The sequence below is a fragment of the Mustela nivalis genome (assembly GCF_964662115.1).
Source record: "Mustela nivalis genome assembly, contig: HAP1_SCAFFOLD_504, whole genome shotgun sequence".
Classification (NCBI taxonomy): Eukaryota; Metazoa; Chordata; class Mammalia; order Carnivora; family Mustelidae; genus Mustela; species Mustela nivalis.
Genome location: NW_028136152.1, coordinates 137,401 through 425,758, shown reverse-complemented (window position 1 = coordinate 425,758; position 288,358 = coordinate 137,401). Strand labels below are relative to the sequence as shown.

Here is a 288,358-nt window from a genome sequence, read left to right as displayed (position 1 = left end):
AAATCCAAAAAAACAATAAAACTTCTACGTATCCACCAAACGGCATCAGAAGTAGAACATTAAAGACACAATGAAAGTGCTCTGGGATCTTTGCTGCCCCCTTTCTCCCCCCACAGCCATAAACTCTCTCCTGAACTTGGTATTCACAGTTTCTCTGCTTTTACTGTACATGTAGGTGCTCATAAAAATATACTGAATTGTTTTCCATAGTTCTGAATTTTATTAACTAGTATTATGTATGTGTCCTTTTGCAATTAGCTTATTTATTATCTTGCAGCCAGCTTTTTGGCTTTTTTACTCAATGCTCTAATTTCTGAGATTTATCCAAGCTGATGCATAGAGTTCTAGTTCATTACTTTTCACGGCCGTGTGGTACCTTCCCTTTAAGAATATACTGGAATTGGTCCCTCTGTTCTCTCACTTGTTGGGCATTTGGATTCTTTCTGGCGTTCTGCCATTAAAAGGTACTGCAGTACACATTCTTCTACTTTTACATACCTTTGCCTCTTTTACTGAATTTTTAATGAGTGAACTCTCCGGATCACACCAGATATTCTTTTCATCTGTATATATCTGTGGCGATACTGGACGGTTTTATTAATTCATTCATTTCTTTCAGAGCACCTGTGCTCTAGACCAAATGTGTCCCTCCAGAACTCATACATTAAAACCTCACCCCCAAGGTGATAGTAGGAGGAGGTGAGGCCTTTGTAAGGTGAATAGGTTACCTGGGTGGAAGTCCTATGAATAGGATCCTTGCCCTTACAAATGAGACCTGAAGAGAAATCCCTCAGCCCCGTCCATCCTAAGAGGACACAGAAAGAAAATGGCTGTCTGCAAACCAGGAGGTGCGCTCTCACCAGACACCGAATCCATTGGCACCTTGGTCTTGCACTTCCCGGCCCCCTATACTGTGGGAAATAAATTTCTGTTGCTTATAGGCCACCCAGTCTTCAGTGTTTTTGTTACAGAAGCCCAAGCAGACTAACACAGCCTACTGTGTGCAGAGCACTGTGTTCAGTGAGTGCCAGGGACAGAGGAATGGTTGAAAGACACAGCCCTTGGACTCTGGGATTCTGCATGGCAGACCAGCCCCCATCAGAAGAGTGGGGCTGGGGCGGGGGAGGGGGGACATGGCGGAAATCATAGGAGGATTCTGAACGGAGGGGCTGGGGAGCAGAGAGAGATTCCTGGCAGACTCCTTTGGCTCAGGTCATGAGCCGAGACTCCCCACACCAAGCCCCAGTGTTGGGCTTCCGGCTTCTCAGGGAGCCTGCTTCTCCCTCTCACTCTGATGCTCCCCCTGCTTGTGTTCTCTCTGTGTCAAATAAAAAAAATAAACGACATCCTAAAAAAGAAAAAGAAAACTACCATCAAAGGGGAGTTAGTTACCACCCAACACAGCTCACTCACTACTCTAACACTCTTTCCATTTATACCAGCTACTCAGGAAATTACAGCAAATACTATTTTAGGACGCTGTGGTTCAAAGACAGGGATGTACTGGTTAGTGACTTGTTCTATGAACGTAGCTTGGAGGTGTTACATCATTTTACTCACAGAAGCTCTCTTACATCATTGTTTTGGTCTTTATAATTGATTTCAAAGATGGCTTTGTTTCTTCACTCTCCTCCATGAGTCCTGCAGCAGACTTGGGCCAAGAAACAGTAAGATTCTGTGCTGAAGTAGCAAGAGCAGAGAGAGGAAGAGGCTCAGAAACCTGATACCCAAAAGAGGGCCAGGCCAAGGACCCGCTCAGAGAAGGACCTTAGCAAAAATTAGTTTGTCCAATGTCTCATTCTGCCCGAACTGACTGTGTGGTTTAGACAAAAATCCTAAAACTTTACTCCTTACTTTTTTTTTTTTTTTTAAGATTTTATGTATTTATTTCAGGACACCTATGTGTCTCAGTTGGTTAAGCCACTGCCTTCGGCTCAGGTCATGATCCCAAGGTCCTGGGATCGAGTCCCGCATCGGGCTCCTTGCTCGGCAGGGAGCCTGCTTCTCTCTCTGCCTCTGCCTGCTTGTGTGCTCTCCCTCTCTCTCTGACAAATAAATAAAATCTTTAAAAAAATTTATTTATTTGACAGACAGATCACAAGAAGGCAGAGAGGCAGGCAGAGAGAGGGGGAAGCAGGCTCCCTGGCCAGCAGTGAGCCCAATCCCAGGACCTTGAGATCATGACCTGAGCTGAAGGCAGAGGCTTAACCCACTGAGCCACCCAGGAGCCCCTACTCCTTACTCTCTATAGCGAATCTCAATCTCTTGGTTTCAGAGACCAGCAAGGGGGTTACACAGTGTTTGGATGGTGCCCTGGCAACCCCAAGAATTAGGCAAGGGAAGAAAAAGCAGAATCAGCCCCCTCCCTCCACATGGTGGATATTATATGGGGGGAAACAATCCTGTCTCCAGAGCCCGCAGTTTCCACGGCTACAGAATGTCACGATGCTCTGTTGTACTGCTTGTATGGTGATGCCTGTGATGACTCTAAGATCACAGCTGTGTATTTATACATGGTTCTACCCTCAAGGTGTTTTCCAATCCATAATTTTCCCAACAACCCTAGGAAGTAGGCAGGGAAAACATTATTCGTCCTTTTGTGGCTGATGAAAATGGGGAGTGACCAATCCAGGACACTTGCCTAACATTTGAACTTCACCTGCTTGAGTCCCAGCCTGGGGCTTTTTCCATTTCTCCATGAGCCCAGTGCCTATGCCTGAGGGGGCGCTGGGGATTGGCGTTGGCTGCTGGAGATTAATAGCTCTGTTCTCAGATCCCCAGCACCTTGCAGGGGGCTCCATAGCCAGGTGTCAGTCCCTAGATCACTCAGATCACTCCCAGGAGGAGGTTTGTCCCCCAGACAGAGCAAGAGGGTTCTGAGCTGGGGAGGGACAAGGAGGACATGGGAAAGGTACCAAGTCTGCCATTTGGAATTGTGCTGGTGATTGGGCCGCAGGGGCCAGAAAAGCTGGGATCTAACCCAACCTCTACTGTGAGCTTACTATGTACCCTCTGACAGAGGATTTCATCTCTCTGGGCCTCAGTTTCCCCATCTCTCAATGGACTAAGTCCTAATACCGATCACCTGAAGTTGTTGTTAGGAATTAATGGGAATTGTGCCTGCACTTTGCAAGGACTCAACAGTTGTTGACAATCAGTATTAGTGTTATTCAGATCACTTCTCCTCGCTAATGAAAAGCAATAGCTGCTATGAGTTGAGTATTTACTGGTCTTCGTCTTGTGTAAGCCTCACGACTCCAGAGGGTTGGTGTTCTTTCTGCCCCATGTTATAGATGTGAAACAGACTCAGAGAGGTGACAGCTGCTTGAGACAGAGCACAGATTTGAACCCAGATTGCTTGCACCTTTAAGCCGTAGCACTGCCTCGGTCCTCCTGGGGACTTCACTCTGGGAATGCTTTGTTCCTGATGGGGTTGGGCAGCCTGGAAGGTGTGTGTGACATCTGTAGTCTCTGTACTCCAGGCAAAGGAATGATTTGGTCTTCTAAAAGACACAGGAACAGTGGGAGAAGGGAAAGCATCAGAGCAGGGTTTGTCCAATGGTAACTGGGTGAAATGCACAAATCCCCAACCTGGTAAGGTTTCTATTGGACTAGTGGTAGGGTCACTGTCATCTGGGTTTGTTGAAGCTGGGGGTACCTGGGGGGTCCAGCCTCAGCAAGGGGTTCATGAATTGCATCTGCCAGACCCTTCCTATCTCCTGATACGGAATGGTGTGCTTGGGATTATTCGCCTTATGCGAACTGCCTTTACATGTGGGTATAGAAAAAAGAGTGGGGGAACTACATCAAGATCTTCATTATTACCTCTGGGTGGTAGGAATAGGGTTGATTTGCTTTCCTTCCTATATTTTAGTATTTTCTGAAATACCTACATTAGACCAGAATTAATTTTATAATTGGAAATACAACATGTTCTAATTAAAGAAATGCAGATGCAAATTCTGGTTGCTAGCCTCAACAAAGGTTGGCCCACATTAGAGCTTCTCCTTCAATCCCCAGCTTAACAGTACTGGTTTGGGAGTCAGAAGGTCCTTGGGTCCAGCTCCATTCCTCTGTAAGCATGCTAACTTGGGTGAACTTAACATCCTGGGGCGCCAAATCTCTCACCTGCGAAGGGGAGTTGAAACAAGTTGCCTCGGGAGGCCTGGGTGGCTCAGCGGGTTAATCCTCTGGCTTCCGCTCAGGTCATGATCTCCTGGGATCGAGCCCCACATCGGGCTCTCTGCATAGCGGGGAGTCTGCTCCCCCGCCCTGCCTGCCTCTCTGCCTACTTGTGATCTCTCTCTCTGTTACATGAAGAAATAAAAAATCTTTAAAAAAAAAAATAGAAAGAAAGAAAGAAAGAAAAGAAACAAGTTGCCTCTTAGGGTTGTTTCCATAACTTAATGAGGTGATGTGTTTGGAACTACCCTGGCCAGGTGCCTGGCATTTAGGAGACTGGCTCCATGGTGGTTCTCTTGAGAGCAGCTCCCTTTCCAGAGATTTGCAGGAGGTCCTTTGAAGGTGAGCCACATCGATCATCCCCCACTTTACAGATGAGGCTACTACAAGAGGTTCAGAGGGGGTGCTGAGACCCAAGGTCACACAGTGCAGAGGGAATCTTCTGCAACAGGCTCAGAGAGGGTAAATGACTAGCCCAGGGTCACACAGCTTAAACCTATTTCCAGTTAAAAAGAACAAAGTAAACACCAGCAAACCAAACCGCCCTTTTCAGGGTGTTTACTCTGCAAGGTAACCTGCTAACCCAGCACAGCAGCAGCAGCAGCAGCAGCAGCAGCAGCAGCAGCAGAAGCAGCCAATCCTCTGCCATTTATCGAGCACTTCCTTAATGCCCGCCACATGGCACTTCGCATCACTAATCTGCTCCGTTAATTCTCTACCCGACTCCCCAGAGCCGGGCCGCGAGCCCATTTTAGAGACAAGCAAAGCGAGGCCGGGAGGCCTGCCTGGGGCTGAGTTGCCTGGCTCCGCGGACGGCTGCGGGAGGGCCAGGTGGCACGTAAGGAGTTAAGCGGGGGCAGCGCTCGCCCGGTTGAGGCGTGCTGCTGGCGGCGGCGGCAGCGCGGGGAGCTCGGGCCTGAGACAGGAAGTCCGGGCAGCGAGCGAGGCAGCGCGCGAGGCGGCGAGCGCGAGGCACAGCGGCCGGAGCCCGGCGCCCGGCGCCCAGCTGCCGCCCGCGCCCGCCGTGCCCCGGCCTCGCCATCCCCCGACCCGGTGGCCGCGCGCGCTCGGGACCTCGTCCCGGCGCAGGGCACTCGCAGTGCCGCCCGCCCGGGCGCCAGGCTCGCGGGAACCGGGCTTCCACTTCGCGCCGCCGTCCGCCTCCCCGGCTCGCCGGCTGGCGTCGCCACCGCCTCCTAGTCCTCGGCCGCCGCTGTCGCCGCTGCTGCAATCCAGGACGCACACTCTTGCACTTTCCCGTTGGCCACGCGCTCGGTGGCCCCCTGCGCCAGCCCCGAAGAGCAGCCCCCCACCCCCGCCCCGGACCCGGCGCTGAGCAGGCTTGGTGGCGAGAAAGGCGATCCCGAGTCGGCTTTGCTGGATGCCACTGCAGCGGCTGGCAGCGGGGAAGGCGCCCACGGAGCGGGCGAGCCAAGCGGGACGCGCGAGTCGCCGAGGGAGACCCTGGCGCCTGCTGGGCTCTGCTGGCAGAGTTTGCAAGTGGCCGAGACCCCCTCAGGTAAGGGTCGAGGCGGCAGGGCCAGGTAGAAGGGCTCCGGAGGGGGAGCGGGGCGGCCGAGCTGCCGCCAAAGGATTCCTGCCCCCAATCGGGGCTTCCAGGTCCAGCCGCTTCCCCGCAGGCTGGGGGCTCAGCGCCCAGAGCCCGGCGAGGAAGGAACCCGGAGTGGTGACAGCCCAGCACCCGGGTAAATGACAAACTTTCTCTCCTCTGGCAGAGGGTGGGACTTTCAGGCTCATCCATGCGTCCTTCCTGCAGGCAATCCAGCTGGGTCCCCAAAGGCAGGCACTCCAGGCTTCTCAGGCTGAGCTGAGCCAGGAGGGGTGGGGGTGGAGGTGTTTGGAGGCAGTGGGCCCCTTTAATTGAATTGATGAATTTCCCCATATTAGGCCTGTTCACAGTTCAGGGGAGAAGGAGCCGGTCCTAGTTTCAAGTTGGCTTCAGGAGGTGCTTATCGCGAATATATATATTGAACATATATTGGAATATATAATTTTGGACAGAAATGAAAATAGACATTGCCGTATTTTCTCCCCTAGGGGAACCTAGTGTGTCAAGGGTGTAGTGCAGGATATCACAGGGAGGAGTACAGTTTTCACAACGAAGGACAAAAGGCAGCTAGCTTGGTAGACTAACCAAAAATAGAAATCAAGGGATAAAACTAAACTATAAAACATTTGTATAACTCCGAATGACAAGTTGGGAGAGAGAAAATTTTCAATGATGAAAATATATTTGGAGGAAGAGGGAACTATCTGGTTAGCAGCAAACAGCAGTCCGGAGATCTGTAAGAACATATCACAACAGCAGCCACACAAAATATTTCCAATCCTGTTTCCGTCCTTGAGAGTTGTACCTGTCTCAATGACTCACTCAGCCCAAAGAGGGACCTTTGGACAGCACAGCAGAGGTGTCTCTCTCGTCGCCATGGTGATGGTGTCATCATAGACCTTTCAGAGTCACTCGAGCTGCACAGTGGCCAACTCCTTCTGTCCAGACAGGTGCCTAGTCACAGACAAGGGTGGCACATGAGAGGAAAGACTTCCTTTCCAAAGTTGAACTCTTGTCTCACACATTATCCCTCTGTTTTTGAAAGGAAATGACATGAGGGGAGGTGACCTGCCCCCCCCCCATAGAGTCACTGGCCCAACTTTAGGGTGAAGAGGGGAAAAGAAACACATATTGAGAATAAATAGAGGTCCCATTCTTGACTGAAAACACCATCCCTATCCATTTTTACCGTCCTGAGTCATCAGACATTTCTAGAACAAAGTTGAACATGGGTCCCAGATGAAATCAAAAGCAGTGTTAACACCAATTCCATTTTCCAAAGTCATATTTCTCTAAGCACATACTAATCAAATTAGTCATTCTCTCACCATCTATGTATTTGATCTGCTTTTTCTCTGTGTGTAGCTAAGGCTAGGTACTTCGTTATCTCTCAACCTTTGTGAATTCACGGACCAATTTCTCGGTCACTGTGTGTGGGAAAAACAGGCTCTTCGTGAGTAATTATGAGAAACGAATCACTGTTTTTTTAACACAACATTTCTGTATGAGTGGACCAGTGGAGGGAAATACATAAAATCGATACTTATCTAAATGAAGTATTTTAAATACTCCCCAAAAGGTAGGGTTCAGTGTGTGTTCTGGCACATAGATGGATACTACATGATTTTGTTCTGTTCATGAAAAGGATCAAAAAAAGACTGTGGACCCTGAGAATCAACAATACAACATTGTAACCAAAAGGATAGCATAAGCGGACAAAAAGGAATGGTCTGGTTCCACCAAGGAGGCCAAAAAAAAAGGGGGACCCAAGAAGAAGGCCCAGGTGCCAGGCTGGAAAGCTGTGGTTTTGAAGCAACGGCAGCTCAGACGGGGTCTTGGCGGGACCTCTGTTATGACCTGTCCTGTAAAGGAAGGCCAAGCAAATGACAACAGGCAAAGAATATCAGAGCTAGCGAGAGCAAGGGAGTCAAGCCACCATTATGTGCATTTGGCAGAGACTCCACATCAAGCAGAAGAGTGAGAACTCATGCTAGTGGGGAAAAGGGAAGGCCTCAGCTATGCCCGATGGGAGCCTATTGGCCCAGAGAGCCTCAGTGAGCTGTCTAGAAGTGAGGCATCCTATGTGCCTGTTCGGGGTCCCAACTTGATGTTTTCTGGTCCGTCAGACCTAGGTGGGGAGTGGGGACAAGAGTTAGGGAAGCTCTCAGATAGAACTACGGCCATTAGGGCCTATTGTTCTGTGGGATCTGGTGCAGATTCCTGGCCTTTTGCTAGATACAGCAGCCAACCTCCTTCCAAGTCTGACATACATAGTAAGCCTGCTTGCTCGGCTGACAACAAGGATTGGGTCCTGGATTGGTTGTGGTCAGAAACCCATCTTCATGTTCGGTCTGCCTATGGCCCATTTGTGCACTCGCTTTTTCATGCAGACTGGGGACCAGAAACCAGGAAAATGCTGAGGAATTTGCTGAGCAGGGCTGAGGACAGAGACTATAGATTTGAAGATCTGAGAAGAGCAAGTGCCTGCATAAGCCCAGGTCCTACAGGATGAGAATCAAAAAAAGCAGGAAAGAGGAAAGTAGCCGAAGCTACCAAAAGGAGGTTATCAGTAAGAGAGAGGAGGGCTGCCTGGTTTCTTCAGCTGGTGAAGTGTGTGAGTCCTGAGGCCATGGTCTCAGGGTCGTGGAGTCGAGTCCCCTGTCAGGCTCTGCACTCAGTGGGTAATCTGCCTGGGATTCTCTCTCTCTCTCTCTCCTTTTGCCCCTCACCCCCTCCCATGATCTCACTCCGTCTCAAAAGAAAATAATTCATTACCTAAAGAAACTAAAAAGAAAGAAATGAAAGAGTATAACGGAATGAAAGAGGAAATGATGGCACACGGATTATTGATCTATTGTTCTGAATCTTCTAAGTCTGCGAAATAGTCTTCTCTGGGCAGAGTGATGGTAACAGACATGGCCATGCCTTGCGAAGGGAAAGGGGACAGTCAGGCTGAGGTGAGGACTCAGGCCACTTCTCCCAGGATCATGTCCCTGACCCAAATACTCAATTTCTGTCCTCAGCTCTGCAGTCCCCCCATCTCATCAGCCCCAGAACCATGATCCACTGATATGAAGTCCTCCAGGGTCTCTGGGCCCTTTCTGGTCCTTACATTTCAGAACTGGCACCTGCAACCAAAGCCTGTCATCCCATTCTTTCAAGAGGCATCCAAGGTGCTGCCCATGACTTTCTGTTCCCATGATTTCCTGCCTTTCTTGGCTCCCTCCTGCTATGCTCCCTCATCCTTCCCCGAATCATGAATTTCTTCTTTCCCTTCTCCTCTCACCTCCGACAACCTGATTGCTCTGTGAAATGGCAACAGTGGAGCAATGATGATGGGTTTACTGCCATCCTCCCTAGTCCTACCTCAGTTGACCCATGAGTCAAACCAGCTAGCATGGAGGTGATTTTCATGGGCCTGGCTTGTGCTGAGCATGAGTGTGACAGGCAACTGGGCAATAAAGGTACTGCCCTATGCCTGGGCTGATCATAGACACTGGAATCATACTTGAGTGTTACTAGAGCCCACAAGTGTCCTAGCCCAGAGAAGAGGTGAATGTGACAGGAGAGGGAAAATGACATCCAAATTCCCCTAGGCTGTCAGTGTGGAGACAGGGTTCCACAGCGAGCACAGCTATATAAACCCCAGCACTTGCCAGCAATCATGCCAAGCACCCAAGCCCTGGAAAGACTGGGGGAGGCCCCAAGCGGGTTGAGGGAAGGTCCAAGGGTGGTCTGGGACCATGATGTGGGGAGCAGGTCCATTACCGTGTGGCTGGAGCAGTGGGATCAGACAGGAGCAGAGACAATGGTCCCACTTCTAGAGCCCCTGTCCTGGGCCGGGTCGTCCAGGAAACAGCTCAGTGGGAACCTCGAGCACCAGGGTGTACGACCAGCTCAGCAGTCTTCACACAGGTCTGAAATTCCAACGAGCCTAGGAGGGTCTCCAAAGGCTCTTATGTTTGGCAGTGAGGAATGCAGCCTCACTGCACTTTTGGAGAGAATCATAAATATCAAATAAGAAAAGAGGATTACAAACAGAGCACCTTCAAAGCCCAGACGCAGACTACTTCTATTTCAAAAGAAGGGATTTGGGGTAAATTGGAAGGGGAGGTGAATCATGAGAGAGTATGGACTCTGAAAAACAATCAGAGGGGTTTGAAATGGCAGGGGGGTGGGAGGTTGGGGCAACAGGTGGTTGGTATTATACAGGGCACAGATTGCATGGAGCACTGGGTGTGGTGAAAAAATAATGAATACTGTTTTTCTGAAAATAAATAAATTTAAAAAAAAACCTACCATTACAGGAAAAGAATAAAACAGAGACTGAATCTGGATGGCTCAGTCATTTCAATGTCTGCATTCAGCTGGGTTTCTGATCCTTGGGATCAGGCCTGCATTAGGTTCCTGGCTCAGCCTGGAGTCACCATCTCCCTCTCCCATGGCCCCTCCCCGCCAATCCTTCACTCTCTCTAAAAAATAAAATCTCTCCATGGCTGAAAAACAGAAAGAAATCCTCTAATACATATACTTCATCTTTTTGATTTCCTACCTCCCACTCTCGATCTACAAAGTAGCTGCTGTAATCTGCCTGTTCCCAGGAACCCTCTCCCCTTGGTTCCTACCTGAGTGTACTTCCCTACCTGGAGGGTCTTCTTCCTCTGAGCTGACTTCTACTATCATCTCCAGGCTCCATTCTATAGAGACACAAGCATGAGCAGCGGGTTGTTAGAGAGAGGGGTTCCCTTGCGCCTGAGGCTCCAGTGGAGGCCAGGCTGGCTCGCCTGGCAACACCTACTCTTCCACCAGGTCCTCAGACCTGCCCTGGGCTCCCTGAGTCAGAGCCCTTCAACAAGACCTTGAGCACAGCTGCTAACGCTCAGCAAAAGGAACGATGCCACTTCACATGGCACTTCCCTGTCTCCATGGGATCAAGATAGCTCTCACCCGTGCACGGATCAACCTGTGTTCCCAACTTGGTGGAAACAGTGTGGGTTAGATGGGGTCTGTGAGCAGCCCCTCTGCCAAGCTCAGAACAGGTGCCCAGGGGAGCTGTCTGTGAAAATGAAAATGTTCTGTGTTGTAAACATGCATTACGGGGCACCTGTAATTTAGCTGATGTGATGAAAATGGGACTGTTTAGCTTTGTTTCCTTGAATTAACTCACACATGAGCAGACATGTCTCGCTAGGGGCAGGGACAGTTCACAGTCCCCAGGAGCCCATCTTTCTCTTCCTGGTCCATACAAGAGCCTCGGCAGGCACTTAGCATTTTGTGGGGCCACAGAGGCCCAGACAAGGTGAAGAGGGACGTTTCTGCCCCTGAAGTAGACCCTAATCCAGGCTGTATCAAGAGAGGCTGCTGAGAGCAAACCATCTGGGTGAGAAGGAATGAGAGAGATGCAATTGGTGCCCTTGCAGTGGCTACCAGGTGCAGGTCTCCTGTCCCCCTGAGTAGAAGGACACAGAGTTTGGGTGTGCGAACTCTCAGATCATTTCAGAGAAACCATCAAACTGATGTCCTCTGGGCCATAAAAGGGAGGAGCAAGAAGCACCCCAATCATGGGATCAGCTCCCATGACTTTGCTAAGTTCACCATGCCTGGAGTCTGTGCCCCTCTCACCTCATGAACACCTAGAATGTTCTACAGCTGCCATAGCCACATGGTGTGAGATCTCTTCAGCATAAATATGTCTGCAGGCCAGATAACCCTTGGCCAACTGCGTGTAGACAAGGACTGGTTACCAAGTGACTTCCAGAAGCAGGTGAAAAGTAAAAACTCGCCCCTCCTAGCCCTGGGTGGTTCAGGCTGGGAGCCTCCGTGTGTCTGGCCTGGTCCTGTTCCATCCACACTGATGTGTCTCGGGTAGGGGAACAGAAGACCTGACGGCATTCTCTGACTCTCCCTAATTTCCATGATGGAAAGAGCCTGGTTTGTCGCACAGGTGGCCGGAGAAGAGGATGGAACGAGAAGCAAGCCCCTTCCCTGGGGATTTAGGAAGACGTCCATGCAGTGCTCACACCAGCCGTGACAGTGTGACCTGCCTCGTCCCTGTGCAGGAAGAGCCCGAATGGCGTCCTCAGCATGGGCCAGGCTGGGCCCAGGCTTCACCTGATTCACCTATCCTTGCAATCTTGGCATGCACTCCCTCTCTCACATGGCCTGGCTGTCCTTTGAGCTGTCCCTCTGCCTGCCCCCCCCATCCCCTCTACATCTTCCCTCTGAAGATCTAGTCCAAGCCCCTGGATCATGCCCTCACCCGTCAAAGCAGAAGGATCTGATGGAGTCAGGACTCCTTAGAGCCTAGCTGCTGCTCTCACTTCTGTATTGGGTTGTGCCCAGCAGGCATTCCCTTCAACACTATCGTGAGACTATGGTCTAGAGACAAAGGTTTCTAGAACCTACAGGCTCCCACTTCTCAGATTCCCTTCAGAACAGGGTGTGGCAACCATCTGCCCTTGGGACCACCTGCCTCAGCTCTCCCCCTACGAGGAAGAGGATTCTTTCTCAGGCTCCTTTCATCAAAAAGTTGTGGGAACAGAGGAGGGGTCGTAGATGAAATATCCCTTTAATCTGAAGAGTCTGATGGAACATGGCCTCTGGGATTGGGTTTGGTGAGAGCCCCGTTCAGGGAAGATCAAGAACAAGGCAAATAGCTATTACTAATGCCACTCAGTGTAGAAATGTAGGGTCTTTCCCTAGAAATTGAGATGGGAAAAATATCATGAGATCTGAGGTTGAAGGGCCTCATCTCGGTGCTAGGCTCCCCAAACACAGGCACTACATCCTCGCTGTCATTCAGCACCCTCTCCAGCCTCCCTTTTCCCTGACACCAACTGAATATGCTGTGGCTCCTTTTCTTTAGTCATGATCGCTCCCGCTGTCTGCTCAGAGGTGAGACCCATCATGAACTGAAGTCATTCCTGACAGACTCAAGGGAATTCTGATAATGTTATTATCCTCTCAGGACCCTGGGAACACTTTCCTCCATGGTGTTGGGATTTTGTCAGATGAAACCAGATGTATTTGGCATACGATAGACTGCACACATTTTTAAGTCATACAATGCCGTAAGTTCTGACACACAACACACCCATGAGGCAAGGGGCGGGATTTTCTTTGTCTTTTCCTAAATGATAAGTTCACACCAGCAACTGTGCTATTTAGGGAGACATAAATCCTGGTTACACACACACACACACACACACACAAAACCACATGCCCATTCAGAATCACACCTCATTATTTCACACTGAGACACAGCCCACCTCCACATACACAAAATCACTACCTGAATTACAAAGACATGACCATGGGTATGCACATAGAAAACCCATTGTTTCACCACACCTCTGATCCCCATTCCAGTGGGAACCCAGGATCTGATGGTGCCCCTGACTACAGACAGCAAGAGACTGATTCCAGAATACACACCTCTTTGGCTCAGTCTGCGCGGCACCTGCAGGTATAGAAAAGAGAGCACCATGAGGCTCAGGTCATGTTGTATACTGTCTGACTTCATGATCTTTAGTTCTCTCAGTGATATCAGGAAATCAGAGGGAACCCAGTGTTTGGCCCCCACGGAAAGCAAACAGGACACTTGAAGGAAATTGTTTGTCCTAGGGGATGTGTGTGCCCAGTTCACTCAGGATGGTGCCTACCAATTCTTCATCCAAGCAAGGGAAACTGTTGCTGAGGGAATGAATGCCACCACCACAATTCTTTTTTTTTTTTTTTTTTAAGTATCATTCGTGAAGTTCAACCAACCTTTATTTGTCTATACATATTAGGAACATACTTAGTGTTTAGCAAATGCGTTTGTTCACAGAACCCCAAATCATTTTAACTAATGTAATATTAAAGCTCGAAAAGTCTAGTGTAGACTAATGTGGGTCTAAAATGAAAGCATGATCTACTAACTATAGAAAGTTCTTTTCAGCAAGGACATTTGGGATCCCTGCTTTATGTATCCTGTATAGGTACCTCATAAAAGTTGACCAAATTTAAAAGCTAAATAAGAAATTACTTTCTTTAGCTTTAAGAAAGTGAGGGCACCTGGGTGGCTCAGTGGTTAAGCCACTGCCTTCGGCTCAGGTCATGATCTCAGGGTCCTGGGATCGAGTCCCCCATCGGGCTCTCTGCTCAGCAGGGAGCCTGCTTCTGCCTCTCTCTCTCTCTGCCTGCCTCTCTGCCTACTTGTGATTTCTCTCTGTCAAATAAATAAATAAAATCTTAAAAAAAAAGAAAGTGAGGTTATACTATAATATTTCTATAATTTGGAACAAATAGTATCAATACCTTTTCTAAATAATGATAATGTTACACCATTTTTCTTTCTTTTATCTTTTGTACACCAGCGCAATTCTAACCAGGTTTGCTGTTGCCATTGGTGAATGTCCTCTCGAATCAGATGATGGTTGGCAAGAGAAAACCACTCAGCACTCTCCCCAAAAGGGAAATTATACATATGTCTTCTCAAATGTGTGTGTATGTGTAATTACACATTTATGCAATTACACATGCACACACATTCAGACACATATACATTTGAAAAATCACTTTATTTCCATATACAAGCAATTTATAGTAGGAAAATGAATTTTTTATTATTATGTTCAATTCATCAACATATATTATCTGATTTTCACCTGAATTTGCTGAAAGAAACCAAGAAAACAATGCTTGTTCCTTGGGTAAAGACAGGCATGCTCACCTTGGCAATATGCTGGTGTTTCTGCACTTCAATGTTCTGGCGAGGCCACGCCCAGACCAAGCGGATGTCCACATCTAGACGGACATCAAGAATGTACCTGTCAGCACATTGGTGGTGCTGCTCAAGTATAATTCGGGGAGGGGCACCCGGAGGGCTCAATCCTTTCAGCATCAGCCTTTTGCTCATCTGAATTATGATCTTAGGGTTGTGAGATCTAGTCCCACATGGGGGCCACCCTGCTCAGCGAGGGTCGTCTTCTCTCTCTCCTTCCGCTGCTCCCACTTGACTGTGGGCTCTCTCTCTCTCTCTCTCTGTCTCTCAGATAAATAAAATCTTAAAAGAAAAATGAATAGCTCGGAGAGTATTGCTTGATATGAATGTGGGTTAGATCATGTGGGGTCATGTGGTTGGCTGGCAGGCGCTGAACTGCCCCTTTGGGGTCTCCCACGGCTAGAACGTGTGCCCTAGATGAGGTTTATTCTTTTCTCTGAGAATGTTGACTTTGGCCAGTGGCAGTGGTGGTAGAATCTATCTCCTGCAGAAATATACACGCTCTCTCTTGCTCTATTCATCTCTCCCTCTCTGTCTTTCTGTCTGTATCTTTCCGCCTCTGTCTCTCCATGTTTCCCACAAAAAATCACCCACTCACAATCACACTACATAGAGCCACAAAAGACACCTCAACCAAAAACCTCATGCACACAAACTCACAGCACACACACTGAACCCACTGGCTTCCTAGTCTTGCAGACAAAAGAGCATACTTTGTCACCTGGGAAATATGCCTGTCCCCAAACCACCAAGAGTCCTACCAAGAACCCCCAATCAGGGAGGCTCTCCAGACTGAAGATTGCAAGGGGGCCCCACCTGCCTTACCAGCTAGAGTTTTTCCCCAGGAAGAGACTGAGTCCAGAATACGTACCGCCTCCCTCTGTTGATGTTTCCTGAGGCTGCAGGCACAGAAAAGAGGACACCATGAGTCTCTGGCCGTGCTGTATACTTGTCTGCCTGTACTGATCTTTAGTTCTCTGAATGACTTTAGGAAACCAGATGGAACACAGTGATTGAATCCAAGGCCCCAAGAGTGGGACCTGGATGCCTGTATGAAGTTATTTTTCCTGGGAGATGTGTCTACCCAGTCCACTCAGGATGGCAACTACAAAATTCTTCATCCAAGCAAGAGAAACTCTTGTGGATGGAAAGGATCATACCACAGCAATTCTAACAAGATTTGCTGTTGCCAGTGGTAAATAACCTCTTGAATCAGACGATGGTGGGCAGGAAACAACCACTCAGGACTCTCCGCAAAAGGGAAATTATACATATGTCCTCTCAAATGTGTATGTGTGTGTATACACACGTATGTGTATATATATGGATATATATACTTATATAAACACACATATATTTATATGTATGTATATATATATAAGCATATACATATATATATACACGTTTATACATATATATGTATATAAAATTATATATACACATACATACACACACACATACAGTTTGAAATTCACTTTAGGGGTGCCTGTGTGGCTCAGTGGGTTAAAGCCTCTGCCTTGGCTCTGGACATGATTACAGGGTCCTGGGATTGAGCCCAGCATTGGGCTCTATGCTCAGCGGGGAGCCTGCTTCCACCTCTCCCTCTGCCTGCCTCTCTGCCTACTGTGATCTCTGTCTGTCAAATAAAGTTATAAAATCTTTAAAAAACCATTTTACTTCCATGTACAAAAAATTTACATTAGGAAAATGAATTTTTTTATTATGTCCAATTCACCAACATATAGTGTATAATTTGATTGTCATCTGAATTTGATGAAAGAAACCAAGAAAGCAATGCTTGCTCCTTGGGGAAAAAGAGAGGCAACCTCACCTTGGCAACACTCTGGTCCTCTTCTTCTTTGGGCTTATGGCAAAGCGTCTCACAGACTGAGATTTTCTCAGACACATCTGGAAGGACATCAAGAATGTACCCATCAGCACATTGGTGGTGCTGTTCAAGATTAATTCGAGGAGGGGCGCCTGGAAACTCAGTTCTTTCAGCACTGGTCTTCCCGTCAAGTCATGCTCTCAGGATGCTATGATCCAGTCCCATGTGGGGGGCCCCTCCTCAGGGAGGACCTGCTCTTTCTCTCTCCCTCTGCCCTTCCCACCTGACTGTGCTTTCTCTCTCTCTCTCTCACTCTCTCTCTCTGAGAAATAAAATCTTAAAAAAATGAATAGCTCGGAGAGTATTGCTTGATATGAATGTGGGTTAGATCATGTGGGGTCATGTGGTTGGCTGGCAGGGGCTGAACTGCCCCTTTGGGGTCTCCCACGGCTAGAACGTGTGCCCTAGATGAGGTTTATTCTTTTCTCTGAGAATGTTGACTTTGGCCAGTGGCAGTGGTGGTAGAATCTATCTCCTGCAGAAATATACACGCTCTCTCTTGCTCTATTCATCTCTCCCTCTCTGTCTTTCTGTCTGTATCTTTCCGCCTCTGTCTCTCCATGTTTCCCACAAAAAATCACCCACTCACAATCACACTACATAGAGCCACAAAAGACACCTCAACCAAAAACCTCATGCACACAAACTCACAGCACACACACAGAACCCACTGGCTTCCTAGTCTTGCAGACAAAAGAGCATACTTTGTCACCTGGGAAATATGCCTGTCCCCAAACCACCAAGAGTCCTACCAAGAACCCCCAATCAGGGAGGCTCTCCAGACTGAAGATTGCAAGGGGGCCCCACCTGCCTTACCAGCTAGAGTTTTTCCCCAGGAAGAGACTGAGTCCAGAATACGTACCGCCTCCCTCTGTTGATGTTTCCTGAGGCTGCAGGCACAGAAAAGAGGACACCATGAGTCTCTGGCCGTGCTGTATACTTGTCTGCCTGTACTGATCTTTAGTTCTCTGAATGACTTTAGGAAACCAGATGGAACACAGTGATTGAATCCAAGGCCCCAAGAGTGGGACCTGGATGCCTGTATGAAGTTATTTTTCCTGGGAGATGTGTCTACCCAGTCCACTCAGGATGGCAACTACAAAATTCTTCATCCAAGCAAGAGAAACTCTTGTGGATGGAAAGGATCATACCACAGCAATTCTAACAAGATTTGCTGTTGCCAGTGGTAAATAACCTCTTGAATCAGACGATGGTGGGCAGGAAACAACCACTCAGGACTCTCCGCAAAAGGGAAATTATACATATGTCCTCTCAAATGTGTATGTGTGTGTATACACACGTATGTGTATATATATGGATATGTATACTTATATAAACACACATATATTTATATGTATGTATATATATATAAGCATATACATATATATATACACGTTTATACATATATATGTATATAAAATTATATATACACATACATACACACACACATACAGTTTGAAATTCACTTTAGGGGTGCCTGTGTGGCTCAGTGGGTTAAAGCCTCTGCCTTGGCTCTGGACATGATTACAGAGTCCTGGGATTGAGCCCAGCATCGGGCTCTATGCTCAGCGGGGAGCTTGCTTCCACCTCTCCCTCTGCCTGCCTCTCTGCCTACTGTGATCACTGTCTGTCAAATAAAGTTATAAAATCTTTAAAAAACCATTTTACTTCCATGTACAAAAAATTTACATTAGGAAAATGAATTTTTTTATTATGTCCAATTCACCAACATATAGTGTATAATTTGATTGTCATCTGAATTTGATGAAAGAAACCAAGAAAGCAATGCTTGCTCCTTGGGGAAAAAGAGAGGCAACCTCACCTTGGCAACACTCTGGTCCTCTTCTTCTTTGGGCTTATGGCAAAGCGTCTCACAGACTGAGATTTTCTCAGACACATCTGGAAGGACATCAAGAATGTACCCATCAGCACATTGGTGGTGCTGTTCAAGATTAATTCGAGGAGGGGCGCCTGGAAACTCAGTCCTTTCAGCACTGGTCTTCCCGTCAAGTCATGCTCTCAGGATGCTATGATCCAGTCCCACGTGGGGGGCCCCTCCTCAGGGAGGACCTGCTCTTTCTCTCTCCCTCTGCCCTTCCCACCTGACTGTGCTTTCTCTCTCTCTCTCACTCTCTCTCTCTCTGAGAAATAAAATCTTAAAAAAATGAATAGCTCGGAGAGTATTGCTTGATATGAATGTGGGTTAGATATGTAAGGTCATTGCTTTTCTATCAATCTCTATCAGTAGATTTCTTTGCCTGCCATTGTGTGTAAGGCTGGATAATCAATGGGTATATATTGAAATATATCTTGTTTCTATTTTCACCAGTCTATACCTCTGGGGTGGGCAAATGCTGAGTGAAGGCATGCTGCTGGTATTTCTCTATACCTATAATTTAGGCAGATTAATTAAATTAGCCAGATGTCATCAAAGACGTAATGTAAAAGAAAATGTGTGTTTTAGTACAAAAGCTTGTATCTAGACACGTTCTTCTCAGCTGTTTTGGAAAACTAGTTCTATGAATAAAAACAGCATGTGCCCAGATGTATTGAAGTCAAGACTCGGGCCACGAGAAGGGAGTTTGAAGGTACATGAAGACAAAAAGAGACACTTCCATGGAGATCACCTCTTCTTCCTAAGGACAAGAGAGAGCCTGAAGACACTGAAAAATCAACACGCTCTTCTGGGATCCATAGGAAAACAGAGGACACAGGGAAACCATGGCCCTCAGGAGACAAAAAAGGGAAAACAGGGGATCGAGCTTTCCTGGAGCAGACACTCTCTCGCAGAACACACCATTTTCTCAACCTCCCATGGAACATTCAGCAGGAGACCACATTCTCAGCCGGAAAACACATCCCAACACAATCAAAGAGTAGACTCAATACAACAGCCGCTCTCAGACCTCTATGAAATTCAACTAGAGATCAACAACAGGAAGAAATCTTGGGAGAATCCCCAAGGAGCTGTGATTTAAAAATACACTTCTGAATAACCCAGTGGTCAATGAAGAAATTTCAAGAGAACCTTTAAAATATTTTTCACCAAATGAGATGCAAATGTACCTTGACCAACATTTATGGAAAGGCAGGGCTTGGGGGAACTGATAGGACTGAAAGTCGTGTGTCAGAAAATCAGAGAGATGTAACATGCCTAGGCTTGCTTAGAAAACAAGGCAAGAGTGTAGTATCATAGAAAGCGAGCAAGAGAAAAAAATAATATTATTGCAGATACCATTGAAATGGAACATGGGAAATACTCAGACCTAATCCATTAAACTAAGACACAAGCTCATTCCTTGTAAATATCAGTGAAATGGATAAAGCTGTAGCCTGATGAAAAATGAAAGAATAAGAGAGGACGTACATTAACATGGGACACAAGAGTCATCGTCACTACAGATCGTATGGAGGTTGAAAGGATTCAAAAGTAATATTGGGTATTTACTCCCAAAGATAGAGATGTAGGGAAAAGAAGGGCCATCTGTACCCCGACGTTCATAGCAGCAATGGCCACAGTTGCTCAACTGTGGAAATAGCCAAGACGTTCTTCAACAGACGAATGGATAAAGGAGATATGGTTCATATATACAATGGAATATTATGCCTCCATCAGAAAAGATGAATACCCAACTTTTGTATCCACATGGACAGGACTGGAGCAGATTTTGCTGAGAGAAACAAGTCAAGCCGAGATGAACCATGAGAGACTATGGTCTCTGAAAAGCAATCTGAGGGTTTTGGAGGGGCTGTGTTGGGAGGCAGGGTGAGCCTGGTAGTAGGTATTATGAAAGGCACGTATTTCATGGAGCACTTGTGTGGTGCATAAACAATGAATTCTGGAACAGTTAAAAGAAATTTAAATAAATAAATAAAAATTGTTTTAAATAGGATGAATACCCAACTTTTGTATCAACATGGACAGGACTGGAGGAGATTATGCTGAGAGAAATAAGTCAAGCAGTGTGAATTATCGTATGGTTTCCCTTACTTGTGGAGCATAAGGAATAACTTGGAGGACATTAGGAAAAGGAAAGGAAAAGTGAATTGGGGAAAATCAGAGGGGTAGATGAACCATGAGACACTGTGGACTCTGAGATACAAACAGGGTTTTAGAAGTGAGGGGGATGGGTGAGCCTGGTGGTGGGTATTAAAGAGGGCAGTATTGCCTGGACCACTGGGTATGGTGCATAAACAATGAACACTTGGAACACTGAAAAAAAAAATCAAATCAAATTTTAAAAAGTAAAGTAATACATGGAAAAATCCTAGGATGGCTTAAGCAAAAAGGCCAATTCCTTCCAAAACAGAAACTCTCAAGACCCACGCAAAGGAAATAGATTGTCTGAATTGGCATATATCAAAGACAGTGAATCCACAGTTCATACGTTTCCCAGAAAGGAGGTGCCGGCCCCAGGTGGCTGGACTGGTGAATTCTATCAAATCTAACAAAGCATAAGAGCCTTGCTGTGTCTAATCCAGCCATCACACTCTTAGGTATTTATCTAGTTGAGCTGAAAAATTATGTTCCTATGAAAACCGGCCCAGGAGTGCTTCTATCAGCTTTCTTTAGGAACACCACAACTCGAGGCAACTAAGTTGTCCTTCACAGGGTGAATGGGTAAACAACCAACAATATCCCCATACAATGAAATAGGATTCTGTAAAAAACAGAGCTGAACTTCAGGGCATGTAGTCGGCTCTCTCAGTTAAACACCCAACACTTGATTTTGGCTCAGGTCAGAATCTCGGGGTCAGGAATTTCAACCCCGTGTCAGGTAAGCTCCATGCTGAGGAGGAGCCTGCTGAAGTTTCTCTCTCCTTCTTCCTCCTCCTCTCCCCCACACTTTCCCTCTTTCTCTAACTAAAATAATAAAAGAAAAGAAAAATAATTCAGGTGTCAAGTCACAGAAAGATATCAATGAATGGTAACTGTATAGATAGAGGAGAAAGCTGTCAGTGTGGAAAAGCAACATGGCTTACAGTTCCAACTCTATCATATTCTGGAAAAAGGAAATCTAGAGCGATGACAAACCATCAGCGGTTGCTCTGATTCCTAGAGAAAGTGCAAAGGTATTACTAGGTGAAACACAGGATTTTTATGGCAGTGAACCTACCCTATAAATGGTGGATACAGGACTTTGCCCATTTGTCAAAACCCATACTACTGCTCAACACAGAGCAGGCCTTAATAGCAATGGTGGAATTCAGTGAATAATATCTCTAGGCTGGTTTGTTATTTGTGACGAATGTTCCACAATGATGAAGGTTTTGATACTTGTGGAAAAGGTGCACTATGGGATAAGGGGGATAAGGGAACTTTTTTTGATTATCTCTTCACTTGTTAGGATACTCTAAACCTACTCTAAGTATTAAGGTCTATTGATTAAAAATTAAGAAGAGATCTCTTTGGCTAGTGTTTAACAACACACTCATGTCCAAATGTTAGCTTCACTATACCTACCATTTAACGTTACCAAACTCGAGGTGCAAATGCAGCTTTATTCTTGTGGTTATAAACTCATGAGTGACCAGCTGAAATTCAATGTTCACAAAAATAATATGGCTTGGTATCTTTGTCTGAAGTATGGGACACTCACAGGCTAGTATAATGATACAGCTTCTTTTTTTCTTTTCTTTCTTTCTTTTTTTTTTTTTTTTTTCTAGCAACAAAGAGAGAGTGTGAGCAGGGGAAGGGCATGGGAATTGGAGAGAGAAGCTTAAACAGCTCCATACCCACCATGGAGCCACACATGGGGCCGAGCTCCGGTCCCTGGCATCATAACCTGAGCCAAAATCAAGATTTGGACATCACATAGGTGCTCCTACAGTAATTATTCTTGAATCCGATTCATGAATAAATTCCCATGGTACCTTCATGGGATCCATCAGTGGGTTGTATTTTTATATGATGTTTCCATCTTCGGGCCCATAGCTGGGTGAATTTCTCACCTGCAAAGGAAGGAAATGTCAACATTTGTGACAACCTGGATGGCCCTGGAGGACATCATCTTAAGTGAAATAAGCCAGACCCAGTGAGACAAATATGGCATCATGTCACTTATATGGGGCACCTCCAATAGTCCAATACGTAGAAGCAGAGAATAGAATAGGGGCTTGGAGGAGCAGCAAATAAGGGGATATTGATGATAGAACAAAGTTTCAAAGGTACAGAAGAAATGAGTCTGGAAATGGACCTTGCAACATGGGGCCTGGGATTAAGAACCCTGTATTCCAGGCTTGAAAATCAGTAAAATGTTGGAATGTAGGTTAAGTGTAGCTTAAGTGTCCTTTACTACCACAGGAAAAGATGGGGGAAAGCTCTAGCAGACACTGTATGAGACTATAGAGAAAGACAGAAGGACACTGTCATTGAGAGTGAGGGATTGGTGACTTGCCAAGAGTGACTATACTGAGGAGTGGGAAATCTGGGACAGGAATGGAGTCGAATCCTTGGGGAGAGAGATCCCTCAATACTTGAGATCTGCCCAGGGCACCTGAGATCATGCCCTGCAGTCCTGAACCAGGGCTTCCTCAGTTTAGTCCCATTCTCAAATCCTCCTGCCCCAAGTGGGAGTGTGGGAGACACTTGATGCCCTGGAGGAGGTGCCTGAGCCAACAGAACAGTCCAAATCCTAACTCAGCCCCCCACCACTGAGTTTCAATCCCCAACCTGGAACACAATGCAGATGGCCCCGTGAGAAACCCCTCTGAAGAGCCAGTGGAATCCAAGGGCCATCCACCCACAGCATTCATACTCTTAGCTCTCTCATGTGGAGCCTTCCCTGGGACCAGTGGACCACCCTCAGGGACCAGTGGTCTGCTGGGATCCCAAGCTCATGCAGAAGCCAGGACATTCCAAACCAACTGTCCCATGATGGCTCTACTAAGAATCTGCTTCCCTTCTAAGGACTCAGCATCCCTGAGCCATTCCTGCCAGTTAACTGGTAAAATGGCAACCTGGCTTAGTGCTTTGGTGGTTGAAAAAATCAAGACAGGGACCTTCAGTGTCTCCTTGGTTATTGATTTGAGTAAGTCTCCAAACAGCCTGGACGAAGGGCTGGCTGGCACAGAGTGAACAGGGGCTGCACAGGCTCTCAGTGGGCACCTTCCCTGTTCCTTCCTCCCTCCCCCAGGCCCAGTCTCTATAGACTCCTCATTCTTCTCTACACCCTGAAGTGGCAGGGGACCATGTCCCACCTCCTTTCAGGGGAACCCTCTGGGGCACCTGTGTGGCTCAGTGGGTTAAGTGTCTCACGTCGGGTCATGTCGTGATCTTGGAGTCCAGGGATCGAGCCCATCCCCTGCTTCTGCACTCAGCTTGGTGCCTACTTGTCCCTCTTCTCCTCCCCACTTTCCTCATAACCAATGACCGTTCTCTCTCTCTCCCCCTCAAATAAAATCTTCTTTCAAAAACCGGGAATATACAAAGGACCCATAGGGAGGGACCCTTCTAAACCCGAGCCCCGCGAAGCTCCCCCTCTCATGACACTCCATGAGGATCACCCAGACCTGTTTGCATTTATCTCTCCTCTGCTCTATACTCGTTGGAGCCTGAGAATCAGTGACCTTTCATTGAGACTAGATTCAAATCTAGGCATGACATTCTGTTGCTTGGTTAGGAAGCAACCAAATTGCTTGGTCCTTGGTGAGGAATCTCATCAGTTGTTGACAATATGTAAATAATGAAGTCCTATCATTGAAAACCAAGCACCCTCTTAGTTCTATGTTGATTTCCTTCTGGTCTTGCTGTGTGATGCCAGGTGTATGTATTCATTGAGCATGGACTCTCTCCATGCTTGCACTTACTAGCCAACAATGGGAGAGCTCTTTAAGAAGGCAAGGTCCCCACTGGAGCATGGACACTCCCTGACCCTGAGGGATAAGCCTGTCAAAACAGAGACGATGGACACCAGGCTGTTACGAGCATTTGAGTTCTTATTGGTCAGTGTCCCTAAAGTGTGTAATTCACGGCATTCAAGCATGTTTTTAGGGCTTATGGGGGAGAATGTTATCCAATATGCTACACTAGGTCCCCAATTCTTCTTTCTTTTTTTTAGTAGGCTCCACACCCAACATGGAGACTGAACTCATGACCCTGAGATCAAGAGTCAAATGCTCCCCTGACTGAGTCAGCCAGGAACCACCCTTTATGATCCCTATTCTTATTCTATTTGTAACATGCCCTGAAAAGGGACCATGCCATGACACTGACCACTCTCTATCTCAGCTCTACAAGGCAATCGCAATGAGGGCAGTGGAGAGAAGGCTAATCATGAACCGGTTCTCTGAGTCCATTTTATTGTCCCAGGAGTGTCCCTGGGCTCACAGGATTTCTGCATTACTAGGTCTTACTCATACTGAAAATGCCATCAAATACGATGAAAGGGTCTCCTCAGTTCTGACTGGACTGAGGTGTAGCCCAGCAATGAAACAGAGTTTGACTGGGTTGTCCTAAAGTGTGCCTCCAAACCCTCAATATCTTTGAACTAACCAGGCTTTCTATGTCCCTTTCCTAGTAAGGACTATGGCAAGGTCTGTACTTGTGGGGCTCAGGAGCTTCTGTGGCCTATGTGACCCCCGAGATGACCTCATAATGCTAAACAGCACTTGGGATTTCCCTTGGCTCAGGTAATTCCTGACGTACACACTGTGACTACAGCTCTATGCACAGACACTAATGAATCCATGTCTGAGTAGTCAGTGCAGTTCAGTTCAGTAGTTAGAGCATGAACCCTGGGACCATAGGCCTAGGTTCACCTCCTGGCTCCTTTACATAGGAGACCATGAACCTGGTCACATTCATCCCTATGCCTACGTTCCTCCACCTGGGAAATACGGAGAGTAAACAAAACATCCAATATGTGTGTGATGAGCATTACTGAATTAATGCATGTCACATGGTCTGGGAGGCTCATTGGAGGGTATGGATCTTGTCTGAGATCTCACAATTTCACAACTTCCAGAGCTGGGTCACATCTGGGCATTTGAGTTCCCAGACCATTGCTTTGTGGCACAGCTGCTTTGCCTAAATACAAGTGTTTGACCCTAACACAATTTCGTTTGGATGGATCAGAGGTATCAAGAAGTCAATAAGGAAAAAACAACCAATTGCTGATTCCCTGAATACACTCTCTGGGACCCTTGGTCAGAAATAGTCATGATTATTCTCTAGATTGTTCCAGTTGCCTGACTCATGGTCAGCAGGCCAAATGAGAGGAATCCCAGGGTAAAGGATGGCAGGGTCACTATTGCAAAGTCTAGTGTTTTAAAGCATGTGAAACAATGCCACCTTGCATTATGTATTCCTCACACAAACATAAGTGCCTCCAAACAACATATGAGTTCCTGAGGCCATTGTCACAGAAGAAAACCATAGCTTAGCTGTTGGAAAGAGATCTGGAGGAAAGGTCAAGAGAACTAACAAACACATCCCATCAAAACCACTCTAATGAAGACTCTTTCTGCTTTCGAGCTACCATCCTATGGGCAAGTGTACATGTTTATCCACTTACACGTAAAGTTTGTCTCTACTCATGGTCTCCACCTCCCATCGTTCTTTGTGCATTCCTAACAATCTATGTGCTTGGGTATCAATCACTCATTAACACAATTCATTAACTAATTAGCCATCTTTCACCATATGTTGAAAGACTGGCTATTCATTGTGTAACTGAGGACAAAATGTCCTTATAGTTTCACTATACTTACTTCTGGGGAACTGAAAAGGATGGGGGATAGCATATGACCTAGACAGCATATCACCTAGAAAAAGTAATTTTGGATAACAGCCAAAAGGAGAAAGGGAAACATCTGCTTGGGGGTCATAAGTGAAATGTAGACTCTTCTCTTCTTTGGATCTCTTTGGGGCGCCTGTTTCTAGGAACAAACCAACATGTCCCCCAAATCCTGAAATACCCATTTTGGGATAAACGGTACAGGAAGACATTGTAAAACATGGATAAAACAATCATAAATATCCTCCATATCGACCTTTCCGGGTTCACTCTCACTTTCAGAAAGGAGGAATGGGAATGTATAATTTTGGACGTTAAAAAGGCGTAAATTAAAATAGATGTTGCCATGTTTTCTCCCCTAGGGAAACCTAGTTTGTCAAGGGTGAGGTGCAGGATATCAAAGGAAGGAGTACATTTTTCAAAATGGAGGACAAAAGTCAAGGCAGCTAGCTTGGTAGAATAACCAAAAATATAAATCAAGGGATAAAACTAAACTATAAAACATTTGTATAACTCTGAATGACAAGTTGGAGAGAGAAAATTTTCAAAGATGAGAGAATAGTTGGAGGAAGAGTGAACTATCTGATTAGCAGCAAACAGCAGTCAGGAGATCTGTAAGAACATACCACAACAGCAGCCACACAATCCAATCTTGTTCCCCATATAGAGAGCTCTAGGTGTCTCAATGACTCACTCAGCTCAAAGAGGGGCCGTTGGAAAGGACAGCAGAGGTGTATTTCTCGTCGCCATGGTGATGGTGTCATCATAGACCTTTCAGAGTCATCGCAGCTGCACAGCGGCCAACTCCTGCTGTCCAGACAGGTGGCTCTTCACAGACAAGGGTCTCACGTGAGAGGAAACACTTCCTTTCCAAAGTTGAAGTCTGGTCTCACACATTATCCCTCTGTTTTTGAAAAGAAATGACATGAGGGGAGGTGGCCTGCCCCCCAAATAGAGTCACTAGCCCATCTTTAGGGTGAAGAGAGGAAAAGAAACACATATTGAGAATAGATAGAGGTCCCATTCTTTTTTTAAAATGTTTTTTAAATTTATTTTTTATTTATTTTCAGCATAACAGTATTCATTGTTTTTGCACCACACCCAGTGCTCCATGCAACCCTTGCCCTCTCTAATACCCGCCACCTGGTACCCCGACCTCCCACCCAGGCCCATTCAAAACCGTCGGATTGTTTTTCAGAGTCCATAGTCTCTCATGGTTCACCTCCCCTTCCAATTTCCCCCAACTCCCTTCTCCTCTCCATCTCCCCATGTCCTCCATGCTATTTTTTTTGCTCCACAAATAAGTGAAACCATATGATAATTGACTCTCTCTGCTTGACTTATTTCACTCAGCATAATCTCTTCCAGTCCCGCCCATGTTGCTACAAAAGTTGGGTATTCATCCTTTCTGATGGAGGCATAATACTCCATAGTGTATATGGATCACATCTTTCTTATCCATTTGTCCTTTGAAGGGCATCTTGGTTCTTTCCACGGTTTGGCAACTGTGGCCATTGCTGCTATAAACATTGGGGTACAGATGGCCCTTCTTTTCACGACATCTATATCTTTGGGGTAAATACCCAGTAGTGCAATGGCAGGGTCATAGCAAAGCTCTATTTTTAATTTCTTGAGGAATCTCCACACTGTTCTCCAAAGAGGCTGCACCAACTTGCATTCCCACCAACAGTGGAAGAGGGTTCCCCTTTCTCCACTTCCTCTCCAACACTTGTTTTCTGTCTTGCTAATTTTGGCCATTCTAACTGGTTGAATACTGTTATGCTGAAAATTAATTAAAAAATTAAAAAAAAAACAAAGAAGATGTGGTCCATATATAAAATCAGAAACAGTGAAAACCCACCATTTGCACTGACATGGATGGAACTGGAGGGGAATATGTTAAGGAAAGAAGAGTCAAGCAGAGAAAGACAATTATCATATGGTTACACTCATCTGTGGAACATAAGCAATAGCATGAAGTGCCATAGGGGAAGGGAGGGAAATCTGAAAGGGGAGATGAAAGGGAGATGAACCATGAGACACTATGGACCCCAAGAACCAACCTGAGGGTTTCAGAGGGGAGAAGTGTAGGGGGAAGGGGTAACAGGGTGATGGGTATTGAGGAGGGCATATGCTGAGATTGGGTGTTATATATATATAAAGAATAGATCATTGAGCACTACATCAAAAACTAATAATGTACTCCTATACAGTGGCTAAATGAATATAATAAAAAAATTAAAAAAAAAATCTGGGGCACCTGGGTATTTCAGTGGGTTAAGCCTCTGCCCTTGGCCTGGATCATAATCAGGGTCCTGGAATCGAGCCCCACGTTGGTCTCTCTGCTTGGTGGGGAATCTTATTCCCCTCCTCTCTCTCTCTGCCTGCCTCTCTCCCTACTTGTGAGCTCTGTGTGTGTGTGTGTGTGTGTGTGTGTGTCAAATAAATAAATAAAATCTTTAAAAAAAAAATCTATCCAGGTTTCCATCCAGGGGCTCGTAGTATGGCTCCGGGGGTCATGATGGGCAGCAAATGGTACATGTATCAGCACATGAAAAAGGATTAACGTAAAATATTTGTTGCCAAGTTATGATCACATCCCTTAAATATATCCCCAATTACCAATTTTGTGAAATAGATCGGTGTATATCTTGATCTTATTTAATTGACCACAAATGTCCCCTATTAATTGGACACCTTTCCTGAGTTAACTGTAACATTAAGACAACACATGTCCTTTGAAATCAGGTATAAGTTGATAATAGACTCAACATTCTCCCCACGCCCAACAAGGAAATTGTGGATGTCATCTATAACGCACATTGTTTCATTTTCTTTTGAAGAAAGAAAGGAAGCAAGGTTTCTATCTCAAAGACAGGCTTGCTGCCCTTGGTGGTAGATGGGACCACTTTCTCCCTTGTGTCTCCAAGAAGGTTCTCCAAAAGGCCTTTGGACGGAGCTAGGGCACAGAGAAGCTGTCAGGACATTGGAAGTGCTGCTCACTTATTACTCAGGGAGATTTGCTTGGTGTGGACATGGGGCAGGAATGTATGCATATCGTTGGTTAACCAGCAAGGACTGAGCAGCTGCTGGAGCATCTTCCTCAGTGGTTGAAGGCAGGCGAAGAGAAGGAGCAGGAAGGAAATGAGAAATAGAGGCTTTGTCTTTCTAGCTAAGGGGAACTTAATCCATGTGAAATGGTCTATCTAAAAAAGGCAAACATTAAAATGTATGTTGTTTCAATGATGGAGTCCCATGATTCCTACCCATTTTAAAGCACAGCAAAATTACACTTATTCAAATGTTATAAGACCTTTTCAGCCTCCATGCTTTTTATACACAGCTACTGTATTCATCACTAGTCTATTGGATTTTTAACTTTTTTACTGTGATGAAGAATATATAACATTCATCCTTTTAATCATTTGTCTGTATACAATTCAGTGGTTTTAATTATCTTTACACATGTATATTCATCACTACTATCTATACCCAAAACTCTCTCATCCTATCCAACATAACCTCCATACCCAGGAAGAGATAACTCCATCTTCCCCACTGCTTCTGGCTCTTAATAACCTCTGTCTTTATGAGTTTGCCTATTCTAAAGACATTATATTAGTGGAATCATACAATATTGGTATTTCTGTGCTAGATTGATCTCATAGAGGATAATATTTCTTCAAGGTCCATACATGTTGGGCATATTTCAAATTCTTTTTTATAGGTGAATAGTACTTTATTGTGTGTATATAACACATTGTGATTGATCCATTCATCATTTGAGGGACTTGAGGGTTGATTCCACTTTTTGACTAATGTGAATAGTGCTGCCAGGAGCACTGATGTATGGATTTCTGTAGAATCCTGGCATGGAACCTCTTCGACCTCAGCCGCAGCAACATCTTCCTAGGAACAAGGCCAAAGGCAAGGGAAGCAAGGGCAAAAATGAACTATTGGGATTTCCTCAAGATCAAAAGCTTTTGCACAGCAAAGGAAACAGTTAACAAAATCAAAAGACAACTGACAGAATGGGAGAAGATATTTGCAAACGACCTATCAGATAAAGGACTAGTGTCCAGAATCTATAAAGAACTTAGCAAACTCAACACCCAAAGAACAAATAATCCAATCAAGAAATGGGCAGAGGACATGAACAGACATTTCTGCAAAGAACACATCCAGATGGCCAACAGACACATGAAGAAGTGCTCCATATCACTCGGCATCAGGGAAATACAAATCAAAACCACAATGAGATATCACCTCACCCCAGTCAGAATGGTTAAAATCAACAAGTCAGGAAATGACAGATGCTGGCGAGGATGCGTAGAAAGGGGAACCCTCCTACACTGTTGGTGGGAATGCAAGCTGGTGAAGCCATTCTGGAAAACAGCATGGAGGTTCCTCAAAATGTTGAAAATAGAACTGCCCTATGACCCAGCAATTGCACTATTGGGTATTTACCCTAAAGATAAAAACGTAGTGATCCAAAGGGGCACGTGCACCCGAAGGTTTATAGCAGCAATATCCACAATAGCCAAACTATGGAAAGAACCTAGATGTCCATCAACAGATGAATGGATCAAGAAGATGTGGTATATATACACAATGGAATACTATACAGCCATCAAAAGAAATGAAATCTTGCCATTTGCGACAACATGGATAGAACTAGAGCGTATCATGCTTAGTGAAATAAGTCAAGCAGAGAAAGACAACTATCATATGATCTCCCTGATATGAGGAACTGGTGATGCAACATGGGGGCTTAAGTGGGTAGGAGAAGAATCAATGAAACAAGATGGGATTGGGAGGGAGATAAACCAAAAGCGACTCTTAATCTTGCAAAACAAACTGAGGGTTGCTGGTAGGAGGGAGAAGGGGGTGGGATTATGGACATTGGGGAGGGTATGTGCTTTGGTGAGTGCTGTGAAGAGTGTAAACCTGGTGATTCACAGACCTGTACCCCTGGGGATAAAAATATATGTTTATAAAAAATAAAAAAAATTAAAAAAAAAGAAACACGCCAGTGAAAATTCACAAAAATTTTAATGTTTCAATGTTCTATAAGTAGCAAAAATTTGGAAGAAGGTAGAGTCATGATAGATTTTTGACCAATCATTTGGTAAACTTCTATTGAATTAGACTGATGTCTGTGTTACATGGTATCTGTGACAATAAATTGTATCACCAGCCATCATTTGTCACCAGTTATGTTCTCACTGATTTCACAAACCTAGTAGGAAACCTAGTAGGAAAAGTACGTCAGATATAGCCAAATATTTAACTCAACTCTTTTTTATATTGGTTTTGTTTTTCTGTCTGTAATAAATCTATCAAAGTAAAAAAAAAAAAAAAAAAAAAAAAAGAATCCTGGCATGGTGATGATACACAACACTATACATTTGTCACAACCCCCAGAATGTCAAAGCACAAAGAGTGAATTTTAATGTAAACCGTGGACTTCTAGTTAATAGAAGTGTATTGATATTGTTTTGCAAATTATAACAAATGGACCACATTCATGTAAGATGTCCTTAATGGATGAATCAGGGGGCATGGGTTATGGGAGCTTTCTATATTATCTGTTCAACTCTTACATTCATCTAAACCTCCTGTTATAAATAATACCTATTAATTTTTTAAAATCTGAAAACACTTTTTCAGTCAAAGATCTGTTTCAGCCAATGTTCAAAAATCAGCTAAAAGTCTATATGTTAACTAAAGATGTTGTTTACTGTTAAAAGGAAACCCATTCTTGAGTTTGAAAAGTACCTGTATTCTAGAGCTACAGCAATACTGAATGGCTTGCTCATTTATCTTTGCATACACAAGAGAAGAATGTGGCTTAACATTTTTATGGTTTTCTCTTAAAGATAGGCCAGGGAATAAAATAGAATCATTATTCTTGAATGAACCTAATGAGTCCATTTCCACAGTACCTTCAAGTGGGTCATCTATAGGGTGCCCTCTGTTGTGTGGCCAGAGGTAGAGTTTCCTGAATCACTGCTTAGGACCAGTTGATATTCTTCACCTTATGTGAACATTTCTTCTTAATCCTTGAAGCAAGATCCCAGGAAATGCATCACAATAGAGAGAACTGTGGACAACTTGCTGGCAGAAGAACACAGGGAAATGGGTGATCATCTATTCCTAATTCAATCCTTTCATCCCATTATCCACCTGCTGCCCGCTCAGTAGAGCCTCCTGAATCCAAGTAGGACTTCTGGAGTTCTTGTGGTTGGCTATACGCTTAGAACACCCTATAGACAGATCCTGTGATCAAATACTTTTATTTCACTAAGGCATTAGAGAAATGCAGCAAAGGGCACTATCCATGACTGATGGCCTGGGTTCAAACTCCATTTAGAAGTCACAAGTGCCTGAGAAAGTGACAAAAACACTCTGTGTAATTCCCTGTTCTGAGATGTTCAAATGTGAATATGGCCTACTTTTTTACTATTATGTTAAGAGCCTAAACATAATTAAATACAAGAAAGCCTTATTACAAAAAAAAAAAAAAAAAAAAACAAAAACAAACAAACAGATGACTGGTGTTTCCTAATTGCCCTAAGTGTTCAATCCCTGAGTGACTGCAAGAAGGAAATAGACACTTGGTAGTGGTTGAATCCAGAGAGCGGATTTGGATGGCTCCACAGCAGGGAGGAAGGAAGCTCCCTCTTAGCTTTTACATGGGAATGATGTTTCACAGCTCGTGGACAATACAATACATGTGACCATCTCCTGTAATTCCCAGGTGGGCCCTAGTGAGGTGGGTGAGGGCAGGGCAGAGGCTGTAAGCCTTATTCTTATTTTTTTTTTATAAACATATATTTTTATCCCCAGGGGTACAGGTCTGTTAATCACCTGGTTTTCACACTTCACAGCACTCACCATAGCACATACCCTCCCCAATGTCCATAACCCCACCCCCCTTCTCACAACCCCCCTCCTCCCAGCAATCCTCAGTTTGTTTTGTGAGATTAAGAGTCACTTATGGTTTGTCTCCCTCCCAATCTCATCTTGTTTCATTTATTCTACAGTGGGAGGCCCTGAAATTCACAGAGATGAACTGACATGCCAGGAGTTACCATACAGATGAGGATGGGGTCCAGGACAGGAATAGAGTTGTTTCCCTGGGGAGAGAGATCCCTGAACACCCAAGACCTGCCCAGGGCACCAGAGATCATGCCCTGTCGCCCAGAACCAAGTCTCTTTCTTGGACGCTCCTGCTGGAGGAGGTGCCTGAGCCAACAGAAAAGACCAGATGCTAATTCAGCCTCCCACCTCTAGGTGTTAATCCATAACCCAAAACACAAGGCAGTTAACCCCAAGGGAAACCCCCTGGAGTGCCGGTGGAAGACCCACTGTGGCCATCCTCCCCCAGCATGCACATCACCAGCTGTGTCACGTGGAGCTGGAGCCTTCCCAGGGACCAGTTGGCTATGCTTAGTGACCAGTGAGTGGTCTGCTCAACTGCTAACTGACTCAGAATACGGAATATTCCAAACCAACTGTCACAGGATGCCTCTGCAGGATGCCAGATGGCCTCTGTAGGATGCCGGAGCAGTTACTGTGAATAAACTGTGAAAGTGGCCATCTGCATTGGTGCTTTGGTGGCTTAATAAATTAAACCTGTGACCTTCAGTGTCTCATAGGTTGATCTGAGAAAGTGTGCAAATAACCTGGACTATGGCCTCAGAGTGAACAGGGGGTCTGAACACTGGCTTGAGTGGGCAACTTCCCTACTCCTTCCTTCCAAAGAGTCTCCCCAGATCCAGGTTCTACAGACTTTTCTCCCTTACTAGTTCCTATAGGGGCAGGGGACAATGTCCTGTCTCCTCTTAGAGGGCCCCCTTTATACCCAGAACCTGCAGACCCCCTCCCCAGGACACAAACCAAGGATCACAAACCAGACATATTTTCCTATTTTCTCTTTCACTCAGGAAAACTCTATGCTCATCAGCTCCAAACTTTCTGACCTAGCATGGCCCCACTTCAAATCTAAAATTTTGCCCACACCATGCCCCAGACATCCAGAATATTACTCAGCAATTCCACACAGTTGTCTCATGCCTCAGTCTTCATATTTCCAAAGCTGAAGACAAAGACAAAAGAACCTCTAGAACCAGACCCCTGCTGGAGCAATCTCGAGAGTGGAAATTGATGGGCAAATTGTGCATGTCCAGAGTCACCCAAAACAGGAAAATAGCAGTGTGGGGGAGTACATGGGCCAGAACCTGACTTTACAGGATTTCCTTCTAGCAGGGTGGGCCTAGTACACCTGACTCAGTCCAGCTCCCTGCCTGGACCATTCAGGGTTTCTTGACACTATTCAGTAGTGATGTGCATAAAAACGAAGACCAACCGTATGATAACAAGTAAAGGGGATTTATTCAGAACTTGCTAGAGCAAGGGAGTCAGCCACTATCACTGCATTTGGGCAGAGATTCAAAAGCAGGAGAAGAGTGCAGAAACATTGTAGAGCCAGAAGGAAAGTCTTCAGGGATGCCTGATTAAAGCCTCTTGGCATAAGGAAGCTGAAGTCAGGAATCTAGCAGCAGGACATCCCATGTCTTTGTCAGGGCTATTGTATATGCTGGGCCTCAGGTGCAAAAATGGAGAAAAACCAGGCTCAGTCTGTTACAAATCATGTGCTGGTCCTTCGGGGCCAATTGCTACAGAGGTTATTTGTTAGCTTTCTGGACTGGATGCCCCAGATAGTGGTCTGATGTCTTAAAAGATGAAAACTGTAGATAATGGGTTGGTTTCCTGGGCTACACATGTCAGGCCACAGTCCTATTTTTATATATATTCAGGGCACTTTCTTTGGGGTCTTCCATGTGTCTATCCCCCATTTTGGTCCTTATCTCACTTAGGAGAGGTTGGCCTATTCAGACAAGACCAGAGATCCCACACTACACTGCTGAACATGGTCTAGTCATCTTTATGGGCAACTGTATTGGAAGGTCTTCTTGACCATGCATGTGATGAGAGAACATCTGTATAGATGCTTGTAAGACTAACACTGGCTAGAACACAATGGACCAGCACGATGACCACTATGAAGACAAACAAAACAAAGAATATGTTGATAGTCTGTATAAGGTGCTTCCAAACCAGGAAGCCCTATTGCCCAACCCAGGCCAAGAGAACAAATCCCATAAGGCATGAAGATCAACCTTAATGCCAAACAGCTTCTTCTTTAAGACATTTGAGAACCTGTTTTACCTGCCCTCCTTTATGGGGTCAAGCACAAAAGGTGTAAACACTAACACAGATGCCACCACATCCTGCCAACAAGAAATCTATGGCAATGGGACAACTGTCAAATGCCACCAATATGCTGAGACTGATCCATATTCCATCTCGGACAAAAATTGTATTATCAGTAAATTTTGCCAAAAGTAGAGATAGGTTTCTTTCTTTTTTTTTTTTTTTAAGAGATCACAGGTAGACAGAGAGGCAGGCAGAGAGAGAGAGAGGAAAGCAGGCATTATGCTGAGCAGAGAGCCCGATGTGGGATCAATCCCAGGACCCTGGGATCATGACCTGAGCTGAAGGCAGAGGCTTTAACCCACTGAGCCACCCAGGCACCCTAGAGATAAGTTTTTTTTTTTTTTTTAAACATAATGTGTTTTTCTTTCTTTTTTTTTTTTTAAGATTTTTATTTATTTATTCGACAGAGAGAGAGATCACAAGTAGGCAGAGAGGCAGGCAGAGAGAGAGGAAGGAAAGCAGGCTCCCTGCTGAGCAGAGAGCCCGACGCAGGACTCCATATCAGGACCCTGATTTCATGACCTGAGCCGAAGGCAGCGGCTTAACCCACTGAGCCACCCAGGCGCCCCCTGGAGATAGGTTTCTTATAGGCTTTCTTATTTTTGCAGTTTTCACCAAAGGGAACATTGCTCTAGTTTGGGGCATGAATAGTAATTCCCCCAAATTGTGTGCCTGAGTAACCAAACATGGCCTCCTTTTGGAGCTCACCCAGGAGTTGGAAATTCTGGTATTGGTGATTCCTTTCATTTGATGAAATCTGAATTGCCCAGAGGGATTTCCCATGGGGACCAGAGCTGGATGGCGCATCCCACAGTCAGAAACACAGAAGAGGTATAGAGTATGTTCTGACTTTAAAAGGATAATAATTAGTATAATGATTATAATAAGACAAAAGGAGTAAAGGGGTCATTCTGGGTGAATGGCAGCAAGGGATTTAAGTAAAATGAGAAGAATAATTTTAACTAAGCAGATACAAAATGAAAAAAGAAGGAAGGGGCACCTGGGTGGCTCAGTGGGTTAAAGCCTCTGCCTTCAGCTCAGGTCATGGTCTCGGTGTCCTGGGATCGAGCCCTGCGTCGGGCTCTCCGCTCAGCAGGGAGACTGCTTCCTCCCTCTCTCTCTCTGCCTGCCTCTCTGCCTACTTGTGATCTCTCTCTGTCAAATAAATAAATAAAATCTTAAAAAAAAGAAAATTAAAAAAGAATGAAATGGATGACTTGACCCAATATCTTGTGTGTTACATGCCTGCTTCTCAAATGAACGATTTGGCTCAAATCAGGTTGTGCAGAGTTGGTCTTAAAGACCCAAGTCATCATTGGTGAAGTTGTGGGGAATAATAATTGAGATTGTGATGAAAGTACACATGAGAAGCAGATCTTTTTTTTTTTTTTTAGGGAGAACAAAGAGTTTAGGTTTAGAGGATTCCCAAAGAAGTGGTGATGGTTGGTTGAAATAGAACATTTGTATATCTCATACCTTGAGCCCCCATAATGGCAGTTGGCCACCTCTGAACACAGGTCCATTAATATGGACTCTCTAGCCAGTGGAAAACCAGAGAGAGTACTCCCAGGACCCAACATTGACATAGTGGGAGAACTTTAGCTGGTTTCATAGAGGATCTTCATCTCAGTTCATCCCGGTGGATGACAGTCTGCTGAGATCATTAGACTCCTTGTCTGTGAGGCTGGCTCAGACAAGATTCACAAGAGCCTATGCATGGTTCTATGCTCAGATTCTTCTTCTTATAACTCACAACAGTTTTACACAGCACAACACAACATTGTAACCAAAAGGACAGCCTAAGGGGACAAAAAGGAATGGTATGAATCCACCAAGGAGGCAAACAAATGGGTCCCCAAAACAAGCCCCAGGTGCCAGCCTGAGTATCAACAGCCTAGGAACTCACTGCAAGAGAGCAAATTTCAGATTCAGTGCTCACTCATAGGCTTTCTTATTTTTGCAGTTTTCACCAAAGGGAACATTGTTCTAGTTTGGGGCATGAATAGTAATTCCCCCAAATTGTGTGCCTGAGTAACCAAACATGGCCTCCTTTTGGAGCTCACCCAGGAGTTGGAAATTCTGGTATTGGTGATTCCTTTCATTTGATGAAATCTGAATTGCCCAGAGGGATTTCCCATGGGGTCCAGAGCTACATGGCACATCCCACAGTCAGAAACACAGAAGAGGTGTTGAGAAGCTGCATGCAGCAAGGCCAAGGGGCCTGGTGGGCACCACACAGGCTTGAAAGCTGTGGTTTTGAAGCAACAGGCAGCTAGACAGGGTCTAGGCAGGAACTCTGGGATGACCTGCCCAGTAAAGAAAGGTCAATCAAATGACAACAGGAAAAGAACACCCAGAGCTTGCTAGAGCAAGGCAGTCGAGCCACCATTATGTGCACTTGGCAGAGACTCAACATCAAGCAGAAGAGTGAGAACTCATGCTAGTGGGAAAAAGGGAAGGCTTCAGCTATGCCCTGATGGGAGGTTATTGGCACAAAGAGGGTCTAGTGAGGTGGCTGGAAGGGAGGCATCCTCTGTGGTTGTTAGAGGTGCATACTTGGTTGTTTTATGGTCAATTGGTTCTTTGTGGGGAGTGGGGACAAGAGTTAGGGAAGCTCTCAGATAGAATTATGGCCATTTGAGGCCCACTGTTGAGAAGGACCTGGTGCAGAACCCTGGCCATTTGCTATGTACAGCAGCTAATCTCCTTCCAAGTCTGACATACATAGTAAGCCTGCTTTCTCTGCTGACACCAAGGATTGGGTCCTGGATTGGTTGTGGACAGAAACCTATTTTCATGTACGGTCTGCCTACGGCCCATTTGTGTGCTCGCTTTTTCATGCAGACTGGGAACCAGAAACCAGGAACATGCTGAGGAAGTTGTTGAGCAGGGCTGAAGAGAGAGACCATAAATTTGAAGATTTAAGAACATCAAGTTCCTGGATGAGCCCAGGTCCTGCAGGATGAGAATCATAAAAAGCACGAAAATAGAAAGTAAGCAAAGTTACAAAAAGTAGCTTATCAATAAGAGAGAGGAAGGGTGCCTGGTTTCTTCAGTTGATTAAGTGTCTGAATCCAGGTTTTAGCTTAGGCAATCGTCTCAGGGTCCTGGGGTTGAGTCCCCTGTCAGGATCTGCACTCAGCACGCTGTCTGCTTTGGATTCTCTCTCCCTCTTCTGCCCACCCTCCAACTCATGTGATCTCACTCTCTCTCAAAATAAAATAATTCATTAACAAAAGAAAATAAAAAGAAAGAAAAGAAAGAGTAAAAAGGAATGAGAGACGAAATAATGGCACACGGATTGAGGATCTAGTGTTCTGGGTCTTCCCAGTCTGCAAAATAGGCTTCTCTGTGCAGAGCAATGGTAACAGACATGGCCTTCCTTTGGGAAGGGAAAGGGGAGAAAGAGGACTCAGGCCACTGCTCCTAGGATCATGTCCCTGACCTCAGAACTCAATTTCTATCCTCAGCGCTACAGTCCCCCCACCTCACCAGCTCCAGAACCATGATCCCTTTAACCCACTGATAACGAAGGTGTCCAGGGTCTCTGGGCCTCTTCCAGCTCTTACATTTCATAACAGGGACCTGCAACCAATGCCTGTCATCCCATTCTTTCAAGAGGCAGCCAAGGTGTTGCCCATGACTTTCTGTCCCCATGATTTCATGCCTTCCTCTGCTCCCTCCTGCTATGCTCCCTCATCCTTCCCCGAATCATGAATTTCTTCTTTCCCTTCTCCTCTCACCTCCAACAACCTGATTGTTCTGTGAAATGGCAACAGTGGTGCAATGATGATGGGTTTACTGCCATCCTCCCTAGTCCCTCAGTTGACCCGTGAGCCAAACCAGCCAGCATGGAGATGGTTTCCATGGGCCTGGGTTGTGCTAGGCATGAGTGTGACAGGAAACTGAGCAATAAAGGTACTACCCTATGCCTGGGCTGATCATAGACACCGGAATCATACTTGAGTGTTACTACAGCCATTAAGTGTCCTAGCCTAGAGTGCCAGGGTGTGCGACCAGCTCAGCAGCCTTCACATAAGCCTCTGGAATTCCAACCAGTCTACGACTATATCCAAAGGCTCTCCTGTTTTGCATTGAGGAATGCAACCTCACAGCTCCTTAGGAAAGAGAATCTTAAATATAAAATAAGAAAAGAGGATTACAAACAGAGCACCTTCAAGGCCCAGAGGCAGACTACTTCTTACTATTATTTCAAAAGAACCTACCATTACAGGAAAGGAACAAAACAGAGACTGAATCTGGGTAGCTCAGTCATTTCAATGTCTGCATTCTGCTGGGTTTCTGATCCCTGGGAGCAGGCCTGCATTAGGTTCCTGGCTCAGCCTGGAGTCGCCATCTCCCTCTCCCATGGCCCCTCCCCGCCAATCCTTCACTCTCTCTAAAAAAATAAAATCTCTCCATGGCTGAAAAACAGAAAGAAATCCTCTAATACATATACTTCATCTTTTTGATTTCCTACCTCCCACTCTTGGTCTACAAAGTAGCTGCTGGAACCTGCCTATTCCCAGGAACCCTCTCCCCTTAGTTCCTACCTGAGTGTAGTTCCCTACCTGGAGAGTCTTCCTCCTCTGAGCTGACTTCTAATATCATCTCCAGGCTCCATTCTATAGAGACACAAGCATGAGCAGCAGGTTGTTAGAGAGAGGGGCTCCCTTGCACCTACTGCTCCAGCAGAGGTCAGGCTGGCTCACCTGCCATCACCTGTTCTTCCTCCTAGATCCTCAGACCTGCCCTGGGCTCCCTGGAGTCAGAGCCCTTCAACAGACCTTGAGCACATCTGCTAACCCTCAGGGAGAGGAAGGATGCCCCTTCACATGGCACTTCCCTGTCTCCATGGGATTATAATAGCTCTCACCCGTGCACGGATCAACCTGTGATCCCAACTGTAGTGGAAACAGTCTGGGTTAGATGGGGTCCATGAGCAGCCCCTCTGCCAGACTCAGAACAGGTGCCCAGGGGAGCTGTCTGTGAGGATGAAAATGTTCTGTGTTGTAAACATGCATTATGGGGCACCTGTAATTTAGCTGATGTGATGAAGGATGGGACTGTTTAGCTTTGTTTCCTGGAATTAACTCACACGTGAGCAGACATGTCTTGCTAGGGGCAGGGACACTTCACTGTCCTCAGGAGCCCATCCTTCTCTTCCTGGTCCATACTAGAGCCTGGGCACGCAGTTAGCATAATGTGGGTGGACATAGACCACGACAAGCTGAAGAGGGAAATTTCTGCCCCTGAACTAGACCTTAATCCAGACTTTATCAAGAGAGGCTGCTCAGAGCTAACCATTTGGGGGAGAAGGAATGAGAGAGATGCTGCTCGTGTCCTTGCAGTGGCTACCAGGTGCAGGGCTCCTGTCCCCATGAGTGGAAGGACACAGAGTTTGGGTGTGTGAACTCTCAGATCATTTTAGAGAAACCATCAAACTGATGTCTTCTGGGCCATAAAAGGGAGGAGCAAGAAGCACCCCAACCGTGGGATCAGCTCCCATGACTTTGCTAAGTTCATCATGCCTGGAGTCTGTGCCCCTCTCACCTCATGTGCACCTAGAATGTTCTACAGCTGCCATAGCCACATGGTATGAGATCTCTTCAGCATAAATATGTCTGCAGGCCAGATAACCCTTGGCCAACTGCGTGTAGACAAGGACTGGTTGTCAAGTGACTTCCAGAAGCAGGTGAAAAGTAAAAACTCGCCCCTCCTAGCCCTGGGTGGTTCAAGCTGTGAGCCTCCGTGTGTCTGGCCTGGTCCTGGTTTCATCCCCACTGATGTGTCTAGGGTGGGGGAACAGGAGACCTGACTGCATTCTCTGGATCTCCCTAATTTCCATGATGGAAAGAGCCTGGTTTGTTGCACAGGTGGCCGGAGAAGAGGATGGAACGAGAAGCAAGCCCCTTCCCTGGGGATTTAGGAAGACGTCCATACAGTGCTCACACCAGCCGTGACAGTGTGACCTGCCTCATCCCTGCTCAGGAGGAGCCCGAGTGGCATCCTCAGGGTGGGCAAGGCTGGGCCCAGGCAGTGATCCTGTACTGATTCACCTATCCTTGCAATCTTGGCATGCCCTCCCTCTCTCACATGGCCTGGCTGTCCTTTGTGCTGTCCGTCTGCCCCTCCCCCCACCATCCCCTCTACCTCCTCCCTCTAAAGTTCTAGTCCAAGCCCCTGGATCATGCCCTCACCCTTCAATGCAGAAGGATCTGATGGAGCTAGGACTCCTTAGAGCCTAACTGCTGCTCTCACTTCTCTATTGGGTTGCATCCAGCAGGCATTCTCTTTCACACTACCAATTGACCATGATCTAGAGACAAAGGATTTCTAGAACCTGCAGGCTCCCACTTCTCAGATTCCCTTCAGAACAGGGTGTGGTAACCATCTGCCCTTGGGACCACCTGACCCAGCTCTCCCACTAAGAGGAAGAATATTCTTTCTCAGGCTCCTTTCATCAGAAAGGTGTGGGAACAGAGGAGGGGCAGAAGCAAAGAATCCATGGGGAGAAAAATCCCTTTACCTTAAAGTATGTGAGAGAGCAAGGACCCTGGGATCACTGTAGTCTCATGACTGGCAAGCACCCCACAGTAGGAGGATCAGGAACAAGTTGTAAAAGTATTTTTGATACGAAACTCCGTGTAGAAATGTGTGGGTCTTCTGCAATTGCATTACTGGGTATTTACCATAAAGATACAGATGTAGTGAAAAGAAGGGCCATCTGTGCCCCAATGTTTATAGCAGCAATGGCCACGGTCGCCAAACTGTGGAAAGAACCAAGATGCCCCTCAACAGATGAATGGATAGGAAGATGTGGTCCATATACACTATGGAGTATTATGCCTCCATCAGAAAGGATGAATACCAAACTTTTGTAGCAACATGGACAGGACTGGAAGAAATTATGCTGAGTAAAATAAGTCAAGCAGAGAAAGTCAGTTATCATATGGTTTCACTTATTTGTGGAGCATAAGAAGTAACATGGAGGACATGGGGAGATGGAGAGGAGAAGGGAGTTGAGGAAAATTGAAAGGGGAGGTGAACCATAGAGACTATGGACTCTGAAAAACAATCTGAATGTTTGGAAGGGGCGGGGGGTGGGAGGTTGGGGGAACCAGGTGGTGGGTATTGGAGAGGGCACGGATTGGGTGTGGAGCAAAAACAATGAATATTGTTACGCTGAAAATAAATAAAAAATTTTACAAAAAAATGTAGGGTCTTCCCCTAGAAATGGAGAGGTGGGAAATGGTGCATGAGATTTTGGGTTAAAGAGCCTCATCTCAGTGCCAGGCTCCCCAAACACAGGCACTAGGACCCCGCTGTCATTCAGCACCCCCTCCAGCCTCCCTTTTCTCTGAGGCCAACTGAACACCACAGGAGTCCTTCTCTTTAGTCATGATCGATCCCACTGTCTGCTCAGAGGTGAGACCCATCATTAACTGAAGTCATTCCTGACAGACTCAGGGGAATTCTGAAAATGCTTTTTCCTCTCAGGACCCTGGGAACATTTTTCTGTGTGGTAATAGGATTTTTCAGACGAAACCAGGTCTATTTGGTATATGATAGACTACACACATATTTAAGTCATACAATGCCGTAAGTTCTGACATACATATGCACCCATTAGGCCAGGGGACAGGATTTGCTTTTTCTTTTCCTAAATGGCAATGTTCACACCAACAACTGTGCTATTTAGGGAGACATAATTTCTTGAAAATATACACACACAGAGAGACACACAAAACCACATGCCCACTCACAATCACACCTCGTCAGTTCACACAGAGACACACTCCACCTCCATACACACAAACTCACTACGTGAATGCTACACAGCCGCAAAGACATGACCATGGTTCTCCATGTGGAAAACCCATTGTTTCAACACACCTCTGATCCCCATTCGATTGGGAACCCAGGATCTGATGGTGCCCCTGACTAAAGATAACAAGAGATGTATTCCAGAATACATACCTGTTTTGCTCAATCTGGGTGGCACCTGCAGGTACAGAAAAGAGGGCACAATGAGCCTCGGGTCATGTTGTATACTGTCTGTCTGCTAATCTTTAGTTATGTCAGTGAAAATAGGAAACCAGAGGGAACCCAGTGCTTGGCTCCCATGGTAAGCAAACAGGATGCCTATAGGAAGTTGTTTTTCCTGGGGGATGTGTCTGCCCAGTCCACCCAGGTGACTATAAAATTCTTCATTCAAGCAGGAGAAACTGTTGCTGAGGGAAAGGATCCTATCACAGCGATTATAACCAGGTTTGGTGTTGCCAATAGTAAATGTCCTCTCAAATCAGATGATGGTTGGCAAGAGACAACCACTCAGCACACTCCCCAAAAGAGAAATTATATATGTGTCCTCTCAAATGTGTGTGTATGTGTATGTGTGTATGTATATATGTGTGTATATACACATACACACAAACACTCATACAGTTTAAACATTTTATTTCCATATACAAGCCATTTATTTATTTAGCCGATGTTTTATTATTTTCAATTTACCAACATATAGTATGTTATATGCTTTTCAACTGAATTTGATTAAAGAAACCGAGAAAGCAATACTTGTTCCTTGGGCAAGGACAGGCAAGCTCACCTTGGCAACACATTGGTCGTCTTTGTCTTTGATATTCTGACGAAACCTTGCCCAGATCGAGCTTTTTTTGGGGATGTCTAGAAGGACATCAAGAACATACTTGTCAGTACATTGGTGGTGCTGCTCAAGAATAATTCGGGGAGGGGCACCTGGAGGGCTCAGTCCTTTCAGCATCGGCCTTCCACTCAGGTCATGATCTCAGGGTCCTGAAATTGAGTCACACGTGGGGCCTCCGTGCTCAGCGAGAGTCTGTTTTTCTCTCACCCTCTGCCCCTCCCAACTGACTGTGTTCTCTCTTTCTCTCTCTCTCAGGTTAATAAAATCCTTTAAAAAAAAGAATGAATAGCTTGGAGAGGATTGCTTGATATAAATGGTGTTAGATCATTGGGGTCATTTGGTTGGCTGGCAGGGGCTGAAATGAACCTGTGGGGCCTCCCACGGTCATAGGGCTAGAACGTGTGCCGTGATGAGGTTTTTTTCTTTTCTCTGAGAAGGTTGACATTGGCCAGTGGCAGTGGGATTGATCTGCAGAAATATACACTGTCTCTCCTGCTCTTTCACTCTCTCCCTCTTCCTCTCTGTCTCTGTCTCTGTGACTGTATCTGTCTTTATCTCTTCCTGTCTCCCACACAAAAGCACCCACTCACAATCACACTACATAGAGCCACAAAAGACACCCTAACCCCAAGTCTCATGCACACAAACTCCTATCACACACACGGAATACATTGGCTTCCTAGTCTTGCAGACACAAGAGCGTACTTTGTCACCTGGGAAATATGCCTGTCTTGCAAACCTCCAATAGTCCTACCAGGAACCCCCAACTGGTGAGGCTCTCCAGACTGAAGATTCCAAGGGGGCCCCACCTGCATTACCAGCTAGAAGTTTTTCCCAGGAAGAGACTGATTCCAGATAACATGCCACTTTCCCTTTGCTCCCGACATTTCTGGGGGTTGCAGGTATAAATAAGAGGACACCATGGGGCTCAGGTCATGCTGTACACTTGTCTGTCTGCACTGATCTTTAGTTCTCTGGATGACTTTAGGAAACCATATGGAACACAGTGGTTGAGCCCAAGACCCCAAGTACATGACCTGGATGCCTGTAGGAAGTTGTTTTTCCTGGGGGATGTGTCTGCCCCATTCACTCAGGATGGCAACTACAAAATTCTTCATCCAAACAGGAGAAACTGTTGCTGAGGGAAAGGATCCTACCACAGCATTTCTAACCAGGTTTGGTGTTACCAATAGTAAATGTCCTCTCTCATCAGCTAGCGGTTCAAAAGAGGGCACCACTCAGCACTCTCTACAATAGGGAAATCATAGGAGATATATATATATCTCAACTGAAATGTACATTGTCCCATTGTCATCTGTATTTGATTGGAAAGAAAACAAGAAAGCAACATTTGTTCCTCGGACAAAGAACATCAAGCTCACTGTCACAATGGATAGATCTTTGGTAATGATGTTATCACCCAGAGCTGTTCCTAGGAAGTCCTCTGAGAGATCTAGGACACAGAGTACCCATCAGCATGTTGGTGGTATTGCTCAAGAGTAACCCGGGGCGTGTTAGTTGATATGGACGTGAGCCTAGAGTGTATGGTGCCAGTTGGGTACCAAGCATGGACTGAAATGCCAATGTTGGGCCACCCACAGCAGTAAGTTTTAAAGTGTGCCATGTGATAATATTTTTTTAGAAGGTTGATATCATGTGGTTTCTGTCTGACAGTATCTCCTGGAGAAACACATTTAACTCTCTATCATCTCTCTCTGTGTGTCTTTATTACTTCTCTCTGTCTCTGTCTCTGTCTCTGAAGGAGGGTACATGACGGAACACACGAATCACTCAATTCTACCTCTGAAACCAATACTACAGTATCTGTTACCTAATCTGAATTTAAACTTTTAAAACAAGCATGCAGGTGGCTCTTGGTGAGCCACCCTTCTTCATGGAAGGAAATGCAAGGCAGAAGAGTAGAAAAGAAGGGAGAAACAGAGTCTTGGCTTTGCCATTGAAGACAAAGTTACACCTGAAGCTAAGGGGACATTGTATGTCAACTTGGCCTCCATTAAAAAACAATAAAGGAAAATAAAGAAACCCTAAAGAGAGAAGAATGTCCAAAAAATTCAAAACATGAAATTAATACAAGTAACCATCATTAATCTCATGGTATCTTTCCATCCAGTCTGTGTCTCATCTCTGTATTCACTGAGTTGGGTGGCTCTCCGAGTGAGCAGTAGTCATTCACTCATGGGATGATTCTTTACAATGGGAGGCCTGGGTTCCTTCCAATGTTCTCTATCTAACCCAACTCTGTATGAGAGTTGCAAGAAAGAAAAAGAGTGGAGCCTAGGTTCATAGCCAAAGGTGACTTTGAGTTCTTGTTTGTGCTTGTTGCTTGCTGTGTACCTTCCAGTATCTGAGGCTTTCTGGGGCTCAGCAGTCAATGAGTACTAACTTTCTCCCCATTTCTGTTTGGGACTGGCTGCTGAGAGGTGACCCAACACTGAGATCGACTTACCAGGTTTCTCAATGTTATGCCTCCCAATCTCAAAATCTGTGAGATGGCCAGACAGTTTAGACCTTTTCTGTGCTTGTCACACTAATGGCTATGCCGACATTGGTCCTCCATGGGACCACTGAGGTCACCTTATGAGGATAGACAGTGTTTGGGATTTCTGTAGACTCAAGCAGTTCAGAAATCTATACAGACCTTGGAAAGACCTTCCATTGTTTCTACTGAACCCATGGCTCAGAGCTACCCTTGTCAGTGTGGTAAGTGCAATTCTGTATCTCAGAGGATCAGCATAGGGGTTTACATTTTGGCATTTACACTTAAGAGCTTGTGTGCCTGGGCATATTCATCTCTGTGCCTCAGTTTCTCCATCTGAAGAGTGCCATTAGCAAGGAAACCACTAAATTGGTGGTGAGGGTTGAATGGTTCATATAAGTAAAGCATGCCGTGTAAATGATCAGAAAGGTTACTTAGAGGTGAGATGCCTTGTCTGAGATCCTATAACTTCACAAAACTCAGAGCTACATTCAAACCCTGGCATCCAAACTCCCAGGGCAGTGCTTTTTCCATGACTTACAGCTGCTCTGTCTAAACATGACCACTTTATCTTAAACCGACCCGGTGTTGAAGGAGTCAGACAAAGGTCTCAGAAATCTTTTGGTTGAGTATACTGCCTGAGTATACACCAAGTGGGTATTTCCCAAAATAATGTGCATCATGCTTCCAGAATGTGTTAGTTGCCTGACCCAACAGCTATCTGGTAAAACACAATGAACACCAGTTTTCTAGGGAGAGAGGATTGCCTACATAACATATGGGTGTTCCAAAATGTGTGAAACGAATCATCTCGTGTGATTTGTTCCTTCTCAAGTAGGCATGTCAAACTAAGACCTGTTTCCAAGTCATGCAAATGATGTTAACCTCACCTTTGAAAAGAGCTCTAGGTCTTTCACGGGACCAGATTTGCGCATTACATCAAAACAACATCCATAGAAACTTGTTCTTTTTTAAAGCTGGTGCTCTATATGCAAAAGTATGCAATGATCTATATACATAATTTTTTTATTTCTCTTTTCATCTCAAAAATTTACCTTTCATTTTTTTGTTATGGTATCAACTCCCTATGGACTTGCTTTTTGATCCATCTCTGTCAATGGATTTCTTTGTCTATCATTGTGTGTGAAAGGCTGGATACTCAATGGGTATATATCTATTTTTTTTCTCTTTTCACCAGTCTACACCTCTGGGGTGGGCAACAGGTTGAGAGAAAGCATGTTGCTGATATTTTTGTACACTTATAATTTGGGATAACGATGAAAAGATGTAAAGGAAATGTGTTTTAGTACAGAAGCTTACATCTAGACACATTCTTCTTAGCTGTTTTGGAAAACTAGTTCTATGAATGAAAGCACCATGTGCCCACATATATTTAACTCAAGACACATGCCAGGAGAAGGGAGATTGAAGGCACATGAAAGCAAAAGGAGAGGCTTCCATGTGCAAAAAGCATGGAAATCAGCTCTTCTTCCCAAGGACAAAAGAAAGGCTGAAGACACTGAAAAATCAACCACTCCTCTGGGATCCATAGGAGAGGGGAAGACACAGGGCAAACCATGGCTCTCAGGAGACAGAAAAGGGAACACAGGGAATAAAGCTTTCCTGGAGCACAGGAGCAGAGACTTTAGTAGAACACACCATATTCTCAAGCTCACATGGAACATTCAGCAAAAGAGACCACATTCTGGGCTGTGAAACACACCCCAACACATTTAAAAGAGCAGAAGCCATACAATAGTTGCTCTCAGACCTCTATGAAATTAAACTAGAGAGCAACAATAGGAGGAAATCTTGGAGAATCCCTAAAGAGCTGGAGATTTAAAAATATATTTCTCAATAACACAATGGTCAAAGAAATTGTTTCAAGGGAAACGTTAAAATATTTTGAGCTAAATGAGATGTAACTATATCTTGACAAACATTTATGAAGAGGTAGGGCTTGGGAGAATTGATAGTACTGAAAGATGTGTGTTGGAAAATCAGAAAGACATAAAGTGACTAGGCTTCCTTCTTAGAAAACAAGGCAAGAGAATAGTGTCATATAAAACAAGCAAGAGAAAAAAATAATATTATTGCAGATACCAATGAAATGGAACACGGGAAATTCTCAGACCAAATCCACAAAATCAAGACATAAGCTCGTTTCTTGTAAATATCAGTGAAAAGGATGAACTCTAGCCTGGAGAAAAATGAAAGAAAAAGAGAAAATGTACATTATTATCGGACACAAGAGGATCACTACAGAGCCTATGGAGGTTGAAAGAATTCAAAAGTAATACTTGGTATTTACCCCCAAAGATATAGATGTAGGGAAAAGAAGGGCCATATGAACCCCAACATTCATAGCAGCAATGGCCACAGTTGCCCCACTATGGAAATAGCCAAGACGTTCTTCAACAGACGAATGGATAAAGAAGATATGATCCATATATACAATGGAATATTATGCCTCCATCAGAAAGGATGAATACCCATCTTTTGTATCAACATGGACAGGACTGGAGGAGATTATGCTGAATGATATAAGTCAGAGAGAGTCAATTTTCATACCAGGGAGACGGGAGTGATTGGCTGGTTTTCTCTGAGGGTGCACTGAGCATGGGGCCCTGATCTCTTGGCTCTTCCGGACCAGAGATTGAGAGGCCACCATTTTCACTCTCATCCTCCAAAGCTCTATGGAAAGTACTCAGGGAACAAAACTCCCGAGAACAAACCCGAGTAGATTACTTGGTCCACCCCCAAGCAAGGTTGGTGCAATTCTACCTCAGACAAAGACAACTGAGAATCATTGCAACAGGCCCTTCCCACAGATCAGCAAGAACACCACCGAAGACCAAGCTCACTGATTAAGGAGAACAGTTGAACTCCAGAGCTAGGGGAAAGGAATGCATAGAATTCATGACTTTTCCCCCATGATCCTTTAGTCTTGCAAAGTTAAATTAATTATTTTTTAATTTTCTTTTTTTCTTACTCTATTTTTTAACTTTTGTTCTTTCCTCTTTTAGTGTTTTTTTAACTAGTTTATCTTCACAATAGATTTCTTTTAAAAAAATCTTTTTACACCTTCATTGTTAGAGTCATATTTTATCCCTTCATTGTATTTAACCTAATTTCTTGTATACATATAGGTTTTTTTTTCTAAAAAAATTTTGTTATACAATTTCTTCAAGTTGATTAAAATATACCCAAATCTAGCACATGGCTTTGTCCTGGTTGCCAGCCAGAACGCGTTCCCTCCTCTTTCTTTTTTTTTTTTTTATTTTCCTATTTCCAACCAACTTATCAATTCCTTTTTAAGAATTTCTTTAAAATTTTCATCATTACACTCATATTCCATCCTTTCATCATGTTTAACCTTATTTTTGTATATATATATATAAGTTTTTCTTTCTTTATAATTTTGGGAGGTAGTTTCTCCTAAGAGACAAAATACACCCAAAATCAAATGGGTGGCTCTGTTCTATTCACTAGCCAAATGTGTGTGTGTGTGTGTGTGTGTGTGTGTGTGTGGGTGGGTGGGTGTTATACTGGTGGCTGGGGACCTAATCAATATGGACATTGGCAATTGTCAGAACTAGAGTTCAGAATGATGGTTCTCAAGGTGTTAACTGGGCTCAAAAAAGGCATGGAAGATATTAGAGAAATAAATATATTAGACTAAAATATAAGAAAATATAAGAAATATATATATAAAATATAAGAAAATCTTGTGATTTAAAGGGCACTTTAAATCTAAAGAGCCTGATTGGAGCACCATTCTTCTTCTTCTTTTTTTTTTTTTAAGATTTTCTTTAGAAAGAGAGGATGCGCATGTGTGAGTGAGGGGAGGAGCAGAGGGAGAAGGAGAGAGAGAATCTCCAGCAGACTTGACACTGAGCATGAGACCCACATGGGACTCGATCTTCTGACTCTGAGATCACGGCCTGAGCCGAAATCAAGAGTCTTGTGCCTCACCAACCCAGCCATCCAGGAGCCCTTTGAGCACCATTCTCACAAGGGATATTACTTCCTGAAAAGAGATTCCATACCAGTTGCTCTTTAAAGAAGGAAGAAAGATGGGACGCCTGGGTGGATCAGTTGGTTAATTGCCCAGCTCTTGTTTTCAGCTTAGGTCATGATCTCATGGGTCATAGGACAGAACCCCTGGGCAGTGCACACTCTCAGCAGAGAGTCTCCTGGAAGATTCTCTTCCTCTGTGATTCTGAAAGCATGTGCACGCCAGATTTTTTTTTTTTTTTTAGATTTTTTTTTAATCTCAAAAAAAAAAAAAAGTAAAGAATGAAGAAAGATCAAAAAGATGCAAAAACAGGAGCTGTTGTGAAATCACCTTGTCAGATCATGTACAATAAGACACCCTCTTCTCGCTCTATGCCACCATTCTGATCAAACAAATCTCAGCTTTTCTCTACATGGCTTCTTTTGATCTCTATATTCACAAAGAAGGCACTTGATGGCTTAGTCCTGGCTGGATCCTTGTGATGGGTTTCTCCTTTGGGTAATGTGCTCACCATGTCTGTACATCTATGGTCATCTGTCCCATCTGTGTGTGCCAAGCACTTCTCTGTCTTCCCCACTAGCTGCAGCAGTCTTTCTAAAAACAACTTTGTTCTGACTGCTATCCTGCTTAGTGTCATTGGATAGGAAAATAGCACCCCTATTCCTATACTCTTTTCCCCTTTCCCCCAAAGCCCACGTGGCCAAGGGCCCTATTCTTGGCCTCCACTCAGGCCTGCTGTGGACCTCAACTCAGAGCAGAATGAGTACAATGACCAGCTATGTCTTCCTGTTTCAAATGACTGTCATTCAGTGCCTACAAAAGAGATTCTTTCTCTGGGAACTAGACCAAAGGGTTAATTGAGAAATGAAAAATGATTAAAGGAATCCTAACAATAAAGTGTATACAGTTCGAATATACAATATCCTACTTAAGTATACACTTAACTTTCCATACAAACACTGTAGACGTTGTATGATGTGGGTCTCGGATGATCTCTCTCTTGCTGAAACAGTCCATTAAGTGCAGCAAAGGAAACTGGGCCTCTGAGCGTTAGCTAGACTTTCCTCTGTGTTCATGACTCTGCCCACCTGGTTCCGTCTCCCTGCTGATAAGCACGTGCCTTGGGCCTGCATACCAGCCCTGGGGATGCCTTGTCTCTCACATTGTGATTCCTCAGTACTCAGATGTGAACTACAACCCCTTCATCAACCATTCATGTACTTTTTAGCTACCTAAGACTCTACACGCGATTAAGCAGCCCCTGAAAATCTCACCCTTAACTGCATTTGTTCCCACCAAATGAGTCTCCGCAAAATGTTCGCTGGAGCCGTGTGTTACGCACGAGTAGATTCTCTGCTTTCAGGCTGGACTCTGTTTTACAATTCCACGGTCCTGACACTTTTGGATGGGGGTAAAGGAGGTCAAATGGGTGAAGGGGGTCAAAAGGTACAAATTTCCAGTTATAAGATAAATAAGTCCTAGGGATGTCATGGGTAGTACCATGCGTGTAGCTAACAATACTATATTGTATGTTTGAAAGTTGCTAAGAAAGTACATCTTAAAAGTTTTCATCACAAGTTGAAAAAAAAATTGTAGCTTTGTGTAGTGATAGATGTTATCTAAAAGTCTTGTGGTGATCATTTTGCAATATCACCCTATATCAAATTATTATTTTGTTCATCTGAAACAAATATGATGTTTTTTAAAAAGCTAATACAATGTTATTTGTCAATTAGATCTCAATTTAAAAAATTAATTTTTAAAGGAGAGAGAGAGAATGGCTTTGTAAGAACCAATGATGATAATGTACATGCTCCTGAGAACCAATAAAAATATTTTAAGGGTAACATATACTTATTGTAAAAAAGTGAATAAAAATGCACTCAATCCTAAAACAAAACAAAAAAACCAAAAGCAAAATAAAAACAAAAGCAAACAAAACCAGAAACAGAACAAAACAAAAAAAACCAACAAACCCAATCCCCCCAAACTTCTTGATCCTAATATTCTGAGATCCACTATCAGAAATAGTCCCTGGGCCTGGCAACCTGAGACTTTGCCACTGAATCATTTCCCACCCAGGCTTTTCAGGCCTCCGTGGAAATCAGTTCGCTGCGGGATCCCGGAAATCTGCTGCTGGGCGCACGCTGAGATTTGTCTGTGCGGGAGCGCGCTTGGCTCCCCGGCTCCTGGAACCGTGGGTACCACGGACATCGTTTCATCTTCTCTTCTCTCTTTTTAATTTCCCAAAGCATAGTGAATCCTTCAAAGACAGTAAGAAACAAAACGTGAATAACTAAATGTTTGTATGTTCTAAACCGCATGTAACCAAAACGAAAAACACCAGAGCAGGAACCTTTTAGACGCCACCTAACACACTCCTTCTGTGTCCTTTATTCAGTTAAACCGCGTCTCCAAAAAGAATGCCAAACACATGCCTGTTTGACAGTTTGAGTGCTATCATTTTTTTAAAAGATTTTATTTATTTATTTGACAGACAAAGATCACAAGTAGGCAGAGAGGCAAGCGGAGAGAGAGAGAGAGAGAGAGGAAAGCAGGCTCCCCGCGGAGCAGAGAGCCTGATTCGGGGCTTGATCCCAGGACCCTGAGATCATGACCTTAGAGGAAGGCAGAGGCCTTAACCCACTGAGCCACCCAGGTGCCTCTGAGTGCTATCATTTTAATGCAAAATATCATAGCTTTTATTTTTTTAACTGAATGATCATCAGTTAAATTCTTAACTGACTTCATATTCTACCATCAAGTATTTTTTCAAAGGCAAATACATGTATGATAATGAGAAAGCGTACCTTGAAAATAAGGTTGGGTTTTGTTTTGTTTTTTTCGTTTACAGGAAAATGCTCAGAAACATTGCTATGCCCCTGCCAGAAAGACATTGTAGCAGGATGAAAGTCTCCATGTTAGGAATCTGTTTTAGGCCAGATCTTTAAAAATCAGAGCCTAAGGCAAAGCTCTTGTGCCAATGTTCTATTCGTGAGTGCGATCTCAGGGCAACAAGAATGCAAGGAAGGAAGGACTGACTGCGAGTACAAAGTGGTATACAGCCGGATCAGCTGGAGCCTCTCAAAAAAGCCTAGTTGCTCACTCTGTTGCATAGGACACAGACAAGATGTTGTTTGAAGTCTCTGTGTCCATCGGGGATAAGAAAGGCAAACATCTGGGCGCCTGTGCGGCTTCAGTTGGTTAAGCGTCTGCCTTCAGTTCAGGTTGTGATCCCGGGGTCCTGGGATTGAGTCCTGTGTTGGGCTCCCTGTTCCATGGGGAGCCTGATTCTCCCTGTGCCTCTGCCTCCCTCTCTCTTTCTTTCTCATGAAGAAATAAATAATATCTTGAAAGAAAGAAAGAAGAAAGGAAGGAAGGAAGGAAAGAAAGAAAGAGAGAAAGAAAAAAAGAAAGAAAGAAAGAAAGGCAAACATTTTATGGGTCGGCTTTTCCTGAACTCTAGATTGCTCCCATGTGGTCTTATTTCCTTGCAGTTCCAAGTTGTGGGGCTTATCCCCTCCAGCAGCTGCTGGAGACCAGCTCTGCCTTGGGTCCAGGCGAGATCCACGTGCTGGAGCTGTGGTGGCTCCCACAATGGCAGGTACAGTAGGGACCATGCTTCTACCTGGCCATGGTGTCCCAGGAGCGCCTGGAAGGATCACTGGCATCAGAGACAATGACGGGGCAATGACGGGGCCGCCCCAGCGCTGCAGGACTGTGGGAACACTATGAGCTCCTGTGGGAGCCAAGCAAGCCTCCCAGTGGAGGCCTAGGATCCAGCAGATCAGGGCAGGGGTATAAACATGGTCTGACACAGGAGCTGAGGAGGAAATGGGTAATACTGAGCCCTGGCTTTTGGCTCTGTGACTTCAAACAGGTCAGGTGACCTCTTGCCCTGGTCACTGCATTTGTGAATCCTCCAAAGGGGAGGAATAACCTTAAGACTGTCTCTGTGTGAAGAAACAGGGTTGGTAGATCTCAGACCCCAAGACACATAATAAGCTTATCTCCTTTAGCACTACAAGGATCTGCAGTACGCCAGTCTAACATCCTCATTGCCCACATGAGAAACAGTAACAGAGGAAGGTTTAGGTCTTTTAGTTCTATCTCATAATATGTACAGTTGGCAGAGAGCTTTCACACATACTATCTCATGGGACACTTTGCACAGCCCTAGAGGTGCATACATCAGCTAGCCCTGCCTCCCACAGTACTAGAGATGCAGTCTTTGCATTTCCACTCGAAAGCTAATGATCTTTCTATTACACTATAAGTCCCACTTTTCATGTATCTGCTTTGCGCTCAAGAAGGCATGCCTTTCTAAGGCATTCTCATCAGCCCGTACTTTGTTGTCTAAGAAGCCCAGTGATTTTCTTTCCATTAATGCTCTCAGTACTCAGTAGATGACACATCCTATAAGTATTTTGGATGACACTACTTTAAGTATTTTGGACAATGGGCTTGATTTATGTTCTCTGGCAGGGGTTGGGGCAGGGGGGAGGGGGCTGGCCCAGGTGGTGGTAATTCCGCAGGCCAGATTGCGACAGAAGGATTACCTGTAATTATTGGCACAAGTTACAACGTGTTGATAATGACGGTCCCAAGCAGGATGCCAAGAATCAGAGTTAGAGAATCATACTTGGAGATCAAATGTGCCATCAGGTCTATCAGGGTCAGAGATAGAATTCAATGGCCAAGGGATCATGAAAGAAGAGCCCAGGGAATAAAGGATTGAAACAAGGGAGGGAGGGAAATCTGGGTACCAAGATGGGATGATGATGGGTTTTTGAGCCTTTTGAGGCTGAGTTGAGCCTTTAGTGAGCCAGCCATGGAACAAAAATAGTGTGTTTTCTGCTGCTTGGTGAAAAATTCCAAATTTGATAATTATTTGCGAAGGGGTTACTTTGGCTACAGAATTAAAGGCTCAGCTCTTAAAGCTTGTGTTTCATAAGGAAATAAAAAATGCGTACACTGTACATTAATGAATCACAAGATGGTATAAGTTAAGTATAACATGAGTAGTATAAACAACATATTCTAATTATTCACAGTGATAAGAGATCTGAACTTTGAATTCGAAACCCTAGGTTTTCGAAGGGAAGAGCATCACATTTTGCGAAGATTTTTCTGGAGACAGCATACGTAACAGATCAAGATAAAGTGACTGAGACAGAGAAATCCCTTAGAAGATTATGGTACTAGTCCATATATGGTAACAGAAGGGTTTAGTAATATAAGTCATAGCAATAGAAATATTTTGGATAGACCCATTTAAGGTTGTCCCTCAGATTTTTTCTTTAAATAATAATATCAAAGATAAAATACATTTGTTTCATTAAGTTCACACCCCACTGAATATTCTTTAAGCCATCTCTCTTTATATACTGGTCGAGCTTTGCACAGAGGGTCTGGAAATTGGAAGGTAAGGTGCTACATAAGAGGAAACAATTATAGGAGGAGATAGTACGGTAAAATATTGGTGCCTGCATGAGTGTTGGAACTGGACACATCTGAGTTCAAACTTGTTCACCAGTGTATAATCTCGGGCAAGTTACTGAAAATATCTCTAAACCTCTGTTTCCTCATCTATAATATGAAAATAACCTTTCCCTAGTGGTATTTAGGAAGGATTTAAATGCAACCACATAGTAGCTATCTCTAGACAGCCAGCACTACAGAAATATAGCCTATTGTTACCATGAGACCATTTAAAAGAAAGTGTTATTTTCTATGATAATGATACCCCTGGAAGGTCATCTGGAAGGTTACTGCATGTACAGACCTCTTTGGACGTCCACAGAGCATGGTGGTGCTCTGGTCCTTATGCACGGTTGACGCTGTCCTCAAAACAAATCTTGCATCCATCTATTTCATGTTGTGAACATTAGGTTTTTTAAAATCTTTTTAAAAAGATTTTACTCATTTATTTGACAGAGAGAGAGATCACAAGTAGGCAGAGAGACAGGCAGAAAGAGAGAGAAGCAGGCTCCCCGCTGAGCAGAGAGCCCGATGCAGGACTCGATCTCAGAATCCTGAGATCATGACCTGAGCCAAAAGCAGAGGCTTTAACCCACTGAGCCACCCAGGTGCCCCACGAATATTAGTTTTAAATTATAGTAAGTTTCTCATTTTTATACTTGAGGTTAAGACTTGTTAACTTAATTTAACATACATAGATATGCAAAGCAAACATTTAAATCCACAAATCCACATTATACTTCTTAGGACAAAGCTCTAACATTTAAAAAAGACATAGTTTTGGATTACCAGGCACAAAAGTGTAGGCTTATATTTTAGTATCTTATTTTTTATTTTTGCATTAAATGTCTTTCTTTTTAAACTTCAGTATCTTATGGAAGCAATGTCTTCTCCATGTGTCTGTGTGAATGTGTGTCATACATAGTTTTGGCGATTAGTTCTGAGACACGTCTGAAAATAATTGGGCCGCAGAGTACGTGAAAGAGGATTACTTATTTCTCTTCTGGTTTCATGTGACTAAACCCAATCAAGAAAATTGCATCCATCCTGAAAACACTTTGATGCAGAATTTTGGCTTTGATGGAGGAGGGGGACACATTAAAGTCAAGAGAGACAGGGGCTTGGGAACAGAGTCTTTAAGAACTGTTGGGTGTTCTGGTCTGTGACCCACGATGACTGAGTATGATAGGTAGATAACAGAGTTCAGTGGTCCCATTTGGTGTTCCTTTATTAGGAAATGTTTATTCATTTTTCCTCTTCATTTCTAGTCCCCTAATCTGGCTTTAAATACCAGTGCCTGTATCCCCACAAAGACAAAAACTCTCAGATTAATATCAATCGGAGACTACTGAACTATTTAGTTTTATAAGGCAGTTTTAGAATCCATCCATAAAACAAAGAAAGAATTACCTGCAGGAACCTACAACTTCTTAAATGTCAAAATCTCCTCCTGGATAAAAAGAAGGAGGAAAAACTCCAACACAGAAAAAACATTTGGACCAACGAACCACCACCTCCTATAATTTCATGGTAGTGATCAGCATAAGTGCTACCTGTCACAGGTGTCATGTGATATAAAATAACTATCATTTATTTTGGCAACTTCACTGCTAATATTCCAGGGAGTGGTTTGTCATCTGCGTTCCAATGGGAATAAGATAAAAAACATCAGTTTGAAGTTAGTGAAAATAAAATTACAATTTTTTTTCAGAAATAAAGAAATCAATAAATTGAACTAAGTCAAGGAAAACTTCAAATAGGATGGCTAACATGTTGGTTTCTAGCACATGTCAAGCCTGTACATTTATTTCAGATCCATTGGCTCAAGTCTGTGGGGACAGGACAAAGAAGACAAGAACAACAACAAAAGGAACTCCCTGCAAAGGCCTGGCTTATTCAAGAGCTCTGTGAACACTGAGGATGAAATTTAATGGTCTGTGACTCCTCTAAGCACAGACCACCTAGTTAGCATCGTTGAATGCCTTTGATTAGCTTGGCCAGGAGAAGTAACCTACTGAACCCTGAGTAGATGTGGCAGACAGAAATCTAAACATCACTGAAAGCAGCGAAGTCATAGGCATTAACCTTCCACAAATATTTATTGAATATCTGGCAGCCTAGGGGCTCTCATTCCAGGAGGCTCTGACAAACTAAAGGAGGGAGCAAGAGAGACACGCATGTGACCAACCGCAATTTATTTTCACAAGCAGTGTACTGAAGAACAAAGAACTAGGAGAACACTTCAAAAGACGGCAATCTCTTCTGACAGGGGAGTTGGAGTCGTCTGGAGGAACTCACAGAGGTGGTGATGTTCCAGGAAGACCCTAGAAAGTAAAGAAACCCACCCAGCACAGTCAGGTGGGAGGGACATTTTATGTGGGAATGGGAAGGGCATGGACAGAATGGGGCAGCAAATGGCATGTGGCACCAGAGGGGACGGAACATGAGGGGTGGTGAGAAGGGAGGGGAGTAAAAAGTGACATTGCAAACCTGTTCTGAAGGAGCCCGAATGCCATGCCAAAAAATTTGGGCATTATTCTGGAACTATCATGAAATCATTGGATCATTCATTCAAACAATATTTTAGAGGACCTACCATGTGTTAAATAGCGGTTTTCCTCCCATCAGAAAGTATAGCATTCCAGTGGTATCCAGATAGCATCAAGTATGGAAGCAACTGCCACTTGCTTTTTTTTTTTTTTTTAATTTTATTTATTTATTTGATGCGAGGCTTGATCCCAGGGTCCTGAGATCATGACCTGAGCCAAAGGCAGACTCTTAACCAACTGAGCCACCCAGGCACCCCATAAATGCCACATTCTAAAAGTGAAAATCCTCTACGGATTTTTTTTCATTAGCAGAAGCAGGTATTAACGTAGGCGTCTTGTAAAAACAAAATGGTGTAAGGCAGCTTTCAGATAGCAGGGAAATCTGTACTATGTTAGCTTCTGAAGAGTAAAAGAAAGAGAAAGGACAGATTTTTCTCGAGGGGTGCATAACCTAACAGGGAGAAAGGCAGGCAAACAATCCCTACACAGCAAGTTAAATGCTAAGACAGTCGTGGAAATACCGGGGACTCCGGGAGACAAGACCAAGTCGGGAAAACGCAAGGGAATCCTGACAAGGGCTTCCCTACGTAGACCGTTTCTCTGCGAGTGCCCAGAACTATTGTGTTATGGACACACAGACTCGCTGACTCTTGCAACAACCACCCAAGGTAGGGGCTCCTGTATTATTAATCCCATCTATGGAGGCTGAACCCGGAACAGTGTGAGTTGCCAGGCCCTAGGGTTGGTAGGCAGCAGAGGTAGGCTTAGAAGCTGACAGTCTGGCATAAGTTTGTATGTTTAACAACTTCGCTGTTTCATCTCTGAAGGGAAAACTTCACTTGATCAGAGGCTTCCTAGGGTGAGAAAGCAGAGACCTCTGAGTTGAGGTGGTTGGAGGAGCAAGAATTCTGAGGGCCCAGGCTGAAGCCGCACAGGGCCTGGGGGAGGACAGTGAGTGCAGCTCAGCCTCTGGGGCCAGGACACGGTGGAAGGGGTGAGGGGTGGAGGGTGGGGAAGTGCCAGAGTGGCCCCTGAGATTTGGCACCAGGCCAGAGCTAGACTCTAGGCTCTAAGCAGCATCTGTCAACACGGTCAAACTCTAAGAGCATTTTTGGGACAATCATTTTCTAACTTGATATTTATTTATATGTTTTCAAAGTCCTAATTGTTCTCTTTCTCATACCATGCCAACCCAGAGCCTATCTGTACCTTCCATGTTGGAAGAGGGCATCGGCGATGTTGTCTGTGACCTGCGCCCACCCAGGGGGCAGAAGCTCTCCAGCCTCACCCGCCTGACCTCAGCAGCTCTGCGGCATGTGGCTCTTTCCACCTCAGCCACTCCCTGCAAAACTCCCGCAGCCACTCTGCCTGAAGGCCATTTGGCCTCTAAGCTTTCTCCCAAGGCCTGAGGCTCACTGGGTCTGAGGTACAGCCTAGCAGTGTGTGTTGGAGGAACCCAGAGGCAGATAGGGTAGGTGCATAACCACCCCACCTCAGGCCCTTCAGGTAGGGGAAATTCTGATGTGTTTTCTACATGCTCCTGGGGACCTGACAGGGTTGAGTCCCCCATGCCTCTCTGTCATGACATGAGCCCATTGTTCATTGGTTCTTCTCCCTCTGACCTATTCTCCAGCTCCCTCAATCCTCTCTGCTGGGACCACCTCCAGGTAAACTTAACCTGCACCAAATCCTCATTTCAGGCTCTGCTTTCAGGAGACCCAGACTAAGACGATTTCTTTAAATCCTGTTGCGTTTCCTCCTTTCAGCTTTTTCATCATGACCGGCTCCACGGGTGTTCAGGCTGCCACAGTAGCCAATAAGGGGGGGTGGGTCTAAGGTGTTAGTGACCTAAAAGAAAATGACATCCACCCCTTTTAGACAGAGGAAGAAAAAACTGTCGGTGGTTTTTAAGGATTTGTGTGGAGAATCGTTTCCATAATTTTCTGCCCGGACCCTTGATATTCCTATTCCTAAAATAAAGGAAAGGAAATGGAAAATACTACTCCATTTGTCATAATCTGAGGAGTTTGTAGCTACCGCACAAATCCCACCCTGTCCTGACCTCTGGGTGAGCTGCTGTGACTACCCAGAGCAAGGGGTTCCACCAGATTTGAGGATCTGAAGATTTGGCAAATATCTTTACTTTTACCTTTCCCCCATTAAATTGTAGGTTTTCCTTCCTTCCTTCCCTTGCTTCTTCCCTCTTTCCTTCCTTCCTTCCATTTCTTCTTTCTTTCTCTCCCTTTCCCTCTTTTTCCCTTTTCCCCTTCTTTCCTTTCCTTGCACTTTAAATCCCAACCTAGGCCCCTCTAAACCCCAATATTCTTAATATTGTGAGAGTGTGTGTGTGTGTGTGTGTGTGTGTGTGTACAAGGCAGTTGGTGGGGAGTCTGAGAGCCAGGGAAGGCAAGCCTGCTCTTTGGTCCTCACTTCCTGATTGATTATAAATTCAGGATGAAAGGAGGATCAGAGAAGATGACCTCGATGAATTCTTATGGAATCCTATGACTGGAACACCATCTCAACAGTGAAGTAAAGTAATAATGAGGGAACACTAACATCTCAAAGAACAAAACTAAATTGTCATCTGCTGAACATAAAAGAGGCTTGGAAGCAGTAGCCAGGAATTAACAGAGCCTTCCAAAAAACAGGTTGAAGGTTTAAAAAGGGAGTACCCCAAAACGTGGTAGAATCCTGAGATGGCTCTAACCATTTCTGTTAGGACCTAGCCCACAGCCTGTTCAGAAAGAGTCTTGCTCCTAAGCGGCCCTCAGCTCATTCCTGCTGATGTGCTAAGTGATGCTAGCAGGGAGAGTTAACTTAATGAGGAACTTTTAAACATCAAAAAACCTTGAAGATCAGAAGAAACAAGGAGCTAATGGAGTGAATCCAGGCATGGTGACAGGCATGGGACAGATAACTTGAGAGAGAGGAGTTTTCATAGCATCATTAAGTCTACATCATGGAGAGGGCCCCTAATCTGGCTCCTTGTAATACCAGCCCCCCACAACCACTGTCAATTTTCTGCTTGATGAGGTGGAGCATGAGAAAGCAAATTATTTAATTGGCCAACACCTGCACTTACCCACAAAAACCTCAAGAACTTCATGGAAAGACAAGCATATTTCAATAAGACACGGTGAAGCTTGAAAATAAAAGCAAGTCTGCTATTTTCCTATATTGAAGGTGAGTTCACATCAGAAGCTCCTTCCTGGGGATGGGATGGCTGAAGACAATCCATATTCCTGGGTCAGGGGTGAGGGGTATAATGATTTATCCTGAGACCCAAAGCACTAAAGGTTTCCTTTGGACAAGGATGCTGTGGCAACGCGTATCAGGGCCTTAAAAAAATAATAAAACTTCACTTACAAATAAAGGAGAAATACAGTGATGTTAAGGTACTTGCTTCAGAACAATAAAATTAAAACATTCAATCTGATGGACTTAAGAGGAACATAGAAGAGCCTTCCATCCTTGTTCTTGTTTTGTTGGTCCAGGTATGATAGATTACTGGGTAGAAATATACTGAAAAGCCTCTTCCTTCTTATTTTTTTTCCATATTGGAGGAAGGGAAAAAAAAGTCACATAAGGAAATTTGGTTTCAAACATTCACAGGAATAAGTATCAGTTGGTTTGTGGTGAATAACAAGCAATCCCAGAAATTAGTGGCTTCAACCATCCACCACTTATGCAGCCTTATGATTCTGCAGGTCAGTGGTTTGAGCTCATCTAGGGGGCTCTTCTGGTCTTGACTGGGCTCACTTGTGTGTCTGTGGTCAGCTGGGAGATAGGTAGATTTTAGGGTTACCAGCTGGGCTGACAGAGGCAAGAGCAGGATAGTCTGAGCATACACACAAGGAGGGGTGAAGAACTCTGCCCTTTCCCACACTCGAACCCAGCCACTATGCTATGTCTGTATAAGACACAAAAATCCCGAAGGTGAAAAAGAAGACATTGGCATTATGGCTACTTCATGACCGCCATTCTCCTGGAAGAGAATCAGTTCTAAAAAAGCCTGTTTGTGTTTCCTTTCTCCAGCCTGACATTGCCTTAGTATGTAATATTATGAAAAATGACACCTAATAAGCATAGGATATTATATAAAATAATACTTCTAACGTGTTTTTGTCTTCTTCCTATGACTCTACCAATATCTTTCCAGTCACCTTCACCTTGAGTCACAGCTGGACCATCACTGGAGACAAAAGGATCACAATGAGAGAGCAACATGTCTAATATCCTGCTAGTGATGGAGTTATTCACTCAACACTCAGAAAATATAAACAATTTCCCCAAAGTCAGTTAGAGATGAGAATAGTACTGGAACTCCAATTTCCTTTCCGTTTTTTCCTCCCTTTCTCTTTCTTCCCTCCTTTCTTTCTATTATTTATTTATTTTTTTGGAACTCCAATTTCTTGATTGTTTTTTTGATACTCTATTTCCACCCCACCCCCCATACTGTGATCTTTACACCTGATTGCCTGGATGGATTTTGCCAATAAGTCTGATGAATCGGTTGGTTTTCAGATGGCCAGAGTGTTCATGAACAGTGTACTATCTGAAAAAGAGTGCTCTGCTAGAATAAGCAAGATGAGCCCGCAAATCAGGACCTCCCTACTGTGCTCCAGGAGCCTCTTGCTGCTGGCTGTCTTCGGGGACTCCTGCTGGCGTTCGTCCCCCCGCCCCCCTTCCTGGTGGCTGTACTTCTTGAGGAGGTTTAGGGGCAATGTCGCTGGCAGAAGAGTCCATGCCTTGAACTCTGTTGTTAGTGGCCCTAAAGATTAGTTTGGGTTGAAGAAAAAAAGAAAACCCCCAATAACAGTTCTATAAGCATCGTTCTCTCCTAAAACTCTTCTCACGTCACGGAAGTTGAGTTCGCTGAATGGGACCAGAAAGGCAGCTCCGCAAATTCCTTACAGACCCCGGTTGCTTCTTTCTGCTTCTCTCTTCATCTTTAGGTTATCACTTCTGCCCTCAAGGGCGTTACAAGGCTGCTGAAGCTTCAGCCATCACATCTGCCATCCAAGTAGTGAGAAGGCAGATGGAGGAAGGAGGAATATACTTCCTAGTATAGCTTCCTCTAAGCACCCTTCTTGGATGTCCCATCCAACATTTCATCTTACTCCTTCAGGGCTTGTTACAACACTACACTTTGCTATAAAGAATCTGGGAAATATAGTCTCATTTGGACACATCCCTAGCCTGAATAAAAGCAGGCTTGTCTTACAAAGAAGATGAGATTGACATTGGGTAGGGGCCTGTCAGTCTCCCACACTTGCTCACCAAAGATAGCCAGACTCTGGTGAAATAAAATGTTGTTTCTCCTCCAAACAGTATTTCCCTCCTTGTGATTAGGGAAGGCCCTTGCACTTGTAGTAGGCAGTCAGAAATTCTATCTGGTGACAGGGCCAAAATTTCTAACAAAAGATGGCAACAGGGCTTCTCTAGAGTTCTGTGTATTTAAGAGGGTCTTTTTTTTTTTTTTTGAACTAAAATACATGTGAGCTCATGAGATTTCCTCCCCATGAATTTTCCTTAACTTTCAACATTTAAAAGTAAATTTTGGTAAAAATGAAATGAGAATAATGTTATTAAAGCAATGCAAAATTCTAATGTAGTCATCAGAAGATGCAAACTAAAACAGAAAAATTAACAATAGTAAGTATTAATAAAGATTGTTTATTCATAGTTGCTCCAGGAAGCAACTGGAACTCATGTGTTGCTAATGGCAATGTGAGGAGGCACATTGGCGATTTCATGAAATTGGCGATTTTAAAAAAATTGGTGACTTTTAATCATGAATCCCTGGCAATCTACTCCTTCACATCCAACCCAAAGAACTGAAAACATATATTAGCACAAAGGTTTGAACTCTAGTGTTCACAGCAACATTATTCACAATAGCCCTAAGCTGGAAACAACCCAAATGTCTGTGAAGAGATCAGTAGATAAATAAATTATAGTATATTCCTGCCACAGAACACTACTCAGCACTAGGAGTGGATGACCTGCTAAAATAAACAACAACATTAGTGAGCCTCCAAATTTTAAAAATACATGAAGCAAAAGAAGCCGGACACAAAACGAGTACATACCATGTTATTGTGTTTCTCAGATATTCTGGAAAAGGCAAAATTATAGGGAGAGAAAACAGATCAGTTATTACTATGGGCCAGGGCTTGAAGAGATTTACGACAAAGGGGAACACTGTTCTACACCTTAATGGTGTTGGTGATTACACGGATGAATGACTTGCCAAAAGCAGGTGAAGTGAGTGCATTTATTGTATGTAGATCATGTCTCCATAAAATTGATTTTTTAAAAGATTTTATTGATTTATTTGGGGGAGACAGAGAGAGAGCATAAGCAGGGGGGAGGGGCAGAAGGAGAGGAAGATGCAGCCTCCCCGCTGAGCAGGGAGCCTGATGTGGGGCTCGATCCCAGGACCCTGGGGTCATGACCTGCACCAAAGGCACACACATATAGACTGAGTGTGCCACTGACTGACTGAGCCACATAGACACCCCAGTGAAACTGAGGTTTTAAATGACATGAGGATATCCCAAGAGGTCATTACCCATTTACCTCCAGGGAGCTTTATGTGAGGAAGTCCTTCTGTGTCCGCCCTTGGGATCACCCTCGCCCTATCAGCTCTGGGGTCTCAGATTGCTGAGGACAAGGGGAACTTCGTCTTCTGCAGGAGCTAGAAGCAGTGCAGGTAACAACTGAATTCCGTATGTATTTGAGAGTGGTTAATAGGACAGAAAAATCCTTTGGCTGAATAAATGGGAAATTAACCAGTGTCTGTCTGAGAATGAATTTCAGTAGGTGCTATCCAAAGTGCTATGTTACAATTATAGATGCTTTAAGTATCTAGTGAGACTTATTAAGAGCAAGACTGTAAAACACTGGGCATAGAAGTGGCTACCTGAAGCAAGGTAGATAAACAGGCTCAAGTCTGTCTCCAGGAAGGCTCCCCAGACTTCACGGGACCCGCCTCACATAGCCTCCTCACTCCTAGATCCTATGTACTGTGTCCAAATGGGGGTAGTACCAGCTTCCAGAAAAATGTCTGGAGAAATTAGCTGTTTGCTTTAAACCACTCCAACTGTCTTTGCATATACACTTAGGAGATAAGTAAAATCCGTATTACTCCTGGAATGCAGGCAAGCTTGTGGTATAAGTTAAAAGCAATTACTATGATAACATGGATGCGGGAATGGAAATTATCTTAACAAATGTGTGGTTTTGATTAATTATATCAGCATTTCTGTAGGCCCCACAAGATCCCACACGCTTGGGAAAGGCTGCATATTCTGATGCCCTCTTGGAGATCCACAAAGAATAGTTGCTCATTAAAAGGATTTAAAAGCCCTGTGTTTTAGAACTCTAAGACAGGATTTCCCAAACTTACATGACCAGACCCCCTCTCCCCCTTTTCTTCCTTACCTTTTGTTTCCCATGTAAGACGTTTTAAATTCCACGGCCCCTGCCTCAGGAATTGCTGCATAAAATGACAAGTTGATTCAGCTGCTACAAAAGCACTCCTCAAAGGTCACTGGTGTATTGGTGTCACCTGTATGTAACGATGACATTCAGAGAGCTTTTATGCACACGTTTTGTCTTCAATAATTTTATATCTGTGAGAGTGAGATAGGAATGTATATCCAGATTTTTAAAGATTTCAGTTTCTACACTTAGGGTTAATTTTAACTTCCGCATTAACTTCCAAGTTATATTAATAATTTTTCCACTTACAGATGCAAAATTTGGTACCCAAATGGTCATGCAGAAAAGCAGTCCACTGCTGGCAAAATAAACTACTCTGGGTACAGTCAGCCACCTGGCGCTGACTAGATGCCTTCCACTAACGGTTGCTTACAAGTGGGGGCCAGAACTACTTTACTATGTTCCTTCATTTGTGGAGAAAACGTTAGGCATAATTTTAAGAGCAAAAATAGGAATATTAGAAGAACATCTGAACTCTCTCAAAAAATTACTATCCTAGAATAATTTCTCAATGACTATATAGTTTGATTTAACCTGTCTCTAAGGTTTTCAAAGTGCTATGATATGCATGGGTTTTGCTCATTCCATAATTTTGGTTTCCTTTACCAGAAAAATCAACTTTTATTTACCTGAGAGGGTTAGATATTTTATCTTTGTCAAAAGACCTGTGTGTAATTTCATGATTTCTTTTTATGCATGTTTCTTGAATTTGAAGATCAGTTCCCGACCATCATCAGTGGACTCCTGCCCATGGCTTTGGAAAATACAAGTACATCGTGTCAATAGAGTGAGTATGCTGTGATTCCCCTGAATATGTCTATTTCCTAGAAGCTCCAGTTCTAATGAACTTCTTAGTACATTTTTTTCTTGGTTAGATCTAGATACATCCATATTACATAACCTAAAATAAAAATGCTTCAAATATGCTTTTCAGAGTGACAGACAATTAAATGTGTTCCCTGGTGGGCCTCAGAGCTCCCAGCCTTCCTGGAATGGAGCAGGTATGTCCTTGTATTTGATAGTTTATTGACTAGTGATAAGAAACATTAATATTGAAAAATTTGACCATGTGATTAGTACCAGGTAGTATCACAGACTACAGACCACTCTAGTCAAGACAGTCAATGTAATGATAAAAGGGTGAAAAGACACAGCTTGGAAGCCCTTAGTATTCCAGGTTTCATTAGCTTGATACTAAGGACCACTACCCTTTGTGTGTAGAAATAAAATTGCACGTGTTTCATGCATGTGAATATGGAGAGGAATTTACTTCCACTTTGCATAAAGAGGCATTAGATATAAAAGTAATATTAAAAATTATAGACATTTCTTCCTAGTCACATAAGATAGCTAGGAAGACCTTATCATTTTGAATGCTACTGTAAGATCATGGAAGGAGGGGAGGGAGGTAGGAAAGAAGGCGTTGGCCATTTGGATTTCATGATAGTTATAATTAAGGGTTTTCCAGGGGACTCATTAATTTTAAAAATGCTTACAACATTACCCCTGCTGAAATTTGTTTATAATAACTCGATTACTACTCTATGGTTACATTGGTTTTTAAAATGATATGAGATAGGCTTTAGAGCAGGGCTCTGTTGTTGGTTCTAGCTACTACTCAGTAGAATGACCCAGGAGACTTTGAGAGAACACAGAGGCCTAGATCCTTCTCTAGAATAACTAAACCCTAACTTCAGAGGTAGGCCTGGGACTGTGTGTTTTCTAAAGATTCCCTCAGGAGATTTTGTGCCCAGAAGCATGGATTCCAATCCTCACTGTTGAAGAATTATTCCATATAGTCTCATGAATACTAAATGAAATGTTTTTATCTATCTGAGATTCTTTTCACTAGAATAAACTAATACACGTTTTAAAAATAAATGATGTGTTCAGGTAGATGATCGGGGGGAGTCCTCAAATACCCTGGTAATTACCTTCATCAGTTTGCACTAGATTCTACACAATTCACAAAAATAACTGAAATGCACATCTAAATCTATGTAAATTATATAGCCTTATAATTAGCACCTTGAGGTTTTTTGGTGAATTTCTTCCAAGCTGCAGTTAGGAAGCTCTAAATTCTGAAATTGGCTGCAGAAGGAGGATGCTTTCCAATTAGGGTATTTTCTCTTAACTAAGTAATTAAAGTAGCTCAGTTGATTTTAACAGCCTTCAGGTAAGAACAGACAAAAATGGTAATATATGTCCTCATTAGAGAATAATATGCTCATGCAGGAAAAAAATTCACAAAGATGGAAGAACGAAGTGGAAATTATTCCTTAGGTATGATAGCTCTTTAGCAGAATTTTGTACTATACCATTACTTAAATCTAAGAAGAGATTTCAGCATCTCCATATATTTGATAGTAATCCAGAATAGTTCATTCTAATTCAGAGTGTACCATCTCATTTAGGTCTGTACGGATTTAAAAAAAAAAAAGTATTGGAAAACAAATGCATTCTTTAAAATATATTCTTTTTTGTGCTAAATAAATAACTATCCAAAAGTATTTGTAGATTAAGTTCACTTAACTTTGTACTTCAATCACTTAAAAGACTACAGAGTTATTCTAAATACTGTTTATCAAGCTTGAGACTTTTCTCCAGGTTCTGTCTTCCTTTTTGGATCATATTTTCCCGCACTGCTTTGGAAGACTGTAAAACCTCAGATAACCAACAGCAGGCGTAAATATTTTGGAATGTTATTTTTAGACTGAAAAATAATTTTAGCCCCCAAACTCTTGATATGAAAAGTCTCCTTTAACTTGCCAGTTTCATTTCTAGTATGATTTATTCATTCAAAATGTTCTATAAAGGATTGTGGGTTAATTAAATAGATCATCTGGTAGAAATCCCAGCATTCAGAGGACATAGTTAATCCAAACTTCAAAGAATATCAAACTAAGATAAATACAAGAAAACAAAAATAAATGAACACAAAATGAATCCATATTTTCCTCCTGTAAACTAGTCATGGTTCTCTTCAAATGCCACTTAGAACAAAAATATAAGACAAAAGCAGAAAATACCCCCAAGTAGTTAAAATTTAAAGGTTTGGTGGTGTTTAGATGATGCTGGTGTGGCAGAGACTAGAAACACATTGTCTCAAGACAGAAAGACAGATAGATGTTGCTGTTTGGGTTTTTTTGTTTGTTTGTTTGTTTGTTTGTTTGTTTTTTGGATGTTCTTCATCCTGAAAGCTCAGGAAAGGAAACAAAGAATACTTGTGAAGGGAAACAGATTCTACCCAACAACATTATTGAAATCCTATTCAACAACTTTTATTACCTGAAGATCTCCTTGAGTAAAGAGTCAAATGGACAGATTGGAGAATTTAGAATAAAATGATCAGATCTGAGAATTATATGGAGAGGCTTCTCATTAAAGATGGCAGACAGAACACTTATATCTATGTCTCTGCCTACCCAAGGTCTCTATGAAATTACTTAAAACACATTTTTAAAACTGTACAACATACAGGTACCTGAGTGGCTCAGTCAGTGAAGCATCTGTCTTCTGCTTGGGTCATGATCCTGGGGTCCTGGGATTGACCCCTGCGTGGGGCTCCCTGCTCAGTGGGAAGTTTGCTTCCCCTTCTCCCTCTCCCTCTGCTCCATCACCCGCTCGTGCTCTCTCTCTCAAATAAATAAATAAAATGTTAAAAAAAAATTGTGTAACCATAAGTGTACTATCAGGGGCCCAGAGTTGGCTTAATAAGCAGAATAGAACCTTAGAAATTGTCTCAGAGAAGTTCCGATCTGGAGGATATTAGGGTTGAGAAGAGGTTATTTGCTTATTTATTCAATCACTAATTTGACAAATAGGTATCAGTGCCTACCCTATGCCAGGCAATATTCTAGATGCTGAGGATTAGCCAACCCCACCAGGGACAAAAACCCCTGCCCTCTTAGAACTTACACAGGCCACATAGGAAATCAATCAATCAATCAATAGATAACATATGTCATATGGAAATGAAATAATATGGAGAAAAAGAAAGCAGAGGATAGAGTAAGGGAGTAAGCAATAGGGCTGGGGTCTTAAATGGAAGTTGTCCTTGCCCATTTGGGCTGTGCCATAGCCAAACGACACAGATTCAGTGACTCATGGACAACAAATACTTGTGCCTCATAGTTCTGGAGGTTGAGAAGTCCAAGATCAGGTGTGAGGGTTTTAGGTGTTAGGTGAGATGTGTTTCCTGGTTCAGGTGGCTGTCTTCTTTCTAAGCGCACAGGGTGAAAGTGGGAAGGAGTGCTCCAGAGCCTCTTTAATAAGCATACTAATGCCATTCATGAGGGCACCATCTTATGATCTAACCACCTCCCAAAGTGTCCTCTCGTGAAACCACCACATAGGGATTCACCCATATGAATTGGGGGGAGTGGTGCATATACACACATAGCAGGGGACTCAGAAAGACCTCCCTGAGATCTGAATGAATTGAGGAAGCAAGTCACACAGATATCTGCAGGAAGCATGTGCTGAGCAGAGGGAAGAGCAGGGACCATTGCCCTGGGGAGACAGTGTAGTGGGGATTGAGTGAAGAGGGATGACACACAGGGGGTGCCTGGGTGGCTAAATGGGTTAAAGCCTCTGCCTTTGGCTCAGGTCATGGTCTCAGGGTCCTGGGATCAAGCCCCGCATCGGGCTCTCTGCTCAGCGGGGAGCCTGCTTCCTCCTCTCTCTTTGCCTGTCTCTCTGCCTACTTGTGATCTCTGTCAAATAAATTAATAAAATCTTTAAAAAAAAAAAAAAGAGGGATGACACACAGAGGAAGTGACAAAGAAGTAGTAGATCAGACGAGACTTTGTGGACCATGGTGAAGACTGAACTGTATTCTGAATGAGATGAAAAGCCATGAGAGTATTCTGAGCGGAGAAATGAAATGATGTGATAACATTAAAAAGAAATCACTCTGGCTCCAGTATGGAGGAACAGACTGGAAGGGCAACAGGAAGGGCAAGGGATGCAAGTTAGGAGGTTATTTTACAGCCCAGTTGAGGCACGATTGTGGCTGAGATCTGTATATTGAAGTGAATGAGAAGTAATTGGATTCTGAATAGAAGACATCTGAATAAAGTGAACTTGAAAATAAAAACAATACGATTGCTTAAAACACATCCGTACATACACAGATTGGTAGATGATGTGCTGAAGTTAAAAATTGGACAGCTGGGTGGCTCTGTCATTTGGGAGTCTGCCTTTGCCTCAGGGAATGATCCCAGGGACGTGGGATCAAGTCCCACCTCAAGCTCCCTGCTCAGTGGGAAGACTGCTTCTCCCTCTGCCTGCTGCTTCCCCTGCTTGTTCTCTCTCACTCTCTCTCTCTGACTAGTAAAGAAATTGAATTTTTAAAAAATTGGACAAAACTTGGAGAGTAAATTATTAATCTGGAAGGCAACATGAAGGAAATATAATATTGACCAGAAAACAAAGAGATTAAAAATTAAAGTCAAAAGCCATGAAAGGCAGTGAAGGAAATCCAAAATATAGCCAAGATTTCCAATTAGGAAAAACAGAAAAACAGAGGAGGAGAGGAAATAAAGAAATACAGAAAGAAAATTCTGGAAATTTAAAAACAAAACAAGGAGACTCTTCAGACTGGAATCACCACAGACCAAGCAAGGCTGGTGAGAACAAGTAAAAGCCTCATAGTCAGAGATCTCTAGAAAGAATGGCACATCTCTAAAAAGGAAAGCGAACAGACTTAACATCAATCCTCTAATTAGAAACACTGTATGTTAGACACAAGTGAAACAATTCATTCAAAGTTCCGAGGAAAAAAAAGTATTTTGGTCCTGGAATTCTTCACTCAACCAAAACAACAATCAAATGTGAAGACAAAGCAAAATATGTTCAGACATGAATCTTACCATTTGTGTAACTTCCATGGCAAGAAAATTGCAAAGTGACTTGTCAAGAACAGGCAGAAGTCTGGGATTTCACTCTGCTTACAAGCTGGTTTTCCAGTTTTGTAGCTGCTGACAGAAAAGTGACTTTGTTACTCATGGTACACTAGGCCCTACTAGGCATCTGCCCCCCAGTCCTATGGGGCTGATGCAGGGCAGCCCAGGTGGGTGCAGTGCATGACAATGGTTTTGCCTCAAGGTGACCCTGACCTTAGGAAATCTCTGGTCGTCCAAGGGGCTGTAAGTAAAACTGACCAACTCTCCCTTAGAGGAACACATCATCATCATCATCATTATCCTTGTCAGGAAACAAATCCGCCCTCTATCCCAGAGGAAGACACTAAACTTGCCATACAAATGGCCTTGAAAAGATTGTGTTGGAAAGGCTGTCACAATCCATATAAGAAATGTCATGGAGTTGTCCCCCAACATTATTCCAGCAAGACAGAGGGAAAAAATCACAGGAAAAAAATATCCTTATGCAAAAATTTTTACATCTGACTATGACCGGGGAAATAGATAATGCTCGAAAGAAATTCACATATAGGGCGCCTGGGTGGCTCAGTGGGTTAAGCCGCTGCCTTTGGCTCAGGTCATGATCTCGGGGTCCTGGGATCGAGTCCCGCATCGGGCTCTCTGCTCAGCAGGGAGCCTGCTTCCCCATCTCTCTCTCTCTCTGGCTGCCTCTCTGTCTGCTTGTGATTTCTCTCTGTCAAATTAATAAAATCTTTAAAAAAAAAAGAAAAGAAATTCACATATAATTACAATGAGGTGCTTGGAAAAGTCTCCTTTGACCCACAGAGTTTTAAGTGGCACAACATTACATTTCCATTTCATTCTATGTGGTTTGTGGATAGAACCACATTCCAGTTCTACAGTGAGTAAAGTTTACATAACTTTTTAATATGATTAAATAATACTTCACTGTGGTTTATTTATTTATTTACTTTTTAGATTCAACCCTCAGACAACTTGTGGGAAATCTAATTCTAATTACAAATGAAATCTTAATATTTAAAAATATCTTAAGCTGGCACAGCCCAGACAGGACAAAATAAGAAAGACCAAACTTAACTTCCCTCCATGACTAACTAAGAAACTGCACAAAGTATGTGGAACAACTGTTTTCAGGGGTTGGACAACAGCCAGCTCCGGACTATGATCCCTGAGAGTAGACAAACAAAGTAAGCTCTACGTTGGTCCTGTTTCTGCCTGGAAGCACTTTCCCAAACACAGGTGTAAGGAGAGGAACTCCAGACAGGGCCAGTGTCCCACTGAGAGGACAAGATGGAAATCAGAGTTCGAAAAGCCTGGAGCAGCTGGAGATTGAAGGCTTGAACCCCCAGAAACCAGACTCCTTCCATCTTACAACACTGCCATTTTCAACACAAAACCTCAGTGACCCACACATGAGTCATTCCTTTGAAGGATGACAAGGTTCAGAATCCCCACCAGTGCCCCCTGCACTCTGAGAAAACATTATTGGTTTTAATGACTGTTTAAGCAATAAACTCTCATGTTGTAAGCCAATGAAATATTTAGATTGTATATCACAGCAACTAGTGTTACTTACCCTGACGAATAACACATGATGTTTTTCAACTTCAGCATGGCAAAAGAATTTCATAAAGCAGAGATAAAAATGGCAAAAGTAGGAGAATATATTTGCAATATGAATTGCAAAGTAAATGCTGAAAAATCAGTAAGAGAAAGACTAACAGGTCAATAGAAAAATGGGTAGAAGTTATAAACAGAGTTTTCATGAAAAAAATGCAAATGGTATTTAAACACATCAAAAAATTCTCAAACTTGCTCATCATAAGGGAGATGCAAATTAAAATTAAAATTATACAGTGGTTTATATTTTTTAAGGCAGTAAAGTTCATTTAAAAAAGCAAATGTTTTAAAAAGACTTTAATATATTTAAACCAAACCTCAAAAATAACAAATAAAAATGTCCTTATAAAAATGCATATAATATCCCAATATAAATTATTAACAGATAAAATTAATAAGTATTATTCAAAAAATAATAAAAAACAAAAGTGTTATTCAGAAAAAAAAATCTAGACAACACATTAAAATCAAAAGCATGTAATTAATCCCCCCAAAATTTAAATCCAGGGGCGCCTGGGTGGCTCAGTGGGTTAAAGCCTTTGCCTTCAGCTTAGGTCATGATCCCAGAGTCTTGGAATCGAGCCCCGCATCAGGCTCTCTGCTTGGCAGGGAGCCTGCTTCCTCCTCTCTCTCTGCCTGCTTCTCTGCCTACTTGTGATCTCTGTCTGTCAAGTAAATAAATAAAATCTTAAGATAAAAAAGTTTAAATCCAATGATGTTATTGAATCTTTTGAAGTCTGATCTTAACAAATAAAATGAATCATGTCACCATTGTTGCGTTGTGAGTGGATTACTGAGCAAGTATTTTCAGCGGCTGAAAAATCCCTTGCTGACTTTGTTTCAGTCACAGGAATGGTGAGCAGACAGTACTCCAAACATCTTCTAGAGCTCCATCATCTTCAAACAATTCTTTTTTAACTAAGAGAAGTTTTCAACATTTTTTCCTTTTTTTTTAAAATAGCGGAACTGCAGTATTTTTATCAATCACAAACCATAGTTCATCTCTAATTCACCTTTAGCTTAATTTAATCAAATATAGAATTTCCCTACCAACAAATTTGACAACCTAGAAGAAATGAATAAATTCCTAGAAACATAACCCAGCAATGTTAAATCATGAAAAAACAGAAAATTCGAATAAACAGATTACTCATAAGGAGGTTGCATTAGTTATCAAAAAACCCAACAAATGAAAGTTTAGGACCAGATCACCACACTGAATTCCTATCAAACATTCAAAGAGGAATTAATGCCAATTCTTCTTAAACTCTTCCAAAAAGTAGAAAAAGAGGGAATGCTTCTAATCTCATTTTATGAGGCTAGCATTACCCTGTTACCAAAATAAGACAAGGATGTCACAAGAAAAGAAAAATACAGGCCAATGGTCCTAAAGAACATGGATGCAAAAATCCTCAAAAAAATATTAGCAAGTTGAATTCAACAATACATTAAAAGGATCATACGTCACAATCAAGTGGGATTGATTCCAGGGGTGCAAGGATGGTTCAACATCTGTAAACCAATCAGTATAATATAGTACAGTAACAAAATGAAGGATAAAAATCACAAGGTCATCTCAATAAAGCCGCAAAAAAGCATTTGACAAAATTCAACATCCATTCTTGATAAAAACGCTCAACAAAGTGGGTATAAAGGGAATGTGCCTCAGCATAATAAAAGCCATATATGACAAACCCACAGCTAATAGCATACTCAATGGTGAAAGGTTGACTGCTTTTTCCTCTAAGAGTAGGAACAAGATAAGGAATTCTACTGTTGCCACTTTTACTCACCGTAATATTAGAAGTCCTGGCCAGAGCAATGAGGCAAGGAAAAGAAACAGAAGTCATCCAAAGTGGAAATGAAGAAGTAAAACTGTCACTATTTGCAGATGATGTGATATAATAGTTGCAATACCCTAACAGCACCACCAAAAAGCTATTAAAATTACTAAACGAGTTCAGTGAAATTATAGGATATGAAATCAGTATACAAAAATCAGTTTTTTCTAAACACTAACAAATTATCAAAAGGAGAAATTAATAAAGCAATTACATTTACAATTGCATCCAAAAAACATAAAAAATACCTAGGAATGGGGACGCCTGGGTGACTCAGTTGGTTAGGCCACTGACTTCAGCTCAGGTCATGATCCCAGGGTCCTGGGATCAAGTTCCATATCGAGGTCCTTGCTCGGCAGGGAGCCTGCTTCTCTCTCTGCCTCTGCCTGCTTGTGCACTCTCTCTCTCTGACAAATAAATAAACAAATAAAATCTTTTTTTTTTTTAAAGATTTTATTTACTTATTTGACAGAGAGAAATCACAAGTACACTGAGAGGCAGGCAGAGAGAGAGAGAAGGAAGCAGGCTCCCTGCTGAGCAGAGAGCCCGATGCGGGACTGGATCCCAGGACCCTGAGATCATGACCTCAGCTGAAGGCAGCGGCTTAACCCACTGAGCCACCCAAGCACCCCAACAAATAAAATCTTAAAAAAAAAACCAAAAAGCCACCTAGGAATGAATTTAACCAAGGACATGAAAGGCCTGTATGCTGAAAACTATAAGACATTAATAAAAGAAACTGAAGAAGAATTAATACTGTTAAAATGTCCATACTAAATAACCAATCTATAGATTCAATGTAATCCCTATGAAAATTCCAGTTGCACTTTTCAAAAAATAGAATAAACAGTCCTAAAACTTGTTTGAAACCACACAAGCCCCTCAGATCCTGGGGGCTTTCAAGCGTCCTGATTTCACACTATATAACAAAGCCATAGTAATCAAACTAGTATGGTACCAACCGTACAACAGACACACAGATGAGTGGAACAGAACAGAGAGTCCAGAAACAAATCCATGCATATACGGTCAATTAATTTACAACAAAGCAGGCAAAATATACAATGGAAAAAGGACAATCTCTTCAACAAGTGGTACTGGGAAAACCTGACAGCCAATGCAGAAGATTGAAACTGGGCCATTATCTTCAACCATACACAAAAGTTAACCCAAAACTCATTAAAGACTTGAACATAAGACCTGAAAACCATAAAAATCCTAGAAGAAAACATGGATGGTGAGCTCCTTGACATAGGTCTTTGTGACGATTTTTTGAATATGACACCAAAAGCCAAAGCAACAAAAGCAAATATAAACAAATGGAACTACATCAAAGTAAAAAACTTCTGCATAGCAAAGAAAACTGTCAATAAAATGAAATGCAACCTACTGACTGGGAGAAAATACTTGCAAAGCATGTATCTGATAAGGGGTTAATATCCAAAATATGCACATACAACTCAACACCACAAAAAGCCCTTTATGCCTGTGATAGAAGGTTTGCCACACCACAATGCTAGACTCAGTGGGATTCATGCAGAATCCCTCCTATCTGTACTTGCAGACCACACACCCTTTTGAAAAATGAAGTCCTTGGGGGCGCCTGGGTGGCTTAGTCAGTTAAGCATCTGACTTCAGCTCAGTCCTGATCTCAGGGTCCTGGGTCGAGCCCTGCATCAGGCTCCCGGCTCAGCAGGGAATCTGCTTCTCCTTCTTCCTTGGCCTGTCTCCCCCACTTGTCCTCTCGCTCTCTCTCTCTCTGAAACAAATAAATAAAATCTTTAAAAAACAAGCAAACAAATAAATAAATAAAAATGAAGTCATCAATTTTTATCTTAAAATGTAAATTTTAAATTTAAATTCTAAATTCAGGTCTATTTACAAAAAATAATGATATCCCCACATCAGCCCTCTCCCCCTCCCCCCGCCCCACCAATACCATATTTTACTACTGAAAAAGGACAATGTGTCAGAAACCAGGATTACAAAACACTGGCCTTCTAACCTTTTCTCAGGTTCAGAATGTGTAAATCAGCAGTAAGGATAACTCATGGTCTTTGTGGGACAATCACAGAGATGATGACAATAAAATGTCTGGGACGTAGAAGGCAGTCAAAAGTTTTCCTAACTTTTTGACGAAGCTGAAGGCATGTGTATGGGGAAAATCGTGGAGGTTATAGAGAACAGAGTTGGGATTTTGGTCACAGGGCATGAACATTGGGATCAACATTGTTCTAGGGGCTGCTGGAAAGGATATTCCTGTCACAGTGTCAGCTCTATTATGAGTATTTCTTCAGCCATAAGCACTATCAAAACTGCCCAGTAACAGAGAAAGTGGAAGCAGTTTAAGTAGGCATTTGGTGGCACTAACGAGGAAAGGAGTCAAATTTTCATCATAGTTTCATGTAATCAGAGCGATTTTTGGCTACAGGGGTCATCCTGGCAAAGTAATATTAATAATAACAGTCGCCAAGTCTTTTTTTTTTTCTTTCCCTCCAGAGCAAAGATTAGTAGGGTAAATCTAGTGAAGGATTTTGAGAAAAACTGATATGTGAGCACTGTTCTTAGTATCATATTCATCAGGAGTTATTTGCAAAAGATTAAAGACAACTTACTGCCCAGCTCATAGTGGGCTCCAGGACAAATTTTTCGAGCGTTTTATTGAAAAGCACAACAATGCAGCAAATTCAATTTGACCTTAAGACCAAAGAAATAGTTCGAAAAATTGGCTTACTTGAATTACCATAGTTAAAAGCTCACTCTCACGCTGAGACCCCCTTGGATCCCCATTTTACATTCCACCACAGGTTAGATAAATAGCACTTCCCGGGGCTCGCCACAGTCCCCCCACGACATGCTGGCTAGGACAGAACAGCCAAAGCCAGAGGAATGACAACAAGCACTTTTTGTATTCTTCCCCACGCGGCGGGGGTGGACCATTGCTGTCAAAGTCAGAGCTCACTACTAATTAAATATATATAAAGGATTGTTTTAAAGAAAACATGTTCTTTATTTGCAGGCACTGAAATGATAAAACCAGGGCACCCTAAATGAGAAAATGAGAAAACCAGAGGATGCAGCCTAGAACCTCCCAAAGGACCCACACCATCATGGCAATTTGATAATGTTCAAGCTGTTGAACTGTGGCAGGTGAAATTCAGGATAGATGCGTGAAAAAGTCCTAGTCACAGAGCAGCTCTAACGAGATTTCAAATGACTAACCCTGCCACCTTTCCATCTCTTCTTGGCCAGCTACGTTCATGGTAACTAAGCCACTGGAAGCACCTGATGTCCATGTCTGTCTTGCATGGCTCCTGGTAGCTGGAAGCTTCTGGAATGGATATGGGCAGGTCAACTGGGATATCTGCCAATACTGTATCTCTTGTTACTAGATTCTCAACCCTCTAATCAGTGAGCCAGGGCAGTCAATCCTAGGGCAGCATGCTTCTAAATTCTCACGTCAACAGTTCACTTACCCAAATCCTCCATTAGGAGGTCTACAGAAATTGGAGGGATTCAAAGCTGGTATATTCCTGGAGAAATGAGTACTTGAATGGTTTTGGCAAGAAGGGGAATCTGTAAATGTGTGCAGTCTCAGGGCACAGTCATAATCAGTTGACTTTTTATCTTTTCAAATACAAAATTATGATACTGAATTTGCTTTACACTGAATGCATTTTTTCCTTTTTTTTACATTGGATACAAATTCGATGTTATAATTTTATATTATTTTCATATAAATTTCAGAAAATGTAGCTCAAGAAATTTTCTTGATGTGCGACAGATTGTTGAAGACAGGGAATGCTGTTACTTCTTAATTTTCTGTGTTTACTACTGTCTTTACAATTTTTAGTGAAGATAGTGATAATTTTACATTGGTGCCAAAAACAGCTTTTTGAAAATGAGAAACATTGATGTAGTCCATATCCTCATTTTTCTGGTGCCTCCCAGGTCCCAGCTCTGACCTGGGAATCAAACTGGAGTCCGAGCCCTATGATGATGGCGCCAAGTTCACAGAGGTGTTTGAACTTGGTGATTGAGGAGCATTTGTGAGGATGCCCCGAGTGGGGCCTGGAGTCTGTCAGCATTTGGAGGTGAGCTGGGATTAAAACCCACACCTAAACAGAAGCCGGGGAAATGACCTTGGTGTTTGCCATCCCTGAAACATTAACTAGAAACCGTCTTTTGACTAAAATCTTAAATTCTTGTGTTTTATTGCCCTTGACTTTTTATACACAGAGAAAGTGTTCAGTTATTTACAGTTTCTTGTTACTTAGACTCTGGATAATTAAGGTTTTATATATCTGTCTGGAAAGGCAGACATGAGGTTCACTGCTACATGCTGTTTGATTTGATAGCTATGTGTTAAGGAACATCAAAAGCGAGTTTGGGGAGCGTGCTACAGACTAGCTGGGTGTTGTGGTCAGACCAAGCTCTTCCCAGCTCTTCCTTCGGGTGTGGTCGTTTCAAGCAGAGCTCCGAAAATCACTGGAATTTGGAGACTCCTCAAATTAAAGTAATAGGCATGTTTGGATTCAAGTTCAAACTGAAGAGAGAGATTTGCCTGAGAAAATTTAATCCCCTAGCATAGCTATAATTCTGCTATTTGGCGGTTTTTGTTTTTTTGTTGTTTTTTGTTTTTTTCCAAGTTAATAAGGAATAGATGAGCATTTGGGCTCCAATCAAATAAAAAAGATTTTTAGGACGTCTTTTTTTTTTTTTTTTAAGATTTTATCCACTTATTTGACAGAGAACTCAAGTAGGCAGAGAGACAGGCAGAGAGAGGGGGGAAGCAGGGTCCCCACTGAGCAGAGAGCCCGACAGGGTTTGATCCCAGGACCCCAGGATCATGACCTGAGCCCAAGGCAGAGGCTTTAACCCACTGAGCCACACAGATGCCCCTCAAATAAAAAAGATTTTAAGAACAAAACTGTATTAATATCCTAAAAACTCTCCATGAGCTTTACCAGAACCCTACAGTTGAAGTTCTCTTTCTGTTATTAACTTCTATTGTTAGGTTTACAGTTTTATTCGGGAGACCTGCTCTGGCCAAAACCTGACAAACAGGTTCCCATTCTGTGTAAACGAAACACCTGAAGGGGAACCCGCCAGCCCAGATTCTGTACACATTTTGCAGTTTCTCCCTTTCTATCTGGGACTACTGGGATGTTCTGTATGTGTAAATAGGCAGGCAGACACATAACAGGGAGGGTTCAACCTCCCACCCCCATCCAGAGAAACTGGGATGAAAATCATTTTGTAAACCAGAGAGGCAGGAATTTAGGCGAATGTGCCTCGCAGAGCCCTCCCACTGATTTAGACAGTGGTACCTACCGTCTCTTGCAAGTGAAACATCTTCTATGCTCTAGTTCAGGATTTTGGCAGACGAGGATTTTTGCTATCATTACAGCACTCGGTAGAGCTAATGATGGGTTCTCTGTAATAGCAAGCCCTCCCACGAGCCCTTTGATTAGAATTCACAAGACTTTTGCTTTAAAATAATTTCTGATCAAATTCTTTTTCTTTGTTTTTCTTTGCTAGCTTCCTCCCACTTTGCTGGGCTGAAAAGGAATGAGTTTGAATGAGTTTAAATGGCTTATTAGTCTTATTTCAGCCTCTGCCCCATCGATGCAAACTGGCCTTCCTCGGCCTTTTCCTTCTTTCTAATTTTTCTTAAGAAAAATGGAGCACCTTGTGCCAAGAAAAATATTTTCTCCACCAAGCATCTTCCAAGGAACTGAGTTTTTACTCCAAGTTTCAAAGTTATACTTCAAAATCTCAAGAAGCCTCCACACTTTATCTCAACCTTACATTTGGAAACCCTAGTAACTTTATCTTTGCCTGAGCAGCAGTTTCCAAATGTCAAGTACAGTTTATTCCAATTTAAGTGAAGGATTTTGAGTTAAAACTTTTTCTTTTTTCAAATCCTTGTATCTTTTGGCCAGAACTATAGCTCTCTCTTGAATGATTCTTAGATCATTCCTGCCTGCTTATCATGGAATTATTAACACCGAAGAACTCACCCTACCTCCACCTTCCCCAGCTTTTAAATTTGTCAGGGTGAAAATATCACAATCTCTAGGAGCCTACTTTCTTGTAAACATTTGCTACTGGTGTGTTTACCACATGAGGATCAAATATGACTATTGCCAACAGAAAACTTCCCAACCTTGGAAAGGTTTGCAAATCCCGCTGCAGTTAAAAAAAAAAGAAAAAAACAAAACCCTCCACAACAGGAGGCTAAACTCATGGATTCTTCTAGAAGGGCATAGCCTTCTCTACCTCCAACTCCTTTTCTGTGTTTGGCTCATCATGGCATGAACTCCCCACAGAGAAGAGGCAGATTAAGGAGGGAAAGTGGAAAAACAAAAGGAAAGGTTTGGAGGCCAAGTGGGCAAGCATCCAAGGAATGAGATAACTACTGGAAAAAGGCAGAGCTCCTTCCGAATTAATCATCCCTTGTCCTCATTTCTATATTGCTCATTCTCTGTTTTGAGCCCAGAGGAGGTTAAAATAGAGAGATGAAATGAAATACCTCCATAAGCAAACCTGTGCTGATGATATTTTGTGGTGCTTACTCGAGGAACATGGGCTCTGCTCCCTCCTTTGGCTGTCACTGTCGCACAGCAGGAATGCCACAGGATGTGCACCTTTACGCTGATGTCACTGATGGTGCAGTAGCCAAAGGATGTCCCTTTAAGTTGACCTCTGTTAAAGTAAATATGTGCATTTCAATGGGTTGCTAGATAGCAGCAGGACAGACTTCTCTGATGGTTGACCTTCTTAGGGCCAAGTTCGATGCCTATTGGCCTGGTTTGGCTTCTTGTAGGCAGTGCTCCTCAAATTTAATTACCTCTAAGATGTGAAACAATCTGCAGGATAAATGCCATCAGGTTTCCTCAAAAATGCAGGAGATTAGAGATTAAAGCACTGTAACTCATAACTTACAGTGTTTTCATAATAAAAAATATGGTGGTTGTATTTCAGGTGGGATGTAGAATTCTTACTTTATATAACAGAACATCAGGCTACCAAGACTTTAATAATTAGGGGCCTTGAATGTTTAGGGGGCAACCTCAGAAACATTGACTCTCTTCTGTTTATAGGTGGCTTCAGTAACAATATTTCAGAGATACTGACTGAAGGCAGCATTGCTAAATGAACATGCCAAGTTATACTTATCCATTACTGGGCTGCAGGTTAAATAGCTTTTTTTTTTTTTTAGATTTTTATTTATTTATTTGACAGACAGAGATCACAAGTAGAGAGGCAGAGAGGCAGGCAGAGAAAGAGGAGGAAGCAGGCCCTCTGCTGAGCAGAGAGCCCAATGGGGGGGCGATCCCAAGACCCTGAGATCATGACCTGAGCCGAAGGAAGAGGCTTAACCCACTGAGCCACCCAGGTGCCCCTAAATAGACTTTTTTAAGAAAAAGTCGGTTGTAATGGCAAAAAGCAGATAATTCTTAGTGAGGATTCAAACTCCCTTGACTTAAAGAAAAAAAGGCAAGAAAGGAATTCCTAATTAAATTCCTAATTAAATAGTAGTCAGTAATTAACTAACATATAATTAAAAAGTCAAGGGCAGGTCCAGTTTCAGGTATGCTTGGATCCAGAGCATCAACCAATACCCAGTGACATCCTTTGCTCTCTCCTTTACTTGGCTTTGCTGTCTTGTGTGTTAATTTCACTCTCAGGAAGACATTCCTCTTGGTGGCCCCTGGCAGCTAGGGGCTTGATTTTTATCCTTACAGCAAGGAATTTCTGTTCTCAGCCAACCCACAAAAGAATCCCTGGACCCATTCTGTGCCCAGTGGCATAGACTGAGCTGTTTGACCATGAAGGGATCATACGCCTGTCTTTAGAAAGAACAGAGGGACGAGGTGTATGCAAACCACAATAGACTGGAATGTGAGAACGTATAAGGGAGGTTATGAGGGGTTCAGAAGAAAGTGGAAATTGTAAATCCCCCTGGAAATCCACCAAGATTATTTTTCAAAAGCACGTTTCTCCCAAGATCTGAGTACCTCGCATGTGCTTAAGGTAATTCCTCTGCTCAATGGGGCTGGGTTTATTGGAGAGTAAAAGTAACATTAATCTACCACCTCCTATTTCGGTCTTCACGACAATGTTTGGTAGATATTATTAGACCCCATTGACAGATGAAGAAGCTGAGACACGGCAGATAGGAGATGGTGAGTACAAAATCACGACCACAATCACAACCCTACCACTGCCACTTACCAGTCTGGGTGGGGAGACCACCAGCAGTTTGGGAGGACATTATAGACAACCAGGGGGGAAGGAAGGAAGAGGACAGAAGGGGTCCGAGGTACTTCGTGGTCAGAGTGGGGCTGCCAGCCATCGTGTCCTGGGGACACATTTCCTCTCTTGCTCCAAACCAGTCAGTTCATGGGTCAGTAATCAATGTGTCCAAAAATGCAAACAGGCTTTGAAGACTCCAGTGGCGGTTAATCATTTCTATATTAGGGTGGATTACGTGAATCAGATGTTTTTCTCCTGACACCTGGATTAAAAATGGATTCGAAGCTGAAAATCATTCAGGTGTGAGGGGGTAGCATGGCTCTCCCTGGAGAAGGGCTGGTCTGGGAAAAGAACGTTCTGTGGGACCCAAGATACCATAAGGGCTCTGAGACCACAGTCGAGAGTAAAGGCAGGTGGAAATCATCTCAGAAAGGGAGACAAACAGATCCCGATGACGAACTTCAGGTATTTTCGTATTTTGAGCACATGAATGGAGGGGTTTGGATATTTTGTGATATCCGTATGCTGAAATTCTTCCTTTCTGTTCTTTGTTTACAAACCTAAAAACCTGAGAGACAAGGCTTTGTTCCTAGAAAATCAGGGCTAAGTAATTTAGCCAGGCCTTAACTACCATTTAGAGCATAATGCATGGGAATTGTGCTGATGTCTTGAATGCAATCTCTTCATTCTGTGCCTCTTTCTGGTTTCCTTAACTCTCCCCATTTTTCAGGAAGTAGCACCCGTTCCAGAATAACCAGTCTGAAGTTGGCGAGCACCAGCTGTAATGGAAGGTAACCTTCCAGGTGAGAAGGCAGGTTCGGGGGGAACGGAAGGCAGCAAGCGCCCTTCCCACTGGCTTCCAGGTGACCTTGCAGTGTCTATTATCTCTTAGAGTCCATACTGGTCCGGTAAGTTCCTTCCTAGCCACCTACTCTACTAAAATCACTAACTTCCAAGTGGGCAAATTCAATCCGAAACGTCCACAAAAAGGTCGTTATAGCAGCTAATTTTCATTGGGCGCTGAGCATGCCAACACTTCTTCCATGTGCTCGTGATCTCTAGGATTGGGTCACACAGACAGCCCAGGAGGCTGGGACAGGAGTGCCAGCTGGAGGGGCTGCTTGTGTCTAAAGAGGCCAGTAAGTGAGTGGGAGCCACTGAGAACTCGCCCTGTGTGCAAGGGGAGAAGCGCTGTTGGAAGAGGAGACCTTCGGGGGTAATTTTTATGTGAGAGAAAGTATGTACCCCATGAGTCCCAACAGCCATTCCAAGGAAATGAATCTGTTTTCTCTTTATGGTTTCTGGTGGTCTCGGCTCTATTTTTATTACATTATTTTACTTAAGTGGATGTGTTAAAACATTTCATAGTACTTGTCTAAGTGCACAATTGTGAATGGTTTACTGCATTCTTTTGTGGTCTCAGGACCACAGTTTCTTTTCTCTTTGTGGAACATGCTGCTGAAATTAAATGTCAGTTGAAAATATGACCCAATTTACCAAGATGGATACTCAATTTCTTCAGAAAGTTCCTTTGTGTAAAGCAAGAGACGACTGGGTTTTCCTCTCCGCCCCCCAATCTCCTACCCCAGGCAGTGGGCGTCAACTCCTGCTGCTCTAAGGAGGAGAGATGGTGGAGGCTCTGTGCCCAGGCAGCCTTGGAACTCTGTTAGTGGCATGACTGGAAAGTCACTGGGATTTAAGGGCACCTGGTGGGCCACATTCCTCCCCTACTGATACCAATTCATTCTTTGACACTTGAATCCATCCTCTTGAAAAGGAAAGGAAAAAAAATAGTGAAATATGTATACTTGGGGTGTATGTGGATTTTGGGGTCATCAGCCAAACCTGGTGAGGGTTTCAGATCTGTTGCTTTGTAGTAGAGACATGGGGCAGGTTGCGTAGACTCTGTGGGCCTCACAGGAGGAAAATAAAGACCCGGGTTTTGACAGGATCCAGTGCTGGCTCGTGCTAGGTTCTGGGTAAGTGATTGTGTCCTTCTAGAGAATATATCAGGCTCACTTTCTTCTGTCATTGGAGAATAGCATAATGCATGGAAGTGGAGGAAAATGGAAAATGGAGGGAAAGAGGTGGGTGGGAAGGAAGAGCTGCTAAAAAACTGGCTTAATGGTGAAAAAGGGATTCAAAAAAGGGGTGCCTGGGGGTCGAGTGTCAGTCTCTTGATATAGGCTCAGGTCATGATCTCAGGGTCATGGCATCAAGCCCTGCATCAGGCTCTGCACTCAGCCTGGAGTCTGCTTAAGATTCCCTCTCCCTCTCCCTCTGCCCCTCCCACTTGTGCTCTCTTTCTCTCTGAAATAAATAAATAAATAAATGAACATATATGTGTGTGTGTGTGTGTGTATATACACACACACACACACACACACATAAAAATATATACATATTAAAAAATATACATATATATACATATATATGTATTTTTTTTAAGAGGGGGATTCAGAAAAAATTGAGGAAGCAGATTTGTCAGGGGGCAAACCCAGAGCTGAAACTTCCACAGAAAGGTGATAACAGTAGCCGAGGTTCATGCACCGCTGACCAGACCAACATATCCTAGAGTAGATATTGTTCTTATCGCCCCAGCTGGACAGATGGGGATCCTGAGGTCTAACACGTTGAATTGGCATGCTTCAAATCAGCCCCCTGCTAAGGGGTGAAGCGGTGAATTAGAATCAGACATTCAGAAGTCAGAGTTCTTGTGAAATTCGCATGCTGGGCAATGACGGGCGGCCATGAATTGCCTTACTTTCCTCTGCTGTGCCCACAATGGCAGATAGATTATTTTTGCACATTTCCATGAGGTCCATGAGCTGACCTGTTGGTGTCAGGGAAGGAGGGAAGAAAGGGAAAGGGAGGAAGGAGGGGAGGAAAGAAGAGGGATAAGGCAAGAACTCCAGAAGTAAGAGCCTGCAGAGGTTCTGGCACCTGCTGGGGCCCCTGGCGTCTGACTCACTCTGCATCTCTCCCGTGCCTTCGCTGCTGGTTGGCCGCTGTTTCTCCAGAGCTGGGAGATGTCATAATGTGATTGATGCACCCAATAGTAAAAATAACCAGTTATTTTGATGTCGGGTGCGTCATCCCTAAAAATAACCGGGTGTCTTGGAACCGAAGGCGCCACGGGGAATGTTGGGTTGCTTCAGGCACATGCACATCAACACACACACACACACACACACACACTCCCATCAACACACAAGACACATGCACCCGAGAGTCACTTTAAACGGGATGGGAGAGCACAGCGACTTTAATCAAGGGGCAGAAGTCTTTTCCTCCTCTATCATCCTCACTGTGAGCTGGGGACAGTGACGTTTTCCTAGGGGGCTCTTGTCAGAGGCAGCTGGATGGGGACAGAATGAGGCAGCCTACCCTGGGTATCAGAGAACACCGCCGGCGAACAGCTGTCCCCAGGCTGTGGCAAAGCACCCATTTCCAGCTCTACCTACCTCCCTGGACTTCATTTGCCACAAGAGCATCCCTTATTCTAAGCTGGCGTCATGCTTCCTTGCTTTAGCAGAGAAATGCCCCCCAGACATGTCATCCTGACTTGCGCTGCAAAGGGACACCGACTCATCATTCTTCGGTGGCTGGAAACCCGTCCCTTGCTGTTGAAAGTGCTTGAGAGACTGGGACTGCTTGCTTCTCTCCTGTTCACTCCAGGGGCTACGGGCACAGGGTTTTAAGACCTCTGGGCTTTTAAGAAAATAGATGAGGCCCAATTGGTACAGGATGTCATCCCTCCAGCAACACCGACGCCCTTGCCTCCTGGCGACACCACCTTTTCACACAGACATCCATGCGCCAAGTGGAACGGACTGGAGTAACCAGGAAGGTGTGAAAAATTGTGGATTTCCAGGACATGGAGACTCTCCAAGCATGATCCAGAATCTTCCCAGATGCCCCCTGTCACCTGGAGAAAAACACCAGCCTCCACAATGCCGGCTGGAGAACACAAATTTAAGATGAATGGAAATCGGGGTCAGAAGACCACGTTCAAATCAAAGTTCTGTCTCTGGCTAGGTAGGTCTTTGTGAGCAAAGGATTGTGTGAGCCTCAGTTTTCTCATCTGTAAATTGGGGCGAATGGTATCTACCCAGTATGGTGATGAGTGACCACTCAATCTCATAATGCAAGGAAATGACTCAGCACCACATATTAAGGACTGAGATGTCATCGTCTTCATTTCTGATGAGATGTGTAAGGGATAGAAGCTGTCGGCAAATTTCTAGACCTGTGTTGCCTTCCTGAGAGGGAAGCTGTTTACCCAAAAGAACACGCTGCTTTGGGCAAAGAGAGCACCCTTCAGAGTCCAACAGACCTGGGTTCGGATCCCAGCCCTACCGCTCACCAGGCTTGTGCCCCTAACTCCAAGCCTCGGTTTCTTCCCTTGTAAAATGGGGCCTGACCCCCTGAAGTCACCCTGACCTCTTCCACAGATCTCCAATCCAAGCCACTTGCCAATACAGCCGATGGCATTCAGGGCTCACAGACCCACTGCTCAGCCTCCAAAGTGCCCGGAATTCCCCCGCATAGGAAGGTCAGCCTACGGTCACTTTATTGACCACTCTCGCTCACTGGACAAGCATTTGCTAAGTGCATTCTGTGTGTCAAGTTCGGAACCAGAGTCTGGGAACACAACAGAGAGCTGGGAACCAAGATGGCCCCAGGGGTGCCTGGGTGGCTCAGTCAGTTAAGCATCTGCCTTCAGTTCAGATCATGATCCTGGAGTCCTGGGATCAAGTCCCACATCGGGCTCCCTGCTCAGCCAGAAGCCTGCTTCTCCCTCTCCCTCTGTCCCTCCCCTACTCATGCTCACTCTCTCTCTAATAAATAAATAAAATCTTAAAAAAAAAAAAAAGAACCAAGCAGCCCGGGCTCTCACAGGAAAAACTACAAGAGTGACAGAAATCATCACACAAAGACTGATTTGTGGTTCCTCAAAAAGTGAAACACAGAACTGCCACGTAACGTAGTAATGTCACCACTAGGTATGAACAGCAAAACTTGAAAGCAAATGTTCACAGTAACACATTCCCATTCGCCAAAGGACGGAACTACCCAAAGGTCCGTCGGTGGACGAATGGATCCACGAGATGTGGTCCAGCCGCGCAACGGAAAAGGATTCAGCCGTAAAAAGGGATGAAACATTGCCCCACCACAACATGGTCGGAGCCTGAAACATGCTAAGCAAAAGAAGCCACACACAAAAGGAAAATGTTGTACAATCCCACGACGTGAAATGTCCAGAAGGGGCAGATCTACAGAGACAGAAGGAGGACTGGTAGCTGCCCAGAGGCCAGGGATGAGGAAATGAGGAATGGCTGCTTAATGGGTGTGGGCTTTTATTTGGGGTGATAAGAATATTCTGGAACTAGATAGAGGTAAAGCGGCACGATATTGCGAGTGTCCTAAATACTCCTGAATCGTTCACTTTAAACGGTTAATTTTATGTTCTGTGAATTCCACCCCAGCCACGATTCACGAAAAGCCTGAACTATGTATAATGGAGAAAGTGCTTCGGAAGCACAAGGTGCGGTGGGCAGCGTGAGGCAGGATGCTGTTGCTCCTGGCGGCTTTCTTCCCAGGAGCCAGAAAGTGGACCCAAGTTTCCTTCCATGGATGACGGGTTGAATAACACGCAGTGTCCAGGCAGTGCACCCTGACCCAGCCCTAAGAAAGAACAAAGCACTAACCAGGCCTCCACACGGAGGAACCTGGAAAACATACGGTAAGCGTCATAAGACAGTCACCAAAAAGGCAGATGAATTAGCCAGAATAGACAAATGCATCGACACAGAAAGCAGAATAGCTTAGCCAGTGGTTGGGAGAGAGAGAATGGGAAGTTATTGCCTCATGGGTACAGGGTGTCTATTTGGGGTGAAAATAAAGTTTTGGGAAAAACAAGGGGGATGGGTGCACACACCGGGAATGTCACGCTGTACACTTGAAATGTAGCTGAGATGGCCATTTGACATAATGCGCATTTTGCCACAATAAACACAAATTGAAAAAAAAATCAGAGGTGATGAGCCCGTCGTTGGCCTCATTTGTCCTAAAAGCAAAATTCAGAGGGTTGGTTGGTGTCAGGAGTCAAGCAGATCAGTGTTTACTGCTCGACAAAGCCCACCTCCATGCTGTGTGACCTTGGACAAAGCACTTGATGTCTCTGAGCCTGTTTTCTAACCTATAATAGCACCTGGGGCTGAGGGTGGTTTTCGACATGGATACAAGCCATGATGCCTGGCTCTTGGCGGAGTAAGTAGTGATGATTTTTAAGAGCCTGGGGAGCCTCGAAGAGGCACCAAACTTCTCCACCTCCCACAGCTGGCTCCACCTGGAGACGTAGGAGAAGTATCCGGAGGCCATCTTCCACGAGCGGGTACACAAGGGCACCGCCCCTCAGGCATCGCATGCCCCCAGGCCCCACCTGTGACTACACAGCTCAGGGGGCTGACAGATCACCTCAGACAGAGGCAGGAATACCGACGGAAACGGAAGGTCCAGGGGCCTGCTGGGCCCCACGCCAGAGGGTCACAGGAACTAGGAACCAAGATGGCTGCTCTAGTGTTGTTACGGGGCCCTCCCCTGTGCCGGCCCTGGGGGGACAGGGAGCTGTGAGTGTGAGTTCCTGTCGGTCTCCTCACCTGCTCTTCCGGATTCCCCAAGCATAATCCCGCCAAGAGTCACAGAGGCCTGGGGGTGTGTCCCCTGCTGAGCTGGGGAGGCCGAGCCCCATTGGCCACTCATGGGAGAAAAGCAGATCCAACCGGGTACAGAAGAGATAAGGAGAGCCCAGGGGGAGTCCGGGGAGCAGGAGGTGCCTCTAGCTGAGAAAAGGCCACCAGGCACCTGTGTGGGGCTCCTGAGGGGCCCTGGGGCGGGAGAATTGTACCCGATCTGAGTTTCCCGCATGGAAACTGCCCCGGAGGAAAGGGTAACAGAAGGTAATAGAAGGGGTGTCAGACACGCTTGCAGAAGGGGTGATGAGCAGACCCGCTTGCCAGCCAGGTCACCTCGGGCGGGTACACTGACGCTGGAGCAAATCAGGACAACTCCGGGGCTCAAGACGGCGCACATTCATTACCTTTTCCAGCTTCCGGAGGACCCTGCCCTCCCTGGCTCACCACCCACCCCCTGCCCTTTCTTTACTTTCTAAACCAATGGCATCCCCCTTGCAATCCTGCTCCTTGACCCTGTCCCTCCTGTCTTCCACTCCCTCTCACAGGGACCCTTGGGATGACACGGGGCCCTCCAGATGACCCAGGATAATCTCTCCATCCCAAGATCCTGAACTGAATCCCACCCACAAGGGCCTTTTGCCCTGTAAGTTACCAGAGCTGCAGGTTCCGGGGATTAGGAGGATGTGGACATCCCTGGGGGCCATTATCCTGCTCCCACAACAAGCACCTTCTCCGCACCGAGACTCTGTTTTCTCACCTGTCAAATGGGGATGAGAATCGTAATAGTAATAAGAGCACCGGTGTCCCGGGATTGTGTGAGGACCCCAGCGGGAACAGGACGATCTCTGAGAACGGCCGCTCTAACAGCAGGTGGGGTGTCGGCTGGTACCCCTCCGTCCCTTCTCGCCCCTCCCTCTTTCCCAGAAAACCCCAGGAGGCCCGCTGCATTTCTGAGTTCAGGTCTGAGGCTCAGGAGGGAGTAACTGGACTCCCAGCCCCAGCGCTGACAAGAGGGTATCATTCTTCATATAAAAGTGAAAAATGGATCTTCACACCCCCCGATCTGGGAGCAAATGGGATTTTCTAGGCAGGCATCCTGACAGCGTCTCAGAGCCATTTGACTGATAATTGCATTGTGAAGCCAGAATTGATAAATTGCCCATGCATTGTCATTACTGGATGTTTACCTGATCTAGCTGATGAATATTAATTCACCAAAAAAAAAATATTTCCATCCCCGAAGCAGTTCCAGGCAAAATGATGCCTTTCTCTGCACCCCTCCCCACTCCCACCAGCAACTGCGGAAACAATGTACGGAGTTAAGTAATAACAAGCCCTTGTCAGGGTGATTTATTGGGTATGAAAACAGGGAGGGAAGGACTCGAGCTTCCCCTTCGTTAAGCAACACCTGGGGGAAGGAACAAGGCGTCCTTCCCCAGAGCTGGGAGCGTACGTCAGTGGAGAGGTAGCGTCTGCTGGCCGGGCTGGGGAGAGAGTGTGGACAACAGAGATCATCCTCCTGCTGCCAGGGTTTCTGAAAGAGGTGCCTGAGGCCTCCTGTGGACCTGCCCCACGCTGGGGAGCTCATATGTAAGCATTTGCTATGATGCAATCCGTCGGGACACACCATTAATCCCCACAGCAAGGCTATGAGACGGCGGGGGTGGGCAGGGCATCCCTGTCCCCATTTTACAGATGAACACACTGAGGCGCACAAAGGACAAAGTCTCACTGCTCGGAAGTGGCAGAGCCTTATCGGGAACCTAGGTTTGACTCCCCCGGACGGTGCTCTTTCCACTACACTAGCGATTGGCAAACTGCAGCCTGAGGCCAGCCGTTGTTGTAGATCTGATGATTCTAGGACATCGTCAGCTTCGTTCCTTTATGTATTGATTATGGCTGATTTCATCCTTCCACGCGGCAGAGAGGAGAAGCCGTGACAGAGACCATATAGCCTTGAAAACCTAAAATGTTTCCCATCTGGTCCTTTAAGGAAAACTCTGCGGAACCCGGCACGCGGACAGTCCATCTGTAGACCCTACAACCGCGTGCTCAGTAAATGGTGGCCGAAGTCATCGTTACCATCATCGTCAGCCCTGTCGTCATGATGCTGCTCCTGTCATTGCTGCCTCCCCGAGACAGAGCTTTCCCACCAGCCCATCAAGGAACCAGCCCTCAGAGAACAAGCGCTGTGTTTCCTGCAGTCAATCAGAAGGGCCTTCAACATAGTTAGCAATATTTTTAAGTCTTTCACTGTTTCTGGGTTCTTCCCGGGAACTCAGATCACAGCTGTGTCCTTCAACAGACGCTTCCAAAAATGTTAAGTTGCTCTCCTTCTCGTCACGGACCAAGGCCAGGGAGGTCCAAGGGCACATAGTTGGAAAAGGTGAAAGCTCTTTAGTAGGACCGGTGGGAATGGTCAAGGTGGATCTTCAGACACCCGGCTCTGCTGGCCTCGGCCAACCTAGCATCCTCCGAAGCTGGGAATGAACCCCTGAACTCTACATTGGGGATCAATCATCTCAGTTAGCCAAAAACTAGAGGTTGGGGGACTGGGGATGAGGGGGGGTTGATCTCTAGAGACTCGTGACTCTCTACTCCAAAACCAGGAAAATCCCAGGCAAACCCAGATGAGCTGGTTGACCTCACCCCGAGACATCTGAAGGTCACCGCATCAGAACCAGGTGGGAAGCCCCAGTGAAGCCAATCACAGGGCTCTGAATTTAGGGGACCTACTTGTTGAATCTTAACCCACTTAACCCACATGTGCCTTTGTGTGGGGATTAGCCAGGCTGTGCTCAGTGTGAACTCTGAATAAAAGAGGGTCATCTAGGAACCATCTTGGGGGAAGGCGTGCAGGGCTGACCCTCCCCAGTCACTCCTCTGGGGGCAGAGAAGGGTAGAGGTTGAAAGTGCAGACTCCCAGCCCCGCCACTGGCTAGTTGTACAAGTGTGGGCAAGTTACTCCTGCCTCTGAGCCTCAGTGTTCTCATCTGTGAAATGGGGACAATTGAAATACTCATTTCATAGAACTGGTGTCAGGATGAAATGAGTTTGAATGACCCGAGAGCATACAAGAGAGCTTCACACTCGATGACTGCCTTGTGCTAATTGGGCTTAAAAGATATCTCTGCACCCGAATTGTAACTGTGTTGATTTCTTTGCATTTCAGACCCTGGTGAAGCGTGATCCTGGGGCCCACAGCAGCAGGCATTGCTTAGGAGCTGGTAACACGTACAGATTCACATACCCCATCCTGAACCTGCTGAACGTGACCATTCCCTGTACAGGACGCTCGTGCACATTCAAACATGAGGAGCACTGTTTTTAAACATCTGGCATTTCCTGACAGTTGAACTCCGGAGGGACACGGGTATAAAGAAAGAACACAGGATGAGAGGGTGGGATTCAGGAGACGCTTGTTCCAGCCCCAGTTTTGCTGCTTACCTGACACATTTTCTAGTCCCTGCTTCCTGCTGCCCAGACTCCACCAAAGACCAGTTACATCGGCTCTGGGGCTGGAGCAGCTCAGGCAGCCAGAGTTTTAAAGTCTCCCCAGGTCATTATAATTTTAGCCTGGGGTGAGATGCCCCACTCTAGTCCAGACCGGATCCCCAAATACCTGTCGGGTTCCATGTCCCACCCTCTACATGGAAGCAGTCAGACAAAGAACTTTTTTTTTTTAATTGAGGTGAAATTCACATAACATAAAATTGACCGTTTTCATGGATACACGTCGGTGGTATTACATTCACAATACTGCACAACACTCTCTCCAGGTCCAAAACATTTCCATCACGCCAATAGCATCATACCCAACAGCAGGAGGCATCATACCCAACAGCAGGAGGCATCATACCCAACAGCAGCCCCTCCCCAGCCCTGCTTCCCCAGCCCCTGGCAACCACTGATCTGCTTTCCACCTCTGTGGGTGCCTCTCTTCTGGACTTTCCCCAGAAATGGGATCATACACGGTGTGGTCTTTTGTGACCGGCTTTGTTCACCCAGCTAAGGTTTCTGAGGCTCCTCCACACTGTATAGCCGGTGTCAGCAACTCACTCCTTCCAAATCATATTCCTGCTCTAGTGTTCCATGAATCGAAACTCAGATTAATCCCTCTGGAGGCTTAAAGACACCAGCCGGGTCCCAAGAGCAGACTGTCCCCCACCCATGCCTGTCACCCACCTCCCTACCCCCCGCACACCCTCCTCCCTGTCAGGATCCATTACGGGGGCGGGGGGTGGGGGGGTGCGGGTCACATGAACCTGTTCTGCTCAAGCCCCGCTCAGACTCAGCCAGAGCAACAGTGACACTTCCTTTCCATGGTGGGGAACGCACGGTGCCACAGGGAGGCTCCAAGGCCCTGATGAAAACTGACAGCGGATCATTCTCACATGCTGGCTCCAGGAACCAAGTGAGGAGAAAATGAAGCAGATGTTTCCTGGGTCTCTTGGGAAGCTCATGGCTGCCCTGTATTTTAGAAACCCTCCTCCCAACTCCACCCAACCACCAGCATGTCCCTTGACCACCTGAAAAACCACAGAGGGAGGGCCTGAGTGGGACGTAGAAGAAGCAAGAGAGATGGGGAGAGAAGATGCGTAATGAAACCACTGTCACTGGAGAACATTCCCCAAACTGGACTCCACCAGATCATACTGCTCCACAGTGCATCAGCAGGTGCTATGGGGAAGACAGATCTGACGTGCTCATAAGTTTCGATATCCTATATCAGCTCCCCACTTTGAAGAGATTCTCCAAGCAACTTTTCAAATTAAAGGCTCTGACAAGTCCTGCAAGAAAGAAAACTATACTCAATCTACTTAATGCATCTGATCAAGGGAATCTTTCTCATCAATAAAAGCATGTTAGGAGTCCCTGCACATGTGAATTCTTTGTTTAACAAATGCCAGGCGATATGCGAGAGACTAAGGATGTGTTGATGGAAAAGATGGTTACAATCCTATACCAAAGAGCTTCCATTCTGGAAGCAGAGACAGATAAGGAAATAAATAAAACAGAATAACAACATCTGAAATCCACTCTTTGGTACCTGCCTCGAAGATCTCTTTATTCAAACTATCCTCGCCCCCTCCAATCAGCGGTGATGGCTCCCTCTTTTAGCGCCTACAACATTTACAGTAGGCACCATTTGGGAGGTAATTAATTGTGCTCTGCCTGCAACGGCACCCAGATAATTATGCTGAGATTTCATAATCTCTTGGGTTGTTAACGTTCCCTGCTTTATGTCTTGTTTTCTCTGCCACGTTGTAAACTCTTTTAGGAAGGTAAAGAGTAAAGAGTCTCTGTTTTCTCCCTCCCAACTCCCCTTGTGTGCAGCCCGAAGAAGGTGTTCTGGAAGCCTCTCTGCGAGAACTACAATGAATCTATCTTACACAGACGGCCCTCTTCTCGGGCTCCCCCAGACCTATCAATGCAGAACACAGAGGTGGCCCAGCCATCTTGCTTTACCAAGCCTTCCAGATGGTTTTAAGGTGGGCGCACCCCAGTCTGGAAAAACCACTAGCTTACGGTCTCCACCCCTGCCTCTGAGAGCCCAGGATTAAATCCCAGATCAAACCTTCATTCGCTGTGTGACCATGGGCAAGTAATACAACCTCTCTAGACCTCAGTTTACCTCACCTCTGAAATGCGGATCCAAACAGTACCGACATCAGAGACTCGGTGCGAGGAACTGGTGAGCCTTTCATTGAAAGAGGCTTAGCCCAGGGCTGGGCACACAGCTGAGGTCTGATCCCTGCTACCTCTCACTGGTCAGGATTATTAAGAAAACAGAGCAAGTCTCTCATTGCATCTCGAGCTGAGGCCCCTGCCCATCTCCCCTCTTCTTTATCCCCTCACCCCATTCCAGGGAAGAACTCGTTGGGCTTTCAACACACTAGCTCATCCCCACCCTGACTGGCCGAACACAGAAAAGCTCCTCTCTTTCCTCCGGGACCCACATTACACACCATTTCCCAGCCTCCTTTGCAGCTAGCACTCCGGCCAACAGAACAAAGACAGAAGTGAGGCCCGGTCCCCCAGAATTGCCAGTGCAACCCTCCACTCCCGCCCCACCCTCCGGGTGCCGGTATCCAGGGCAGCCTACGTGTCCAGGAGTCCTCCTGGACTCCTGGCTCTGAAGGAGCCTGGAACTGAGCACCTGCCCCGCCTCCAAGCACAAGCATCCATTTCAGCTTTAAATGACTTAGAAATAAACCCTGGCTCTATTCAGCTGCTGAGACTTTGAGGCTAACCTTCGACAACAGCCACCAGTGCCTTAACTAATACATCACCTTAGGGGTTTAGGCTTGTTCCCACTTTCTGGAAGTTTCTTCCAGGATTTTGTAGATGTTGCGTGTCTGGCTTCTTGTTACTAGTCCTACCTCTGACCAGGGTTTCCTGGCAGCACTGTTGACATTTTGGGCTGGGTAATTCTTGGAAGGGTGTGGGGGGGTGTGTCTTCTGCACTGCAGGACATCTGCTGACCCACTGGATATAGCAGATATCCAGCCCCAGCTGTGACAACCAAAAATGCATCCAGGGGCTGCCAAGCATCCGATGGGGAGCCCCCAGCTGAGGCCCAGCTGCCTTCTCAGAAAGCTCTTCCCTGACCACCCCCCTGAAAATTACCCCCTCACCTCGCTCACACCCCTCCACCCCCTCACCCGGCTTGCCGCCTGTCGTTCATAAAATGTGCCATGCGCTGGAATTAGCTACTCATTTGTTTGTGGACTCCCTGCCCGGCCCCAACATTAGTCCCACCTGAGCCCGGCCCAGCCCGTCCTGTTCCGTACTTCATCCCTCATGCTCCCCAGCATTCAGCACCCAGCACCCAGCACCAAGCACCCAGCACCCAGCATCCGGTAGGGACTCAGTAAATATTTGCCAAAGGGATGACAGGTGAATGGGATGCCGGGATGGCCAATGGACCAGGATGGGAAAGTTGGGACTCGGGAAAACACCTGTGATGTGACCCCTATTAACTCCGAGATTCAACAAAGCACAAGGTGATCTGATAGAAGCAGCGGGAAGACAGAATAAACATCGTTTTTTGGGTCATGGGGCGTTTGTGAGGTTCGGTCCCTGCAGCCCTGTAAACAGGAGCTGGAAGGAAGAGGCGTCCAGAGTGACCCTCAGCTGAGGCCACTGCCCCTCAGGGACTGACCACCAGGTCAGTCAACAGTCAACCAGGTCAGTCAAACCAGGTCTGTCAGCCAACAGACCCACCTGGTCTTCTGCCTCCCTGCCATGGCTTGAATGACAAAGAACCCACTTCATTCCTGAGCTGGGCCTCCATGAATCCAGACTCTGCAGTACCTCAGTCTAACACCAATGTAATAGAGAATGAATGAATTCTGGGCATGTTATCTGACTGGAAACTCAGCCATCACATCTCCCTCCCCTTAACGTCCCCATCAAACATGCAGAGTGAAGGAAGGACAGCACCGCACTGCAGGGAGCTATAAACCGCGCCTAACCGCCCCAGACCTTCAGCTCGTCTCCGTTTTTTTGTTTTGTTTGTGGGGAATTAGTTTTGGTTGCTTTTAGCAAAGAGAAAACAGGAGGGGGAAAAAAAAAAAAGTAAAGTTAATGAGCTTATAAGAAGAAAGCTAAAAATAAATGAATCAATGAGAATAATGTTGTGAAACAAAATAAAATGCAATCAAAATTAAAATGGGCTAGGATGTTTTTTTAAAGAGTGTCAAACTCGGCAGATTGATGAGTCTTGATTGAATCCACCAAAGAAGGGATTTTTTTTTTTCTCCTGCTCTCCAGCCCATGCTGGGTCTCAGCCCTAACCCTCTTGGTCACAGGTACTCTAGAAGTCCCTCACATAGAGGGCCGGCCTGGTGAATAGAAAGCTCTTCCCGGGGCGCCTGGGTGGCTCAGTGGGTTAAGCCTCTGGCTTCAGCTCAGGTCGTAATTTCAGGGTCCTGGGATCGAGCCCCACATCAGGCTTTCTGCTCAGCAGGGAGCCTGCTTCCCCCCATTCTCTGCCTGCCTCTCTGCCTGCTTGTGATCTCTCTCTGTCAAATAAATTAATAAATTCTTTAAAAAAACAAAAAAGAAAGAAAATTCTTCCTTTCATGAAGCCCAACTCCAGGTGAGGTCCTCTGCTCCTGCTGTGTCCTCTACACTCACAGCACGGCCCCCCTGCCCCATGACCGCCCTTCTCCTATGTGACAATGAGGTGTTGACCATGTCTCTACCCACTTCTGCTCCAGAGTAAGTATCTTTAGTGCCTTCAGCTCTTCTGTGAGGGAAATACTTGGAGCAAGGTGTAACTTTAACGAGGTGCTTCTCAAACCCTAGCCCCCAGATCAGCAGCATCAGCATCATCTGGGAGCTTGTCAAAAATGCAAAATCCCAGACCCTGCCCCAGACCTTCTTATGGAGTCGGGAATTCTGAGGATGAAATGGGGGCTATTTGTGTTTCTTATAGGCTCTCCTGGGGAATCTGAAGCGTGCTCAAGTTTGAAAGCCACTGCTTTACACGAAGACGGTTTGTAGCAAATTACTTTAACCGCTCTCTGCCTCAGTTTCCCCTCTGTTAAATGGGGGGTCTGAGAAGTATCCCCATCACAGCGTCGTTGGGAGAAAGCAGTGAGATAGGGTCTGTGACGGAGTTAACTTGGTGCCTGGTGCCTGGGAAGGAGGTCTGTAAAGGGAGGGCCTGTTTGCTAAGGGGTTTGGTAGCTACAGAGAGGGCAGGTCCTAATTTGGTGGAGGTCTTCCCAGGTTTTCCTGCTCAGAAAAGGAGATGCTTTGGAGATTCTGCAGGAGCTCAGAGGATCTTCTGGGCAGCGCCCCAAGGTTCTCAGCCCCACCTGGAGCTCGGGAAAGGACTTGGTTATCCTTGTCTCCCTCTTCAGCTAAGGAAGCCAAGAGAAAGTCCCTGCAGGGGGACCCAGACCACTGAGCCTGGGTCCCGGGAGCAGGCAGAATTCTGTCTGGAAGGTTAAATTTCCAAGTGTGAGGGGTTTCTTGTTCATTTTCATCAACCACCTACCTGTGAGAGCTCTAGGGGTTCCTTGTCCAATAAGGAAAACACCAGCCACACACAGCCGGCCACAGGACACTTGAAAGATGGGTAGTTGGACTAAGATGGGCTATAAGCAGAAATACACACCATGTGGCAAAGGCTTAGCATAAAATAAAAAAAGAAAAAAATGTCTCAATAATTTTTTTATCTTGATGACATATTGCAATAATTATACTTTGCATGTACTGGGTTAAATGAAACACATCAACGTCACCTCTCTCAAAATTCGAATGTATTGGGGTGCCTGGGTGGCTCAGTGGGTTAAACCTCTGCCTTCAGCTCAGGTCATGATCTCAGAGTCCTGGGATCGAGCCCCACATCAGGCTCTCTGCTCAGCAGGGAGCCTGCTTCCCCCTCCCTCTCTCTCTGCCTCTTTGCCTACTTGTGATCTCTTCAAATAAATAAATAAAATCTTAAAAAAAAAAAAAGAAGAAGAAGCCACAGAGCTGGCCAACAAGTACAGAGAAGGATGTTCAACATCCCTCATTGTGTGGGAAATGCAAATCAAAACTACAATAAGATATCAGCTCACAGCTGTTAGAATGGATATTACAAAAAAAGAAAAAAAAAAAAGGTGAGCGATAGCAAATACTGAGCAGGATGTGGAGGAAAGGGACCCTCGTGCATGACTGGTGGGAATGGAAATTGGTGCAGCCACTGTGGAAAACAGCAAGGAAGTCCCTCAAATAATTAAAAATAGAATTACCCTAGGAGCCAGGCTTCCTTTATCCAAAGGAGAAGAAACGACTAATTCAAAGAGATACGTGCACCCCTGTGTCCACTCGAGCATTATTCACAACAGCCCAGTTAACCTAAGTGTTCATCAATTAATGGGTAAAGAAAATGTGGTAGGTAGATAGAGAGAAGAAATATTATTCGGCCACAAAAAAGAAGGAAATTCTGTCACTTGCCACCACAAGGATGAACCTTGAGGGCATTATGCTGAGTGAAAGAAGGCCCACGGGGAAAGACAAAAGCCACGTATCATGTGACCTCACTGTGGAGGGAATCCAGACACAGCGGACTTAGGAAGAGGGAGTGGAACGGTGGTGGCCAGGGGCTCAGGGGGTGGGGGCAATGCAGAGAGGTTGGTCAAGGATGCGAACTTCTAGGTACAAGTGACTAAGTTTTTAGATACCTAACGGACAGCGTGGTGACTATAGCTAACAAGCCGTATCATATTATTGACGGTTGTTATGAGAGGGGAGCTGTGATGCTGTCACCACAGCAACAGGATGACGAGTGGTGACTAAGTGAGGTGAGGGAGGCACTAACTACCCTTACTGTGGTCGGCATCTCCCAACACATCTGCAAATTAAATCATCACATCACACACCTTAAACTTTCATGGGGTTACAGGCCAATGTATAGGTCAACAGAGCTGGGAAAAAAAAAAGTTACCTGTTTCTTTTTCCTTTTGGTGTGCCGTGAGGAAGGGCACCCAGCCATGTGGCAAAGGCCACGTGTGGAAATTCCACAGAGGACCCAGCTGAGCTTTTAGTCCACCTGCAGACATGTGAGTGGGGTGTCAGCTCTGAGATGTTTCCAGCCCCAGACTCCATGGAGCAGAGACCAGTCAACCACACCTGTACCCTGTCCCGGTTCCTGACCCTCAAAATCCACCGCACAGTACAACAGTTTCACACCAAGTTCAGAATAATCTGTTACAGAACAGGAACAGTAACATGGGGCAGGCGTCTGAGAACTGGTTTTGTCTTTTCTTAATCATCATGGTAACCTGCGCTCTGAACCATTACACAAGGCAGCACAAAGAAGCCTCTGGATAAACAAAAGGGATACTACTGCCCTCATCCGATGGGCCACAGGGGAGAACGTCCTTTGGCCAAAGGTTCACCCCAGTTCAATTCCTACGTGTGCCAATTTTGATAAGCCGTGGCAGAAATTTCAGAGTCTTTCCATGGAAGTTTCTTTTCCTGTGGAAAAGAAAGTTTGCTGACAAAGAAAAATCCCTTAAGACCTGCTGTCCCTTTGCTTCTGGATTTCTAAACCATTCTTGCAAAACTTCATCAGACTCTGAGCGTGGCATGGGAGATAATGATCTGATTTCTCCCTGCCTCAGACACCCTCCTCAAGTTTCCAAACACGCACGGTGTGGGAAATTAGACAGCTCTAATTAATGACTCAATAAATACAGAAAAAGGAGAGAAGTTGGCCCAACAGTTGCTCCGGATCATACAAATCCATTTCGGCTTCTAGAAAGTTCCCTTCCCACAGCGGGCTCACTGATCTCTCAAGGTGCCCCATTCCAGATCTGAGCCGGGGTTCTCATTAAAGACTCTCTCCCAGGGACTCCTGGGTGGCTCAGTTGGTTGGACAACTGCCTTCAGTTCAGGTCATGATCCCGGAGTCCTGGGATCGAGTCCCGCATCGGGCTCCAGCTCCATGGGGAGTCTGCTTCTTCCTCTGACCTCCTTGCTCATGCTCTCTCTCACTGTCTCTCTCTCTCAAATAAATAAATAAAATCTTTAAAAAAAAAAAGAAAAGAAAAGACTCTCTCCCAAACTCCCCTGTCCGTGCGCCAACACTGATGCTGTCCATGATGCCCGGAGTGGACCCCGAGGACTGTGGTGACGGATCAAGAAAGACCCTTTCCCCACTGTAGAGGCTGGGACCTCCCCCAGCTAAGGTCCATTCTTCCAGATGTTCCTTCAAGGAGGGGGTCAAACAGAACAGGGACTAAGGGTGACCACTGGAGTCACATTGCTGGGGCCAAATCCCGGTGCTGCCGTTCGGCCCTGGGAAGCTTCCTTACCCCCCACAGAACCTTAATTTCTTCCCCCCTGGAAACCGGGAACCATAAGAGAAGCAGTAGAGTGCTTCAGTGGCTCTGACCACAGGCCGTGAGTGTTTGAGCCTCACTGTGTGGCCTAGGGAAAGTTGCTGAATCTGTCTGCCTCAGTTTCCCCATCTGTAAAGTGGGAATCATAAAAGTACCCACCACATAAGGTGGTCTATAAGAATTAAGTGAGCTACGATGCAAAAACCACTCACACCAGAGTCTTCACTCCCCCATGCCGTGAAGGGTTGGCTCCTGTGTCGTTAGTGGGCGAACGAGGGGACCGAGCGCCTGGAAATGCTCAGCACAGGGAAGAGGCGTCACACAAATGCTCACAAGCATTGCTGCCTCTGTTGCGGTTCTGAGCCAGCTTTGCTCCTGCTGAAAACGTCCTGTGGCTGGAAGAGGAAACGTTAGAGCAGGGACTGGCTGCGTGATTAGGCAGATCGTGTCCTCAGAGGTGGCTCTCGGTGTCCTCCGGGCACAGGACACCCAGATAAACAGCAGGCAGCGGACTGAGAGGTCGAAATGTCCTGCCTACTGAGAATGGCCCGAGGGACTGAAACTGTTTAGTCTGGAGAAGGGAACCGAAAAGAAGAATGTAAAATACCATTTTCCAAGAAGCAAAAGGCACATTAAGAGTCACTTTCCAGTCACTCCCTGACCATGGCATCCCTCCAAACCCCCACCCCAAGAAAGACCAGATTCCATTATAAGCTCTCAATGCTCACGCTGGGGTTAAATCATTATTGACACAGTTAGCGGCTGAATGTCTACCTCCCCCACCAACCTGAGCTGTATGAAGGCAGAGGCCCGGTGAGTCCCATTCACCGCTGAGGTCAGACTGTTTCGCATCAGACCAGTGGAAAGATGAACAGGAAAGGGGCAGCGATCAGGAGGGACAGGGAGGGCGAGGGAAGGGGCGTAGAAAGACGCCGTGTGGAGTCAGAGGTTGAGGTAGCAGAATTACCAGAGACTGAAAGATGTACTAGGAGGCCAGTTTGAGATTGCTCGAGGACGGACAGTGCACTGCAAGGCAGCCATGGAAAGGGGCTGACTTGTCTGGGAGTGAGCTCCCTGTCATTGCAGGCATTCATGGCAAGTAGCTGCCGACACCAAGCAGGGGTTTAACTCGCATGCATTGAGAAAACATCCACCAAGCATCTTCTATGCGCAGGACCTGCCCTAGCACGTGTCACAAGCACCTTGAGGGGATCCAGAGCTGCTGAGAACATTCTAGACCACGGTTGCAATGAGGACACTTGGGGCTGGCAGGTACGTTCTCATCTTGATTCATGAGGATGGTTTCCCTCGTGTATCTATCACAGGTCAAAACTCATTAAATTGTACACTTCGTGCAGTTCATTACATACTGATTATATCTCAATGAAGCTCTTAAAAAATAGACCACCTTGGGCTCCAGTGGGTTAAGCATCCAGTGGGTTAAGGATCCAGGGGTCCTGGGGCTGAGTGTCACATCGGGCCTCTGCTCAGCAGGGAGTTGGCTTCTCCCTCCCCCTCGACTTCTCCCTTTCCCTCTGCTGTTCTCTCTGACAAATAAATAAATAAAATCTTAAAAAAAAAAAAAAAAGACATCTTTGACACCCGGCAAGCTCAGCCAGTAGAGCATGAAACTCCTGATCTCAGGGTCATGAGTTCGAGCCCCACATTGGGTACAGAGATTACTAAAAAAAATAAATAAATAGAACTTTAAAAAATAGACCATCTTTTTAGAAAGTGGAATGACAGTAAATAATATAAGGACACCACAATGCAAAGATGTTCGGGGTGGTGAACATCACCGCAAAGCACAACATAACCAAAAACCAATGGTTATGCAAATTCGCCATATCCACAGGAAGAAACGGAGTGCGGCTATTAAACGTGAGTTTTTCGAGGCGCCTGGGTGGCTCAGTCCTTAAGCGTCTGCCTTCAGCTCAGGTCATGATCCCAGGGTCCTGGGATCGAGCCCCATATCAGGCTCCCTGCTCAGCGGGAAGCCTGCTTCTCCCTCTGCCTCACCCTCTCCCCGTGTTTGTGTTCCCTCTCTTGCGCACTCTCTCACTCGCTCTCTGTCAAATAAATAAATAAAATCTTTATTTTAAAAAATAAAATAAGGGGTGCCTGGGTGGCTCAGTGGGTTAAAGCCTCTGCCTTCGGCTCAGGTCATGATCCCAGGGTCCTGGGATCGAGTCCCGCATCGGGCTCTCTGCTCGGCAGGGAGCCTGCTTCCCTCTCTCTCTCTCTGCCTGCCTCTCCATCTACTTGTGATTTCTCTCTGTCAAAGAAATAAATTAAAAAAAAAAAATCTTTAAAAATAAAAAAAAAATTTTAAAATAAAATAAATTAAATTAAATAAATGTGAGGTTTTCAAATGCTAACTAATGGCATGACTTCTCCTCAAAAAAAGAAAAAAAAATAAGGTGAAGGGAAAAGGATATAAGAGAATTTATATAAATTTGATATTGTTCCGATTTTGTTTAAAATACACTAAAAAAACCCCAAGAATTATCACAATTAAAATGGAATCCTGTGTTACTTGGGTAATTTTAAAAGCATTTTTGAACATTGAAAGGAGCCACCATAAAATGTGAATCTGGACACGATTATGATAGGTGATTTTGGTTTTCTGTCTTTAGATGTTTCTTTTCCAGAACTTTTGCAAATAAACGTGATTTCAGTATCAAAAAGGGAAATAAAGATAACTTTAAAACTATAAATAAAGGGTAGGTAAGGTCCTTGGGGCGGGTGAATTCAGGGGAGCGCTAATGTCCCTTCCAGATAGAGGTTTGGGGGCACCGAGGTGGTGAGCAGGACATGGGGATGTGCTGCCCGACACAGATGCCGATTGGATTAGGGCCTGCATCTGTTTCCCTCTAAGTAGATTATGCTTTTCTTGAACCTGCTCCAGTGGGTCCCGGAAATTCAGCCCAGGACAGTCCTGCGGTTCGTTTTCAGAGCTCCCTGGAATATGTTTAAGCATGTAATAAATACATTTAAGTCTAATCAGATAAATCACTAAATCAAATCGTTATCTTGCAATTTGAAAACCAGGCTCTGGCTCCAGATCCCAGGGGCAGGAGGAATAGGAAGAAATGGAAAGGCTTCGGGCAGAGAGCAAGTTCACATTCCTAACCAAGACTATCCAAAGAGAAAGGCAGAGAAGCACAACACCCTGGCCCCTGCCAAACCAGACGCCCGTCAGCCATAGACTGCCCTCAAATTTGCAACAAAACTTGACAGCAGTCAGAGTAAGTGTGAAAAAACATCACGACGCTACCTACAACGTCAGACCTTCTAAGAAACACCAGTGCTGGAGTTCCAGCTGTGGGTCATCTGGTCTACCTCCCTGCCGCAAAGCAAAAGAATGTTCAAGTTCTCAGCCAAGACTACCCTTTTCCAGTCCGGAAACCTGTACTGAGCTTCTGTACTTGAAAACCCTGTAGAGCTAAGATGAAGGGGCAAGAACTCAAGAATCACACAGATCTGAGTCCAGACCCCAGCCTGGCCATGAACTGTGTGTGAGAGCCAGAACAAGCTCAGGTTCCTATGCCTCAGTTTTTTCATCAGTAAAATGGGAATAGTAAGAGAACCTACCTCATAGTGAGTGCTGTGGGTTTAAATAAGATTATACGTAGAAAGCACCTTGCACCATGCTGACACAGAGTAATTAATCCATGTTACTTACTGCTATTGTCTGAATTATCTTTATAGAACTTCTTATTATCTAGTATATTTTCAGGTGAACAGACAATATTCATATATGATATAAGCTCCCTGAGAACATTTTCATTTTATTTTAATAAATATTATCTGAGTCTCTGGAAGAAGTGGTAGGGACATAATGGTGAACAAAGCAGAGATGGTTTTTGGCCTCAGGGCATTCTACAGTATTATGAAAAAAATGTTAAACAAATAAGCATACAAATATATATGTAACTAAAAACTTAGATGCGTGCCACAAAGAAAAGCAACATAGTATCCCAAGAGAAAATAGAGGGGTGCTCTTTTGAGTTGGGGGGACAGGAAGACTCTCCAGAGGAAAAAACTTGTAAGCCAGAAAGTAGAAGTTCAGTAGGAGTCCGCTAGGGAAAAAGAAAGGACAGAATGCTACAGATGGAGGGCACAACATATGCAAAGGCCCCAAGGGGAGAAAAGCATTCAAAGAACTGAAAAATAAGGTCAGTGTGACTGAAAGGTTTTTGAGTAAGAGAGAAAATAAGGGATGAGACCATTGAGGTAGGCAGGTAGGTGGAGGGTTTTAAGCAGGGAAATCACATGACTCGATTCAGGATTTTAGGAGGTTAATCTGGTTCCAGGTGGAGACAGCAGAGCCATTAGGAAAGCAAGGAAACCAGACAAGAGGCTGCTGCAGCCTTCCAGGAAAGGCTGGAGTCCTGGCCACGAGAAGCAGGCAGATTTGACATACATTTTAAAGACAGGATTAACTTGACCTGGGGACACGCAGCATGCGAGGAGAGGGGATAGGGCTGGAGTCAGAATGACTCCCAGATCTGCAACTTAAACAACTAGAAAGACGGTGCCACCCTTTACTAAGAAGAAAAAAAAAATCTAGTGGAAGAACAACTGTGGGTTCTAGAAGATGAGTCCATTCATCTTCTAGATGAATTGGCAGGCAGGGGCCAGATAAGACAGGAGTAAAACCAGGAGAGCGTGCTTTCTTGGTAACCGAGAGAAGGGAAAGTTTCCAAAAGGAAAAAGTGGTCAGTTATTTATGCTGCTAGGAGGTCAAGTAAGAGAAAACATATGTCTGACATACAGTAGGTTGTCAATGAATGTCTGTTAGATGCATAGATGGGGCGATGAGTACATAAATGCATATGTGAATGGGTGCATGGGTGAGTGGATCTGTGCACAGACGGATGGGTGCATGGGTGGACAGATGGACAGATGGATGGATGCACGGATGTGCACAAAGATGAATGGACAGGTGCACAGATGTCCGGGTACATGCATAGGTAAACGGATGTATAGAGGCATGGTTATGCATAGATGGATGGGTGCATGGATAGGGCACGGAGGTAGTAGCCCCAGCCACAAGAATTCTAGTTAGTTCCTCAAGCAGGAACCACGTGCCCCCTTCATGCAACCATTCCCTCAGTCTAGAGAACTCTCCATGCCCCTTCCTCTCCCCTTCACATTCTTCAAAGCTCGGTTCAAGGGTTACTTCCTCAGACAGACCTTCTCTGACTACTCTACCTAACCTGGCTCTCTCACTACTTTCTTCGAAGTGTTTATCAGGTTTTCAAATCATCTCATTTCTTTGTTTAATGGTTGGCCTCCCTCATTAGACAGTTTGGTCCTCAAGCGCAGGGACCTTGTTCTTAATTTCTAAATCTTCAGCACTCAGCAGAGCACCTGGTGCATAAAAGAGACTCTGTGCCCAGAAAATAGATGAGGGGAGACAAATGGATGAGCGGGTGAATGCAGAGGTGGGCAAAGAGGTAGATGAGTGGGTGGATGGAAGATGGGCGGGTGAGTAAATAGAGAGGTAGAGGGGTGGATTGGGGGATTGGGGGGATGAATGGATGGATGGAGAGACATGTGGATGGATGGATGGATGGATGAATGTTTGGATGGATGAGTGGATAAGTGAGTGGATGTGTGGATGGATGGGTGGATGGATGGATGGATGGATGGTCGGATGGATGGATGGATGGATGAATGGATGGATATATGGATGGATGGATGGATGGATGGATGGATGGACGGATGGATGGATGGACGGATGGATGGATGGATGGACGGACAGATGGATGGATGGATGATGGATGGATGGATGGATGGACGGATGGATGGATGGATGGACGGACAGATGGATGGACGGATGGATGGATGGATGGACGGACAGACGGATGGATGGACGGACGGACAGATGGATGATGGATGGATGGATGGACGGACGGATGGATGGATGGATGGACGGACAGACGGATGGATGATGGATGGATGGATGGACGGATGGATGGACGGATGGATGGATGGATAGGTGAATGGATGGATATATGGAGGGATGGATGGATGGATGGATGAATGGACGGATGGATGGGTGGATGTGGATGGATATACGGATAGATAGGTAGATAACTGGGTATATGGATGGATGGGTGGATGGAGCAAAGGAGAGGACAAAAGAAAGAAGAGTGGCTGAGGGAGGGAGAATGGATAAATGATTAAATAAATGAATGCACCCCGCTCCCTTCCAACTTATGCTCAGAACACTTGCCCCCTTGACCTGGTCTCCCTCTACCTGTGCTCAGCCACCCGCTGACAAAGACCACAGTGTTCACAAAGAAGATGCACAACCCCTCCAGGTGCTAAAGGACTTAAATTCTCTCTCTGCGAAGGCCATGGCAATTCTCCTCTGCAGCCTTAGCCAGAGCTGTGGGAACATCCCATCCCTGGGGGGCTGACATTAGTCTGCTTCTGCTTTCCTGTCATAAATAAGCAAGGTAGGGTCAGGCTACCAGGCACCGGGAAGGAGGAAAAAGGGAGATTTTAAGAGACAAGGAGGGGGGGAAAAAACCCACTCTAATAGGCAAACAAACAACAACAACAAAAGCATTTTTAAAATACACTGCCTCCTAGGGAAGGAGTCAAGCACCCCACTCTCAAAAAATATTCAGAAGATGACAAGCGAGAGACACATAAAATCTAAAGGGTGACCTCTATGAATCACTGCCTGACATTAGCAGAAGCAGGTATTAGCATTTGGCAAGATCTTTTTAAAAATACACACACACACACACACACACACACACAGAACTGATTATAAGTATCAGGGCTCCCATTTTCTTAGGGAAAGTAGCTCTCTCTTTTACAGATCTGTTCTCAGGAGCCCTGAACTCTACTTGTGACTTCAAGCAGTCGTTACAAAGCCTAGAGGAGGAAGAAAGAGAATCAACCTCTGTATTTGTGAACGAGAGAAAGGGCAAGGCATAATTAAGATCCCAGACACTGGAGTCTGTTAACCAGCTTTAAGGCTTAGTTTCTTATTTATGTACCCCTGGCGATGGCTTAACTATAAGCCTCAGTTTTCTCATCTGTTAAATAGGGATGATAATAATACTTATCACAGGGGCATCTGGGTGGCCCAGTGGGTTAAGCTTCTGCCGTTGGCTCAGGTCATGTTATCAGGGTCCTGGGATCGAGTCCCTCATCGGGCTCTCTGCTCAGCAGGAAGCCTGCTTCTCCCTCTCCCACTACCCCTGCTTGTGTTCCCTTTCTCGCTGTCTCTCTCTGTCAAATACATAAAATCTTTTAAAAATAAATAAATAAATAAATAAATAAATAATATTTATCACATAAACTCATAGTGAGCAGTAAATTAGAGAATCCGTGGATTGTGTCACTGTGGGTCAACGTTGGCTGTTATTAATGTTATCATAATACTTACAAAGCCCTTTCTTCATAACAACCCCGTGAGGTACTAGGAGTCATCTCCTCATTTCATAGAAGGAAAGATAGAGGTGCAGAGAGGTTAAGGTACTTGCACAAGGCCCCACAGCTGGTAGGTGGCAGAGTTCATTCTCTAACCTCAGGGTCTATGCTCTTAGCTCCTGTGTTATGCTTACATATGACCTTCCCACAGCCCAGTTTGATTAACCCCTCCCCAAGCCAGAATCTCATATGATCTCTCCAACCTCCTCCTAGTGAGATAATATGCAGCTGGTGTTCATACTGTTCATACTGTTCCCATTTTACAGACCTGAACCCTGAGGAGCAGAGCAGCTCAGGACTCTTGTGTTAACTCTAGGAGCTATCACCAAAGTCCATGAGGCCAGGTCTGTGCTCACTCTTGTGTTCCCTGAGCCTAGCACAGTGCCTGGCACAGAGGAAGTCCTCAGGAAGTATCCCCAATATCAACAGTTTCCTTAAACAGCATTTCCCAAAGCCTGCTTCATAAGACTCTTGTCTCAACATATGCACAGGGGAACCAGAAAGCCAGAGCCAAGTCCAAGTGGAATCATGCTGTTCTAAGTAAAATCATAGCACACAGCAAACTACAATTATACCAAGCAGCCCTACAGGAAAGAAACCTGTTTGAGTGTTGTTGGTTTTTTGTTTTTTTAAGTAAAACCCCTAATATCATTTAGAAAACGCTTCCCTGGACAGTTATTTAATTACTAAACCACATTACCAAATGCTTACTATATACCAAGCATTTGCTTTATATACTGCAATTCACTGAAATTCTTAAAAGAACCCCAAGAAGTGAATGTTACAAGTATCCCTATTTCACAGATGAGGAAGCACAAATCTCCTCCAAACCTCATTATCAAAGCAAATGTGCAAACCGTGCACCCACCCTTATGGTCAAGCTGTCCTGAGTTACAAGGACAGTCAGCATCCAAGGTCAACTAATTCCAATCTTGCCTGCTCTGGGACCTCTCAGCCCTGACCTCAAGCCCTCAAAGGGCATCCAGAATCCAGACCACATTGCTGTCCCTCTGGAACTTGTCCAGACATTCTATGGAAGGCACCAGACTGCACATCCTTTTCCCCAGGCCAGTCTCCTCACTGCCATCTGCACTCCATTGTGATAGCAGAAAATGTGCCTTGGATAATTCTAGTGCTAACATTTCCATTGACCTCAGAAGGCAAGGAGAAAATTCCAAAAAGAAGTCATTCTGAAGGGCCTTGGGAGACCTCTGAGACATTTGAGATGGGTATAAAAGTGGAAAGCCAACCTGAATCCGGATTGGTCAGCTCCAAAGCTACCTGCAGACGAAGTGACCTTGGGGTGCACCCCTCCCCCATCTAATGAATCCCATTAACTGCCCCTAAGCTGTGGTTTGGAGCTAATCACCATGGAATCAACACAGGAAGTCATCACTCCTGTTCATAGAATGCTCCTCACGTGGCCCCTCTATGTCGCTCACCCAACCTCCCTCCCTCATCCCCCAAACCCTCCTCCAGGTTGACATCCACTTCCTGAGCTGGTCTTGTTTCATCACAGCTACACACCTCACTGCAGGATATTCCCATACCTGGGAGGTCATGGCCCCCCAGCTTTCAGGTAACTTCCCATTTTTATACCCATCTCAAATGTCCCCTCCTCCATGAAGGCTTCCCCAGCTCTCTCCTGTACTCAACCTCTGAAGCATTGCCTGCCTCCTCCTTTAAGTCACCACTGCAGTCAAGATGGTCCTCTGCCCTACTGATTTGCAATAATTCCTCAAAGACAAGTAATACTCCTTGTATGTAACATGGAACTTGGCACAAAGAAAAGTGTTTCCTAAATGCGTGATGAATGAGTAAGTCAAAGAGCCTCCTTGTTTACAAGCATCAGAAGCAGAAACACCATAGTGGATCACAGCCATGGACTAGAACAAAGGCTGGGAGATGCTCTCTGTATAGGACAAGACAGCAATCATTTCAACTTGGGAGCCAAATGGCCTCTGTTGCAACTTAGCTCTGCCCTTACAGAGTAAAAGCAGCCTCAGTCTCTACATAAGTGAGCAGGTATGGCTTCATCCCAATAAAAGTTCATTTTAAAAAGCAGGTAACTGACCAGATTCAGCCTGCAGGTCACAGTTTGTCAACCCATGGCTTAGATTATTTAATTAATAAATTGGATTATTTAATACAACTCAAAGTGGCATAAAGAAGATAGGCTCATCCTTAGCAAGTCATTCTCTTTCGAAGAGATCTGGGCCTGGTGGGAAGAGGACAGAAGGAGAGAAGGAAGGAGGGTTTGCCAGCTCCAAAGAAAGCCTGAATAGTTTCTGGATGATTAAAAAGATTTTCTTGGAATTCCCTGAGACCTCAAGCTTCAAACCCTTGAGGTGGCCATGAAAATAAGATCTAAATAAACTACGAGCTAATGACAGAGTCCTCCGAAGAGACAAAGTTGACTTCACAGACTTCAGATGACAGAGGATATGGGTGTCATGTGGGTTTTATTACCATGTTTTTCCGTTATGACCAATACTGTCATTCCCATTGATAAATTCTGCCCTGACCGATGGCTTAGGAAAGAAACAAAACAGAAGAGAAAATTAGCTCAAGGGAAAAACCGAACTCGAAGGAAATTTAATTAAATAAATAGATTTCTTGACTGTAAAAGAAAAGAGATGTGACGTGTCCCCAAATCCAACTTCCTCCTGTCTCTAGGGGAACTGGCGGAGCATGAAAACTCCAAATATTTGCCCCAGAGCAAGAAACTCCCTGGTATTATTGTCAACATGCCCCTGGCCATGTTAAATCACATCTGCCCAGACAGAACTTGTTCTGTTTTGCTCTTTCTTTCCCTTCCCAACAAATGCACTTGGAAAGAAAGTTGGGGTTGTTTTGTAGCTCCTTTCGTAGCTCCTCTTACTTTTGGGCTGACAATCTCTCTCCACCAACACTGGCTTTGTCTTTCCTTGGGTGGCAAGCATCACATCCACCTGGGGCATCTCACTAGAGGCAGGCAAGGGACCCCTCTTCTCCGCCTCCCTGAGATCACAGCACGTGGCTTTGGCGGCTGTATTTCTTTCTTCATCTATAAATTGGGGCCGTGAACGCCAGGCACTTAATTCACACGGAAGACAGCGTGCAAAAATGAAATGGCATCGAAAGAGAAGGCAAGTCACCCTTACAGGACTGCCGGAAGCATTAAAGAAGATCAGACGGGTGAAGACACTGAACAGTAGCCATAATTTAGCTCCATCATAACAGCAACAAGGACCAGCTATCCAGCAGCCACAGTAAGTCTGTGGTGCCAGCCACTGTGCCTTGCATATTCGATCTCATTTCATCCTCACAGCAAGCTGAGAAGCAGAAAGAGAGGACTACCAAATTTCCACACCAAAATTGATCTCACAGAGAGATCAGAGACTCTTCCAGGGCCACAAAGCAGGGGGAATCTCTCACATGAGGCTGGGAATACAGTAGGTGTTCAATAAATGCTGGTTAGAGCTGAGTACACACACGTGAACTGCATACTAAAATATCACTGTGTGTTGGCTGCCACCACCTCTCTCAATGGCTCCCTGGCAATTAGAGGCTCAAGGACTTTATTTCAACCCAGAGAGACCCTGTGTCTTCTTTCCTAATGGCCCCGATGACTTTGAGGCTACAGAGCCACCTGTCATGGCCCCTCCAATTCTCAGCACTGGACAGCTGCCAAAGCACGTTTGGGACCTCACCCTGCTCTGCCCTCACCAAGGATCCAGCAGGAAAAGAAAACAAGAATTTTGATTCTCTTTTTTAAAAGGAGAAACCAGAGAGCTCGAGCGATGTGACTTCCTTTGGTGAGCCAGGAAGCCAGCACAAGGGATCCGAGGCAAGTTTCAGGACAAAGTCCAGGATCCTTTACCCTGAGCTGTTTCCCCCACCCCGGGACACTGAGCCCACAGCCCCAGTCTGCGAGGAGGCTGGTGGGTCAGAGAGAGCCAGGGACATTCTGGGGCCCCCCGGAACCATTAAACCCACAGAGCAGGTGGCCAGTGGTGTCCACACTGACCTTTGTCCCTGCTCAGCTGCATCCCCTGCCTGCTTGGTCACTCCTTCTCCAGCTTGCTAACTCTCAGGCAGTCCCTGCTCACACAGTCCTTCCTCTGAAGCCTCACACAAATGCCCAGCCTCATCCCCACCATGCAGATGGGGACACCAAGGGCTGGAGGAGCCAACAGACTTCCCAAGGTTCCAAGCAGGTCAGGGGCAGGAGCCCAGAGTCTGAGACAAGGACCATGTGCAGCAAAGCCAGCACTTAGTGGGATGGTGCTTGTTTTGTGACTACAGATCCAAGGTCAGGGCGGCAGCTGCCTGAAATCCAAGGCAGGACTCTCCTGCAGACCTTGACCCCTGATGTCACCTCTCCCTCCAGACCCACCTGCTGAGTGGCTCTGGTACCGTCTACTCACAGGGCCTCAGACTCCCCACCAGCATGACCTGGACATGGGCCAGCAAATCACCGCCACCCAATGGCTCATGTCCCCCAAAGCCATGGCCATGCGGTGAGGCCCACGGGCTTTCTGTCACCAGACCTCGGGTGACTTCTGCAGAGCACCTTGGTTCTCAGTAAGTGCCATCCCCCTCCTTTCTCGCCTTCAGAGCCTCGGGGTGTGGTGTAAAGCAGCGGTCACCCTCCAAACCCCCAAGGGTGAGGCTGACTTCATGACTTGTCTAAGCTGTGCCTCCTCGTGCAAATCCACCCTCCTCTCTGAAGACCGCCTCCTCCCTTTTTAACGACAACAGGGCAGCCCCAACCTTACAGAGTCTTGATAAGCATAAAAGGAGGCCACACTTGGACAGTCCCCACACACAATGGGTCTACCGTCACAAAGGCAGGGAAGGGGTAAAAACCTCTTTTCCACATGCATTTAGCACCATGAATATTTGGAAAAAATCCACAAGACACCAAGCCCTCCCTTCATAGAGAAACCCCTGCTCTCCTCCACTCCAACACATCTGGCCTTAGCCTGCTGTCGTAATGTCCGTGTGCCCAAATTTCAGTGTCTTGTCATAGAAGTGGCTTGAACCAGGAACCCGAAGGGCACTGCTGAATAAAGCCCAGGGTCAGGGGTTATAAGGAATCCCACTTAAATTCCTCTTTTGTCTTCTGGTCTTTGGTACAAGGACCAAAGGAAATCGGATGTAGTTGGGTAATGTTCTGGCATTTTCTCTGCATATTACCTTCTTTTGAAAGAAACAAAGAAAAGAGATAGGCATGCCTTCCCCCAGAATGTGTATGTTATGGGCTTCAGCACTGAAAGTGTACAGACAGCTTTTACAACACAAAATGGTCCAAGAAGATACTGAAAGAAAAAAAGCAAGCCCAGAAAGATATTGCAGGGGGCCGGGCAGGGAGAATTTTTGAGCTGTGATCATTTGAAAGAAAGCACGTCCAGCAGATTTGAGAGTCAGCATTTGGAGGGCAAGAAAACAAAATCATCAGCCTAAGAAGCAAGCAAGGAGTCCAAACACAGCCCGTCCCCTTGGAACCAAACGTAGCCCGTCCTTCCTCTAGAAAGTGCCCCTGAACTCGCTTGGCTACATTCGGGTCTTCCCCCTGTGCCCTCTCACCTTCCCCCCATGCTTCCCCGTCTGTGACAAAAGGTCATACTACTATCGTGGGTTGAGTTCTTCCTGCAGCATCTGAGCGAGACTAGGAAGCAGGAGGAGGCCCACAGCCTCTGCTGCAAGCAGAAACGAGCAAAGGTGCAGAGTAGTTTCTTATGTTCAAAGAATCCGGAGAAGATGCCACCAGTTGATATGGGAGCTTCATACAATCATAATGAACCGTAATACCAACTAGAGACACTGTGAGAGCCGGAGAGCTATCTACGAGGGCGGTGACCTGGTTATTGCTGTCATTTTGCCTGCCAGAGGAGAAAGTCAAACGTCAGACATGGGTGGAATCACTGGGGAAGGATTTTATTGACCATCCTTCCTGCCCCCCGAGCATCTTACAGACCAGGACACCAGGCTCAGCCAGGCCATGTGGCTAGTCCAGACTCCCAGAGCCGGAGAAGTCGGGGCAGGGCTAATCCAGGCATCCGGCCTCCCCCCACCCCCAACCCCAGAACAATGTCCGCTCTTGTCCCCTTTCACAGAATCTTTCCTCAAGGAAAAAGATGATCAGGAGCTGTTTACCTGCAAAACTCAAGTTGTAACAAGGTCCCTGGGATGAGAGGGGGAGATTGTGTGTGTGTGTGTGTGTGTGTGTGTGTGTGTGTTTGCGCGCGCACGTGTGCGAGGAAAGAAGCCACATCAAAACTCCTAGCTTTCATCTGGTTCCTGTAACTGTGACTAAGAGCCCCTGGGAAAACCTTGCTCTGGGCTTGATAAGCTAAAGCCCAACTCTCAACTCAATTATGGTTTTCTGTGCGTTTACAGACCCTCAGTCCGTAAAATCTCCTGGCTTTCATCTGGCCTCAGAATACTTAAGTTGTCATCATCCGAGCCAGAACATCATCAAGGCAGTGGTGTTCAACCGGGAACCTTTGACAAGGTCTAGAGGCATGTTTGATTTCACAGCTGAATTGGGGGGGTGGGGGGGGGTTGGAGGGATGCTACTGACATCTGGTGGTTAGAGGCTACAGGTGCCACCAAACGCATGGACAGCCCACGCCATGAAGAATTATCCACCCCAAACGTCAACAAAACCCCGACCCAGCCCTGTCCATGTTATGATTGCCAAGATCTCCTTCTGGGGGGCCTGAGATCTGGTGAGGTCCAATGTCATCAACAGATAATGATTACATTCTTAAGCACAGCTCCCCCACCCCCTAAGCCTTGAGGCTGTGCTCAATGAGGAAGGGCCACATGTAAACCCACAGATCGCCTGCCTAAAAGCCCCGAAGTCTAGAAGCTTGCTCACTTTGGGGGGATAAATATAGTCCCGTGGTTCTATAAAAGACAATGGGAACTTCTCCAACCTTCCAAATATGTTAAAGGAAGACTGTGATTGTTACCTTTTTTTTTTCTGCTCCAAGATACTAAAAAGGTTGCAAAGCCCCCACTCCATGGAGCACCAGCTCCGTCCAATTCAGGGGCTCCACCCAAGTACTGGCAAAACCCTCAGCTGCCCCCACCCATCACAGCCTCGGCAGCACCAGCTCTGGGGCCCCATGGCCATTCAGCTCCCGAGGAACCTGCCTTCCCAAAGGAGGCTGGAAGCAGAACAGGAGAACAGGGAGAGAAACCTTTGACTCAGCCCATTCATTTGGGTCGTAGGATTTCCAACTCATTCCAGCCAAAAGAACTAAAGAAAGGTCCTGCTTGCACAGGGGGAAGCAGACCCAGACAGAGGCGAAAGCGTACATCATCTCTCTTATTCCTCGTGATGACACCAAATAGTTAGGAACTTTGATGTCTGTTTCAAAGACAGGCTCTGATGGGAGAAGGGGCTGGACCGGGTTCCCTACCGCCTGGGGTCTCCCATGCCAACGGCCGTGTCTCTTATGTATGTGCCCCCGTGGCAGGCTCGTGCAAAGGGGAAGATGCCGATTTTAAATCTGGCTGCTTCTCTTCTTAGCCTTTCCCTCCGGGAAGGCTCCTGCCACAGGAGTCACCCCAAGTCTGGCCCCAAGCTCTTTCACGATGTCTCCCGAAGAAAGGAAGCCACAGTCTCTCTGAGCTGCCTTTGCATCTCTGCCCGCTACTATCTGGAGCCTGCTATTCAAGGTTTCTCGTTTTCTTCTCTTAATTGGTCTTGCAGCCTGGCGGGGAGACCAGCGAGCGAGCGACAATGACATAAGCCTCGCAGGGAGGTGAGTGGTGGCAAGACCCCCATCTGAGCCAACTGGAGGTGGGCAGGAACCCCAAGCCTGCTTAGAGGCTGTGTAACAAGAAAAAGCTGAGCAGAAGGAAGATTATCAGACAGCGCCTCCTGGCGGCCATCAGGAATCATCGGCACAAAGTGGCCCAGGGTGGCATGGTGCGTCCAGGGCAATAAACAGAGGGAAGAAAAAGTATCCAGGGGTTTGCAGCCCACCGGCATCTGGATGCTAACTGCTAGGGTTTATAAAGCAAAACTCCAGCCCTGCCTCTCAACCCCTCCACCCTCCATGACCATGAAGGCGGAAGGCCTCTAGAAGGGAGAGCTTGAAAAACAATGTCAGCCTCAGTCACTGAGGGCGTCCTCGTATCCGATTACCAAGCCTGTCCGCCTCCTTTCTCCTCCACAAAGCACCAGACAGCGAAGGGAAAAAACAAAAGCGCTAAAGAAAGAAAATGATCAGATGATAGAACTAAACTGAGCTCTGTGCCCAAGGACGGGGCTGACGCGGAGGCTGGAGGTGGCAACAGGTCCTCGGGTGGCTGGGGGAAGGGCGGCCATTTGGAGTTTCCTTTTTTAAGTGAGGGGTGAAGTCAGGAGGGAGATGGGGAGCCTGAGGCAGCCCCATGCTCAGAACCCCACTGGGGTAGTGGGTCGCTTCGCAAAATACTAGTTGCACAGCAACTCCAGAGATAAGGGGCTGTGGTCCCTGCCCCCCCACCCCCCAGAGAACCCACAGTCTGGCGGGGACAGACCAGAAAGGTCAGCACACAGGACACTGCGAGATGAAAGTGAATCCTCTGGATGAGACCGGCATGGGTTTGAGGCCAGGCAGGCTCCATCATGTCCTAGCTGTGTGACCCTGGGCAAGTTACTTAACCTCTCTAGACGGGCTCTTTATTCCTTCCCTTAAGCACACAGTATTGTAAGGAATCAAAAATCAGCAGCTCCCTGTACACGCCGTACCACTGTGCAAATAGTAATTCACTCTTAGGACTGAGATCACCAGGGACAACACCCTCTTGTCCCCCGGGACCTCTCTGCTTACATATTCCCCTCTTCCCTCTTTACATCAGCCTGAGATCTCATCTGGTTTTGACCACACATGCCTTTGTTTGAGCAGACACTCATCTCTCGCCTGCTCTTTTGCAGCAAGGATGACCAAACTCTTTCTGTAAAAAGTCAGAGAGTGAATATTTTAGGTTTTCTCGGCCATACCCTGCCATATTGCTCAGCGCGTCTCCTGTAGGATGAAAACAGCCATGGACAATGCATAAACGAATGGACACGGCGGTGTTCCAATAAAGCTTTATTTACAGAAGCAGACAGAGGGCAGAATTTGGCCATGGGCTGTTGGCGCACCTCCGTCTTAGAGAGAACGCTCTCTTATTATCTGCTCATCTCTCTACCCCGTGAGCCTGTCACTGACATAGAGACAGAAACTGTCTTCTGTTCACTTCTCTCTCCTAGGGCAAATCTAAAAATGCTTCCACCTTCCACTCCAAGGGCACAGTTCCCATGATTAAATTATGACAGTTCATTTGTTTGTTAATTCATTCGATGACACTTTTGCCACCATGATGAGTACGTCACAGAAAACTAAAGAAGCCGTGTGGCTGTGTGGCCGGTGTGGCCGGTGGAGCTCAGGTCCTGGCCGCTGCTGGCGGGTGGCCATGTGACCTGGGGTCACTTAGATCCCCCCTGCCTTGTGACTTTTTTCTATCATCTGAAAATTGATAGGGACTAAGAGTCCCTATCCCCTGGGGAAGTTCCTTTTTTTATTTTTTTTAAATATTTATTTATTTTAATTTATTTTAGAGAGACAGAGCGTGCACACGCGTGCAGGCAGGGAGAGAGGCAGAGGGAGAGGAAGAGAATCCCAAGCAGACCCCCTGCTAAGCATAGGACCTGACGCCGGGCTCAATCTCATGACCTTGGGATCACAACCCCGAGATCACCACCTGATCCAAAACCAAGAGTAGGATGCCCAACCGACTGAGCCACCCAGGTGCCCCTGTCTGGGGGAAGTTCTGAAGCGTAAGTGAAGTTTTCCTTAAAATTAGGATAATACCTGATACACAGTATGCTTTTAATATGTTATTATTTTTGTTGTTACTAAGAGATGGTGCCTGTGATGTTAGCAATCTATCAGCTGATCTGGGAGGTTTCTATATCAAAACAACTGCGAGATAACTGCCAAGATGAGATCAGGGGCAATCAAGGCAGGCTTCCTGGCAGTGGTGGCATTTAAGCTGTGTCTTGCTCAAAACATCATTAGGAGTTGCTAAGCCATGGGAAGGTTTACTTCAAAACAGGCAGGCAGGAGGTTTTCTCTTTTGAACAGATGCAAGGAACAGGATGCCTGGGTGGCTCAGTCAGTTAAGTGTCTGCCTTTGGCCTAGGTCATGATCCCAGAATCCTGGGATCAAGTGCCTCTTTAGGCTTCCTGCTCAGTGCAGAGTCTGTTTCTCTGCCCCTCCCCAGCTCATTCTCTCTCTTCTCTCTCTCTCTCTCGCTCACTCATTCTCTCTCTCTCTCACATAAATAAATAAAATCTTTAAAAGAAGAAGAAGAAGAAGTGGGGTTTAATAAGTAGATGAAATCAAAGTCTGTAGGGTCCGAACATTGAGCCCCACCAGGCACCAGCAGCCGAGAGGAACGTATGGCAAGAGAGACAGATTCGAGTAGTTTCTTCCCTTCAATTTTGTTTTTCTTTGAAGTTATACAACTACTTGTATCTTGCCCAGAAAGACAGAAAATGCAGACAAGCATAAGAGAAATAATAATCACCCCCATCTAAGACAACTATGCTGCGTATCCAAGTGTATCTCCTTCTAGAATTGTCTTCTATGTATCCGTTTTTAAAACACTAGGTAACCTGAAGGGGCACCTGGGTGGTTCAGTGGGTTAAGCCTCTGCCTTGGGTTCGGGTCATGATCTCAGGGTCCTGGGATCGAGCCCCGCATTGGGCTCTCTGCTCAGCGGGGAGCCTGCTTCGCCCCCTCCCTCTGTCTGCCTCTCTGCCTACTTGTGATCTCTCTCTCTCTCTCTCTCTGTCAAACAAATAAATAAATAATCTTTTTTAAAAAATTAAAAATAAATAAAAACTAGGTAACCTGAAAATTTGGTCAAAACTGTGTCAGTTAAGCATTCAACCCTTGGTTTCAACTCAGGTTGTGATCTCAGGGTCCTGGGACCCCGCGGTGTCAGCCTCTCTTTCAGCGGGACGCCTGCATGAGAGTTCTCTCCCTCCCTCCGCCCCTTCCCCGCCTCGCTCTTTCGCACTGTCTCTCTCCCAAATTAAATACATAGACTCTTAAAAAAACAAGACAAAACAAAAACAAACAAAAATCCAGTGCCTTTTCTTCCCCCTTCCCTAGACAGTAGCTGGAGCACTTGTCATACAAGACTCTGTCGGTATTCTGGAAAATAATTGAACAACACAAAAGGCCACCTGAGTGCAAAACCTAACTGTAATGAACTGGAACTATCTCCTTGTTTCCAGTAATGCTGTGTCAGAGTACTGAGGCATTTGTGGGTCGTGGGGGGGTGGGGGGTCAGGCAGAGCGGGTGTGGGGGGGGGGCAAATTTGGTTCCAAATAATACCACCACCTGAGAACACTCCTCTCCACTCCCCCTACCCTCCCTACATTAACTGCACTTTTCACATATAATCACATAGCCAAGGATCAGAAACCCACTCTCTCCCAGGACCAGTGCTAAGAATAGGGCAGAAAGCCTTGCTGGGAGAAGGGGGGCCCACCCAGGGCTGTGAGGCTCCGGGGACTTCTGACCCTCCACACCCACCTCAGGGCAGTGCCCCAGCTCTGCAGCTCTGGGATTTGACCTGGAGGGGCTATGTGGCCCCCCATCAGCATTCCCAAATACCCCACAGTAGAAGGGGCTCGGTGCCGAGCGGCAGGAACAGGTTCTGCTGTTCCAACTCCGGCTCTGCGGCAAGTCGGAGTGGCCTTCTGCTGGCCTCAGTTTTCCCACCTGTGAAATGGGTGTTCACCCCGGTCGGCCCACCACCCACACGTCCATGAGGATCGAACAGGATCATCTGCAGCCCGGGGGCTTCTTACAACTGAACGTGCTCTGTGAATGTGCAATGCGCTTGTCATTTAGTATTGACATACATACTCTAAAAAAATGTCTTTTTCTCTTGTTTCTGGTTTCAGCTGCTCCACCCCTGTGAGCCCCATAGAGGGCTGAGCACTCCAGCTGAGAGAATGGAAATATATGGACGCCCCCTGCCAAGGTTAAGGAGAAAGCCGTCCCCACCCACAGCCGGGCTTCCAGCCCTGGCTCTGACACACTCCTGGGTGACCCTGGCCAAGGAGGCTACCTCTCTGGGCTTCAGTTTTCTTACCAGTAAATAGAAAAAATAAGCATTTAAACCTCATGAGGTTGTTGAAAGCGTTAAATGAGCCAGGGCGGCTGGTCAATTAACCGGCACATCATTGCTCTCAGTAAGAACCCAAGCCGTATCTGCTTTACTATGATCATGGGCCACCATCAATCACTTAATCGCTCAGTGACTACTTTCTACTCGACAGTTCTGAGCCAGGCTCTGGAACTGTGCTGTCACAGTAGTTCTCAAAGTGGTGTCCCCAGACTCGTGGCCGCAGCAGAAACGGGAACTTCTTAAAAATACAGGTGCCTGGGGTGCCTGGGTGGCTCAGATGGTTAAGTGTCTGCCTTCAGCTCAGGTCATGATCCCAGGGTTCTGGGATCAAGTCCCACATAGGGCTCCCTGCTCATCGGGAAGCCTGCTTCTCCCTCTCCCTCTCCTGAGGCTTGTGTTCCCTCTCTTGCTGTCTCTCTCTCTGTGTCATATAAATAAATAAAACCTTAAAAAAAAAATGGGTGCCTGGGTGCGTCCCCAGACCAGCTGAAACAGAAAGTCCAAGAGCCCTACTGGGGATTCTGGTGGACATTCAGCTTTGAGATCCACTGTTCTGGCAAGGAGTAGAGAAACAAACCAATAAATAAACAAATAGGAACCATGAAGGAAATAAACAGCATAATGGGATTATGAGTGTCTGAGGTGGACGTGAGATGCTCCGGGAAGGTGGCATTTCAACAGAGACCAAAATGACAAGGAACCAGCCACCGACAACATTCCAGGCAGAAAGGATGGCCTGTGCAAAGGCCCTGAGGGCAGGCTTTTCAAGAAAAGCAATTAGGTCAGGGTAGCTGGTGTGATAAGCTAATGAAGACATCTGAAGATGGACCAACCGGGAGCCTGGGGGAAGGAGCTGGGGTCTGATTCTCAAATGGAACCGTCAGTTTGGGTCCGATTTCTGCTCATCCGGTTTAGTGGACACAGAACCCACGATAATCAAACAGAGCAGCCCCTGCCGACTACACAGTTCAAGTTCAGTCTCAGTTCTGTGACCAATTCTTCTGCTCTGTTACCTCCCAGGTGCAGGGAATTCAGACAGGGAGGACCGTGGCTCAGATCAGAGAGGCCAGCCGGGAGCCAGGTTCCCTTTGTTCTCACTGGGGGATTCCTACAAAAGCCAGAGCTGACCGCATGAAGTGGCACGGGGGTTTAAGAAAGGGGCCAAAGGTGGCCAGCAAGAAAAGAAAAGTAGCAGCTATATCGGGAAGAGCAGATGAAGCCCTGGACCAGTTTCTCAGCAGGGCTTCTGCTTCCCCGGCTATAAGGCAAAGGCCAGGGGCAGGATGGGTGGGGGGCTGACTTAAAAAAATAATAATAAAGATAATCAGAGCCAGCCATGTCCTAGGCATGCAATCTGTCAGACATCAGGCTAAGCGTTTATTGATTAACTCATTTCTTTTCTGGCAACAGCGCTGAAGGAAGATACTACCATTTTACAGATGAGAAAAGTAAGGTGGAGCTAAACAGGGAGAGTTGAGGCCAAGCCCAAGGGAGGCAGGACAAAGGCATGAAGAAGGAAGAAGGGAGATTGACCAATGGATTGAAACTTGCCCCAAACCAGCTCCGTTTACCCTTAAGAGTCGAATGAAATCAAATCAAGACAATTCCCTTCTTAAAACCCCTCCGACAGCCTCCTACTCTGCTTCAAAGAAACCCGAGCTTCTTGCCATGGTCCTGAGGCCCCCCGAGAAGCTGGTCCTGTCTGGCTGCGCTCCCCTGACCTGCCATCCTGCTGCCCCCGCTCCCTGATCTATACTAGTGTGTTGTCAGCCTGGCGAGATTCGGGCACCTGTGTTTCCAAAATCCTGTCTCTGTAGAGTCCCAGGTTAGAGCTGTCCAACGTACAAAATTTGGGACATGCAGGAAGCAGCAGCTATGCGGCTCTGAGACGTGGGTTAGGGACAACAGGGGACAGATGCAGAGGTGCTGGTCTGGCTTCTCCATCATCATTCCCACTCTGGGGCCAACTTCTCATCCTGACGGTGGGCCTTGGTGACCACACTGACCTCAAATCCAACACCAGACTCGTCCCTGCAAACCCACAGAAGCAACAGCTCCAAAGAAACAACCACCTTCCATGAGCGTCTCCTCTAGTCCCTCTTCTTGGTTTCCCTGCAACAGATGGACGTGCTGGCTTCCAGAGGGTTCCAACAACCCAGGCTGGCTTACCCACATCAGGGCAGGTTAGAGACCTTTCGCCGAGTCCTCAGTCTCCCCTTATGAACTTCTGCTTCCCCAGTTCTTCCTTCAGTTGTATAAGGTCTGTACACCTAGGATAAATTCATTTTCCCCTTATACTCACAGCGGTTCTCCCCTCCAACTGACCCTCACTGATACAGTTCCCAGCAGAAGGAACACTGTACCTGTTCCAGAACTAGCTTCTGAGATACCTGACAGCTTCCCCTTTCTCCCTCTTACAACGCTTATTCTTGCTATAAGAAACCCAAGCCACATGGAAAGGCAGTATGTGGGTGCCCCCGCAGACAGCCTGAACTGAGCTCCCCCTCAACAGCCAGTTCCAACCGCCGTCCGTGTACGTGCGCCATCTTGAATGTTCCAGCCCAGTCAAGCCATAATGCGTGGTACCAAGGATCGACCCTGCTGAGCCCAGGCAACACTGACAATCACGAGAAAAAACAAAGCAGTGGTTGTTTTGGAGTCAGCTGTCACCCAGCAAAGAATCACCAGAGCACGCACCATGGTTCAGCTCTGAGAGCCTTCTTTCGGCTTCTTCAGAAAGCTCTGGAGACTGGCATGACCCACTTGCTCTCCTCAGAAGGCGCTCTCCCCGCTCTTCTCATGGCTACGTAAACCTTCTTGTCATTCAAGGCTTAGTTTAAATGTCACCTTCTCAGAGATGCCCGCTGGGATGGTCTGACGTGGCTAAGCCGGAGTCCCCAGGTACTCCATCCAGCATTAATCTGTGGGTTGCTTTACAGGTATTTTGTGGATGTGATTAAAGTCCCTAATCAGCTGACTTTAAATCAGGAGGATTACCCTCCATAATCTGGACGGGCCTGATTCAATCCTTCAAAAAGCATTAAGAGCAGAACAAAGGCAGCAGGCTCTTCCCGATGGGCGGGCCCACCCTCCCCAACAATAAGGCGATCCCCGCCCTAATCTCTTAATACATTTATCCTCCTGGGTCTGCTTTACTGGTAAACTCTGAATGACACCCCCACTGCGACCATCCCATCAAAGAGAGATACCTAGTCACTCCCCTGTCACCATATTTTAATTCTCCGCATAAAGCTGATCACCATTTGTCATTTTTCTTATCATTTTTCTCAACGTAGTCTAGAGCGGCACCATCTAATAGAACCTTCTGCGGTGATGGGAATGTCCCAGGATTCTGCTTCTCCCGTAGGGTACCCACTAGCCCCATGCAACCATGGACCACTAGAAAGGAAGCTGGTAAGATGGACAAAGTGAATTTTTTATCTTATTTCATTTTCATGGGTATCACATGAATCTAGCGGCCGCTCGACTGGGCAGCGCAGGTCTAGAATACAAGGTCCCTGGGAGCTGAAAGCATGTCCAGCTCTCACTGTGTCCCAGCCCCCCATGGTGACCGAGACAGGAAGTCAGATCGTTGCTCACAGAGTGAACGAATGAGGCGTTGGTAAGGTTGCATTAAGTTTCTATCACTGGCCACGGAGAGACCCAACATGGCGCTCCGTGTGTGGAAGGGGTTCCTGAGAACCCACAGCTCGGGGCTGGAGAGGGAACCAAGATGGGAAGAGAGGACCTCAGCGCTGGAACATACCAGACCCTGCAGGCTTTGGGAGGGGCCCTGCTCTCCCGCGCCCTACCCAGTCTTCCCAAAGTTAGAAGCAGCTGGAACAATAGGGCAATCAAGACCGCTCTTACTCTTTGTTCTAGTCAAAGGAAGGCTGCGGTGAAGGCAGGGCTCTAGTGGGCTGCGCTGAATACCCCAACAAGGAAGGAGAGAGAGAGAGAGAGCGCACGCGCGCTCGAGCGAGCCCGGGCTTCCAGGCTATTTCGGGGCCATTCTGCACCCTGTCCTTTCTCCTGGCTGCCAGTGTCCCCCGGCCAGGCAGGAGGAGCCGGAGAGCGCCTGGCCGAAGGCCCTGAGAGGCCCCCGGGGTCTGGGGCTACCTGCCTGCTCTTGGCACCCTGGCCTCCTCTCCGGCCCCAGGAGGAGGGACAGAAGCAGAAACATGTTCTTCTTTAGCCCAGAAGGCTGGCCGACAGCCTGCAGAGCTGCGATATGGATCAAAGACGTGCTGGTTGCTACATTCTTCAAGGGCCTCCTGACTGCCTGTGCACGGCTTAATGTCAAGCTCAATGATAAGCCCGAGAAACATCCTGGGAAAGTAGTTTCGTGAGTAGAAATTCGAAGACATTTATGATCCACCTCCGGCGTGTCCCTTCCCCCTCAAGCACAAAGCACATAATCACCAGCTTCATACAACCAAAGGGGCCACTTTCTCTGCCCACGGGCCCTGTCCCCGTGCTCCTTAAGGAAACTTACTAAGTTGCCCCCTACGGCATCCGGAGAATTCTTTCTTGATCTTTGAGATCCACAGTGCTGCAACGTGTGCCTGTCCAAGCCTCCTCCTGCACCTCCTGGCAACTCGCTGTGAGCCACCCCTCCCCCACATGCCGCAGCCGGAGGGCTTGCTTGCAAACAGGACAGCGACCCACGCATCTTCTGCTCCACACCCCTCGATGGCAGCTCCGTGCCAAGGTCCACCGCAGAGGCCAGCCCTCCTCAGCGCTCACAGTCACACGGGTCTGTCTGTGCCTCCCACATTACACTCTATCTCCTGACATGAGGCACTTCTGCATGCTCCCCCCACCCACCCCCACCCCAGTCATTAGGAGAACTCCTCCTCCTGCTTTGGGTCTCAGCTCCCCACTGAAGCCCTGAGAAAGTCCCCAGGCCCTGGAATCTAGCACAGTGCCTGATATATACCAATGCATGATAAGTGATAAATAAATGCATACAAAAGGAAGGAAGGAAAGCAAAGGAAAGATAAAAGCAAGGCCTTCCATTACCTGGGACCTGGGTTTTTTCTGGGGAAGGAGAAGATGCAAATGACTGCCCATTATTGGTCTCAAAACAGTCAAACCCCCAAGAGGAGAAGGGAACAAGAGGAAACAGAAGAGAAGAAAAGGCACAGCATCTGCACTGTGGTTTCTGAGTCTTGTCCCCCTGGGGTCTTCTTTGATAAGCAGTTGTGATCTAGGGAGGAAAGTTCCAGGAGGGAGCCTGTGGTTTTCAGGCCTGAGGCAGCCAGTCTGGGGCTGGAGGGACAGTGAGGGGTAGGGAGCAAATGGCAGGTAGACACTCTTCTGCAACAATCCATTTACCCCTAGGGCCTTGGCTCTGTACTGACCATGATGGAGAAAATGGGTGCCATGGAAAAATGCTTGGTCAGGGGGAAAGTGGGCCACCCCTAGAGAACAGGCAAGTCAAACAGAGTGGGGAGAATAGGTTCTAAAGAAGAAGTTATGTTGAGGGAGAAAGTGGCTTAGAGGGAAGGGAAATCAGAGAAACAAAGAATGAGAAGCATGATTAGGAAACTAAAGGTCATGGGCCCTTTGGAGAGAAAAAGAGAAGATGATGGCAAGAAGGTAGAGGGAAGAGAGTTGAGGTCAGAGAAAGTCTAGAGGACCCTGGTGATGGTGATGATTGTGGTGATGTTGGTGGTTATGGCAAGGTTGGTGTTGATGAGGATGATGATGGTGGTGGTGACGTTGTGTATGGTGGTGGTGGTGATGATGTTGGTGTTGATGGTGTTGATGGTTGTGGTGGTGGTGGTGACAGTGATGGTGGTAGTGACAGTGTGGATGGTGGTGGTGATAGGTGATGATGGTGTTGATGGTGGTGGTGGTGATGATGATATTGGTGTTGATGGTTGTGGTGGTGGTGGTGACAATGATGGTGGTGGTGATGGTGTGGATGGTAGTGGTGATGGTGATGATGGTGTTAATGGTGTTGATGATGGTGGTGGTGATGGTGATGATATTGGTGTTGATGGTGTTGATGGTTGTGGTGGTGGTGGTGACAATGATGGTGGTGGTGATGGTGTGTATGGTGGTGGTGATGGTGATGATGGTGGTAGTGATGTGGGTGATGATGATGTTGGTGTTGATGGTGTTGATGGTGGTAGTGATGGTGATGATGATGTTGGTGTTGATGGTATGGATGGTGGTGATGATGGTGTGGGCGGTGGTGGTAAGGCTGATAGTGATGATGATAATGATAATGATGGCAATGGTGTGGACAGAAGTGATGGTGATGGTGTGAATGGTGCTGACAATAACAATGATAGTGGTGATGATGGTGGTGATGGTGGTGATGGTGGTGGTGAGGTGATGATGATGGTGGTGGTGATGGTGTTGATGATGGTGATGATAATGGCGGTGGTGATGGTGTTGATGATGATGGTGATAATGATAGTGATGGTGATGGTGGTGATGATGTGGTAGTGATGGTGACAGAACTTCAGTGGCGAGGGTGGTGATGACAAGTGCAGGATGGGGGTAGGGATAGTGATAATAATGATCATGACAGTAACAGTAACAGTAAGGCTCATGATGTACCTAATCCAAGTCAGGCCCTGTGCTTTGCCTATACCATCTCCTGTAATCCTTCTAACAACCAATGGGTAGAAATGATCATCATCTTCATCTTACTGCTTAGGAAGCTAAGCTCAGAACTGTGAGATGCCATGTTGAAAATCACATCACTGAGAGGTGGCAGGCCCAGGACTTGGCAGAACCAGAGTTTATCCAGATTTCATACCGTTAGCAAACAGTGAAGCCTTAAGAAGGAGAAAGCAGAAAGGAAAACTGAAGAGGACGGAGGCCTGCCCTGACCACACTATTTAGCAGGACAACCTCCCCCCATTCCCAGGGGGCACTGCCATCCCCCCGAGACTGCTCCACTTTTTTCTTCCCTCAACCACACTTATTCTAACATACTTCACAATGCACTTATTTACTATGATTATAACACATCGTCTGCCTGCCCCACCCCCGCTAGAATGGAGAGCCCTGAGGACAGGCGTCTGAGTATGCATTTTCAGAGATCAGACCGGTACCTGACATACTGCAGGCATTCGACAAATTTTGTTGAACAAACGAATTTTTTTGGTTTCAGGCCACATCTGATATGACAAGAAAAAGTTAAGATATCATGGCTTTGGGGTCCCCTGAACGTGTTGAAAGGACAATTGAGGATTCTTTGGATTCGGACTAAGGCTGATCTAACAAGCTCTGAGAACGGAAGAAGGGTTCATTTCTTCCTAACTTGGGGGCTTCTTGGACACTGGGAAACAAGGCTATCCCCCAAACCGAGGGAGAACACTAAGATTAGAGTCACACGTCTGAAATAAAGGTGCCCCAATGTTCTAAGAGGGAGACAGAGAAGCGGAGAGCACACATTTCCTCCAGGCATAAAGCTTGCTTGTCTCCGTCTGCTTCCATGAGTTTCTCCACACAAGTTGTATTCCTTCAGTCGTTTAACAAACATGCTTTGAGTCACCAGTATGCAACAGAATTTTTTGTAAAGATTTCCTTTATTTATTTGAGAGAGAGAGAGAGATCCCAAGCAGGGGGGAGGGGCAGAGGGAGACGCAGACTCCCTGCTGCGCAGGGAGCAGGACATGGGACTGGACCCCTGGACCCTGGGATCATGACCTGAGCCGAAGGCAGATGCTTCACCGACTAAGCCACCCAGATGCTCCACACCAGAATTTAAAATATCTGACATCATCACTGTACAAGAGACCAGCCGTCCAGATGAGAGCTGGGGTTACCAGGGCAAATAAATATGGGATGACGGTTCAGAACCAGTCTCATGGGAAAGATAGTACTGTGTTCCCTAGTTTGGGATAACATTTTTGGTTAAAGTGTAGGGCAGGAAATGATGGAATCATCCAGCTCCTAAGATAGTTAGAAGCTTCTAGGAACCAAAGATCATATTTGAGGGAAGATTTAAAAGGATGGCTCCCTGCTTCCCCCTGGTGGAGATCAGTAGCAAGTACATGAAACAGCTTGAGTCTTCCCTCAACAGGGGAACCCTGAGTCAGAAGCTAGGCTTGTAACTGCACCTGCCCCACAGGAGGTCACAGTCAGATGAGAGAGAAAGGCCAGGAAACTGACAACCACTGTAAGACATGGTCAACTGGTGGCAGAGCATTCATTCATTTGTTTGTTCATTCATTCATTCAACGAAGTGCAGAGGCTTGGAGGCAGGGGTTGGGCTTGAGGATAAGCAGGGGATTCACTGGGAAAACAAAGAGAAAGGGAATTCCAGACCATGGTGCCCAGAGCAAGATGTGAAATGCATGCCTGATCCAGAAAATTCTATGTAACTAACAGACTTAGTCAACAGTTAAGGCTTGAAGGGGAAGTGGGAACGGTTGGGGCTCCAAACGGAAGCCAAATCCTGAGCTTTCTCTGCAACCCATGAGAAGGACCCCGTACTTTAAGCCCCTGGTGATTTGCACAGGCTACATGTGGGAAAAGGTGCATTAATTCAGAAATATTGGGGCACCTGGGTGGCTCAATCAGTGAAGCCTCTGCTTTCAGCTCGGGTCATGAACCCAGGGTCCTGGGATCCGGCCCCGCACTGGGCTCCCTGCTTGAGGAGAGTCTGCTTCTCCCTCTCCTTCTGCTGATTCGCCTGCTTGTGTGCTCTCTCTCTCTCTCAAATTAAGTCTTTTTTTAAAAATTCTTTTAATCCAGGGGCACCTGGGTGGCTCAGTGGGTTAAGCCCCTGTCTTAGCTCAGGTCATGGTCCCAGGGTCCTGGGATCGGGCCCCGCATCAGGCTCTCTGCTCAGTGGGGAGCCTGCTTCCCCCTCTCTCTCTGCCTGCCTCTCTGCCTACTTGTGATCTCCGTCTATTAAATAAATAAATAAAATCTTTTAAAAAAATAAAACAAAAAAAAAATCTTTTAATTCAGAAATGTTTACTGAGTCCCTACAGTGTATCAGATATTGATATCAGGCCTGGGAATAAAACGATGACCAGAAAGAGGTCCGATCCTTTGCAGCTTATGGTCTGGTGAGGAGACAGACACCCATTGTTTAAAGAAAAAAAAAAAAATCACTCCACCCAAAAGGTTAAAATTTAAATTAAAATGTGGTGAGCAAAAAAAAAAAAAAAAAAAAAAAAAAAAAAAAAAGTGGTGAGCAGCCCCGCCACAGACAGGAAAAGCAGAAGTAAAGTATGACTCTGGGGAAGTTTGGAGCTGAGCTGGGTGAGTAGACAAGACAGAGTTAGGTGTCCCCAGAAAAATGAAGCTGAGATGCAGCTTTCTTAACATCAGAGAAGTCATGTGAGGACCCCGGCAGGTCTGTGAGCAATGCCTGGCCGGCGCTATTCGCATAAGCACATTTTTCGCAGAACTTCCCGGGATGCATTAAAATTGCAGGAAAAAAGGGGGGGGGACCTGAGCAGTTAATGGTTTTCAGGGAACAAAAGAACATAAAAAAAAAAACAACCACTCCCAAGCCAGGACATAGTCTGACCACAGCAGAGACCATAAATCCTCAGAAAGCTCCCAGTGCTTTTATCAGAAGTTAAGACTGACCTACTGCCCATGCTTGGGCAGTGTTTTGGTCATTTTTGCAGGATTTAAACCCCTTTCAGCGCAAAAACACGGGACTAAGTGCAGGCAGAGCACCGACGAGCCGACCCGGGGTGGTCTGTGACTTCAACCAGCTAGGAGCTGGACTCCTGTCCCCTTAGGATAGCTTCTGCCCCAATTCTAGACTGAACTGTCCTTTGCCAAGCACCTCTGTGTATAGGCACGCACTGGCAGCTTAAAAGTCCCCCGATTTTGCTGTTGGGAGGGGCTGTGCTCAGCCATCCCCCTGCCTCGTTCTTTATAAACAGTCGTACAAAGTTCTTTGCTTCCAACACCTTGGGTTGTGCGACCTAATGCATGGCACTGAGTTGAGTGTTTCCCCATTCTGACCTCAGCACCAAGAGCCGTAGGATTTTGACAAACGTGCAGGACTTGGCCACCATTGTCAAAGTCCCAGTGGCCCTAAGGCTGGAAACAGAGCAGGACCTTGTAGACGGGATCTGAGCTGCCTAGGAAGGGTCGGTAGAGGCAGGAGGATGAAGGGGAGTGGAATCTGCCACCCCAGAATACATCCCTTTGGCAGAAGGGCTATTTTAGGCTGATGATTTTGAAGAAACAGCAGACAGAGGGGAAGCTCTGGTACCCGAGTAGAAGTTGTACTTTTGTAAAAGGCACTGACATTGATAAGGGAAACCTCCATGGATAAGGATGTCTCCAACTCGGTATCAGAAGGGTGACTATTAAATCTCTAGAAACTTCTACCAGTGGAGAAGGCAGAGATTTCTGTACAACCACCTTCCCCTTGTTGATTGTGCTTTTCCTGGTCACCGCCCATAAGGGCCTCCCCCCACCCCCTGAGTGTAAAACCCTCTCTTTTGACTTTAACTAGAGATGTGATTTAAGATGATGTCTTAGGGCTACTCTGAAGAGTGACTCAGTTTCCCCAAGGCTCTTCTACAATACAGGAGGTATGCATGTTAGCAAACCTCTGTTTTCTCTTGTTCATCTGGTGGTGGTCTCATCTAAGGACCCAGAAGGGTAGAGAGAGAAAAATTTTCCCCCACGAGGATCAAAGAGATCCCTGTCTTTCAAACCACGGCTCACAACCAGTGAGGTGTGACCTGAAAGTGATGGGTCATTACCAGCGTCGGGTAAATGATACGAAATGAAATAGAAAAGAATCCAGGGGCGCCTGGGTGGCTCAGTGGGTTAAGCCGCTGCCTTCGGCTCAGGTCATGATCTCAGAGTCCTGGGATCGAGTCCCGCATCGGGCTCTCTGCTCAGCAGAGAGCCTGCTTCCCTCTCTCTCTCTGCCTGCCTCTCCATCTACTTGTGATTTCTCTCTGTCAAATAAATAAATAAAATCTTAAAAAAAAAAAAGAAATAGAAAAGAATCCAAAATACCACATATAGTAAGAATGAGTTTGATGCCAATTCTTTCTTTCACGAGACTCATTTCAGGTGCGTATGTGCATAGGGGTGTGTGTGTACAGAGTTGTCATGTAAATCTGATTCATTTCTGTGCATCTCGACCAAAACTGAAAACCGGAAGATTAGAGGCCCGTACAGGGTTTCATGCAGCCCAGGATGTCACCAAGGGTGAGTGCACAGCCTCAGGAAGGTGAAGAGCATTATATGGGGCGGGGGTGGAGGAGAGGCCAGAGGTAGAAATCAATACAAACTTTCTGGAAAGCTACTTGGTAACGTTCACCGGACTATCTGGCGGCATTTTTGCTTGTCCTACCTGGGATTGGGAGGAGAGAGGATGGTACTGACACCAGATCACTGAGCCCAGGGATGCTGCCAACATCGTTCAATGAGACGACAGCCTCTGAGTCAGGGTCCCTTCTGAGGATGACCGTAGCTTTGGTAAGGATGTGCCAGCAAGAAGGACTACCAGAGGGCGTGCACAGGGATTCGGGCCAATGACCTGTTTCAAATATGTTCTCTCTTTCATTCCCTGCTACATCCCAGCCCTGCTGGCACACAGCAGGCAGGAAATACCTGTTGAACGTTCCATGCTGAACCCAGCAAAGGCTTCTGTGGCCAAGCAGCGGCCTCATTGCTCCAGACTGAGGTTCTACAGTGACACCTAGTGGCGGAAACCGAAACAACCAAGCCGATGGACCGGATTTAGCTCGAGTTTGCAGAGCGGATCCCTTCCAGCTACAAAGGCCCCAGAATTTGTGGGGGGATCACGAGGCTAGAGAGAAGCAGGGAGACTCAAGAGGAGCTAATAGCGGCAAATGGGGATCTGAGCGATGAATGGGAAAGAGCAAAAAAAAAGATGATGTGAAAAAGAAAAACAAAACAAAACAAGCCTCCGATGTCTAAGGTACACGCTGGTTCAGTCGCTTAAGCGACCAACTCTTGATTTCCGCAGAAGTCTTGATCTCAGGGGGGTGAGTTCAAGCCCCACACGGGGGCTTACTAAAACAAAACAAAACAAAACAAAACAATCTCCAAAAGGAGTTTTCACCCTCACAAGATAGCAAACCCAAACTTAAGAAGTTTTAGCCTCTCAGGAAACAACCCTCTCTTTTGTTTTGCTAATAACTCCCGTGCCTCACCCTCTGGCCTATAAAAACGACTTCTCTGCGTGCTGGAAGGGATTCCGGCAGATTCATAACTGATCTCCAACTCATTCAGCTGAATTTTTTTTTTTTAACAATTTGGATCCCAAACTGATAAAACAAGTCCCAGAGGTTATTTAATTGGGGGGGGGGGGTCTCAAAATGTGCATGGATAATCGTAATCATATTGTTTAAAATCAGGACTCATATACCCATCTGTCTGGAAGACTTACACCAAAACTTTTTACCAAAATGACAACGGTAGGTTCCCTAGAAGGCAGAGCCTGGGATAGTTCTTTTCTTTTTGTTTATCTATTCTCTGCTTTGTTTTACATTGAGAGTCTATTATTTATGTAAAGAAAATAAGAAGTTAGCTGGATGTGGACCCAACATGCAAAGGCACTTAAGAATGTCTAAGGTATCGGAGGAACCTGGGTGGCTCAGTGGGTTGAAGCCTCTGCCTTCGGCTCGGGTTATGATCTCAGGGTCCTGGGATTGAGTCCCACATCGGGCTCTCTGCTCCGCCCGGAGCCTGCTTCGTCCTCTCTCTCTCTCTCTCTGCTTGCCTCTCTGTCCACTTGTGATCTCTCTCTGTCAAATAAATAAAATCTTTAAAAAAAAAAAAAAAAAAAGAATGTCTAAGGTACCAGTACCCTGACCAGCTCTGCACTCCCGGATTTCCATATCTGGGCCATTATTATCCAGAACCAAATGCCCTACCAGCTCCGCACTCCCTTGAGCACAAGCTTCCAAGAGCTGCCTTCACCCCCTCCGGCTTCGGAATTCCCCTCTTTGAGGAATTTGGTGAATTTGGTATTTCCCAACCAAAGCTGACTGTCTCATCCTGGCCTGCAGCTCAGGTGCAGAAATCTGGAGGAACCAAGGATTACGTGTTGGGGACGAGCCTCCGTCCCCAAGGCCTGCTCACCTGACATGTGGACGTTCCGCAGGCAGGTCAGGGAGGCATTGAGACGGGCACACTCCTCTCGGTTGGCTCCGTATTTCTCCACGGTCTCACACACCTGCTCATCTGTCATCTCCAAGAGGTCCTCCAGACTCAGCTGGCCGGGGGTGATCTCCTAGAGCAGGGGAGAAAGAAGTATCTCAGGAGCCCAGAGGGGAGGAGAGCGGGCTGAGCCTCCACACTGCCGCCTAGCGGTAGCTAGGGGGAACAGGCCTGGGCTTGCCTCTCAGCTTGGCCACTCATTACCTTGGGCAAGTCACTTACCCTCTCTGGGAGCCTCACTTTATTCATCTGTACAATGGGAGTCTTAAGTGTTCATACTTTGTGAAGTAGCCCCTTTTGTTAGCACACAGCCAGTACTCTATAGATGGTGGCAGTTAATTATGTCCTCCCTGAACTCCTTATGGGCAGTCTCCAATTCCTTTGTCTTTGGATGGCCCTCTGCTCAGCTTGGCTTACCCCAAATACAGGAGGATCTCAGAGCAGAGCACACTGGATAGGCCTAGTCCCTTGATGGCTGTCCTCCCCTGCCATTCCCGTCTAGACTGGGGGTTTAGGAACCCTAAGGGGTGGTAAATTGGAACCCTATGTGTAGCTCTGTGCTGGAAATGAACCTGGATTTTCTTCTGAGCCCAACGGGGCAAGGCTGTGCATTCTAAGACAAAGTGGTAAGACTGGAGTATAGCATGAGGTGGGGACCAGGACACCTCTGGAGAGATGGACTGAGAACAGAAATGGTAGGATTGCCAGCTACAAATGTCCCTTCACCACCAGCAGCAACCACTCCCCTGCCCCCCATTTCCCAAAATGCTGTGTCCCGGGATACCATGAAATTTGTCAGACTTTGATATTTATGCATCTTTATGCATTTATGCATATTATGCATCTATATCCATATATATATACATAATAGAGAGACTTCATTTATAGCAGTTAATGGCATTCAATGTTTTTACACACATCATTTAAATAAGAATTTTAGACACCTAAAGATGGAGAGTCTAGTGTCCTATTGTGGGATATTGCTGCCCTCTTGTGGCCACATCTGTGTATTACAACAAAATCTAATACCTCCCTCCCCACCCCCTCACCAACCCCCAATACAGACATTTAACTGGCAGCCAGAAGGAGGAAAACTTCTTTTTTGCCTCAAAACAGATGCAGGGCAAAGGCCATGAAGCCAGATCAGTGCCTTTCCAACTCACTAGGGCAGGGAGCAGGAAAAAACAACACTTGAGTCATTTAGGGTTTTTCTCAAATAGGGACACATGGCTCAATAAAGTCCACTTTAAGAAAAGTGATGGTCCAGGAGCTGAAGGTACAAAACAAATCACATTTAGAGGGACTCATTCACAACCTGACAGATTTCTCCTCTTTGCTGCAGAATTCACTTGTGCATTTCAATTCTATCATTTACTCTCCAAATACTCAAATTTCCCTAAAATTTGGGGTCACAGAAAAAAAAATCACAGAAGTAATAACAACATAAAAAATGGACAAAGCCTAAAGAAACCCGGACTAACAGAGCAGATTCACTTCCGTTCAATAAAGTGATAATAAACGAAAATGAAATGAATGGTGCACTGTTTTAAGTGTTTTTTGGGCTTTCTTTTAATGCCACAAAGACCCAGTAAAGTAGTACTTTCATCATCACCATTGGTCTGTAATTAGGACTCTAAAATTCAGAGAGGTTAGACCACTTGCCCAGGGACGCACAGCAAGTAAGTCTGAACGCAAGCTGTTAACTTGGGAGCCTTGGCCATACTGCTGGTTCCTTCTCGGAAAGGGGCCTCTGGTGGACGCAGACGGGAGCTGCAGGCAGAGAGCTGGAACCTCAGCGTTCCCTAGTTGGTGGACTCAGGATTCTAACAGACTAAGAGCCAGAGCTGGGGCACTTGCAGGCCAGGTAAATGAGCAAAACTCCCAAAAAGCCAGAGCCTGCAGGATCCGAAGGGGCAGCAGAAATCAGGTGACTGCCACTGGACAGGAATTCAGCTCAGTGTGCTCAAAAATTTGGCTTTTTCGAGAAGGCAGAGATCTGGGTTTTTTTTTTTTTTAAATGCAAACTCTTTAAGCTTTTAAATATTGGCACAAAATTTTTTTTTGCAAACACCGTATCAGACAAAAAAAAAATGTCTGTGCATCAGATTCAAGGGATAGCTTGGGGGCCACCAGGTTTCAACCCCTAGCTGAGAAGATTTTGTCTCTGTATTCACCACACTTGATAAATAAACAGTCCCCAAAGCCTCCAAAAAGGGGACTGGCCCGTGCAAATAAAATGAACTGTCCCTAGTTATACGTGACCTTTCATTTTTAGGCTATTCACATTGAAACTCAATCCTGGGGGGCACCTGGGTGGCTCAGTGGGTTAAAGCCTCTGCCTTCAGCTCAGGTCATGGTCCCAGGGTCTTGGGATGGAGCCCCACAGAGGGCTCTCTGCTCAGCAGGGAGCCTGCTTCACTTCCTCTCTCTGCCTGCCTCTCTGCCTACTTGTGATCTGTCAAATAAATAAATAAAATTAAAAAAGAAAGAAAGAAAGAAAGAAACTCCATCCTGTGAATGAGATAAAGGAACATAGAGTCATACAGCATCCAGTGCACATGCATGCAGTGCAGGGGCAGGGACAGAGGAACCTGTGGGTCCTCCGTCTAGCTCAGCATCTGGTGGGTTCTAGGAGAGCTCACATTAGAGGTCAAGGTCTGAAAAAGACAAAAGGTGGAAGACAATCTTCCAGGCCTCTTCAAGCGAGAAGGGTGCGTTGTGAGAAATGGTACTTGGTCCCGCAGGCAAAGGGAGCACCCCCTTGTCTACCCAGCTCAGCGAGTCCCCAGCAACAGAAAAAGGAGGAGAAAGCGCAGAGCTTCCCACCTGCCCCAGAGTCCTTCTGAGCTGCTTTCTCCTGTCAGCCCCATCCACTCCCTAGCAGGAGTAGTCGCTTCATCTTGGAGCGTCAGATTCTTGCTCTGCACAAGGGGGATCATTGTTCCCACCTCCAAAGATCATTGTGAGGGTCTGAACAGTCTCAATCGTTGAGATCCTGACTATAAAGCCCTTAGGACAGCTCCTGGCCCCAAATATTCAGTGACCGGTTTTTATGAGGGCTGGACTGGTCCCTGGAAACAATGAGGCCTTGGGGTCCAAGAAGGTAGGAAAATCTCTTTGTCCTTGGGATTTTAAGGATGTGGTCCACTCCGGTTACTTCCAGAGCTTTCAACAGTAAGAACAAGCTGACATTTACCGAATGCTATCAGGTGCCAGACTGCGTGGAACATGTTGGATGGATCATGGCATTTTATCATTCTAGTCACTTCAGAAGAGGAGGCAATCATTACCCCCATTAACAGATGAGAATACTATACAATGGAGTATTATGGCTCCATCAGAAAGGATGAATTCCCAGCTTTTGTATCAGTATGGACGGGACTGGAGGAGATTATGCTGAGGGAAATCAGTCAAGCAAAGAGTCAATTATCATATGGTTTCACTTACTTGTGGAGCATAAACAGTAACACAGAGGACAAGCGGAAATGGAGCGGAGAAGTGAGTTGGGGGAAATTGGAGGGGGAGACGAACTATGAGAGACTGCGGACTCTGAGAAACAAACTGAAGGTTTTGGAGGGGAGGGGAGTGGGGGATGGGTGAGCCTGGTGGTGGGTATTAAGGAGGGCTCGTATTGCCTAGAGCACTGGGTGTGGTGCATAAACAAGGAATCTTGGAAACCTGAAAAAATAAAATAGAATAAAATAAAATAATAAAATTAAATTAAATTAAAACAGATGAGAAACCTAATACCCTCAGTCTGTAGTGTTCACTATGGTGGCCACCAGCCACATTCATTAACATTAAATATAAGTAAAAATTCCATCCATCAGCTCCAGGCACTAATCACACTCTGAGCACTCAAGGGCTCCCTTGGCGGTCACTGCATCAGAGAGCATAGATACAAAATATTTGCATCACTGCAGAAGTTCTGCTGGACAGACCCATTCTAAAAGGTAATGTGACTCGGCCGAGGTGACTGAGCTCATGAGTAGCGGAGCTGGAGGAAGACGGGGCTGAGCTCTTAACAACCCACTTGGACAGCATCAAAGATCCTCTATACCTTCGTCCAACACATTTTTTTTTAGGGCCTACTATGTGCCAGGCACAGGCAAAAACACACTGTTTCTGTCCGATCGGGGGCAGGGGGCAGGGGGCCGTCTCTGGTCACCTCCAAGACTTCCTTGCGCACGTCGACGATCCGGAACCAGTGCCGGAGCTGGGGGAAGCCGTCCAGCTCAGCGTTGCGTTCCTGAAGGGCCACCTTCTTTTTGCAGGACAGCTGACGGCTGAAGTACTTCACCAGCTTGCTCTGTGGAGACACAGATAAGGACAGAGAGCGGGTCTCAGAGGCACAGCCACGGGAGGAGAAGCAGGAACCTCCCTACGGCCCCCTCTCTGCCCAAACCCCATCCAAAGCCTGTTCTAAAGATGGATTTAACTGCAGGGAGGAGAGGCAAGCAAAAGGTACCACTTCTTCAGGGGGGACTTTTGGCTGCTGTCATGTACATTTCCACTGCACAGATTCTTGGACCAAAGGACTCCGCTTCTAGGAACTCACCTACAGACGCCACACTGGGCCTGATGACTGTAAAAGAATATTTCTTCCAGTTCTCCTGGCAATGGCAAAAGACTGAAAACACCTTGAGAGTCCATCAGCAGGAGACTGATCTATCCAGGGAATTTTACACAAGGGAGCACTAGGCATCTATAACAAAATAAGGAAGCGTGCTATGTACTAGTACAGAACCACGTCCAAGATACATTGTTACACAGAAATACTCTCCAGGCATGCGGGAGATGTCAATGTCTACTTTTATGTATCTTTGTAAATGCAGCCACTCTCTGGGATTTCTAATAATCTAGGAAAGGGAAGAGGGACGTGGGGAAGAGGTGTGGAAGAAACATTTTTTGTTTCTTACTTTTTTTAATTTGTACTTGAAGTAGCGTGAACACACTATATTATATTAGCATCAAGCGTACAACCTGGAAATTCAACGATTATATACTCGATGCAGGGCTCACTACCAGCAGCAGAGACGCATAATGACATTTGTCACCACATCAAGTTATTACAAAGGTATTGACTCTATTCCCAAGGCTGTAGTTTTCAGGGTGTAAGAGGTACAAGCTTCCGGTTGTAAAAGAAATAAGTACAGCAGAGAAACATTTCACGGAAATCCTTTTTGTACTTCGTGAATCTGAACTCCCATGCAAATATTCACAAATCCACAAATACTTTTAGAATGAGATGGATATGAACTCATGCTATGGAGAGATGCCATGACACGAGAAAGGAAAACTAGTTCTGTAAAAACTAACAACATCTGGCACACATCTGTCACTTCCAATGTATTTCTAAGGACAGTGTTGCTGTAGGGCTTTATCCTAAAGAGATAATTAAGAATATTCACAAAGCTTTGCTCTAAATGGAAAATAGCCACAAAAAAGTGGAGAACCACCCAAACCTTCCACAATAGGGGGTGATGTAAGTACATTACAAATATATCTATATGATGGCATATCATTAAAAATAATGTATCAATAAGTATAATATAATGTACAAATAATGCATTAAAAATTTATAAAACTATACATGTACAGATGCACAGAAAAAGCCTTGGGAGGGTATATAACAAAATATGAGCAGTAGCTATTTCTGAGAGTGAGATTATAGGTGATGAAGATAACTCACATTAATAATTATTATAGTTAAGATTATTAATAAATATTAAGATTATTGATAGAGATTTTTTTCTATTTGCTTCTCTACAACAAAATTAGAAAATACAAGATATATATATCATCTGCTTATTAATGGGAAAATGTTCAGATGGGCTTGGCAAAATTTCTTTAACACTGATGCTATCCAGTGTCAGCAAGAATGAGAGAAACCATTGAGAATTGAGAATGCCACTGGCGGGCAATCCAATTTTTGTCTCAACATTTTAATATTCTCACTTTTAGGAAACCACCCTAAAAAAGACTTATTTGTGTGTGTACATAGGATAAAATGGCTCATTACCGCAGCACAATAATTTTAAAAACTTGAAAAGGTAGACTGATACATATTGAGTTGGGAAAATCTCCAAGATTTTCCTCTTCCGTGAAAAAGCAATCTGCAAAGACAGAATATAATGTGATTACATTTGTATTTTTAAAACTCTGTGTGTGTTGGGGCGCCTGGCTGCCTCAGTTGGTGGGGCACATGTCTCTTGATCTCGGGGTTGTGGGTTTGAGCCCCATGTTGGATGTAGAGATGACTTAAAAATAAATTCTGGGAGCACCTGAGTGGCTCACTGGATTAAGCCTCTGCCTTCCACTCGGGTCATGATCCCAGGGTCCTAGGATCAAGCGCCGCATCGGGCTCTCTGCTCAGCGGGGAGCCTGCTTCCTCCTCTCTCTCTGTCTGCCTCTCTACCTACATGTTATCTCTGTCTGTCAAATAAATAAATAAAATTTAATAAATAAATAAATAAATTCTGGAAAACAAGGTTTAAAAAGGCACGTTAACCAAGGGGTGCCTAGGGACGCAGTCGGTTAAGTATCTGACTCTTGGCTTCAGCTCAGGTCGTGATCTCCGGGTGGTGAGATCGAAGCCACGTGGGGTTCTGCGCTCAGCATGGAACCAGCTTGAGATCTTCTCTCTCGCTCTCATTCTGCCCTCCCCACCCCGGCTCTCTCTCAAATAAATAAATAAAATATTTTAAAAAATAAAAAGGTACATTAACCCAAAAATTAAGTATGAATGAATTCCAGCCCATCCAGAGGACAGAATCCTGTATAAACTTTCATGTGGTGCATAAAACAATGAATTTTGGAACACTGAAAAAAATTTTTAATTTAATTTAATTAAAAAAAATAAAGTACATTATGAATTTAAAAGCAAAAAAAAGGTAGATTTTGCTATGAAACCTGTCTCCAGCAGTTACCACTCTCTCTATCAATTCTAGTAAGTTTGAGGACAGAAAAGACCTCAGAATTCTAACTTCCTTCACCGGGCAGAAAAGAAACTCTGGCAATTAACAGCAAAATGAATCTCTCAGACCCTGAGATGGTGCCATTTCTTACTCGCAGTAAACGTGCCGGCAGACGTGCTTCCTTTGCGCTGATTTAAGTTCGGGCTTATTAGTAAATGCGGAACTAGAAGAGCACACCGTGAGATGTGTAAGCCTGATGATTCACAGACCTGTATTCCGGGGGCAAATGATACATTGTATGTTAATAAAAATAATAATAAAAAATAGAAGAGCAAAGTATGGAACCAGAAAAAGAGAACTCTACTATATAAAGTCTTTAATTTTTTTTTTCCCACTCGGCGTCAGGAAGGGGCTGGAATCTTGGGCACCAGAATCAGGCTAACCTGGGCTCCTCAGCCTCACTGGGCTCCAATTCCCACTATGAATGACCTCAAGCAAGTTTCAAAACTGCTCTACACCTCGGTTTTGTCACCTGGAAACCAGAGGTTTAAGTGTCCCTTACTGCACGGGACTGTGGGGAGAGTTTAAAGGAATTATTCATGCAAAGCTGTGCTGAATGTCACAGCAACAACGAGGCTGACTTTGTGCCCCACAAACTCACAAGCATCTGCCACAGTTTCCTTGGAGGGGTCCTGCCCCAAACTTACCAACTCTCAGTACCAGCAAAAGTCTTAGCTAATAAATTAAAGTTAATCTGTGTCAAAATATATATTCCTTAACAAATGTATCCTTTCTCCAATGTTTAAAATGTACAGTTATACTGCAAAGAAATACTTTTAAGTTGGATTAAACTAAAATCTGTCTCCCTGACTCATTATTTAAATCCTCATTCTGAAATTCATAGGATTTAAATCGAACCAACTTACAGAAATTGCTTAAAAGGAATACATGCTTATTTTATTAACAATATCTATAAATTTGGAATTTCTGCTAACTGAACTTCCTCAAGCTTTTCACCTAAATAAATCAAGTTTTTCTGTTTATTATTTTATGCCTATATAGGCTCGTGTTGAATTTCAAATATGATAAAAGAAATAAGAATGTGGCTTTTTTTTTTAAGATTTTATTTATTTATTTGACAGACAGAGATCACAAGTAGGCAGAGAGGCAGGCAGAGAGAGAGAGGAGGAAGCAGGCTCCCCGCTGAGCAAAGAGCCCGATGTGGGCCTAATCCCAGGACCCTGGGATCATGACCCGAGCCGAAGGCAGAGGCTTTAACCCACTGAGCCACCCAGGCGCCCCAAGAATGTGGTTTCTTGACATAATAATAATAAAAAAAAAACCAATGTGGTTTCTTAAAGGAAGGAAGGAAGAAAGAAAGCAGTGTCAGAGAGCCAGTGACATCCTATCTCTCAAACCTTTTTTTTTTTTTTTTGGTTTTTATTTATTTAAGTATGCTCTACACCCAGTGTGGGGCTCGAACTCACAACCCCGAGATCAAGAGTCACACGCTCCACTGACTGAGCCAACTAAGTGCCCAGTCTCTCCCACTTTTGATTAAGCTTTCATTATCACAGAAGACTGCAAAACCAGACTGAGGCTGGATGGGGCCAAGGAGCCATGCCACGACCCCGCTCAAACACACTCTTGAAGGGCAGATCTCCCAAGTATGGGTCACAACGATCACTGCAGATATGGCACTGAGTGACAATGGGTTATATCAAGGAGACAGTTTCTGTCCAGTGATGCTGTCTTTAACATCTAGCATGTGCTGATCTCTCTCTAAAACAGAGAGCAGGACACAGACTCATAGCCTTGGACAGGTAACAATAGCGAGCGTGATGCAATGACCCTGGGTTTTTCTGGTTTGTCTGTTGTTGTTTTTTAAAGGTTTTATTTATTATTTGTCAGAAAGAGGGTGAGCACAAGCAGGGGGGAGGGGCAGGCAGAGGGAGAAGCAGGCTCCCTGCTGAGCAAGGAGCTCAATGCAGGACCCCATCCCAGGACCCCGGAGATCATGACCTGAGCAGAAGGCAGACCCTTAACCGACTGAGCCACCCAGGTGTCTTGTGATACTACTGTTTTTATTGTGTTAAATTTTCTCAATTGCCTTCCATTCATGGCAAGTGATACTAGTTTTCCATTACAATAGTTGCATAAGGTTTGTATTTTTTTTTAAGATTTTATTTATTTATTTAACAGATAAATCACAAGTAGGCAGAGAAGCAGGCAGAGAGAGGAAGGGAAGCAGGCTCCCCGCTGAGCAGAGAGCCCGATGCAGGGCTCCATCCCAGGACCTTGGGATCATGACCTGAGCGGAAGGCAGAGGCTTTAACCCACTGAGCCACCCAGGCGCCCCACATAAGTGTTTTTAATGTGTGTTTTATTTAAATACATGTGTGTTTTGAAGAATTGAGTCAGTTTCAAGAACATACACAGACATGGCAAAAAGCGCGGTCATGGTGTCAAACTTATGAGCTGGGGAAATGCTGTTCTATAGGCTATCATTCAGACTCAGACATTATTCAGGGCTCAACTGTAGTCCATTTCTTCTCCCTTGCCTCTTTCTTTTCCGTGTGAGGCCCTGAACACATCACCTCAAATGTGCCCCTTCTATGATTTTGTCCAGGTTCCCCCATCTAAAAGTGCTTTCCGTACCCACATGTGGTTGGTTGTAAAGATGCCCTGATTCCTCTATACCTCCTGCCCCTATACCCTTTGCAATGTGCCTTTAGATTTCACTCACAAGGGGCACCTGGTTGGCTTACTGGGTTAAGCCTCTGCCTTCAGCTCAGGTCATGATCTCAGGGTCCTGGGATCAAACCCCGCATTGGGCTCTCTGCTTGGTGGGAGCCTGCTTCCTCCTGTCTCTGCCTGCTTCTCTGCCCACTTGTGATCTCTGCCTGTCAAACAAATAAAATCTTCAAAAAAAAGAGAGAATTCACTCACAAACAAGGCAGAGTCGATGCCCACAATCCTCCAACCGGAAGGTTCTTGCCTCAGCCAATAGAAAAAGGCTTTGCATGGCTCTACTTGCTGCCTTGGATCAGCCATGTCCATGAGAATGTGTCGGTGCCAGTCAGTTAATCCGCTGAAGGAGGACCATGGAGAGCAAAGCTAGGTCTTCCCCGACATCCCAGACAGAGCCAGCCTTCTCATGTCAGACAACAGCCTACTGCTACCTGGTTATTGGCCGTGAGTGAGCCCAGCCAAGATGAGAAGAGCCGGGGAATCGGCGACCGATCCCCAGACGCATGGTCAACCAACGGTCACGTCGTCTGCAACTAAGGTTTTTTTTTTTTTTTTTTTTAAGATTTATTTATTTATTTGACAGAGAGAGAGATTACAAGTAGGCAGAGAGGCAGGCAGAGAGAGAGAGGAGGAAGCAGGTTCCCTGCTGAGCAGAGAGCCCAAGGCGGGACTCGATCCCAGGACCCTGAGATCATGACCTGAGCCGAAGACAGCGGCTTAACCCACTGAGCCACCCAGGCGCCCTGCAACTAAGGTTTTATGGTTGGTCATTAGGCAGCATTACTGGGACGCACAGCTGACCTACACACCATCCCATCAACTCCGAGAAATCTGACTTTTTCTCCAAAGTTCATCTCAAACATCACCTTCTCCAGCAAGTCTTTATCAAACCTCCCCTGGCATTGCATTTTTCACTTAACTCCGTTATAACATTTACCATGGTTTTTTTTCTTGCAGTATAATGGGCTAATAATGAAGACACTGGATATTTTAAAGGGTTGAGGAGCCCTTTCCAGACTTGGAAGCACCAATAAAATAAGAACAATAATAGAAATAAAGGTACCATTATTGAATACTTCATGTCGATACAGCCACAAACCCCCAGGGGCTAGACGCTGTTACGATCGACATTTCACGAATGGAGAAATTAGGCACAGAGAAGTTAAGCCTTTTGTTCACATTCTCACAGCTAGTTAAGTAGAGAGCTAAGATGAAACCCAACCTGATTCCAAGGCCACAATATTGCAGAAAGGATAGATTTAATTTAATGTTAATTAGTTAACAAGCACCTGTGTATCTTTTCCTTGTGGAAAAAGCTAGACCATTTAGGATAAGGCCAAAGCTTCCTCTGTGGTCTTCTTCTCCCTGGACATAATGGAGGTAACCACTGAGACTAGCTTGACCTTCTTCTACGCCTCTCTGCACGTCCATACTTGTGTGTGCGTGGGGTGGGGGTTGTAAACTCTGCAATGTAGTTGATGTGTAGGGTTGTGGGTTTTTTTCCCACATAAATTGAATCTTACTTTTTTCACCCAGTTGCAAGCCTTGAGCATCTTTCCCTTTTAGTTCACACAGATCTAACTCATTGCTTTTAATCTTCTGCATGAGGGATTCCTTTGATTCCAGGGTCAAAAGCCAATGATGTGAGCAGTTCTGTGATGTCCGCTGGGGGCATCTATGTCGGCTATGACAGAGCATTTTTCAGGAAGAACAGCCCCGAGAGAAGCCACCATTTACTAACTGCTTGCAGTGAGCCTGACCCAGTGGGATAAGTGCTTTGAATGTGCCTGCTCCGTTTTAATCCATGCAGTGGTGCTGTGAGGGGGCATTCTGAGCCCATTCTATGAACGAGAACACTGAAGTGGCAAGAGTTTAAATCATGAACCCAGATCCACAAAACTATAGAAGTTGGGGAGTCAAGGCAGGAGCCCAAACCTCTCTCCCTTTACCAGGATGCTGCACTGAGATGCTCATGGGTCCTTCCCACTGGACTGGAAATCCAAAGCCTTCATGGACGCCTCACTCATCTTGGAAAGGCTTCCAGGTATTATGGGAGAGGTGAGTTTCTAAATTCCAGTTCTGAGGCTTTGGTGATTCATGTTTGCTCCCTGAGACTCTACTGTCTCATCTGTAAAATGGGCATATACCACCTTTCCTCACAGGCCTGCTGAGACATCACAGGAGATGCTGTCTGTGCAGAAGGCAGGCTGAGCCCTCTTCCGACCCAAGCACCGTGTCCTGGCTGTGGAAGGAATGCTTGAATTCTGGGAGGTGTTTTCAGCATCACCCCGAGACTGGACCTACATCTGCCCAAGACCAAGAATCAAGGGGCACCCCCACTATGATGCATTAGGAACGAGGGAGACAGAGACGGGTTCAGGAAGCAGATAGAGTAGGGAAGAGAGGCAGGGAGGGAAGCTACAGGACCAGGGCTGCCCCTCGAGGCAAAAAAGGAACAAGAGTCACTTTTCGGGACAAGAGCGCAGCTAATCCGAGCAGGGAAGAACCCAGAAACCTGCCCCGAGTGTGAAGCTGGACTAGGCAGAAGTCAAGCAATACTTCCCAAATGGGATGCATTCCTCTGGCAATCAGCCGCTTCCCCTTCCAGGTCCCCAGGGTTGGTGGCATCGGAAAATTGCAGCTGTTGGCCAACAGGGGTTCTCCCCGAGCCAAGTGCTGCAATAAACACTTCTTACGAATTGTCTTTAGTCTGCACAGGGACATGATGATGTAGGTCTAATTACTGACCCCATTTAAAGTTCAGAAAAAGGGCGTCTGGGTGGCTCAGTGGGTTAAGCCTCTGCCTTCGGCTCAGGTCATGATCCCACGGTCCTGGGATAGAGCCCTGCATCAGGCTTTCTGCTCACCAGGGAGCCTGCTTCCCCCTCTCTCTCTGCCTGCCTCTCTGCCTACTTGTGATCTCTCGTTCTCTGTCAAATAAATAAATAAAATCTTAAAGAATAAATAAAGTTCAGAAAAAGTTAAATTCCATCTCTGGGTTATCATAGGTGAGATGTATTTGCTTATTTCTGGACGTGTATATCTTATCATTTTTTTCTTAAGCTTGAATTGCTTATAGGATAACTAGTTACAAACCTCATGAAAATCAGACACTTACCAACAATAAAAACATGTGGGACCATGGCCAATGTCAGCCACTTCATTAAATATGTTCTAGAGTTTTACTGCAGTTCATTTTTAATCCATGCAACAATGCTAGCTGGGAATGGTTCGATTAGACACCACATATGTGAAGACTACAGGAAATCGTGTATTTAAGGCACTTAAGCAATACTTGGTGTATATATATATGATACATACAGTGTCAACCATTTCATTAGGTTTGTATATAAAAGTTTCTGTATAACCCTATATTATACATTTGACAATTATATATAACTAAACTGTATATAATTATATATACTATATGTTATACTTAGTATACATTTTATATAGTAAGCATATAGTATATACAGTATATATAGATATATAGATATATAGATAAGATATCAAGTATTCTGCTGAACATTTCATATGCATTATTTCATTTAACCTTTGCAACCCCGAAGATATGCCCATTTTACAGATGAGGAGACTGAGGGCCACTGAGCTTTAGCAGCTCTCCAAGGTATCAGATAATTTTACATATAAGTTTCCTCTTTCCCCCATTCCCTGACCATAAAAATCATCTGGAGGACGTGTCTGTTCAAAAATCAACCTTCCAGGCCCATCCCTTAGGAAGCCTGGTTCAGTGAATCTGGGAGGCCCCAAGAATTCATAAAAACACACGTACCCCAATGACACTGTGAGTCAGTCACCCATCTACGGTCTAAATTATGGAATGAAAGCAGTTTGTTTCTCTGACAAGCTTAAGCATCGGGATCCTTGGACAATAAAACCGGGGCAGAAACCTAGTTCTGGAGGCCAGTGTGGCACCTGGGCGAGCAGCCCCCTTCCAGAGCGGTGGGCTCCTGTGGGCAGCAAGCATTCACTGCGCAGCTCCAAGGGACAACACCCTGTCCAGGGCCCCGGGGAATTCGAAGAGCTGTCTGCCTCCAGCCAGGCCTGCAGGGGCTCCCAGTGGGGCAGAGACTGCTGTGCCAACACGAATCAAGAGGCCGGATGAGAGGAGTCAGAACGGAAGGGCAGCCAGGCTTCAGCACCGGCCCCAAGGATGCAAAACGAAGAGAACGGTCTCGTGGACAGCAACTCGCCATGACCACAGGATGGTAATGATGGGAGTTCTATGTTTATTCTAGGAGAAGCAAGGCCCGCCCTTCATTCTTTTACTCTGTGTACACACGTGCGCGTCCCAAGTGCGTGTATGTGTGTGTTTGGGGGTTCAAGAGCGAGGGATATGAAATCAGTTACACGTCCTAGGGCAGGGCTCTTCAGCTCTGCTAGTGTGGCCTGAAGACTCGTGCTCTGAAGGCTGTGAAGGCTGGGCTCCTCCAGATGAGTGCCGAAACCAAGAGCATTTAGTTACCTGGAGAGCTGTTTGAGTGCTTTTCTGTCCGCTGAAGCTAGTACCTTCAAAGTGAGGCTTGTATTTTGTTTGGATATTTCGGTCTCCTTCATTTTCTGCTACATCGTTTTATCCTATCTTACAAAAGCATTGGCTACAAAGTACCAGGAAAACAAAAAAGCTGTTTCTTCACCCCAGAGGGCAGGATAGGCACTGACCTCCACACTCAGACAATTTCAGCGAGGAACCTGAATCCCCCTACATCACTAAATAACCTTCCAAGGATTCTGCCTTTAAGAGCACCACAGCAATGCTGAAGTCGGTGTTAGCTTGTTATGGGCATGCTACAGATGGGAAACCAAAGTTCAGGGCCATTGGAATCCTGCCCGAGCTCACAGGACTAAAGCAACACCAGGTCAGTATTTAAACTCAGGGTCCGATTACCAAGTCATGTGCCCTCTTAGCAATAGCTCTCTGCAGAAGCAGAGGGCCCAAACAGCCTAGAGGTCAAGGTTGAGAAGCACGACTGGAAATGTGTCTTTGTATGTCCTCACCCTGCCAGGTGTCCTAATTGATTTTTAGGTCACCCTCAATTCAAGTCCATGCAGAACCGAACCGCAAAATGTCCAAAGGGTCCACCTTCAAGGGAAGAAACACAGGGTTCCCGGAAATAGCACAGCCATGCTGAGCCCGCCACCTGCCCTCGCCTTGCCCTGCCTGGGTGCAAAATAAGGACTCTGGGCCCCTGGGGTGGGAAGGATCCCAGAAGTCTTCAGAGAGAGGACAGAGGGATGTAGTTCTCCAACTCTACACCAGGGGGCAGCCTGGCACCTTCCACCGCAGATGGAAAAATTTCTCAGACCCTCCTGGATGCGAGCACCCTCAGTGTCTTATTACCGTACTCCGTATTAGCATGATGGTAAATTTAGCAGCATAAACAACAACAAAAAAAAATGTTTAAAGTCAAGACATGTGACTGAACTATAAATAATCATGTCTGAAATCTCTAATGTGAAATGGGGAACTTTTCACTTAGACTCTAAAGCAAGATAAACCCGGGGACCCGTGGGCAAGCCCCTGGGGTTGGGTTCGCTTAGCCCCAAGCCATCACTGTTTACGTGCTACTTTGTTTTGTTTAATTTGTTTTAAGTACTCTCTACACCCACTATGGGCTGGAACTCAGGACCCCAAGATCAAGAGTCACATACTCTTTGGACTGAACAGGCCAAGTGTCCCTTAGGTGCTATTTAAAAATAAAGAAAGAAAGAAAGAATGAGAGAAAAGGAAGGAAGGAAGGAAGGTAGGAAGGAAGAAAAGAAAGGCTAAGGCAGAGAAGATCTGTGTGATCTTTCACAAATCATCTCTCCTGTAAACCACATGGCCATTGTCTAGGGGAGCACCTCGGCTCCCACCCATTTTACACATAAGGAAACTGAGGCTCCGAAATGCAGCATAACTGGCCTTAAAATCCCACAGATGAAGAGGCAGACTCCACAGCACCCTGTCCCCCCTCAGGGCTGCCTGTCAGCAAACAGCCCACTATCGCTGCCTTCTGGCAGACAGGCACCGGCTCGGCTCCCAGCAGAGAGCTGAAGCCGCGAACCCACAGCGTCCCCGCCTCTGTGCTCTTCTCGCTGCCCAGAGCGCTCTCCTCCAGCTGCAGGCACAAATGGCACTTTCCTACCCTTCGGGTGCCACCCCTTCCCAACCGCCACCACCCCCCCCACCCCGTGTCACCATCACACCACCCTGCTTTCTTCCTCTGTAGCACTTATCCTTAGCCCACAAATGATCCTGTTGATTGGTTTCCATGGTTACGCCCCCCATCAGCACCATCACACACACACACACACACCCATCAGAATGCCAGCTCCAAAGAGCACCACAGGCTTGGCCTCAAGCGTGCAGAGCTGTGTCTGGCACACAGTCAGTCCCCGGGACATTTTTCTGGGTGATTCAACGGGGTTTGGCGGGGGTTGGGGGGGCCAGGCCTCTCCCAGGAAGTCCCAACCCCTTTTCCAGAGGGTGCTGCTTGTTCAGAACCGCCCCCCCCCACCAACCCGGCTCTGCGGCCAAGGTTCTGCGTTCCCTGGGCTGCTGCGGGGCCCAGCCAGACGCCCGACGCCTTCCCGCGGTTGCCAGGACGACCATTGTCATAACATCCCTGGCGCTGGGCTCCCGGGGCCAGCTGACAGGGGAGAGAATGATTTGACTCGCTAACGTCTCAAGTAACTGGCCGATTTGCATCCACAGGCAAATTCGTCGCTGAGGGCTGGAGGCCTGGGATAGGGCACCCTTCCTTCTCTTCCTACCCCAGATCCCTTAGGGCGGCAGCATCCCTCGGTCCAAAGCAGACAGGACCCACTACCAGTGGGGGGTGGTCCCCCAGGAATGCTGGATCCACGCCTACTCTGTCTTCAGGGGAAAATGCCCACTGCACGCTACTTGGGGGTAAAGCCCTCAAGGCTGCTGGTGGCTTTCCTTTTCTTTCCGTTATTATTACTAACAAACATGACAAACAATGGAGGCAACTTCACTGATTTAGTTAGCACTTACTAGATGCCAGGCCCACTGGCAACTTTCTCACGTGGTCATTATTACAATTTTAATATTTATGCTATAACAGAACACTCTCGAATACAGTAGTGTATCTATATACTGTATAATATATATTTGCACATAAATCATAGATAGGGGTTCATAGACATATAATACATCATATAATTAGAAATATAACAGTATGTATACTATATGCATATAGTATGTACTTCTAATGGTAAAACTGACATTTGTTGGTCCTTCTTAAATGCCAGCCTGTGCCTGTTTCACTACAATGATGCTGCCGTCAGTACGCTATCATACAGTAATAAAGTCATAAGCATAACCTTAGCTAAGTTTTACTGAGCACTTACTATGTGCCAAGCACTGTGCTAAGTTTATTACATACACACACAAAGGGCTGAGAGCCCAATTATCCCCATGATGAAGGTGAGAAACAGGAAGCGCACAGTAACAGTGCAACTTGCCTGAAAGTCACATGGAAAACAGGCAGGACCAGAGATAGTCCCCGCGCCGGCCGGAGCCTGTCCCATTCCTTATTTCCACACCACACCTTCAAGTGGTCCAAGGCAGCTTGCAGCAGAACCCCCTCGGGACAGTGTTAAAAAAACACATTCAGAGTCCCCGCTCCCCGCAGCCTACACATGCGGAGTCCAATGCTCTTGGGGACAAGGGGGCTTCTCGTTTCTTTTAAACAAGGTCCCCAGATAATTCTGACAAAGGCAAAAAGTCCAGAACCACTGGCTTCACTTTTTTTTTTTTTTAATCACTCATTACCACTGCAGTGCCAATTAGGTGATCTGATTAAATTAATGAGTCTTGAGGGGCTGAAATTCCAGAGAGGGCAGTTCCAAGTGATGTACGTAGGACCAACGATCCTAAAAAGGAGAAGACGTGGGGAGGAAAATAAGACGCAGGTCCCCTAAGACAAACTTAGATGTGACCACAGGTGTAACCACTCCCAATCTTTTTGGAACGGGGAGGGCCTTCGTGAAGAGTAATAAGTAATAACACGAATTCTGTCCAGGGCTGACTTTGGGGAGAGCAAACAGTCCGTCTAAATTACCTCCCACTGCCCATCTCCCCGACCCCCTCCTTAATCATTCACCAGGGATCAAGATGTGCAGAGAAACATAAGCTCGTAGGGTAGGGGCCCACTTTTGTACCTACATTTTGAACCATGAGACCTCCTGGCACGTAGCAAAGATAGATAGAAAAGAAAGAAGGAAGCCAGGGGAGGGGAAGTCAGGGGAGGGATGGGGAAGGCATTGCTCTAGAAGCAACATAGCTGGGGAGGATTCAGGCAGGAGTTCTGGGATGCCATGTCTGTGGTCCCTGGACAGCTGGGGGGACAAAGCTAGATGTCACTAGTAACCAAAAACATATGTGAAGGGTCTGCCCTAAGCAATACATTGCCTTATTATCCACTGCCCGAACTATAGGAGAAGTAGAACTAAGACCCCAGAAATAAAGACCAGACATATCAGGGGGAAAAAACCACAAAACACTTATGCACTAAAAGTAAGTCTCTTTTGGGCAAATTCTTCCTTTTGACCATGGAAACCTGTTCTGCCCAGTCCCACACTGCTCGATAGACCAGCCACTCAGCACATGTGGCGATGAACAGGGAAATAAAAATGAACTAAAATTACACAAATATTTAACATAGCAAATTAACAGGGTGAGAGCATCCTATGGACCCCACTGACCAAAAACCCAGAAAGCATCCCTCATGGCCATTATGTGACATCAGACAATCACAGAATTCAACTCCCAAAAAATGTCATTATAATTGGAGCTTAGAATTGTGTGAGACAAACTAGTTTCCTTAATGGGTTAGCACCTTTAAATTCTGAGAAAATATAGAAGGAATAATAGATATATTTAAGGGGCTCCTGGGTGGCGCAGTGGGTTAAAGACTCTGCCTTCAGCTCAGGTCATGATCTCAGGGTCCTGGGATCAAGCCCTGCATCGAGTTCTCTGCTCTGCAGGGAGCCTGCTTCCTCCTCTCTCTCTCTCTGCCTGCCTCTCTGCCTACTTGTGATCTCTGTCTGTCAAATAAATAAATAAAATCTCTAAAAAAAAATTTAAAAAACAGACATATTTAAGATAATTAAACCCACAGCATTGCTATTTGAATGAAAGAGTCCGTGCCTTTGGAATATTTATATTCTATTCTCTTAAGGTTTTAAGCAATTTGGCCAGTTAGAGTAAGAATTCACCTTTCTTGTTTGATACATGTCATTGAATAACTGATTTATATGTGCATTTGACATTGAAATTGTATTCAATGTAGATACACTATTAGGAAGTGGCTTAAGGCCCAGCATATTTGCAAGTTTGACTTTTTTAGATTTCTATGTGCTATGTAAATAGTTGGGAAGGCTTGTATATCAACAATTAGAGCACTTTTTAAAAAACTCCTGTATATCACATTTGTAAATAGAGGTTACATTTTTTGGCGATGTTTAATTCACTACAGTTGTCAGTGGAAGCAAAGAAGATACAAAATCCCCTGGATGTGACTGCTGAAATTTCCTAGACTCACACAAACACAATAATACTGTATATGCACTGAATTAAAAACACAAGGAGAGGGGCACCTGGGTGGCTCAGTTGGTTGGACAACCAGCTCTTGCTTTTGGCTCAGGGCATGGATCTCAGGGTCCTGGGTTCAAGCCCCGTGTCGGCTTCTGTGCTCAATGAGGAGTCTGCTGGGGGTTATCTCCCTCTGCTCATCCTCTGCTCACATACACTCTCTCTCCAAAATAAAAATAGGGGCACCTGGGTGGCTCAGTGGGTTAAAGCCTCTGCCTTCAGCTCAGGGCATGATCCCAGGGTCCTGGGATCGAGCCCCACATCAGGATCTCTGCTCTGTGGGGAGCCTGCTTCTCCCTCTCTCTCTGCCTGCCTCTCTGCCTACTTGTGATCTCTGTCTGTCAAATAAATAAATAAAATCTTCAAAATAAAAATAAATATAATCTTTTAAAATGTTATTTAAAAAACATAAAGGGAAGAAGGGCATGTAACTTTTTCTGTAAAGGACATGGCGTTAATAAATTAAATATTAATTTTAAAACCAAAATGTATTACATGCAAGTGAACACTCAGTGTCAGGTGCACTAACCACATTTCAAGCACTCAGTAGCCACATGTGGCCGGTGGCCCGTGGCTGTTGTGCTGGACCCCACAGATACAGAATACATCTATCATCTCATGGGGGAGGGGGAGTTCCTCTAAACCACACACATAATTTTGGCAGAGCTCTTGGGAATGAACACTCCAAAGCCCTTTCTCCTCAATGCACAATATAACTTTTTCCAAGATTTGCAGGGCTGGGATATCTGGGGGGCCAGTTGGTTAGGCATCTACCTTCCGTTCAAGTCATGATCCCAGGGTCCTGGGATCAAGTCCTGCATCGGGCTCCTTGCTCAGCAGGGAGCCTGCTTCTCCCTCTGCCTCTGCTTGCTGTCCCCCTGCTTATGTTTTCTCTCTCTCTGACAAATAAATTAAAAATTTAAAAAAAAAATAAAAAGAAAAAGATTTGCAGGACTGCCTCAATGGAAAATGCAACGAAGGCCCCCCAAGGACACGAGACAGGTATATACAAAGACAACCTGAGTGGGAGAGGTTAAAAACAGAGCAGGGAACACTGGCCGTGAAATTTACCCCAGAATGAAGAGAAATGTATAAAATCCTTGAGAAGGAAGGTCAAAAGCTATAAACATATCCACTAACCCCTCTCCATTTTATTTTATAAGGATAGGAGGATTTTTGGCAAATTCTCAGTATTACTGTCACCTTGACCTCCACTCAATACTGAGCAGCTTTGGGTGGGAAATCAGGAAGTGGTTCAAGAGATTTTGATTTTTTTCCCTCCAATTGGTAAATTTCACACACACAGAAAAAGATTCTGACCCCAAAATACAGCTGGAAATTTCCAGGTTAGCCAGAAAATGGTCCAGCCAAGATGAACCATACAACATCACTAAGTCCTCTGAATGCACAGACGCTGAAAAGACTAGAATCAAAGGTGGGGGCCCGGCATTCAGCTCCCTGCTCGGCAATTAAGTTGCTGTGGGACTTCTCACAGGCTCCTTTTTCTATCCATTAAATGAGAGGTTAAAAAATGGTTGCTCTCCAGAGTGACTCCAAGTTCAAAAATTCCAGGATTATTCCTGTAGGTGATGCCAACGGGGGAGGGGCAAAAGTATCCTTTGAAGGTTTACACTAGTCTCAGCTTTGCTGGGCAAGGAAAAGCATGTTTGCGGGTCTCTGTGCTGCACCTGGGACCTTAGCAACTGTGTTCAAAAGAGAACACTCGCCAGGCAGGTAGGGCTCAGGGTTGGGGGGTGAGCCTCCTGGTTTTGCATTGTAAACAAAGTAAGCTCCAAGCCGGGAGACTCTCACACCCATGCCTACCATGGATGAGCAGAGGGAAATCACAGAGCAAGAAGAGTGCCAAGCTGGGAGTTGTTCAGAAGACCGGATTGCCATCTGGCTCTCTCCTGACCAAGATGCTAGAACCTTGCTCAGGCAATCACTTAAGCCAGTGCTGTCCAGTAGGACGTCCTGTGACGGTGGCAATATTCTACAACTGTCCTTTCCAAGATGGTAGCTAGTGGTCACATGTGTCTATTGAATCCTTGGAATGTGTCTACTGCATATAACTGAGGAGCTAAATCCAAAGTTGTATTTAATATTCATTAATTTGGCTTCAAATAGCCATATGCCACTGACCAGTGGCTACCATCTTAGAAGCAAGATGTAACGTTTTCTCCATAGTGTTTCTTCTCCCTATTTTCTTCCCCCTCAGCCAAAAGCTGTATCTAGTCTTTTCTACTCTCTAGGTATGTTTAGGGGTTGAATAAAGGGATGACTAGAGAGAGGGAAGGATTTGCTAAGAGAAGGTCCCTTCAGAGATGTGAGGTGGTTCTGTCAAGCCAAGTTTGGGGCATTCTCCCACTCAGATCCGTTATGGACAAAGGCCCAAGGTCCTGACAATGTCACCCAAGACCTTCCTTTCCCATGGCCTCAAGGCTTTCCATTTTCCCCCCAAAGATGTATTCTATAGATTCCCAACGCATGCTGAGTACCATCCGAATGCCTTACCTGGCCTGCAGCGCCCTGCCCACTTCTCCCCAATCACGAACCCCACAACCCCTTACTCCAAGTCCACAAGAAGACCAAATGAAACTGTGGGAGTGACATAGCAATTAGTTCCTTATAAGGTGATTCTGATGCACGTTCTGGTTTGAGAGCACCTGCTCTAGACCCTTGTGTACTTCTGATCTTACCTCCCTGCCTTTTTACCTCCCATTCATCCTTCAAGTTCAAGCTCAAATGCTCACTCCCTCTGGAAGCTCTCTCTTCCAAACCCAGAATTATAACTCACCACCCTCACCACCCAAACCACAGTGTTCATGCTAGCCACCTGTAATATATTCCCTTATATTAGGGTTATTTATATTCATGTCCTGATTCCCCCACCAGATTTTACCTACCGAAGGGCAGGTGGCCTTGTCTTTGTCATCTTTGAATTCCCCCAACTATGAACACAGTGGTTTCCTGCTGGGAAATCATTAATCCATACAATGGATTCATGAATGAATGAAGGATGTGCCCACAGGAACAAATGAAAGGCCTTCTCCATGCACAAAACCCACAGCTGCCTCATTGGTCCTGGGTTTGGATTCCCAGCCTGGACTCCTGATTACTTTGTTTTGTTTGTTTTGGCTTGTTTGGGGGTGTGGAGGGGGTTTGGTGAAAAAAGAGATACAAACACAACAGATTGGCAACTCCTGCCATCTGCTACTAACCTAACAATGAGGTTGTTGAGAGCAGAGAGAAGTGAAAAGCTACTTTCTGCAGAGAAAGAGGGAGACACTTCTTGGGTCCTTTTATGGGACTTCTTGGGTCCAATTGGGACCCTTTTTATATGGTAACATGCTACCACTGTGCCCCACCCCCCCAGCCCTTGCTGTTCCTCTCCTCCCAAGTGTCTCCACAGTTGAGAAATTGTGACAGCAGTCTCCATGTTTCAGGCTCTTTATGTATCTTCTCTCGAACCTATGGGTTGGCCTCACTGTCAACATGAGGAAAAGAAGAAGTCAATGGACTTGCTTGGCACAAGCTTAGCTGGGCAGTGGCACAGCTGGCCCCAAGGCCATCTGGCTCCAAAGCTGCAGTCCTTCCACAAGCCATCACAGCCAGCTGAGTTGGTAAGAGATGAAACCAGAGGCCAAGGTTGTAGATTCAAGTCCAACAAGGTCAGTTAGGGACTATGCATCTTAGAATAATTCATATCTTTTAAGGTCATAAGAGCAGAGAGAATAGGAGACTCAATAGCTTATGGGGTCCCACCCTCTGTACTACAATCCTATTCAGGGACCTTGTAAGGGGAGGTTGTGGGGTCCTGTACACATTTATAGAGGGCACACATTTCCCTGTAGAGGTACCTACAGACCTCAGCAAGAAAACAACTGGGCAGCTCTAAAAAGCCAGACCACCTAAAGTGGAAAACACCTTGCAGCTCCCAACAAGGACCCCCTCTCAAGGAGCTCAGGATGTAGAGAAGGGAAGAGGTCCATGCACAGCTACTTCATCTGACTGAAGGGGCAGTGGGAGCTACAGTAGAGGCACAAGCAAGGTGTTCCAAGGATGGAGATATGATGTCTGGGAAGGACAGACAATCTGAGATAATTCCCTGGAGGAGGTGGCAGCCAAAACAGGCCTTGACAGATACTTATAATTTCCTGTGTTCCAAATCACCATTCAATTGTCCGCTACACATCCACAAACATACCTACCCTGGCTTCCACATGAGCCGACAAGAATCACGCATGGATGGGAGGTTGAATTAGATGAGTCTTAGGGTTCCTTTTAACCCTGGGATCCCATGATTTCAGAGATATGGGACCTAACTATTCTTCTCTCCACCACTGCATCCATGCAAACATCCATCCACCATCTGCCCATCTACCCATCCATCCACCCACCCATCCATCCATTCTACCATCCACTCACCATCTGTCCATCCATCTACCCATTCATCCATGCAGCCAACTATCCACCATCTGCCCATCCAACCATCCATCTACCCATCCATGCATCTACCCACCCATCCATCCATGCAACCATCCATCCACCATCTGTCCATTCACCCATCCATCTACCCCTCCATCCATTCATGCAACCATCTACCATCTATCCATCCACCCATCTAACCATCCATGCAACCATCCATCCACGATCTATCCATCCATGCAACCATCCATCGACCAACTGCCCATCCATCCATTCATCCATCCATGCAACCGTCCACCCACGATCTGTCCATCCACCCATCCATGCATCCATGCAGCTATCTATCCACCATATAACCATTTCACTCATGATACTTGCTGGGCACCATTTAACAAAAACACAGGGAAGACAGGATTGACTCCCATTTTTAACATAAATGACATCACAGTGGGCTCTTCATGCTAGGTGTAGCTGTTACATCCAACTGATATAGATTTCTATTACTACTCTTCATAATAAGGTTTGTTTGTAACCAAACACATAGAATAAAATAATGTTTTCCAGTGCTTCTCATAGTGCCTGACACATAGACCACAATGAATAAATAGTTGATTTCCTGTAAATGCTAACCACTGTGCTAAGGCCTGGGATAAAATGGACAACAAGGTAGACTTGATCCCTGCTCATATGGGAATTCTATTTTTGTGGGTAAAAGAGATAACAAGTAGACAATAAATAAGATAACCACAGATTGTGATAAATGCTATGGTTTCAACAAAGAGCTTGGAGCCCATAGCAGAGAAGGATGGTTTGTTAGCTGGTCCAGCCAAAGAAGTCTCCCTACAGAGGCGGCCAGGTGGCCATGCACAGCATGTACAAAGGTCCTGAGCTGGGAAAGCACTTGGCATGTTTCAGGAACTGAAAGTTGGAATATCATGGGTGAGGGGAAGAAGAGATGATGTCAAAGATAAAAGCAAGGACCAGTTCATGTAGGTCCTATTACAGTCATGGCAAGGAGGTGAATTTCACTCCTATGTGGTAGGGAATTGCAGAAGATTTAGAAGTGTGAAGTGACATTCTTTGACAAAATAGGTAAAAAATATCATTTGTCCCGCAAAGTAATTTTGTGAGAGATGCTCCCAGCCAATATCGTCATCATGCCCATTTCACAAAGGGACAAAGCAAGGCACCAGTTAGTTGACCTGCCATTCTAGCCATCTGGGCCCCTTCCTGCCTCTGTAGGGTGAAGCCCCTCCCACAGATGACCCCTTTGCCCAATCCTCAGTCCCACAGCAAAATAACACAACAAAAGAGAGAAGCAAAGAAGGCATGAGACCAAGGATGAGGAGAAATCCTGTCTCCAGAGAGGCCTCTGCACGACGTTCTTTCCCGAGCATGGACTTGAGCTGGAATGGACATTAGGAGCTGCGCACCAGAGAGTCAGAACCCTCAGCTATGTCAGCTATTGCTAGAACGAATTTCAGAAACATCTGAAATCCCATTTCTTGGCGTGGTGGACAGGGAGAGCCATCCCAGCAGCCTGATGGCCAGCCAGACCCACATCTTCTGTTTCCACCGAAAGGTGATAATCAGGAGAGATGTCATCCAAAATGCCGTCTCCAGCTGAGGAAGCACACCATCTTCTATTTCTGTGGGCTGTGTACTTTATTCTTCTTTATTTTTAAAAAAAAATGTTATCTACTTATTTTTTAAAGATTTTTTAAAATTATTATTTATTTAATAATTTAACAATTTAAAAATTATTTAATTTTTTAAAATTTTTCTTAAAATTATTTAAAATTAAAATTTTTAATTTATTTATTTGACAGAGAGAGAGAGAGCACAAGCAGGGGGATCAGCAGACAGAGGGAGAGGGAGAAGCAGGGTCCCAGCTGAGCAAGGAGCGCGATGTGGGACTCGATCCCAGGACCCCGGGATCATGACCCGAGCCCATGGCAGCCTCCCAACCAACTGAACCACCCAGGCGCCCCAGTTGTGCACTTTATTGTATCTTTATGAAAAATAATCCAGCGAGAATGATTAAAAACTCAATGTATATATATCCTTTGGCCCGAGGCTGTTGAAGATTGAGCAGAGAGGAGAAATGACAGAAGGCTACACTGAACTGATCTCTGGGCAGCCCAGCTTGGAGAATGGGGCCCTAGAACTCACCTCCCTTCTCTGTCACCCTCTTCTCTACCACCTGCTCTAGTCCTTCTCTTTGCCTAAAAGCCTCCCCAGCAATGAAGCGGGGCAGAGGCCACCATAGCTCCTGCCACAGAGAAAACACGCATGTCACTGAGGCCTTTCTGTCTTCCTTTGCAAGGCGCAGCAGGTAACAGCAAAGCAGGTCCCTGCTGGGAAAAGGGAAGACAGGTCCTCGGCTGAGTGTCCTAGGACACATGACTGATGTGGGTCTTGGATTCCACCACGATGGGCACGATCGCCACAGCCCTGCTGGACACAGAGACGCCCAGGCTCAGCGAGGCAAAATGATTCCTTTGGGCTGACCCAGCTAAGAGGTGGCAGAGCTGGATTGAGATTCTGGGTCTTTCTGAAGAAGGTTGTAGCTGTCACCGCTGTCCCTATGTCATGAGTGTTCACCACATGTGGGCATCATGCTAAGCACTTTACGTGTGTGTCTCCTATGAAAGCACGCACAACAACGCTGTGAAGTAGGTATTATGATTCATCCCACTGAGGAAGTAGACAGAGACGAGGGGCAATTTGCCCAAGATCACACAGCCAGGAAAGGTGGAGCAAGGAATTGAAAACAGAAGGTCTAGCTCAGAGCCCAGATACCTAACCACTAGACCACCCTGCCAGGGTTCCCTCTGGGGGAAAAATTGTGTCTGTGCGTGTGTGTGTGTGTGTGTGTGCACATTACATATATGATATACCTATAATCACACATTCACATATGCATATAATATATAATATACACATATTACAGTCAGGATGCCTGGGTGGCTCATTCAGTTAAGCATCTGCCTTTGGCTTAGGTCATGATTCCAGGGTCCTGGGATCGAGCCCCACATCGGGCTCTCTGCTCAGCAGGTAGCCTGCTTCCCTTCCTCTCTCTCTGCCTGCCTCTCTGCCTACTTGTGATCTCTCTGTCACACAAATAAATAAATAAAATCTTTTTTAAAATTTTAATAAAAAAATCATATATATATACACATATTAAAGTATACATATAATCTGCATATATATAATATACATGCATTGTATGTAATTTACACACACATACAGATATGTGTAAGTAATTATTAAATGTATCCTTTGTCTTTGTTATATATATATTTTATGTTGTAAATCTCTATTATCTGGGTTATTAAAAAAAAAGAGGGGCACATGGGTGGTTCAGTCATTAAATGTCTACCTTCAGTTCAGGTCATGATCCCAGCATCCTGGGATCGAGACCCGCATTGGACTCCCTGCTCTGCTTCTCCCTGACTGCTTCTCCTCTTTCCCACTCCCCCTGCTTGTGTTCCTTCTCTCGCTGTCTCTCTGTCAAATAAATAAATAAATAAAATCTTAAAAAAAAAAAAAAAGTCATCCCTAGGAAAGAGAAAGAATATCCTGTCTTTTAAGAATAGGCAAGGATTGGGGAGGGGTGCCCAAGATGTGCCCATGATGATGACCAGTTTGGTCAAAGGCCAGTACATACAGGGCACAGAGTATAAGGGCCAGTGACCAATTCCTAAGAACCCAAACTGTCAGTAAAATACCCTATTTTAGGAAACTAAAGACCTTATTTTTTTTAAGATTTTATTTATTTATTCATTCGAGAGTGAGAGAGCATGAACAAGGGAGGGAGAAGCGGGCTCCCCGCTGAGCAGGGGGCCCGACATGGGGCTCAATCCAGGACACCAGCATCATGGCCTAAGCCAAAGGCAGATACTTAACTGACTAAGCCAACCAGATGCCCCAAACTGCTTATTAAAAATGGCTTCATGGGGGCACCTGGGTGGCTCAGTGGGTTGAAGCCTCTGCCTTCAGCTCAGGTCATGATCCCAGGGTCCTGGGATCGAGCCCCACATAGGGCTCTCTGCTCCGCGGGAAGCCTGCTTCCTCCTCTCTCTCTCTGCCTGCCTCTGCCTACTTGTGATCTTGTCTGGAAATAAATAAAAATTAAAAAAAAAAGTTGCTTCATGGGGCTCCTGGGTGGCTCAGATGGTTAAGCATCTGCCTTCGGCTCAGGTCATGATCCCTGGGATCGAGCTCCAAATGGGGCTCCTTTCTCAATCCCCATTGTTCCCAGTTTGTGCCCTCTCACTCTCTCCATCAAATAAATAAATAAAATCTTTTAAAAATAAAAATAAAAGTGGCTTCAACAGACTTATCTTTTAGTTACAGAGCAAGAAATCCCGAAACGCAGTGACTGCCAGTGCTGGTCCATCCAGTGGCTCATGGATAATATCAAGGACTCAAGGTACTAGGTACAATGACTTCCCTCCTACGGGCACAAAACAGCTGCAGCAACTCCAGCCTAACAAAAACGTGCACAGCATCTACTCCAATGCATCTCTGAATGACACAAACCTTTGCCAGGAGCCCTCCTTCATGAGACTTCCACAGGACGAGGAGGGGGACTTGCTCTGGTCAACCAACTGCATGGAGAATGTCATTGGCTTAGACCAGTCCTGAGTGAGCTGTTTCAGGGCATGCTACTCAGATGAACGAAGCAGAACAAAATCAGAGTAGGATTTGGGAAGCAAGAAGGAAGGCACAGGACTTTGGAAAGGCAAACGAGAGTGAAGATGGCACTCGGTGCTTGCCTAAAGAAAAGCAGAGTGTTTGGGGCCAAACTTCCCATGGCTTGCAGCCTCTTTTCCAACGCCAAATAACTTCTGGCCTAAATCCCTATTGAGGATAACTGTAAAACCACCAGCATTTTTATTTTTATTTTTATTTTTATTTTCATTTTTTTGTTGTTTTCATTCAGCTATCTGACCTTTGGCTTTTCCCCGGGGCACTTCCAAACTTTTCACTGGAGGTCAGACTCAGCCCGGGATGAGGCGTCTGGGAAAACTCAAAGGAGATCAATGCTACGAATAAAAGCTTCTGCCATCTCAAAAGTATGTTCTCCCAAAGGGCAAATATTGTAGGAGGTTCCTAGAATAGTCAAAATCCCAGAGGCAGAAAATAGTTTAGAGGTTGCCAGAAGACAGTGATGGGTGGAGAGTCTTAAGGAGTGTTTGTGTCGCCCCTAAATCCATACATTGACGCCCTAATCCTCAGTGAGATGGATCAGGGGCAGGAGGGCTGTGGGAGGTACTTAGATTTAGATGGGGTTGTGAGAGTCAGGCCTCCAAGATGGGATAAGCAACCTTATGAGAAGAGGTAGAGAGGTTCCTGGGTAGTTCAGTCGGTTAAGCATCCAACTCTTGATTTTGGCTCAGGTCATGATCTTAGGATCGTGAGATCGAGGCTTACATCAGGCTCCACAGTCAACGCGGAGTCTGCTTGGGATTCTCTCTCTCTCTCTCTCTCTGTCCCTCCCCCTGCTCTCTCACTCTCTCTCTCAAGTAAATAAATCTTTAAAAAATAAAAAATAAATTTAAGTAAAAGAAGAGGAGGAGCTATCCTCAGAGAGACCAGAGACAACAAATACTGGTGAGGATGAGTAGAAAAGGGAACCCTCGCGCACTGTTGGTGGAAATGGAAATCGGCGCCATCCTTGTGGAAAACAGTATGGAGGTTCCTCAAAAGATTAAAAATAGAACTACCCTAGGAGCCAGGAAACCCCCTCTGGCTATGCCCCCTTAGGAAACGAAATCACTACATCAAAGAGATACCTCCCGCCATGTTCACTGCAACAGTATTCACAACAGCCAACATACGGATCAATCCAAGGGTCCATCGACAGATGAATGGACAAAGAAAATGGGGTGTATACACAACGGAATGCCATTCAGCCATAAAAAAGAAGGATATCCTGCCAATTGCAACAGCAAATGGATGGCCTTCGAATTAAGTGCAATAGGTCAAATACTGTATGATTTCACTTCTATGTGGGATCTTTGAAGAAAAAAAAAAGACTCATAGAGAAAGATCAAATTTGTGATTACCAGAGGTCACGGGTTGGGGGGAGTTGCCAAGTAAACCCTACACATTCTTATCATAAAGCCAAAAAAGAAAAAAATGTTTTCTTTTGCATCTGTATGAGATGAGGGATGTTAATTTATTGTGTTCGAGTCATTACGCTGTACCCATTAAACTGATGCAGTCTGCATGTTGATTCTGTCTCAATGAAGCTAAAGAAGGAAAAAAAAAAAAAAGAGTAAGAAATCCGCACACACTCTGTCCACCATGTGAAGGCATAGAAGGCCTCGTCTACAAGCCCAGGAAGGGGGCTGTGCCTGGAACCTTAGTCTCGGATCTCAGACTTCCAGTCTCCAGAACCATGACAGCCTGTGGCATTCTGTTAGGGCAGCCTGAGCTGACAGGGAGCTATGGAGAATGGGCACAGAGTTTCAGATCCGGATGTGGAGAAAGTTTCAGAGAGGATGATTGTCACGGTCAGCCAAGAGTGTGAATCCACTTACCGCCACAGAACTGCACCCGTGAAATGGTTAAAATGATCAATGTTATGTTATTATATAAAACATGATATTTGGGGCACCTGGGTGGCTCAGTGGGTTAAGCCACTGCCTCTGGCTCAGGTCATGATCTCAGGGTCCTGAGATCGAGCCCCGCATCAGGCTCTCTGCTCTGCAGGGAGCCTGCTTCCTCCTTGCCCTCTCTCTGCCTGCCTCTCTGCCTACTTGTGATCTCTCTGTCAAATAAATAAATAAAATCTTAAAAAAAGAACATATTTTATATTGCTGTGCACATTTTACAGATGTGAACACGGAAGCCCAGTTAGGGCCCTGCATGACTTGCCCAGCATCTCTGCTGCAATCTGGCAGCAGCAGAAGTACTGGAACCCGGGTCACCCAACTCCAAGGCACCACATGGGGACAATGTCCCCCATTCCCAGCCTCAGATGCCTGTTCAATCTTAGGTCTCACAGGGAAGGATAATCCAAGCATGAGAGACAGTTCGCCAGCAGAAGACAGACCTCATGTGGTTATTATTAGCAGGAGGAGGCAGCCAGCTGTGGTTTTCACGGGAGAGAAACCCAAGGTGAAGTGGAGGGGGCTCGTGCCCGCACTTCTGGGCAGCAAACTCCACAGTCACGGTGGCCTAAAACTTTCCACCAAAATCCCCATGCGAGGCTACTTAGCTCTTGGGGGAGAATTAACGCGAGTCCCTGGGGCCGAGATTTTCCATGTTTAGCTTTAACCCAGAGGAAAATTTTGTTCGAAAGTTTTAAGGGTGTGACTATATTTAAATGAGACATCAGGCCACAGTGTCAGCCTGCTCGCAAAAGTAAAAAAGCTCTCATCTTGCCTCTTTTTTCTTTTTTTCCTATCACAATGCAAAAAGCCAAACTGCAAAAGAAAGTAAAGATAATTAGTACTTTGAGCCTGCCGTAGGCCAGGAGCTCGATTTACCCTAAACCAGTGGTTCTCAACTAGGGGGTGATTTTCAGTTCCCAGGAGACATCGGGCAATGTCAGGAGACATTCTTGGTTATCACAACTTGGTGGGTTGGGGAGAGGTCGCTGCTGGCATCTGGTGAGTAGAGCCTAAGCATGCCTGCCGCTCAACCCCCTAGAGGGCACAGGACAGCACCTCCTCCCCTGCAACCAAGAAGCCACCAGCCCCTAATATCGATAGTGGTGAGGTTGAGAAACCCACTCCTAGGCCAGCGGTTCTTCAACTTGAGCGTGCATCAGAATCCCCCGGAGTGCGAGTTAAGACAGATCGCTGAGGTGGTGGGGGGCATGGACAGCAGGGATGAAGGGGAGAATGGGAGGTACAGGCTTCCAGTTCTGGAATAAATAAGTCATGGGGATAGAAAGGCACAGCACAGGGTTCAAAGTCAGTGGTATTATAGTAGCCTTGTCTGGTGAGGGATGTTATTAACACTCGAGGTGAGCAAAGGTACACCTGAAACTTATACACCATTGTGTGTCAGCCATACTTAAATTAAAAAAAAAAAAAAATCTTTTCCCTCCAAAAAAAAAAAAAAAAGTGGATTTCTGGACCCCTGCATCCCCCCCCTCTCCCAAAGTTGTGATTCAGCAGGTCTGGGGAGATGCCCAAATTTGCATTTCTGACAAGTGTCCAGGTGATGCTGATGCTGCTGGTCCAGGGACGATAACGTGAGAAACACTGTCTTGGGTTATCCTCACAACAGCCTGGGGGGCAGCGGCACTGTTCTTCCTATATCAGAGATGCGAGATCTAAGACTTCGAAGGGGTAGACAAGTGTTGTCCAAAGTCACTCCAGCTATTACCAACAGAACCAGTATTCAAACCCAGATTGGCACAACATTCAGCCACTTTGGGTGCCCATAGGCTTCAGCGTTCAGCCAAGTGTCCTAGGAGCCCAGGATGGTGCCTTTGCTATGTGTTGTCTCCAGCCGAGATCAACCGCTTCAATGGAACTTGTAAGTTTCGGATTCGTGGGCTCAGCCTCAGAATTCCACCATAGTATTCTGGAAACGTGACTTATAAATGAAGTCTTTTTGAACAAGATCACTATTTAAAAGAACCTCTCTGTATGGGGTGCCTGAGTGGTTCAGTGGGTTAAAGCCTCTGCTTTCAGCTCAGATCATGATCTCAGGGTCCTGGAATCAAGCCCCGCATCGGGCTCTCTACTCAGCAGGGAGCTTGCTTCCCCCTCTCTCTCTGCCTGCCTCTCTGCCTAATAGTGATCTCTCTGTGTCAAATAAACAAATAAACTCTTAAAAAAAAAATCCTCTCTGTGTTAAAGCCCCTTTGCAGGTTCTAAAAACTTATTATAAAAGAAATATTTTATCCATGGTGTCATGCCCGATTAGCTTTACGTGGAGACCCCTCCCTCATGCTTCATTCAGATCCATTTTATTGCATTTGAAGTTGTTTATATATCCATAAATTAGAGTGGGTTTTTTTTTTTTTTCCCCTCTTCCCACTTGGATCCACCCTGGGACATTTTTCTGCCAAACCTTGCATCACACTTGAATGGTGTAATGGAAATAATGCTGGACCGGGAGCCAGGAGACTTGAGTTCCAACAGATGGGAGAAGGAGGTCTCAGAGTGGAATATTGCAACATCCCATCTTCTACCTCGAAGGGCTACTGGATTCCCTTGTTGACGAGGAATTACCACTGGGTCACCTTGCTACGTGGTTAAGCACTGTCATCTCTCACTTGAGAAAAGTTAAATTATTCAAAGGTCACAGGAGAAGTGTGCAAAGCGGGGGACATGAGATTCCTACATTCTTAGCCCTACAGTCTCGATCGCTAGAGCTCACTTTTTACATTAGGAATGTCTTGTTACATCTGAAATGATTTTTAAAACACTGGTGTGAGGGTAGGGGAGAGAAAATGAAAAGTTGTTAACCAACAGGTATAAGATCTCAGTTAAGCAGGGTGAATAACTCCTTGAATTTGCTGTAATCATTGTGCCTACAGACATCTATCTAACAGCACCGTGTTGTACCCTCAAAATCTGTTAAGAGGGTGGTTCTCATGTCAAATGTCCTTACAACAATGAAATTTAATAATAATTTAAAAAGGAAGATGAGTGTCAAAGTGGGAAAAAACAGCAGCTTATATGTCTTTTTAAACATATCTTTTCTAACTTATGTTCTTTGTTTCCTATTTAAAACTCAAGAATAGGGGCGCCTGGGTGGCTCAGTGGGTTATAAAGCCTCTGCCTTCAGCTCAGGTCATGATTCCAGAGTCCTGGGATCGAGCCCTGCATTGGGGTCCCTGCTCAGCAGGGAGCCTGCTTCCTCCTCTCTCTCTGCCTATTTGTGATCTCTGTCTGCCAAATAAATAAATAAAATCTTTAAAAAAAATCCATTCTTTGATAGTACCACATCCTCGCTCAAATCTCACTGTCAAAATTTATTAAAAAATTAAAAATAAAAAAATAAAGCTCAAGAATAAATTAAAAGCAACTTCCTACCCCCAAAAACAAAACAATTGGCTTTTTTTTTTTTTTTAATTTCTTGTGCCTCCCAGACTGAGGGCTCTCCTCACAACACAATATTCCCACTTCTTCTATTTCTTCCCTTTAGGATCCTTCCTACTTTACAGTCAAATGCTCTTCCACTGAGCTATACCCCGGATCCTTCCCACTTTGTTTCCGGCCTTTCAAGATTCTCTCTTCTTCATCAGCCAACTTCAGACTCTTCCAAGCATTTTCTCCTATACTGGCTTCTGTTTAAAGAGACACCTTCCTCTACACACGGAGTCAGCAAACTAATGCCCAAAGGCCAAATCCGGCCCTCAGCCTGTTTTTATAAATAAAGTTTTATTAGAACACAGATACACCTATTAGTTTAGATACTGTTTGTGGCTGCTTTCATACTCTAACTGCAGAGCTGAATTGCTGCAATAGAGACTACATGACCTGGGAAGCTTAAAGTATTTACTATCTGGTTCTTTACAGAAAGTTTGGAGCCCCCTGTTCTACATACCAAAAAAAAAAAAAAAAAAAAATTCAATTTCATGAGAAGTTGCTTGTAAAGTGAATTTTATCAAATAGTGCTACATCTCTACTTTACATGCAGGATGGTGGCTGTGTGGTCCCTGACCCATAATCCACAAAAGACAGGCCACACAAAAAAATGATGAGCCAAGTTAATGAATTGCTAATGAAATTTAAGGAAAACCTGGAATGAGATTCTATGTAAACTAAAAAACCCTTTCCAAAAAAGGTGATCAAGGGTCCAGTGAATTAGAGACTCAAGCTCAGTGTTCTCCTCTGTAGATGGGGACTGACACCTTCCATTCTTCATACTTTGCATGGTAGAGGCTTATGAACTTGAACATGTCACATATCCTCACAGACAGCAACACAGCGCTGTGCAAAAAAGCATAATCTCTGGGCACAAAAATCTGGGTCCAAATCTAGATGGCCCACACGCTAACTCTAGACGGACCACACAAAACTCTGATTTGGGTTACCGCACATTATCTCTTTGAACTTTATATCTTCGTCTATAAACTGATGATTCTATCATCCCCTTCAAATGGATTGTTGCAAGAATTAGGTGTGATGCAGTGAGATCACACACAGTAACTAAAAGTACCCAAACAGAGTGGGTGCTTCATGAAGTATCTGGAGGCAGACAAAGGCAGAGCTAGGAGAAGGGTGAGAACAATGAGGCATTCACCCCCGGGTATGAAATTGAAGGGAGCACCCGAAAAAATCAACCAGTAATCAAGTTGAATTCTATTTTAATGTAATTAATTTTAAACCAAAAATTAATATTGCCCCCCAAATCCATGAAGAACAAACTTCCACAATTTTAAATAAAGACATGATCAAACTGTGCCAGTCTAGGGTAAGCAGAGGGAGGTAAATTATGCAGATGCTGGGATGTAGACTTTCTCTACATCAAATATTGATATTTTATTTATCGTGAACTTTTGCATTAATTTTGATTTTTTTTAAGATTTTTATTTATTTATTTGACAGAGAGAGGGGGGGACACAAGCAGGGGGTGTGGGAGAGGGAGAGGCAGGTGCCCCGCTGGATAGGCAGCCTGATGCAGGGCTCAATCCCAGGACCCTGGGATCGTGACCTGAGCTGAAGGCAGACGCTTAACACTGAGCCACCCAGGTGCCCCAATTTTGATTTTTAAATATTACATCGACATATGATATATGATAATGAATGATATATCCTGATCACTAACTTTCTCTCTCTCTCTCTCTCTTTTTTTTTTTTCTCTTTTGCTCCTTAAACTTTGCACTTGAGGAAACTGCTGAGACTCGTTCCTGGGTGGAGACTATATAACTATCTTATTTGTACTAGAACCTTTTTCTGGCCCAGTAGTTCTCAAATCTAGCTGAGTACATGAGAATCAACCAGGGGAATTAAAAATACAACCATAACAAAAGCAATGCCTACACTCTACCCCAATCCAATTAATCAGAAGTAAAGAGGCGGTGGTGTGGGCATTTGGTATTTTTAAAAAGTTCTCCAGACCACTTCACACCCACTAAGGTGTCTATAATCAAAAAGAGAGACAGTATCAAGTGCTGGCGAGGATGCAGAGAATTGGAACCTTGTACCCCCCGCTGGTGGGAATGTAACAAGGCACAGCCACTGTGGAACACAGCTTGGCAATTCCTCCAAAGCGAAACATAGAGCTAAACATGACCCAGCAATTCCACTCGGAGCGATATGCCAAGGAAAATGAAAACATATGTTTGTACAAAAACTAGTACACGAATGAACACAGCAGCACTGTTCACAGTCGCCAAAACGTGGAAACAGCCAAAACGTCCATCAGCTGAGAAATGCATGGCAATGGGCACAGCCATACAATGGAAGACTAGTTGGTCATAAAATAGGACCGAAGCACTGGCGCCTGCTACCATGAGGATGAACCTTGAAAACGTTATGCCAAGGGAGAGAAGCCAGATGCAAAAATCCACATACTATAGGATTCCATTTCAACAAACCATCCAGAATAGGCAAATACAGAAGGACAGAAAGTAGATGAGTGGCCGCCAGGGGCTGGCGGGAGGGATGGAGGGGAGTGACTGCCAATGGGTGTGGTGTTTCCTCTGGGGTGATGGAAAGTTCTGGAATTAGATTGTGGTGATGGTTACACAAGCCTGTGAATATATTAAAAACCACTGAACAATACGCTTTAGAAAGGGGGATTTTATAGGATGTAAATTATATCTCAATTTTAAAAAAGTTTCATGGGGCACCTGGGTGGCTCAGTGGGTTAAGCCTCTCTGTCTTCAGCTCAGGTCATGATCTCGGGGTCCTGGGACAGAGCCCCACATCAGGCTCTCTGCTCAGCAGGGAGCCTGCTTCCCCCTCTCTCTCTGCCTGCTTCTCTACTTACTTGTGATCTCTGTCAAATAAATAAATAAAATCTAAAAAAAAAAAAAAGTTCCCATGCAATTCAAACACACAGCCAAGGGACTCAGTCTCCATCTTTACAAAATGGGTATGCTGGTAGTTGGCTCCCTCTCGGGCAAGGTCAAGGCTCTGCTAGGATTTAGACACAGAGAGCTTGACAGGACAGGTACAGTGCCAGGCAGCACTTCCCCCACTAACAAGGAGGTGCTAGGGGGGAGTGGTTTCCTGCCCTCGGCCCTGTTCCTCTTTGCCCAGGTCAACAGAGATTGGTGTTCAGCTCGGAGGTTTGTGGGGGGGAAGGCAGCACCCACACTTTCATTATCAGGCATTAATGCCTCATTAGTATCCATCTCCCAAGCAGTGGCAAATGCCAATTTCAAGCTATATTATGCACAGCAGGAATGATCTGGAGGAAAAAAAAAAAAACCCCAAGGCATGGGTGCCAAGGAAAGGCACGTGAACTAAGAATAGCTTTGGTGCTCAGCGTGCTGTGCAGAAGAAAGGTGAAGGGGTTGCTTTCCCTGACCCAGCAAGTCTGAGATCTCGGCTTCTTTTAAGAGAAAAAGAAAGCACTCCAGTCTGCCCAGCAGCTTCCATTATCAGGCGGCATGAAAGGTTGACTAGGAAACCACACCAGCTTTGCAGGGTCCAAAAATACAATCAAAGCCTTGCCAGCACCTCCTGTGAGTCTCAGGCAAGGGGCCGTGTTCTGGCTTCCTCCTGTCTTCGTGCGCGTCCCCATTACCTGGCTGAACAGACATGCCTTTGAGGTAGCAACGGCCTTCAGAGGAGAGGAAAACTTCTCCCCCCGTGGAAATCCCCTTTGGTACAAAAATAAGCACCGGGTTGGTAATTTTCCTATTTTTTTTTTTTTTAATGTGAACAAGGCGACTTGGGTGCTAGCTTTGTGCAGAGCGAAGACACCCAGTGACGGCAGATCATTAATGCGGCAGAAGCCAGCAAGCAGATGCCCCACGGATAGAATGGGCTCAAGTTCCCAAATTGTTGGGAATACAGTTTTATTTTGCAGTCGCCTATGAAAACACCCCCGCAGAAGTTTCAGTTGGCTTGAGAATATGTCCACCCACACAAAAGGGTTGGCAGTGTGTTGTGCACACCGTGTGTGTGTGTGTGTGTGTGTGTGTGTGTGTCTGCGCTCACGCATGCAAACACTCCTATATTACGCTCTGCTCAGCAACCGGACACCTCTCCTGGGTTGCTTCCTGCGGACTCCAGCTTTCTCCACATCACCCGCCCGGCAACCAGGTCCCCTAGCTCGGCTTGAGGGTTAGGAGACTCAGATGCACTTCAAGGGTGATGGATTGTGAAACAGACACCGATGGTCGACCCTCCGCCTCCCCACCACTGTCTCAGCGCAGAGCCAAAAGCAATCACACTTCAAAAAGTCCTCCAACCTCAGAAGGGGTTAGTGAAGCTTTTCTTTTTCCACTTTCTCGAAGAAAACAGGAGGAGGTTTTTTAAAGGGTTGTCTTGTCTCCTAGATTCTTTTTGTTTGGGAAAGCTAAGTTCTATCTAAAGTAAATCCCCACTCGGATGCGGGAGGAAGGCTCTTCCTTTTGTGTAAACTCTTGTTAAAAGTCCCTCCGTTTCAGGTTCCTCGAAAAGCTAAAAATAGAACTACCCTACAACGCAGCAATCATACTCCTGGGTCTTGACCCAAAGAATACAAAAACACTACTAATTCAAAGGGATACGTGCATCCCTATGGTTTATAAGCAGTATTATCTACAATAGCCAAATCAAGGAAGCAGCCCAGTGTCTATCAACTGACGAATGGGTAACGACAGCACCGTGTAAATGTGCAATGGACTATTACGCAGCCATAAAAAATAAAATCTTGCCATTTGCAATGACATGGGTGGAGAGTATAAAGCTAAGGGAAATAAGACAGTCAGGGAAAGGCAAATACCATACGATTTTACTCCTCTGTGGAATTTAAGAAACAAAACAAAAGAGCAAAGAGGAAAAAGAGAGAGGCAAACTAAGAAACAGACTCTGAGCTGTAGCTAAACTAATGGTTAGCGGGGGAGGTAGGGGGTGGGGTGGGGGAAACAGGTCATGGGGATTAGGGCAGGCACTTGGGATGAGCACCAGGTATAGTATGCAAGTGCCGAATCGTGCATATTGTACGGCTGAAAATACTGTTACACTGTATGCTAACCGGATATTAGAAACTTTCAAAAAATGTCTTCCATCACATAGGACCTTGATCCTATGAATCCCAACATCTTGTAAGCATATTATCTCAACAGTTTTATAAATGTGATTGGTGTATCATGGACACTGAGCATGTCATAAAAACAGACAATTCTCTAATTATCCCAAGGCCACATATCCACGAACTCCCCAACCCTTTCAGACACAATCACAAAGTACATTGTAAATGAAGTCCTGTGAGAAGTTGAAGCCCAGGCACTAACATCAGGGTGTTTTCTCCAAGGACACTGTGGTTGGAAGAGTTCTAAGATGACCTCATGAGCTGTTATGACATTGTACAAGCCTTGCCCTTCATGGGTTAACACCCTGACAGAACATGGGACTTGCTTTCTCACCCAAAGAATATGGCAAAGATGATAGGATGTCCTTCCCATAATTAGGACTTATTACATAAACTCCATCTTAGCAGATTGGAGAGAAAGGCTTCCCTGCTGGTCTTGAAGAAGCAAACAGCCATGTTGTGAACTGCCTACAGAGATGGCCATATGGTCGGGGAACTCTGAGCGACTTCTAGGATGTGAGGGTGGCCTCCAGGCAATAGTCAGCAAGAAGTCGGGGCGCTCCATCAAAATGCTACAAGGAAATAACATTCTGCCGATGACATCAATGAGCGCAGGAGCAGGTTCTTCTCCAGACCAACCTTCAGAGGAGAATGCAGCCCAGCCAACACCCTGACTACAGCCCGGTGAGGCTCTGAGCACAGGACCCAGCCAAGCCATCCCTGGACTGGTGGCTCCATGGAAACTGAGCAGTAATAGATATGTATTGTTTGAAGCCACTACATTGGTGACAATTTATAGACAGCAATACAAAGCTAACACAGAGGCCCTTAACTACATACTCAGAAGTTTACTAACCCTTGCCTACTATCTAATACAGAGGCTTACTGACTCTTAGTCAATACCTAAATTCAGGTGTGTATTTCTCTGGGACACAATGAATGAGAAACATAATTCTAAAAAGACATACCCATAAGGAACAAACCTTCTATGAAAGAGACTCTTTGACTCTAAGCAAAGGTGCTATAATTAGTCTTTAGCACACAGTAGGTACTCGAAGAACATTTAATGGATGCATCACAAGAAAGGCAAGAAAAACAGAAAATATACATAAAATGCAAAATGATAATAACTACTATTTTTTTTTTAAATCCAGCATGTGTCAGCCACAGTGCTAGGGGCTTTTTACACATTACATGTCTCATCTTCATGGTAGGCATAACTGGTTGGTTATCATTGCTGTCGATTGGATTTTTGAGCAATCACAAATAGGCAAACCCTACCTACAACTTGTAACCCACTATTTTTATGATCTTTCATATCATTAGAACATCAGTATCACGACCAACACCCGTACTTAAGAATCCACCCAATGGGGGCGCCTGGGTGGCTCAGTGGGTTAAGCCGCTGCCTTCGGCTCAGGTCATGATCTCAGGGTCCTGGGATCAAGTCCCACTTTGGGCTCTCTGCTCGGCGGGGAGCCTGCTTCCTCCTCTTTCTCTCCCTGCCTCTCTGTCTACTTGTGATCTCTCTCTGTCAAATAAATAAAATAAAATTAAAAAAAAAAAAAAAAGAATCCACCCAACGCCAGGGCACCTAGGGAGCTCAGTCCGCTAAGCATCCAACTCTTGGTTTCAGCTCAGGTCATGATTTCAGGATCATGGGATTGAGCCCCTCATTGGGCTCCACACTCAGCTTGGATCTCTCTCTCTCTCTCTTTTTCCCTCTGCCTTTCCCCTCAAAAAAAAAAAAAAATCTTATTAAAAGAAAAAAAAAAAAAAGAATGCACCCAACTCTGGTAAGGTGTTGAGTCAACTGACATTAGTTAGATCCTACTATTAACTATGAAAAGCAAATGGATGGGCCAGCACGTGAGGCAGACAAGCTCTGGGCTACACAAATGCTCGATCTGACATAGCAAATTCACAGGCCTCCAAACCAACAGTGATTCTGACAAAGGCATCTTTTCCCTTCAAAGTGCTTAGAACAGCATGGCAAGACATCAAGTCATTAAGACCAAAAGATGGTTTTGTCTTTCCCAGCAAAGAACCTGTTGGCATAATAAATTCAGAAGCACCAAGGGCTCTTCCCAAAAAGTCAGCTTGTGAAGAGACTACCATCATGACGAATGTTCAAGAAGGAAAAAGCATGCAGTGGGGTGGGGGGGTGTCACTGAAGTGGAGAACCAGAGCTGGGGTGAGGAAAGGGATCAGCCAGGCACCCACTCACCCTGGGTGCAAAGTTTGAGCGGTACCAAAAGATTTTGGGGAAAGGATATTAGGAATATAATAAATAAATACATTCATATTAAATACATAATACAACAACAAAAAACATAAAAATATAAATAAAATGCACAATATTTGAATGCAATGCTTTTCGAAATTCAAATCAATGCAAAAAAAAAAATTCATGATGAACAAAATATTCAAATTTTTTACAAAGGCAGCAGTTAATTGTTCTTTTGAAGATCCTGTATGACTGTGTAATGGGAATTGTCCCTTTCAGTCGGCTGACAGTTCCTAAACCCACGAGGTTGCCATGTCCTCCAGCGGGCAGGTTTATGAGGGCTGACAACAGTATGCAAACAGACCAGACCATGCCTGGCTTTCCCTACCGTCATGTGTTTTGATTGCAAAGCTTTGACTAACTCTCCCGCTTGATTCAGGGTATGGGAAGATATTTTGATAAAGGTGTATAGGGGAACACATTTTTCCTTCTCCCTCCTGCCCCAACAGGGCTCTGCTCGGCACTAAGAGGAACCGTCAAAACTACCTCTCCCCCGGCCAGCACTGCACAGTCAAAGACTCCTATCTTTACAAACACTAAATAGACAAACATAATGAACATAATTTTGAACTTGGCTTGCAAATTTAAAAATTCTGCATGTACCGAAGCCTGTCTATGCTTGCTTGCTAAAAGTGAATTTCCAGGAAAGGAAAAAGGGAATCTTCATTACAAATGTCAAGAGACTCCTATTATAAATGTCTCTGCTAAGCCAGCCCTGATGGAAAAATTCCTCCAAAGGCTCCAAAGATTTTATTTACGGATTTATCATAAACATATACTGAACAATGCAGAGGGGTTAACCACAGCGTCTGGAGTCAGGCTGCTTGGATTCAAACCCTGATGACCACTTAGGAGCTGTGTGACCTTGGCCAAGCTCCTTAACCTCTCTGAGCTGAAAAAAAAACAGAGGATAATCCTGCTCTCTGCTTACAGTGTTGATGTGAGGATTTAAGGATACATTTAAAGCACTCTGAACAGAGCCTGGTGCAGAGTGAGCCCCTGACAAGTGTGAGCTGTGTGAATCAGGCCAAGAGCTTGGTTTTCATACTTAATACGTATTTATAAAGACATTTATTTATAAAGACATTTCCCTTTGATTTTTCTTTTCAGTTACATTTGTCGCCAGTTTTGATAAAGTCATAGTGAAGAAAGACAACAATTTATAAATAAAGCACATCTAAAAATAAGGGTTTGACTTACATCTTCTGATTCTCTGGGGTCATAAAACAGGACGGGTCAAGAGCTGGCCCTGGTTTCTACATCTAAGGGACAAGAGAGTGTGCTTCCTATCCAACAGTGCAGTGGCGAATCGTGTAAGGCTGGGAGAGTTGCCAGATTTAGCAAATAAAATAGAGGACATCTAGTTAAATCTAAATTTCAGAGAAGTGAATAGTTTTTTTGTTTTGTTTTTAAGATTTTATTTATTTATCAGAGAGAGAGGGGGAGCGAGCACAGGCAGACAGAATGGCAGGCAGAGGCAGAGGGAGAAGCCGGCTCCCTGCTGAGCAAGGAGCCCGATATGGGACTCGATCCCAGGATCACTGGGATCTTGACCTGAGCCGAAGGCAGCTGCTTAACCCACTGAGCCACCCAGGCGTCCCTTTGTTTTTGTTTTTTAATAGCATATGTCTCAAAGACTGCATGGAAGATCCTTAAACAAAACAAAACAAAATCACTGTTTATCTGAAATTCACATGTGATGGTTCATCTTTTACTGGACCTTGCAACCCTACCCAGGGGCAAAGAGTTCAATGATCTGGTCTAAGCCCTACGATATCACTGTAGGTGAATGTGTATATTCCATACGGTTAATGATGAGGACAATAACCAAAGGTTACATTTTGTCCTATCGTTTCTGTTGAAGGGGCCCAAAAAATGTTTCCTTGAAATACAGGAGAAAAAAAAAGAAAGAAAGAAACACTTAGAAATGCTTTGTCCAAAATGATTGGCATGTCCCGGGCGGAGTGATCATCGCAAGCCTGGGAAAATCACTGACAGGGGACAGGATAGTAGCCCCCTTCCCCAGGCCCTAGGGGCTCCCGGACAGGACAGCAGCCTCATAGGGGAGCTCCTCCCCTTGAGGGGATGCTCCTGCCATATTCAGTATCTAAATACATTGAATGAGATTGAAATTCAGCTGATGGGATTACTGTGGGTGGTCCGTGTATATACACCCATAGTCTCCTCTGTTCTCAACCAACCACGTGGAGACTAAAATGACAGAAGAATTCAGAAGTCCAGCCCACGCCATTCATATTAATGTTTTCCACCTCAATGCCCTGCTTAAATGCAGGCTGTCTTTAAAAAAAAAAATTAGAGGGGCGCCTGGGTGGCTCAGTGGGTTAAAGCCTCTGCCTTCAGTTTAAGTCATGCTCTCAGAGTCCTGGGATCAGCCCCGCATCGGACTCTCTGCTGGGGAGCCTGCTTCCCCCTCTATCTGCCTGCCTCTCTGCCTACTTGTGATCTCTGTCAAATAAATTTTAAAAATCTTACCAAAAAATTTTTTTAAAAAAATTAGAAAACGGATTCCAGTGACATAGTAACATACGGCAAGCAGGGAGGCAGCTTCTAGACACTGGGAGGAGGGATATTATTATTATTCACATTTATGAAGATGGACATATTGTTCAAGGATGTTTAATGGCTTAGCCAAGGTCCCAGAACTGATAAACGGCAGATCCCGAACTCAAACCCAGCTCTGTCAAAACCCTAAAAATGAGGCTCTCAGCCCATGGGACTTTTCCAACCTTACTACCTGCTTACCACCTTCGTAACCTTTGACCCTGCCACTGCTGTTTATTTAAAATCAGTGATTGTTACTTCTTTAAAATTTGTGTTCAGGTGCCTGGGTGGCTCAGTGGGTTAAAGCCTCTGCCTTTGGCTCAGGTCCCGATCCCAGGGTCCTGGGATCGAGCCCCGCATCGGGCTCTCTGCTCCTCGGGGAGCCTGCTTCCTCCTCTCTCTCTCTCTGCCTGCCTCTCTGCCTATTTGTGATCTCTGTCTGTCAAATAAATGAATAAAATCTTTTAAAAAAAATGAAAAATAAAATAAAATTTGTGTTCAAGTTAATGCAGACTTACTATCATGACTCATGTTAGCCTTGGCCTACATAATAATATCCGAGAAGCCATCATTTTGACATGCTAATTATATATTTTCTAATACAAATAGACCACGTGGCGATTAAGATGCAACATGTTTTGCCCACGTGCCACACCCCAGGTCCAGTTTCCTGTGTGTACATCAGTGGTCAGGGCACCACACTCTGGGATGCTCAGAACTCCAGAATTAGGAAAAGCAATGCAGGAGGGCAGGTGTCCAGAGGAGGGAGGAGAGGGCTGGTACCCCAGCTGTGGTACACTGCAATGAAAAGTTATGCAGACCAAGAACTGCTGTGAATATATATTCTCTTCCCCGCAAGGACAGCACCTTGTAGCAGAAAAACCCATTATGCTGAAGAGTGAGGGGAAGAGGGCTGGAATCGCAGCTCTGCCTTATGCCTGGGGATGAGACCTGGAGTCATAACAAAAGGAAAATGCTAAATTAAAAAAAAAAGAAAACCCACAAAGTAGGAATCATATGTCTTTCTGTAGAGATTTGGACTAAACTATGCCAAGTTCCCCTTCTTCTGATCTGATCCCATGATTTTTTAAAATTTTATTAATTTATTTGACAAAGAGAGAGAAAGAGAGAGCACACAAGTAGGGGGAGAGGACAGGTGGAGAAGCAGACTCCCCACTGAGCAGGGAGCCCCATGAGGGACTTGATCCCAGGACCCCGGGATCATGACCTGAGCCTAAGGCAGACGCTTAACCAATTGAGCCACCCAGGCACCCCCTGATTCCATGATTTTAAAAGAAGGGGAAAAAAATAAATACATCAATTAAAAAGTAGGAAGATAGTATGTAATAATCAGTAATAAAAATGGCAATAGGGTGATTGATCATGATCACAGTTAACATTCATTCATTAATTCCAACAATATTTACAAGTACCTACAAAGTGCCAGCACTGTTCCAGGTGCTGAGAACACATGAATAATAAACATTTAAAAATCACTCACCAAGGGGCACCTGAGATTGCTGGGTCCTGGGATTGAGCCCCACATTGGGCTCCCTGCTCATCGGGGAGCCTGCTTCTCCCTCTCCCTCTGCCTCTTCCCCAGCTATGCAATCTCTTGCTCTCTCTCTCTCTCTCACACACACACACACAAATAAATAAATAAAATCTTTTTTTTTTAAGATTTTATTTATTTATTTGACAGAGAGAGATCACAAGTAGACAGAGAGGCAGGCAGAGAGAGAGGAGGAAGCAGGCTCCCTGCTGAGCAAAGAGCCCGATGCGGGACTCGATCCCAGGACCCTTAGATCATGACCTGAGCCGAAGGCAGCGGCTTAACCCACTGAGCCACCCAGGCGCCCCAATAAATAAAATCTTAAAGAAAAAAAAAATATCACTTGCTGGGACACTTGGGTGGATGAGTTGGTGGCTCTCTCTCTCTCTCAAATAAATAAAATCTTTTTTAAAAAATAATAAAATAAATAAAAAATAAAAAATCACTTGCCTTCAACATATAGAAGCGTTGAATCACTATACTGTATAACTGAAACTAATGTAACACTGTGTTAATACATTGGCACTAAAAAAATTTTTTTTTAAATCGCTTGCTTTCACATGGCTTCGACTCTGGGCAGGTATAAGCTTTGGATGTGTCCACCATGGTCTTGCTGACTCCTTACAGCAGTGGCTCTCAAAGGTTTTTTGGGGGGTTTTGTTTTGGGTTTTTTTGGCTCAAAATTTAAAGCAAATTCCATCCCTTGGAAAGCTGGTTAAAACACAGACCCCCTGGGGGCATCTGGGTGGCTCAGTGGTTTAACCCTCTGCCTTCCACTCAGGTCATGATCCCAGGATCCTGGGATAGAGCCTCGGATCAGGCTCTCTGCTCAGCAGGGAGCTTGCTTCTCCCCCACCACTCCGCCTGCCTCTCTGCCTCCTTGTGATCTCTGTCAAATAAATAAATAAAATCTTACAACAAAAACAAACAAACAAACAAAAAAGATCCCTGGGCCCCACTCTAGACTTGCTGATTCAGTAGGTCTGGGGTGGGATCTGAAAATCTGTATTTCTAACAGGTGCCCAGGTGATGAAAATTTATGCTACAGGTCGGGGATCCCACCTAGAGAGCCACTGCCCTTCCCCAAGTCTATGAGGTAGGGGCATTTTTTTCCCTCACTGGACAGATCAGAAAATAGAGGCTCGGAGGGGCCAGATTATTCCATCAGATCAACACACCAAGATTCATGCTTGGTTCTTTCTGACGTCTATGAGATCAGCCGTTGCGATCTGCCTTTGTTTAGAATGGGGAGTTCTGCCACGCTGACTCAGCAGAGACGAAACAGGTGCGCTTTCTTTCAGCCAGAATTTATAAAATTCAAAGAAACGTGTCCTCCATCCTGTAAAGCCGGATGCGCCAGATCTGGGAGCCCAAGACGACACTCGGCAGGCACCTCAGGTGAGCTCTGGTCTCCAGGTGAAGACACGCCAGCTGCACCTCTCTCCCAACACCCTCTGCTAACTAATCTGCCGGGCTGGATTGACGTCAGCCCCAGTGGAAACTGCTCTCCTGCCCTGACCTGTTTAGAGATTAAGAGAACACAGAACACAGAGAGAGAGAGAGAATATCAGAAAAAGGGAATGGAAAAATCTGCACGCAAACCAACCACCTAAAGAGTACAAGGTTAAAGTAAGTTGACCTCACACTATTTAGTCATGAAATGCAAATGAAGAGAAATTAAGGGGATCTCTTTCCAGAAATATCTGGAAGGGGAATTTCAGCCACACCTTTCTTGCATTTTCTTTTTCTTTTTTTTTTTTTAAGATTTTTATTTCTTTTCTTTTTTTTTTTTTTTTTTAAGATTTTTATTTATTTATTTGACAGAGAGAGATCACAAGTAGGCACAGAGGCAGGCAGAGAGAGAGGAAGGGAAGCAGGCTCCCTGCTGAGCAGAGAGCCCGCTGCAGGGCTCGATCCCAGGACCCTGATCATGACCCAAGCTGAAGGCAGAGGCCCAACCCACTGAGCCACCCTTTCTTGCATTTTTAAGTCTCCTTTTCTTCTTCCTGTAAAGCTATAGAACACCGACTTCATAATCATCCCTCCACTGACCCTCTTTGCCCACGGAGAAGGTATTCCATACCATCACACTACGTGTCTTCTAGAAAGAAAAGAAGCAAGTGGAGGCTCCTGGCGAGAGCTGGAAAATACTGGAAAATTCAGGTTGGCTAAAAGTGAAGTGATAATGAGTTCCCAAGAAAGAAGATAATAAGGAAAAAAAAAAGAAAAACAACACTGGGTGTGGGTATTTGCAAGACAGAGTGGTTGACAGCAATCAATTTACAAGATGGTTTCAATAACTTCAATTTGTATTTCGTGTTGAAATGAAAATGACTCATAATGGAAAAGCAAAGCACAGAATCGATTTACATGAGCTTGTCATATATCCATTTTACATGCATTTCCAAATACACATCAGTCACGAATAACTAGAAAACTCATTAACTGTGGCTCCGTGGATGCTTTTTTTTTTTTTTTTTTTTTTTTTTTTTTTTTTTGCAAGACTAATGACTGACTTATTGAAGTTTAGCTTTCTTCTGGATTACCTTTTCGAATCCGCTGGCATGTTTATGGAGCGAGGCTGCTCTGTGAGAAAAACAAGCCTTCTAAAGTCTGAACAAATGTGGAAATGCACACCCACCTTCACCTTTAAGGGACATCATCAAGACAGAATATTCCTAAGCAACCAGCCCTGGGGGTAGAACTGTAAACAGAGGCCATCTCATGAAAGCTGCCCTTTCCACTACCTGCAGATGACTTCGGTGTAGCTCCAAAGGATCACGATGACACAAACACATAAACACGATACTCCATCTTTGAGATCTGAATGCAGAATCCATAGAGTTCTGAGGTCAGAGAGACTCACTCTGACTCACACAGGAATGGGAGAGGGTAGCGTATTAAGGCCCCTTCTACTGCCAAGCTTCTAACACAACACAGAGAAAAGCTATCTGCTTTGAATAAGTCACACCTGGGGGCACCTGGGTGGCTCAGTGGGTTAAAGCCTCTGCCTTCGGCACAGGTCATGATCCCAGGGTCATGGGATCGAGCCCCACCTTGGGCTCTCTGCTCAGCAGGGAGTCTACCTCCCCCTCTCTCTCTGCCTGCCTTTCTGCCTGCTTGTGATCTGTATCTGTCAAATAAATAAGTAAAATCTTAAATCTTAAAATAAAATAAAATCTTAAATCTTAAACTTATATATGAGTAAGTCACACCTCGGTTTGCAAACCCAGTGTCAGGGTATTCCTTGGAACCAATCAGGCAATGAGGTAGCTGGGTAATGAAACGTCCTATTGGCTCCTGTATTTAATTCACCGTGGTCTATCACTATAGAGAATACTGAAGCTAAAAGGGCAGCCAACCCGATTTTGCAAGTGAGGAAAGGGAGACACAGAGGAAGGGCAGGACACGGACAGTTGAGAGAGAAGCAAGTTATCTCAGTACCAAGCCTCATACTTGATCTTGACTCCCAAGACCAAAATGCATGGTTTATACTTGTGGTTTTCAAACTGGGTTCCATTGACCCCTCAGGGGTTCCATGCAGGGGCTAACCGGCAGGATTCCAATACCCCCAACAGTTTTAAGCTAAAGTAGCTGGCTCTCTGCTCGGTGCCACCCAGGCACCCCCCTCCGGTTGTCTTTTATAAAACAAATTCCCTCCTTACCAGGTCTAAGTTGCCTGACATTGTTTACCAAAGTAGCTTTACCTACTTTATATGTTGGAGTCTTCCTAAGATTTCACTCTGGAAAGAAGGACTCTACAGACTGAACAAGAATTGAACATCACTTTCCTACCCCTATAGTTGTCTTTTTTTTTTTAAGATTTTATTTATTTATTTGACAGGGAGACAGAGATCGCAAGTAGGCAGAGAGGCAGGCATGGAGGGCAGGAAGCAGGCTCCCCACCGAGCAGAGAGCCCGATGCGGGGCTCGATCCCAGCACCCTGGGATCATGACCTGAGCCAAAGGCAGAGGCTTTAATCCACTGAGCCACCCAGGCACCCCCCTCCGGTTGTCTTTTATAAAACAAATTCCCTCCTTACCAGGTCTAAGTTGCCTGACATTGTTTACCAAAAGGATGGCAGCAAGGCCTCTCCAGATCCCCTTCCACTGCTCCCAACCCCAGCCCCAATGCCTTTCAACAGGCTTTATCCTCCAGCACAATGATCTAAGATGCCATTTTCCCTGAGTATGGTGTGTGTACACCTGTTAATATCAAGGAAGCCTGTAGCTGGAAGGTGCCCAGGGCATTACAAAACCCTGACTCACGTGGAATGAAAGTTACTCCCTTTTCTAATTCTTTTCCACTCACATCAAGTTCATACCAAGAAAGTCTCAGTTTAGTGCTATTATATCCTTAACAACTCCCCAGTGGTTGCTAATCTCCTTCTAAACAAGGAACGACCTCAGTGTCCTCATTCGCAATAAGAATACGTGCCTCGTAGGATGGCTGTGAGGTTCACACTAGAGACTGCATGAAGAGAGCTCAGCACAGTGCCTGACACAGAAGAGCCCACGCTGGCCAGTGGGATTTTACTTTGTACTTACTCCTGCCTAAGGCTCAGGAAGGCAGGGTTGAATAATTGCCCTCGCCCTCCAAGGCCATGTCCCCAGCCATGGTGTGATTTTTTATGGTATCACAATTTAAACTTACGTTGCCTTTAGAAAAGCTTCAAGAGGGGCGCCTGGGTGGCTCAGTGGGTTAAAGCCTCTGCCTTCAGCTCGGGTTGTGATCTCGGGGTCCTGGGATCGAGCCCCGCATGGGGCTCTCTGCTCAGCGGGGACCCTGCTTCCTCCTCTCTCTCTGCCCGCCTCTCTGCCTACTTGTGATCTCTGTCTGTCAAATAAATAAATAATTATTAAAAAAAAAAAAAAAGAAAGAAAACTTCAAGATTTCACAAGATCCCTTGTAGACAGCTAGAGAAATGTTCTGAGTACCACAGGCAGGCCCAGATCTTCACCTCTTACTATAGGGCATGGTGTTATACAGCATCGTGGGGTTCTTAAAAAGGAGGCTCCAGAGTATGTTGTATCGGGAAATCTTTCTTCAAGTGTCAGTTTAAAAGGCAGGCATGAGTCTAGCATGAAGCACACCACGGTGCGATCCTAAGAAGGGAGGTGGGCATCCGTGTACTCATCAATGCTGCCTTATCACTAGCAAAGGGAAGGATGTCATTCTCGAAGACCAAAGGGCTCAGTGCCTCCTACAACTGATCACGTCTGAAATTCACTACCAGACACCCATGCCATATAGTCCACAGAGAACCCACTAGAGCAAATGATTGTAGGGCTCACTACTTTGTCTTTAAGAGACCATGTGTTTCTGGGCCTCCATGAATCAGCCATGCCTGATGAACTTCTATGCAAACTTCTATCAAAACCCAACTGAAGGTTATCTCCTCTGCTAAATATTCTCTATGGTAGATTGTATTATTGATTGGCAAATATTCTCTCTCTCTCTCTCTCTCTCTCACACACACACACACACACACACAGAGAATAACCCCCACCCACTAATGATGGACTTGGCTAAGTGACTTGCTGTGGCCAATGCCACACTGAGCATACACCTGGTTTGACTTGACCTCCTATACTACTGTGATCTATCATAAGAAGATGTCCCAGTTGCTGCTGTCCCTGTAGTATGGGTCACAGAATAAGAGTCCCGTGGGGAGACTCCAACCCAACTCACCACTTTACAGAACAGTGGCTGCAGTGACTCGCAGACAAATGAACAAGAAATAAGAATGTTGGGTGCCTAGGTGGCTCAGTTGGTTAAGCAACTGCCTTCAGCTCAGGTCATGATCCTGGAGTCACAGGATTGAGTCCTACATCAGGCTCCCAGCTCCACATAGAGTCTGCTTCTCCCTCTGACCTTCTCCCTTCTCGTGCTCTCTCTCACTGTCTCTCTCTCCCAAATAAATAAATAAAATCTTAAGAGTGTTGTAGTAACCTCTGAAGTTAGGGACTATTTGTCACCACAGCAAAAGCTGACTAATACATTCTCCAAATAAGAACTCCCTCTTCTGCTTCTGAGAGTACTTGAAGGGATATCCAACCAAGGGCTTCTCATCATATTAAAATTTTTTTCTTTACAAGTTCATGTCCTCATGGGATGTTTCATCCCTTGAAGATAAGAACCATCTCTCTTCCAGGTTCTTACAAGGCAGACAGTAAATACAGTTGCTGAACACATTGGAGTACTGACCAAAGAAATGCCATGACTCACAGTGATCACAAACTCTCAGAAACTATGGGCATAAGCAGCACACACAGGAAAATTTAAAATTCCCTCAACATATTGCTTGGCAAGAAGCGATGGCTAGTGCTTCTTAGATGAAGAGGTCCTCGGCCCGGAAGCCAAAAAGGAGCTCCAATTCAGACATCTGATGCCATCCCAAAAGGCCATGTGAAATATTAGTCACTGTATCGTGTGTGATAAACATGTTGATTTTCCAAGTGAAAACATTTAAAATATATCACCAACTTGCATGATTCTGTTGGGCCTTTCCTTTTTTCTTTCTTTCTTTCTTTTTTTCCCCCTCTCCAAAAGAATGGGAAGCTAAAAAGAATGTGAGTGGCCTGGGCCTCTCTCCACTTCTAGAAGGGGGTGCAGTAAACAAGCGTCTTAGATTTCCAACGTCACATGGACTAAATATGAAAATTAACTTCTCCAAAGATGGAACAAAGCAGCCCCCGTGGTGAGAAAACCTACTTCACTGGTTTCTGACTGGTTGGATCTTGAACCTGGCTTAGTGCTGTCTTTTGGCCTCCTAGTAAAAATGAAAGGAGAGATTCATATTATTCAAAGAATGGTATGTTCTAGGGTTCTGAGAAACACAAAAACATGTACCTGGGACCTTCTGACCATTTGGAACTCTGGAAACAGCAAAACCACGCCGGTAGGAAAGGACAGCTTTCTAATAGATACCCTTATGGCAACTGTAGTTCTGTTTGCCCACAGGACTTTAAAGTTGTCTGCGAGTTTTGAAATGATACAGGAGGGCTAATAAGGTGAGGTTAAGCCAGAGAAACCGACACAAAGCATTGCATGTCAATGACCCCAATATATAAAAGGGAGAAACTACCAAAATTGTTCAGTGAAGACCTTTGGGTGGTGGGATTATGGGGCCATTCTGCACTTTTTCACACTTCTGCATACTGTCTAAATGCTCAACAAGGCGTCGGATTTTAAAACACCCTCTAGTAGAGGGGAGGCTTAGCACCCCAGAGGACAGAATTTCCTCTGATCGCGGCTCTTTGAATGTTGTATTTCAGGAAGAGAGCGAGCGAGCGGGGCCTGGAAAGATAGTGAAATGCCAGCCAGAGAGGCTTACCTAGTTTAAAAAAATTCATTGGCAGTCAGTCCCCTCAGGGTAGACACTGTTTCCAGCAGTTCTGAAAACAGTTTGTTCCAAATTAACCTTTTGATGAGAGTCTCCAGTAGCCCCGAGGTGAGAAGCCCTACCCGGGGCAGGGGAGCTGGGAATAAAGATGGGGTGCCTGTGGTATCTTAGAGTAGAAAATAAATGGCATCTCCTGATCCCTCCCCAAGTTGGCTTTGAAAGCAGAGTGCTTGATCCCCAGGTGGCCCCAAAGCAGAAACAGTCTGCGATTGGTACAGTGAGTTTCTAGACCAGGACGCGGGGACCTGGTTTCTTTCTGCTGCGAGCCTCCCTCAGTTCCCCCAGGAAGCAGTCGCCACCGCCAGATGCCGTGGCCCCCTCCCCTTCGCGCCTCTGGTCCCCTGAAATCTGTCCAACCTCCCCACAATTTAGTGTCTCCCCAAAATTCATGTCCCCCTGGGCCCTCAGAATGTGACCTTATTTGGAAATAGGATCTTTGCAGATGTAATTAAGATAAGAATTGAGTGGAGATCGTATTAAATTGGGATGGGCCCTAAATCCAGTGAGAGTGTCCTTATAAGAGAGACAGAACTAGGACACACAGAGCGAAGCATATGAGGACGAAGGAGGACGCTGGATGGAGGGCGGCCAGAAGGCAAGAGAGCCCCCAGGAGCCAGAAGGAGCCAAAAAAAAAAAAAATCCAAGAAAGGATCCTCTTTCTACAGCTTCTAGAAGGAGGCTAGTCCTGCAGATACCTTAACTGCAAGAGAACACATTTCTATTGTATTGAGCCACCGGTGGGTGGAATTTGTTTCAACAGCCCCAGGAAATGAATACACCTACCCTCCCCCACAGTCTCCCCCCAACCAATGATTTGCCTCTTGGAACTGACTCCTACACATCATTCTCTCTCCTGACTTTTCTTCTCTGTTCCTCTTTTCACACTCAGTGAGGCCAGTGGCTCCAAAAGGATCCTGAGGAGGTCCTGCCCACTTACTGGCTGTGTGGCCCTGGATCTATACCATCAGACTCTCAGGCATGCCATCAGACTGCCTATCTGCAAACCAGCATTCATGGTATTCTGGGCATGTGCTGCTATGGGGGAGCGGGTCAAAGAAGTAATCCACACAAAGCATTTCAGCGAGGCCCCTGACCCTTCAGAAACACTCAACTGACTTTACCTATCATAATCAGTAATGCTTTTACTCAGTTGTGTATGCCCCTGCTGTTGGCACTTCCTCCTGGGTCCATCTGCACAGCCTTGGACAAAAGCAGAACTGAGAGAATAGTGAAGGATTCTGGGCTTCCAGGAACAGTGTAGAAAAACTCACAGTTACTAAATACTAAATCCCAGAAATGTTACTTACCCCCTCAGAGTTTGCAAACTACTTCCACTTTGTGATCTGTTCAATTCTCGTAATAACTCCGAGATGTTGAAGTCATTATCCCTCTTATATGGGTGGGAAAAAACAGAACTCAGAGTGCTGGATTTGGATTCAACGAAAGCTCTTTGTGCCCTTTCTGCTGTCTCACTGATCAGATTTCTCCTACGGTAAAGAGATGACAAGATTTTTGGGGTTTTGCCCCTTCCACCCCTGCACCTGTCTCAGTGCCTGGCGTTAGCAAGTGCTTGGCTCTTCAGTGCTTTGCCATCACTTGGGTGAAAGTGGCAAGTGATGCATTTTCATAGGCATAAGCTAAATACAGCCTAAAGCCAGGAACCGATTCTCAAAGTGTGGAGGGCTGTGGGTCAGCAGAGCAGCTCAGAGAGTCCAGATCACGTAGTGAGAGTCAGCACATCGCATGTAGGCAGGGGTCCAAGGTCATCCAAAGTCATTATTGTTGCAGGAACAGTCTATGTCAGCAGTGAATTTTTTTTTCCTCCCCCAGAATCAAGATTCAGGATCTAACAAGCCCCTGATGGAGACATTAGGACAGAGAACTTTGCTGAGATGACCATGCATTCTTATAAACACTGCATACACATACCTACCAGGCAGTGGGGGAATGACAGTCACCACACTGATGTGGCCTCTGCTACTAGGCTGACCACAGACTAAACTTAGCCTTGGAACATTGTCCTATCTGTATGTCCATGGATCCTGACAAATTTAGAAGTTTAAGCCTGAGATATATCCTAAAAAGTTTTCCTGGGTTTTTTTCCTCCCGAGACCTGATTCAAATATCTTTTCCTCCTTGAAGCTTCTCCAAGACTTAGAGAAGATTAACGCTCTCTCACCTACACACCCAGAACACCCTCCCACCATCTGCCCCACACTCAAAATTACCAAAACCTTCTCCACTACTTAAGCAGACTTTGAGGAAATGGCCAATTTATCACTCTGCCAACTGAACAATTAGCAAAAACTCCACTATCATTTCTTGCCTTTTTCTTTCCCCAACCCAGTGCCTTCTGATATTGTCCATGTTAGTGCTCCCCAAGTTAGGATGCATGGAAACCAGAGTGTCCTGGGGTGAATTCTCGGGGGTCTGCCAAAGATAATTTTTAAAAATGGAACACAGAATATACACCTGCCGGGGCACCTGGGTGGCTCAGTGGGTTAAAGTCTCTGCCTTTGACTCAGGTCATGATCCCAGGGTCCTGGGATCGAGCCCCGCATCTGGCTCCCTGCTTGACGGGGAGCCTGCTTCTCCCCGCCTCCGTCCCGTCTGCCTCTCTGCCTACTTGTGATCTCTGTCTGTCAAAAAAATAAAATCAAATCTTAAAAAAAAAAAAAAAGAATATACACCTGCTGGATGGTCTGGATGCCCACTTTATAAATTAGTCCACCCTGGTAAATTTAATGCCTGTAATTTAGGAGCCTTTTGGTGCCAAGTTGTTTTGCTTTAATTATCACAAGCTAATCAAAATAGATAATGAGCAACACCTTCCCCCACTACTGAAGGCCAAATGAAGTCACGCCTACCACTCTTCCCTCCTTTGTATTATAGGAGAACTAAGCCACCAAGGGAACACACACGAAACTCACCAAAGACAAAACCACCTGCATAAGAGTAGGCAGAGTCCCATCCAAGTTTCAGTGACTTTCAGTAAAATGTCATTTGCCTCAGTGATGTTATCTGTTGGAATGTACTGGGCTTGTAAAATAGTTTAGATTTCACTTTTATAAATTTGCTTTGTCTTCATAATTGTTTAACATCTCTAAGCCAAGGACTTTTATATCTAGGCTTCTGTCGGGATTCTCCACATGGGCACTATTGATATTTGGGGCCAGATAATTCTTTATTGTGGGGGCCGCCCTACGCATTATAGGATGCTGGTCAGTCTCCCTGCCTCTACTCACTAGATGCTGATATCACACTGTGCTCCCCCAAACCGCACCAACCAAAAATGTCCCCAGACATTGCCAAATGACCTCTGTGAGGGGACGAAAATCAGCCCTGGCTAAGAACTAGTCTTGTGCTGGTAGAGACGTAAATCACATTACAACAATGAAATCTCTAGAACATATCTAAAGGTCTTTTTTTTTTCCTTTACGAGAGGTTTGAGAAACGCTAGCTGACTTGAGAGCGGCACCTATGGAGGGATGGACCCGAGGGTGAATCAGACGATAATCAATACTCTGAGTCCTTCGTGTTTGTGGCCTGGGATCCCTTGCCCCGCCCCTCACCCACAGCAGCACAGCATGAAAATGGGCTACTCCCAGGCCATGTCCGGCCCACAAAAGTGTTACAATTTCTACCTTGGTACTAAGAACAGGATTACTTTGCAGACCTTGTGTCTCTTTGCAGCTGTCAACTAAATGCCTTGAACAGAATAACAGGTAAGAGGAGCATTACAAGCAATAGTTCAGATTATCATCAGCTTTACCCAATGTGACGAGGGTGCCTGAGTGGCTCAGTCGGTTAAGCATCTGCCTTTGGCTCAGGTCATGATCTCGGGGTCCTGCGGTCTTGGGATCATTTATTGATTTATTTTCAATGTTAGAATGAAATGTTAGAAGAACTAGCCAAAACCAGCAAGAACAGAGAAGACATGAAAAAGGAGTAATAGGAAATGTTACTAAGTAAAAAAAGAGGATTATGGAGTGATGTGTATAATAAGTGTGTAAAATATATATTTACATGCAAAATAAGGTTGTGTATACACAGAAATACATAGAAAACAGTCTAGAAGGAAACAGAAATAGGCGATACGAATTAGTCCAGGGGAATGGGGAATAAGCCCCCATAACTAGAAGAGCAGTCAAGGATATTTTAGCACTATTTATAATATTCTAATTGTTGACCAGGAGAATAAGTCATGCATTCCATCAATAATTTTTTAATGAATTAGATGAATGAAAAATAAAGGAGGTCCTGTGATAGTGGCTTTGACCTGGAATAAAGGAAGAAGAAGACCACTGCCTATATTGAAATAAAACAGATGACGGGGCGCCTGGGTGGTTCAGTGGGTTAAGCCTCTGCCTTCAGCTCCGGTCGTGATCCCAGGGTCCTGGGATTGAGCCCCGTGTCAGGCTCTCTGCTCATCGGAGAACCTGCTTCCTCCTTTCTCTCTGCCTGCCTCTCTGCCTACTTGTGATCTCTGCCTGTCAAATAAATAAATAAAATCTTTAAAAAATAAAAAATAATGAAATAAAACAGATCAATAATAGTAATGCATTGGTGCCATTTATTGAGCACCTACTGGAGGCCAGGCACTAATCCTGCTTCACATGCATTCACCTGAAACCCAAGAGCCCCATGAGAGAGGTGCAGTTATGATCTGCGATTTTTAAATAAAGGCATGGCTACTCGAGGAGGCAAAACACCTTTTCTGAGTTTACATTCTCTAATGCAGTCTCTTAACTTGAATAAGTAAACTTCGTGCTTAGGGTATGAGATGGCAGATTCCCCGTGGGGCTGCCCATAGCCCAGAACGGGGTAGAAGGGGAGGAGGACAGGAGCATAAAGATGCAGCGTCTCTGGGGTGCCTGGGTGGCTCAGTGGTTAAGCTGCTGCCTTCGGCTCAGGTCATGATCTCGGGGTCCTGGGATCGAGCCCCACATCGGGTTCTCTGCTCAGCAGGGAGCCTGCTTCCCTCTCTCTCTCTCTGCCTCCTTGAGATCTCTGCCTGTCAAATAAATAAATAAAATCTTAAAAAAAAAAAAAAGATGCAGAGTTTCTGAATTTGGGGCCCACCTTCTTCAAAACGGATTTGGAATAACAGGTGGCAAAGTTCTAGGAGGGCAAACCTAGGAACCTGTGGACTCACCATATATGGGCACCCAACAACCCCCACCTCCGTGAATGACATCGACTTAGGTCCTGTTCTTACTCCTGAGGCTCGAGCTTTATCGGCCTTTGAGAGGCGGTTCACAGTGGAGTTCTAGCGCAGGGACTCTGGTACCCGCGTATGAATCCTGGCTGCTAGTCACTCACGGTGTGACTTTGATTTCTTGTGTAACGCCGCTGGGACTCAGTCTCCTCATCTGAAAATCAGTGTAATAATCAGACCTACCTCAAAAGCTTGTTCCAATGATCCCACGAGCCAATATGCATAAAATCTGCAGAACAGCACTGGGCACATAAAACACGAAGTGAGTGCTGGTCGCTGATGCTCTTATTCTTAATGGCACCAATGCCAGCTGTGGGGTCTGGCACATAATAAACGTTCGGGACATATGAAGCAAGTTGAATAAGGCTGTCACTGAGACCACACAGTGAGCCCTTATCCTAAAGAAACTTTTATAGACACTTGTCACGGAGAGGGTTAGCACACTGGCTCTGGAGGCAGAAAGACCTAGATTCTGCTAGGCTGTGTGACTCTGGGTGGATTACTTTACCTCTCTGAGTCTCATCTTACTCATCTGTAAAATGGAGATGCTGGTATTATCTACTCAGAACTGCTGTAAGAATTAAATTCTATCAGTATTAAGCTCTTTGCACCATGCCTAGCTCATAACTATACTCATGAAGTGACAGTAATTCTTATCAACAACTAAGTCCATGCACTGGACTCGCTTAACCCTACACCTTCGCATAATAAATAATGTCATAGGGCACCTGGGTGGCTCAGTTGGTTAAGCAACTGTCTTAGGCTCAGGTCAGGATCCCGGAGTCGTAGGATCGAGTCCCGCATTGGGCTCCCAGCTCCATGGGGAGTCTGCTTCTCCCTCTGACCGTCTCACCTCTCATGCTCTCGCTCACTGTCTCTCTCTCAAATAAACAAATAAAAATCTTTATTTAAAAAAAAGACTACTTTAAAAAATAATAATAAATAAATAATGTGATAATGGCATCCACAGAGAATGCAGAGCTAATAATGTAGTTTGTTTTTCTAAAAAAAACATTTTATTTATTTATTTGACAGAGAGAGAGATCACAGTAGGCAGAGAGGCAGGCCGGTGGCGGGGGTGGGGGGGGAGCAGGCCCCCCGCTGAGCAGAGATCCAGATGCGGGGCTTGATCCCAGGACCCTGAGATCGTGACCTGAGCCGAAGGCAGAGGCTTTACCCACTGAGCCACCCAGGTGCCCCTTAGTAATGTAGTTTGAACCTTTGAAAATAACAAGAAGCAATCAGTAAATTGTAGATGTTCTTCTTACATATAAGAATGCAAATCCCTAAAGACTTCTGCAAATGTATGTTTGTGTGACAGATATTTATGGAGGCTGTATACTTTTATTTGCCTAGAATTTGATGCACTAAATGTAAACAAAGTATGATGAAGACTCTAATAGAAACAGAAGCCAGGGCTCCTTCCCAAGCTCTTTGGAAGCTTAGCTCCTCTGCAGGCATGTTGATGTGGTATATTTAGGCTGCTAATCACACCCAGAAATGTTCCCACCTATCTGAAGACAGGGCAAACCCAGCGAGTCTCAAATTAGCAACATCCTACAAAATCTCATTAGCCAATCTAATGCAAATGCTTTCACTTCCGCTCAGAGAAAATTCTGTAAGAAATTCTAACTGGCTAAAGTTCATGACTTGAATATCAGCTATCAGGACAATGAGCTTCTTGATCTGGGTCTGAATGACTGAAAAAGTACACATTGGTCAACTTCAGGCAAATGAAAGCACAGTTGGCGCATATTAGTAGAGTTCCCTAGTTATAGAAAATCCAGGCAGATTATATGGTAGGGTCAATAATAGTTACAAATAAAGGACTTAGGGAATTTTACATGAGCTTGACTTTGTTTAAGTCATTTCTAAAGACTCAGAATTAACAGAGTTCATAGATTTGATGAGTAACGTGCTGGACCGCATCTTATTGACAAAGAACTACTATTTCAGAAGAACAGAAATACATCTAATGCAAATCAAACACAAAAACTTAGAGCTGTAAGACCCAGAGTAGAAAATATCCATTCTCACTTGGGGATTCATTCATCTGTCATTAGTAAGCTTCTCCTGTGTACGAGACACGCACAAGCATGGTCTCTTCCGTCATGGGGCTTCCAACTTTGTGGAGATGGAGGGAAAAGAAAATTAATATAAGCAAATCAGATACAATCCATCCCCATTTTTCACAGATTTCCTAGAGCAGATTTGCCTACTTGCTAAAATGGATTTGTAACCCCAAAATCAATACACATGGTGTTTTCAGTCATCTGGGGACAAATGCTGAGCAATAAACAATTTGATTTGCCCACTAAGGTCAAAACAAGTTGATGCTCTGGCCTCCTGTTTCAGCTCTTTTCCTATGGTCTATTTAGAACCACATTTCTGTGCCTTTTTTTTTTTTTAATTATTTCACTGTTTAAAATGGTCCCCAAGCATAGTGGTGACATGTTGTCTAGTGTTCCTAAGCACAAGAAGGCTGTGATGTGCCTTACACAGAAAATTTGTGTTAGAGAAGCTTCATTCAAGCATGAGTAGCAGTAGTGTTGGCTATGAATTCAAAATTAATGTACATTAAGTAAGGTGTCTTTGAACAGAAATGCACATATAACAAGGTTATGTATCGATCTGTTGGTGAAAACGTGACCAGAGAGTTGCAGGAACCCAACCTTGTATCCCCTAGAGCAATGGCTCAGTGCTCATTAATTTAGTGATGACTTTATAGAACATAACTACTGTGAATAATGAGAATCGACTGTAATTCAAATCTATAAATGCAATGAAGCAAATAACTGAGTGGAAATAGAACCAAACAGGGGGTGCCCTACTTTAGATTATTAGAGTATGGAGTGTTTATGGCAGTCTAGATTTTGTGTAAGAGGTAATATTAATTAATATGTTTTAACATATGCATGTATATTTGTTTTGTTGATGAAGGCTAAAACTAAAATTAAATTTAAAAACTCAACAAATGAGCTTATCTGTATGTCAACTTGGTGATACAACTATGCAGATAATTCTTTTAAAATTACACTGTTTTGAGTATATATGTATCTAGCAGGATGTATCCTAATGACAAAAAGAACTATAAAATAATTAATTATATTAAATATTACCTTAATTATGTTTTATTTAATAGTAACACTATAAGTATTATTTTGAAACATATACAATTATACTATTATCTTAGTTATATTAAGTATTCTTATTTAATAAAATAATAACAAAATGTCTGAGGTTCCTTGGAAATGCTGCACTTTTTGTATTTCCACCATTAGAACAGTGTAAGAGGATGTGTTTTGTTTATTGTCTTAAAAATAAAAAAAGAGGGACGCCTGGGTGGCTCAGTTGGTTGGACGACTGCCTTCGGCTCAGGTCATGATCCCGGAGTCCCGGGATCGAGTCCCACATCGGGCTCTCAGCTCCACTGGGAGTCTGCTTCTCCCTCTGACCTTCTCCTCGCTCATGCTCTCTCTCACTGTCTCTCTCTCAAATAAATAAATAAAATCTTTAAAAAAAAAATAAAAATAAAAATTAAAAAAAATAAAAAAAGAAAGTTCTCTAAGAATGACAGTAGAAGTATCATTATTTTGAAACATATACAGTAAGTATTCAGGTCAATGTAATTAGAAACCAAGATTCTTAGTTTAAGAGAAATGAGATACAAATAGAAAATCAAAAGTTAAGTAAAATCATATAATCTTACATTTAAGTTGAAAATATCACTATGAATTCATTTTTCTCTTTCTAAAAAGTGTGTTTTTTCCAACTCTATCTACTGAAATGATAACCCAGTAGCAATGAGCACCACTGGTGCCGAACTGTGGTTTCTAAACACCATTCTCTCTAAAAGGAATCAAGGCTTCTTCCTTTCATTTTATTTTATTTCTTTTTAAGATTCATTCATTTATTTTAGAGAGATGGAGAGAGAACATACAAGCCGGGGAAGGGAAAGAGAAAGAGAATCTCAAGCTGACTCCCTACTGAGTGTGGAGCCTGACATGGGACTTGATCCCACAACCTTGAGACCATGACCTGAGCCAAAATCAAAAGTAGGACACTCAGGCCATTGAGCCACCCAGGTGCCCTGGAATCAGGGCTTCTTTTGAGAAACAGCTGATTCCCAAGGTAAAGGGAACAAAATAATCCTGGAACAACTTATCGTACCAGAAGGCATGGAAACCATTCAAGCCAACTGAGATAATATCCAGAAGACCTGGAAGGCAACTTAAAGTGGATCCCATTGGCCAAAAATGGGAGAGTTGGAGCTTCAAAAAGAATAATGACTGCAATAGGTTGAAACATAACAAGTAAAAATTCTTAATCCATTAACTTACAACAGCATTCTTAAAAATCGCTGGTCATCTTGGGATGTGCTACTATACCAACTCTATATTTGAAAAATTGGCAAGTTAAGGGAAAAGAACAGGCATTTATCCTGCCTTTCCATAGAAACTGTGTTTCAGGGTAACCATAAAGGTGAGACATAAAAGTTATTTATAGGTAGTCCTAGCTTCAAATGCATTAGGAATGACAATTCGAAAAGCCTCATACTGCAACCCCTAATGGAATAAGAACTCTAGATTCATTTGTCAGTGCAGGCCAGTTGCTGGGTAAAAGACTGTAGGGACACATTACAACGGGTAGATCAGACTGACAAAACCTGATCCTGTTGGATCAATCTTAGCATCACTAGGAGTACAATATCCAGATACTGCTTCTGGTGTGAGCATGACAAATACAGGTGACGTATTCTTGCAAAAGAAACATAAGTAAACAAGCCTGGATCTAGTCAACCACTTCTGGATATCACTATCATCAGAGAGGAAATAGACACGAACAAGGTAAACCATACACCAAGGAAGCCCCAAAACTCTACAAGACAAATGACTCCATTTCTTCTAAAAGTAAGTGCTGTGGGGACAAGGGAGTGGGAACGATGAAGATTCAGAACTTAAGAGCCATAGAAACTAAATGCAAAGTGACATTTTCTTACAAATCCTCATTCAAACCCATCAACAGCAAAAAGGTATTTTCAAAACCTCCAGAGAAATTTGGACATGGATTGTGTATTAAATTATATTGAGAAATTAGGGTGTGTTTATTTTTAATTTTGTAAGCCGGGGTAAAAGCTTTGTGTTTGTATAAAAGTCCTCATCTGTTTGAGATGTGTGCTGAGATATTTACAGATAAAAGTCTATAATCTTTCAGATTTGCTTCAAAATTTCTCTCTCTCTCTCACACACACACACACACATACACACACACAGTGAGATGAAGGCAAATGAAACAAGATTTGCCAAGTGCCAAGTCTGGATGAAACATACACAAAGCTCGTTCTCCTATTTTTTTCTTTCATGTTAAAACTTTCTGTTAAAAAGGACTTCAAAAATAATACACTGGGGAGACTGGGTGGCTCAGTGGGTTAAGCCTCTGCCTTCAACTCAGTCTCAGGGTCCTGGGATCGAGCCCCACATCGGGCTCTCTGCTCAGTGGGGAGCCTGATTCCCCCCTCCCCTGCCTGCCTCTCTGCCTACTCGTGATCTCTCTCTCTCTGCCAAATAAATAAATAAAATCTTAAAAAAAAAATACACTGTCTCCCATGGGCCTTACTCCTTAAAGGGGAAAAGAGTTCATGCTGATCATTTTAACATGTGGTGGTATTTTACATAATTATAGAATAAGGGCAGCCTCCATAAGCTATTGATATGATCACTTCCTGTGTGCCTGATACAAGGCCGAGCATTTTACATGTGTTCTCTCATGAAATCCTGACCCGGAGAGGAAGGTCCTGTGAATATCTGTATTCTACAGATGGAAAAACAAAGACACAGACTTGTTCACAGACACACAGCTAATAAACAGCAAATCCAAGATTTGAATGCAGAACTGATTCCCAAGTTCGTGTTTATGGAACGTGGCCCAATATCGCTTTTTCAAAGTAATGCCTACCTTTTGATCTTTCTCCTGTACATGCGGAATCAAACAACAGAGGAAAAAGAAGAAAAACCAGCGCTCTCCCCATCCTAGCCCTGATTTTGCTCCTGGGGGAACAATGCAATGCTTCACTAGCCCATTATATTTTCTGGAACAAAGGCGAGAGTCTTGATAACTGGTCGACAGGGAGGCTATGAGCGCAGAACCTCACGTGCAAAGCACACCGAAGGATGCCGGGATGGTCCATAATTCCTCATTAGCATCTCTCAATTAGGAATCTGCAGGCCAGCTGCTTTGGAGATGAATTATGAGCTGGATTTGCATATGTCAGGGCTGCTTTAGAAGGAGGAAATTGGTTGGTCTGTCCCAGAAGGGACTCCAGTGGAGGCACTTCCAAGAGCACTTTCCGGCACCAAGGAAGTTTCCCTGAACATCCAATCTCCTCGTCTTGTGTTTACACCAACCCCGAGGAGAAAGATCACTCAGCCACCGGCGGTGAAAGCCACAGATGGTCTTGTTTTTGCCAGAAGTGACCCAGTGGCCTTCACCACCTACCCTGTCCCTGTGACATAGAGGCACGATTAAGATCGGAGACGGCTCCTGGTAAACGGCCTTTGGGTGGGCATCCTGGGAGGCAACACGGCGTGGCCTGTGGAATGGTGCATCCCAAGTCCCCAAATTCCTGCTTCCACCAATAACAAGCTGTGGACGAAAACAGGGTGATATATGGGAAGCGCTCTGCCCAGTGTCCGACACACAGACAGCGGCCAGTAACAACACCAATCATTGACGGGTAATGATTTGATTATCATTCTATTATTACAAAAGAAAAAAGAAATAAGAACCAGGATTTTCCCAGGCACCAACCAAACATGGCTAATGTGAAAGCAAGATGATGGGTGCATGCCAGTGTAAAATCTAAACCTAGAAGTCATTCTTCCCTTCTTTTTTCTCCTTTTTTTTGATCGTAGTAAAAGATGCATAGCAAAAAATGCCCAGTTCGGACTGATTGTAGGTGTGCAGTTCGGGGGCAGGAAGCACATTCACGTTGTTGCCCAGCCATCACGCGACACCATCCATCTCCAGAACCTTCCATCTTAACAACCTGAAACTCTGTCCCCATGAAACATTAACTCCCCATTGCCCTGCCCCCTGCCCCAAGCATCCAAAATTCTCCTTTCTGCCTCTACAGACTTGACCATGCTGGTTATCTCACAGGAACAAAAGAATACAGCACAGCTGACCTTTGAACAACATGGGTTTGAACTGTGTGGACCCTCTTACATATGGATAGTTCTCTTCAATAAATACTATACAGTATTGTCAATGTTTTTCTCTTGTGATTTTTGCCATATTTTCTTTTCTCTTAGTTTGTTGTAAGAATATAGTATATAGGCACGCCTGGGTGGCTCCGTCGTTGAGTGTCTGCCTTTGGCTCAGGTCATGATCCCAGAGTCCTGGGATCGAGCCCCACGTTGGGCTCCCTGCTCAGCAGAGAGGCTGCTTCTCTCTCTCCCTTGGCCTGCCATTCTCCCTGCTTGTGCACTCTCTCTCTTTCTCTTGTCAAATAAATAAAATCTTGGGGGAAAAAAGAATATAGTGTATAATACAATATAAATATAGTATATAATACAACATAAAAATGTGTGTTCGTTGACTTTCTATATTACCAGTAGGGCTTCTAGTCAACGAGAGGTTATCAGTAGTTAAGTTTGAGGGGAGTCAAAGTCACAAGTGGATTTTCAACTGCGTGGAGGGCGATCATTTTTCCGAACCCCTGCGTTGTTCAAGGGTCAGCTCTATATATATATGTCTTCTGGTGTCCGACTGATTTGACTTAGCCTAATGTTTTCTTGGGTCTTCCACACTGGCACTCTCCTGCTCGTGGCTCACTACCATTCCTCCGTGTGTCTATACCTCCTTCGATTTATCCATTCCTCCCTTAATGGACGTTCGGGCTGTTTTCACCTTTTGGCTATTCTGAATAATGCCGCTATGAACAGTTGTGTACAGGGATCTGTCCAAGCCCTTGCTTTCAATCCTTGTGGGTATATACCCAGAACTAAAGTTGCTGGATCATAGGATGGTAATTCTGTGTTGAATTTTTTTTTTTTTTGAGGAAGCTCCTTATTTCTATTAGCAAGCAAAATTGTTCTGCATGTTGAATACTTATAAGCCAGGCACTCGGATTATTTTTTTTTTCCTCATTTAATCCTCCTAGCAATTGCAATGGTCATCATCATCTCATTTAACAGATGAGAAAATGGACCTCAGGACCTACTTGAAATTGGGTAGGTGATGGGTCCAACACAAAGCTTTAGCAAGGGCAAAATGCTGGGATTTGAACTCAGATCTCGAAGACTCCAAACCCAGCATTTCCCACCAGGCTGTGCTGTCCACTCTAGAAAGGAAGAAGAACACCCAGCTTTCTCTTTAAGGTACACACGCATTCGGCCTTGGGGGTCAAGGGAAGGGACGGTGTAAATCCGGAAACTCAGCGCCACTCCCACACAGCCATGTCATTGCAGGGAAGTCCTTGTCATCACTGCGTCCCCATCTCTTCATATGTGAAGGGAGATAACTCTCCCAGGATTACACCCAAAAGAGCTGAAAGCAGCTGGGGCGCTTGGGTGGCTCAGTCGGTGAAGCGTCTGCCTTCGGCTCAGGTCATGATCCCAGGGTCCCGGGATCGAGTCCCGCACTGGGCACCTTGCCCAGTGGGGAGCCTGCCACTCCTCCTGCTTGTGCTCTCTCTGGCAAATAAAATCTTAAAAAAAAAAAGAACTGAAAGCAGGGAGTCAGATACATGTACTCTCATGCTTGTAACAGCATTATTCCCAAAGCCCAGGTGCTTTGGGAAAAGGTATGATTCGGGGGTGGGAGGTCTAATGGCAGGGTGGTGTAATCATCACCACTCGCCATGTCCAAAGTGTTTTTGTCATCCCTGGCTGAAACTCTGTGCCCCTGTGAGATAGCACCTTCCCCTCCCCTTCCCCAGCATCCGGTAACCTCTGCTTTCTGTCTCTACGAACTTGCACATTCTCGGCGTGTTGTATTAGGGGAATCATACAGTATTTGCCCTTTTGTCTGGCTTATGTCACGCAGCATGCTGTGTTCTGGGTTCACCTGTGTTGTAGCGTGTATTGTTACCCCACACCTTTTTATGACTGAATACTATTCCCAGGTGCCCCCCCCATCATACCCTTACACACGGTTAAGACGATATGGGGCACCTGGGTGGCTCAGTGGGTTAAAGCCTCTGCCTTCGGTTCGGGTCATGATCCCACGGTCCTGGGATTGAGCCCCGCATCGGGCTCTCTGCTCAACAGGGAGCCTGCTTCCCTCTCTTTCTGCCTGCCTCCCTGCCTACTTGTGATCTCTGTCTGTCAAATAAATAAATAAAATCTTAAAAAAAAAAAAAGAAGAAGATGATAAACACTGTGTGTGTTTTGCCACCATAAGACCTGTCGTGTTATTAATAACACTGTGTCGTTCAGAGGATTGAATTGGTGCTTCTCAAACATTAGCATGCACACAAATCTCCCGGTCGTGTTAAAAATGCAATTCTTAAAAAAAAAAAAAAAAAAAAAAGAGCCAGGGTCTGAGGCTCAGCGTTTCTCGCTGGTTCCCCCGTGACGCCGATGCCACCCGCCCACGGATGATGCCTTGGGCAGGCACGCACGGGCCGCTCCCGCGCGCGCCCAGGATGTAGCTGGAGCCAGGCAAGTACGAGCGAAGGTTCCAAGATTACCACGGAAGTCGGTACAGACTTTTCAAACAACTTTGTCTTCCACTGGTAAAATGCTCATTTCAAGAAGAAAGGAGCACATTTTGATCTGCCTCTGAAATTTCATAACCCCCGAGCACATTCTTTTTACAGAAGCTACAAGAGCCTTGCAGAACAGAGACTTCGGCGGCTGTGTCTCCCACAGTCATCTAAAAACATTTCTCTCTAAGCAGCATATGGATAAAAACACCAAGCCTGAAAAACATTTCCATTTTAAATGATCTCAAGCAAAAAAGAAGCAGGCATAACACACAGTGTGAACCTCGGGCTAGCCCTGTCTACCCCTTGTCCTTGGACAGCCCGCATACACAATTCTGAAGACCCCGGAGTTCAATTTTCAGACTCCGGTCCTCAGCATCTGTTTAAGGCCTGCAAGTGAGAAATACATGGAAATAGAGACCGGGGCTGCAGACATGGACTCAAAAGGGGACCACATGTCCATGGCTTAGATCCAAGGCACGCTCGTAGGTCCATCCACCTTGCAAACCAGGACATGTCTGCTGGGACTCGGGGCAGAATGTAGAGTCAAGACTGTCAAAATCAACCCCACTGAATCTAGAAACAACAGTCCTCCCCTTCCTCCCTTCTCCCCACCCCAACTCAGAGCTGAAAGTCTCCTCTATATGTCAAGTTCAACCCTGCATCCTGTCATTCTACTTCAGGGGTTGGACCCGCTAAGCGTGACCCCAAACCAGAGGAGCAATTCAGCTAGAAATCTTTCAAATGGAGCTGAGAAGTCAATATGGAAAAGCAAACACAAGTTATTCTAGACCAGCCAGATGAATCTCTATAGATTTACTCTACCTGCGGCATCGAACTTTTATAAGCACTTGTCACAGGCCAGACACTAAGCTAAGTGCTTTGCACATTTTAGCTGACCCTCATAACCACATCATGAGGTGGGCACAGCATTTTCCTAGGTGGATGGATGGGGAAACTGAGATGCTGAGAAGGTGAAGCCCAAAGTTAGGGCTCAAACCTGGAAGAGCCGACTCTGTTACCCAAAACTGAAGCCTATCTCAAAATAAACATTCTTAAATGTGGTATAAAAGGATTGACATATACATGCAGTCAAATTCGAGAATTCCAGCTTAGCATAAACCCGTAGTCAAGAGGCTTCTTGGTGGCTCAGTCAGTTGAGAGACCAACTCTTGGTTTTGGCTCAGGTCGGGATCTCAGGGTTGTGAGATCGAACCCCATGTTGGGCTCTACACTCAGCAGGGAATCTGCTTGAGATGACAGAGTGGCTCTTCCGCGACCATCGGGCCACCACAAGGATAGACAGTTGGAGTGAAAGCAATCCAGCAAGAAAGTAGAGCTCCAGAACAGAGAGAAGGGGCCCTGCCTCCATTCTTTAAGTCCCTGGGTCCAGCCATGCTAAAGCTCTTTGCTACCTATATACTTCCCAGTTGGATATAAGCAGAATGCCTACTTTGTGCATAAGTAATTTCACATATGTTGCTGTCACTTCTGACCAAAAGAGTTCAGGTTAACTCAACCAGTAAATACCACCATTTTCCACATCGATCAACAGGTAAGCTAAATAATATATCTATCTGGAAATCCTTACAACATAGGGACTGGAGTCAACATATTGTAATGGTGTTGGCTGGCTGACAGATGGTGGCGGCACTCGTGGTGAACAAGGCGTAACATACAGAATTGTCAAATGCCTGAAACTAATGTAATATTGTGCATCGACTGTACTAAAAAAAAAAAAATTAATCTGGAAATCCTGTTTGCTGTAATTTCTAAATATATCCAAAATCCAAGCATGGCTCACCAGTCTGGCCTGAGCCACCTTCGTCTCTCACCTAAATAGTCTCCCGACTCTTCTGTCTGCTTCTACCCTACAGTCTATTCTCAACCACCAGCCAGAAGGATAATATTCAAACTCAAGTCAGATCATGTCACTCCTCTCCTCAAAGACCTCTAGTATACCTCATTTCACTATAAAACTCTTTATACAATAAACTATAAAACTCTTTATACTAGTCTTACTTTGCTGCTCTGTTATGATCCTCAACGCTCTACTTCAATCATACACGTTTCCTGGCTGTTCCTCCAAGGCCTCAGGACCTTTGCATGAGCTGTTGCCTCACCCTGAATTTCTTCTGCCTTCCCTGGATATCTTCACTTGCTCACTTCCTTTAAATATTTGCTCAAATGTCACCTTTTGCCTGAAGCCTGTTTTACTTTCTTTTTTGTTTTCTTCTTCCTTTTTTTTTTTTTTTTGCTATAATACTTAGTGCTTTTGATTAATTTTCCTTATTCTTATTTATTAGTTTTCCTTATTCTTGTGATTATTTGTTGTCTATCTCCCGACGAAGCACAACAGCAGACTCTTTGCTTGTTTTCCTCAAAAGATGTGCCCCCCCCCACACACATACACACAAACTAGAAGACTGCATGACACACTGTAGGCCCTCAAGGCCGACAAATCGTGACCCAGGAAGAAGGAAACAAGCCCAGCAAACAGAAGAGCACTGTCAGGGAGCCTGGACCACAGGGAAGGGAGCGTTCAGGGAACCTTGTTACATGGGACCCTGGTTTCCAGGTGGCTTCTGGGCTCAGCACCCCCTCTGCCGGCCTGGTCTCACCTGTGGAAAGAGCCCCCCGTTCCCATCTTGGCAGACAACGAGGGCGACTGGCTGTGAGGAAATGTGATTACACACATATGACTGAACAGTAAGGGGGAGAGCCCTCCTCTTAATCTGAGTTCATTTAAGACTGCTCTCATTATTGTTAATCTGATCAAACAATGACCAGCTTCTCAGACCTGTAGCACGCTCCTAATGAATTTTTCATAACTCTGTAGAGACATTTTCTGCTCTGCTGTTAATAATAAACCACAAAGCATGGGATTTTAAATGTATTTCCATTTCGCCACCTCCTTCATCCTGGTTTTATCCTTCCTCCCCTCCCCCACCCTCTTGCGAGGTCTTGTCCATATATTATTATTATGGGATGGTCTGTGTTTGTTGTGGTGGTTAGGACTGGCCTCCACCTTGGGGGAACCAATAAATTCATGTTATGCTTTCAAATCGTATTTCAGAAAGGGAGACCATAGATTAGACTTTTATTCAATTTGGCAAATGAGACCGCCTCATTTTTCTATAATGAGGAGGAGATGAGGCAGGAAAAGGATGCAAAGGAACCCAGTTTAGAGAAAGGAAAAAGAGCTGCTCCATTCCCTCACCTTCAAACAGACCTGAAATACCCTATACTTCAGCCACGTTGGACTTCCTTGGTCCCTCCAACACCCCACGATGGCTCTACCCCTGGACATTTGCACACACCGTCCTTCTGCCTGGAACAGCCTTTCCTCATCTCTGGTTAATCCCATCATCCTTCAAGTCTTAGCCTAAATATTGCATCACTAGAACCATGAGCAAATAATGTGTCCCAGGACCCAGCACAGTACCTAGTACTCAGCACCCAGCACAGTGCCTGATGTGCAATATACATATTTGTACGTTATAAGCCCCGTGGGGGCAAGACGCTTCTGCATGTCTGATGCATTTAACAGGAAGCGGGAGGGACAGAGGAAGGGTGGACACATGCTGAAGCTAGCCAGCAGCTGCCCTTATAGAGCAGACACTGGAAATGACTGACGACATAGCCCAACACCAAAGGTAGGACTCCTCTCTGAGCTTCCTCGCAGACGCCGTGCCCAGAACACAGTCGTGATTGGCTTCAGTGGCAACGCCTCTTACGCATTGAGAGCACACTTGAATACTTTCATGTTTTAAATAGACAAAAGTCATTGGAAAATCCAACATCCATTACGAAGGCCTTTCTGTTCAGGGTAAAGAAAAAATAAAGAGACTTGTTCACTTGCAAAAAAATAATAATAATAAAAAACAACCTCTACGGCTGGTTTTCGAGAATGTCTTCAGTAATGCCAGCAGAACTGGGGAAAAGCTAAGGCCATCCGCTGTGGCTATTTCAAAAAGCACAGTTGTCTTTTGTGCATGGGTATTTTGATTTGAATTTTAGGGGAATATCTGACTAAGAAATTGTTGGTACAATAGGAGTCGTCTGGCTATGCTGAAAACAGGGTACTCAGTATTTATTAGAAATACACATGGAGGGGCACCTGGGTGGCTCAGCGGGTTAGACCACTGCCTTCAGCTCAGGTCATGATCCCAGGATCCTGGGATCAAGCCCTGCATCAGGCTCTCTGTTCAGCAGGAAGCCTGCTTCCCCCCTTTTCTCTCTGCCTGCCTCTGTCTACTTGTGATCTCTGTCTGTCAAATAAATAAAATCTTTAAAAAAAAAAAAAGAAAAAAGAAAAGAAATACACATTGAAATTTTTTGAGGATGCAATGTTATGATGGTTTAGGAATTGCTTCAAAATAATCTATGGATGAGGGTGTGAGGAGTTATTGGCAATAATTTGATATTGTTGAATTTGTGTGACAGGTACCTAAAGGGTCCGTTATACTCTTCTATTTTTGTACAGGTGTGAAGTGTGTGTGTGTGTGTGTGTGTGTGTGTGTGTGTGTGACCAGGCACAACTCTTACTTCACTGTAGACTGAAAATAAGCAAAGATCATAAAATCGAGAGGTCATTGTCATCCTAACTTCTCCAGATTTGGAAGTATGACCTTAATTTTTTGAAACCCATAGGTGGGTGGGTTGGGAGAAAAACACCTGAAAAACAATTAGCAAAACACTGGTGTTCACAAATTATTTCAGAGATGTTGATTATCTGTATCTTCCTTTTCTTCACTCAGTCTTAACCATAGACACACATGTGAATTAAAGGGGGAGATGGTAAAGTTCTTGATCAGGTAAGTGAGACAACGTCTGCTTTTATTTATAGTTTTGATTTGGGGGTTCCTTTGGAAAATGGAAACACCCCACAATATCAGGCCCAAATCCTATCCACTGGCAAGGTTGATATCTGTCGATGGGACACAAGCTCTCCATTTAACCATGCCCCCGACATCACCTCCCAAGTACCCTACCCCCGGCCTATTTTCTGTCCCTTTTCTGTTTCATGCCTGGTCCCAGAAATCAACCGACTGGGTGATTCCTGGAGCTCAGAAGCCTCATTTATTGTAACACGCGCCTCCCCTTCTGATGTCATTTCAGAGAAGATTTCATCTCACATTAGGCTTCCCTATCAAGGACCTGATTCTGATTCCGCATCTCCTTCAGCAGAAAGGGTGCGTTTACAGGCTCCAGCCTTGCCTCAAGCTTCTCAGCTCATTACAGTTGATTCACAGATGCCGTAAAGCGACTTTATGTATTTTTTATTAAGTCACAGATTTACTGGGAACATTTCCCTCCTCCAGTTGTCATTCCTGAAGACACAAAGCGACAGACTCTTGGAAACTCTAAGAGGGCTATAATCGGGGATCGTTCTAAAGGACCATCGGGCTAGAGAGGTAGAAAAGCCTTATGAGCATGTAGGAATTCTACTTCTCGGTATATTTCCTAAAGAACCAAATAGAAGCGCTTTACAAAAGATTTCATTTGGGGCGCCTGGGTGGCTCAGTGGGTTAAGCCGCTGCCTTCGGCTCAGGTCATGATCTCAGGGTCCTGGGATCCAGCCCCGCATCGGGCTCTTTGCTCGGCAGGGAACCTGCTTCCTCCTCTCTCTCTGCCTGCCTCTCTGCCTGCTTGTGATCTCTCTCTGTCAAATAAATAAATAAATAAAAATCTAAAAAAAAAAAAAAAGATTTCATTTGGAAAGTAGTCATTAAGGCTGTGTTTATGAGAATAAGAAAAAAACCAAATAACTCACAAAAGGGGGGCAGTCGACTCAGTTATGCTCTCTCTTTATGCCGGAATGTTACTAGTCATTTGAAATGCTTTTGACAGGGAGAAACATTCACACCTTAAATCGACTTTGAAGATGAAAAGAGGCGACTACAAAATACATAAAATACAGCTATTCTTTAAAGTCACATAAAAACCCAAGTTTGTATGAGAGGAAGCCTATAAGACTGTGTAACAAGGTGCTAATAGTGTTCATCTGTGGGTGGCAGGAGTAGAAGCGTGTGCATTTTTCTTTTTAATTCAGCAGGTATTCCATTTTTCCTACAATGAATATGATTTGCTTTGATGTCTATAAATGTGTTTAAAATGACATTTGTATTTAATGACTTCTGTTTCTGAGGCCTGCGTGAACAACTCCTCAACCAGCATAGATAACCTAATGAGCGCCCACAAGAGCTCCAGGAAAGCATCCTAAGACGGTAACGGACAACCACAGAGTGTATGCAAGGAACTCTGGACTCCAGAGTTCCTCACTGTGTTCCAGCCTGAACCCGGGATCGTTTCCTTAGTTTCCAGCCTAGGAAAGTCAGTTGACTCCCGAAGTGCCCCAACTCCCTTCGCCAAACGGATTCCACAGCAGCACTATTCACAATAGCCCCAAGGATAAACCCATGTGAGGGAATTCGATTCGGCCATAAAAATGGATGAAGTAGTGATACATGCTGCAAAGGGATGAACTTTGAAAATATTATGTTGAGTGAAAAAGCCAGACAAGGGCACCTGGGTGGCTCAGTGGGTTAAGCCTCCACCTTTGGCTCAAGTCATTATCTCAGGGTCCTGGGATCGAGTCCCACATCAGGCTCTCTGCTCAGCGGGGAACCTGCTTCCCCCTCTCTCTCTCTGCCTGCCTCTCTTGCCTACTTGCGATCTCTGTCAAATATATAAATAAAATCTTAAAAAAAAAAAAAAAAGCCAGGGGCACCTGGGTGGCTCAGTGGGTTAAGCCTCCACCTTCGGCTCCGGTCATGATCTCAGGGTCCTGGGATTGAGCCCCGCATCGGGCTCTCTGCTCGGCGGGGAGCCTGCTTCCTCCTCCCTCTCTCTGCCTGCCTCTCTGCCTACTGTGATCTCTCTCTGTCTGTCAAATAAATAAATAAATTCTTAAAAAAAAAAAAAAGCCAGACAAGGAAGGTCACATACTGCATCATTTCATCTACATGAAGTTCCCCAGGATAGAAGAAAAACAGAAAAGCACAGCCACAGAAAATTGATTCATGGTTGCCAGGAGATGGAGGGCAGGGAAATTGGAACCAACCTTAACAAGTAGGTATGAGCACACCTCATTTTAGTGGGCCTCCCAGATGTGGGTTTCTTGTTTTTGTTTTTGTTTTTCAAATTAACAGTTTGTAGCAACCCCATGTAGAGCAAGACTACTTTTTGCCACCGGCATTCACTCACTTGGTGTCTCTGTGTCACATTTTTTCCAACATTTTCATTATCAGTATATTTGTTCTGGTGATCTGTGACCTTTGAGGTTACTACTGGAGTTGTTCTGGTGTGCCACAAAGCGCGCCCATATAGGATGGCAAACTTAATTGCTAATTGTGTGTGTGCTCACTGTTCCACCAACGACGGTTACCCCATCTCTCACTCCCTCCTCGGACCTCCCCACTCCCTGAGACACAACAATGTTGACATCAGGCCAGTTAATAACCCTACAGTGGCCTCTAAGTGCTCAAGTGAAAGGAAGAGTTGCACGTCTCCTCACTTTAAATCCAAAGCTGGAAATGATTAAGCTTAGTGAGGAAGGCACATCAAAAGTCAAAAGAGGCCAAAAGCTTGGCCTCTTATGCCAACCATTAGCCAAGTGGCGGAGGCAAAGGAAGAGATTTTGAAGGAAATGACAAGCACTACTCCGGGGAACACACGAATGATAAAGAAAGAAAACCGTCTTCTTTGCTGATCTGGAGAAAGCGTGTGTGGTCTGGATGGAAGCCGAAGCCGAGCCCAGAGCAAGACCCTGACTCCCTTCCACTCTCTGAAGCTGAGAGAGGGGAGGGGCTGCAGCAGGAATGTCTGAAGGTAGCCGAGGTGGTTCACGAGGTTTAAGGAAAGACGCCTGTCTCCATAACAAAGAAGCGTGAGGGGCAGCAGCAGGTGTAGAAGCTGCAGCAAGTTCTCCAGAAGCTCCAGCTGAGATGGTCCATGAAGGCGGCTCCACTCAACATGATTTTCAGTGTCCATGTAAGAAAGAGCCTCCTATCCGAGGAAGACACCGTGGAGGACTTTGGTAGCTAGTGAGGAGAAGTCAGTGCCTGGCTTCCAAGCTGCGAAACACGGGCTGACTCTCTTGTGAGAGGCTAATGCAGCTGGAGCCTCGGAGCAGAAGCCACTGCCCGTTCTGCAAACCCTCGGGCCCTGAAGCACGATGCTGCGTCTACCCGACCTGCGCTCTGTAAATGGAACAGCAAAGCCTGGACGACAGCACCTCTGTTCACAATGAGACTGCCTGAATGTTTCAAGCCGGCTGTTGAGACCTGCTACTCAGAAAAAAAGAGATGCCTTTCAGAGTACCACTGCTCACTGGCAGTGTACCCGGCTGCCCGAGAGCCCTGATGGCATGGAGATGTACGAGATTAATGTTGTTTTCATGTTTGCTAACACAACATCCATTCTGCAGTCCGTGAACCAACTTTCAACTTTCAAGTCTTATTATTTAAGAAAGACATTCTTTTGGGCACCTGGGTGGCTCAGTTGGTTGAGCATCTAGAGTCTTGACCTTGCCTCAGGTCTTGATCTTAGGGTCATGCGTTCAGGCCCCATGCTGTGCTCCACACTGGGCATGGAGCATCTTAGAAAGAAAGGAAGGAAGGAAGGAAGGAAGGAAGGAAGGAAGGAAAAAAAGAAAGAAAGAAAGAAAGAAAGAAAGCCTTTTCTAAGGCTATCACTGTCATAGACAGTGATTCCTCTGATAGATCTAGGAAAAATAAATCAAAAACCTTCTGGAAGGAGTTCACCATTCTAGATGCCATTAAGAACATTTGTGATTTGTGGGAAGAGGCCAAAATATCAACATAAATGGGAGTTTGGAAAAAGCTGATTCCAACCTTCATGGAGAAGTAGCTGCACATGGGGTGGGAAGAGCAAGAGAATGAGAATCAGACATGAAGCCTGAAGATGGGACTGAATCGCTAGAAACTCACGATACAACTTAAAGAGATGAGCAGTTGCTTCTCATGGATGAGCAAAGAAAAATGGTTTCTTGAGATGGAATTTGCTCCTGGTGAGGAAGCTGGGAAGACTGTTGATACAACAAAGCATTCAGAATGTTCCACACACTCGGTTCATAAAGCAGCAGCAGGGCTTGAGAAGACAGACTCCAATTTTGAAAGAAGTTCTGCTGTGGGTAAAACACTATCAAACACCATCGCTCGCAACCAAAGAATCATTCGTGAAAGGATGAGTCTATCAATACAGCAAACTTCCTCACTGCCTCAGTCTCCCCGACCCTCAGCAACCACCAGCTTGACCAGTCAGCAGCCATCAGCGTGAAGGCAAGACTGTCCAACAGCAAAAAGATGATGACTTGCTGAAAGCTCAAATGATGATTCGCATATTCTGGCAATAAAGGTTTTTTTTATTTTTTAAGAGTGTTTTTTTTTAAGATTTTATTTATTTTTTTGACAGGGAGATAGAACACAAATAGGCAGAGAGGCAAGCAGAGGGAGAGGAAGAAGCAGCCTCTTCGCGGAACAGCGAGTTCCATGTAGGGGGCCTGATTCTAGGACCCTAGGATCATGACCTGAGCCAAAGGCAGACACTTAACCGACTGAGCTACCCAGGCGCCCCAATAAAGGATTTTTTAAATTAAGATATGCACATTGCTCTTTTAGATATAATGCTATAGCACCCTTAACAGACCACAGTGTAGCATAATCATAACTTTTAGGTGCTCTGGGAAACCCAAAAAAAAATCATTCAACCCATTTTATTGTGATATTCACTTCATTTCCATGGTCTGGAACTGAACCTGCAGTATCTCCGAGGTGCGCCTGTACAAGGTATTTATGTGTGCATGCTTGTGATGATGGGAATGTTCTAGAATTAGATAAGGGCAATGGCTGTACAACATTAAGCATATACCAAAAACCACCTCATTGTATACCGTGAAGTTGACAATGTGGTAAATTTTATGTTATGTGAATTTTACCTAAATTTTAAAAAAAAGTAAAAAGTAAAAGCTGGCGTGGCTATATCAATATCAGAGAAATCGTTTTCACTGTGAAGAGTACCAGGCATGAATAGTAACTATACATAACGAAAAAAAGTCAAGTCACTAAGAAAAAAAACCATCCCCAATGTGTATACGCTTAACAAAACAGCTTAAAGTACACAAAGCAGGGACGCCTGGGTGGCTCAGCTGGTTAAGCAGCTACCTTCGGCTCAGGTTATGATCCCAGCGTTCCGGGATCGAGTCCCGCATCAGGCTCCTTGCTCAGCAGGGAGCCTGCTTTTCCCTCTGCCTCTGCCTGCCACTCTGTCTGCCTGTGCTCACTCTCTCTGTCAAATAAATAAGTAAAATCTTTTAAAAATAAATAAATAAAATACACGAAGCAAAAACTGTCGGATCTGTAAGGAGAATTGGACAAATCCACAGTGAGGGTAGGTGCTAACAATACTCCTCTCTGTGTAATCAATAAAACAATTTGAGAGAAAGTCAGCAAGGATGTAGAGGGTCTCGACAAAACCATCGACCAATTGGATCTAATTGATGGCTGGAGAACTCTGGGCCTGTCAACAGCAGAACACACATTCCTCACAAGGACACATGTTACGTTCACCGAGCTGGAAGATATTCCGGGTCCTAAAAATAAACCTTAAGCATTTTAAAATAATTGAAAGCATATAAAATGTGCTCATGGACCCCAAACGAATTAAACCAGAAAATAACCACAACACTTGGGAATTAACGCGAGTCTGAAGGGTGTATGCATCAGACTCAGTGGGTTAAAGCCTCTTGGTGGCTCAGTGGGTTAAAGCCTCTGCCTTCGGCTCAGGTCATGATCCCAGGGTCTTGGGATCGAGCCCCGCATCGGGCTCTCTGCTCAGCAGGGAGCCTGCTTCCTCCTCTCTCTCTCTGCTTGCCTCTCTGCCTACTTGTGATCTCTGTCTGTCAAGTAAATAAATAAAATCTTTAATTAATTCATTAATTAAAGGATGTATGCATCCGAGAGTAAGAAACCAAAGAAATGAAAATATAATACCAAAACTTGTGGGATGCTGTTAGCGTAATCCTTCAAGGGGCATGTATGGTGATGAATACGTAGAAAAGGAGAAAGGTCTCAAATTAACAATCTAAGCATCTAGCTCAAGAAAACAGAGGGAAAAAAAAAAGAGCAAAAGAGACCCAGAGTAAGCAGAAGGGAATAATACCGAAAACAAAAACCAATCAAACTGAAAACAGAAAAACAGAGAAAAAGAAATGAAGCCCAAACCTGGTTTTCTGAAAAGACGAATAAAACTGATAAACCTCTAGCCAGACAGGCAAAGAATCAAAGGGAAAAAAAACACGTATTACCACCATCAGGGATAAAGGATCCCGCAGACACCAAAAGGATAGTAAAGGAATACCATGAGCAAATCTAGGCACATAAATTCAATTATTTAGATAAAATGTAACAATTCCTTAAAAACCACAAACTGGGCCGCCTAGGTGGCTCAGTTGATTAGGGAACTGCCTTTGGCTCAGGTCATGATCCCAGAGTCCCAGGATCGAATCCCACATCAGGCTCCGGGCTCCATGGGGAGTCTGCTTCTCCCTCTGCCCTTCTCCCCTCTCAGTCTCTCTCTCACTGTCTCTTTCAAATAAATAAATAAAATCTAAATAATAATAATAATAAATAAAAACAACAAACTACCAAAATTCACCGAAGAATACATTTTTAAAATTGAATTTGTAGTTTAAAAAAAACTTCCACGTGCAAAAATAACAATAATAATCTCGAGGTCCAGATAGTTTTACTGCTGAATTCTACCACCATTCAACACATGATGAAATAACATCAGTTGTGCTTCCAGTGCCTTCCAGAAAACAGAAGGGGGGGGAGCTTCCCAACTCATTTTATGAGGCCATTGATACCCTGATACTGAAACTGAACAAAGATGGCGCAAGAAAGGAAACCACAGGCAATATCCTTCATGAACACAGACTCGAAGATTCCTCAGCAAAATATTAATAGATTAAATCTAGCAACATATGAAAAGAATAATATTGCCTTTAGGGTTTATCACAAAGGACTGTTCCTCCAAGCCAGATAAAAGTAAAAATAAAAATGTGGCATCTAAACTTGCTCTGCCTCTTGGGGCGCCTGGGTGGCTCAGTTAGGTGAGTGACCCACTCTTGGTTTCCGCTCAGGTCATGATCTCACGGTCGTGAGATCAAGTGCCACATTGGGCCCTGCACTGGGCATGGAGGCAGCTTGGGATTCTCTCTCTCTCCCTCTCCCTGGGTGCCTCTCCCCCCCACACTTTCTCTCTCTCATTCTCTGTGTCTCTTGAATAAACAAACAAGCAAATAAATAAATAAAATCTTTTAAAAAACAAAATCTTGCTCTGCCTCCCAGTAAAAACAAGGTCCCTGAATGTCCCACTTGATGGAAGAGTTCTTTTCTATACCTACTTGCCTCATTGCTGGGTCCAAGCTACCCTCTCCCTCTGCCCTCCCCCACAAACACTTGCACCTGCAGACACAGGCTGTCTCTCTAAAATAAATGAATGTTTTAAAAGATTTTATTTAATTATTTGACAGAGAGAGATCACAAGTAGGCAGAGAGGCAGGCAGAGAGAGAGAAGGAAGCAGGCTCCCTGCTGAGCAGAGAGCCCAATGTGGGACCTGAGACCATGACCTGAGCCAAAGGCAGAGGCTTAACCCACTGAGCCACCCAGGTGCCCCTAAATAAATAAATCTTTAAAAAAATTAAACATAGGCAGTGCCTCTCTGCCTGCCTCTCTGCCTACTTGTGATTTCTGTCTGTCAAATAAATAAAGTCTTTAAAAAAAAAATCCAACATAGAATTATCATATGACCCAGCAAATCCATTCCTAGATACAGACCCAAAAAGAATTCAAAACAAGGACTCAGATACTTGTACATCAATGTTCATAAACATCATTGTTTGCCATAGTCAAAAGATGGAAATGACTTAAGTGTCTATCAACAGACGACTAGATAAACAAAATGTGGTCTCTATGTACCGTGGAATATTAGACAACCATAAAAAAGGAATGAAGCTCTGACACCAGCTACAACATGGATGAACCTTCCTCCAATAATCAAATTCATGCACACAGGAAATGGGGGTTACCATGCAGCTGGGGAGAGTTATTGTTTCATCGGTACAGAATTTCTATCTGGGATCATGAATAAGTTCCTCAGATAGATAGTGATGATAGTTGTACAAGATTGTGAATGTATTTCATGCCACCTGAGCTGCACACTTTAAAATGGTTACAATGGTAAGTATTGTGTGATACCTATTTTACCACCATAAAAAAAAAATTAAAGGCTGCCTTATGAGGTGGGGCTCACCCCAAAGCACCATGCCAAAGCTATACACTAGCCAAGGGGTAACCCTAGCCAACCTCTTAAGGGTCCCCCTACCTTTAAAAGATAAGATTTTCAAGCAATTGGAATACCATGGTTCTTTCTATCACATAAGCTTAAGAGAAGTTCAGGAGGTATAAGGCCCAACCAACCCCAGAACTGTTAACCAACTTAGAGGTGGATGAGCACATGGTTTAAAGACTAAAGCCTGCCAGGCACTGATGGGAAGTCAGTCATCTGTGGGCGAATTCAAAGACCCAGACCTAGTATCAGAATCTTGTTCACTTACGTCACCTGCAGCCCCACAGGTGTGCCATTATCCCATCGAAAGCTTCTATGGGATTCTTCTTCTCACACCTTGCTCTCATGCACCAGGAGCTCAATAAGAGTCATTGAATGAATGAATGATACACCCAACCATGGCACCACCACCCAAAGGCTGAGATGTCCTAACCTCCCCATGCCAACCTACTGAAGGGAATGCTGGAAGCATCTGCCGTGTGCCAAGTGCCCTGCTCAGCTCCTTAATCCACAATTCCATGTAATCAGCATAACAATCCTATGTAACATGATCCTAATTTTATAAGCAAGGAAACTGAAGCTGAGAAAGGAGAGCTCATTTGCCCAAGGTTACTTAGCTAGTAACTTGAACTCAGACTGGAATCCAAGCAATCTTATTGGCAGATCCCAAGCTCACCTAATCACTAGGTTATACTGCTTTAAGCAACCACGAAAATTTCTAGAGACTCAATTACATTATTATTTCTGAGTCTTCATCTCAATTTTCCACTGGTCCCAGGAAACTGAGGGCATGCGTCTTTGGAACACAACCACTGCTTTAATCAACGACTGCCTAGTAACCCCCAGGGCGGGGGTGGCATATTTTCAGTCTTTTTTTTTTTTTTAAGATTTTATTAATTTATCTGAAAGAGAGAGAGAGATCACAAGTAGGCAGAGAGGCAGGTAGAGAGAGAAAGAGAGGAGGAAGCAGGCTCCCTGCTGAGCAGAGAGCCCCACGAGGGGCTTGACCCCAGGATCCTGAGATTATGACCCGAGCTGAAGGCAGAGGCTTAACCTACTGAGTCACCCAGGTGTCCCATATTCTCAGTCTTTACCAAGAACAGAATTTCTATTCCAACAAAACAGAGAAATCACCTCAATGGCCAAAAGCAGCAACTGTCCAGATGAAATACACAGCGAGCCACCTCCGTAATTTAAAATTTTCTAGTAGCCTCAGGAAAGAAAGAGTAATAAGATACAGGTAAAATTAATTTGAACAGATTTCATTAACCCAATCTGTCTGAAATAACATCATGGCCACATGCTGTCAATATAAAACATGATTAATGAGATATTTTCTATTCTCTTCTTCATACTAAGAGTTCAGAACCTGGTGTGGATTTGATACCAACAGCACATTTCAGTCAGAAGTCACCAGGTTTCAACTGCTCAGTAGCCAAGGTGGCAACTGGTTAGACATCCTTGAGTCGGTTTCCCTCTTTTTGTCATCCTTTCTTGTGTCTGTGGATGCCCTGCTTGGTCTCCATTGGTTCTGCATTTCTCCCCAATAGCTTTCATCTTAAGGGTCCCCCTACCCACGAGGGCGCCTGCGTGGCTCAGTGGGTTAAAGCCTCTGCCTTCGCCTCGGGTCATGATCTCAGGGTCCTGGGATCAAGCCCGGCATCGGGCTCTCTGCTCAGCGGGGAGCCTGCTTCCCCCTCTCTCTCTGCCTGCCTCCCTGCCTACTTGTGATCTCTGTCTGTCAAATAAATAAATAAAAATCTTTAAAAAAAAGAAAAAAGCCTACCGTGAAATGAAAGTATCTGAGTGACAGAGTATGCGCCACCATGATGGTTCTCGCTAAACCAAGAGCCATGACCTCCGACCAGCTCACCGTGATCACCTGCACGTCCCCTTCGCCTTCTACCTGCTCTCGTTTTCCTTTCTTCCCTTCCAGGCCATGCCCCCTTTGGGGCACCCAAAGTAGAGCAGGAAACCTTTTTCTGGATCTGCAGCTGTCTTAGCATCCAGATTGGGACAAATCAGTGACTTTAAACCTCAGTAAATTCACTTGAAAAGCAGGAAGAACCACAGTTGCAGTCACTGCCCACTGGAGGGATGTTGCAAGGGTCCTAGAAGTCCGGCTGACAGTGATTCTCTGCTTTGACTGTCTCCTCCCCATTCCTCAGCTTCTCCATCCTCCGTCCCAGCTGCCACGTGTCCCTTGTCTTCCTCAGCTCCCGAACCCCTCCCCATTCCCCAGCTCCAGAGCGGCACTCTGGGGGCGAGGACGAACAGCTAGGTCCCAACAGTAGGAGCCCAGTGGGTGGGAGCCCAGAAAATGGCTGATGGTCTGGGGGAGGAGAAAGACTCCCCAGTCTTCTGTCCATTAGAAGAAGAAGTTTCTGCTCCAGAACAGAATCCACTCCAAAAACCCAAAAGGGAGAGTGAACCCTTCAGAAACAACTTTCACCACTGACTCAGAGTTGTGAGACCACCCCCCAGCCATATCTTTATGAGAACAAGGCAGAAGGGCGAGGCTAGGTCTTCACAGGCTGGCCACTTGGTGTGGAAAACCAAGTCCTCCTCTTGTGTCCACAAGTCCCCAGATCCTTCCCAACTAGAAACAGAAAGATGAGATTCTAACCCGAGGCAACTGCCTCTTTAACCCTGAGCTCTTAGTCATCAAAACATAGGCAGGGGTGCCTGGGTGGCTCAGTGGTTTGGAGCCTCTCTCTTCGGCTCAGGTCATGATCCCAGGGGTCCTGGGATGGAGCCCCACATGGGACTCTCTGCTCAGCGGGGAGTCTCCTTCCCCCTCTCTCTCTGCCTGCCTCTCTGCCTACTTGTGATCTCTGTTTGTCAAGTAAATAAATAAAATCTTAAAAAAAAAAAAAAGGCAACCAAAGAATAAAATAAAACATAAAGCCAGGGGCACCCAGGTGTCTCAGTCAGTTAAGCATCCGATTTCAGCTCAGGTCCTGATCTCATGCGTTGTGGGACTGAGCCACGCATCAGGCTCCACACTCAGTGGGGAGTCTGCTGGAGATTCTCTCTCCCTCTCCCTCTGCCCCTCTGCTCTCTCTCTCTCCCTCGCCCCTCTCTCTCTCAAATAAGTGGATTAAAAATTTTTTAGTAAATAAAAATAAGTGGATAAATTTTTAAGATTTAATTTATTTGACAGAGAGAGAGATCACAAGTAGGCAGAGAGAGAGGGGGAAAGCAGGCTCCCTGCTGAGCAGAGAGCCCCACGTGGGGCTCGATCCGAGGACCCTGACATCATGACCCGAGCTGAAGGCAGAGGCTTAACCCTCTGAGCCACCCAGGTGCCCCAGATAAATCTTTTTCAAAAAAGCATAAACTCATACTGAGGATAGGGGAAAACAGGCCCTTTTCACATGCCTGGTGAACAATAATTTGGCAAAACCTATCGTAAGTCCTGAGACTTTGCATATCTTTGAATTCAGCAATTCCCCTGGAACTGAAGGACTGATACAAACTGCAAGGATGTCTACTACAGTATTATTTATAATAATGGGAAGTTATAACATACACATCTGACAGTAGAATTTGTTAAATCGTGCTACATCCATGTATTATCCCACAGCCACTAAAAAATATTTAATACTATGAGAAGTTCCTGACATATTAAGTGCATTGTGTAGCTCCAGCCTTCCTCAGAGCTATAGGTTCAAATACCTAGTTGTCTACCTGACACATGGAACATGTCCAGATAGGACTTGACTGTCGAGCCCAACCTACTCCACCTCTACTCCCCATATTTCAAATCGAGGTACCACCAGTCACTCTGTTCTTAAGCCAAACGCAGAGGCATAATCCTCCAACCTTTATTTTCCCCATATCTGATTCACAGGCACCTCCGTCCACCTGACCTTCTAGATCCAGCCACCTGCCCCATTCCCCCAACCAGCATAACCGTCCAAAGCACAGTCACTCCTGGCTTTGGTTTCCACACTAACCTCCCAAATTGTCTCCCTGCTCCCATTCTTACACCCCACAGTCTATTTTCCCTGCAGCAGTCTGAAAGATCTTTTAAAAACATAACTCAGGGGCACCTGGGTGGCTCAGCGGGTTAAGCCTCTGCCTTCGGCTCAGGTCATGATCCCAGGGTCCTGGGATCGAGCCCCTCGTGGGGCTCTCTGCTCAGCGGGGAGCCTGCTTCCCCCTCTCTCTCTGCCTGCATCTCCGCCTAATTGTGCTCTCTTTCTCTCTGTCAAATAAATAAATAAAATCTTTTAAAATATAGATAGATAGATAGATAGATAGATCAGTCACCTCCCTGTTCGTGCTTAGAACAAAATCCAAGTATCTTATCAAAGTCTTTTATGATCAGGGCCCTGCTTCTGTCTCCCACGGTGCCCTCACCCCTTCCCTGCCCACCCACTCCACTCCAACCACAGTGGTCTCCTTGCTGTTCTATTAAAATTCCAAGCACGTTCCCACCCAAGAAATTTGCATCCACTGTTCCCTCTTCCTGGTGCATTTCCCAGATAGGTCTCGGCTTGCTTCCTCAAGTCAGTAAAACCTCCTTGAGGGGGGCCCTTTGCAGATGATGCCATGACCCTCCCTCTTTCCCATGCTATTTTGGTTTTATTTTGGGTTTGGGGGGGAGGTTTTCCCATAGCAACGCTACCTTGTTACATTAGATTGTTCACTGGCCCCTCTGAACCACACCTCCTAGAATATATGCCCTTAGATAGTAATTTCTACACTGACTCTGGGCTTACCCACTTAACCTGCTTTGGCAAATGGGACACCGGCCAAGGTCATGGAAGCAGAGCCCTGAGAGGGGCTGCGCGACAGGGTGTATTGTCTTGGAACACTGTTGCTTCCACCAGGGAAGGAATCTGCCTGTCCTGCTGGAAAGACCATGGGGAGGGAAACCAAGGCACCCCGACCAACCACTGGCCGTGTGAGCAAGGCCGTCTTGGACCGTCCAGCACAGCTGAGCCGCCCAGTGATGGCAACCACATGAGTGATCCAGGAAAGATCAGCAGAACTAGGCCGTCCACCCTACAGATCAGAGATCAGCAAGCTACCTATCGTCCATGGGCCAAATCTGACCCACCACCTGTTCTCGTAAGTCCCCAAATCTCAGAATAGTTTTTACATTTTTAAATGTAAAAAAAAAAAAAAAAAAGTAGAAAATAATGTTTCTAGGACATGGGAAAATTATTTCAAGTTGGGATTTCAGGGTCCATAAATGATACCGCACGGGGCAACGTTCATTTGTGGATATAGCTCATCCATGGCTACTACGCGGGACAAGAGCAAGGCTGAGTGGCTGTGATGGGCCGTGGGTGTGCGTCACCCACAAAGCCTAAACTATTTACTCTCTGTCCCTTGACAAAAAAGGCTGTCAGGCCCTGCTTGCAGGCTGCCATCGGACTAACCTTTAAACAAATTTTTATCGTATTTACTCCGAAACCTTTGAAGATTTCTACCTCCATCCTCAAAGGAGGGAAGCTTTGTCAGTCTGACTCCCTTGTCCTTAGTCAGATCTCAAGAGCTTGTGATCTAAATTCATTTCCTTGGACACTCTATCAGGGACTCTCCATTCTGGACCCACTGGTCTCCCTGAAGCCCCACGAAGGCATCAACTGGCACGAAACGCCTTCAGCTTGTTGTCTTGCTGCAGGCTCTCCCAACCTACTGTGATCTAAGCCTTTCCCCATCCTTCTCTCCGTTCAGGGTCCCCAGCTCCCCAACCAAGAAAGCTACCCTAACTGCTCTGCCAAATGTTTCCCTGGGTGTATTCTATGGAACATCAGACCCAAGGGATATCCTTGGAAAAAGGACCCAACCCTCTCTTGGAGTCACCATGCCCATAGTTAGTATAGTAAGACTCTGAGAAGACTCTGAGAAGTCTGTTTCCCTTTGTTTAACACAACCTTTCTCGGGTGTTAGCACCCAAGGAATTCATCTTGTCTTCAGAGTACTGGTTGACCACCAGCATCTAGCACAGTGCCTAGATCACTAGTATGTGCTAGAAGAATGGAAAATACTACCAGACCATAGAACTAAGGTTGCACAGAACATACTTTGAAAATGCTGCTCAAACTCTTCCTTCTCTCCCTCTGATCTGAGCTGTTCCCTTCCATGTCATCTAGCCCACACCACATAATGCTAATCATATCATCATCATAACTATGATTTATTCAACCCCTGCGGGCTGTGCTAGAGATAGCACTAGACCCTTGAAAATGTCCTGTCTTTCAGTCCTCATAACCACTGAAGTGGGTAATGTTATCTTTTTTTGCCATTGTGCCAAAAATTAAACCATGGGTCAGAAAATTTAAATTACTAGCCCAAGATAAAGTAAAGCAGAAAAGCTACAATTTAAAACTGTATTGGTCTCACTCCAAAGCTCATGGCCTTTCTTCTCTGCCAGAATACCTCCTGATAACATGCCATGGCCAGTCCTGTTGGCTGTCCACCCAACGTCCCTTCTTGACAGAACCTTGACTGTGTATGGAGTGACAACAGGTCAACCAAGGCAATGGACCACGACCCATCTAAACCACTCACGATGCTGTTCCCGCTTCCCCACCTCCCAGCATTGCAGCTGGGACTACCTATCCGACCAAGTTTCGGCCAATAAGACATTCTTAAACATCACTGGGTGGCTCAGTGGGTTAAGCCTCTGCCTTCAGCTCAGGTCATGATCTCACAGTCCTGGGATCGAGCCCCGCATTGGGCTCTCTGCTCAGCGGGGAGCCTGCTTCCCCCTCCTCTCTGCCTACTTGTGATCTCTCTCTCTCTCTGTCAAATAAATAACTAAAATCTTAAAAAAAAAAAAATAAAACATCATCTGTGGGTTAGGTAGCAAGAGGTATTCTGGGGAAGCAAAAAAGAAAAAAAAAAAGACATGAACCCTTTATATCTGCACACTCCTCACCTGGCGCCCCCCATCCCTACCTTGAACCTGGGTGTGATGGCTGAAGCTTGCAACCATTAGAAAAAGGCCACTGACAGCTCAAAGAGACGACAGCCCCGACGTTACTATCTTACTTGAGCCAACTCAAGCAGCCACATCCCTCCAGACTTGATGCCACACAAGGAAAAGAAGCCACTGTTCCCTTGAACATGTGGTTGCAATTTCCATTTCATGCAGTTTGAAAATATTCTTCACAGACCCACATGCTGCCCTCCCGTATCATTTGCTGTTTGGACTTGATCATTATTTCTCACACCTATACTGTGAGCCTTGTCTCCCTAATCATGCAGGACCCTTCTGGAAGGCTCAGTCCACGCTGTATATTTTTGTTGTCATGGGGTCATAGGCATGCTACCAAATTTTGCTTATTATCATAGTTTTCCAGGACATTCCATGTACTGCTTACTTCAGTGTTTGTGAGCAGGGAGTTCTCACCATCAAACTGCAGAAATATGTCCTAATCGGTGGGTATTCCTCAGAGTGTCAATGTGAAAACATGCATCGAAACACTTGGACTGTTTCTTAAATGCAGATTCCTGGGCCTTCCCTCTCCCCCGGCCCCCGACCCCCAGTCCCACCTGAATTAGAACCTCTGGGGTTAGAGGCTGAGAAGGCACATTTTTAATAAGTTCCCTTGGGCGGTTTTGATATACAGAAATATTTGGTTGATAAAGAACCTTGGTCCAAAACCTAGGCGAGGTTTGGCAAGATTTGGCTGTACCAGGAGTCACCAGCGCTTCCTCCGTGCCCCCCCCCCTCGCCCCAGGGACCCGGGAGAAGCATAGAGCTGGCAAGACTGCTGGAGACCCTTCCCTGCACAATATGTGTAAAGCAGTGGTGGGCATGCTCTTTGGTGTCCTGGGACCAGGAAACTGACAACCAGATGCGCTCCAAGTAATTGCAACCTCTTGCAACTCCACCCCCGGTTTTCAAAGAAAACCACGGTGCAGGAAAGAAGCCACAGAGGCCAGGGTCCACTGGGACCATCGTCATCATTCCAGAAGCTATCAGAGGATGGGCCATGTTGAGAAGAGTTGAAAACTAAACCAGGGGAACTTACACAGGGATACATAAATGAGCACTTGGGACTCCTGACTCAAAGGACCAAAGAGGACTGAGGTGGCCCTTTTGGGTTACTTATTTATTTACTGCCTGCCGTTCTGTGAGTTCACTGCTCACACAGAGACAGAAAGGTGGGCCAGGGCATCCCACACTTTTTCTTGCAGCCACAAAGTCCTAGCCTAGACTATTCTCCCAAAACTCCGAGAAAGCAACTACCTGGTCTCCCAACAGAGTCCCCACTCCTCTGATCCCTCTTGACACGTATTTTATTTCATTTCTGAGGATCATTTTCCCACATGACAGGTGCACACAGACATGTATTCTAGGGGACCAAACAGCATATCACACACACACACTCTCTCTCTCTCTCCTTTCAAATTGATGACCTTCCAAACAGCCAAAGTTAAAATCATGGGGCGGGGGGGGGGGGGACAACTTTAAAGTGAATCAGAGAGTGGAACTTATCCAAGCAGGAACGGGGGCACAGGGCTCAAAGATTCAGCAGGGACGGAAAAGTTCGGGCCTTGGAAACTCCTGGAGTAGAAACAGAGGGAACCTCCAGCACCACACATGCCCACTTCTCCAGAGGGAGAACCCCTTTCCTATGCTCCCAGCCTGCACAGCCACTACCCTCAGCAAAGGCCAGCTAATGGGAGTTCCCAAATTTAATTAAGCCATGCATACAGCTGTTTTGAGGGAGAAGTAGAGGAACCCTTCAGATGTTTCCAACGACGTGGATGCCCAGTGGTTACGTGCACACCAGACATTTTCTAAAGCTCCTGAAACCTTCCTCCTTTGACCAAGCTGCCTTGGGAAGAAATAATTTCTGCCATCTTCTTTCTGAGTAACTTTGCATCCAACCCCATCCCCCAAAACTGCTTCAAACTCGCCCTCAAGTTCTGTTGGAGACAATGTTACAACTCGCCAGAGATGACTCCTCCTCCAACCCCTTTCCCCGCGGTCCCACCACGGATTCAAGAGTACTTTCCCATACCGCTTGCGTGTGCCGATGCAGGCACATTTTCTCTTATCTTTTTACACGTTTCAGGCCTGCAACAGCTCCCTGCATCAAACGGTTTGATTGGAAACTCAATGGGGATTTTTTTTTCCTCTTTACCCCTTGACATGGATACCACTGAACAAAAACAAAAACAAAAACAAAAGAACAAAAACAAAATCCAAGGGGCAAAAGCGAGCCAGGGAAGGAGGCTGAGCGCTGAAGAGGTCTGTATTTATAGGCAGCCCCATTCTGCGAGCAAAAACCACCTTTGACCACCTGCAGAATGCGCAAGGTCACGTGGGTTCTCTGCAGCGCCTTAATGCCTTACCCAGCACACAAGCCCCCGTGGCATATAAACAAACCCACAAGCGGAAAAAAGAGAGAACTCCCTCCTCGGAGGGGAAGCGAATGATAATAACAGCCGCAAGAATAATAATACATAAGGAATCACAATTACTACTACTACTACCACCACCCAGCCAAGCGTAGACGACAGCGGTACAGTAAAGGGACACCCAGGGCAGGCTTTGCAAAGAAGATAAATCACAGAAAACCAAATCCTGCCCACCTCGATACCTTCCCACACCCTCCCGCCCCCCAACAAACAGAATCAAAGGAAAGGGGGGTTGTGGGGAGCAAGGAGAGGGAAGGAAAGATTGCTTTTTTTTTTTTTTTTTTTCCACAGGCAACACCTACCTCCAGGGTCCGGATCTCTTTTTGTGTGAGGTCGTTGGAGGTGGCACATTTGGTCCTAAGCCCTTCCAGGTTGGAGATGCTCAGGTCTATCATGTTTTGGACCAACTCGCACTGCTGTAAGGCTTTTTGCAAACTCAGAGGCTGCTGCTCCTCGCTTTTCGTCATGTTTTCCTCATCCATCGCTTGCTCGGCAAGCCCCCTTCCCCTCCTCCTCCTCCCAGAGAGAAAAAAGGGGCGGGGGGGCGTAGAGGTAGTCTACCCCCTACGCTCTCCAACCACTGCGACTTCTCAACAATGTCTCATGAAGAAGAAACCCAACATCTCACACAGGGTTGAGGGGGTGGGGTGGGAGGAGGGGACAAGAGCCAAAATTTATTATTTTATTTTGGGGTATCAAGCAGACTCCATTCGAATGTCTCCTCTTTTTGAGTCTCTGGTCCCTGAAAAGGAGAGATGCTGTTTCTCCGAAGCAAACCAGGTGATGTGATGCTGTCTGTACACTTAGGGAGGAGGAGGAGGAGGGGGAGGAGGAGGAGGAAAAAGAGGAGGAGGAGGAGGAGGGAGAGGAGAGGAGAGGAGGAGGCGAAGGAAAACAGCGCTCACTCTACACACCGGCTCCGTGAAGGACAAATGTATATATTTTTGGCTGGCTGGCTTTTATGTCAAAAAAAATCTGCTTTGCCCCCCTCCCAATTGCAGTGACAGGGCATTGTCCACCGTTTGGAGTGCTTTAGCGCGTCCTCAAGATGCTGTCTGCATTGCTCCCGCGGCTGCGGCGGCGACTGCGGCTGGCTGCTGTCTCCTCCTCGCGCTGCTGCTGCTGCTGCTGCTGCTGCTGCTGCTGCTGCTGCTGCTGCTGCTGCTGTTGCTGCTGCTGCCGCCGCCGGGCTCCGGGGGTGACGGCTGCTGCATTCGCTCCTGCCTCGCTCCACACCGACATCTTGCCTGTCAATCAAAGGGCGGGGGGGAGCGAGCGCCGGCGAGGGATGGAGAGCGAGCGAGGGACCTGCGGGGAGCGGGTTGGTGGAGCGGCGCCGTGCGCGCAGCCGCCCCGGCCCGGCGCGCCAGGGACCCGCCGGAGGAGGCGGCCGCAGCGCGCGCAGGCTCGCGCACCTGCCCGCCGAGGGGCCGGCGGCCGGCGCGGGCCGGGGCGAGGGGAGGGGAGGGGAGAGGGGAGGAGGGGGGAAGGGGAGCGGAGGGGGGGCGGGATTCGCGGGGATGCGGAGCTCGTGTGGCGGAGTGCAATTACTACCGGGCGTGCGTGCGAGCCGGCGGGCGGGAGCGCGGGGGAGGCGCGCGCGGCGGGGGAGCCGGCGGGGAGTGTGCCCCGGCGCGGGGGCTGGGCGCGGGGGCGGCGGTGGGGGGAGGGGGGTGGGAGGGCCACTACTACGGCACGCTCTCGCGAGACGAGGCCGGAGTGCTGCTCAGCAGGTGCGCTCCGGCTGGGAGCAGGTGTGCACCCAACTTTCTTTTTTTTTTTAAGATTTTATTTATTTATTTGACAGACAGAGATCACAAGTAGGCAGAGAGGCAGGCAGAGAGAGAGAGAGGGAAGCAGGCTTCCTGCGGAGCAGGGAGCCCGATGCGGGGCTCGATCCCAGGACCCTGAGATCATGACCCCAGCCGAAGGCAGCAGCCCAAATCACTGAGCCACCCAGGCGCCCCTGCACCCAACTTTCAAACCCTTAGTGCGTGCTGGGGAAACGTCAGCGTGAACCTGGGCACGTCCTCTCTGGCTTTCTGGCTCGGGGATGTGTGTGTGTGTGTGTGTGTGTGTGTGTAAAACGAAACAAACCTGATCATCTTTCGTGAGCCCTGCGTGTGTGCGTCTGTCTCTCTGTCTCTTGTCCTTTCTTGTTACTGGAGAAAAATAGAACAAATCTGATAATCTTCCATGAGCTCTAGGCTGCTGCTTCCCAGGGTGCGTGCGTGTGTGTGTGGTGTGTGTGTGTGTGTGTGTTCCTTTGTCCTTTCTTGTTACTGGGGCAAAGTAAAACAAACCATGAGCCGTAGGACGCTGCCCAACCCCGGAATTGGTACCCCGGCCTGCAGTTACCCAGAGGGGTGGCTTTTCCATTTGGAGGGGGAAAGGGGCTTTGCCTTAATCTGACTGTTATGCCCTAGGTGTCCTGCACTATCTGATCCCCACCTACCTAAAGGACCTTAGGCCAGCAAACTGTGGCTCCAGAGCTAAGAATGGTTTTTATATTTTTAAATGGTTGGGGGAAAAATCAAAAGATTTTGTGATGTGTGGGAATTATAAAAAAATTTTAATTTCAGTGTCCATACACAAAGTTTTATTGGACCACTGCCACAGTGGTCCACAGACATTTTTCTATGTCTGTTTACTGCTGTGTTGTCATAGCAAAAGTGCGTAGTTGCAACAGGCACTGTATGACTTGTAAAGCCTAAAATATGCGTTTTATGGCCCTTTCCAGAAAAGTCTGCCCACCCCTGACCAAATCACCAAACATATTTTTGCCTCAGAGTTCTTTGCTCTCTATATCCACTCTGCCCAGACCACATTTCCCTCAAATTCTCTCCTGGTTGGTTCCTTGTCACTCAGTGTCGACTCAAATGTCATCCCAGAGAGCCTTCGTCTTCCTGATCATCTTAACTACTGGCAATCCCAATACCCACTGCTCAAAGGATGTGTTCAGGATAATTAGCAAAAGGCTCCTCTTTCTCCCGGTGAACAGAGCTCCATGCCAGGCAACTGGGTTTATGGAGCAGAGTGACTCAGAAAACATGGTAAAATATGTGTCCCTTAAAGGAAGCCACTTGAAAAGTAAAGAGAACGACAGCCAGTGATGGCAAGCTTTTTTTTTTTTTTAAGACTGTGGACCATGAGGTTTTACAGCTCATATAGAGCTGAATCAGCATTTTCTTTTCTTTTTTTTCTTTTTCTTTTCTTTTTTTTTTTTTTTAAGATTTTACTTATTTATTTGACAGACGGAGATCACAAGTAGGCAGAGAGGCAGGCAGAGAGAGAGGATGAAGCAGGCTCCCTGCTGAGCAGAGAGCCCGATGTGGGGCTCAATCCCAGGATCCTGAGATCATGACCTGAGCCGAGGCTTTAACCCACGGAGCCACCCAGGCGCCCCAGAATCAGCATTTTCAAAAGCCCTCTGTCGATGAGAAACTCAAGTGAGTTCTCTATGTCCTAGTCTTTTGAACTAGGAAGTTCATGGATTCCAATTCTCTGGTAAAATTCACTTTTCAACTCTTTTCTCCTTCTTTGGCTTTGCGTCTCTTGAACATATTAATCATGGTTATTTATTTACTTATTTATTTAAATTTATTTGACAGACAGAGACACAAGTAGGCAGAGAGAGAGGAAGGGAAGCAGGCTCCCCGCTTCACAGAGAGCCTGATGTGGAGCTCAGTTCCAGGCCCCCAGGATCATGACCTGAGCCGAAGGCAGAGGCTTTAACCCACTGAGCCACCTAGGTGCCCCAATCATGGTTATTTTAAAGCCCTGATTTTATTTCAGGGCTTTGATCACCTGCACACTCTGTTTCTATAGCCTGTTTTCTATTTGTTTTCAGGGATTTGTTCCTGTCTCTTGGCAGACCTTGTAATTTTTGTTGCATGCCATACAACATCTGTATATGAAAAATATATACCAAGTCTCTGGGTGATCTCCAGGAGTCCTGGAGAGGGCTCACCGTTTCTTTGCAACCAGATGGCATGGGGACTGAGCACTTTAATGCAGTCAGGGGCTGAGCTGGGTGGAGGCAGGGCTGCAGTTTTTTGTTTTTTGTTTTTTGTTTTTTTTAAAGATTCTTATTTATTCATTTGACAGATAGAGATCACAAGCAGGCAGAGAGAGAGGGAGGAGGAAGCAGGCTCGATGCAAGGATCGATCCCAGGACCCTGGGATCATGACCTGAGCCGAAGGCAGAGGCTTTAACCCACTGAGCCACCCAGGAGCCCCAGGGCTGCAGTTTTTATAAGACTCCTATGTAACTCTGGTTCCCACCGCTAAGGCTTTGCCTTTCAGAGATTCCAAATGAGAACTTTAGGTCTTCACTGAGGTCCTTCCCCTGGTCCTGTGCTCTAATCTTTGTGGCCGTAGCATGGGAAGAATGCTGGATACACTGCTTTTCTTCAGGGGCTTTCTGTTTGGCTTCTAGCCTCTTGGCCTGCACTGTGGCAGAATTGCCAAATATCTTAAGAGGAAAACCACTTTTCTACCTTTCCCTTCTCTCTAGGATAGTCCCTAATTTTGTCTCTCCAGCCCTAAGACACCACCAGAATTCTGCCGGTTTCTCTGGCCCCCAGCAGCAGCATCCTTGCCTGGGAAAAGTCTAGATTTCAAGGCCCAAATTTGCAAATGCCCCAGGGAAAAAGTGGCTGCAGTTTGTCCCCCCACGTCAACGTTCCAGAATCTTGGCCCCTCTAGTTCTGGTTGCTTTGGCAGCTCTCTGCACGCCTTTAAGTAGGTGATGATGATGATGATGATGAATTGACTTGGCTTTCCTAGTTGTTCTCGGGGGAAGCAGAAGTTTTAAAAATGGAGGTAGCCCATAGTTCAGAAGTCATCAACAGGCAGGGCTGTAAGCAGCACACAAAGGCATTCCGTTTGCCCCCGCTTTCCCCATCTGATCACCACCAGCATGTCTTTCCAATTAGTTGCAAGAGTGGACAATTGTTACACTTCATATCCATCCAGCCCCCTTGAAGACCTTCCCTGTGTTTGAAAATGCCCACCTTATGAGTCCCACCTCTCCGTAAGAGAAACCAAAGCACTCTTCGAGAACCTTCCTTGCAACCAAGTTTCATGTGATCTGGACTCTACCATTCCATGCATCACATGAGATTTTATACTTGAAAGTGAACGACAAAGAGGAGCCTGCCTATCTGATAGTGAGCGTGGCAGCCAGTGCGTCGGTGTCGGGCTGTTCGGCCCCTGTGTAAGCATGGGATCTGTGCTGAGGGGCATGGCCTGGCATTCACAGGGGCCGTCTGATGGAGCGGTGTGGGCATCACTCCCAGCTGGACAGTCCGAGCCTAACCCTCTCTTCCTGGAGATTCCTGGAGATTCCGCCACCTGTCTTAGGCTGCCTTGGCTAACATAACAAAATACCATGGTTGGGTGGCTTCCATGACAGAAATTTATTTGTCTCCCAGTTCTGGAGGCTGGAGATAGTGGTGCCGGCACATTCAGGTTCTGATAAGAGCCCTCTTCCTGGAGGTCAGAGGGCGTCTTCTTGCTGTGTCCACACAGCAAGTCCACACAGCTCCCATGGTTCCTCTTCTTATAAGGCCATCGCTCTTTTGAATTAGGGCCTCACCCTTTGGCTTCACAAAACCCTAATGACCTCCCAAACATTGTAAAGGTCCATTGAGGGGGTTAGGGCTCGAGCGTGTGAATTTGAAGGGGACCCAATTCAGTGCAGAGTACCCCCGTTAAACCACTTGTACTTGATCCACCTGGAGTAGTACACTGTGTCCTTTGCAACAAAGAACCCTATATTCTTACCAATAATGTTGACATCAGGAGACACTTTCAAAAATGGATCTGGGAAAACAGAAAGATGTGGCCTCATTGGGCAACAACTGGTAGATCTGAGAGATAGCTGTCTCTCTCCCTGGGACACAGACTCTCCAGTTCACCATGGACCCCACCTAACCCCCCCCCCACCTAACCCCCTTCATTCATTGTATCTCCTGCCTGGCCCCTGTTGGCATGTGCATTGGTTGCCCCTGGGATAGCGTACAGTGGTTTGCACCCCAGAGCAACAGAAATCTTGCGGATATCAAGGTCGGAGAACAGGAGCGGACGGCTGCACGTTGTGCTATGGTTGCTGGGACTTCATTCTGGAAAGTGCTCGGCACTTTGGATGCTGCATGTCTCACAGCGCCTTTATCCCCCCCCCCCTTTTTTTTTTAAGATTTTATTTATTTATTTGACAGACAGAGATCTTAAGTAGGCAGAGAGGCAGGTGGGGTGGGGTGGGGTGCGGGGAGCGGGCTCCCCGTCGAGCAGAGAGCCCGATGCGGGGCTCGATCCCAGGACCCTGGGATCATGACCTGAGCCGAAGGCAGAGGTTTAATCCTCTGAGCCACCCAGGCACCCCCCTCACAGTGCCTTTAACAATAGTGGAAATAAATTCTTCTTACTGGGCTATGAAAGGATCTGAGCTTGGAAATATCACATCAGACCCCATAACTCTGAGTTTCAGCTGTAAGAACAGGCCATATTAAAAGTGCAGTCCAGTCCGATCAAAACTGTACTCTCATATGCGGTTTAATACCTCTTGCCCACCCCCTCAGCTCTGATCCACAGGTGGCTCAGGAATCTGCAGTGGAGATGAGCGCAGGTGTGTCCTCTCCTGTCCCTTCCCAACTCACCTTGCCGGAGCATAGGAGCAGGAGAGCAAGAGGAAAAGGGACCCTTTGCTGAGAATGGGTATAGTTCTCTTGGGTGTCAGATGCCCCCCACTGCTTGCCTTGGCCTGACAAGGGCTGGTTGCACTGGGAGATCTTTGGAGAACCCTGTCGGGACTTTGTGAGCGCTCAGTGCATTGCTGGGTGACCTCTTGCACACCTCGTTTCCATTCAGACCCTGGGAAGCACCCCCACATTCTTTTTCTGAGGTCCTGGCTGAGTCCTCTTGGGTGAGTCAGGATGACTCAGACCTACACACATATTCGGGCCCCTGGGATATAGGGTGCACCTTTGCCCTCTGCCCTTGCTTCTTGCCCTATTGTCATGGACAGCCCCAGGCAACCTTCAGGTGGCAATGAGGTGCCGGTCACCGCCCCCCCCCTTGGTGTTCCCAGTCTCATGAGTGATTCTGCTTTGAGCTCTCCTCTCCTGGCTTGGAGATCAGAGGGGAGAAGAAAACCACCTACAAAGACCTGTCAGAGAAACATTCTCTGGATAAAATCTGACCTTGTTTTATATAGGCTGGAAGCTGATGGTTACTGACGGTCAAGGGACCGGTCTGGTCACCTCTTGACAGGAGGAAGTATTGTTACGCATTGCCCTCAGCTTTGAAGCTTTAGCTGAAGTTCTGGGTCAACAGGAAAAGTCTCATTCCACATCTCGTTATATTAGCGATAAGCTGTCCCCAATATTTTCTAAGTTGCCTGGTGAATAGGGACCCAAATTGGAAAGTAGCGCGTTAGGAAGTAGGGGGGGTGGCCGACGCCCCTGAACATAACAAAACTGACATGACTTCTCCTTGAAGGGCTCGACACACCGCCTTCCCAGGGCATTTCTTTCTTTTTTTGCTTTTCTTTTTTCTTTTTTCCTTTTTCCTCCTGATTCTTTGCTGGGGGATCAATCTCAGGACGCCAGCCCCCAGGATACAACCGAATCTTCCATAGCTGTGAGAGGACTATTATTGTTCTGTTCTAACTCAGTGATCCCCAAAACATAAATGGCTTTAAAAAAAAAAAAAAAAACCTTTGAGGAGTGCCGGCAGAATGCTCCTATCTTTAACCTTGTGAAGTCTTTCCAACATCAGAAAATGGACTTTTTCTAGAGTTCTCCTCCTTTTGGCCTTTTGCCTCTTTGTTTCTTAATTTTCCAGTGCAGGCAAAGCAACAGGATCCCTCACTTGATGGCAAGATAACTTGAGCTCTCGGTAATGAACAATTTAGTCCGGTGATTTATGCTAGCTTTACAAATTAAGCACTCAACAATGCAGTGAATTTTTCAGAGACAGCACCCTCAGGATGGAAGACGATGTATACTGTGACACCGGCCAACTCCTTAGTGTACATTGAAGGATTTCGCTGAAAGTTGCAGTAAAGTGAGGCCATTGACCAAACTTGCTTCCTTTTTTTTTTTTTTTAAGATTATTTATTTATTTCTTTCACAGACAGAGATCACAAGTAGGCAGAGAGGCAGACAGAGAGAGAGGGGGAAGCAGGCTCCCCATGGAGCAGAGACCCCGATGTGGGGCTCGATCCCAAGACCCTGGGATCATGACCTGAGCTGAAGGCAGAGGCTTTAACCCACTGAGCCACCCAGGTGCCCCCCAAACTTGCTTACTTCTTACACCATCTTGCACTCCAAAGAAATCATCTGCTCTGCTTGGGTACTGGGGGTCACGGCTTGTGGGACAGATTGAGGCCATGGCCACTGCCCCCAGTCTGGGCCCCTGACAAAGGAAACAACGCACACGCATCCATCTGTGGCAGCCCCGATGAAGTTCCAGATTCTTTTGTTTGGTTTCTATTGCAGCTGAATGTACATAACATAAAATTTGCCACTGGTGACATTTATTACACTCAGGATTGTGCAACCATCACCACTCTATACTTCCAGAATGTTTTTGTCACCCAGAGGAAAGTCCCGTCCACATTTAGCAGTCATTCCACATTTCTGCCTTCTTCGGGCCTCTCGGGACCACTAATCTTCTTTCTCTCTCTGTGGACGTTTACCTCTTCCGGATTTTCCGTAGAAGTGGAATCTTACAATATCAGCCCTTCTGTGTCTTGCTTCTTTCACTTAGTGAATGTGTTTGACCTTCATCCATGTTGCAGCATGGATCGGTGCTCTGTTCCTTTTTTACAGCTGAGTAATATTCCACTGTATGGAAGACCATATTGACACCTGGCCATCTGCTGGTGCATATTTAAGTTTTTCCATCATCTGGCTATTGTGAATAGTGCTGTTACGGACTTTGTGCACAAGTTGTTCCAACAGTGTCATGCATTCTTTTGGGCATACAAGCATCCCTTGGAGATGGATTTGGTTCCAGACCACTACAGTAAATATTACAAATGTTGCAATAAAGCCGGTCACGTGAATTTTTTGGTTTCCCCGTGCATATAAAAGTTATGTTTACAGGGGACTGCAGATATTAAGTGTCATAGCATTATGTCTTTAAAAAGCAATGTATATACCTTCATTAAAAAATACTTTATTTCTGGGATGCCTGAGTAGCCCCGTTAAGCCTCTGCCTCGGTTTCAGCTCAGGTCACGATTTCCTGGGTCATGTGATTGAGTCCACATCTGGATCTGTGTTCAGTAGGGAGCCTGCTTAAAGATTCTCTGCCTCTGGGGCTCCTGGGTGGCTCAGTGGGTTAAGCCTCTGCCTTTGGCTCAGGTCATGATCCCAGGGTCCTGGGATCGGGCCCCGCATCGGGCTCTCTGCTCAGCGGGGAGCCTGCTTCCCCCTCTCTCTCTGCCTGCCTCTCTGCCTACTTGTGATCTCTCTCTGTCAAATAAATAAATAGAATCTTTAAAAAAAAAAAAAAAAAGAAAGAAAAAGAAGAAGCTTGAAATATTACAAGAACTATCCAAATGTGACTCGGTGACACAAAGTGAGCAAATGTTGTTGGAAAAATGGCACACACAGACTTGCTCAATGCAGCGTTGCCACAAACCTTCGATTTAGAAAAAAGCACAATATCTGCAAAGCTCAATAAAGGGAAGGATAATGAAACGATATATGCCTGTATATCCAGGAGCAGGGATGATGGTCATACGATAATTCAGTTTAACTTTTTGAGAAACCGCCAAACTATTTTCTATAGCTGTTTGCACCATTTAACATTCCCCCAGCAACGTGGGAGGCTTCCAACTTTTCCACACCCTCCCCTCCTGACTCTTCTTGCATCGACAGCATCTCTTGAGAAAACATAGCGACGGGACACCTAGCAAAGTCTGCACGCACACACGCATTTCTTGAGTGCCTATCACGTGCCAGGATGGTGCAATAATATAAGATTTAAATATTAATTAAAAAAAGAACAGTGCATTCTTCAGTTTTCTTTCAGTTGGAAGAGATGAAAACCCAAAATGAGCAAAAAAGTGATTCACATCACCAGGAAGTTGAAGGGAGGAAACTCGCTGCAGCCTGGCATTGTTCCCATTCTGTCCCTGTCCCTCAGTCCTGCTTTCTTCCAGGGAGGCTTCCCTTCAAGGCGGTTTCTCCCCCAGGTCGTGGCTAAGATGGCCACCGAGAGCTTAGCAACCCTATCAGAAGTAGAGTTCCTTCCTCCTTATTTCTGGTTTAGTTCCAGTTAACTTAAGTTGCAGGACTGATTGCGCACTAACCTGGTTCAGGCCACGATTTCCTGAGCCAGTTGTGTCAACCAAGGAGATGGAATGTGCTGACCGGCCACGTCTGGGTTGCCGAGGACTGGTATCCACTCCACCCAAAGTGTGTTGTCTGAGCTTAGGGGACGGCTGGCGCCCCTAAAGGAAAAGAAGAATGCTATTGTCAGAAGAGGGAATGGATGTTGGGCAGACCAAAGCCTTGACCACATTCCACTATCCTTGAGGGGGTCATGGTCTAATGGGGGAGACCCATGCAAATGCATCCTGTAATTATACGATGCTTCTGGAATAAAGGAGAGGAATCCATTACCCCTTTGCAAGGGAAGAGACTCTGGGAATCTCTGTCGTGGGCATGAGTCTGAAGCTGCGACTGAATAAGGAATAGGAATCCTCCAGGCGACATCAAGGAAGCTTGTGCCAAAGCCCAGCTTCCTGAAGTCACTGCCATTAGACACAATTGCAAGAAACAGACTTGTCCCAATGATTTTTGAAGTCGGTCAAAAATACTAAAACTATTGGCCTTGCCTTGAGAAGGCTTTTGCTGGTGGATGAGACCACTGCCAGACCTCCCTCTACTGGTTTACTAGATGTGTTAAAACTGGGACAATCCAAGGCAAAGTGGGACGGTTTGGTCCCCCTATTCTTAAGTCCCTGCCTCGTGGACACGTATGAGTGGGCTCAGAGTTGGGGTTAGTGCTGTGGGGGCAGCTGTTATGTAAAGATGATCCCTCTGTTGAAACAAAACATGTCCACAAAAGTTCACAGCAGCAGTAGTCACAATAGCTGAAAGGTGGAAACCACCCAACTACCTGTCACCTAAAGAGCTGGACAAACAGTGTGTGGCATATCCATACAACAGAATTGTATTCAGCCGTAAATAGGAAGGAAGCACTGAGGCATGCTACAATGGGCAATGAACTTGAAAACATTATGCAAAGGAAAGAAGCTAGACACAAAAGGCCTCAGCCTGTAGGATTACATTGATAAGAAATATTCAGAATAGGCAAATCCACAGAGAGAAAGCAGGTGGGTTGCAAGGGGGGGTGGGGGAGGGGATTCAGAGGTATTGGTTTTCTGTTTGGGGTAATGAGAAAGTTCTAGAACTAGATAGAGGTAATGGGTGCACAACATAGGAAAGGCTATTCAACTTTGGGGCCCAGAGTCTCCACCCCACTCCAGTCTCTGCTCCCCAAGCTTTCTCCTGAGGTCCTCATCTGCTCTACCTGCTGGTCCCAAGGCACTAGAGGGCAGGACTTCCAGTACTTGCACAGAACAATGAGAAGAAAGGCAGATGCTAAAATATGGAAATCAGGCAATTGATGTGGTGATTTCCATTTTCATTCCTCCAGAAATGAGAGGTCAGTGAATTCCGTTTCCCAAAAGTCTTACACGACTTTCCAAAGGGTAAGGAAATTTCCCCTTCATGCAATGTCTATGAGTAGGAATCACCTGGGAAACTTTTTTTTTCTTAAATGTTGGTGCCTAGATCCTACCCCCGCCCCCAGAGATTCTGATTTATTTGGTCTGGGGCGGCATTGGGATTTTTAAAAGCTCCCCAGGGTAATTCTGATGTTGAGCCCAAGTTGACACCTACGGCTTTACATCTTCCTTTTCAAGAAGGGCCCCTTTTCTGGCCTCAGACATCACAGAGCAAACGACACACACACGTTGAGAATCTTTACAGCTTTTACTTTAAAGTAAGTGTCTTTTGTTGTTGTGGATAGCTACCCCGGCAAACATATGCTACCTTCAGCTGCTCCGAAGTTATCTTGACGGAGACAAAAAAGCAGAGGAATTAAATAATCTACGTTTTGGTAGGGGACTCCGTGGCCTCCTTATCAACAACAGCATCGAAAGCACCTCATAAAAACCTGAAAGTGAACCCTGCCTTTGTGTCACTGACGTGAAGGGCTCCTGCCTATACATAGTGTGCCATAGACTAAGGAAACAGTCTGATAAAGGACACATGCTGGGGCACCTGGGTGGCTCAGTGGGTTAAGCCTCTGCCTTTGGCTCAGGTCATGATCTCATTGTCCTGGGATTGAGCCCCGCTTCCGGCTCTCTGCTTGGCAGAGAGCCTGCTTCCCCCTCTCTCTCTGCCTGGCTCTCTGCCTACTTGTGATCTCTCTCTCTCTCTCTGTCAAATAAATAAATAAAATCTTAAAAAACAAATTTAGGAGCTCCTGGGTGGCTCAGTGGGTTAAGCCTTTGCCTACAGCTCAGGTCATGATCTCAGGGTCTTGGGATCAAGCCCCACAATAGGCTCTCTGCTCAGCTGGGGGCCTGCTTCCCCCCTCTCTCTGCCTGCCTCTCTGCCTACTTGTGATCTCTCTCTCTCTCTCTGTCAAATAAATAAATTAAAAAAAATTTAAAAAAATATATTTTTTTAAATTTTAAAAAAGAACACATGCTGTTTACCTGGGCTGGAGTCTTAATGGCTTGTCACATGAACCTGTGTGCATTGTTCAAAGTGATCACCCCTTTCCAGAGTGCCACTGTGAGGCTGTCACTGACATCCTGGCCGTGCATTTTCCATGGGCCCCTGCTTGTGAGCGGTCCACCAGGCTCTCCCAACGGGACGAAAAAGCAGCTGCTGGCAGGACAAACAAAACCTGTTCCCTAGTCTGGACATCCTGAAGGTGTGCTACCTTCCCTGGCCCATGCCATTCCCGCATTCCGCGGTTCTCCCAGCCAGAGAAGAAACCCACGCCCGCCCGGCCAGCTCAGGCCGCGGGCCACGCCTCGTGCACCTGCTACGCACACTGTACCACAGCTGGTCGGCTGCATCTCGTGGCCCAGGGTTGGCCCGTGTTCTAGCACCCATCTGTGACTTCGGGTTGGGGGGGTTGGGGGGGAGGAAAAGAAAAAGAAGAAAGAAATGACCAAAATTGCTCGCATTGTCCTGGACGAGCCTCAAATCCTCCACAATTCGATTGCCTTCTGGAAGGCACAGACCCTGAGTTCATTGAGCCTCTTTTTGTATTTGAGTCTGAACACGGGAGCTGATGGCCCTTTAGAAGTCTCCTCTGTGATTTCTCGACTTTCCTTTTCTTTGAAGAAATGGGGAAAAAATGAGAAATGCTGAGTGGGGCAGATCATAAGTTTTCCCCTGTCTTGGGCTTTTGTGCACAGAATCAGATAAATCAGTACCAGTTTAGTCTACCTGGTAAATTGAGAACGTGTTTTATTTTTGTCATAGGAAGTACAAATGTTGGCTTTTTGTTTTGAAAGACAGGCCTAGTCCACGGTTTCGACTGAGCAGAAAGGTTACAGACCTCGGACCAGGGACCCTAACCTCGTCCGTATTCTTGTATTCATTTAACTCAATGATCAATTAATTTCTGATTATAAGCAAAGAGTCTGATCTACTGATAGGACAACAGGAATCTGCAGAATTGGAGGGGGTGCAGGACCTTTATCATCACACATAGAGGTGGGTCCAGGGGAGGGAACTTCCCCTGCAGGGAAGAATGTGAGCTCTGAGCACGAGCTGATGGTCAGGTTTAAATCCCAACTTTGCCACCTCCCAGCCCTGTGACCTTAGGCAAGTGATTTCACCTCTCTGTGTCCGGGTTTCCCCACCCTTAAAATGAAGGTAACAGTATCTGCCTCCTCGGATTGTGCTGAGGATGAAATGACTCAATGCGTGTGAAGTGCCTAGACCACCGCCTGAAAATTAGATGTGACTGCTTCTGCCCGGGAAACCAAACCCACTGGAGTCCCACAAAGGCAGAAGCACACGGTGTCCTGCCAGACTTAGAGGCATGTGGCATTCTTCCTCATCTGTTTCCAAAAAATCTATAGTTTGGGCTCCTGGGTGGCTCAGTGTGTTAAATGGGGTGTCTTGGTTTCCACCCACGTCATGACCTCAGGGTCCTGAGATTGCGCCCTTCATGGGGTTCTGTGCTCAGTGGGGAGTCTGCTTCAAGACTCTCTCTCTCCCTCTGCCCCCCCAAAACAAACAAATAAACTTTTTTTTTTTTTTCTGATATTGGGTTAAAACGGAAAGATCCAATTCAGAATTTCTGCAAGTGCCATGTGCTGACTAGTTCGCATCAGAACCACTTGGATTGCTTAATCAAAATTACAAAGCCCAGGTCCTGTCTCAGACCTACAGAGGCTCTTTGGGGTTCAAGGCCTGGCTATCTGAATTCTTAACAAACATCTCATGTGATATAATGTACCCTCAAGTCAGGAAAGTATTATTAGAATCAACAAACAGAGATACCCGTGGAGCCTAGAGCCTGCTCTCATGAATCTAGGAAAGCAGTGTCTCTGAAACGCCATTCAAACGTTATGTTTTTTCACAATTTTGCCCAGTTATTTGACAACTGGTAACAGCGTATGCCTACAATTTTCTCTTACGTGACTCACTATTTTTACGAAAGCAAATTCATTTTAAAGGGGAAATTTATTTCATTACTGCAAATGAGAAACAGACATCTTGCCATAACTAGATGATAACCGCAAGAGTAAATATCATTTTTTAAAATAATGTTATTAAATTCTACCTAGACACTGTTACTGGCTGGAGCTCTGAAATCTGCTGCAGTATTTGTTAAATAGGAAGAAATCAGCAAGCACCAGAGAGGTGTTCCAGAACTAGAAGCTCCACTTACAGACTTTCTCCTTGATGACATGATTGAGAGGGACTCAAAGGAGAGTAACTTCCTCACCGGGTGATTCAGTGCCATTGAACGTTGTGTCTAAGCACCACCTAAAGTCATTTCCTCGTGAGTCATGGCGCACTTGGTACAGAACTCCAATAAAGCCTTCTCCTGAAGTCTACTGACTCTGGATTTGCAAGAGTAAGAACAGGGAGCCACTGGGTGGCTCAGTGGGTTAAAGCCTCTGCCTTCGACTCAGGTCATGATCTCAGGGTCCTGGGATCGAGCCCCGCATCGGGCTCTCTGCTTAGTGGGGAGCCTGCTCCCCCACCTCTCTCTCTGCCTGCCTCTCTGCCTACTTGTGATCTCTGTCTGTCAAACAAATAAATAAAATCTTAAAAAAAAAAAGAGTAAGAACAAAAACAAACACAATGACCCAGGCTACTTGAGACACCAGTAAGCATGGTATGCGCAGTCCGTGAGTCTCCAGGACCTCCCTCAGAAGGCCCTCTCAAAGGGTGAGGGTGTCACAGATTTGGATTCGGATCCACCGACCCACTGCCTGTGGTTTGTGACCTTGGGCTAGTCTCCAGAAACTGTCCTTTCTACAACATAAAATGACATGATACTTGCTCACGCCAAGATGAAATCAAATGGTGTTTGAAAAGCCTTAACGCAGAGGATGACGCATGGTTGCTGTTCAATAAATGGTAGCTTTCAGAAATTACCAAGACTTCATATTTTTAACCATTTTTGATAGAACTCTTTGAAGAACGCTCTTCTATTTCCTAAATACAGTGAAACTTGATGACTCAAGGCTATCATTTTGAACGTCTCTGCAGTCGTTTTATTGTCACTGGATGCATTTCTAACACCTTCCCATAGTCACCTCTTTGTTCGGGCATTCCACATGTGCAGTGGGCTGATAACCAAGCTAAATGTCCCCCAGTAGAGAACGGATTAAAACACAGCAAAATTACATGGGTAGCCAATCAAAGTGCAAAAAGATACTCTAACAGTCATCAGAAAAATACCGAGATGCCCGGGAGGCTTGGTCAGTTCAGCAGCTGCACGCAGCTCAGGTCAGGATCTCAGGTCCTAGGATCAAGTCTGCTTCTCCCTCTCCCTTTGCCAACCCCGCCACCGCCACTCAGGCTCACTCGCTCTCTCTCTCCCTCTCTCAAATAAATAAATTAAAAGAAAAATACAAATTCACACATTGAGGTATTTCTGGTCCATCGGCATCACAAATATTAAAGAGAGCAGTATTATCTAAGAACAAAGAGAGAATAGCAGATAAGCACTTTCATACTCTAATGAGTGGTAGTATAAGTGGGTACAACTCTTTTGCAGGGCATTTACTCTTTGACCTAGCAATTCTATTTCGAAAAATCTATGCAACAGGGGGACCTGGGTGGCTCAGTTGGTTAAGCGTCTGCCTTTGGCTCAGGCTATGATGCCAGGTTCCTGGGATTGACTAAGTCAGCCAGGCATCCTTACAATTAAAAAAAAAAAAAAAAAGAATGTAGAGCTAAGCCAACAATTGTCACTTTTGAATAGAACTTTGATGCCATGGCGACTTTTTTCTGTTTATTTCAGGTTCAAGACTATGTGTAATAGGGGGACAGGGGATATCACCAATCTAGTCTCAGAATAACCAGAATGTTCCCGAGTTTTTTCATTGTTTCTCTTATTAGTCTTCATTCCCATCAAAATACTAACAGAAAACTGCTAATGTTTATTGAGTAATTAGTAATTAAATAATTAGGTATTATGATACAAATCTCTTCATAAAATAGACAGGTTATGAAGATTCAATAAGTAATATGTAGATATTCAATAAGATTCAATAAGATAATAAGATAATATGTACAGGGGCATCTGGGTGGCTCAGTGGGTTAAAGCCTCTGCCTTCGGCTCAGGTCATGATCTCAGCGTCCTGGGATTCAGCCCCAAGTCAGGCTCTTGACTTGGCAGGGAGCCTGCTTTCCCTCTCTTTCTCTGCCTGCCTCTCTGCCTACTTGTGATCTCTCTCTCTCTGTCAAATAAATAAATAACATCTTTAAAGAAAAAAAAAAAGATAATATATACAAAGTACATAGGTTCCTTAGTTGTTATTTTTGTTATTTTTATCTCATTTAATTTAATTAAATTTAATTATGAAATCATTCTTATGACATAGGTATTATTGATATCCCCTCTGTATTGTCAAGAAAAATCAAGGTTCAAGAAGTTAAATAATTTATCCAAGATCACATAACACATAGCAGTGTTGAAGCTAAAAAGCGGTTTGAGACTCCAAAGTCTGTGTGCTTTACCACTAGGCTGAGAACACTTTGTCAAGTCTTCAGTTTCATGAGATGATTCTATTCCTAAAAGTGCAAAAAAGCAAATTTTAATTTTTTAATTGTTTTAAATTTCAATATATCATTTACTCATTATTATAATCAAATACAGTATATACTACCATCTTCAAATTATTTAATAATTTATTCTAAAGAATAGAGTTGAAAAGCACATGGTTTAAAGGACCCCTGTATCTTACCCTCCTCTATCTCAGCTTTCATGTCCTCTTCCCCAGAGGCAACCACCCTCAAACCATATAGTTTTTCCCCTGGTACTTATTACTGTCCTTCTAGATAGAAAACTAATACTACAATTTCTTGATGTATCAGTTTTAGAACGCCTATTGATTCATTTCTTGTACATTAACACCACTCCTTACTTACCCTCCTCGGATCTCTCCAACATCATTATACAGCCATTTGGGAGTAGAAATGTTTATATTATGACCAGATAAATTTTGTTTTCTACCAAACCAAGTAGATGAACTGTGACTATGTTTCCTTTCTTATAAAACCCTTTTTTTTCCTAGAGTTTATAATTGACTTGGTTTTTAATTTCTCCAAGTATTGTTTTATACATATATATATATATATATATATATATATATATATATATATAATTTTTCAAGGGCTCCAACATCTCTGCTATAGGCCTGTCAACAATATTTCCTACATTCTAAGAATCAGTTTCATGTTTTTCCTGGGGATCTCCTCTCAGAGTCTGTTTTCTTGCTCCAATCAAGACAAGTTGTTCTCTAGGGCCTACTGCACAGCTGTCATTTTGAATCATCTTTTTGCCATTGTCCTCTGAATTTCCTTTGCCTATTGCCCATTGTGAATCTCCTCTTCCTTCAAGTCTTGTCTCACTCTTTCTTATTTTACTCTCATTTTGTTAGAGTACATTTCCAAAAGCTTATTGAAAGAGGGCAAATGGAAGGTAGTTTTTTTAAGTCCCTGAATGCCTGAAAATATTTTTTTTGAAACAGAAGACCTTTCTGTTTATTTTTTTAAGCTATTTTTATTAACATATAGTGTATTATTTGAAAATTTTTTTTTCTGATGTTAATCCCCAGTGATAGTTTGGTTAGATATAGAATTCTAGATTGGAAAGCTGGTGACTGCTCTCCCCTCAGGTATGGCACATCTATAACTAACACATATTTTTTTATTCCTTAATTTTTTAAAAGATTTTTTTAAAGTAATCTCTATACCCAACATGGGGATTGAACTCAAAATCAAGAGTTGTGTGCTCTACTGATGGAGCCAACTGAGAGGCCCAACATTTTTTTGTCAGACTCTATGTTCAGTGGGGGGCATGACTCCAAGATCAAGAGCTACATACTCTATGGACAGAGCCAGCCAGGTTTAATATTGTCTTAGTAAAGTTTTTGGAAAAGGCAAAGTATTTAGCCTTTCATATTTAACTGGAAATCCCTCCAACAACCTTTTGTCTCCCAATATTTGTTGAAATCTCTTATCCACTATTGTCTCCCCTCATTTTATTTATCCTGGTGAGTTAGTACATTCTCATCCCTTTATTGTGTTTTAGCCAGATTTGGGGAGGAAAAGGAAATAAAGGTGCCTCCCAATATGCTGGTTTTAATTGGAAATTCCACAATGGCTTATTTATAAAATACTATACTATAAAATATTCATGCATATGAACAGAGGTGAGGTCTCCAAAGGATGAATTTTGTACTCTGTTTTCTCTTTGTCTGAGGAGAGAAGACCACCTTTATACTCTCCTGTGAGGGCTATACTCCTCAGCTTAACTTGGCTAACACCTAAACAAGGGAAATTGCTTCCTATGCACATAAAATTACAAACACAATTAGACTTGGTTTTCCTGTTTATAGACAAAGGTTTAAAAAACATTATGAACAAAAAACATTATAAACAAAGCTTTAAAAAATATGCAGGATATGTGGTCCCTGCTCTAAATCAGATTTTTGCTTTTATTTCTATTTTAGTTTATTTTTAAGAAAGGGATAGAAGCGTAGTGAAATGCATTTGTGAAAGGATTATGGATAAAATACCAGTATTCTGTATTTTTATTTGTTTACTTATATTTTTATTTTTAAGATTTATTTATTTATTTGAGAGAGAAAGAGAGGTACAAGGGGGTGGGTAAGAAGCAGAGGGAGAGAATCTTCAAGCAGACTCCCTGCTGAGCACAGAGCCTGACACAGGGCCCAATCCCACAACCCGTGAGGCCACAACCTGAGCCAAAACTGAGAGTCTGAATGCTTAAACAACCGAGTCACCTAGGTGCCCCTAGTAGTCTCTATTTTTAAAGAAATTTAAGAGTTAAAAAAACAAAACAAAACAAAATCCAGACAGTTAAATAGTGGTCTGTAATCTCAAAGGCACTGTCCTTCACTCTCAGATGGGTTTCTGCTACAGGTGGATTTTTCTGGAAGAATACGGAAACAGAGTTTGAAGAACAAGAGTTAGCATTCAACATCTGTGAAAAGAAGCAGGAGGAAGGGGCGCCTGGGTGGCTCAGTGGGTTAGGCATCTGCCTTCAGCTCGGGTCATGGTGCCAGGGTCCTGGGATGGAGCCCTGCGTTGGGCTCTCTGCTCAGCAGGGAGCCTGCTTCCCTTCCTCTCTCTCTCTGCCTGCCTCTCTGTCTGCTTGTGATCTCTGTCAAATAAATAAATAAAATCTTAAAAAGAAGCAGCAGCAGAAGGAAGCTTGTGAGATAATAGAACATATACATGCAAGTCTCTCGCTCAGTTCCTGACATGGGGCTCCTGAAACCCTTGTTATTTCCTAAATGATGAGCTCTTGGAGCATTTTTTGATCTAATGAGGTGACTCTGGCCTCCTGGATGGGCTCCTGGATTGGTGCTGGTCACTGGAAAGACCAAGCCAGGATTAGAAGCTTGGAATTTTCAGCCCCACCCCCTATTCTCTAGAGAGGGCAGAGGGGCTGGAAATGGGAGTTAATAATTGGTCATGCATGAGGAAGCTTCCATAAAATCCCAATACTCTGAGGTCTGGAGAGCTTCCAGGCTGGAGAACACATCGACACACTGGGAGAGTGGCATACCCCAACTTCCTGAGGACAGAAGGTCCTACACTCAGGACACTTCCAGACCCCACCTTATGTACCTCTTCAGCTGACTTGTCTTCTGTATCCTTTATCGTGTCCTCTCACAAGCTGGTAAATATAAGTAGCTGTTTCCCTGAGTTTTGTGAGATGTTCCAGCAAATTAATTGAACCTGAGAAGGGGATTGTGGGAACTCTGATTTATAGCTAATCAGTGAGAAGTACAGCTGATGAGCTAGACTTGCAGCAGGCATCTGAAGTGGGAGTTGAGGAGATAGTCTTGTGGGACCGAGCCCTGAACTTGTGGGATCTGATGCTATCCGCAGATAGTGTCAGAACAGAGTTGAATTGTAGGACACCCAGCTGGTGTTGCAGAATTGCTTGGCGCGGGGAAAACCCCCACATCTCTGGTGTCAGATGTGTCGTGAGTGCGGTAGTCCTGCGAGAGTCAGTGAGACACACTGGAGGGAGAACTGGTTTTTTTCTAAACAAAGCAGAGCTGGGCAGAGAGAAAGGCCCAACTGTGACATGCACCCGATAACGCCCCCGCCAAAACCACGGGACACTCTACAGTGATGATTGCCTGTCGGGGTTGGTGGGAGTTGGACCAAAGTAACAAGTTCCTGTAGCCCCATCCCACTCTTGCTTCCCTTAGTCACTCAGTATGAACTGTCCCAGAAAGGACGTGACCTTGGATGAACAACTCTCCACAGCTGTGGCTTGAAGCCCAAGGAGCTGGGAGCAGAGCCCATCTCTTGACTGTACTCCCAGCAATGGGACAGCAAGTCTTTGCTTGAATAGGGTCTGGGCAGCCCATCTCTTTGTCCATCATTACTGTCTGAGTCTCCTATAGCTGCTATAATAAATTAGCATAAACACTGTGACTCAAAGCAACAACAAATTTATGATCTTACAATTCTGGAGGTCAGGAGTCCAAAATCATCTCGTTGGGCTAAAGTCAAGGTGTTGGATCCAGAGGAGAACCCACTGCTTTGCCTTTCCCCTCCTCAAAAGACTGTTCACGATTCCTGGCTCATGACCCCCAGCCAGCAACACATTACTCCAACCTCTGCTTCCACTGTCACACTTTCACTATTCCCCTGCCTCCCTCTTTCCCTTATAAAGACTCTTGTGATGACACAGAGACCACTAGGATAATCTAGGATAATCTCCCGTCTCAAGATCCTTAACTTAATCCCATCTGCAAAGTCCCTTTTGCTCTGTGAGGTACCATATTCACAGGTTCCAGGGATTAGGGTATGGATATCTTTGGGGACATCATTCTGACTACCAAAATTACCAAAGAGACATTCTAGAGTAGCTGGTTAAAAGTAGCACCAACCAGATACCCTAGTTTGATCCCTACATTTGTCTACAATAATATCTCATGTAAATCCAGAGATTCCTCTGACTCAAGTACTATGCTAAGTGCTTGATGTGAATATCTCACTTATTTCTCTCCACAGTTCTGAAGTAGGTACTATCATTATAATCTTTATTTTGCAGATGAGGAAGTGGAGGCCCATCGAGGTTAAGCTATTTGCTTTTGGTCAAACCACTAGTAAATGGAAGAATCCTGATTTAAACCCTGGTCTGCCTGACTCCAAAGCTGGTACCCTTAGACCATATCTTTCTAACCCTCCTTTGCTTGTTGCTAAGATTAGGTCTTTAAGCTGCTCAACACAACCACCTCCCCTCACCCTACATGCCAGCTCAGGGTGGCACACGACAAAGGCTCAAATAAATACTTGTTAGATTGAATTCTCCAAAATTTAATCTTTCCAGTTTCCACACAACCATTAGGGTATTCTCCAATTCCCATATTCTTATTCTCACATCCAATAAACTTTTATTGGGCATTTATGTGCCAGGCACTGGAGAAATTCAAAGATGAATAAAACATGTGGCTCATTTCCAGGGAGCTCACTTTCCAGTGAGGGAGTCATGATTTTGACCTTAGAGTAATTTTTTATTTCCCTCCTGTTCCATCCCTTTGGACCATCAGCAATGAATTTGAAAACAGGAAGCATCATTATTATTGTTTCTGGACAATTATCTACAACAGGAATCTGAAGAACAAGAAGAGGAGGCTGGAAGCTCTTTGGGGCTTTTTTCCATATTAATATATATTTACTGTGCACACACACATATGTAGGGGTGATTTTAGGTTTTGTTTCCATTTTTTAAAAATGGAAGCATGTTCTATATATATTCTTATGCTTGTCTTTCCACTTAGGAATGCACAGTAGGGTGCATTTCCAAACTGGCTTCCTACTAAATGTTTTGTTCCCTTACTGACACTCATCAAAACTAGTTTCAAGTGTTTTCCCCCAAAACTTACAGGATAAGAACTTCCTTTTGTTTTGGTTACAACAACCTTGAGGAGTGACAAGTCTACCTTGTACTAAACTATCTGGCACTCCATCCCCAGAATAGTCTTTCCAAAGCCTAAATTTTCTGGTCTCTTCTCTCCAAAATTTCCCCATTGCCTGAAGGATAAACTCAGATCTGCTCTGGTTGGCCTAACAGACAAGGATTTTCAGAATCTGGCCCCTAGAGCTATTCAGCCTCCCATGGTGGTCCTACACATACAAACCGGACCTCCCACTGGCTTTCTGTACTCTGCCATAGTGGTCTTCTTGCAGATTCTGAACTGCACCAGCCTGCCTTGAATCCAGGCCTTCCAATATTTCTCTTCCCTTTCTGGACAGCATTCTCTCCTTCCTCCATCAGGATAAATTCTAATCACTCTTTGAGTCTCTGCTGAAGCCTCACTTCCTTAAGGTTTTCTTAGGCCCTTCTCAGCCTGCATCTTTCTTTTCTTTCCTTCATCCTGGGTACATACGTTATGCTAGAATTTAACTGCAAGTCTGTTTTGCCTGCAATTATCTCTGCCCCACTGGAAGGTCTGTCTTCTTCACCTGCTGAACAACCCCCCCCAACACACCCCCATTTCAGGCATCACACAGTTGGTGGCACATTGCAGGTGTTGATAAATGTTTGCTAAACGAGTGATAATGAATGACTCATGGGGAAATTTTACTGCTTCTGGTTAATATACAATGCGTAGGTGCAGTCTCATGTTGAATATTTGGTTCCACTGATAATGATAAAGAGAAAAAATCACCAAGATGAAGACATCCTAGTTTCTTTTTCAAAAGCACTTCATCTATTTTAAGGATTGTTCTTTTCTTGTGTTTATTCATTTGTGGCTTTAATCATTGTGAACCAGTTTATTTTAAATGGGTCTTTAAGAAACCAGTTATCTGAAGCATTTGGGATCTGATCTTGTGGTTTGTTGTTTCTGTTGACTCTTGCTCATGGTGGATTGTTTCCTTGTGTGTTTTGTAATTTCGAACACAGAGATCTTTATTTGTGGGAATCCAGGACATCTAGACTGAAGGTTTGCATTTAAGAGTTTGCTTAGCTCATTTCTTGGCTTAAGGGTTTCCCAAAGTAAATTTGAACCCTAAACCTTACATGAGTAGAGTCCTACTGTGAACAATTCTAAGGGGGCGTTTCTTTCCCACTCAAGGTCCAGAGTAAAAGAAATAGGCTTTCTTGCTATCTCCCTGTGTTGGCTGGATGACTTTTTCTAGTCCTTCCACCCTTTCCCTTAAGGGTATAGCTCTTTGAGGGTCGTTGAGTGGAGGCCACAGTGCCCTTCCCCCAAAGTTCTGTCCCCTGTCCTTTGGGACTTTTACAACTGAAACCCCTCCCCTGCTCCATGCAGATAAACCCTACCAGTTTAGTTTTCACCATCTGTTTTTCTGACTCCTTGAGATTATTCCTGTTTTCTGGTGGTGTTATATTTTACCCAGCATTATCTAGACGACTATTAACCGGGGAAAGTTTTTACATTATCTAGTCCAAAATAATGCCCAAAAATAGAAACCCAGTAGACTAGTTTATAGACCTTGCCCTCCATCTGTGAGCTTGAGTCTGTTTTTTATTTTTTTAAAGTCACGTTGTTCTCCTGCTATTTTCTGTATATTTACCACTCTTCTCTTATTCTCTCCCTACTTTTACAACAGTTACATTACAGAACAAAATGCCTTATGCTAATAATGTCTCATGTATAAACTAGACTTTTCTCCCCTTAGTATTTGGCTCCTATTACTGGTTCTTTTTCACCTCCTTTCCTAACTATCCTTTTATGTAATTTTCTAGTGAACAGACACCAAATATAGCTAGTATCTGATCCATATGTCACCTGCTAATTTAAATGTTCTTTTCTTAAAAAAAAAAAACAAAACACTATCCTAATTTTGCAGATAAAAAAAAAAATCCTGAGGTCGACAAAACTGCTAGCAATGTTTCCATACATACCATTGTCAAAACGCTGGCAAATTTGGTAACATGAGGTGGCCAAGTTTTTTAAAATTCAGTACTAGTACTGCAAGACATATTTCTAATTTGAATAAAAATTCTAACTTGCTTAAAACATGGTCTAGGCCTAGATAAATTTCCTTTGGCCTTAGGTCTAGGAATACATGCGACACAAGTATTTCTACTGATATGCAAGTACATCAAGTGTACTTTATACAGATAATATTTGCAGCCCTGGAGTGCTTCACAGAGGGTCTGGTTTGTAAGGCTGTTCCTCCTTACTCATAGCTTCCTTGGAATTTCTCATTTACATAACAACCAAGTAAAAATGAGATGAGTATTGAAGAAACTACTTTTGTCATTGTTCTAGTCAAGGTTACACATTAGCTGACTTATAAATAAATCACTCTCTGTGACAGAAATATCAGCAACTAGGATAGTTTATAAGCATAACCACAAAACTTTTTCCAAAGGACTTTTAAAAAACTCCCTTAGTTATGACAGCTTTGGTTAATGAATATTCTACTTGTCTCTTCCTTTCAACCTCTAAAATGTTTTTAGAGTTGGTAAATCCCAATTTTAAAAACTTGAGAAAATTGTTGCTGTGATGGTCCCTATTGCTACCGCGTAACAGACCTAACAGACCACAGCTAAATGTAATGGATTAATATAACAATCATGTTATTTGCTCGTGAATCTGCAGGAAGTAGGGCAGGGCTCAAAGGGACAGTTCACCTGTGTTTCACATGGTGTTAGCTGAGGTGGCTTCGTGTGGGACTGGAGGTTCCAAGATGGCCTCACTCGTAGGGTTTCCGTTGAAATGGCTTGAACAATTGAGGACTGCATAGGACAGCTGGGCCTCCTTCCTTGTGGTGTTGGCTGGACTCTTTTATGTCTCTGGGGCCCTCTGCTGTCACCTGAGTTCCTGGAGTCCCCTTTCTCCAACAGAAAAGCCTGGACTTCTAGTCATGGCAGATGGTATTCCCTCTAGCTAACGTGTAAACTTTCAGGCCTCAGCTTGAAAGTTCTGGAACAGCATTGCCGCCAAGTTCTTTTGGTAAAAGCAAGTCAAAGAACAGCCTCCAAGGAGTGAGGAAAAAGACTCCAGCTCTTGGGAGGGGAAGATGCATGCACCCCCTAGGGATGGGAGAAATGGGCAGCAACCATCTTTGCAGACAATCTACCATGGTTACTTTATTAATGCATTTATAAATAACTGGCACCCATTCTGATTAGAAAGTCAAAACAAATCAAAGGAGAAGTTTATCAACTATAGCTTAGTATCAGTATTGAGACAGTTTATTGTAGTTGAGACTAAAGACGTCAAGGTATTTTCCCAATATAAATAAGCTTAGGGCAGAGCTTGAATGTCACTATTCTTTATCTGCACTTACAATTTCAAGTAAGAAGGTCTTGCTTGGTTAAAACAGTAAAGCTTAAGCTAAAGTCACCTAGTCCTTAAGATCTGGGGGGGATCTTTAGTTCACTGCCTCGGTGCATGTCTTCTCCCTGGCGGTCACATTGGTGGGGTACAGGGAGACATGAATAAATGCTGTTGTTTTCTTGTTCTCAAAACACCATATTGCAGGCTTGGACCAACTTTCTAATCCCACTAATTGTTTTTTAAAGAAATAACACGATTTTGATTTTGCAAATTTTATCACACCAAGTTCTCCACAATCGGGTACACCAAGATCTTACCATTGAAACCCTTCCTGGTGTTAAGCAGATGGATAATTTTGAAATATGTATGTATGGAATTAAGTTCCATGACTATCCAAATACGCCAACTATTTCCATGGCATTTGGAATTATGCAATGGAAAACGTTTCCAGTGATGCCTTTTTATGTGTTAATTTTGCAAAATTTATTCTCAATTATAATTTCAAATCACCTGAACAACAGAAGAAAATTAGAAGCTATATCAAAACCAAGAACTTATTTGAATTTAGCATTAAGAAAACATCTTAAGTTAATTAATTGGCACAAACTGAAGATAACCCATGTTTAACAAGCCAGTTCTGGTTGACATTTGCCAAAATAGGACATACTGAATATGTTGTTTTTGTCCAATATCCCTTAAAATTTTAAGAAAAAAATTAAAGCAGAGGGTACAAAATAATTTACTCCCATGAGATTCAGGAAACTTTAGATAATCCTTTAAGAAGGAAATTTGCTTTCGTTAATTTTTTAAAAATCTGTACTTTGAACAATCTTTAAATTTTAAGACTTTTTCAAGACACAATTGTCCAATCTTCATACTGATGAACATGCCAGATAATTTAATTTCCTGCACATCTGCCAAGATTGGACATCTTCAGATTGGAATAAGACTGAATTCTAAGGTGTGTCCTTTAAAAAAAAAAACAACAAACAATTTCTCTTAAGTTGAAAGATTCATTAAAAGTATATTTTGAGGGGCGCCTGGGTGGCTCAGTGGTTTGGGCTGCTGCCTTCGGCTCGGGTCATGATTTCAGGGTCCTGGGATCGAGCCCCGCATCGGGCTCCCTGCTCCACAGGAAGCCTGCTTCCCTCTCTCTCTCTCTCTCTCTCTGCCTGCCTCTCTGCCTACTTGTGATCTCTGTCTGTCAAATAAATAAATAAAATCTTTAAAAAAAAAAGTATATTTTGAACATCTATCTCTTTGAAACACTTAAAATATCTTCGAGTTTAAAAATTCTTCATGTTGACTTGGGATAGCCTTGGCTCTTCAATTTTCAGTACTATTGTCTTTACTTTTCAGTATTGCATTTATTTAAAATAAGTGTATTTTTTAAAACACATTGCCATTGAACTTGGGCCAGATGCTTTGAAAGAGTGAGTTTAGGGGGGTTGGGGGAACAGGAAAAAATGTCTATAAATAGTTCTTTCTGTAGCATCTACTGTATAATAAAGTGTTGTGTAACTCTGCCATGCAACGTAAATAATGATAGTAATTTGCATTTTCTTATTACTATTCATCCTCGAATTGAATCTGCAGTCTTTTGCCAATATTAAGGTCTATTTCTTACTTCGCTACATCCCCAGGGTCCCTGCTATGTTGAGAGAGGGGAGAGAAACAGTCCCTTTGTTTTGCACGCAGATTGTACAACAGGTAACACACCAAATGCTTTTTGCCTTGCAATTCTGTCCCATAGAACCAAAGGCAGTGTGGTCCATGCCTGGACCAGTACCGAACAGAGCCAGGGTAATGGAACTACACTTCCATCCCCTCCTTATTAACACCTTTTCCTCTTTTTCAATCAAGATGGTCCCAGAGTCTAGTCCAGGGCAATGATGCTGGGCTCAAACTAGAGGGAAACAGAGAAGACTCCAGAAGAAGAAATATTTTTAAAATTTCACCAGCCCAGAGGGCCTATTATTAGTGTGACAGAATAATGTGATGGAGAAATTAATGGATTTACTTTCCACTGCGGACTCATCACCAAAAACTAAGGGTTGTTTTTTATTTTTATTTTTTTCCTTTTCCCCAAGCAATTAAGCCTCAGAGTCCTGGAGCATTGGGTTTGCCTGGCTCAGGGGAGCTTAGACGCCTAGGAACTTTTGGACTTGGGGTTGAATGATCAAAATGCTAAGCCCCTAGCAGGGAGGAGGTTGGGAGTGTTATGTGAGAGGCCAGTGGTCCCGCTCCCTGAAGAATTCCATACTTAGTGATGCAGAACAGTGGTGAGGAACAAGGTGGTGGGAGAGAGATACATTATGTGGTATCTGGGGCTTCTCAGCTGAAATCTGCACACCAGCTGCTTGGAGACCTTGTTAAAATGCAATTCTGATTGAGGAGTCCTGGAGTGGGTCCAGAGATTCTGCATTTCTAACAAGCTCCTAAGGAGTGTTGATACTATTGGTTCTGGAACCTCGCTTTGAGTTAGTAAGTGGGTGAGAAGGAGAAGGTGGCAGAATTTCAAAGGAGGGGCCCAGGGAAGTCTAAGCCTCAAACTTGATGACAAAGAGCATCTATGCCAACAGACTTTAGGAACAGCTGAAGACTAAAAGCCCTTCCTCAAATATTCTGGCCTATTTCCCTACAACCTCTTTGCCTTCTTGACCCCAGGGTACCGAAGGAACCCAACTCCCACAGAATGAATTTCCACACTCCCTTGGTTTGAGGAAGAGACGGTGGAGGACCTTGAGCCACATTCTATGGAATTTAGAAAAATTAAAAAATGTGAAATTTTTTGAGCCCATGGAGCAAATTCATATGAATCACCCTTTCAATCTCAAAGTTAAAGAGCATCAGATTTGAGAATCAAAAAAGAACCATTCCTTAATTATTCAACGAACACACTTTAGGGGACAATGAATGGATTTCCCTAAACCCTGTCGGGTTTAGGGGCTTTCTGGGGCTTCCGACAAAGACAAAGTCCTTGAAGGCAGCGAGTGCCCCCAAAAGAGCTGAGGAATTTACAGTCCTTATCAGTCAATGATTTGGCTGTGGTCACCAAAGAAAATGGCCTTTCCTCTACACAAACTCTTCGAATTCCCCTTTGAGATTTTTTTCCTCCTTCAAGTCCTTGCTCTTCATTTAAACATGATTTCACCAGTACAAACATGCTCAGGAGAAAGACCCAGTTTGATTTTCTTCTGCCAGCATCTTCCAAAGATAGCCTCGCATCCCATTCTCTCATAAGAACAAATCTTAAAAATAAACTAAGGCAGTAAGTGCTGTGTCCAAAGCCAAGTTTGTTCCAAAGCTGAGAGTAATAAAATCCAGGGCTCCCTTCCCCTAAGTCAATTTTAAGAGCAAATGCTTTTCGTTGGTAATTTTGTTTGTAACTTCTGATCCTGCCATCTCTAGGACCTACGGTTTTATTAAAGCATTTCCAAATCTGGTTCTGATTACATAAGAAAAGTTTGTGCCCATGTTCATCAGTGTCACAATTCACGTGGAGCTACCGGCTTTATTTATCCTTATTTCTCCAGAAGGTCTACAATCTAGGCAGAGGGTCAGAAGGAATGACTGCGTCTTCTGCCTGATCATCTGTATTTCAGAAAGAAAAACTCACATGATCCAACATTTGTGCTTTACCAGCAGTTCTTTTTTTTTTTTTAATTAGGTGCCAATGTTTAACATACGGTAATTTACATAAAAATCTAAATTTTTGATGGCCCTTAAAAAAATTGTACACCCTGGCAACTTACAGATGCCATTCCTCATGGCTGAATATCGGCCTGCCCATTTCACAAATGCCAATACTGAGGACCAAAGACATATTAAGTAACTTGCCCAAAGGGCTATGCCTTTAATTAATTCAATTAATAACAAAACCAGAAACACACAAAACTGCAGAGACACACATTAAATGGACACCTCTGTTTTTCTGGCGTATGCGTGTGAGTACCCATTCTCTGTCTTAGAAAGAGATGGCAAGCTCCAGGACTGAGAAGCGGTGGGAGTGGAGGACGGTGGTTCTCAAACGCCAGTGCATCAGAATCCCCTTGAGGGCCTGTTACAGCACAGATGGCTGGGTCCACCCCCAGAGTTTCAGATTCAGTGGGTTTGGGGTAGGGACAAGAATAATTAACATTTCTAACAAGTTCCCAGGGGCTGCTGCTGCTGCCAGTCCAGGGACCACACTAGCTGAGCTCGCTAAGAATTTGGGCTCTTGTCCTGGTTAGATCCAGTTGTGACCATTATACCAAGTCAGAAAACCTACTAAACTTTTGGGCAAGTTACTTAGTCTATGAAATGGAGCTAATGATAGTAGCTTAGGCTTATTGCAACAACTGAGTGGGTATAATAAATGTAAAGCAAAGTACATAGGACAGTGTCCGGCCCCTAGCAACTCTCTAAGAAGTATTAGTTATTATTGTTCATTCCTTCATGGAACAATTATTGATTGATTGCTTCCTCTGAGCCATGCATCAGGCACTAGGAATATAGTGGCAAATAAATCAATGCTTTGCCTTCTAAGAAGCTTACAACCCACTGGGGAGGCACACAACACATGACCTTGTAAATATATAAGATAACGCCACACAGAAGAATTCTGCATTCCAAGCAAACCGAGTAGCAGCTGCACACAGAATTTTATGAGAACTCGGTCTAGTCTCAGTCACATCTTCCAGCTCAAAGAGGTGGTGGCACCGTGTTTCTAAGACAAAGGTCCCTTAGCAAAATGACTATATATACATCATTAATTTTTTATTATGTAGACTTACAATATATTTTACATTGTATATGTAATATTGATATATATGTTTTCTATGTCAATAACATTTATGTATAATAAAATATATTTTGTGTTTTAAATATGTTTTATATTTTTATATTCCTGTTTATATTTTATATATCCTAGGAATGGCTCCCATGATTATGGAGGCCAAGAAGTTCCAGAATGGGCTGTCTGCAAGCTGGAGACCCAGGAGCCAGAGATGTGATTCAGTCTGAATCCAAAGGCCTCAGAAAAAGGAGTACTGGTGTCTGAGGGCATGAGAAGATGGATACCCCAGCTCAAAAAGAGAGCCAATTCGCCCATCCTCTGCCTTTCCGTTCTATTCAGGCCCTCTGTGGACTGGATGATGCCCACCAGCACCGGTGAGGCCCTCCTTGCTCAGTGCACCGATTCCAACACCGACCACTTTCAGAAACACCCTCCGAGACACAGCCCAGGCGTAATATGTTACCGGCTCTCTGGGCGGCCAGAGTCCAGTCACGTGGACGCATGAAATCAGCCCTCGCGGGTATAGTCACACCAGCCGCCGATTCTTGAGTAGGTTTTGCCTGAGAGGAAACATTTGAAACAAGAACAGGGTGGGTGGAGAGTGTGCTAGAAGGGGAGGAGAGAGTAAGGCGGTTGCCGGCTGCTTTACACGGGTTGTTTGATCCTGGCAGGTACCTCTGGAGTAGAGATTACAGGACGAGGAGAGAAGCTGGTGGCAAAGGGGCAGACGAAGGATCTGAACACGCAGAGTCCGAGCTGGCCACCGTCACACCACAAGCCACAGATGACCCTTTCCGCTTCCGAATTCCCAGGCAGGGGCCAGCCTCAAGTATAACTTCCCTCCTGTGTTTGCCTCACTGCCCCTCTACTCTGCTCCTAGAGCAGCTGCCACAGATGTAATCAGGTGCAGGGAGCAGCCGCTTCTGATTCAGAACCCTTCTGACCCCAGGCCAGCCTCCTCTTTTCTCCCTATTGTCTTTCTCACAAGTTAAAAAAAAAAAAAAAAAAGCTTTATTCTGGATAAAGTATGTAATCTGTAAGATGCAATACATACTCGTCATACTCATGGCTGGGAAATACAGACCAGCAAAGTAGAAAGAAATAAAAGTGGTCCAAAATCATCTCATTGCAGAAAAAGGCACTAAAATGTCAATACTCGTTCCCCTATCTTCCGATCCTAGGGATCCTGTCCTCTGTGCTTGGTAGCTAGCCCTTTCCAGTTACACGCTATTAAACTAACTGGGAGCTTGGTTTTGGTCTTCACTCTGGGGTTGCTCCTGGAGCTGGGCTCTCCGCATTGTGTTGGGTGAGGGGCACGGACTGGGAGGTAGACCGGAGCTGTGCGTGTTTGCAGTTGTTTATCCATTCGAAGTACTCACCTCCCAGCTTATTTCGAGCCTTTTTTTTTCCTAGGGCATCTATATTCAAGACCTGGCCCCGTCATTTCGGGTTGTTTTCCCTCGGGCGGGGTTTTTCCGCGCTGGAGGCTCTCTGTTCCTTCGAACTCTAAGTGTTAACTTTGGGGGTAGCTGGAACTGGCTTTCGCCGTGGGACTTTAGTTTGTAACGATGACTGGCCGCTGCAGGGGGTGACCCGGCCTCTCTTGCTTCCCCCGGCCTCAGGAAGCCCCGTCGCACCGGCGAAAGGGCAGCGCTGGGCTGAAAGGGCTGACCCGGAGGGAGTCGGGCGCCCGGCGCCTCTCGGTAACCTAGTAACCGGCGCCTTGGCAACGGGGAGGGGGCGGGACCTAGGGAGGAAGTCGGAAGCTGGAGGCTACGTCTCGCGAGAGTTCCTTTTGCGCGCGAACTCTGAGTGCCCGGGTACCTGGGCCCGCTCGCAGCTGGTGACTGTGCAGGTCACCGGGGCCCGCGGCGACCCCGGCAGACCTGGACACCTTTATCACCCCGCCATGGAGACCTCAGCGCAGCAGGAGCAGCAGCAGCCGGTGGCGGCCAAGATCAGAAACCTGCCCTGGTAGGAGGAGGCCTGTCTGCCGCGGGAAAGGGGATCGGTGACCGGGGTGGGCCAGCGGCCAGGCCGCCGCCCGCCGGACCTCGTCCTGCCGCCCCCGACCTGGCCCGGACGGAGCCCCAGATTTTCTCCTTGACATCCCCAGCTCCTCAGCCCCCTCCGTTCTTCTAGGACGTTTGCCAGGTCTTCCCGCTGCCCTACTCCCATCGCCCCCATTCCTTTTACGCGCTGCGGGTGACAGCACTGGGGTTAGATCCCGCATCTTCTGACTTTGCATCGGCCTCCGTACCAAAATGCTCTCTACTCTTGCCGGGATCTTCGATGCAATTATTGCTCAAATCCTAAACTGAAATGATCATGATGATTATAAGGCTTCCCAGTTAAGTTGTATTTAAATGGCTTCTTATTAGATTAGCAGGGACCCTGTTAGACGTTCCATCTTTACAAAGACCCTAGAAGGGAGGTAGTTATTATTCTAGTTGTAAACCCAAAAGGTTAAAGGACTTGCCTCAGGTCCGGAGCTAGAAACAGGTTGGGATTTGAACCCAGGCGAAGTGAGAGCTTGCACTTGTAACCATCCTGCTTTCATAGTTGCCTCTGAGTGTTGTTTTAGAAACTGATGGGATCCGTCCTGATGTCTGTGAAAGCTCCAAGTTGGTCTTGTCTAAGAAGGAGATCAGTTTGTTTTTATCGTGGAAAAAAACACATAACATACCGTTTCCAGCTGTAAACATTGTAAAGGGTATAATTCCGTGACTTTAAGTACTTTGAGAATGTTGTGCTACTGTGTCACTCTCTAGTTCCCAAATTTTTCATTTTACCGCAGATGGAAACTCCATACTTTATGGGCAATTACTGTCCATCCCCACCGTCCCCTTCCTGCACTGCCAATCTGCTGTCTCTGAATTTGCCTATTGTGGCTGGTCATATAAATAGAATCGGTGTATGGCCTTTGGAGACTGGCGGCTTTCACAGCATCATGTTTTTGGGGTTCATCATGTTGTAGCGGGTGTGGTTGCTTCATTTCTTTTTATGGGTGAATAATCCATTGTATGGATCGACCACCACTTACTTGCCCATTCATCTTCTGATGTATATGTCTGATGTCAATCTTTTTAAAAGATTTTATTTATTTATTTGAGAAAGGGAGAGCAAGCATGAGGGGGAGAAGCAGACTCCCTGCTGAGCAGGGAGCCCAAGGCAGGGCAAAATCCAAGGACCCTGAGATCAGGAATTGAGCCAAAGGCAGATGCTTAACCGACTGAGCCACCCACGTTCCCCAGTGAGTCCAGTTTTTAATTTACTTTGAAATAGTAGGTGCCCATCCAGGTTGAGATTATTTATAGGCAGATAGCTGGAAAGGTAAAATGAGAGCAGTGCTGTGGGCATTTGGGCTATAACCTTGCTGGGGGCAGGCATGGTGGCTGTCCTGTGTATTGTAGGATGTTTAGTGACAGCCCTGGTGCCTATCCACTGGAGGCCTGTAGCACCCTCCACCCAAATGTGACAACCAAAAATGTCTCCAGATATCACCAAGTGTTTTCTGGAGGATGAAACTGTCCCTGGTTGAGAACCAGTGGTCTGTATTCAAAGTTAAAGGATTTTATTTCCCTTTCTCTTTTCATTAGGATATGAAAGGATTCTTTTGCATGTGACAGCATGTTCTGGCATTTGTGTGTATTGTAATCCATGCTACATTCTATTTCAGGGTTGAAAAATACCGGCCACAGACACTGAACGATCTGATTTCTCATCAGGACATTTTGAGTACCAGTAAGCATCCGTGTGTCAGTTGCTGTCATTCTAGTTGGAGGACCTGTATAAATTTCTTGGTGATGTCTCTGCTGAGTAATAACCTTGAAGTATCTGACTGAGCTTTATGGAATGTTGTTGTAAGAGCTGAGTCCCTTCAGATTTTTCATTGTTGCGTCTGCCTCTTATTTGAATGTGGACTTGAAGTGCGTTCGAGCCAACTCTAGGGCCCAGGTGAATAAGGCAACTCTTGGAAACTGATGGGCTCTCTCTTTCTTCCCAATCCTCAGTTCAGAAATTTATTAGTGAAGACCGCCTGCCACACCTGCTTCTCTATGGTCCTCCGGGGACAGGAAAGACCTCCACCATCCTGGCCTGTGCAAAACAGCTGTACAAAGATAAGGAATTTGGCTCCATGGTCTTGGAGGTAAGTAAGAGGATTCTTCTCACTCTGCAAAGAACTCGAGTCTCTTAGTTCTCTTAGATTTGTCTTACTTTACAAGTAAGTTGCTGTGCTGGAAGTGGGGAAAGAAACAGACAAAATATCTCGAGTGGCTTTTGTCTAGAGTCGACATTTGGGCCTGAGTTGGCATTAGCTAGAGGGCAGTGGTAGGGCTGGATATTTTTCTTAGCCTTTGCCAGCTTGCACGCAAACACTCTGGGGTGCCTCAGTGAGTGGTCACTTGGTGGCTTGCTGTCTTCCACGTGCCCATCCAGAGTTCGTCTCCATGTGGCTCCCTCCCGTTCTTGCCCTGGAAGGCTGAATAGTCTTGACTACAGGCTGCCTTGTCCTTTGGTTCCCCCGGTTACGTTTGGCCAATAGGGGCCCTGGCAGGAGTCGGGAGAAGGAGAGCGGTGCCTGGTTCTGTCTGGGGGGTCACCACAGGCTGACAGCATCCCCACCTGCTGGGCAGATCCCACAGCCTTCTCCAGCTGAGCACCACTCCCCCACTCACCTCTTAAGACCTGGGGTTGGTAGTGGGTCCCAGCAGTTGCAGAGGAGTTGCACAGCTCTTGTGGTTTCCCCATCCCCCCCGCCGTTTCAAATCTCTCTACATGTCATTCTTTTCAAATCCCTGAACTTGCGAATGCCATCTGTTTGCTCTGAGAGTGGACTGATACCCTTAGATTACAAAGTTGCAAATATTGTCTATTGCAAGAAAAAAATGTCTAACTAATTTTTTCATTATAGCTCTTAGAACCTTCCTGCCACCAGTGTTCTTCCTTCAGTATGTTAAAGACTGGTAACTTCTGGGTTGCTCTGGGTTGAGGTGGCTCAAATCAGCATGATTCTGTTCATGCCCGAGGTGCTGTTCACTTTGGTCAGGCCAATGAGTTACTCTGCCAGAGTATGTCAGTGGTTTTCTTCCAGTGCGGAAGGAAACACAGTCATTTGCCTTTCAGAACGTAACGTAATGGTGTAGTGAGTTGTGAGTTTTAAATACAGTTGTGATCTTGGTTTTTAATAGTGTTTATTTCACAGCTGTCGTTAGACCTGGAGACCTAGCCTGCCGAGCTGGGTGGATGAAAGGTAAATAAGTTCGTAGATAACATACAAACGTGTTTCTAATGGACTCTGCTTTCTCTCTCCCGCATTAGCTGAATGCTTCAGATGACCGAGGAATAGAGATCGTTCGGGGACCCATCCTGAGCTTTGCTAGCACAAGGACAATATTTAAGTAAGAATTATTTGCCTAATTTCTCTCCCTGGAGACTCTGATCAGTGAGAGGACAGAGCTTTATTTTTTTAATCCTCCCCTTTGCTTGTCTATAAAGGTACAAAATGACTTCACCAAAAGTAGCCATGAAAAAGAGGTACAAAGATGCTAGTAAGAAATAATTCCAGGGACGTCTGGGTGGCTCAGTTGGTTAAGCAGCTGCCTTCGGCTCAGGTCATGATCCCGGCGCCCTGGGATCGAGTCCCACATTGGGCTTCTTGCTCGGCAGGGAACCTGCTTCTCCCTCTGCCTCTGCCTGCCTCTCTGTCTGCCTGTGCTCGCTCGCTGTCTCTCCCTTTATCCCTGACAAATAAATAAATAAAAATCTTTAAAAAAAAAAAAAGGTATAATGTCTGTTAAGGACCTGCTCCCTACTTTAGGGACAACTGCCTTCTTGCTGTGTCCTCAGATGGTGGAGAGAGTGAGAAGAAGCAAGCTCTCTGCTCTTCTCTGTTCACATAGGGGCTCTAAGCCCATCACAAAGACTCCACTGTCATGACCTCCTTACCTCCCTAAGGCTCCCATTTGCAAATATCATCTTATCGGGTTTGGGATTTCAACATATGAGTTTGGAGGTGGGGGACACATCCAGTCCACAGCACATCATTTTATAGCACATCCTACAACAACAACCCTATGAACTCAGTGCCATTCTGACCCCCATGCGAGAGAGGAGGAGGCGTGGCTTAGGAATGGTAACTGACATGCCCATGTTCATGTGACTATTTGGTGACAGTGACAGGATTTGAACCCAGGTCTGGCTCCAGGTCCCACAGCCTCTTTACTGCTTTATTCAGTGCTTTCCATTGACAGGCAAACCCCTCTTCTTCCTCCAAATAACCCTTTAAAGCAGATATTTTTTTGAGAATCCAATGAAATATTTCCTCATGGATCCTAAAATGTCATCACTACTCAAGCTGTGTCAGTTGGGAGTGCCCAGTTCAATGCCAGTTTCTTCCCACTCAGACGTCTCTCTTGGGGTGTCAGCCTTACCTTACAGCCTTGGGGTGTATAGCCCAGGGATCAGAAACAAGCCAAATATATAGGTAAACATCACAGCAGGATCGTCTGTCCATTCACTGCGGTTACATCATCATGACCTTGGCCAAACCATCTGACCTCTTTGTCAGTTTCCTCATCTGTAAAATAAGGTGCTAATAGTCCCTACTTCAAAGTTTTGTAGAGCTTTAATGAGATATGGTATGTGGAGCTCTTATAACACAGGCTGGCGCTTCATAAGCTTTCCAGTAAGTATTTGCTGTGATACTATAATTGTTGGTCCAGAAATAGTAGACCCTGTTGCTTTCTCTTTTCTATTACTCATCACACTTTTTTTTTGGGGGGGGGGGGTATATATCTTGCCACTTCACCAAACTCTTGAAAACCTCAGACTGCTTGAGATTAGATTTCAAATCCCTCTCCAGCTCTGTGGTCTTGCGTAAGCCCCTTCACCTTCCTAAGCCTCCCTTTGCTTTCCAGTGAACACTACCATACTGTGTGTCTGTGTGCAACACACTAGAACCGTCCCTGGAACACAGTAAGGGCTAAATAAATGTTAAGTATTACTGTTGTTATAGCGACTGGTGTTATTGTCAGTAACACTGTCACTGAGAGCTGAGCTCACAGATTTTTCTCCTTAAATGCCGGTGGGATGCCAGGTGACCCCTTCCAGGTCAGAGGATCGATTATACTCCAGCCGGTAGGTTTACTCTTCCAGGGAAGGAGCGCAGACTCTGCTGTAATACAAAAAGCAACAGACTCAACCCTGGCTGATCTAGGAACCAAAGCCCCGGGCGGAAACAGAAACTGAAATATGACGCTCTTGGCCCAATAAAATTGTCAGATGGGCTGCTCTGAGCAAGTGCCTGATTAAGCGAATCTAACTGCCGCCGTAGGTTACTCCTCGGCACCATTGACCAGCAGGGAATCCATCGATCATCTGGGCTGGAAGCCGAGGCAGAATGGGGAGGTGCAGGTGTCCAGGCACGCCTCCTCTGTCAGAAACAAATTACTTCCATCTCCAGGACTGCCTGGCCGGAGGGTCATAAATCATGGTGGTAATCGATAGTTTGGGGATGGGCAATCGGGAGGCAGGCACTGGGGCTCCAGAAGTCCCAGAAGGGTTATATCGGAACAGATCAGACAGCCCCAAACCCGGCTCTGCTCTTTTTCTGACTGTATGAGTTTAGGCAAGTCACTTGACCTCAGGGACCATTTTCTCATCTAGGAGATGGGTCTATTAATACCTCACAGGGCTCCTGGGAAGTTTCAACGAAGGAGATGCAGACGACCTACCATGGCCCAGACCTTGACATGCAGCAGGTCCAAATTGAGACACGTGGCAAATATAAAAGTACACAGTGGGTTTCAAGGTGTTTGATAATAAGAATGGACAGTAACTCCTTATTGCTTTTTCATATGGATGATGTGTTGAAATAATAATAACAACACTTTCGATCTATATGATTAAATAAAATATACTAGAAAACTAATGGCAAATGCTTTTTAGGTTTTTTAATGTGACTACCAGAAAAGAACGAGTGGAAAACATCTCAGTAACTTTTTCTATGGGTCCCATGTTGAAATGATATTATCTGCAATATACTGGGGTTAAGTAAAAATATTCTTTTTTAAAAAATGTTTTATTTATTTCTTTGAAAGAAAGACACAGTGAGACACAAGCAGGAGGAGTGGAAGAGGGAGAAGCAGGCTTCCCTCGGAGCAGGGAGCCCGATGCAGGATTCAATCCCAGGACACGGGGATCATGACCTGAGCCGAAGGCAGATGCTTAATGGCTGAACCACCCAGGTGCCCCAAAAATATGTTCATCAGATTAATTTCACCTGTTCCTTTTTAGTTTTTTTAATGTGGCTATAAGAAAATCTAAAGTTATATATGTGACTCTCATTATTTCTCTGTTGAATGACACTGGTCTGTTGCTTCCTTTCCCTCTTATATTTTTGCTTCATGAAATCTGATGACCTCCACAGTCCCATGGACAAATTCCATCTTTCTCTGAGTCTCAGCTTCCTCGCCAGGCAGAAAGAGAGAAAAATCAGAGTTACTATGTAGGGAGCCTTTACCAGACACTATTACAAGTACATGCGTTAGCTCCCTTACTCATCAGAGTGACACTCTGAGAGAGACATCGACCCATTTCACAGTTGAGGAGACTGAGGGCCGAAGCTGTGTGACCAGCAAGAAGAGTGAGGACTCGAAGCTAGTTCTACCTCACGCCAATATTCTTTACTCCCAGTTTCTACTTGCTCCTGTGCACTTGCTTCCTTTAGGACCAGGAGCATGCCAAGACACAGGAGCAAGGAGGAATTTGTAAACTCAAGCAAAATTCCTCCTCAGCCAGTTCCAAGTGCCCCACATAGTGTCTTCCAAGGGCTGGAAAGACCCACTGGATGGCATGGCTTCCTCTCTGATGTAACCACTCTGAGAGCCAAAAATACTGAGGAGCAAGTGGCCCCCATACATGGCCTGAGGACCCCCATCTTCCCCAGAGCTGCAGTCTTCCTATGGGCTGACTACGGGTTGGGTAATTCTCATCGGAGAGCGGCCCCCAACCTTCTCCCCCTCACCTCCTACCTGAACATTCTTACAGATTTCCTGAAATTGTGACTCTTATTCCAGAAAGTGGCATTTCCAGATGAACGGGCTGTTTCATTTGCCCTTTTGTCATTGAGTAGGGGTGCGCATGTTTGTAGCTGCAGGTGGAAGAATTGCATCAGGTGAGGAAGGTGACTTAAAATTTGTACATATGGGAAGGAGGATGGATGCTGGGCAGGCAGGGGGTAGAATGTGTGTGTGAGTGTGTGTGCACACGTACTTGAACCCCGTATCCCATCTCTGATTATTCTGAGAACAGCACCATCCCCTTTCTTTAGGGAATTATCTGTCCCTCCCCGACCCCCACCATGTCATGTCACTGAGCCCTATCCCTCGGATGCTGGAGTAGCCAAGTAACTTGAGGTAGGCCAGTCCGAGGCCCTTTCTTGGGGATTTGAATCTTGAGCAGATGCTCCAGGGACAAAAGGAATGGATTTATTTGTCCTTTGAGGCAGCCCACTATTCTTGCTGCTAAGGTCCCTGGGACTGCCCCGCTTACTGGCCTTTCTGTGGCCTGTTGTTTATCTCATATTTCAATTCTGTGAGCTTGCAGTAACTCTCCAATTTACCCTCCCTTTGCTTTTGAGCTAAATTCAATCTGCTTTTTTGTTACAGAGCTGATACCAACAGAGAGGAAGGACCCCAACTCTCTGGCAGTCTGCTTTGCCAGAAGGACTGGGGGGGTGGTATTTAAGTGGAAGTTATAATACAATGTATTATATTATAACATAATACAATAATACAATACCTAATACAATGCTAGCTCAGCAGCAGCCTGAGAAGTTCAAAGCTTCCTTCAAGATTTTTGCCAGTTCTCAGAAGGATTCAGGTGCTTACTGTTCTTGCCTCCACACTTGGTAGTTCCACATCCCTCCGGAGGTGAAACTCCGCTTCCTGCTTGAGTTCTATGTAAGAAAGAAAGAACAAAAGAAGAAAGAAAGAAAGAAAGAGGAAAGGAAAGGAAAGAAAAGAAAAAAAATCAAAAGAAAAGAGGGGAAGAAAAGAAAAGAAAAAGAAAGAAGGAAGAAGGAAGGAAGGAACCCACAATTTGTGAGGATAGTAAATTTTCCACAGATTTCAGGGGCGGAGTAGAAGACAGTCAAGGTCAACATTGCTTTAGTGAGAACAGCTTCCAAATGGAACACTAGGCATGAGGATTTTTCAAACATCCCTGGATCAACACTTTTTGGGTTTGGTGGTGGTGATGGGGGTGATTCAAGCCCCCTTTCCCTCACTCAACTCCAACCCTCCCCATCTGGCTGTGTCTCCTCTGTCTCCCATCTCTTCAGGCTCTCCTAATCTCACTTTCCTACCCTCTGCCCCGAGGGGAAAAAAAAATCAGTTAGTTTTGTTGTCTAGTACAAAGTCACTTCAGACTTCTCCAAAAGCTGTAGGAGATCTGACACCAGCCCTTTGCAACTTTACCTTCTATTCCCGACCCTACTTCAGTAGCCAGCTGTTAGTATAATAATATTTTCCCATTTAATTGCGATGGCTATTTTTAGCTATGACCACAGACCAACACGGGAGCCTTTCTCTCGCTTCTCCCCCTCCTCCGCTCACTGCCTTCCCAGGGCATCGCCCCTGGAACCAGGTGCCTGTCTGTAGGATTAGATGCCTGCTGAGAACATGACAATTGGTGATGTCCAATGTCACGATGGGGGAAAGGAGCAAAAATAATAGAGAGTGGCCCCAGGACACCTGGGTGGCTTAGTGGGTTAAGTGTGAGACTCTTGATTTGGCTCAGGTCATGATTTTGGGGTCATGAGATCGAGCCCCATGTCCAGCTCTGTGCTGAGCTGAGGAGTCTGCTTGGGATTCTCTATCTCTGCCCCTCCCGACCCCATTATAAAGAGAAAGAGAGAGAGAAAGAGAACTGCCCTGTTTCACTGAGCGCTTACTCTGTGCCAGGCCCTGAACCAAGCCCTTTGCCTAAGTTGCCCTCCTCGGTCTTCATGAAGACCGAGCAGGTGGGGTACCAAAATTATCCCCTGTTTCCTGATGTGGAAGCTGAAGTTTGGAGGAGCCAGGTGTACCTGAGCCTCCGCACCCCATGGCCTGGCCTGTTCCCTGACTGCGGATAGAATAGGACGCAAGTCCCCTACCTCCACCGCCACTCTGGCTGGCCTGCATTCACTAAATTTACTTCTGAATCAAGTCCGCTCCACAATCCACATGGTAATGGCGAGATCCCAGAGTCCTGCTCTTCACGCTGCAAATTGAATTATATCCATCAGCCTGGCGCCAGCCCTATTGTTCCCAGGGCCTTCCCAGCTTTAATTAGAATATTTTTATTTTCCCTGGGAGAGGGAGGACAACCGATCTCGGCTTCAATAACCTTGCCGGGGGCCAGACCCTGGAAATGCAGGGCTGGTGGGCCATCAGAGGGAGCGGCCGGCAGGAGTGGGAGCGGAGGGTGGAGATTCTGTGTTTGCACGGGGGCCCGGGGTGGGGGGGCTCTCTGCCCTCTCCCACCCTCAGTGAGAGGTTGTGATGTTAACCGTGGTGAAGAAGGAGCCCAGCGGGAAGTGACTTTGAAGAGGACACACGTTTGCCTGCACGTGAGTGTGCACGTGCGTACACACACACACACTCACTCACTAAGGCGTGAGGGACAAGGTAATCAGCTCACTGGCTCACTGGCTGAAGCCCAAGTACAGCAACATCAGAAGGACTATGCGGAAGGGCTGGGAGGCAAGCCTCGTGGCTCACCCCATCCTCTGGGAGCCATGTAGTACAGTGGTTAGGATAGCACCATCCCAAAGACACCTAGTGCACACTTTGCAGGTGATTTATAATTTTCTAGAAGCCACATTCAAAAAAAAAAAAAAGTAAGAAGAAACAGTTGAAATTAATTTTAATAATCTCTTATTTATTTTTTTTTAAAGATTTTATTTATTTATTTGACAGACAGAGATCACAAGTAGGTAGAGAGGCAGGCAGAGAGAGAGAGAGAAAGAGGGAAGCAGGCTTCCTGCGGAGCAGAGAGCCCGATGTGGGGCTCGATCCCAGGACCCTGAGATCATGACTCGAGCCGAAGGCAGCAGCCCAAACCACTGAGCCACCCAGGCGCCCCAATAATCTCTTGTTTTAACCCAGTACATCTAAAGGGTATCATGTCAACACATTATCAATAGGAAAAATTATGTACAATATTAGAAACAAAGTCTTCAGGACCTTGTGTGTTTTCAACATGCCTAGCTCACCTCCAATCAGCCGTGACCATCTGCGCTCACCAGGCACATGGGGCTGTTGCACTGGGGAGGTCAGGGTTCCCCCTGCGAAGCCTGACGCTCCAGGCTCAAGCCTTGCTTATGTGTTTGTTATTATGTATTTGCTTATGGCATCAATTCCGTTACAGACCTCTCTCCTTCACCTCCTTTGTCTGTGGGGTGTGTGACAATCACGGCCTGAAACTCACAGGCTCCTGTGAGCATTTTATGCAGAAATTCACGCAAACCCCTTAGCAGAGTGCCCACATGTAGCAGGTCCTGGCGTGGTAGCCATTCACTGGGTCTTCCCATCACGTAGTGACAGCTTCCATACAGGACGGTGTCATCCAAGCCAGACCCCTCGTCTGCTGCTTTACACTCTGCAGTCACTATTTGAGGTGGACATGGTTAACATCTGTATTGTTCAGACACGGAATCTGAAGCTCAGAGAGGGGCTAGCTCCTGTCAGCTGCAGAATGAAATCTTGAAGTGGCCACTGCAGGACTTTGAGATCAGTCCCTCTCTGCCCCAATAGATGGACAGCAGAGTGACAGCGGGTAATGAGGCTAGACACAGCTGACCTGGACTCAAATCCTGTTTCTACCACTTACCCTCTGGGGGACGCTAGGCAGATGGCTTCTACATTCTGAGCCTCAAATCCGTTGTCCTGCAATGGGGACGATTGACTGCATAAGGCCCTTGTGAGGATTTAATGAGTTAATGTATAAAGAGTGCTTCGCACAGAGTAAGTAGTGTATAAGCATAGGCCCTTCTATGATTTTTAGGGATGGCATTTTTCACCACTGCCTGTCCCATCTCTAGGGAGGACTGTTGGAGCAGCTCTGTCCCCAGATGGACCACGTTCTCTCTTTCCGCATGGCAGGTCGCTTGCCTGGCCTGTTCTTTACATCTGCATTATGTCGCTTTCTTCCCTTAGTCCTTTCTGGCTTTGCTGCCCCTTTGTCCAGAAAATCAGGACTTGGTCCCCAGCATCCACTAGCCCCCATGCCCACCACCCCATGCGACCTGGCAGTGGCTGCTCCCCTGTCCAAGTCAAACACTTCATCAGGACAGGACTGTGGCCATCACATTGATCTCTGCCCCAGCCCCACCCCAGCCCCACTCGGGGAGAACACTCAGAAACACACGCACCCTGAACAGAGATCGTCCCAGTCCCTGGAAAAGCGGCAGCCAGCCATCCTTTCTGTGTTTGGTTCTGCCTGGCTCTTGGTTTATGGCACAACTGAGTCCATTTTCTCATTGTGTAACTGGACGAATCACTTCACCTCTTTATTCTTTTCTCTAGATTCTATCAAAGCAAAATTTACATATGGTAATATGTGGAAATTTTAAGTCCATGGCTCCTTTAGTTTTGCCAAAGGCAACACTCTTGTATCACTTCGATCAATTTCTATAAAATCCTTCCAGAAACTTCCCTGTCCCCTTTCTGACTCAGCACCCTTCCCCCAGGGGTGAACACACCTCTGATTCCTATCACCATTGGGAACCTCTGCCTGCCCTTGAACTTCAGGTGCAGGAATTCCTATTGTACATACTCCATAATTTCTGTGAGATTCATCCACACTGTTGAACGTCTGTGGTTCATCCCTTTTTATTGCCGAGTACTATTCTCCTGTATAGACTCATAATTCTGCCCCCCCAATCCCTGCCATTCTCTTGTTGAGGGACATTTGGGATGTCCCATGCAAGTGTTTTTGTTTTCATTTCTTGTGGATAAATACCTTGGAGAAGAATTGGTCCTGTGATAAGAATGAGAAGACTATGTATTGCTTTACTAGAAACTTACGAACAGATTTCCAAAGCGATTGTATCACTTTGTCTTTGAGACTCTGTTTTCTCCATTTGCAGTGATGTGGATGGAACTAGAGGGTATAACATTAAGCGAAATAAGTCAGTCAGAGAAAGACAATACCATATGATCTCACTCATATGTGGAATTTAAGAAACAAAACAGATGAACATAGGGGAAGGGAAGGAAAACTAATATAAAATAAAAACAGAGAGGGAGACAAACCGTAAGTGACTCCTAGCCATAGAGAACAGAGTGTTGCTGGAGGGGAGATGGGTAACCAGTTGATGGGCATTAAGAGGGCATGTGATATAATGAGCACTGGGTCTTATTTGCAACTGATGAATCACTAAATTCTACCCCTGAAACTAACATACAGTATAGGTTAACTAAATGGAATTTACATTTAAAAATTTTTAAAAGACTCTGTTTTCTCTGCTGTAAGCAGGGACTGATGCGTGGCCCTTAGGGAGGTGCTGTAAGGAGGAAGTCAGGAACTTGAGCGCCAAGGGGCTCTGCTACAATCATTGTTACTTGTCTTTGTCCTCCTGCCGGGTGATTTGCACCCATGGTTGGCTGGCAGGAACCACAATCAAGGTGCTGTGGGCCCTGAATGTCAGCACAAAACACGAGGGTTCACCTTGGACGCGACCTTCCTCACAGACTCCTCAGCAGGATGTCATTATCTCCCTGCTCTGAGCAGCAATTCAAATCACCATGATTATTTGCACATCCTCTGAACCAGAGAGGGCAGGAGACAAATGGCCCCCCCGCCAAACACCCTGCCGTCACCCTAGAGAGGGATCTCCGGGTGTGATCTCACGGCTGGCATTGACCTCCTTCCTCCCTGGTTTAGCCTGGCCAGGAAGGGACCTTCTAAACCGAATTCACAGCCTGTTCCCTGGGTCCTACAGAGGAGGACATTCTTGGGGTTGTGGAAATTAAGGCTCTGTCACAGCCCTGGCTAGAAACTACGGTTTCCTGGGGATTGGGATTCAGTTGTCAAAATGGCTCTGGTTTGAAACTCTGCATATAAAATCCAGTGAGTTTGCGAATCTGAAGGTGTGTCTGAAGCCTGTGATTTTGAAGGTGTGTCTCTGTGGGCTTCCGTTGTTTGCAGAACTTCCCACCTATATCTTTTTACAGAGATTTCAAAGATCCCAGTGGCTCCATCAGACGGGCATTGGTTCACATACTATCTGAGTGACCTCTGACCTTTCTCTGAGCCTTTGTCTCCCTTGAATTTCAGTTTCTGGGAAGCAAAAATTATTACTAACTCTGTGGCCAAAGCCAGAAGAGTCTTCTCTCTACCAAATAGCCATTCTCCCATTTCCTCCTCTGACTTGGAAGTGGACTCATGCTCACCTAGAGTGAAAGCCTTATTTTTCATCACTCTCTATGCTAAGGGTAGTCATGGGAGTAATTCTGGCTGGGGAGGGTAGTCATGGGAGTAATTCTGGCTGGGGAGATATAAAAAACAGACATCAAATGCACCTGACTAGAAGAACCCTAAGAGGGAGAAGTGAGACTTTTTTTGTGCCTTCCTCCTGCTTGCTGACTGGAATGTAGTTCTGATGCAGGAGCTCAAGCAGCCATTTTGGACCATGGGGAGAAAGCCACATGGTGAGGATGACAGAGCCTCAAGAATTACGGAAATCCAGTCATTGACATCTGTTCTGAACCAACTACTTCTGAATTCATTTAGCACGAGAGAAAAATGAGCTTTCTTTCTTAAGCCACAGTTATTTTATTTCTGGTCCTTACAATCCATCGGAATCCTAATTGCTACCTGGTGTTCAGAGGATTAAATGAGCTAATTTCTGTAAAGATGTCAGCACAGTGTCTGGCTAATAGAATTCACTCAATATGGTAGAGATATTCCTATTACTTTAAAGGCAAGAATGAAAGCGATGGTGAATTGTGGTAGGACAATCTGCGGTATCATTTCTGATGTGATTGAGGTGAAAGAAAATTCTAAATACAGTTCCCTGAGCTGGTGTGTGTGTGTTTCCTCAGAAACTACTGCCAGAACCTCAGAGATGTGTGTGGGGTCCGTTAATTCCCAGGCTTCGGTCTGGGTACAGTTCGTCACATCCTCAGGCAACACCTACTCTCTCTGCTTCTAGACACTCATCTCTTCACCTCTAATCACTTGGTCCAGGTCCCTGGCCTGGAAGCTGTGGGCTGTGCTGGAATTCTCTAGTTTTTCCTGAGCACCCAGAGTGCTCCACTGACGAAATTGGCCCAAATGATACTTCATTGTCTTTTTATCCAGGAATTAAGGCTTCCCTGGCATTACTTTCCAGGAGGCTGAGGGAGGACAAGGAATCAGCCACTCGGGCTCTGAATCCTTCAAAGTAGAAATCTGAACGAAGAGCCTGACAGGACTGGCACAGTTGTGCTGAGTACCTCTGTCCCCACTGTTTCTGCCAGCTGAGGCCCTCTGTCACCATCAAAAGATGATTACCTGTTAAGGGGGCACCTGGCTGGCTCAGTCAGAAGAGCAGGCAACGCTTGTTCTTGAGGTCGTGAGTTCAAGTCCCATGTTGGGTGTAGAGATTACTTTAAAATAAGACCTTAAAAAAAAAAGGTTATTTTGTGTTGAGCCCCTGCTCTGTGCTAAGCTTAGTACTAAACCCCTCCCATGCAGTCTCTCATTTTGTCTTGATGTCATAGTTGGCATCATGCCCATTTTGCAGGTGTGCAAACAGAGGTTTCATTGTCAAAGAAAATGCGCAGCATCACACTAGGAAAAAGCTGCTTTTTTCCTTTGGAGCCCTCTGCCCTGAACCATGCTCCCAGTGGGTTCTAAGGATGGTCGGAGTCCCTGCAAATAAACAGGTAATCATTACTTTGGGAGACAGGAATGTCAGACAGTGCTGGCTTCAGATTTCCTCTGCCCTTTCATAGTAAACAAACATTTTCCTTCCAACAGAAAATACTTTCTCATTCCTTTTTGATTACAAAAGCCATTTATGCTCTTCTAAGACATACAGATGATACATAAAGGTTTAGAGAAAAGCCTGTACTTCCCATCTAAAGAACCACGTGTGAAAGTATATTAAGCCCTCTTGTGGGTCAGCCCAGCTGGGTGTGCTAAAAACAAGGGGCCACCAGCAAAGACTCCTCCCTGCTCCCAGGTGCTGCTAGCACCTGGACTCAGATCCTTACAGCTCCTTTTCTGTGCTAAGTCACATGACGCTTTTTTTTTTTTAAATGAGGCCATCCTATAGACTTGTCAGTTTTTCTCTGAAGCTAATCTGAGAATGTCTTTCTGCTCCCTTCCCAGAAAGTGAACCATGCAGGGTGTGGAATCCCCAGGGCCATCCAAAAACCAATGGGTTTGGATTTGGACAACCCAGGTGAGAAACACCTTCTTCCAGTGAATACACAACTTGCTTCTCCTCTCTCTTCAACCTTCCCCATCTATAAAACAGACAGTACTTCCCTCCCATATTCAGTTGAAGAGCAAATGAGATAACACACCCCTAGCACAGCACCTGATATAATTTACGTGTCTTAGAAATGCTGGGCTCCTTCCACTGTGACTTTATTTTTCTCATGAGCCTGGTAGGGTGATTTTGTTTTGAGTTTTATTATTATTTTTTTTAATATCGCGGGCTGAGGTCGAGGCCTGTATGTTTCTTGGCTTATGACACGTTCACACTATTGTCTGCAAGCATCTCCCATGTGTCATTCATTTGTTTATTCGTTCATTCATTTCCATTGATCCTCATGCCCCACTCTTATCCATACCTCCCATGTGCACCCCACAGGCAGCCAGTCTGACCTGTTTGATGTCCTTTTATTTGTACCTGTTCCTGGGAAACATGTTTTGTGTGCATGTGTTTTTTATTTACCTAAAAGGTACTGTGCTGTGGGCTGCATCCCGTTTCTCCTTGTCTTCGTGGTACTGTGACTTTAAGACTCACCCATGCTGCCATGCCCGCATCTAGGCCTGCCATATGGCACTCCCTTGTGTGTGTGTCCACCACGCTTTACTCATCCATTGATTTAGGGGCCGACGCTTGGAGGGACTCAGCTTGCTGTCACCACAGATGGCCCGATGGTGATCAATATCACATATACCCCCAGCCTCCAACATGTGGACTTCACTGATGGCCCCGGCCACCCTCCCAGTCAGTACTTGCTGAGAATGCAAACATTAGCCAGTATCTTCTGCTCGATCCCACATGGGCCTCACCACATCAGGACCCCTCCCATCCTCTACTTAGGATCATTTCTGAAAAACCAAATGGAAGTATAAACAGGTAAAGGTCCTAATAGGTATTTGGGATCCTCTACAACTTCAGAACTGGGGGTGGGGGGTTGCTGCTCAGAGCCTTGTGGTCCTCACATGTACAATGGCAAGGCTGGATTAGATCATCTAGAAAATCAACAGAGCAGAAAGGGCCAGAATACCTTGGGTTCAAGTCCTAGCTCTGCCCCTTACCAAACTATGTGTCCTTGGGCAAAAGTCTTCATCTGGCTGAGACTCCGCTTCCTGATCTGTAACATGGATCCCTAAAAGTATCCATTTCCTAGGATATTATAAGAAATGAGATAACACTTAAGAACCTCTTAGCATCTTGCCTGGCTGTTCCCACCAGCCGCTCTTAGTGCTGATAATGGGAATATTGGATACAATACAGTGGTCACAAGAACTACAGCAACAATGAGAGAGCACACCTCCATGTTCTGGTCATCACTGAGCCTATGATGCTTGCAGTAGCAGGACTAATGGCTTGACCAACTACATTCCATTTCTTCCCCTGCATTTCCCTATGCCACCTGGAGGAGGCAGTAATGAGTCACACGCCTGTGATAAAATCTTTTTTTTAAAAAGGCTGATAAGTTGAAAAACGTATTTTCCTCAGCAGGTGCTGGTCTTCTTTCTAACCTGCTAGGTTTAGCTGGCTTACCATTTAAATTTTAATGCAAGTGTTCAGTTTTCACTGATTTGCTGGGCATGTGGACCCGACTCTAATGGGACAGTGTATCTCACTTTTATGGAATAGATGTAGGTACCTGGCTGCAAACTGGCTTGTCTCCAAATCACTTCTGTGTGCTGGATTCCACTTTTTAGCATATACCTATATTGATACATTCAACAAATGTTTACTGAGCAGCTAGTATAGTCCTGCCTCTGTGTTCTCTGTGAAGGACAGCAGACATTAACTTTCAGTCTGTAGGAGAAGGCAGTTACTGAACAACGAATTTATACAGATGAGTTAAATTAAATTAAAGTTAAATTAAAATGTCACAAATTAGGGCACCTGGGTGGCTCAGTCAGTTAAGGGTTCAATTCTTGATTTTGGCTCAGGTCATGACCTTGGGGTCCTAGGATTGAACCCTGTGTTGGGATCCTGATTAGCAGGGAGTCTGCTTCAGGATTCTCTCTCTTCCTCTGCTCCTTCCACCCAATAAAAAAATAAATCTTAAGAAAAAATAAAAATAAAGTATCACAAGTTTATTATATTATATTAAACTGGGCTATACTCTATTACACAAACATATACAGATATAGGCACACACAAAGAAGTAAGTATGGGAAGAGAGAGACCGAAATGTGAATATTGATTTTCTTTGGATGACAGGTATATTGGACAGCATTCTTTCAGTTGCAAGAATCAGAAACTCAATTTAAACTTACCGAAGTGGGAAAGGGGATTTGTTGTCTCATGTATTTAGTGGAATGATAGGAACTTGTCTTTTGGGGATCAAAAATTGCCAAATATTGAAGCTGCATATGGTTCAATTTAATAACTAAAAACTCTATTAAAATACTGGCTTCAGGTGTAGTTGGAGCCAGGTACTCAGACAATGTCAGCAATCTCTCTCTCTCCATGTGTCTCAGCTATCCTTTCTTCTGTGGAGTTGGCTTTATTCTTTGGCAAACTCTCCACAGACTGAGGCAAGAGTGGCCATCTCGGGTCCCAGCCTCTTTGCAACTTAGGACAATTGAAAAAAAAAAAAAAAAAAAAAAAAAAAAAGCACCACTCTCCCACTGATTCCAGGGAATCTGGAATCCAGAGAAAAGTCTGGGCAGAACTCTAATTGGCTTATGCCTGGGTTTGATTAGTCTTCCTTTCATGAACCAATCACTGTGGACAGGGCTGGGGTGCTCTGATTGGTCATTTCTGGATCACATGCTTCTCCCCATCCGCCCTCTAACCAGCGTGGAGATGGCATCAGCCGGTAATTAGCTGTGTGGAGAGTGAGAAATGTATAGTTTTAAATTTGAGCACCGCTACTAGATAATATGGAAAGAAATGGCTGCCTCACAGGGATTATGAGCAATTTTTTTCTTTATTCTTTTTTTTTTTAACCTCTCTGCATTTTCTAAAATTCTACAATGAACATGAATTACTTAGGGAAAAAAAATTAAAGTTATTAGAAAGAAACCCAAAGGTATTGAAAATGGAATTTGGACACAAATGTGACCTGGCTTTATTCCAGGCCAATAATGGCTTTCTGTGTTATCCCTCCAGGTATGATTTGCATTTTAACCAGAATCAACACACCGTGACTCTGAGGAGAGTGTAATGAAGGAATTTAGGGCACTGAGCAAGCCCATGGGGCCCCAAGCCCATTGTCTGCCTTCACTGGGGCCATATTGCCACGAAATCCGATTGACCTTGAAAACCTTTCTTGAGGATTAAATCAAGGACTTCAGAAGTGATGTTCAGCTCTGAAACTCAGTTTCCCCACCTGTGAGATGGGGATGCTAACGATTCCCTTCCTACAGGATTGCTGTGAAATTAATGAGCCAGCACATCTAAGCACTGTCCTGAGACAGTGGTCAACCTGTCCCATTCCTGCCTTTCCAGAAGGCCCTCTTCCTCTTCCCAGGCAGGACTGAATTCAAAGCCAGCTCTGCCATTTACCAGCTGTGTGGTCTCCCACAGGCCCTAAAACCTCATGTCATCTGGGTGCCCTCACCTGAGAAACAGGCATGAAATTATTCTCCATGCAGAATTGAAAGGCTCTGATGGGGTAGTATTTTGATAAACCAATTTGATGCCTAGTAGGCACTCAGTAAATGTTTGCTTTCATTCCTGTTCTGGTATCCTTTGACCTTTTCCCCAGAGGCATGCACAGAAATCACATCCATGTGAAAGAGACTATGTTTTCTAAACATATTTACCTGTGTAATTGTGATCATTATGTAAGGCAGCGAGAAGCTGACAAATTCATGCAGAGTCAGCAAGTTCCTAGACTATGATTTGAAAGATGTTGACCTACTTTTTCTATTTAAAAAATATATATGTTTTAAATGGTCTAAAATGCTAAATCACTAAAAGTGGTCACTTATGAAGTGTTTTTAGGCATGACTTGGGGCTGATATTTCACACCTTGTATGTCCGTCCAGTCATCTTTACTTCTTTCCCTCCTTCCTTCTCTGCTTCCTTCTTTATTTCCTCCCATGCTTGCCGGGCTTCCACCCATCCATCCAGTCATTCATCCATCCACCTATCCATCCACCTATCCATCCATCCATCCGTCCATCCATCCATCCATCCATCCATCCACCTATCCATCCATCCATCCATCCACCCGTTCATCCCTTCAACGTATAATGGAGACTGTGTGCCAAGTCCTTGTTCTGGATGCTGGCCACACAGTGATATAAATAAGACAAACAGGGTTCCTGACCTTACAGAATTTACTCCAGGTACTTGGCAAGGGGAATGGGACTAAAAAGTGTGAGGCTGAGTGCTGCGATCTGGGAGCTCAGCTTGGTCGCTGGGGGCCGGGTGGTCCTCTGGCACATGAGGCAAGTCACTCTCTGCTATGGAAGCCTCTCCCTGTGATGTCCAGCCCTGGGATCCACGAACCACCCAAGAAAAGTCAGCGTGGTAAGGGTGCAGCTGGGACGTTTAAGAGGAAGACTTTGGAGGTCCCAGGTGCGCGGGTCTTGGCGGATCAACTGGAATGGAAACATGATGTCACTTTTTCACACCCTACATTTGAGATTAGGTTTATTCCCATTTTGAGGAGACCCTCACCCTCCTCAAAATTATTTTGCTTAATCTTTGCAACAACCTGTGGAGCTGGATCTTTTACTGACACCAACTTAGAGATGAGGAAATATGTGATGAGACGGGTGAAATGGCCTGTCCTGGATCAGACAGAAAACCCCATATGCAGGATTGGTACCCACAGTTCTAAGCTGGTTTCTTTGTTTGTTTGTCTATCTGTTTGTTAGTCTGTTTGTTTAAAGATTGATTTTTTTTTTTTTTTTTTTTTTTTAGGACGCCTGGGTGGCTCAGATGATTAAGCATCTGTCTTGGGCTCAGGTCATGATCTCCTACTGGTCCTGGGATGGAGCCCCTCATCAGGCTCCCAGCTCAGCAGGGAGTCTGTTTCTCCCTCTACTGTTCCTCCTGCTCATGGTCTCTCTCTCTCTCTCTCTCCTTCTCTGTGTATTTCTCTGTTTCAAGTGGATAAATAAAATCTTTTTTAAACAAAGAAAAAATAAAGATTTATTTATTTTAGAAAGAGAGAGACTGCATAAGTCAGGGAGAGGCGGAGGGAGAGATGAGCCCACTGAGCACTGGACTGTACACAGGGCTCGATTCCAGGACTGGTGAGATCATGACCTGAGCCAAAATCAAGAGTCAGAGGCTCAACCACTGAGCCAGCCAGGTGCCTCCTAAGCTGGTTTTGAAGGCAAAAGTAGAGGAGGGCATTCCTGCAGCGCTGGGAAAGGGCCAGGAGCATTGGCTGCAGTTCTGCTCAGGGACAAGACGTAGGAAAAGAATGAGGCGCGCGTACCTGATTCCCGCTCTCCCCAAGCACATCAGGCCCTTGTTGTGCAGGAGAACGCAGCGCAGACCCAGCAGAGTGACTCTGCACAGACCCATCACATGCCCTCCATACCCCGGCTGCGGCTCCATGCTGCGACAGCTCTCATGACAGCCTGGACCAGGGGCCTTTTTCTGCAAACAGATGACATCATTACCTCGAGCGAGAGACACTGCATTGTGAGCGTGACAGTTTCATGGCCTGTAGATCCCCACAACTGGAACCATCTGGACTTTTAAAAGCTCAGTAATGCAGCCTTATAAACAAGCCGCTGCACAAGTCTCACCATGTACCGAGATCTAGAATGCTTCTAGGGGTCTGCCACGTGGGAGGCAGCCAGGTCTGATAAGGACGCAGACTCAGAAAGCTTTTTAGGCAGGCTGACTTGCTGTGTGGTCCCAGGCAAATGTCTCCCCTTCTCTGGGCTTCACTTTTCCTCCTTCATGACCCTGCTTTACTCAAAGCATAGGGAGATTTGGAACTAGAGATGAGACAAGTGGTCTTGGTTAAACCCCACCTCGAGCCCCTTCTCTCAAGATTCCAGGGCTGCCCACCAGCTTGCCATCCCCAGTTACGGAAATATCGGTTCCAAGGGGCTGGGACGTGATGTGTGTGTCCAGAGTGATGGGAATTCTCTCTGCAGAGCTCTGTCCTGGGGGCCTCAAGTGATCTATCTGCATGAAGGGACCCCAGGGCTGTAGCTGCAGAAATCCTGGTTCACACCAGGCACGTCAATGAAATATTCTTAAAGACTAGGTCATCCCTCCATCACAGCACAGGCCTCCGTGCCTCTAGTTCAGTTTTTCTGTACCCAACCTGCAAGAGAAAATGAACATACTGCTTTCAGGCTGAACTGCTAAGCTGTCTGCTTTCAAGCTGTCAGTGGGGAAGACAGAAAAAGTCTGGAGACATTTCCAAATGTGGCTTGTGGGGGATTTTGGAAGTTTTTGTCTGAGCCGCAGAACTCAATGTGGGGAGGAAGATGAAGGGGAATGGTGACAGCCAAGTTGGTATCATGTCACTCATGATATCCTGTGGCATTGCCACCCAGAGCCAGCAGATTACAAAGAATGACATCAGGAAATTACTATCAATAATACAGCTGTGGCCTCTCGTGTGTCTTAATGTGTAAACTGGTGCACGTAGGGAAATTTTTCAGTCTATATTGAAAACTTAGAATGCACACACTCTTTGACCTAACTACTTCACCAATAGGGATTTATCCTAAGGCAAAACCTGGACAAGTGCAAATATATATTTTTATTATAGGGTCTGTTATAACAGTGAAAGTTTGAAAAGAAACTAAATGTCTGACCAGTGAGACTGATGGAGTAACCTTTGCTTTTGTCCTGCAGTGGAATATAGGCAGCCATTTTGTATTTGTTTGTTTGTTCTTCTATGAGCCCGATGTCTTGACATCCTTTTCTAGGCATAGAAGTGACAAAGCTGTTTCTGATTTGAAAAGTGAAACAAAAGGATCTCAGGAAACTAACCACCATTCACAGGACTGCTGACTTTTCTCCACCCCATGTTTTTCCCCTCCAAGTAGTCTCTTCCCTTTCAGTTTCCTGGACATCATCTTGCACAAATTTCCCAGATCTTCCTGTGGGTTCTAAACCCTCCTGGAAGTGAAGGCTTTGTTTTCTGAACTGCTCTCTCATGTTGTGTTTCATTGTCTGCCTGGTTTTAATGTGAGCTACGCCCATGCCTTCTGTGCCTTCCTAAACTTACCTAGACCCGTGTCTGATATACCTTGGATCCCCAGGACATGGATGATTGTGAGGAAGGAATAAATTATCTGGGGTGTCTGGGTGGCTTGGTTGGTTAAGTGTCCAACACTTGATTTTGGCTCAGGTCATGATCTCAAGGTTGTGAGATCAAGCCCCTGTATGAGATTCTCTTTCTCTCTCTCTCTCTCTCTCTCAAAAAATAAATAAATAATTAAATGATGCCTGGTAAATTCTGTAATATGAGAGAGGAGTTGATGTGAGACACTGCAGCTAATTTCCGTGCCAAATGCATTAGTCTCACTTGACGTTGCCTTGTACTTGCCCTGCATCCTCATGAAGGTCCACACCAGCTCCCATGTTTTGTGAGGACTGTGATGAAGAATCTACATGTATTACAAATATACAGAACAACAACACTAAAGGGGGTAGGAGGAAAATGTGCCGATCTAAGTAACTTTGGAAATGTGCAGTCTCTAAGACTAAAGGCAAAAGGAACAGCACACAAACACTGTACTCTAGTTGGTAAAGTTGATGTCCGTGGGGTCCAAAGTAATGATTCTGAGACCACTGTATGTGTATTCTGGAATTGAAGAATTCTGTAAACGGATGGTGTGTGGTGGGAGCCAGGCTTCCCATTGCCGGAGTATAAAATGTGCAAGAAAAGGCTGAATGATTCGTGGGGTAATGGATTAGACCTGGAGACATCAGTATGAACTCATGTGTAGTTTAATATATGTACCTCTTGGCACATATAGAAGTACTTATATCCACACTTATTTACATACATAGGTTAGTATAGTAGCCTACATTTCCTTGCTCTGTCCACTGAGTAGGCCTAGAAGCAATAATACCCCAAGAGCAACAAGAATATTCAATGGCCATGTCTTGGATTGTAACACCATTCCCCCATAAAAAGAACCAGGGATCCCTGGAAAAAATAGCCAACTCAGTGACCAGAACCATAAACACGCAAGATGAGCCTGAAGCATCTTCTACTATCAAATTGTAAGAATTCTCCAAAAAAAAAGAAAGAAAGAAAGAAATTGATTAGAGTTTATCAAAGGAACATAGAAGCCAACTGAAAAGCTCCCAGTGGCCCAAGCTGGAACAATTTGAGCAAGAAAAATAAAGAATTATTGGATTATAACTCAGTGTATAAAACAAACAGCCATGAGTCCATACTCATATAACTAAATGATTAAGTAACTTAATAAATGAGAAGAAAAGACAAATATCCCATGCAGAAGAATTACAAAGAATTAATGTAAGTATTCTGCCCTTGAAGAGGGTCTATGCATGGACTTCCCTCCAAAGTGCTCAGTGTGGCAAGGGGGCAAAAGTGTACCTTGACAGTGGAGAAACCTGACAGACATTACCTCACCAGATAGATCATCAAGGCCATTATCAGGGGTCCTATGTCATGTTAATATTACATACCGTTGATATGATGTGATGAAAATTGCATTTTATCTCTCTGGTTTTCCTCCCAAAAAACTACAACCCCAGTCAATTCATTCAAAACAAAACAAAACAACAACAACAAATAAAACAAAAAACAAGGGCACCTGGGTGGCTCAGTCAGTTACGCATCTGCCTTCAGCTCAGGTCACCATCTCAGGGGCCTGAGATCGGGCCCCATTCAGGCTTTTTGTTCAAAGGGAACTTGTTTCTTCCCCATCCTTCTGCCTTTCCTTCCCCCACCCCAGTTCATGCTCTCTCTTGCTCACTCACTCTTTCTCTCTCAAATAAATAGAATCTTAAAAAAAAAAAAAAATCAGACAGGGCACTTGCCCGGCTCAGTCCGGCTCAGTTGGAAAAGCATGCAATTCTTGACCTTGGGTTTGTGAGTTCAAGCCCCATGTTGGGGGTAGAGATTACATAAATAAATAAACAAGAAAATAAATAAAAAATAAAAACTTTAAAATAAATTATTTGGTACTAATAGAGACATTCTACAAAATACCTAAGCAGTACGCCTCAAAATTCTCAAGGTCATCAAAAATGAGTAAAGTCGGGGCACTTGGGTGGCTTAGTGGGTTAAAGCCTCTGCCTTCGGCTCAGGTCATGATCCCAGAGTCCTGGGATCGAGCCCTGTATCAGGCTTTCTGCTCAGCGGGAAGCCTGCTTCCCCGCCTCTCTGCCTACTTGTGATCTCCTTTTGTCAAATAAATAAATAAATAAATCTCAAAAAAAAAAGAAAAAGAAAAAGATTATTTATTATAATAAATAAATAAATCTTTAAAAAAAAAAAAAAGAAAAAGATATTATTTATTTATTTAACCCACTGGCTTTAACCCACTGAGCCACCCAGGCACCCCAACAAATAAAATCTTTAAAAAAAAAAAATGAGGAAAGTCTGTGAAACCTAAAGACACATGGCAAATATACATAATGTGTTATCTTGGGTGGGATTCTGAATTCAAAAAGGAATGTTAGGTGACAAGTAAGGAAATTTGAATATAATATGAACTCTAGTTAATACTTGTGTATCAACAGCATCTCAAATGTAAGTAAGATGTAAGATGATACTAATAGGCAAAACTGGGGATATATGGGAACTCTATACTGTCTTCTCCAATTTTCTGTCAGTCTGAAACTGTTCTAAAAAGTAAATCAATCTAAAAGTTCTAAAAATTACCAATTAGGCATAGATGAAGAATAGTATCTTGGGTTTTCTTTTTTATTTTATTTTTTTTTTAAGATTTTGTTTATTCATTTAAGAGCGTGGGGGAGAGAAGGAGAGGGAGTGAGAGGAACCCAAGCAGACTCCATGCTGAGCATGGAGCTTGACCTGGGGCTTGATGCCATGACCCCGAGATCAGGACTTGAGCCAGAATCAAGAGTTGGATGCTCAACCACCTGAGCCATCCAGGCACCTCTTGGGTTTTCTTTAGTTAACTTTCTTTGTTTCCTATTGCAGTGAAGCCTTCGCATGAATGTGCTGGCTACTTCTATTTCTTCTTCTGTGGATTGCTGATGGTCATGTGACACCAGGATTTTAGGGGTATTTGTTATGTGGCATTGTTATAACCATAGCTAGTGAATACATCTCACTGAATTACTACAGCCCTATGAAGTATTATTTGTCTGCTTTCCATTATCCAAATATCTACTTGACAGATGAAGAAATGGAGACTCAGAGGGGCTAAATAATTTACCCAAATTCAGACTCAGTGTCACAACTGAGCTTTGGACTAGCATCTGTCTAATTCCAGAATTTCCTAACTACCACCCTGTACTCTGAAGTACCAAGTGTGGTGATAACAGATGGGGGAGAGGGAATCCTGACACTAGCAGGGTGTCAGGGATGACCTTTGAATTCTCTGCTTGAATGTGGGGTTGACAGTACTCCAAAGAGGGACACCATGCAGTCTAACTAGAAATGATATAGGAAATCCTTGGGGCGCCTGCTGGCTCAGTCAGTGGAGCATGTGACTCTTGATATTGGGATTGTGGGTTCGAGCCCACATTAAGTATAGAGATTACTTTAAAATTTAAAAAAAAAATTTTTTAAGGAAATTCTTGAATGGCTGCAATTAGAAACAGCTCGTGAGGGCACCAAACTTCTTGTCCCAAGCAGAAGGACTAGAATAGGTCATTCCAATTCTGCTGAGAATGGCCAAATGGGCCTTCTGGAGATGTGCCTGGAAGAAATTTAATTGTCAGGTACTAAAAGGCAGCACAATCCCATGTCCTACATATCATAATTTCACGCCAAGGCTGAAAACTAAAGTCAGGAAGGAGAACCTCCTCTCCTCCGAATGATTAACCAGGGTCCAAGCCATGGGGACCCACTCACTCCCTAGCCCGTGCCTCCTGGGGCTTGACTTCAAGGAGCTGAGCTGGAATCTGAAAACTCGGGCTCAAGGAATCAGGTTTGACTTCTGGCTTAGCTGATTATCCTGTGCAACCACATGCATGTCAACTCACCACTCTGGTCCTTGGCTTGTTCTTTAGAAAATTAGAACCATATTCAGCTCAGGTCGTGATCTCAGGGTCCTGAGATCAAGCCCCATCAGGCTCTGTTCCCACTCCCTCTCTTTCTGCCCCTCCTGTTCACGCTCTTTCTCTTTTTAAAATAAAGATATCTTTTAAGAAAAAAAAAGAAAGAAAATTGGAACCATAGTCTTTATCCTCCTGACCTCACAGAATTTTCCAGTGGACAAACCATAGTACTGATGGCCAATGGTTACTGCACACTCTCCACACTCCAAAATTTTTCATGCATCAACTCTCTGAACACTCCCAGCAATCTGAATGGGCATGTGCTCATGCTATCCTCATTTTATAAGTGGAAAAATGGATCCAGAGGCAAAAACAGACGTGTCGCGTGTCTGAGGTCATCCGGCCTGAGAAGATTAAGTCAGAATTTCCAGCCTGTCTTGTTCACCAAAGAGTATGTCACTCACCATATTCCCATATGATACTAGATGGAAAAAACACGTGAGTGACTTGGGGGCCCTGAAGAAGAAACTGGGGCAGGCTGGGGAAGCTGCACAGGGTGGGCACAGCTAGAGGCTGGAGCTTGGTCCTTATTGCTAGTGGGTATGCAAGCAGGAGGTTTCGAGAAGCAAGGTGCAGAGAGAAACCAGCCTGAGTGGACAATGCTGGCAGAGAGGACAGCAGTTGCCAAAAGTAAAATGCAAATCTGGTGAAGACAGAGAACCAGAAGGGGAGTTTAAAAAGCTTTGCTCACCCCAACCTCCCACCCCACCACTTCAGGGGGTGAGAGGTCGGGGTACCAGGTGGTGGGTATTATAGAGGACACGGATTGCATGGTGCACTGGGTGTGGTGAAAAAATAATGAATACTGTTATGCTGAAAATAAATAAAAAAAAAAAAAAAAAAAAAAAAAAAGCTGTGCTCACAGATGTGCTCTGTAATCTCCATTCTCTGTCCCCCATTAGACCTACAGGAAAATTTTGGTCCTTGCCAGGTCCAGGTGGGCTTTGGGATTTGACAGCCAGAGACTGGCCACAGAGTGGCCAAGGAGCTCTGCCCTGAGCTCCTTGCCATGAGCCTGCCTGAGACCCAAGACAGTCCCAGGGAGTCCCCTGGCTGCAGCTTCCAGGAGGTCCGGCTCTGGGTCCATCAAGAACAGCAGCTTCTTAAGGGACTTAGTTGTGTGGGTGTCCCATCCTAGCTGGGTCCTGGCTGAGGCGTCTTCTTGAATAGATGCGACTGAGCAGCAGAGTCATTCTTCTCTTTCCCTTCCTTGCTACCGCTTTCTTTGTCTTTCCTTTTTTCTCTTTCTCTCATTTACTTCCTTTCTTCTCTCTTGCCTCCTGTCCTCCCTTCCGGCTCATCCTGCCCTCCTTCCTGCTTCCAGTATTGATCCTTTGGCCTCGGTATGCAAGATACTGTGCACGGCCCCGCATGTAGGAGCGAATGGCAGAGACATCTTTTCTTCTCTCTTCCTTTTATCATGTGCCCTCCACCAGGCAGTGAGTCTGGGACCCAGTCACAAATCTATAGATGGGTATATTGATGCTGACATATAGAGCTAGAGATATATGTGCATATATAGGTACAGGTACAAATAGAGATACAGGAATGTAGGTATAGTTATAGATACGAACATCGATATCAGAGACCCTGCTCTTCAAAGATCTAGATCCTTCCATCAGCAGCTAACCCAATAACCAGAATACTATCCCTCCAGATTCAGTTCTCCTGGACAGCCAGGTCATTGTGAACTTTTTTTTCCCCCATGATCTCCTCTGGTAAAATACAGATTATCCACCTTCCATTCCTGGAGTATTTTGTTTGTTTGTTTGGTTGGTTGGTTATTGTTGTTGTTTTAAGATGTATTTATTTTATTTTAAAGATTTTATTTATTTATTTATTTATTTATTTATTTATTTATTTATTTATTTGACAGACGGAGATCACAAGCAGGCAGAGAGGCAGGCAGAGAGAGAAAGGAAAGCAGGCTCCCTGCTGAGCAGAGAGCCTGATGCATCCCAGGACTCTGGGACCATGACCTGAGCCAAAGGCAGAGGCTTTAACCCACTGAGCTACCCAGGCGCCACAGATGTATTTATTTTAAAGAGAGAGAGCACAGGCGCATGAGCAGGAGGGGCAGAGGGAAGTGGAGGGAGAATCTCAAGCAGATGCCACACTGACCAGGCAGCCAAATGCTGGCTCCATCTCCTGACCCTGAGATCACAGACTCAAGCTGAAACCAAGAGTCAGATGCTTAGCTCACTGCACCACCCAGGCACCCCTCCTGGGGTTATTTTCTAAGCATTTCTTTGGTGTTCTGTTCAACTCAACCTTCTTCCTTATGACTTTAATGGCTCCCTGATGTGTCCCTAAGTAACCTCATTTACATAACTGGCTCCCTATTGTTGAACATCAGGTCTTTTCTAGTTTTTGCATCCTTGTGGGTGAAAGTTTCAGCTTTTTCCAGTCAGCCCTATCTGTGGCTCCTGGGTCCAATATAAGTGGGGGCAGTGGGAGGCATGAGGTAGATGTTTTGCATGGATTAATAGTTTGCTTCCTGCCCTCCCCTCTTCCCCAGAGCAGCTGTGAGTATACAGCAAGCACTTTTTAAATGATGCTTGAGGATGCCTCCCTGCCTCTCTCTATTTCTGCACCTGGCACACTGCCTTAAAGGACTCTCCATTGAATCCTCCTGTCTCCCGCCTCACCATGACCCTCCATAGCCTTTTTACTTCTGTGTCCCCAGTGCCGGGCACCAGGAAGCCCCTCAGACATGGAAGGCAAGGAAACAAAGAAAGGAGGAGGAAGCCTGAGAAAGCTTACTTACTCTGGCCACCCCTCATTAACAGGGCCTGGGATTGCCGTGGGACATTCGTGATGGACGATGTTGACACTATGTAATTTATTAGCCTGAACTGTACAAATGATACCTTCCCCCAGGATGCCCACGACGAGAAGCCGCTTTTCATGAGTTTATCCTGGGGACTCGAATGAATAAGCAGAGAAACAAAAACCTCATGAATTTTTTAAAGAGCTTATTGGAATCAAGAGAAAACCCAGCATTCTGATACAGAAGTAGACGACAGATCGGGGTTTGTAGCTTCTCTTTACCCTCTGAAGTCTTTTTTAATCTTCTTGCTTGCCAGCGTTAAGCCGTGTTTTTTCCCTGAATTTCCCTCCGCTTTGGATTGTCAGGAGAACTGTATCCACCCTTGGGACTCCCGCCTGCGTCGCCCACTACACTGGGCAAGGGAGGGGGGAGGGCAGCGTGCCCAGACCCTGGTGAAGGTGGGTCTTGGAGCCCCAGACATGCAGGACCCCATCCTCTGCCTGAACCTGCTGGGGGTGAGATTAGAGGTGTGGAATTGCCACACTGAGACCTTTGGTGTCCTCTTTTAAAAAGCTTCTTGGCTATGAGCAAGACCTGAGTTTATCATCCCCCAAATGTCAGCCTTGCCGAAAGTTAAGCGGTTTACAAGGTCTTGCTGAGAAAT

The 288,358-nt window shown here is 45.2% G+C and overlaps 2 protein-coding genes and 2 long non-coding RNA genes across 6 annotated transcripts; 1 reads left to right on the top strand and 3 right to left on the bottom strand.

Annotated features, from left to right (window-relative positions):
* Window positions 1–827: 827 nt before the first annotated feature.
* Window positions 828–2,380, bottom strand: LOC309857222. The gene is made up of 3 exons (XR_014307563.1): window positions 2,243–2,380; window positions 1,575–1,680; window positions 828–1,348 (listed from the first exon to the last, which is right to left on the bottom strand). It is a non-coding gene; the product is annotated as an uncharacterized lncRNA (long non-coding RNA).
* Window positions 2,381–17,268: 14,888 nt separating this feature from the next.
* On the bottom strand, window positions 17,269–33,614 carry LOC309857223. Of its 3 annotated transcripts, XR_014307565.1 has the most exons (4): window positions 26,768–26,814; window positions 22,279–22,356; window positions 18,227–18,303; window positions 17,269–17,294 (listed from the first exon to the last, which is right to left on the bottom strand). It is a non-coding gene; the product is annotated as an uncharacterized lncRNA (long non-coding RNA). The 3 variants fall into 3 exon arrangements; XR_014307564.1 differs by lacking the exons at window positions 17,269–17,294; window positions 22,279–22,356; window positions 26,768–26,814 and adding exons at window positions 32,087–32,258; window positions 33,544–33,614 and having other exon boundaries at window positions 18,048–18,303; XR_014307566.1 differs by lacking the exon at window positions 17,269–17,294 and having other exon boundaries at window positions 18,048–18,303.
* Window positions 33,615–133,711: 100,097 nt separating this feature from the next.
* On the bottom strand, window positions 133,712–258,023 carry LOC309857225 (kinase suppressor of Ras 2-like; the record flags this gene model as incomplete). The annotated part of the gene is made up of 7 exons (XM_082750014.1): window positions 257,683–258,023; window positions 256,767–256,863; window positions 235,807–235,947; window positions 225,787–226,792; window positions 139,264–139,404; window positions 135,018–135,168; window positions 133,712–133,719 (listed from the first exon to the last, which is right to left on the bottom strand). The coding sequence occupies exons 4-7, from the start codon at window positions 225,964–225,966 to the stop codon at window positions 133,712–133,714; spliced, it is 480 nt and encodes a 159-aa protein (XP_082606140.1). The 5' UTR covers window positions 225,967–226,792; window positions 235,807–235,947; window positions 256,767–256,863; window positions 257,683–258,023.
* Window positions 256,662–261,950, top strand: LOC309857224 (replication factor C subunit 5-like; the record flags this gene model as incomplete). Its single annotated transcript, XM_082750013.1, has 5 exons — window positions 256,662–256,677; window positions 257,926–258,277; window positions 259,983–260,047; window positions 260,317–260,453; window positions 261,626–261,950. The coding sequence occupies 5 exons, from the start codon at window positions 256,662–256,664 to the stop codon at window positions 261,707–261,709; spliced, it is 654 nt and encodes a 217-aa protein (XP_082606139.1). The 3' UTR covers window positions 261,710–261,950.
* Window positions 261,951–288,358: the final 26,408 nt, after the last annotated feature.